Here is a 288,358-nt window from a genome sequence, read left to right as displayed (position 1 = left end):
TTTTGATCGATTCTAACCCCGCTTTCTCTAAGAAACACAGACAATTAATAAGCACTACATAAACATCATAAACATACAGCTTAAAAGCTGTAAAAATACAGCTGTAATGATGATATAATTAAGTAAAAATGAACAGATTTAGTACTACATCAAACCAGATAACCAAAATGTACGTATAATAAAATCATCTTTTGCGTTATGCGATGCTTATGTGTGCAACGTTTCCGCACAAAAGTGGAGGCGATATATGTGCATTGGCGTATCTAGGATATTTTTCTGGAGGGGGCCTAGAGGGAGCCTAGAAAATACTATAGAAGTAATGTCGGTCGCAATAACCACGAGTTGCAAATTTCTTAGTTTTACAAATTTGAAATGATATTATTTATTTTTTATTTTATCTCATTTGGCTGGACATTAGTAATATTTGTAAATTTCAATTTTCGCTAGGACAAATTTCATTCTTTTCGAAATCGAGTCAAAAATCCTTCAATAGTTTTAGCAAAAAAAACCTCACAAGGAATGTACTTTGTGATTCTTCCAAGTATTCTTTCAGGTATTCAACCATGTGCTTTGAAGAGAGAATTAATACGGGAATATATTCATGAATTATTTTCTCACTTTTCAGTGTTTTCTTCAAGAACACCTTTACCAGTTCTCACCAGTTACCAGTTCACCCTGGGATTCCCACGAAAAATCATTCCTAGACTTTACGATCTCACCCAAAAAATTCTCAAAGAATCTCTATCGACTTGCTTAAAAAATCTCTGAAAGAATTCCATCAGAGAATGCATTAGAAATTCTTTTTTTTTTGTAAAGTCCTCTACGTACTTATCTATATAAATGAAAATGAAGTGGTGTTTGTATGTCACGAAATAACTTGAGAACGGGACACCGGATTTGCACATTTTTTTCATTATTGTCTTCTTGTAGGGTTCCGACGTGTTCGTGTTACAAAAAAGTTTAGGGAAGTTGCCGGAAAATTTGGTAAAACGGGTGTGTACTAATATGTTATTTTGTATAGGAGATTCCACTACATTTTTCAACAGCCTACTTGATGGCACGAAGTTTGTCGGGACCACTAGTTACATATAAATCCCAATTGTTGGTTTAAAGTATTCTCTTGTGTTCATTTTTAATTTGTTTAGGATTTTCAGGAATCAGGAAATTCATAGCAGAATAGTTTGTTCCATTCTTTCAAAAACGAAAATACTCAAAGAGTTCCTGAGTAATTTGTTCAGGGATTTCTTAGAGAATTATATTATTGTTTCCCTAATATTTTTACGAAAAAAATACCCGAGATTTTATTCTTTAAACCGCACTAACGATTCTTTTGGTAATTTTTTTAAGTAACTTTTTCACCAGATTTACTAAGATTTCGCAATTTATTCTTGTACTTTTCAAAAAATTTCTCCAGAAGTCCCATCAAGTATTTTTTCAGGTTTCACAAATTACTCCATTTTTTTGCGAATGGTTATCCTAGGATTCTTCCATAAATTTCTTTAAAAAATTTATCAACTCTATTTTTCGTTTCGAAAACTACTCCGGGAATATCTCAATTTTTTTGGAAATTGCTTTACAAATTCCTCTACTAATCACTCCATATTAGATTTCTAAAGAAACACATACAAAAAAAGGTTTGAAAGAACTTTGTAGGTATTTTTTTTTGAACTATTACAGCTTAAATACCGTTTTGACTCATATTCCGAACACTTAAGGCCAACAATGACAAATTAATATCATAGTAACAAACTTGCAGATATTTGTGACAATTAAAATTTCTCCTCAAACTCTAGCTATTAGATGTTGGGTGTGCTGTTTATTTTAACTTATTTAGTATTGTTTTTACGTAAAAGTATGGACAAACATTTTGATTCAAATGCCGAACACTGTGTACATTCTGTCTCATATTCCGAACACCTTAATTCAAATTCCGAACAGAATGAATAAATCGTATTGAAATGAATAATTTTGCAAATACATTTATCTGAGCTAGTTTTATTGGTCTCGAACTAGAGAATCACCACTACTCCCGAGGAATACAATAGATTGAAAGACTTTAAAATTGAAATGCAATTGACAGATTTCCTTGTAATCTGATGACACACTTCAGCGAAACATTTCAACCAAATCGCCATACAAAAACCGAGTGTTCGGAATATGAGTATGTTCGGAATTTGAGCCAAAACGGTATAATGCGGAAAAAAATACTAAATTCCTGTCATATAATTCAAGAACCGTGGAATTTCTGAAACTGGTTGACATTGTATCTCGCAGAAAAGCTTAAATGGTCCTTATAGGATTTATTACAAAAAGTTTTGTTCTTTTTTTCGTCTTTTAAAATCGAAAATGATTGGTGTTGATACGAATGGAATTTTTACTGAACTAAAACTAAAATGTTAGATAATATTTTGTATGAACATATTGATGTAGAATTCTTTTTTCCTACCTTTGTAAATTCCAATCTTTTCGGAAGGGTCTATTATCGATTATTTTGTAGTTCTGTAAAAGTTTGACACGAAAATGTTGCCCGTATTTTTAAAGAACATTATTGAAGATGTATTGTGGTGAAATTCGTTATGTAAGATTTTAATGAATTTAAATCTTACGGGAAACTTTTGCATTACTTTGAAAATTTGTTGAGGAATTCCTGATGGACTTTCAGGAATCAAGAACCATACGTATAAGAATTCTGCAATCATAACTTCTATAATTTATAATCTTTTCTCTAGAAGTAAATTACAGGATAGTTAAACCTCTCTAATGCATTTACAAATAAAACAAATTACTCAAGAAGGTCCATCAGAATCTTCTTTAGAAATTATCCTTGAAATCTATCCTGCCTTGGCATTTGGTGTTATAGAATTCTGCCCTCCTACTGCACAAAAATTCAAACCAAGAATATGCATTCTGCCAATAATTGGGTTTATTTACCGCTATGCTAATTTCAGAAGCAAAAGTTTTTCTGGGGATTTTCAACATGAGGATTCGAAGACAAGAGACATTTCAAAAACAATTTTCTTTCTAATTTTCGAATAATCCGGTGATTTAAAGCAAAATTTCTAGGAAAAAAATAAAAGAATTTTTGACGCAATTTGTTAAGTATTTTGGAAATGTTTCTTAAGGGCTTTTGATGAACTTCGCGGATGAATTTGTTATATAATTTTTGGGAAAAATATCTAAAGAAATTTACAGAAGAATTTCCAATAGAACATTCAGCAAAATATCTCAGTATTAGATTTGACAGAATAAATTATTTTTTGAAAACATTTCGAGGGAAAACTGAACTTTTGATTGATCTTTCAACATTTTTTAGGTAAATCTGGAAACATTTTCCGAAATTAATTTGCTAATAAAAACTACATAAGAAGGGATGGATGTGCATTAGGCCGTCCCTCATTTTTCGAAAATGCGAAATATTATAAGTTGGTCATTGTAAAGTGTTCGTTTTAGTAAAAAAAAAAAATCAGGTAAAATTTTGAAGTCCCAACGTGGACGCAAAGTGGTCCCCCAAAGGCCTGAAAGGTATCAAGTGTACATAACCCCCTTGCGCAAATCGAGCTCGCTGCTCTAGTGCACGCTTCGTGAGTACGAAAAGTCACTAGTAACAAGTTACCCTGCGCGCGTTGACAGTGAACATAGAAGTTTGTTTTCTTTGTACCGTCAAACGGGGTAACTTGCAACAATTTTCAACTTCAAAGCTATATGGACGAAAAAATTGAGAATTCAGATGAGACAAAAACCATCTGGTACCCTAATTGCTACGTAAAGATAACCACGCGGTATTAATTTTATCAGTATTTAGTTTTCTGGAATCAGGAGAGACTAAAAATATGCATTTTTAATGCTACCCCTGATGTGGGGTAACATGCAACACACAATGGTACCTGAAGTACACTATTAAAAATTTATCCTATATTGTGTTATTATGATCATTTAATAATTGTATATAATAAAAGCATGACAATTATCAGAAACAGGCTGCTTTTCTCTTGGAAAACTTATTATTATCGATTGTTTTATGAATATTGAATCAATTTGATTGAAAGCTTCATTGGCATTGCATAGGGAAATTCTAGCATATTATAAGTCTTGACAGTTATTGGAAAGCCATCAAAATGCAACTTTTTTACAAATACAATGCAACTTTATTAGAAATACAATGGTATTTTAGGCTTTACTTCACATAACTTATTCTTTAGACATATTTAAATCAAAGCAACGTATAACATATTGATATGTAAAATTGGTTTGACATAACTTTCATCATATTTCATGCAGAAAGTTCCCAATGACTGATCTGTAAGTTAATTTATTGCAGATTTTCTAAATTATTCTTTATTTTCATGAAAAAAATAAGACTAAATCTAATAAAAATACGATTTATTTAATTTTTTTTTAAATTAATACAAACAGTGTATTGAATTGATTGAGGTACAAAAATTTTAATGTTACTGTACAAATATATGTTCAATTTTGCCTTTTCATGTGTTTTCGATGACAAACGGTAGGAAATATCAAACAATTGAGATCAAAATTGCTGTTGCAAGTTACCCCACAAGGGTAGTCAAAAACGTTTTTGAATTTTTAAAGCGTTTAAGCAAAAAATTATCAAAACTTTTATGTTGTCAATGTGTACACTACTAAGTACTGTAACTGATAGCAAATGCCTCGAATGACATTTTTCTACCGTTTGTGTTGTACGAAGAACGTTTTTCAAGATTAGTTTTATACAATCCAAATTTTAATATGATTTTCACCTCCAGCAAACTCACCAAAAAAGAAACGATACCCAAACCCTTGTCAAAACCTTCTGTTGTATACCTAAGGTCAATAAACGGCGGAATAAATCACAATAATTCAACTCAATGCTGAATGAAACGACTATTCGGTTACATGTCGAAGTGTTGCAAGTTTTACCCCTGTTGCAAGATACCCCGTTTGACGGTAGTTGTAAATTTTATGTCAGCGTGCACTGTTATAGAGATGTACATAGTACAAACTATTATTTTAGTTAGTTAGTTCCGATCAATTTATCAAATCGGGTAAAACTAACCTTTTTCTCCTTTATTGTCAACATTTACCCAACTACGTGGTACTGGGCAAACTAACAGCTTGTTTTGAGCAATTAAAATCTATTGAAGAAAGCTAGTTGATATGACATTCATAATTACAAAGGAAATAAACATTTATGATGACTATCAACGCGCACAGGAGAATGTGTAACTAGTGCCATTTCATGCCCATGTAACGTGCACTAGAGCAGCGAGCTCGAATTGCGCAGGAGGGGCATCTGCACCTGATACCTTTAAGGCCGTTAGCGTCCGCGTAGGGACTATAAATTTTTACATGATTTTTTTTTCTTACCAAAACGAGCACTTTACAATGACGAACTTATAATATTTCACATTTCCGAAAAATAAGGGACGGCCTAATGTCCACCAGGAGGAATTCGCTTTGAAAGTATGAAGAAGTCCCATAATATTATTTGACTAATATCCAAAAGATTTTCATTAATATGAAGAAAACTTGGCCATGCTGAAATTCCTTGAATGTCCATCCTTATGTTTCGACAAAAATTCCCGCTATGTATTGTCTGGAAAATTCCTTTAGTAATTTTGTCTATATTTTCTTTTATTTCTTTTGGACATCACTTCGTATATGAAGTTAATGTATGAATTTCTTTAGTGAATTTTCATAAGGGAAATCATCATCACCGGAAACCTCGAGCAGGGTTTCCTCCAAAAACATGAGAAATCAGAATGCAGTGCATATGCTGTTTTATGCCAGAAACATGAAGCTAGTTCTAACATCAACCAATCTTCCGACGGCCGGACGGTTAAGCTTTCGATTATCACCGAAGTCAGAACCGCCACGCTGATGCTGTGTAAGACAAGCGAAGTTTTCCCACTATTGTAAAACATAAAATAACGTAACTACTGAAGAGATTTTTGTGAATAACAAGAGTCAGTTTTGCGCCATGTTATTTTTTTTTCTTTTTTTATTATCATTAAAAATTCTAGGGGGGGGCCTGGATGACTCTGGCCCCCCCTGTTCCTACGCCAATGTATATGTGTATATTTTATATGACGAAAATTAGTATACAATTCGAGTGTATTGATTTCATTGCGAACTAATCTGTACTCTTATGCAAATTAATTTGTGATGATAAAATATATTTGACAACTGCTACGGATTGATTGATTACTTTGTAGATGTATACGGGACGAAACAAAATGCACATATGAATTAAGAAAATAGCATATAATGCGGGTGTGATGTAAATTGTTACAAATTAGCGACTTTTCACGTAAACTCTTATATTGTTTGGGTATTGATTTCAAGTAAGTAAGGCCATCTTCAATGCCGTGTTCGTGAAGTCTAGTCTAGTACACGACACTGAAGACAGTTTTACGAGTGAGGTTAGAAAACGTGTAGGGGAAACTGGGAAGACTTGATCCCGTTTTCTGAATGTGGCTGTAATTTGATAAGATTTTTACACAGAAATTGTTCTAAATTACCTTTAAAGTGAGGTGATGTACTAACTTCCATCGTATTAAGCTTTGATCAGTAGAAACCTTACATTTTCCTAGTTTTGTAGTGAATGATGCGGATACAAACCGATGCCAAACAGTTCTTTCCCAAGACGGCTTTCGCATTGTGAAATAAGATATAAAAAAAATCTTGATCGTTTATTTGTAAATTATACTTTGACATTATCACCTTCCGTTGCCAATATCCAGATTTGTTTCGGTCAAAATCAATTTGGATTCGTCTCACAACTAACGGTTCACTGTTACTGGGTGAGTCGTCAAAATAACAATTCAACGTTACAATAAAATGTTTCAATAGATCTTTTAGATCTTCGGGCATCCAGCTTCAGCATAATGAAATATTGAAATTTTCCTCAAAATCCATTGGCCCCATCAAAATACAGCACAAACATATAAGCGCTACTACTTTTGACCGAACAAATGCATGACGCTACTCACAGTGCAGCGAAAACTATCTTTCACACCACAATCAAAGGAACCGTTTTCTACACCAAACATCACGCACATATTGATGTGTAATAGCAATACCCCTCTTGATTCTTCCACGAACTTTTCAGACATCATATTCTACCATTCCTCTGGGATTCCCTTGGAAAATCATTCCCAGGATTAGTAGTTATTATTTCTCAGAGAAGCTCTCTGTAGTTCTCCCCGCATAGCCTTCAATTTCTCTGGAAAATAATATTTCAAAGATGTCTGCCTCTAAAAATTCTAATATTCCTACGAAATAAGTTTAACTGTTCTGTCAAAAGCTATTCCGTGAATATTCTAAAACAATTCCCAAGCAATTTGTTCAGATATTTCTTTTTCATATTATTGTTTCCCCTGTGATGTCGTCCTAGGATTCCGAATAATTCACCATAGATTCATCAAAGTATTTTCCAGAGATTTTTTTTTCTTTAAACAGCATTCAAATAAACAACTTCCATCGGGCATTCTTTTAGGTCTGGCCTGCCCAACGGGCCGCCAATATTCTTCACTATTATATGCACGAAATTTAATTCATATCAAGTTCTAAAAAATGTTGTTGGCAAAAAGATTACAGCCAAACGCTTTCTAAATGAATTATAATATGAATTTAAAAAAAACACTTCAGCAAGAAAGCACGGAAAAGCATGAGCAAGAAAAAGATTATAACCAGTATAAGGCAGATCTAGAGGCAGATTAATAGCTTTTGAAATTTAATATAGGATTCTCACATAAATTTCTCGGACAACTTAGGCAGGATTTCACAAGATTAATTTGTCTCAGAATCTTTGTAGAAGTTCACAGAATTATAGCAAAATGACTACCGCCGAATACTGGATATTAGTATGAAAAATTGTCTTGAGCTATCCTTAGTGGATTTCTTACAAAAATTTAAATAGGACAGAATTCTAGAATCTGGAAAATCAGGTTTTTATAATAATTGTAAAATCCAGGGCTTCAATTTTATAATATAATCTTCAATTTTATAAAAAATAAAAATTCAATCAGGATTCTCAAACAATACTAGATGAGATTGTGGCAGAATCTTACGAAAATTTTCATAGAATTTATAGAACGATTTTTATAAAACCCTGGACAACAATATCACAGAAATTTGTGGAATTTTTAAAATAATCCTGGGCAGCATATCATAAGCACAATTCTCACAGAATTATCAAGATTACCACAGAAGCAAATATCTATTCAAATTTCTCCAAAATAAATTTTTATAATTGTTTATTCCATCTTACCAATTTTTTTTTGTAATTGTTGCATTAAAGAAAGTTTGGCCCGCCGTACAATATTGTTTCTGAGATTTGGCCCGTGGTTTAAAAAGGTTGGACAGGCCTGTTCTAGGTTGTAGAATTTTTTCTCCAGGAATACCTCGATTAGTTTTTAGGAATTTCTTTACAAATTATTCTACTAAACACTCTGTACTCAAATACAATTTATATCAGATTTCTACAGTTCTGCAAGGTTAAGTATTTTTTTTAGTTGAATACGGGAACATATTCCGGAATTTATTTTAAGATAATGAAGACATAAAAGGAACACGTTTCCTGCAGGAGGACTTCACGTTGAAGGTATGAATAAATATCGCATATTATTTGACTGATTTCCAAGACATTCGTAGCCACCCTTTGATATTCATTGAGACTCTTGATTATACTAAAATTCTTCAAGGAATATCGAAGAGTAGCTTCAAAAAATTTCCTACAAATCTGTTGAAAAAAGGTCAAATCTTTTTTAGATATTAAAGACATAAGTTGTCTGGGAAAAATGAAGTTTAGGCAATCAATTTATTAATTCAAAATTACTTTAAAAACTGAAACAAAATCGAAGATAGAATTTATTGCCGGAATGAACAAAAACTATGGTCGATTTTGCTGGGCTTTTTCACACAAGGTTGAATTTCTGCCTTCCAATTTTTATCCAGGTTGAAATACTTTGAAAAGATTTGTTATGAATGAAGCCTCCTAAGGCCGCTTGAAATTCCTGCTATCTATTGTCTAAGAAATTCCTTTTGTAATGTTTGCCCATTATGCAATTAATTTAGCGGACATTAGAGTAAGGTGGGGCACAAGTTCGACCTTAGGGGTATCATCTAAGTTTCCAGACAAACAATAGCAGTTGAAACAAAATAAATACCATACAGTAAACCTTCAACATATTGGCTAGAATTTTGCTGAACAAACTTCTGTCAAAATATTTACCCGCTTTTAGTTATAACAGTTTCAAAATTGATTGTCTTAAAGGAACTTTTGCCCCACCGGTGGGGCAAGAGTTCGAATCTAGTGTGGGGCAAAAGTTCCCTGGCAAAAACGCAAAATATTGATACTTTCATGACAGGCAGCTTTATACTAGCCGTAAACTTATGTTTGCCGAAAAATACAAACTAAATTTTCATCAAAAAATTGCCCAAAACAGGGTAATATACCCAAAAATAGCTGTTATTTTGCAAAACTGAGTGAAAATGTATAATTTTGGTAATGTTTTTCGCACGATCAGGCAAATTTCGCAAATTTGAAGATAATATGTGGATTTTAGGCAAATTTTTCGTGAGTTTATACATGGGTCGAACTATTGCCCCGCCGATTCGAACTTTTGCCCCACTATGAGCCAATAATTGTTTCCAAGCATTTATGCAAAAACTAATACACCTCAACGCATCCTTATGATATGCCTAGAATCGCCCTTACATAGAATATTGAAATTTTTTTTTTTTGGTTCCATGCTACAAATGTTTGAAAAAATATTACAATATTTAAGTCGAAAACAACAAATAGCTATAACTTTTTCCAAATCTCAATCGATTTTAATAAAATTTGGAGTGAAAGTCTCTTACATGAATAGCATTTGAATTACCATAACATTTATAAGTTTTCTTTTGGATTGAGTTAGAAATCTTGAAAAGAAACTCTTGCCCCACTATACTCTATATGAATTATAGTTAATGTATGGATTTCTTTAGTGAATCCTAATAAGGAAAATCATCTTCATCGGACATCGAGAGCATATGGGAAATAATAATGCAGTGAATATGTTGCTTTATGAAAAAAACATTTGAAACAGTATATTATTCATTCTTCAGAAGACACGAATTTTGTGAACAGGATTTCCAGGATGTCGACGCTTTTTTGTATCACGGTATTTTTTTCCAACGGACATGGTAAAAAAATTGCGCTTATCGCACTCAAAAACAGACTGGTTCTAGCGGTAACCAATTGAGCGATAGCCGGACGGAAGGCTAATCTTTCGGTTGTCGTTACGTAATTTTTGGACGGCGCCTAAAACCAAGCTAGGTTATCATTTTACAAAACATTTTATCGTCAGGGTTATCAAAATGCTAGGAAATTGAAAATTTTTAAATTAAATTTTATTGCACTACAAATATAATGTCTGTACATCAGTTGAAGAACTCTTCAACGTTCACTTCCAGTTATTCCACTAAACAATTCGAAGATTTTATATCATTTAAAATGCATTATTGTAAAATATTTCAGATCAGAGGCGCGTCCACGTTCAAAATCATGGGTAGGACATACGTTAGCAAATATTTTGTGCACTGTGAAACAAAAAAAAAAATTAACTCTGAACTGGAAGTTGAAAATTACTATATTAAATTTTGAGGGGCTCAAACGCAAAGGGTATAAGTGACATTATGGTCGGTTTTGGGTTGAGTTGAGAAAATTCTACTGTTTGCAAGCGTTCTAACGATATTTTCAGATGAGTTTTTCGCTAAACAGAAGAAACAATATAATTCTTAGAAGACTGGCTTGATTTTGAAAGCTTTTCGTTTTTGCAGGGCTGGTAGCGACTGAGTGCGTTAAAAATAGGATGTTGAAGGCATCTTGACGGAAAATAAGAGATCATAAAAGAACCAAAAAGAGGCCGAGATGGGACCAAACAGTAACCAAAAAAAAAAAAAAATAGCCTCAGAGCAGGCATTTGTTTAAGATCTAATACTTTTTTTGAGAATTCCTCGTGACATTACGACAAGTATTACTGTAGAAATTCATCAAAATTTGTTTCAGATATTTTCCCAAATATTCAGATATTACTCCGGAAACTAATAAAGTAGTTCATCTAGTGATTATTTTCCAAGGAAAATCTCCACGAATTGTTGTAGGAAATTTATCCAAGAATTTTATTTAGGATAACTCAATAATACAACATGGATTTTTTCAAGGAGAACCATAGAAATGCAAATTCTCCAAAGATTATTTCAGGAACCATCTGAATTCCTCCAAATTTTTTGAAGAAGGACCTAACTCCTCCAAGATTTTATCGATTTCCCTGGGACATCCTCCAATATTCAAGAAACACACAAGACATTTCTAGGGATTTCCGTTAAAATTGTTTTTCAGGATTTAAACAAATCTTCAAATAGGCATTTCAACAATTGTTCCAGAAATTCCAGCTAAGATTTCACAGAAATTCTTCCGGTAATTTTCCAGATCTTCTCAAGGAATGTATCCAGGGAAATGCGCAGGATTTTTTTTCTGGAAAATAAATCCGATGAAACTAGGGTAAGCTTCAAAGTTTCCTTTAATGGACTAGGTTTTCTGAAATAACTCCTGGGCTCTTGAGTTTTAGAAGTTTTCCTAGATAATTTGAAAAGATAATCGAAAAAAATCAATCGAATCTCGGGATAGCATTTCTCAGGATCTTCTAAAGAAATTTCTAGAAATAGAAAAACATTGGACATGGGATTTTTTGAGAAAATTTTTGATACATGCTTGGCAAAACTTGCTGTTCGAATGAATTTCCGATTTCTGAAAGAAAACGTTGATGAATTCTTGAAAGAATCCACAAAATGATTTCTTGCAGGGTTTCTTGTGTAAAAAGTCCTTGATATTTTATTTTTAAATACTCTGGACTAAACCTTTATGAATTTTCTTGATAGAAATTCTGTAGATATCTTGGGGACGATCTCCTAGAGTAACAATTGGAGAATCCGGTTGAAGGATTAGTGAACAATATCTGGAGGAAATTCTAGGATAGTTTTGCAAAAAAAAAAAATAATACCTTAGAAAGTTACTGGGGGTAAGAGCTTTGAAGTTCTCATGGATTTTCTGGATCAAATTCTAGAGATATTTTTCTAAGCATCCTTTGAAAAATAACTGGGAGAATCAGTAGCAAAATTTCAAAAAGTATTTCTTGATAGATCCCTGTAAGAGACCCTGAAAGTATACTTAATAAAATCACTATGACAATTCCTGATGCTTTTCTTCGGGGAATCTGAGACGAAATTCCTGTTGAACCCGTTATAATCTCCGAATGTTTTTGGAGCCTGAACAATTTAACATCAGGATTCAATGCATGCAGAATAAGGAAACAGAGACTATACAAACCATTTTGGTTAAAATAGATACTTTAGAAACCTTCCATTGAAAAATAGAGACTTTTTCGTGCCTTGCATTAAAATAGAGACCAACTGTCTACAATGAAACCTAACTTTCGTTACCATCCATTAAAAAACATTCTTTCATATTCTTTATATTTAAATCCTTTTTAATACAACTTTATTAAACAAATGCCACAAAACTAGATCAAAAGCTTGCCTTTACAACCACTGAGGTTGTTCTAATGTCTTCATCTATTTCTAGATAAGAAATGGATAATCAGCAAAAATTCTATGAGTTAGTGTAGTTTCTTTTTTCTATGCACTGAAAATATCCTGGGTAATCGCAAAAGTTTTCTGGACAAACTTAATATGCTTGAAAAATCAGATGATAAATGATCTAGTTTTTTTTTGTAAAATCGTGGGTAGGACAATGCTTCGACTGTCCTACCCAGGTATTTTCGTGCGTAGTACATGTCCTAGCTGTCCTACCCACTTCCCGCGCCACTGTTTCAGATAATCTTTTTAACCATTACCACTTTCAATGATTAGCAACTTAGAGAACACGCTGAGAATATTTATGCAATTTACAAAGAGCTTGAAGCACTGATCAGCTAGTTAGCTAGTTGTACATATTTTTTCTTATTTATGATGATATTTGCTTGCTGCTTTCACTCTTAAAATTTAATTATCTATAAAGTAAGTGAAGATGCGATCTATTCCATTGTAGATGAACTTTTCTTTTGAAATCGATAAGTGCTCCACTAAGCCATCTTATCGCCCGTTCACAAGAAACGATCTCAGTTCACTCAAGCTTTCCACCGATGCAAAACTTTGATCTTGACACCATTTACCACAATATGTACATTGAACCAGTTTCCTTTCAGGCGTCGGTGAAATGTGGGTGCGAGAGCTTTTCTGAAAGGAAAACACTCTGCCCTGGAGGGCAATTAGCTTCAGCTGCCGGTACATGCATGCACTTTCTTTCAACTTTACCGACTCCAACTACTAACAGGGTACATGTACCTTGTTTTCCACCAGAAAATTAGCAAGGTTGCTATCACATGCAGTCGATCATCTCTATCATTTTTTTTTGTGATGTACGTGTCTGTGACGATGTAGGTACCACACAAACCAACCGACTTGTTGTGTTGAATGCATCGGGTGAAACACATCGATACTCAATTTGCCACCCAGTTAGCGTAGTTGGAAGTGGAATACTAAGCCACGTTTGTTAACAGGAAGACAACTGTTTCAGTGGTGAATCATCCGATGTTACAAGTGTCGGTGGAAGCAGGGCTATGTAACGAGGTAGGGCTTTCGAACAAAAATTGCATAAGGCAAAATTTTTCGGCCAGTAGGATACGCAAATTACGAAACCAATAAGTTTTGTTGCAGTACCTGTGCAGGTGCACTTACTTGTATGTCGCAATTACCAAAAAAAAAAGTTTGAAATTCGCGCCAATTCCCAATCGGTTTGGGCATACCTTCTGTTTCGAAATGCTGCTCTGCTAGATGTAAATGACCTGAGCTTAATGAGTGGTTGAGGTTTGGAAAGCTGAATGAGAAACCGATTACACTGCTCACAGATGAAAATTACGCACAGTGAGATCTGATTTCGGGTTGAATGGTTTGACGATTAACAATTCAGAGGGCTCAGTAACTACGCTCATCAGGGGTGAATGAATGAAGACCTCTCTCATTTTCCATCATCACCCGGCAAGAGATGTGATTACTGTCACTTTCTAGATTCACCTCGATCGCCCGTTGACTCGCAGTACGTCGCATTCCTGACTGATGGTTTCCCTGCCTTGGACATATTGGTAAACGACAACGATGGTGTGACGCACGATGCACTAAGGGGTATTTGGATAATCTAGCTGGCCAAAAGTATTTCGAAACATTCAGTATTCTTAATGTTTAGTTAGCAGCGAAACTTGTTCTGAATGATATTTTGATGTATCATATGTTACTTACACATTTATAGCGAAACAATGGGACCGCAACAAAGCTGCCAAATTTGATTATATCGCCTTGGCATCCAGCAAAATTTCAATCAATTTGCCGCGAATTTCAATTGCCTTTAATTAAGGCTATATCGGTAATGCGACTCTTAGGTAAAGGAAGTCTGAAAAAGATTTTTGCAAATATGATGGAATGAATAGGTATAGGCATCAGAAGGGTTAAAGGTCGCATGAGCTATATAGCCGTAACAAAAAGTAGTATAAAACGATCGATATCTTCTGAGTATAAGTGAATGCAAAAATTTACAGGGTGATTACTTTTTCCTATTTGTGAAAATAAAGGATCAACGAGGATTGAATAACTTTTTCAGCTTTGGGGTTCCATTCAAATTTGCATTTTCCATATAAATGATTACCCTCCCTAATGAGTCATTTGCTGAACATTATTTGAAAATCTAAGTAAATTTGGCCAGCTAGATTCGTCAAATGTCCCTTTGTGCGACGACAGTGAGTTCCTTTTACGGTGACCTTGTTTCGCTCTGCCCTTCTCCCATCCACATCAACCTGTGGGGGCTTGCGACCATATTGATTGATTGTCCAAGATTTCCCCCCAAACAAAATCGACAATCATCTTTCGCTTCGTCCGGCGATGATGTGTCAACAACATCACTGACTGCGATGACAAAACAATTTTTGTGATTTTCTGCCTGCTGTTTTAATTGGATTGACCATTTGGTTGGTTACCGTCCGTCGATGATCGGCTTTCGCGGTCCAATTTCGGGTGCTTTCCAATTTGGTTTCGATCGGTGGATGGACGCGCACTGCTTATCTCGCCCGAATGTTGGTTATTCGATCAAGCAACAAACGCACGCCACGTAACTTGTCGTCGATCATGCAAGTGATCACTCACAGAAATAACAGATTGGAAAATGACGACGAATCGCTAAAGCGAAAGGGGACAAGTCAAATTGGATGTGTTTGGTCGAATCGATCGATTGAATTGCGTGCGTTGGTTTGATTGCATTTAGGATGGTTTTAATAAGTTTATGCTATCGACAATTCCTTCTAAAATAATGAATAGGGCAAACGCTCCCTTAGTGGAGGTAGCTCCAATAGTGGAGGTAGTGTGTTTTGGCATGTTTCGCGCTAATAAATGATTATGTGATATTTTTGTATTATGTACGATGCGAAAATGATACAAGTAATCGAATAATATTCATGAAATTTAATCGTAAAACTATTTAAAACAATTATTTTGCTTAATTTTTTTGCTCCTTTGCACCTATAGTGGTGCATCAGTACCCATAGTGGAGGGTCCCATAAGAAATCAATGGTTTGCGCCACTAAAGGAACCATCCTTAAAATATACCTCCACTAAAGGAACAGTGTTCCTATTATTGGTGCAAGGCTTTTTGCAGGGAAATTCAAATGAATCGTGATTTCTGTACATTTGAATGATAGAAGGATTTGAGATCTATCGAATGATACGTTAAAATCATATATTTCATGATCTTAACACCGTGTTTTAGCAGTTTTCCCTTAGGTGCACCACTAATGGTACACTTGCCCTATTAAGTTTTTATTTTTCGATTCAGAATTAAAATTAGATAGAGTTTCATTAGATGAAAACCTATCATTAGATAGGTTTTCATCGAAGGTTCCTAAAGAGTTCTGCACAGAGGAAGAATCTCTATTAGAATTCGTGCCTTGCAGAGATGTTACTACATACGTTTTTTACAGAGCTCTTTACCCGGAGCTCAACAAAATTGCATGAAGTCTCCACAGATATCTCCAGTGAAGTCTTCTTAATAGTTTCTGCAGGAACTCAACAGAGGGTCTCCAAGTGATTTTAAACGAGCACAGAGGTTTGAAATGTCAGGTTTAGAAAGCGGTTTCCACAGTGTGTTTCATAGAAATCTACACAGATGTCTCTACAAAGTACTTCTCAGAGTTTTCCACTAAGGTACTCTTAGGAATTTTTTTCTTCACAGTAGGCTCCGCAGAAGTGTCAAAGCAGCCTCGCCAAAAGTCTTCACATAGGTCTCTGCAAAAGTGTCGACACTAGTCTGCATAGAAGTCACTACAGATGTCTCACTTGGAGACTTCTCCACAAAAGTCACAAGAAGAGGTCTCCACAAAAGTATCACATAAAAATCTTTGGAGGAGTTTACGCAGAAGTCTCTATAGAAAACTACAGGTCTTTCCACAGTCATCTCTACAGAAGTGTGTACAAAAGTCTTCACAAATCTATAAATGTTTTCCGCAGAGTTCTATGCAAAAATCTCCAAAAAAAATCTGATCAGAAGTTTCAACAGAGATATTATCCCAGAATGCGATAAAATACAGAGGGTCAAATTTAAATTAAGATTTAAAAGGATTTTAAAATGATTCGAGCAGAAACACTATACAGAACTCACTGAAAACCTACCAGAGATTTATGTGGCATCCTCAAATGGTTTCCTCAAAGAATTTGGATAATTTCTGGAAGAATTCCTTGTTATTGTGTTGAATCTACTCCGAATGAAGAAGCCTTCTCCATTGGACCCGGTCCTGGATCAATCGCATCCAGTCGCCCTGAACTGTAAGCGACCTTAAATCCTCCTCAACTGCAAAAAGCCATCTGGTGCGCGATTTTCCACGGAGGCGACGGCCTTTTCCTTGTTCTCTGCTGAATATTACCCAGACTACCACAAGTAGCATAAAATTTTACGTATTAACTCATTTATTCATACAAATTACATCAAACCCGCAAAACACGATGTATAAAATCGTCAGATTGATAAGTTTCCTAGCATAAAACGCTTTTCTTCTGAGTTCATTTGCACATTTTGTTTCGTCCCGTACACTCGTACAAAGTCCGTAGCAGCTGTCAAATCAACATTTGTTATCATACGTTAAGTCGCATAAGATCACAGGTTAGTTCGGTAGAAAATGTATACAGTCGCATTGCATGCTATTATTCATCATATAATATATGCACGTATATTGCCTCCACTTTTGTACGTAGAAAACCTTTTCGCGACATCTTATAAGTGAAATTTTGCACATACAAAGCCTCCAGGTGATTTCGCTATACGTACATTTTGGTTGTCTGGGTAGTTTAGCTTAACGTTCCTCCGACATGCGAGCTACATGCCCAGCCCGTCGCAGCCTGTCGTGTTTTATACGCTTAACAATATCCATTTCTTTATAGACCTGGCATGACTCGTGATTCATGCGACTCCGCCAGATGCCATTGTCCAATTTTCCGCCGAGTATTGTTCGCAACACTTTACGTTCAAAGACCCCAAAAGCTCTCTGGTCCACCTCTTTAAATGTCCAAGATTCGTGGCCTTACATAAAAACCGGAAGATTTAGAGTCTTGTACAACGCGAGTTTGATCTTCGTCTGTAAGCTGCAATACGTGATTTTACCTCGCGGGTAACATCATTATTGCAAGTCACTAGAGTTCCAAGGTACACAAATTCTTCAACTACTTCAAAAATATCACCACCTATCACCACCTCACTACCAACATCACCTATAGGCCTACGGTGTCTACCAGCGACCATGTACTTTGTCTCTGTGGTTTAAATAATGCCTCTTCCACGGCTCGGCGATCAATCCCGATTATATCGATATCATCTGTTAAACCAAGGAGCATATACGAACGTGTGATAATAGTGCCATTCCTGTGCACGCAAGCTTATTGCTTATTCTAAGGCTATGTTGAACTATAGGTTTGAAAGTGCATCGCCCTGCTTCAATCCGTCTAAGGTTACGAAGGATGTAGAAATCTCATCCGCAACCCGATTTCGATCCTTCCAACGTTGCACGAATCAGTCTAATCAGCTTCGCCGGAAAACCATGTTCCATCATTATTTCCCACAACTCGTTTCTTTTCACTGAATCGTATGCCGCCTTCAAATCAATAAACAGATGATGAGTCTGCAAGTTGTACTTCCGGAATTTATCGAGGATCTGTTACAGGGTAAACATTTGATCCGATGTCGATCAGCCCTCACGAATACCAAGCTGGTTTGGTATTTGCCAACGAAGGACTCTTCAAGCGGTCTCAATCTGTTGAACAGAATACGTTACATTATTTTGTACGCCGGATTGAGGAACGTTATTCCTCGGTTATTGGCGCACTCCAACCCAATCTATGCTCTTTTTTGAAGAGAGGGCATGTGAGGCCATCCATCCAGCTAGCAGGCAGTTGTTCTACCTCCCATAGCCTTAGAAGTATATGGTGAATTATTCTATGCAGCTGCTCACTACCGTGCTTGTGAAGTTCGGTCTAAAGCTCATCATTCCCAGCAGCCTTGTTATTCTTCAGCTCCTTAATCGCCTTTTTAACCTCATCAAGCCTCTATCACTTAACAGCTGGACCATCGTTGTCGATGTTTATTCTGTTCTCCGATGCTCCATTCAGTAACTTTTCGAAGGGCTCTTTCCACCTGGCCGTCACCCTCTGGCACTCCTCGTCGAATCATCCGCTTCTGGGGCGTCTTCAAGCAGTACCTATCACTTCTCGCGCAGTTTCACTCGCCACTCCATGGATTTCATCCCATAGATTGTTGAGGTTTTCGCTCACATTGACCTCACTTATCCACTCGTGCAGCTTTTGGTGGTATTCAGCTGTAACACCATCTGCTGAGAAGCGCTGGATATTGATACAGCTGACAACCGCGCTCGAATTGTACTGACAACGAGGTAGTGATCCGAGTCAATGCTAGGACCCCTGAAAGTCCTAACATCGATGACATCTGAGAAATGTCGGCCATCCACCAGAATATGGTCTATCTTCTGCAAATACCACCATTTTTATTCCTCCGAATATCCTTGCGTGCAAAGTAGGTGCTGGTGATGGCCAGAAGGGCAGCAGAGAAATTCACTAGTCGTAGGCTATTGTCATTGGCAACGGAGTGAAGGCTCTCCTTACCGACGATTGGACGAAAAAAGTCCTCTCTTCCGATCTGCGCGTTAGAGTCTCCGATTACGATTTTCACGTCGTGTTTTGGGCACTCTACATAGGCCTTCATAGAACGCGTCCTTCACGTTATCGACTTTGTAGTTCGTCGGTGCATCACTATGAAATCGACTCCATGCTCTGTTTTATCGCCGCCGCTGTGGTAGTTGTTATATTTGAACGTAGTGTTGGCGATGGGATCAACCGCCCGGAATTCACGTTCTCCAGATTTAGGCCAACGCACTTCTTGAATTGCGACCACGCTCTCTCCAACCTTCTGCAATTCACGGGTCAAAAGACTCGCTCGTTCGGGTTCTTTTAACGTCCTGACATTCCAGGTACCAAGTTTCTATTCAAAGTCCTTATTTCGTTTCCAGGTCGATTGTCGATAATAGCGTACGTTATTTCTTCTTTCTCCATTTTTCGTGGTAGGTGAGATATTCGGTACGCTATCTTACTGGGGTCGCGCTACCTACATCACGTTGATGGAGCTGCCACCTTAGGTTTGATACAACATTTCATACTCAGTCGCTGGATACCAAAACAGACGCTGTTTGAGCCGCATCTACTGGTGAACAGACGCTCAGGACACACCCACTCACTCTAGCTGATGTCAGAGGAACAACAGTGACCAGGTTTCATACCAGCCAATTACGCAACCCTTAGCTGACGGTCTTTGTCATCGTTTGACCCGTGGAAGCGTGAGGCAGGGGCTTGCGAGGAACTGAGCTGTGTTGGACGCTCCTTCATTTTGCAAGTCCTCTTTACTTTTGACGTAAATTCCAACTGCTTCTTCTCAGCTTCGTGTAATATGAATACATATACCAAAAATACTCGCAAGTCGAGTCTAGTACACGACACTGAAGAAGGCCTTACAATTGAGGTCGAAATACGCGTATCTGTCAAAGGATACAAACTCTAGTGGAATTAAATGGTATAGTACTAAACTCGGTTTTTTCATCTACTTATAGGTATTCTACTAAACAGCTCGAAGATTGATTGTCATACATATACCAGTTATTAAATTAGGTCTTACTTATGTAATTGAGCCTAATGAAACTTTAAGCCCTGGAAAATCAAGAATATTTTCAGCGCATGAAGATCTTTCATTGGGCCAGAATTCTGAAGAAAATCTACTTGGCACTTTTTATTGAGTTCTACTAATATCCTTGAAAGATTTTTTTTAGGAAATGTTGGTAGTAAAGATATCTTTTGCAAACCCGCAGGATTCTCTCAAGACTAGTGAACTTTCTGAGTAAAAATAAATAGAAATACATAAGGTTCTCAATTATATCACGGATCTACAAAATTATGGCGTGATATACTGAAGTGTGATATAATATAGAACTATTTCCTAACCATTTTGAACTGGAAACCTTGCCTTGAATGAACATGATATGACGAGGCGAGTTTAAAATGAGTAGTGATAAAATCGAGAGACTACTCTACAACAATTCCTGGAGAATGTCATGAAAAACATTTTTTTAGAAAACCATAACGAAACTTAAATTATTCAAGGAACTTCTCCAGCGTTTCTTCAAGGAACGCTCAAAAGAATTACTTTATAAATTCCTTTGAGAAATTGAGCAGCTTTCAAAATTCATTAATTAGATTTTCAAGGTTTTCTCACAGTTATCTCTATATAGAGTTTCCTTCTGAATACTTCTGTAATTAATCCAAGGGTTCATTAGGAGATTTTTTCCCGTAATTATCCAAGTATTCCATAAGGTTATTTTTCTGAATAATTTCTCAAGTGTCCGTCATAGAGGTTTTCTAGAAGAAAAGTTTATTCAAAGATTCTTCACGGAATTCATCCAAAGATAACTCTATAACTTTCTTGCAGGGATTTTTTTCTTTTAATCATTCCTCAGAGCTTTCTTTAAGATATCCTTAATATTTCTTTAATAATTCTTACAGTGTTTCCTATAGGCATCTCGTAACAGCTCTAGCGATTTTTCCATGAAATTCTGCAAGACTTTCTCTACAAGTTTTACAAAGTATTCATGACGTTCTGAAAACTGGTTTTGTGTGAGTTTTCCCTGATTTTTTTTTTTCAAAATTCGCTTTAGAGTTTCTCAGGGGAATCTTCTGGAAAATTCATCAGGATTATTCCGGAACGAAGCTTTGCAAAACTTAAAATAATCAACGCTTGTATGTGACTGAAACTGAAATTTTCAAATATTTGCTGGAATTCGTCTTGGAATTATGCAACTAATCCGTTCATTATTTAATTCGTGTATTCAGTCAGGATTTTGTTGTTATTTCCTTCCAGGCCATCACAAGAAATCTATGCAGGAACTTAAAAGTTTTCCAGGGTTAGAAGTTCCTCCTGGAAAAGAAGTATCTCCTGGGTTTCAACAAGAAATTTGTACAGAGATTTCCTCGAAGATTTTTTATAGAAATTTCTACAGCTACCATCCAAGGTCACCTCCTGAAAGTCTTTCTTTGGTTGGTTGGTTTGACTTTATTAACGAGATTTTTAGCCCTGGGCTAGTTCATCTCGGGACCAACGGCTTTACTTCCCTTCCGAAGGAAGTCGTCACTATAACTTTTTACGTCACAAGTGACTATGTCGGGGATGGGATTCGATCCCAGGTCCTCGGCGTGAGAGGCGAGTGTTCTAACCACAACACCAGGTCCGACCCCAAGTCTTTCTTTGCCATCGGTCTGTTTTCTTATGTAGTTTTTTTTTATGTGTATTAAAATAATAATATGAAACGAGCTCACAATTAAAACTCAATTTAAAATATAATTTGTCTTTTTCTGGAATACTTTCACAATTAAAGTAGCAAACAATGTGCTTGGATGAGTATTATATGGTCTCGTCTGCAGTCAGGTATTAACTGAGAACTTTACTTGCAAAAATTACTATTTTATCTACAGTATATCGTGAATTTATACAGCTTTTGCATTAAGTCTGCAAAAAAAAAAAATAATTTTTATTCAACCTTATAATTTATGGTCCATACCAAATTATAATTAAATTTTCATACATCAGAGTATTATCAAATATTTCATCCCCCGATGAGCACCGTTTCGACACGAATACTCCCACGATGACCTTTACTAAAAAAAATCATTCACCCGAAAATCGAAAACCGGCAAAACAGATGTACCCCGTAGTTGCAATGAAAACAAGCCGTAAAATTATGCCAAAAGTACCATAATTTGTTGCGGTCAACCGTTCATTTCGGGTCGTATGAAACAACTCTGCCGACTGTCAGTAGTGGAGCCCCTCTTTCTGTGTCGTTCATCGAATCGTGTCCGGTCAACCCCTGCGGGGACCATTATCATCAAAATATCGTATGTTTTCAGTGTACCTACACTGCTTACAATCGGCGGAAAAAAGGAGATCACAGAGCTCTTTATACGGGCGGTCGTATGGACATTAGGATGGCTCAAAATACAAAAAAGAAAATACAATCTCTCATATCTTTCTTACAATCCTTAAGATAAAATCATTATTATATAAAATTCCCAGCATTTTCGGTGGTGATCGAAAGGTGGTGCAAAAACTAATTAGGTTTTAATAAAATTACTGACATTTGAAAAAAAAACCTTATAAACTTTCATATAAACCTTCATCGTCTATAATAACTTTAAAACCTTCACCAAAATGGGTGAAAATTTGGCGGAGCTCTTTTTATACCATAAGGATTATAATATGGGATAAATTTTTGAAGTCTTTTGGAATTTGAACCACCCTAATGGACATAGTTATATACGAAATAACCGAAATAACAGACCGGCTTTTGGCGGTGTGACATGCGGCAGTACATCATGCGAGAGAGCGATCGAGGCTACTTACGTGCGCGAAATTGAAAGTGGTCCACCTTGAAGATTATAGCTCTTCTTCGAACTGTGCCGCCCGAAAGGAAAAGCGCGTATCGCATTCATTGGCGGAACAATTGACCCATGCTTGTCCCCCATATGGAACTGGATGCCCTTGCGGCGGGGCGTGAGACATTTCGAGATGACATTTACGCGTGTTGAAGGTACAACTGTTGCAGTCCATACAATTTGTTTTCGTGCTTCCTCGGAAACAGAAAGGGCGTGACTTGATGACCTGGATGTGTTATGTGTCGGTACGAATAGCGTTCGATGCATCGTGATGTATCAATTCGGGGTTCGTTCTTTTTCTTCATTATTCCTTTCATTTCTTCATCCTTCATCATTCCAAACATTATATTCATTTCTTATATCTAGGTGATCTGTGTTAGACAACACTATCATTCTAATTTGGTAAAACAAATTTAAGATTTTATTAATATTTTGTTAACAACGTATTACATTTCATTTGCTGTTGCAGTTCAGATTTTTCACCAAAATGCTGCCTTGAGGAACACCAGCTCTTACAGGAAGTCTTTCAGACCTGGAGTTCTGATAATTAACCTGAAGTGTACGATTTGGCAGATAAATTTGAATTATTCTAACAATGTACGTTGGAAAATTGAAGTTCTTTAATTTTACAATCAAGCCTTCATGCCAAACACTGTCGAATGCTTTTGCTATGTCTATAAGAGCAAGACCAGTAGAATAGCCTTCAAATTTGTTGGAACGGATCAAATTTGTTACACGTAAAAGTTGATGAGTGGTCGAATGTCCATGGCGGAATCCGAACTGTCCATTGGCAAAAATTTAATTTTCGTTGATGTGGACCATCATTCTGTTCAAAATAACCTTTTCAAAAAGTTTACTGATGGAGGAAAGCAAACTGATTAAACGATAGCTAGAAGCTTCTGCAGGATTTTTGTCAATTGAGAAATTTTATTTTCAAAATTTTTGTTTCTTAATTGAGATAAACGTTTTTTAATTTCGTTCTGCAAATCCTGCCATATAATTTTCATAGCAGGATCGCGAGTGCGTTGAAATTGCCTTCTCATCACGTTTTTAAGGCGGATCAAGAGTTTAAGATCATCGTCTATAATCACGGATTCAAATTTTACTTCATATTTTGGAATTGCAATACTCCTGGCTTCAACAATGGAATTTGTTAAAGTTTCAAGAGCATTGTCAATATCAAGTTTTGTTTGTAAAGAAATGTTCGAGATGACTATCGATATATGTTTCATATATATTTTTCAGTCGGCTCGAAAATAATTGAAAGTGGAGCTGATATGATTGAGAATCGCTTCATGGGATATTTGAAATGTAACAGGGACATGATCAGAATCAAAATCAGCATGAGTAACTAATTGCCTACAAAGATGACTAGATTCGGTTAAGACCAAATCAATCGTAGATGGATTTCTAGAAGAGGAAAAACATGTAGGGCTATCAGGGTATTGTATTCGGAAATATACTGAAGAGCACTCATCAAATAAAATTCTGCCGTTGGATTTACTTTGAGAATTATTCCATGACCGATATTTGGCATTGAAGTCATCAATGACAAAAAAATTGACTTATTGTGAGTCAATTTTTGCAAGTAAGTTTGCAGCACATTCAGAGCATTGAAAAGGCAAATAGGCAACTATGAAAGTATATTTATCAAGCTGTGTTTTAGTTAATCCTTTATACGCCTATGAATGATGATTGCAACTCCCCCACATGCCCCATCAAGTCGATTTGAGTTTGGATCCAGGTTTCAAATACGTTTCAGTAATTACTGCTATATGCTCGTTATTAGCTGTAAGAAAATCAAACAGCTTATCCTCTTTGCCATTCAAGGAATGAGCATTCCTATTTCAAATATTTAAATTATTATTTATTGGATCCATTAGAAAAACGTAATCCAATAACAATTTGATTAGTAAATTTTACACCGACTTGGACTGCTTCAGTCATATTGGTGGCTTTGAACATTGCATCAATCATAAGATTCAATTGTTCAGTTAGAATATTAAAATAAGAGGCAGACATATCACTTGAAGTGGGTACATTATCTGATGATTTTCCGTTAGAATTTTAGATAGACGAAGAGGCGGAGTAGAAGTTTCCTGTGGCAGCGGGTTTTTTTGACTTGATTTTAAACAATTAGAACGGGTATTGATAGTTTGTAAAGGAGAGGAGTTCAAATTACCTGTTACAATATCGGTAAAGGATTTTCCTTGGGTAGATACATTCGAAATTAAATGATTCGAACGGCTACCCGACGGTTTAAAATTTGATTGTGAGTGATCATGATTATAATCTTCCTGATGGGTATGATTCCTAATCAAGCGATCGTTATCTGAAAAATGAGCATTGTTCGATACTCTACCAGGGAAATACCGGAGACGACCGTTATCGTAACGGACATTATCGTTCATCTGCCTGGCACGAGCCCCGATGACTCGCCTACGCGAAGAGCAAGCCCAACATTCGACTTATGATTACCCCCGCAATTCGCGCATATGAACTTATCGGTATCTTCCTTCAGTGGACAGACGTCCTTAGCGTGAGAAGCACCACCGCAAATCATGCATTTAGCATGCATGCGATAATTTTTTGTACCATGACCCACCCATGGCACTGAGTGGGGTTCTGGTAATTTCCTAAAGGTTTCTGGAAATGTTCCCATGTCACACGGACATCGAACATTAGTCTAGCTTTTTCTAAAGTTTTAATATTATTTAGACCTTTTTTTGTTAAAGTGAACTTAATAATATTCTTGAGAAAGCCCTTTCCGAACAATGCCAGATTGGGTTTTCTTTTTCATAATGATTACTTGGGCTGGTGAAAATCCAAGTAAATCATTCATTCTATGTTTGATCTCTTCAGGTGACTTATAGTCACTTAAGAGACCTTTCAAGACAACTTTGAACAAACGTTCAGTTTTGTCGTCATAAGTAAAAATTTGTGCTTCTTCTCTTCAAGATGTTTTAGAAGAAGTTCGCGATCTTTAAGAGTTTCCGGCAAAACGCGACAGTCTCCTTTTTTGTGATTTGGAAGGAGGCCTTGATTCCCTTAACAGAGTTTAAGATCTCCTGCCTAAATCCCCCAAATTCGGAACAACTGACAACGATAGGAGGCAGTTTTTGCTTCTTCACTTGAATCAAAGAGCCTGGACTAGAGACTGCTTCGATTTGGTGTTCGGAAAATTTGTCTAGAGCATCGAACTGATTGCTCATTTCGATGCGATTATCAACATTATCCATTTCACCCTTGGAAGAAAGTTCGCATTCCGGAGAAAAGTTCTTTCTTCCATTCTTGCCACGTTTAGTGACAGTTTTAAATCCCACTTTTTTGGAACAAAGTTGTGAATTTAGAGATTCACCCTTCCTTTGTTTGTAATTGCAACCATGTTTAATGAATAAACGAAAGAAGCCGAGACCTCCTAAGAGGTTTTTTTTTCCCAAGACGGTGTCCAAGAAGGATTACCACTGCTAACTTTCGCCAACGGGTCCAACGGAAAATAGAAGGCACGAGTCCAAACAAGATCCTTGTAAAGGGATCAATAGTTGAAAAAATAGTACTGAAAAGTACTGTTTTATTGCTTTAGGTAGTTTTTAAAAAACTTTCAAGAGCACGGAGAATTCGCGTACGCACAGCACGAAGGTACGATGCGCACTGGAGCGTTATCCGTTATTTTGTATATGAAGTTTCAACCCTCATAGATACTGCAAAACGTAAATTATGTTTGAATTTATATTTTTGTCTGATCAATAGGGTCAAAATGATTTGCCTGTGCGATAGAAATGTATTGGCAGATTATTAACATTTGTATGAAAAGTCCTCTAAGACTCCGCAGATCACCTGTTGTGAATCGCAGGTCTAAGGCAACGATAAAAAACTTTATCTTAATCTAATGAAGCACGTTTTCAATTCAACCTGTGCACCACCTAACGAACCACCTACTACTGCTATACACACCAAATTCTGTATATTCATATGTAAATGTGAATTGAGTCAGACGTGATGATGCTTCGATGAAACAGGGAATCACAATTTATTTCCCTTGCGGGGTAACTTCATTCACGTACACACTCACTGTGATTTGTTGTGATCATAAACGCCGGTATGCAGCATACAAAAATACTAACCACTACTAAATTACTTCATCACAGTAGTAAAGCCAAAAGCGACACAACCAGTTCAAACCCTAAAGCAAATTGATGTCAGTTCAGTTTGCCTGTGGTTTTAGCTTCGTTGTATCGCCATATAGAGGATGTGTCTCTCCATCATTCTACCGGACATACTCCGAACCAGAATCAGCCAGCGTGAAATGACCAACAACGACTGGAACTTGCTTCCCACTACAGTCTGAACAAACGAACGAACGTAGATCAAGTTGAACCACGCATCGAACGAAAAAATATCAGTCCAGTGCTGGAGCAAACTCCTCCGCACAATATTGACAACCGAAAAGTCGTCGTTCTTCGAAAATAGAAGTGACGATCGACTGGATCTTCCACTTTGATCAGATGCTCTCGAGATAAGAATCAGGTGGGCACATAGCGCCAACGCGTCGCCAATAAGATCAACTCCTGTTATGGAAGCTCCACAGCGGCTGCCTGCGACATACGCGCCTTTCCCCGTGTCAGTAACCCGTTGAGTGTGCGATACCTGATCAGAAAGGAATATCAGAATTATACCTACAAGAGATAAAACAACTCAATAATCTCAACAATTGTTACATCAACTTTTCATATATGCATTTTTTTCTTGAAGCATTTTCTAATTTTATTAGAATTATAGCGAAACATTTAGGGAGACTTATGGCTTCGGCACCATTCGACTATTATCGGCAACCAAATTTCAAACGCCAAATATACAGTATTTTTCTGTCAAAACACATCAGTGGAAACATTCAGATGATTCTTTGCTCTGCCCACTTCCCGCTGGCGAGATTTCCGAGACTAAACAAACGATATCACCGGAGATGTCATCAATTCAAATGAGCATGCCACAAAATGGGACTGATTTGGAGCTGCCGAAGAGATTCACCAGCAGTTGTTATGGGAAAGTTGCCGAAGAGATCGAGGCTGCCGACAATAGTCACACTCACAAGGTATGTTCGCAGCGTTGTAAAAACGCTTCCAAAAGCATTTTGACATGTCTGTCGGTGTTAATCGATAGAGGATTGAGTAACGCATAAATGTAAATAGACAAACACGGAATTTGTCTGCTGATGTCCGAAAAAATTACAAAAGAAGCACGGCATCGGCTTAAGCTGCCGAGAATACGTAAGTTCCCCTATATAGTTGAAAGTAAAATAGTGAAAAAAGTAGAAAATGCCCATGTTTTGAGACCTGTACTGCCATGAATCGCAAGTCAGTGCCATCTGCATTTTCGAGCAGTGATATAATCGACAAACTACTGTATAAAAAATAAATTCTAATATTATTGAGTTATATTTCTATAATGCCTTTCTGATCGGGTTGGCACTAACCTTGAATTTGCCGGCTTTCATCAGACGGAAACTCGATCTCGCTTTGAATTTTCGTTTTCCGCTGTGTTCCGTTTGCATTTCCATGATAAGTGGCCGAGTCATCACCGGATGGATGAGTAAAGTCAATGGCATCGGAATCCACGACGCTATTTCTGCGATATTTATCCGTCGACCAGTGGTGATAAAGTGCTTGAGATCTGAGGAAAATTGCGATGTATTTTTTTTCTTTAATAACGCCCCCACATCGGATGGCGGCCATTGACTTTTCGAGCATAATGCTATATTTATCAAACTTAATTTAGGTGTTTGAATTGATTCTCCTTATTGGTTGATTTGATTTTCACTTTAACCCAAGCACGAGAAGAAACGTTTGAAATGATTATGTCATCGAGCTAAGCGAAGTTAGGCAGGTCGAGACATTGACCGAAGCGTTGTATTGCACAGAAGCACGCTAATGCTGAATATGGATAGCTGCTGTTGAGCGTTGAAGTATGGAGTCCAAATTACACACGGCAGCTCGATGAATGGTGCATATTTACCTACACGGTGGCGGCTGAGAATAATAGTAATTTACTGGGAATGTTGCGCATGAAATTGCTGCATTGCTGCTGGTACACTTGTTTCGTTGGTACATGGTGCCTTATCGTTATCGTAGTGGAAATTTGAATTGAGATGTAGAAATAGGTAGCTTGAGTAACGTCTAGCTTTCACTGATATGTACTAGTAATCTAACCATGTCTTCTAGTACCTAGAACATTAGGTGAACATATGAGGACACATTGTATGACGAAAATTTGTAATGTGTACTGCGTAGTATATATAATTTTGTCTAATTGGTTTCTATTCGTTGGATTTAGGGAGGACATATAGAACTACATTGGAGAAATCAAGGTTTCCTTCAAAACCACAAAGCAAGAATACTGCCGAGTTTTGCCAGAGACCCCTAAGATCACGAGCCTCTTCTTAAGTTGTTGTAGAGAACAGGAATAATTTTTTCACTTACGACGACAAAATTGTTGACATTTGTCTAATGTCTTTTTGAAAGGTTTCTCAAGTACCGTTTTGTCTCAAGTTTTGAACACTGGACATTGATTAGTAATTTTTCGAGCGTCAATTATTTTCACAGGATGATCATTTGTTTTACATTACACGTCCACCATATTGAAAGCCTTTTATTTTACCTTCGTAATTGTCACTGTTCTGTATATATGGGGAGCCTAAGGGACTAAATTCATAATTCGAAAAATATTGGTTTTATGTGCTCGTGTAACCCATTTATGATAAATATTATCATTTTTATTGTGTACACAAATAAATTTGAAAATATAAATATGAATTTTGACATTGCATTTTGATGATGTATTTTAGTACCAAATTGATCGATCTTGAAAGGTGGTACCCAATACCGGACACGATCTGGAAATGCCTCGAATTCTCTAAATTTGAACATCATTGAATGTGTTTACTATAGGAATAGTATGTAATTACCAAATTAAATCATTTGCAACATTTACAAGAACAATTTGAGTTTTTCTTAGTTTGCAGGATGGCCATCAAAAACCTCTTTCATATATGATGAAAAATAGCACGTTTTACGATGTTGTTCTGAATGTTCATTCTTCTTAATTTGATTACATGTTTAATACCATGATCGACGGAATCCATGAAAAATTAATGTGTTTTGAGACACTGGTGCAATAATTACAAAGATATCATATAACAAATCAAGCTGTCCGAAACTGGGGGACAGGAGGAGCTAAACCAAAATTGTAATTTGTCCATATTTAGTACAATAATGGTACAAAATACATTCATGGTATTAAATTAGGATTAATTTCGATCATACTTGCGTGCTCCAAAGTTTTTTTTCTCATATTCAAAATAATTACTGAATAGGCTCAAAATTAAGGCGTCATTTTTTTCAAGATTTTCAAACTTTTCTACATATTTCAAGAATGTGTTATTCTACGCAAACATTACTCTTCATAATAGCTTTCTTTTCTTCTAATACACCATCTTGATTGGACCATGATTTCTGATTTTTTTGACTTTGTCCGGTATTGGGTGCTGTCCGGTACTGGGGGATCTTCCCCTACGGCTTCTGACGACATTCACACTGTCACCCTCTGGCACTCTTCATCGAACCAGTCGTTTCGTCTTCGTCGTTGACCAGTGCCAATCACTTCCCACGCCGTTGTTGTCACAGCTTCGTGGATGGGGTCGCACAAGCTGTCGGCATCTCCAGCAACGTTGATACTTCCAACTGTTCGTCTAGATGCTTGCGGTACTGTGCATCTACCCGTTGGATATTAAAGCGCAGCATTGTGTTAGTTCTGGAAATCGTGACACTGGATAACCCTGCCCGAATTACAGCTACAACGAGGTAATGATCCGAGTCGATGAAAGGGCCTTGGAAGGTCCTGACATAAATTACATTTGAGAAATGTCGCCCATCAACCAGTATGTGGACTATTTGGGAGCAGGCATCGCCACTCGGGTGTCACCGTGTGTGTTTGCGGATATTCTTGCGTGCGAAGTAGATACTGCTGATTACCGAAAAGCTAAATATTACATATAATTTGCAATTTGATTAGATGGACAAATTGACGTGAAGATTTGCGAAAAAGTTACACGTCTTCTCAGTGAGAATCGAACTCACGACTCCCCGATCTCTAGTTGGGGCGCGTTACCACTACGCCATGAGAGGACTCATGAATGCAGAAGTTAACCGGAATTCGATTTCAGCTCAATAATCACGTGGTTCTTTTTCGCAAAGTGCACCTCTTTCGGAAGAATTAGATGCCCATCCAAACACAACGCTTTCTATATATATCCAATGCCTAGCCCGAGAGCGCATTGTTTTTTAGGTATAGGAATAGCACACTACACTAGCCAGCAACTGCGCTGGCTGAGGTATCTATTGTGTGGGCTTCCAATGGGTCCAATGGGTGTAATGTTTAGCTTTTCGGTAGTTGTTACACTTCCACTCGGCTGGTAACCACGATTCATAATTAAAAAAACAAGTATTTATCGAGCAACGGACTCATGTTCCGTAACCGGTCGTTTGAGAACGTCGCGACCCATTGGAAGCCCACACAATAGATACCTCAGCCAGCGCAGTTGCTGGCTAGTGTAGTGTGCTATTCCTATACCTAAAAAACAATGCGCTCTCGGGCTAGGCATTGGATATATATAGAAAGCGTTGTGTTTGGATGGGCATCTAATTCTTCCGAAAGAGGTGCACTTTGCGAAAAAGAACCACGTGATTATTGAGCTGAAATCGAATTCAGGTTAACTTCTGCGTTCATGAGTCCTCTCATGGCATAGTGGTAACGCGCCCCAACTAGAGATCGGGGAGTCGTGAGTTCGATTCTCACTGAGAAGACGTGTAACTTTTTCGCAAATCTTCACATCAATTTGTCCATCTAATCCAATTGCAAATTATATGTAATGTTTAGCTTTTCGGTAGTTGTTAAACTTCCACTCGGCTGGTTAGCCGTAAACCACGATTCATAATTAAAAAAACAAGTACTGCTGATTGCCATCCCTATAGCAGCAGCGAATATTACAAGCCGTTGGCCATTACACAGCGTATCAAAAATGACATTTTTGCGTGTCTCAAGGATCAAATTATGTGTCACTAGTAGATTTGGGGCTGCTGAATCTAATGCTATTTTCCTTAATGGTCCAGCACGTCACAATTTTTAGCTACAGGTCGTCAAAGTTATATAAAATGATGTTTACATAAAATTAAAATTAAAATTTATCAAACTTTTTTGTGATTTAATCAACCAAGCATGCTATTTTGCACTTAAACTTTCATTTTAGATATAATTTGGTTGAAACTGCACGATTAAATTTAGATTAAACCGGTTTTTCCAACATGCTTGCTGTCTCCATACAAAATTCTTCGTTTCTCTTATATGGGAAAATACATCCCTTTTTTAAACCATAAACAAAACTTTTCCTCATCGAAAGTGTTATGAGCTTTATTGATAACTATTGTTATACCTACACATAAAATTTGAGTTCTATGCCAAATTAAGCAAATAAATTGCCTTACAAGCAGGTAAACTTGCATGCAAGTTGGCCAAAATCGTCAATTTTTGCATTTTCAACAGCCGACTTTCCGATCGTTGTCCTTTATTCGTTGTCCGGTCTGTTCAAATCAAGCCGTTTGTTCTACTCTTGCCTTTCTTGGCTGGTGAAAACTTTTCGATAGCTCACCTAATCAGGGTTGCACAACCTACATCGTGCTAGAGGGTGCTTCCTCGGTGCTGTTATAGTTTGTTCTTTGCATGATGACCACGGTCATAGCCATCAAAACCATACCATCCACCTTTATGGCTTCGGACCCTAGAACTTGGAACTATTGAGCTCTGGTTCTCAATAATGTCAAGTTCTTCGAACACGCTTCCATAGTGAGCCGTCTTGCGCTAGCGGTGTTAGGTATCGGTGGCAAAATAACCTAATGGAGAAAGTCGCGTAATAAAGACTCTATAAATTTGTTCATCATCTATAAAACTGGGGAAAATGTTTGAAACAAATTTAGTTTACCAAAGTTATGAAAATATAACAATCGGAAAACTATACTACAAAATTCTATTTGATATGACAGAATCGAGATCTTTCATGGAAAAGTATAGAAATTAAGTTTATATTTCATCAGCATTGAAAAATGTAAGCGTTTTTTTTTCTATAGTTTCAACACATTTGAGCTTGTTTGATCGCTTATGTATGAAAATTTTACACTGCAGTTATTTCTCGGCCATGTTTACTGAATTTTACAATATTTTGGCTTAGCTTGTAAAAATCCTGGATTTTTACAAGCCCGGGAAACAAGAACCTTTTGTTTGGTTTTTAGTAATGACGTTCCTTTCGTTATTTTGAGCTCGAATGATTTTTTTTAATTTTGAGTCTAAGGGACAGCAAAATACAGCTCTCTAAAAAACATCCAATAACTTACATTGAAACCATATCGAATTAACAAGTTTATTAAGAAAGACCGATCCAAGACCGAAATGCCGAACAGAACGAAGAATATGAAGAAAATGTGGGCTGCTATAGTTATCACATCGAAACCATAGACAAGTACGAAGTAGGCAGTGCTTAGGCCCAGTCATTTTCATCAGCTTGATATCTGAAATTGAATTAAAAAATACTTGATTCGATTTGATCACATAATAGATTATTTGCAGCTCCAATTCATTAGTCACTCCACAGTTATGGATAGCACACAGATATGGATCAAATTTGGATAAAACGCAAATATCTCATCAAATAGAGTTGCAATTACGCAGAACGCATTTTACCTACGTGAACAATGAATCTGTACAGCATCCTTATCAATTATAATATGCTTAAACATATGTTTTCCGTCCGTAGAAAATAAAATGTCAACCGTATTCCCAGAAGCGTTGATTCATAGCTGTGGGCATTGAAAACCATACCACAGTTATGAATCAAAGATAAGACGATTCCAAAACAAACGCCAAAACGTATGCTTTCACTAGCACACCATTCGATTACCTCGCAGATAAATTGCTGTTAAATAGTGTTTTGATCCATAATATGAGTCGATTTGATCCATAATAAGGATCCTCCTCTTCCACTGATCCATATCGATTGAAATTTCTATCAAAAACGATACTTTTTGGTAAATAACCGCGAGTTTTGAGGTGTAATCTCAAAAACAAGTATATTCTGCAGTGCCAGAGAGGTAATTTTATTCTGTAAAGCGTCACCATGTTTTTTCATCACATTTTGTTCTGAAAAATGACCCTTAGTTGATCCATAACTGTGGGATTAGTGTATATGAATGTATTTACTCTGAAAGTAAAGCTGCATCCCATATAATCAATCAGTTTTATTACGCTTTGTAAAAAAATGATGAGCGGTTCCACAGAAAATGACGACTTTTTTTTCCCAAATTTCATTTTTATATATTTTGATTTGGATGGAATTTTGCACATGCTTTCTTTATGCCCAAAAATGCCTTTTTGCATCATCGGCTCGCCATTTTGACTCTAGCCTTACTTTTGAGAAGGGCCTAAGAAAAAAATCCTTAATAATTTTCAAAAAAATATAACTTAGAAACGGTTTGTCCGATCAGTTTAATGCCTTCCGCAAAGTTTTAGGTTATTGTTGGGACTATCTGAAAAAAAAAAATATACACTGTAAATTTTTTTTTGTAATTTTTTATATATCGAAAATAAAGCTTAAAAATCAATTTTCTCAAAAATCGAATTTCTGATTTTTTTTATTTTTTTTATATGTTAAAGTAGACAAAAAATGAAGTCTTTTGCACAGTAGGTCAAGATGGAGAAATCATGGACAGAAAAGTTATGATTTTTTGAAAATATGTGAATTTTTGAAAATGGTCATAATAAACTTTTTAAATATTTTTCAACTCGATTTTATGAAAGTACGCAAAATTTACAATAAAAAAGGTTTACAAAAAAATCAGGCTAACTTTTACCATTTTTAAGATACAGCGATTTTATTACAAAATTATGATATAATTTTCAATTTTCGGTCATTATAATATAACTTAGAAACGGTTTGTCCGATCAGTTTGGAGTCTTCCGCAAAGTTTTAGGTTATTGTTGGGACTATCTGGAAAAAAATATACACTGTAAAAAAAAACGTTGTAATTTTTTACATATCGAAAATAGAGCTTAAAAATCAATTTTCTCAAAAATCGTATTTTTGATTTTTTTTATTTTTTTATATGTTAAAGTAGACAAAAAATGAAGTCTTTTTCACAGTGGGTCAAGATGGAGAAATCATGGACAAAAAAGTTATGATTTTTCAAAAAGAGGTTGATTTTTCAATATGGTCTAAATAAACTTTTTGAATGCTTTTCGACCTGTTATTATGAAAGTACGCAAATTTTATAACAAAAAAGGTATATGAGAAAATTTTGCTAATTGCTACCGAAACATTTGAAAAGTTTATTATGACCATTTTCAACAAATTCACCTTTTTTTTAAATCATAACTTTTTTGTCCAAGATTTCTCCATCTTGACCTACTCTGCAAAAGACTTCATTTTTTGTCTACTTCAACATGTAAAAAAATAAAAAAAATCAAAAATACGATTTTTGAGAAAATTGATTTTTGATTGTACCCCGTTTGGCATAAAGTCGTTTGGCATAATGGTCGTTTGGCATGATGGTCGTTTGGCATGATGGTCGTTTGGCATAATGGCCGTTTGGCATAATAGTCGTTTGGCATACAGATTGAGTAAGAATGAATATCGGCATTTACGAATCTTTCACCGAGATCAACACCACTGAGCCCATAGCAATTTTTTTTTGTAGTTTCTCAATGAGCGTGGTGGTCGTTCAGAGATAATCCAAGCTATGAATGTCATAAATTGTAGTGACATTAGAGAGCATAACTAAATAAAACTCGTGACGGGTCTGGTGGAAGATCTTTTCGTAACAATAATTTTCTTCACATCCCAGAACATAAAGTATTGTTGAATTGTTGCGATATAGATAATTGAAAATAGTAAATTGGCAAAGAAAGTTCGCAGTTATTAATAAAGGGAATGCACATATTTTGCTGCAGATCAAGAACTGTTCCAGTTTGTACGTAATACTTGATGAAAATTACTTGGTAGAAGAAGGAAACATTTATTTGCAAAATATTAAAAACTCTTATCCAGAGATCTATTATTGCAGCATAATGCAAATATAGCCTATATAAAAGAGCAGATTTTTTTTCGTTTAAAATGTTTAAGGCTGTAACACTAAATATCTTCTCACAACATAACTCAAATGAACAACACATTCAATATAAATTTTAATTTTGAAAGTGTACATCAAAAACACTGGCTATTATCGAAAGGAGGGGAAATGTGTGATTGAAACAATATTTTTCCAGCATATCTTGAAAGTAGATCTTGTGTTTGCAAAAAAATATGTTGAATATTTACAGGGTTTAAAGTAATTATTATTCTAACAGCACATCTTGCAAGAATTGCGAAATATATAAATGGTGAACATTTAGCTTGACTGAATAATAAAATTTAAAACAGTATAAATATAAAGAACATCCTATTTTTAGAAGAAGGCAAAATATATGATTAAATCAATAGAAGAATGGACGCCAAAAACTATTGCGGCATAAAAAAAGAAAAGACATCAAAAATTGCGTTCAGAATCATAGCTCTTATCCGACTTTTCCCCGAATGCCGTTTCTCTGAATGTCGGTTCCCCGAATGCCAGTTCCTAGAATGACTCGTTTCCCCGAGAAGTGATGCAGTTTGAATAGGTGCTATAATAGTCTTTAGTTGCTGGAAGGTGAACGAGCAAGAACGATAAGCAGTCAAAAGAAGTAGGTATTCTGTCATTCTTGGCTATACACATGTTGGCAAACATATTGAGGACGGTAGAATTCGAAAGAACCACCAATTAAATAAAGAAGGGTGCATATCAGATGGCCAGTTCGTTCACCACCCTGAAATGTTTAAAGTTACGACAAGTATGAGTGACACAAACTTTTCGGGATACTGGCATTCGGGGTAACGACATTCGGGGAATCGACATTACGGGAAAAGTAGCACAACCCATCAAAGTAACTCCAGTAATCGATTTCTCTTTTCGCTGATAACTTGAGCAGATCAATGTCATCAATTGCTGCCATTTTGTCAGTTGGGAACAACGAAATCTTAAAAGATTGATTGACTCTTTATTAAGGGGAAATTCAGCCCGAGGCTGGTTCATCCCCGCTATTAAAAGAACAGCCTATGTATAAAAGAAGGTAAAATTTGTTTCAATTTCAAATCAACAGTTTTTATACCTATAATTTGGTTACATCACATTTAAAAGAAATCCAATGTTTGAAAGAAGGGTAAATTAGTGCTAAATCTATCAAAATCTTCAGTGCAAAAAAATATTCCAATAGCGGAACTCAAAAGAAAAATTAATATTTTCAAGAAAGGTAATTTCTGCATAAATTATAAAATATTATTGACAATAACTTTTCTTATATGCTTTAGTTTATTCAAGAGCATATGATTGTTGAATAAAGTGACATTTTGTATCAATTATTGTCAATTATTGACTCCGCAACAAGCCTAATGTCATCAGAAAGATTCAAAAGAAACGTAAAAACGAATCTCATCTTAAGAAATTCTTGGTTTCAGACTTATTATGCCAAACGACTATCATGCCAAACGACCATTATGCCAAACGACCGTTATGCCAAACGACTTTATGCCAAATGACCGTTATGCCAAACGACTTTATGCCAAACGGCTTTATGCCAAACGACTTTATGCCAAATGACCTACCACCTTGATTTTTAAGCTTTATTTTCGATATATAAAAAATAATCCAGCTTTTTACGAGCGCTAATGGCTGCCGCAAACAGGCTCGCTTTCTGGTAAGGATCGGTCGATTTGACGTTTGGCTTGGGCCCGCTCAATATAAAACGACCCAAGCCAAACGTCAAATTGACCTATCCCTACCAGACAGCGAGCCTGTTGGCGGCAGCCATTAGCGCTTTTAAAAAGCTGGATAACATTTTTTTTACAGTGTATATTTTTTTCCAGATAGTCCCAACAATTACCTAAAACTTTGCGGAAGACACCAAACTGTCCGATCAGTTCTAAGTTACATTATAATGACCAAAAATTGATAATTTAATCATAATTTTGTATTAAAATCGCCGTATCTTTAAAACGGTAAAAGTTAGCCTGATTTTTCCGTATACAGTGATACCTCCATGAGTCGATGTTCCATGACTCGATATCGACTCATGGAACCATACTAAAAACACAATTCCATGGTTACTATGATGGTCCCTAGAAACAGCTTTCCAAAGGATTGCTGTTCCATGACTCGATATTTCCATGAGTCGATAGTCCCTTCAATATCGACTCATGGAGGTTTCACTGTACCTTTTTTGTTGTAAATTTTGCGTACTTTCATAAAATCGAGTTGAAAAATATTTAAAAAGTTTATTATGACCATTTTCAAAAATTCACCTATTTTCAAAAAATCATAACTTTTCTGTCCATGATTTCTCCATCTTGACCCACTGTGCAAAAGACTTCATTTTTTGTCTACTTTAACATATAAAAAAAATAAAAAAAATCAAAAATACGATTTTTGAAAAAAATGATTTTTAAGCTTTATTTTCGATATATAAAAAATTACAAAATAATGTTTTACATTGTATATTTTTTTCCAGATAGTCCCAACAATAACCTAAAACTTTGCGGAAGGCACCAAACTGATCGGACAAACCGTTTCTAAGTTATAATTTTTTGAAAATTATTAAGGCTTTTTTTCTTAGGCCCTTCTCAAAAGTAACGCTAGGGTAAAAATGGCGAGCCGATGATGCAAAAAGGCATTTTTGGGCATAAAGAAAGCATGTGCAAAATTTCATCCGAATCAAAAAAATACAAAAGTAAACCGACATTCGAATTCAAATGGAACCGCTCTGATGTTTCATTTTGATTTTTTCTCTCTAATCCACATTATTTTAACTAAAATTATTATTTTCTCTTTTACAGGTATGTTGAAATCAAGATCAATATTTTGCTTTAACCATAAAACGCGTAAGTTGCTATTGCTTGTAATTATCATTTATGTAAAAAGACTACGATTGCCCTTCAGAGATAAAATTGCAAGAACAGTTTTGAAAGTGATATTCATCGTCGCTAATGACTCAATTTATATGGATCATATTGCTTCCTGTGAACTGTTCACGGTTGAATCATTCTGATCACCATCATTTCTGAGTAAGATATCTACGCTTATAGGACACAGATTTAACTTCTAAATAAATCTCGTTGCAAAATAAACAAATCTGAAAATGAAGTACCGAATTCGCATTCATAATCATTGTCATCATCTTATTCGAGAATGACAGTTTTTTATAGCAGCTTGTATTATTAGATAAAAAATAACCGTCAACTCTTGGGTAAATACTTCGCGCTCCATCCTACATTTCTGTCGACAACGATCAACCTGTGTGTGAGAATATCGTACCGCACTGTGTGCCACAAGTGGGTAATTTGAACCCCTTAGTGTCGTGTACCTCGCTATAGCAAACATGTGTTCCATCCGTAGAGCGGCATTTGGTTTTACTTTTTGTCAGTTTGTGAAATCTCTGCGGCTGTAGGTACCTACTTGAGTCTTGCTTTCCATAACACTGTTCGACAAAAAAAGTCGATATGAATGCACAGAGACCGAACACCCCGGGCTTGAAAGTATGAAAATAAACAAAAATAATGGCGTTTTCAGAATGTTCGTGTCTGCCCCAGGTCATTTTTAAAATATACTTAAACTTTTTGCATTTTTTATTTAAAAATCTAATCTAATCAATAAACCGACACAGTGTTTTATATTCAGGACAGGGGAATTCATGTGCCATATAATGTTTTCAACTTTAAATACAATATGAAGAGTTGTAATAAGATTTGCAGGGAGCCCTCCCCCCTTTTTTGTACCCTCCCCATTTTTAAAGTATCGCAAATGATGGAATATTTGATATACATATATTGATATACATATGTCAAATATTCCATCATTTGCGATACTTTAAAAATGGGGAGGGTACAAAAAAGGGGGGAGGGCTCCCTGCAAATCTTATTACAACTCTTCATATTGTATTTAAAGTTGAAAACATTATATGGCACATGAATTCCCCTGTCCTGAATATAAAACACTGTGTCGGTTTATTGATTAGATTAGATTTTTAAATAAAAAATGCAAAAAGTTCAAGTATATTTTAAAAATGACCTGGGGCAGACACGAACATTCTGAAAACGCCATTATTTTTGTTTATTTTTATACTTTCAAACCCGGGGTGTCCGGTCTCTGTGCATTCATATCGACTTTTTTTTGTCGAACAGTGTAATACTATCACAACGCAAATATCTCTCCCGCTCACTTGTTCAGCTAACCTGCTGCAGAGCGTGTGGTGAGAATTGTGGAACTTCAGCTTCCAGACGCCGGTTGACCTTCATCTTCGCGATGGTAATTTATCTTCCTTCCCATCCCCGCGCAGCCCACCAGCCCCGACTAGGGGAAGATGACAATTTTTGCTGATTTCCTTACAAACAACCGTTCGTTCGATCTTGATGAACCGTTTCGCTGTTGGTACGCTGCAGCGTTGATGGCTGGCAACGGGTTCAAAATGCCGTGGAGGGGTCCCGTTTTGGGGAAATGTGTTCCACTCAGGTTCAGAATGATTTGGGTTGTTGGTTTTTAGGAACATTTGGTGTATTCTAACCCATGCACCTAACGATCCTTGGAATCACCGAAGAAACGGTCGCGATCGTGTGTGTTGCGTTGAGCACCACGTCACAATCTCCCGAGTGTATCAAGTCAATAATTATCACCGTAGCGTTTTATTTTCGCTTCGTGGTTGATTTAAAATGCTAACTGATTTAATTACTCGCGCGCTACTGGATGGTTGGCATTCGATTGGAGTGCTCTTGGTGAGGGACCGGTTATCCAAGTAAGAGGCTCCTTTTCAAACAAAAGCGCGAATTGCCCGTGAGGTTTACAGTCCGACTCGATGACGGTGGTAATGAACTACATTCGATCTGGGCTTGATTGGTTGGGTGGTTTCTGACCTTCAGACTCACACTAGGATAATTCCTGAATTGTTGAATAGATACATACATGTTTGGTCTAAAAAAACTCTCCCGGGTAGAGGTGAATAACATATAATAATAAAATAAGAACAAATCAAGCAACCATATTTAGTAAAACCATTAGAGTAAAGTGGGGCAAAAGTTCGAGTGGGGTAAGAGTTTCTTTTTAAGATTTCCAGCTCAATTCAAAACAAATCTTATAAATGTCATGGTGGTTCGAATGCTATTCAAGTAAGAGACTTTTAATCCAAATATCATAAAAATCGATTGAGATTTGGAAAAGTTATGGCTATTTGTTGTTTTTCGACGTGAATATTGTAATTTTTGTTAAAACTTTCGTTGCATGGAACCAATTGAAGATAAAACCTTTTTCAATATTTTATGTAAGGGCGTTTCTAGGCCTATCATAAGGTTGCTTTGAGGTGTATTAGTTTTTGTATAAATGCTTGAAAACAATTTTTGGCCAATAGTGGGGCAAAAGATCGAATCAGCGGGGCAAAAGTTCGACTCATGTATAAAATCACGTAAAAATTTGCAAATTGCCTAAAATCCACATATTCTCTTCAAATTTTACATAAATTTGTCTGATCGTGTGAAAATTGTCACCGAAATTTTACATTTCCACATAGTTTCGTGAAAAACTGCTATTTTTGAGTATATTACAATTAATCCGGTTTTGGGCAATTTTTTGATGAAAATTAAGTGTGTATTTTTCGTCAAACTTAAGTTTACGGCTGGTGTAAAGTATGCCTATCATAAAAGGATCGATATTTTGTGTTTTAGCCAGCGAACTTTTGCCCCACACTAGATTCGAACTCTTGCCCCACTGATGGGGCAAAAGTTCGAATAAGACAATTAATTTTGAAATTGTTATAACTAAAAATGGGTAAATATTTTGACACAAGTTTGTTCAGAAAAATTATAGCCAATATGTTGAAGGTTCACTGTATGGTATTTGTTTTGTTTTAACTGCTATTGTTTTCCTGGAAACTATGATTATACCACTAAGGTCGAACTTTTGCCCCACCTTACTCTATTATGTTATTTACACAGGACGTCCAACATCACAATCATAGCAACTATGCAATTGGTTTGTTATCCTGAATACTCAAAAATAGTATTAATAACAGATTATGTTATCGGGGCCTTCTTTAGCCGAGTGGTTAGAGTCCGCGGCTACAAAGCAAAGCCATACTGAAGGTGTCTGGGTTCGTTTTCCGGTCGGTCCAGAACCTTTTCGTAATGGAAATTTCCTTATTTTCCCTGGACATAGAGTATCATCATACCTGCTACACGATATAGAGTAAAGTGGGGCAAAAGTTCGAGTGGGGTAAGAGTTTCTTTTTAAGATTTCCAGCTCAATTCAAAACAAATCTTATAAATGTCATGGTGGTTCGAATGCTATTTAAGTAAGAGACTTTCAATCCAAATATCATAAAAATCGATTGAGATTTGGAAAAGTTATGGCTGCTTGTTGTTTTTCGACGTGAATATTGTAATTTTTGGTCAAACTTTCGTTGCATAGAACCAATTGAAGATAAAAGCTTTTACAATATTTTATGTAAGGGCGTTTCTAGGCCTGGGAGGGAGGCATCGATACTACACACGAAATATGACATGATTTTTTTTCAAACTGCAAGAAAACTCCAGCTTGCCAACGACAATCAAGGCAGACTTGATGAAAATCGCTAGTTTTCTTTTGTTGTGTACCTTCCACCTTTTCGGACAAACATTGGAAAAGGGCTAAAGTTTTCTATGCATTTAATTTTCGCTTTTATTAGAAAAAGTAAAATGTTGCGTATTTAAGTACTTTATATTCAATCAGAATAAAAGGTGCTATCATGACATTATTTTTGAATAGGCATGAATAGCTTATCAATCGATTTTTTGTCACATTTGATGAAATGCCAAAATATGTTTTGATCAATTACGCGCTTTTTCCATGTTTGTCCATTGTTTGAGATCCGGGCTCACAGTGACAGTTCGTGACAGCAGAATCTCGGCTCACTATGACGTACAGAAGTTTCGTATCGGTTTCTCCCTCCCAGTTGTAGGCCTATCATAAAGTTGCTTTGAGGTGTATTAGTTTTTGCATAGATGCTTGAAAACAATTTTTGGCCCATAGTGGGGCAAAAGTTCGAATCAGCGGGACAAAAGTTCGACCCATGTATAAAATCACGGAAAAATTTTCAAATTGCCTAAAATCCACATATTATCTTCAAATTCAGTTAAATTTGTATGATCGTGTGAAAATTGTCACCAAAATTTTACAATTCCACATAGTTTTGTGAAAAACTGCTATTTTTGAGTATATTACAATTAACCCGGTTTTGAGCAATTTTTTCATGAAAATTTAGTGTGTATTTTTCGTCAAACTTAAGTTTACGGCTGGTGTAAAGTATGCCTATCATAAAAGGATCGGTATTTTGTGTTTTAGCCAGCGAACTTTTGCCCCACACTAGATTCGAACTCTTGCCCCACCGGTGGGGCAAAAGTTCGAATAAGACAATTAATTTTGAAACTGTTATAACTAAAAATGGGTAAATATTTTGACACAAGTTTGTTCAGCAAAATTATAGCCAATATGTTGACGGTTCACTGTATGGTATTTGTTTTGTTTTAACTGCTATTATTTTCCTGGAAACTTTGATTATACCACTAAGGTCGAACTTTTGCCCCACCTTACTCTACGAATGCGAAAATGGCAACTTTGGCAAAGAAGACTCTTAATTAATAATTATGGAAATGCTCATTGAACACTAAGCTGAGAAGCAGGCTCTATCCCAGTGAGCTTATGCCAAGAAGAAGAAGAAGATTATGTTATCATGATTAAATTTTTTACTAAGCGATAATGTCAACTTACATTGAAGATTACTAAAATAGCAAACTACACCATTATAGTCGTTTATAATTTTGATATTTAATAACTGTATAAACATAATACTTTGAACAACATAATATAACAATTTTGCCATCTAACTAATTAGATCTTGATGTACTAAATCCTGGACCGGTCGCATCGTGTACTAAAGTACCGTAAAATGGGGCGTTAAGGACTCGTGGGGTTTTAAGGGATTGAACTTTTTCATCAAGTTTGACAAATCACAAAAACGTCGAAAGACAATATATCAGTCATCTGAAATGCTTGATTTGGTCGGAGGATTGAGATGCATTGTGTGATAGAGGATGCCTATTAAAATAAAGTATCATAGAGTCTAAATATTGAAAACGATTCAAAACATTTTTGTTCGAATTTTATAGGCAAAATACATTTAACTTCAAAACTATGAAACAATATTGATAAAAATATGTGAGTAACTTAGAACATAAGTGAATTTTATTGAGATCACAACGCAAACAAAAACTTTTGTTAATTTTATCTAGAATTAGACTTATAATATTTTTCATGGAAAAAGTCTCTTTTTGAAAATAAGTGGGGTGTTAGCGGATTATCTTTTCTACTTTTTCAAAGTTACAAAACTCATTCGATTTATGCCGTAATGTATTCCGTGGAGTAAAACTGCATTGTAAAAGTTAAGAGGTCATTTTTTTGTTACCGAATATCACAAAAATGTCTAATCTCGAAAATCGGTAAAACTGGTAGGAAAATCTTGAAACAACGTATTAAAGTAAATATTAGATATTTCTTGAAACTATTTCCAAAATTTGTTCGATTACATTGGTAAAATGTTTGGAGAGTTTGAATGATTCTTTTATTTGAAAAGGGTTTTGAAGCCATTAATCCTTTTAGTGGTAATCCTATGAAATGGTTAATAATAATAATATTTTGTCATTTCTCAGAGTCTATAAATGAAGAGTTGCGCGAAGAGTGAAACCAAATCTACCTATCGAACTGTCAAACCGTCTGTCTATCTATCGAGCAGACCAGCAAAAATAGGGGCTGTTTTCGAAGACGAAGTAGAACAATCATTCAAGGAAGCCTCTTCGCGCAACTTTCTGTATATAGACTCTGTCATTTCTGACCCCTTTTTAAGAAACGTCGCAACCTCATCGGGCACTAAACGCATTGTTTTATAGAGTGAACGTTAGATTTCCGCTCCATACTGTAAAATTTTTCTTCTTCAGTATTTTTTTGACCATGCCACTGGGTGTTGCATGCAAATACTTTGTTTAGTGTAGTGTTTTATTTACAAGGAAAATTGGTCATTTCCCCTATTAAAACTAAAAGCTTGTTGAAATGATCCTTATATTATAGATTATTTAGACAGTTGCTCTGCATAGCATTCGTAGCATATGATTCGTAAATTGCAAATATAAGGTTATGATCCTGTTGCCTTCAAGTATAAAAATCATCACAAGACAATTTTAACGATGCATTGTTAGTTTCCAAACAGGATTAATTACTATGAAAGATTTATCAGTTAAAATAAAACGGTTTGCGTTTGCAGGAGTTCCAAGTTCAATAATATTGATGTATAATCGATTAAGGTTGAACATAACTTATGAAATGGAATGCATCAAAGTGATTTTTTTTGTTGTTGGCAAAATATGGTTTTATTTACGAAACTCAAATTCTTTTACAACCCATTTTGCATTTCCGTAAAAAATCACACATTTTCATCATTATCTCAGAAATCTATCATAGGAACCTTATAATTGTATTTGGCTTTTGATAAACACGACGAGAGAATGGTAGGGCTGTCCTCTGTTCAATTATTGACTTACTAGAAGTTGTTTGAAATTCGAGTCAATTTTTTTTTCATCCCTTAACTTTACGGTATTGCATCATGTACAATGAATAAAACTCGCTTAAAACACACAGCAAGAGCGAGGGGCCGCTGGCGATGGCTGAGGTCGCGTTTTAAACCGTCACTTGGGTTGAGAGATTCTGCAATGAAATAGCGAATTTTATCATTAAAATAATATATTATAATGTCAAAACTTGTTATTTGTTTGTTTTAAAAAACAGTTATAATAACATTTGGGTCTTTAGTTAGATTGTTAGCCAGGGTAGATGTTGCACAAACAGCAAAAATCATTAGGAGTGTAACATTTCAACAAGAATCCAGAGAAAGAGGATTCAATGTCCGATCTAGTGGAGGAACTTTCCATGCGAGAAATTAGCTCTTGTTAACTGCTTGGTGGATTCTAGAGAACTCGAAAAAATAAATAATAAAAATGCCAGATTCTATTATCTATTTATGTCACTTCGGCATTGAAGGTTTATGTTCTTACGTTAGCACACACCACAAAATGAGTGATATGTTCTTACCATTACAGCATTTCGTTCCCAGTTTCACAAAACTTTGCTATTGTAAACTTAACAATAGTAGATTGAAAACTCTAATCATTGCACCGAACTTATCATTCGAAAAATTATCGTTTTCTACTCTTCATTAGAACGCCCACACATATCAGTACTACCTCACTGATATTTCATCACAAGCTTGTTCCATTAATAATTTCACCTTCAGTTTCTTCTGCCAGAAAATTCTCTTGGAATTCGTCCATTTGATCCCCAAAAAACAGTCTCGAGGTTTTCAAACAGATTCATCCTGGGACATCCTAAAAGCAACTCTTCCAGAACCATTTTATGGAGTAACATGACAAAAGGCCTGGTTGAGCCTATAAACTATAATGTTTTTGGCTGTAAAAAAAGTTAGAGCCTTTGAATACTTTATACAGCATAAATTCTCACAAGAAAGCCTGAGAGAACTCTCGAAAGAGTTTTCCCTAGATTTCGTTATATTCGGTGCTACTCTATAGAACCGCCAATTAAACAAAGAAGGGTGCTTATCGTACGACCAGTTCGTTTACCACCATGAAATGTATGAAGTTACCACATCTCTACCAGTACCAAACACTTCTCGGGTAATGGACTATTCGGAAAAACGGGTTATTCGGGGAACTGGCGTTCGGAGAAATGACATTCGGGGAAAAGTAGCACAACCGCTTTAACTACTAACCCCATGATTTCATTCATAGGTGTTAATTTTTTCCAAAATATCACAGTATAACCCAAAAGAACATGTTCGTATTTAATATGCACTAATAATCATATTTTGTTAATTTTGTGTGATGATGCCTTGAGTTATGCCAGGTTGAAAAATACTCATTTGGTAACACGAATTTTATAAATCTTTAGTCATCTGACAAACAGAATTTTGGAGAGCTCTCTGCAGAAGATCCTCGAACATGATCCTCAGTCTAACTGGTTATGTGGTTCACCTCAATGTTTTCAATTGGCTTTAGGACATTTCGCCGAAAGACATTTGGTCGAAGAGACATTTGGTCGAATGGACATTTGGGTGAATAGGTGTTGGAGGTTTGTAGGTTCGTGGGTTGAGTTTTAACTTTAACACCAAAATTCCGTAGATCCCTACGTTGTGTGCAAATCGATGTTTTTCTTTCCCAAATCCAATAGCTTCAATCCTTCGAATCCTTTCGTTCCTAGCACTCCTGGATCCCGTCACTAATACTTTCAAAGTCCTTTCCTTCACTCCAAGATTTCCACTGCTTATACCGGTATTCCAAAAACTTTATATTTTCGAATAAACTGCACTACCATTTTTAGTAACTTCGCGCGCGATTACTTGCAACCCTTTTATTTGACTTTCGATTGGATACTAATTCAGATTTGCTTTCACATATTATCGAATCCTACAACTTCGTTTTCTGTGTATGCATGTTGTGTGTAGTTGCTACAATTCGAAATATATAGTATACATGTATGGGGTTTATAACAGTTAAGCTAGGGTGGTACGTATTGCATGCTAATTTTAAGTTTACGTTCAGTTTAGGATTTAAATTCATAGGTTTAAATTAATGATCTACTAACAATACTAATCTTCTAACAGCTAACAATAGCATTAGAACATTTCGTTAAATGAGCTTGGGCTTTAGGCTCGAAAGTACATTTGGTCGAATGGACGTTTGGTTGAATGACTAGATTATTTCGTCGAAAGATTGTTCAGCAATGGTTGATTGAAAATTCGTATTGTTCCACAGATATAAAACTGAATCGCATGCTTTACAACGTGGTTAGTATATGTACTAGTATCTGTATAGGATATTGTTTTTGTAAATGTTCTCATTCTTTAGACATTTTTGAATTGGACAGATTGAAGACAGATAATTTTATTTAACCCAATTTTGTAGAAGTTCAAAGATAATTGTGTATTTTTATTGAACAACTTCCAGTACGAGTGCTTAGAACCCTTATCACCTATCAAGTTTTACAGCGTGACCGTGGGGAAGAATTTTGAATGCTGGGCCAGACCTGATACAGTTGGGCATAGAACTATTTGGTCACCGTATTATGTACTTTTATACGTACATACAATGAACGAGCTAATTTTGATGATCATGGCGATTTTGACGAAGTGCATCAAAAGTTTATAAATAGAATATGTTTCCCTACTCATGTTGTGATTGTGACTTTCAGCTTGAGCAAACATGAGGCTTTGATAAGGGATTCGATAACTTCGATTGATAATATGAAGATAAATAATTATATCGAAAATAATCAAACAAGAGAATTGTGCTTATCCTGTGGATCGCGTGAGGTGAGACTAGTCAACTTAGATGACAAAAGTTGCCTTGCTTCCATTTGAGATCAGCTCGTCACAATTCATTAGACTCGCATAAGAAGCCTGAATGATAGAAATGGCATCAAGTAACCTCAACAACGCATGGGACCAATCGGTTATGTGGAGGAGTCTGTGTGATGAACTGGAATCCCAAAATATTGGTCGTCGCATATTGAAGGTTTGAAGATTGTTCAAGAAATACCGGTGCACCAATGCAGAACGCTTGCACTCTATCATGGTGGTCTAGCATATGCATCCTCCAGTGATAGCACCTACTATACATGCTTTCGCCTTTTTAATTGACCCAATCACGTCAAAATGACACTCTGTTAAATAACACTGCGGAACACGTTGCACCAAAATAGCGCTATTTACTTAATTAAAAGTTGCTGAATCCATTACCGTTTTCAAAAATATCACAGCATGTCCAGTTTTTAAGATATTGACTGTTGAAAATGCAAAATTTGACTATGTAAGTCAACTTGCATGCAAGTTTGCCAGCTTGTTTACAAGCTTCATGTGTTTACAATACTTCTCAACAAAGTTCATAATACTTTAGATGCCCAAATTTGTTTTTTTTTATGGTTTAGAAAAGTATTGTATTTTGCCATATAAGAAAAACGGAGAAATTTGCAAGGAGACTACAATAATGTTGAAAAATTGGATTAATCTGAATTCAATCGTGCAATTTCAACCAACTTATATCTGAAATTGAAGTTAAAGTCCTATAAATAACAAACAACAGTGTTTTATACAACTTTGGCACCATGTAGCTAAAACTTGTGACGAGCGGGATCATTTGTGAGGACGGCATCAGATACAGCATCCCTAAATGTACTAGAGACAAATTATTTGATCCTTGAGACACACAAAAATTTTGATTTTTGTTGCGCGTTGTAATCTGAAAAATCCATACTCGACTAAAAATCCTTTCAACCAAATATCATACGCTTCTTAAAGCATTCAAATTTTTTCCGACCATATGTTCATTCGACGAAATGTCCATTCGACCAAACGTCATTCGACTTAATGTCATTCGACCAAATGTCATAGATTCATATTCAATTTGTGTTTATCGGGGGTAAGAGGGTGCAAGGAGAAGAAAGCAATGAATACTAGATGGATAGGTACCGTAAGGGAATGGCGAGAGAAATTGGATTAGATGTTGAAGAGGGCATCCATACGAAACAGTATAACTTGAATCGTCATTCTTTTTGGCTTACGTTCCCAATGGAAACGGCTTGACATGTTGTTCAAATAACACTACCAAGACGGGCTGTAGAACTTTCGGGGAAGTTTGTGAAAAAAAAACCAGGTAGAATTCGTAAATAGGTTTCAGGTTTGATTTGCTTTCCGTTCTCGCTATGTGGACATTTTCAATTGAACGTTCTTTCTTTCATCTCTGAACCATTTCTTTCATCACGGGTACAAAATTCGATTTGAATTCCATTTGTTCTTCTAGAAAGATCATTACTGAGTTCCTGAGAAGATTTTGACAATTTTTTTTACTGTTTTAGGTGAGATATATAAAAAAACCTATCTACTTTACCCAAATTTAAAAAAAATATTAAGTTGATCCATTGCCAAAATTCCTACTTAATGAAATTGTGACGCTCTTATTGACAGATTTTTGGTGAAATCGATTTTGTCCCAAGAGATTTTCGAAACTTTCGCCAACCAACATCGAGGTGCACCTTCCATGATGATCTTCGTTATCCTACTTCCTCCCAATAAACACACCGCGCCTAAATGGCTGGCAATTGCTCCGGTTCTGAGAAATTTTATTAGTCCCAAAACGATACGGTTAAAGCCCATAACCCCAGCATAAATGCCAGATGAGGGAAATCAAACCGGACTAAACAACAGTCAGCCACCGCTCGTGAAAGCTTGCACTGCGCTCTCTTCTCCCATGCATGTGCTACTTCACTGATACAAGCCTATCACTGAAGAGCATTTCCAGTTTAAAACGCCAATAAAATGGCACTTTAAGACTGACTGTTTTAAGAAGACATTTTACTCCGTTTTCTGCCAAAGGCTGGACGGACTGAACATAACTTACAGTTGATGCAATTCGGTAATGACAGCGTCTACGCGATTTGCGTTTTTAGCTGGAAATGCTCTGTTAGGCAGTTAATGTCTGTTAGGCCAGGTATATTAATGGAGACGCGAGATCCTTCCCCACCTGAACCATCTTCATCGTCATCAAGCATGCCACTAGCTTAGATTGCGCGGTGATGATGGCCTCGGTGTTCCGGTTCGTACCCCGCTCAGCTGACCGACATTGGACTAGGTGCTTCCAAGCAAGCGCCAGCCGCAGCCACAAGAAACTCCAGTTGCATATTTGGGTTATAGCGACAGTCAACAGGAACGTGCCTTGACTTGATTCGCTAATATATGGGTCGCCTCAATGATTGTCATGGAATGCAACCGGCATCAGACTTGCACCTTCTCTTTTACCGGCCTGGTGAAATTGCATTACAAGACACTAATTGATGATCGACGGACAGTTCCTTCTTGGCGACCTTTTCTCGTACAAACAAGTGAATGTCCCAAGGGCCCCAAAATGACCTCGCATTTATCAAAGAAGGTATGCCATTTAGAAAGAGGAAGTGTATTAGCTAATGTACTCTAACCTCATAAAAGGTGATTTTAATCAAGCCGACGACAACGCCTCAGCCATAAAACTCCAACAAGTGACTTCCGATTTGAGGCGCATCCCCGGCGAGAGCCACTTGAGTGTCGTGCGGATTTATGGATTCAAGTGCCTCTTCGGTCTGACCGGCTTGGGAGACCCTCGAAAGGTTGTTGGTTTTAATTGATTTGCGCACGGTGGTTCCATTCGTTCTACCAAGCGGTCATAAAGCATTTTGTTCAATATCTGATGAAAAATATCATCTGAAAATAGTCGTAATTATAAACCATTTAAAGATTTGAGAAATTTCTAAAATGTATAGAAAGCAAAATAAACAATTTATTTCAATGTGTTCAACACCAAATAGTATGTTTAGGCATATACTTACACTACCCATAACTGCATATTTGTAACATTCAACAAAAGAAGGGCATTGAGTAAATGGAATAGGGCTCTGCACAAAAATCTAGCTCGCTCTTTCACTCTGCCTTGAAATTTTTTAAGCAACAAGGCCAGTAAACTTCTCTGTGACTAAACGTCAAAATCCCATATAAAATCAAAACAATGCAAAGGCCTATACTAAGTGTGCATTTCATGGCAGTATGGAAAGAACTTAAAATTTCTAAAATTTATCAAAAACTCTAAAGTGATTTTTAGAGGCTGAAATTTTGTACAGCTTATATTGCATATCGGGTGCGAATAGTCAGAAAATGATTTTGATGAAAACTTCATAGCTACTACATTACAAGACTCATGTATAATTTCAATGTGACTTTTTTGCGGTTATATTTAGCAATGTTACAAAACAACTTAATATTTTTTTCTAATTTTCTAGAACAATCTTACAGATTTCAGTAAGTTGATCAAAAGTATTCATCATTTAATGACTCTCTATGGCACTAGGGGCTTTCGAGCAAACTCTTGAGTAAGATTCAGAGCAACTCTGAGTAGCTCTCGTTGCTTGTTTCATGTGCGCTTAGCAACCCAAGAAGCAACCCGTTATTGTGCGGAAACTTTTTCCGTCAATATTGTGTCTTCGTGTGTTTATGAAGACAAGGAAATTCCCAGGTAACAATTTGAAGCTGTTCAAACGCTTTTATAACTAATTCAATTCAGCCTTTGTTTGAACAAAAGCTGTTCATAGCCTGCATACACTGTTGTTCAGCTGCTAAACATCTAATTCTGGCGATTTTATTCAGCCTTAAGCTTAATTATAATTAGCTTTATAAAGCTTTGTGAAAGGCTGAATAAAGGTCTATCATGCACTTATTTAACCCCCTTTCAAAAACGATAATTCTAGTTTTAGAACAGATGGCAGGGCAGCCTTCGAAAGCTTATCAATCGCTTATTCATCCATTATTCAACAATAAACCAAAATACGTTAAAATATTTACAGGTTCATAGTTTTGGATTTTATCAACGCGACTTTCAATTTCAAACACATTAGGAAGATGTGTGCTGGAATTTAAAGATAAAGATTAGTGGATATGACCGATTGAGAATTGAACTGGGATCCACTGTTTTATAACCACTTACCTTGACATTTGCTCCACATGAGACTATGTGAGCAGTATTAAAAGCAAAAGAATAACTTATTGACTTGTCTGAATAAGGGCTACGTTATAGGTTGCATTGAGGCTGGAGAAGGGATGTCAGTGCTATGCAAAAACACTCAAGTTAGTATTTTGTGTATTGTGATTTTTGTTTTAAAATTGAATTCTCGATAATTTTCAATTACTGCTGTTTAAATGTTATCAACGAAAGCTGGTAATGGTTACGATTCCGTACAATCAATTAAAAATGTGACGAAGAAATCATCATGAGCGAGTGTATTGTTCTATCTTGTTGTTACTCAAACTCATGGATGCCGAATTCAGGTGTTTTTCTTTTTCGACAAACGCTATCCCCGTGTGTGTTTAGGGCATGTCCGCTTCGGGATGTAAAAAAATGTTGTTCGATGAGTTCGATGAAACAGTTTTTCAATAATTAATTTAGTGTTTTACCCAAACGTTGGTGTTTATATTTTTGTCAACCTACAGCTGGACAATTTTTCGGCAATGACTGTTGATTTGATTAAAGCTTTAAATAACCTTTAATCAATATCATTCAGGATGGTTGAACAAAAGTTAAAATTGTAGATGGAAATTAGATTGTTCAACTTGATATTCAGCTTTGAGTATACTGCTGAATAAGAGTGTTTAATAAGCATTTTTCAAATTGTTGTTCAGCTGTCACGGTGTTCAGCCTTGTACACCATTAATCATTCATTGTTCAGCAAATACTCTTGCTGTTCAGCTTTCATTGTTACTTGGGATGCGCCAAAATTTTGAAACAAATTCATACGAGTTTTCAATGTGTTCTCGATTAATTTTGTTTAGCTTAATAATGGATATTTCCTTCTGTATTCGTTGTACTACTAATATTAGATAACCACCAGGCGTTGCTCTTGTTGGCTGCAATGAAAAATAATTCTAAAATGGGAGATGCATGTGATCTATTGTAAATTATTTTGGTTACTTCCAACGAGACATCCAAATTCGGAATACCGTTGAATTTATCCTTGGGGCCTGAATTGAAAAATAATTAAATTCTTTTTAACATACTGGAAGATGGAATTATCGTACGAACGCTTGAAATCATTTGTTTTTCAGATCCAAGTGCTATGCAATATGCAATATGCAATATGCGAGTAACTCAAGATTGCTCTGAGTTCAAAGTGTTGCTCTGCAAAGCTGTCCCGCCCCTAGCCACGGCATTAACTTGGAAATGTCTAGTGTGACAAATATGCAGTTATGGGCAGTACAGTTCATGTACATTGTACTCATTGTTATAATATTAATAATATCTTTTAATATTAAAAAGCCACACACGATGTGCGAACGTTCAAAAGCACATACTACGAATCAGCAAAAAATCTGTCCACAAATACGAATAAATCTTATCACAATTTATGAATCAGTTGAATATTTTTTATTATTTAACGATTAAATGTTTAACAATCCATATGATTAAGGCCCAAGTGCAAATGTCAAAACTGAAAAAGCAGTTTTTCTCCTTTTAAACCAACAAATCGAAAAAAAAAAAATAATAAAAACCCACATCTGTTTTATTTGGCGAATTAAAGAGCTGTGTGTTTTCCTTTTTTCATTTTGTTCTATTTGTCTACTTAGAAAAAAAACAACAACTTTTTTCAGTTTTGACTTTGCACTATGTCTGTAATGCCTTATGATTTCAAAATTGAGTCCTTTAGTTCCCACAAGCCTAACAACATTTCAAACACTCAAAGTTTGCATGTAAGCTTAGCTAGTACGGGCTTTTCCAGTATTTCCAGTACACTTCCAAAACTTTATATATTTGTATGAAAATGAAACCTTTTGAAAAATAAAATAGCTCAAAATTGTCATCTATATGTGCATCTATAAGCTAAAAACATGGCATGCCTGTGGTGCCAACGAGACATTTAATATCTTTGGAAGAAATTGCTATTTGGCATCGACCTGATCAAATTCATTGACAAATTTGACCACAGATTTACTGCTCTTTTACGCCCACTCGTCTCATGATCTATGTAAACTTTATGGACCGGGGACAACTATGCGTAGAACTGCAGTTTAGTTATTATCGAAACTATTACAATTCTGATTAGGGGTCCACGATTAGAGATAAAATATCCAGATTTTTACGCTGGTTTGCTATCGACTTAGAATCACCCCTTTCTGACATTTCTTGCGTACACTATAATTTTTGTGGTAGGATCAAAGTAAACTTCTTGAAGTTGAAAATGTTTGACAAAGAATTGCCAGAAATTTGCGTCTTCCTTTTGGTAAAAAAGTATCGCTAAACTTATTTCGTTTTATTTTATACAAATGCTATGATTATTCAAGGTTAGCAAGCAGAATTATTGGATTGTAATAATGCAGAAGAAAAAAGTGCATTACAATCAATGTTGTGGATTTGAAATAGATGTGGAAATAATTTCGTTGCAGATTATGTATGTGACATCCTCTGAATTTTTGGCTTCTACTAGATGAATTTTGTTAATCAATAAATAAACTGAAAAGTTTGAGGACTTTTTAAAAACAAAACAGCCCTAGGAACGATTTTTGACGGAGTTTGGTGCGCTTAGAGAATATTAAATAATCGGGAAGGGGTGTTTGTTACAGAGGAAAAGGGTGGGGGATTCTAGAAAACCTTGAAACAATGGACGTAATATTCAAATCTTCCCTTAGTGAGTCTTGCTGATAGAACATACAATAATCCATCATATATTCCCAATCTCCACAAAAGTTTGTAGTTATTTTTGAAGTCCTTGCTCAAGCCGCAGACGGGAATAGTTAAACCAAAATGCTTGATATTTAAACCTACTAATTGAACTTTAACACTTAACTTTTAGCAAAAAATAAAATACCAAAATCACTAGTAAGGCGAGCCCTTTAAACTCTAATATGTGTTGCTTATCTTGACAGGTAGGCCTATTTCGTCTGCGACTTACAAACTTCTTCAGTGTTGAGTGCTCGACTTGAAAACAACATCGAATGGATCTATTATTTATACTAGAAAAAGTGTGTGGGTATGTTAGAACTAGATTCTAACTGGTAGAAGAAAGGAAATTAATTACATTTTTGAAACAGGACAATTAAACGGTTACACAAGACAAACAATACAACAACTCATTGACAAAAGAACACGAGAACAATACAGACGCTCACTTACTACTCCGACACAAGAACAACCAACACTCAAACGTATAGCCGTCAACTACAAAGACGAAACAAAAAAGCTACGCCCAATCCTACGAAGGTTTGGTTTTGAGTTAGTTTTTACCAGTAGAAACAACCAACATGGTATTTTATTTTTTGCTAAAAGTGAAGTGTTAAAGTTCAATTAGTAGTTTTAAACATACTCTAATCATCCCTCCCCTAAATTTCATAAAAAAGTGTAGCTTGATGTTTATTGACGCCATATACCTCGGCGAGGAAAAATAAATGAACATCTCATACTATCTCTTCTTTTGCATTAAGAAGTAATGCAATTTTTTGCGGCATAGTTTTTCTAGCCCTGATCGAAAGCACAGAACATTCGAGCCAACAAATGTACTAAACGATGAAAAGATGTGCTTTCCAAATGCAGATTTGTGATCCTAGGGTACCATAAAACAAAACAAGAAGCAAATTACTGATGAAAATATTAGAAGCTATTTCAAAATTCAGAAAAAATATATGTGTAATGAACATAGTGAAAATTCTTGACAGTTCATTAACAATGAGCCCCTGTACGTGCCATAAATTCTTATGTTCTTTGGAATTAAAACTGCCCCGTGTGTTGGTGCTGTCTTGCTCTCTCTCACGAGCAAATTGAAAACAGCGCGCACAGTAAAAGTCAAACGTCATAAAAGCATGCATAGGATCATATGAAATCACTGCCTACTAAGACTGAACCATAAAATCTATAGGCAAGAAATGTCGAAATCGAATCACCCCCAGCAGTTTCATAGCTAGTGTAAAAAGTTGGATTGCATTTCTTTGAGGATCGTGAAATCTATAGGTTTAGGGACACAACGTCAAACGCTGAAATAGTGGGCTTTGTGGTCGTGCGGTTAGCTGCGTCAGTCGTTTAGGCATATTGTGCCACGATGTATGGGTTCTATTCCCGCTCCAGTCGGTAGAAACTTTTCGTCGAACGAAAAATTCATGGCTGGGCTTCTGGGTGACGAAACGTCGAAAAGATATGACGTCGAAGGGACTGTTGTGGCCAACAACAAGCCACCGGGGTGCATCATACCGCACCACACCGGTGGACGAACATGCCTCATGTTGAGGCCACAAACACACCACAAATCGTACATATTGGCAACACTTTACTCACCTGAAATAGTTCCTCATACACTCATTCATGCTGAATACCTAGAAACATAAAACAATTAGTACCAAATCATTAAAACACAGAGTAATCTTACTTACCTTTCAAGATCATTCCAGATCACAACATTGAAAAGCATTGTTATTGTTTACCTTCGCATTTTATCATTCTCTGACAGTTCCAGAAGATTCTGCAGTACAAATAGGTTGTATAACAGTTTAGACACAACACATTATTGTATACAACAATACACTTCTGGAATATTCCATGCAAGTAAATAGGGAAGAGTGGAGTATAAATAGAACACCATTAGCTATAGAAAATCAGTTAGAAATAAACCGCGAATTCGAACGTATCTCTCTTCGTGTAATTATTCCCTACCGGATCGTATCCGCGGGAACAGGGACAAAACGTCCAAACGGACAAAACGTTGAATGCATTTTTTTCAACGCCGATTCAACACCGAATTGTTTTCCAGATATTTTGTTTCACATTATGATCGATTAAATATGCTCTGAATGACGTTTGGCACTTAGCGAAAAGGTAAATATAATGCGCCACCATCATAGAGGTCGCTGGGAAAGAATGAAAGAAATGTCACTGAAAACGTTTGTTTACGTCCAAAATTCAATTTTCCAACCCAAAAATTAGGTAATAATCAATCGATTATTGAACTATTTTCCATTGGCATAATCATTTGGAACCATTATTCTTGCGACACGCGTGATTTCACAACAAGTTTAACCACTAACAAAGAATCCGGAAGTTTATAACCTATGTTGCCAAACACCAATTTTCCAATTTGTTCCCACTAAAAGTACATGAACATTGACCGGATCTGTACATTTTCAAAGGAATAAAAATTTATCATGTTTTTCAATGCTCTCTGATCGTTTACAAAATAACTTTTTCGAGAAAAGGAGTAAATTGTGTGCTCCTTCCTGTTCTCAACCCAACCTCTTTTTACGGTTCTCCTACTAGCCACCAGATGTCGAAGTGATCGTTTAGCTTTGAAAATATTAGCCTATTGAGTATTCTTTCAAAAGTGAATCATTATTCCAAGTAATATTATCCCATCGACATTTTATCCTTTCGGCATTTTGGCATTCGGCGTTTTGTCACCCAACCAATCAACCTAAACGAAAAAAAACGGGTCTTTTATCTTTGATTAATGATTCGTCTCACAAAATGTGAACAAAATTTGAGCTCTAATGAAAAATAACCATTTCGGTTTTACATTCTTGAGATCATAATGGATCTATTAAGGACTAAGACGTAAGGGAATGAAATTTTTTTTTCGATTTTTGAGCTATGGACGGTACCACTGTGCTGGTGGCTCCAAAAGACGATGCGTGGCTGCGGTTTTTCCTACGTGGTACATGTAAAATGTCTTGATCGCCGCCGCCTCAAGGTATCACCCTTTCTCTGTACCATCGCGGCACTTGAACGCAACTCTGATGCAACACCATCACCCCGAGTAGTAGGTTTACTGACGGCTGCGTGTTTTATTTGGCTTAACGGAAACAAAGCAAATCGCACTACCGGTTTAGTCAAGACAGTATTGTACAATACAGTTGCAGCTTTTTCGATTTTTCATACAAAATTGATAGACTAGGTTGCAGTTATTCATGGACCGATTAAAATGATATTTACACGGTACGTCATACATAAGTTGAATTTCAATTCAAGATTTTTTTTCTGTCGGTTTGTTTTTGGACTCATGATTGGAAAACTCACTCAAAATTGTATGTAAAAGTTCATGTTACGAGCTATGAAAATTTCATTTAAATCCTTCAATAACTCAAATCCAATTCTCTGACCATTGACCAATTTGTATGGAAAATCGAAAAAGTTGCAAACGTGTTGTCCAATACTGTTTGTACTAGTGACAGTGCTGGCCACCATCGTTGATGTTGATGACTTGCAAATACATACACAACTCCGAATACGGACAATTTGATGACTGCTGTCTGATAGTTGGACGGTATGCTTACTGACAAAATGTAATTTGATGGATATGGTCGTATGAACTTTTCAGTAGTTAGTTGATTGGAATAAATTATGATAACGAGGTGGGTGAATGTTGTCCGCACGGATTATTCATCATTTGCTTGTAACAAATTTATATCTTGCATCGGCAGTACGATTAGATATGAATAACTTCATGTGGGAATTGTGACAATATTTGAATTTTATCTACGGGATATTGCTTGACTCGTGAGTGGTATCTGTTTAAAAACATCAGATAGTAAGACGCAACATGAAAACATGCAAAGTGGACTTAAGAGGGGCTTGGGAAACTTCTGCCTTAAACTCTCTACCTAAACTCTCTCTCTTTTCTAATAAAAAATATGTATATTTGTTCGTGATAATTTCAATACTTTTGCACGATTTTTTCATTTTGGATTCTCATGAAAATCCTCTCCGGATTCTCATAAGAGTCCTGCCAAGATTCTTATCAGATTCATCGTAGGATTTGTATCAAAACCCTCTTAGGATTCGCATTACAATTAGAATGAGGGTTTTTAGTTAACTCAAATTGATGGGCTGCTAGTACACCAGCTAGCTGAACAACTTACGTAAAAGCCCATTTTTTGATAAATCTTCAATATTTCTTCACAAATCAAATCAAGATACCTACCTCGGTTCGGACTCCAAGATACGTTTCATTAACCTTAAGTTCATCGTTCAAGATAATGAAAACTTGAAAGGGGTCGTCCATAAATGACGTAGCTTTTGAAGGGGGAGGGGGGGCTTTACGAATTTGTGACGATGTGTGACGAGGGGGAGGGAGGGGTTCTAGCTAGTGGACGTAGCATTTTAAAAAATGTCGGTAAAAAAAGGCACTAAAAAAAATGGTACACATTTATTTTTATCAAAGTTATTTTTCTTTGTTTCACTTATAAACTTGGGGGTCATTAAATTATAATTCAGCTTCAAAACATTCATGTTACAAAATTGAAAAAAAAATCTTTGAAATTGTAGATTTTCTTGATGAATGCAATTAAAACAGATCTTTTAAAGCTTTAAATAATTATGTGAATATTATATTACATTCGTGTCTTAATTAATAATTTTTTAAATAAACAAAAGAGAACTTTAATATATTAATTAAAATCTGTGCTTTAACGACTTGGAGAACATTGTTTTCCCAGTTGGCTTTATTTCTTCAAGAGAGACAAATTATGCTCGTTTTGGCAAATATTACATTGAAACAAGATATTTATTCCGTGGATTATGCATTCAATTTCCTAATAAATATAGGTAACTTGAATAAAGAATATTTTTATTATATAATTGTTGTATTATAAGTTGTGCAAGATTATTTCAGTATGGGGAACAATAATGAAGTTCAGCTGAAATATGAATACTTTGTATAATAATCGCTAACATTTTCTAAACGTTCCAAATATTACAAGTGTAATCTTTTCTATATCTGGCCGCTAATTGCTAAATGGATTTGAATTGCGATAATAATGACGAAGATCCATTGCAAATTAATATATTTTGTTGATAAATTTCATTGGAATCTATTGCCTTACAACGAAAAATTAAAAAAAAAAACAAACGTCTAATATAACGAAATTTCTGTTCAATATATTATAAAATACATTGTACCCTAACTCGTTACTGTTAGCTTGATCAATCAAATCAAACATTTCATTTTTTTTCATTTTCTGTTGTAAACATTATTTTTATGGTAACAAGAGCTGATGTAGAGTAATTTGGAAAACAGTTTTAAATAAACATATTTCCTGTTTAAGTCATAGAGTTTTGGTTTCCAGTTTTATCTAGGCTAAGTAAGTTGTATTAATTTAGCCTAGATGAAACTGGAAACCAAAATTATGTAACTTAAACAGGAAATATGTTTATTTAAAACTGTTTTCCAAATTACTTTTGAGGGCTCCTTTATATCGAATTGTTATTCGTTAGATTATCCTTACGTTTCAGCCAGTAATTAATATCAAACTATGTATTGAATTCCAATTTATTGTTCCAGACGCTAAGAAAAACAAATTTAAAAAAATTAACGATGAGGGGGGGGGGGGGTGCTTGATATGCTACGTATTTTTCGAGGAGGGTATCATCCTTTGTGACGAAATGCTACGAGGGGGGAGGGGGTGTAAAAAATCTGTGAAAAAATGCTACGTCATTTATGGACGGCCCCAAAACGAAAAATCGGTTGGAATGACCCATTGCAAATTCTCTATCACGCATGGCTACCCAAGTCCTCGACTTGGCCGAACGCTTAATCATGGCTCACCCATCCATTGAGCAGCGTTTCGCGTTGGCGTAGCTTTTGGTGTCATGTAGGTATAGGACTCGGGGAACTGTAAACCGGGGTGAATTGATCAACTGCCATGATCGTCAAGTTAGCCCTACGTATTACATTCAGATCTTGAAGTTCAATGCCGAGATGACACAACTGCAGTGACTTTGACACCAATATACACCTGTGTATTTTGCCTCCAGTTCACGGTGTTCAAAACTACCCCGGTGTCCAGTAGATCCATCGATTTTAACCGCCTCCGCTTGAAGTTCGTTTGTCGCTTTTGTTATGAATCCAAACATGAAGGTCAATAGTGTGCTTCTGTTTCACTGAGTTTGGTATGATCATCATCGTTACACGCTAAGCCTGCTCAACGCAGCGCATGTGTAAAAACTACACAGAATGAGGCAACCAATGCAGGACTCTCTGGCTGAGTGAAAATTCTGTGTAAGTCGCACTCATGCTGTGTGTAGCCGATGTGTTGGCCTTCGGCTGTGCGGGGATCGATGGAAATGGAACTGTCAATCTCTCCCGCGCGGCAGCAAACAGTTGGCCGTTGGTAAGATGGGGAGTTTTCTGTGATTTTTTCAGGCGAAAAGCCGGAAGATGGTCGCAAGTGTGGAAGTTTTTTCCTCATTTGCTTCCGCTTCGGCTATTCGAATGAAAAAAATCTCTGAAAACTTGAAAATTTGAATGTTTTTTTTTAATGTTTTCAGAAGCAAAACCAAAATGGAAGCGAATTCCGCATTCCAAGCGTTCCTCCTCTGTGCGCATTTCACTCATTCGGTTTGTTTACCACCGTTTGCTCAAAACTGTGTAAAGCCCCCTTTGCACAGAATCTGTGCTGCATGAAGAGAGGCTGATTTTGTGTACTCGGCACTCATTTCTGAGCGTGACAAGTTTAGCGTGTATTAACTGGTGCAAAACACGAGAGCCCATTCTGGTCGATATCCACTTGTCGACCGGTGAAGCACCAAAAAATATTTCCCGTGTTCGCGTATCTGGGTCTACTGCTTCTCAGGTGCGTTTGAAGCACTGTTGAAAAAAAATTAAAGACGTTGAGAATGAAGCCACTTACAACATTTAAGCTTCAACCTGTCAGCCGACGTATGGTGCGAAAATTTCACAATTTACCATCACCCTACGTTTATGTATCAATTAGTGTTGAATGAATCCTAATATATATTTTTTACCAATTTATTTATTGCACCCTATTATATCCAATAAGACAATATAGAAAACGATAGATTGCAAAACGTTTCGTTTTCAGTAAGAATTTCGGGTAATAAACTATTTTGTGTGTTACATTTAATCTAAATTTTGCAAACACTTTTATGATTTACATTTCACGTTATGGATCCAACTGTGACATATAATTAATCAGTGTGCAAAATCAAGAATATTCAATGTGCACATTTACCTTCGTTCTGTGCGTACACAAATACTTTCAGTTTTTAAAACTACTTAGAGAAATACAACAGTACTTCTAAGTGCTAAAAACAGTACTTTGAAGTGCTTCTATCGAACTGTTTTCAGTCCTTGTTTAGACCCCTGCCTTCGGTTTTTCCTTGGAACTATTAGCGAAAGCGGTGGTGAGCCTTCTTAGATACTGTCTTGGGAAAAAAGCTTTTAGAAGGTCACGTCTTCTTTCGATTATTCATTGAACATGATAGCTTTTACGAACAAAAGGAAGGGTGAATCTCTGAATATACCATGCCCACACAGTTACGGATCACCCACAGTGACGGATCACTTTGGTGTTCAACATCGGATAACTCGCTCAAAACATAAACGTTGACGTGAAACATATTTTTCCCATGTTATACTATTTGTCTTCTACCATTTGTAATGTTAAGCACAACATTCAACCGCTAAATAACGGTGTATTTGACAAATGATTAGTTGATAACACACAGCTATCATTATATGGTCGTTTTCTGTAAGAACTGCCGTCAGCATTCATAAGCTCCCACAGGTGGTAAAATTCAAATGTTATAGCATGTTTTATGCTCGTTCGCTTCGATTTAGTATGAATTCATTTTTGGAAAACATTTTACATGAATTTTTATTCAAAACACCGAATATTAGCACTTCTAACTAGTGATCCATAATATGGACCAGGAAATGATTGTTTACCACGGTTATGGATCATGTAGATTTCTGCTATTTTATGCATTGGATTCGACATTTTCAGACAATAGCACTAAGGATAAAACTAATAAAACATCAAGGTTTTGTAAATTTCATATTTTAGCAGACAAAAATGGGTGGAAAACTTGGTGTGGAGCGGAAACAGTTCATGTCTCGGTTACTACAATGCAGTATCACAATAAAAAGGGCATTTTACCCTGGTTTCCAGCTCTAACACTGCTATTTTTTGCAGTAATATATGACACATTGTTAACTTTCACCATACCATGCAATACAGATGCATTGAGTTGAAAATCTCTTGGTTTTGCGCACTGATCCGTAATATGTCACAATTCGATCCATAATATGATAATTGATCCATAATATGGTTTTCAGGAACCGACACAATTTTTAATTTTTTTGCATTCCTATGTAAATATTACACTCAAAACAGTTTACTAACCGAAGTTCCAATTTTAAACGATTCGATTAGTGCTTTTAAATTACAATTTTACGTTTTCCATGTCGTTTTATTGAATTTTATAGGTTGGACTCCACACTATTTGATCCATAACTGTGGGGTCATGGTATAACTTCCTTTCAAAAAAGTGGGTTCAAAACTGTCACTAAACCTGACAAAAATGGAAGAAAGGACGTTTCTCCAGAATGCGAGCTTTCTTCCAAGGGTGAAATTATTAATGTTGATAATTGCACCGGAATGAGCAATCAGTTCGATGCTTTAGACAAATTCTCGCGGAACATTACTAAAGGACCTATCTAACATTGAGAGGCTCTCTTTGTTTACTTTCTCTTTCATTAATAACTGTGTCACATTAACCTTTTCTGTTGCGTTTTTTGTATGAAACGCTAGTCAAGGAAATTGACTTTCGATCTATAGTGAAAAACTTCCCAAAATCTTTAGTATTCCACTGCTATAATCGAAAGAGAACGAGAGAGAAGAGAATCTCTCATTTGTACATAGGTCCTTTAGTAATGTTCCGCGAGAATTTTCCGAATATCAAATGAAAGCAGCCTTTAGCCCAGGCTCTTTGATTCACGTGAGGAAAAAAAGAGTGCCGCCTATCGTGGTCAGTTGTTCCGAATTTGGGGGATTTAGGCAGGAGATCTTGAACTCCATTAGGGGAATCAAGGTTTCCTTCCAAATCGCAAAGAAAGGAGACTGTCGCGTTTTGCTGGAAACTCTTAAAGATCGCAAACTTATTCTCAAACATTTTGAAGAGAAAAAGCACCAATTTTTTACTTATGACGACAAAACTGAACGTTTGTCCAAAATCATCTTGAAAGGTCTCTTAAGTGACTATAAGTCACCTGAAGAGATCAAAAATGTAATAAATGATTTACTTGAATTTTCCCCAGTCCAAGTAATCATTATAAAAAGAAAACCCAATCGGAGGCATTGCACAGTGGGACGGATTGGGGTTTTAGGAGGAAAGATGGAAGTCACGCATTCAATTGTGATTTTACGTAGAAATAATGTTCTACAAAGTTGTTCCTATTATAAAAACAATTTTTTTGGTCGGAATGAAAATTAGGGTGGCCTTTTGTAAAAAAAGATAATCATAAAAACTTTTTTATTTTAAGGAATATTGGTACATTTTGTTCTACAAAGTTGAAGATCAGAAAAATTCAAACTGATTTGACCAAAAAAGTTTTTTTCTAGCTCAAAAATTGACCGTTTTAGAGCATGTTTCGCTATTGATGTAGGGTGGCCCTTTAAAAATAGGGTTATGTGTTTTATTTTTATTATTTCATGTTTTGTCAGGAAATTGCCTTCCCATCACTTTGAGAGCTAATTTAAATGCAAACATACAAGATATAGCTAACTGAAACCAATAGGTACAAGAATCATTTCGTGATGAAAATTTAATTCATTTTCATAGACATAATGTATCATCGATACTAACCCAGACAACCACAATGCACGTATAATGAAATCACCTTTTGCGTTATGCGATGCTTATATGTGCAATGTTTCACGCATAAAATGTCGTGCAAAGGCCTTATACGTACAAAAGTGGAGGCGATATATGTGCATATTTCATATGATGTAAGATAGCATGTAATGCGAGTGTGTAAATTTTATTGCGAAATAATCTGTACTCTTATACGCCTTACTTTATGATAACAAAATTTATTTGACAGCTGCTACGGATTGATCCGATTTACTTTGTACGAGTATACGGGACGAAACAAAATGTACATATGAACTCATAAAATAGCGTTCTATGCGAGGAAACTCATCGATGAAACGATTTCATCCACCATTTAGTGCGGATGTGATGCAATTTATATGAGTAAACGACTTTGTTCGTAAACTGTTATGCGATTTCTGGTTGTCTGGGAATAGGGGGAGATCCCCCAGTACCGGACAGCACCCAATACCGGACAAAGTCAAAACATTGAGAAATCATCGTCCAATCAAGATGGTGTATTAGTAGTAAAGGAAGCTATTATGGAGACTAATGTTTGCGTAGAATAACACATCCTTGAAATATGCATGCCTTTTTAAAAAAGTACAAAAGATTGAAAATTTCAAAAAATTTGACGTATTGCCTTAATTTTGAGCCTATTTAGTAATTATTTTGAATATGAAAAAATACTTTGGATCACGCAAGCATATTCGAACATGATCCTAATTTGATAGTATGAATGTATTTTGTACCATGATTGGACTAAATATGGACAAATTACAATTTTGTTTAAGCACCTCCTGTCCCCCAGTTTCGGACAGCCTTATTTGTTATATGATATCTTTGTAATTATTGCACGAGTGTCTCAAAATACATTCATTTTTCATGGATTCCGTCGACCATGGTATCAAACATGCAATAAAATTAGGAAAAATGAACATTCAGAACAACATCGTAAAATGTGCTATTTTTCATCATATAAGAAAGAGGTTTTTGATGGACATCTTGCAAACTACGATATACTCAAATTGTTTTTGTAAATGTTGCAAATGCATTGAATTGGTAATTATATACTATTTCTAAAGTAAACACATTCAATGATGTTCAAATTTACAGAATTCGAAGCATTTCCAGATTGTGTCCGGTATTGGGTGCCACCTTTCAAGATCGATCAATTTGGTTCTAAAATACATCATCAAAATGCAATGTCAAAATTCATACTTATATTTTCAAATTTATTTTTGTACACTATAAAAATGATAATATTTATCAGAAATGGGTAACACGAGCACATAAAACCAATATTTTTCGAATCATGAATTTAGTGGCTTAAGTGTCCGGTACTGGGGGATCTCCCCCTACATACGATATACGGAAGCAAAATGACAAATATGACAAAGAACGCTCTCAGTTAAAAACTGTGGAAGTGCTCTTAAAAACAGTAACCTGAGAATCATGATCTGTTCCAGTTGGGACGTATTGCCATTAAAAAGAATATTGAAACATTTATTCTGAGGAAGAGTTATAGACTTTTTAATAACAAAAAAATAACATTTTATGGGTTTATAGAGTAGGGGAAATAAAAAAAGATCTTTGGTATAATTATAGCATTTTTCAGCTTAAAATGTGAATAAACATTGTATTATTCTTCGGCTGACTGGATCATAAGTACATAACTGTTAAAAACAGTTCTTGAGCATCTTCCAAAACATCTCTACGTATCAAATAATGCATTTGGTTATTTTCCTTAATCTGGACTGTAAAGTCAGCATCATAATCATAAATCATACTCTAATAATCAACCGTTTCAGATACGTTTTTTCTCCTACAATGCACAAATTACTTGTAAACGGATTTCCAGTAATTAAAAATTCGTTACTTCCAATCAGTATGTTTCCCGATGAGACTGATGAATCCCATAAAAAAAGTGTTCGAAAGTTTAGGAGGATGACATATTATGAAATTCAACCGTGAACTAAATTTAAAAGATGTATAGAAGACTATTTTCCTTATTTTTATTGCTGACCTCCTTTGAATATATATACACAAGTACTTTTATATGAATATGAAATAAAATACTTTGATATTCATATTTAAAGCCGAAAGGAAATTATTATCATGCAAAAAAAAACTTTTTGTTTGCCTCAAATACATCTACAAGTGGAAAAATGTTTGTTTTTCATGAAAAATGTTTCATCGGAGAAATTGTGCAGGTCCCAAAATATGCGTTTCAATCAGCTCTACAGGTGATGGGAAGGCAACTTTGCTGAAAAACTCTAAATAAAAAAATAAAACATAAAAACCTGTTTTTGTAGGGGCAACCTTACATCAATAGCGAAAAATGCTCTAAAACGATCAATTTTTGAGTTAGAAAAAAACTTTTTTGGTCAAACTAGCTTAAAATTTTCTGATCTTCAACTTTGTAGAACAAACTGTACCAATATTGCTTTAAATAAAAAAGTTTTTATGATTATCTTTTTTACAAAGGGCCACCCCAATTTTCATTCCGACCAAAAAAATTGTTTTTATAATAGGAACAACTTTGTAGAACATTACTTTTACGTAAAATCACAATTGAAGGCGTGAGTTCCATCTTTCTTCCTAAAACCCCAATCCGTCCCACTGTGCATTGTTCGGAAAGGGCTTTATCAAGAATATTATTTAGTTCACTTTAACAAAAAAAATCTAAATAATATTGCAGGTTTAGAAAAGCTATACTTATGTACGATGTCCGTGTGACATGGGAACATTTCCAGAAACGTGGAAAAAATTACCAGAACCCCACTCAGTGCCGTCGGTGCCAAAAATGGGGTCATGGTACAAAAAATTGTCGCATGGATGCTAAATGCATGATTTTCGGAGGTTTTTCTCACGCCAAGGACGTCTGTCCAGTGAAGGAAGATACCAATAAGTTTATATACGCCAATTGCGGGGGCAATCATAAGTCAAATTTCTGGGATTGCCCTTCGCGTAGGCGAGTCGTCGAGGCTCGTGCCATTCAGATGAACAGTATTATCCGTTACAATAACGGTCGTTTCCGGAATGTCCCTGGTAGAGTATCGAACAATGCTCATTTTTCAGTTAACGATCGTTTGATCAAGAATCATACCCATCAGGAAGATTATAAACATGCTCTCTCACAAACTAATTTTAATCCGACGGGGAGCCGTTCGAATCTTTTAATTTCGAATGTATCTACCCATGGACAATCCTTTGCCGATATCGTAGCAGGAAATTGGAACTCCTCCCCCGTTCTAATTGTTTCAAATAAAATGAACAAAAAAAAACCCTGTCGACACAGGAAATTTCTACTCCGCCTCTTCGTCTACCGAAAATTCTAACGGAAAATCATCAGATAATGTACCCACTTCAAGTGATATGTCTGCCTCTGATTTTCTAATTGAACAATTAAATCTAATGATTGATGCAATATTCAAAGCCACCACTATGACTGAAGCAGTTCAAGTCGGTGTAAAATTTACTAATCAAATTGTTATGGGATTACGTTTTTCTAATCGTAAAATGGACGAGCTGTTTAATTTTATTATAGCTAATAACGTGTGTTCATCAAGAAAGTCCTTTGAAGTAAGTGATCCTGCGTAGTAAGCAGATTAGACCTGTGAAGTAAGCAGTAGAGCGCCCATTTCAAAATCTCCAGAGCACAGTAACTTTCTTCTCCTGTGGATGATGGTGGGACACGCAAAGACTTGCGGTTTATGCGCCATCGTTGGAACGACAGGCTCGATGATGGGGTGCGATATGTGTGATGCTTGGTTTCACCCTAACTGCGTTGGCGAAAGTGAAACCAATATCGAACCGGACAAGACCTGGAGATGCGATCGCTGTGGTACGGACAAGGAAGTTAGAGAGCCGACAAGTGCAGGAAGCCTTAAGTCAGGTCGAAGTTCGACAAGCAGTAAAGCACGTAAGCAACTATTGATGGAACAGCTCGAGGAACAGCGCGCCATGAAGCTGAAGCAACGTGCCGAGGAGGACGAAATCCGAAAACGACGAGCAGAAGAGGACGAGGCCTATCTTCAGCAGAAGCTGAACATCATTTTGGAGGAAGATGATGACGAAGACAACTCGAGCCTATTGAGCAGTCGCGCCAGCCGTAAGAAGGTCTTGGATTGGCTAAGCAACGATCAACCAATCGAAAAAACACCCATTACTAGGCCACCAATAGTCGATGTCGACCAAAAGCACGCGGCTCCAGTAACGACATCTGGATTACAAATTCAAGGAACTGTGATCACAAAGTCTAGTACGACGGTCGTACCTGCATCTACATCGACACCGAATTCGAAAGCCAACGAAATTTCTCAACCCGTGTCTCATGCAATAGTGCCCACACAAGTGCCTCCTACAAGAACGCTAATCAACTCCACAATGTTAGATAGTATGAAGCCCATGTACGCATTTCCGGTGACACGAGCTGGTGTTTTGGATTTTACAGCACCACCAGGGCATCAAGCAAGTGCAGCTGCGCGACCTGCCGTGTCGGCAATCCCTACTGGGTCAAACTATGCATTCGGGTCAATCCCGTCGGTCATGCCACTAACGACACACCTTGCCTCTGGTCTATCGCTTCGGAGTCTGCCTGTTGGACAACCATCCATTGGTTTATATGCAAATGTTCCTGCAATCCCTCCAACCACGATCTTCTCCGCTGATGTGGCATCGCAGCTGCAGCAAACTCCGCCTCTATTGGACCAAACAGCTGCAGTACAATCCAGGCCAACGTTGGTTCCGCAAGACCCTGTGCCCCCAAGATCAGCATCAGGCTCAGTACCATATCAGCCGCATCACATTTCGCAGCCTAGAGTTGGTGACGAACAACAGCAGTTGGAACTTTTGTATCAGTCAGCGCCCACTAGTGCACAATTAGCAGCGCGCCAAGTAATGCCCCGGGAATTGCCCGTCTTTTCCGGTGACCCACAGGATTGGCCACTGTTTTCCAGCTCGTTCCATAATACTACGGCAGCGTGTGGGTTTACAGATGCTGAGAATCTGGCTCGACTCCAACGTTGCTTAAAAGGGCACGCGCTAGACTCAGTGAAAAGTCGCTTGTTGATGCCGGAATCAGTGCCCCATGTAATGGAGACTCTGAGAAAATTATATGGACGCCCGGAAGTCTTGATCCATACGCTGATGCAGCGGTTGCGAGTCGTCCCATCTCCTAGAGCCGAGAACCTCCAGTCGATCATAAGCTTCGGGATGGCTGTACGCAACTTGGTGGACCACATGTTCGTAGCAAAGCTACTAGATCACCTTCGAAACCCGATGCTGTTACACGAGTTAATAGAAAAACTCCCACCACAACTGAAAATGCAGTGGTCATGGTATAAACGTATGCAAACTGATGTCAACTTAGCGACCTTTGGTGAATTCATGACCGAACTTGTTGATACAGCATCGGATGTAACCCTTCCATCGGACACACCACTTCAGCAGAGACCGAACAAGACGGGGCGAGACAACCATAAACTATATGCCCACTCTGAGACTGAAGGTGATCCAACTGTGACAACTACTGGCCAATTCAGACGTCCACCAATCTCGGAATCGAACAGGCGAGCTTGTTGGTATTGTTCCGACGAGTCGCATGAGGTTGCTGATTGCCCGCAGTTTATGTCTCTAGATTTAGACGGACGATGGAAAGTGATTCGCTCGAAGGGTCTGATTCCACATCGTGGATGGCCCTGTCGAATGCGGGATCGACGGATGTCGTCTACACCACCATGCTCTACTTCATACACCAGCAGCGTCTAACGTTGCCGCCGACCACCGTGTTGCTTTGCAGACTCATCACTCGACGCTGAACATTTGCCTTTTTCGCTATGTGCCAGTGACGCTTGAGAATGATGGAAAGAAAGTGGAAACGTTTGCGTTTTTGGACGACGGGTGTCAAACTACTCTTATGGAAGCTGGATTGGCAACGGAGCTAGGCATCTATGGACCAACTGAATCTCTCTGGCTCGGATGGACCGGCAACATTTCCCGGGAGGAAAAGGGTTCACAGCGAGTCAACGTAAACATTTCCGGAAGGGGGATGAACAACAAGTTTAAATTGAGCAATGTACGGACCGTCCAACAGCTGAAACTGCAAGGACAGACGTTGAATTATGATGAGATACAGAAGAGGTATCCACATATGCGAGGACTACCCCTATACAGCTACGTAAATGCGACGCCTAGGATCATTATCGGTGTTGAACATGTGCAGCTTCTTACCACTCTTAAAGCGCGAGAAGGGAGAACGAACGAACCGGTGGCCGTCAAGACACGATTAGGCTGGTGTGTATATGGTATGCAAACAGAGGACTCTGGGGCCTTTCAACGGCTGCACATCCATACAGAAAAGAATATCGGAAATCATGAGATGCATGAGTTGATGAAGAAGTTCTTTGAAGTCGATGAAGCCGCAGTAGCCTCACCAATTGAATCTGCGGACGACACCCGAGCCCGAAACATTCTGGAACGTACAACCCGTAGAATAGAAGGAGGGTTCGAGACCGGCTTGCTGTGGAAGTACGATCGGCCGACATTCCCAGACACTTATCCCTTGGCACTCCACAGACTACAATCGTTGGAGAAACGATTCAACAAAGATCCTGAGCTGCGGGAACGAGTGGTATCCCTAATACATGAGTATGAAAAGAAGGGGTATGCTCACAAAATTACCAAGGAAGAACTAGAGTCGACAGAATCCCATCGGGTGTGGTACTTACCCCTCGGAGTGGTACGCAATCCGAGAAAGCCGGAGAAGATTCGCTTAATTTGGGACGCTGCAGCACGAGTTCGTGGTATTTGCTTTAACGACATGCTGGTGAAAGAGCCAGACATGCTAACTTCGCTTTTCGACGTCTTGTTAAGGTTTAGGCAAAGGTCCATTGCCATATGTGGAGACATTCGGGAGATGTTCCACCAAGTTCGGATCATCCCTGGTGATAAACAATCCCAGAGGTTTCTTTTCCGCGAACATCAATCCGAACAGCCACGGATTTACGTCATGGATGTGGCTACTTTCGGTGCAAAGTGCTCCCCCTGTTCATCGCAAGCTGTGAAGAACAAGAATGCTGAAGAATTCGCAGTAGATTACCCCAAAGCAGCCGAGGCTATCATTAATGCTCACTACGTGGACGACTATCTTGATAGTGTAGATACTGTGGAAGAAGCCGTGCAACTGGTGACGGATGTGAAGCATGTCCATAAAAAAGGCGGCTTCGAGATCTGCAACTTTTCGTCCAACTCGGCAGAAGTGCTGCAGCAACTAGGAGAAACACGAAGTCTGGAAAAGAAGTCGTTGAGTCTGGATGTATCGGCATACGTGGAACGTGTGCTAGGCATGGTCTGGAAGCCGGCTCTAGACGTGTTCACTTTCGACACGACATTGAAGGACGACCTAGAGCAACTCTTGGAGCAAAATATAACGCCAACCAAGCGGCAGGTACTGCGATTGGTGATGTCACTGTTTGATCCATGCGGTTTTATCGCCCATTTCACCGTTCATGGTAAAATACTTATGCAGTATATCTGGAGAACATTCAACCTGCTAAAAGGACAGTTTTCTTCCCCTGGAAACCCGCATTTCGAACAACGTGCATATAGCAGTTATTACTGAAACCCACTTGAAACCTGGATCCAAACTCAAAAAAAGATCCTAACTTTTTTGTTTATCGTAATGATCGAATTGATGGGGCATGTGGGGGAGTTGCAATCATCATTCATAGGCAAGGGTGGAAATCTAGTGATCATGACAAAATAAATGATGCATCGCGGTTGTTCTTTATCGTGCGATCATAGCAACAACGATTAACCATTAGTCGTCAAGTCCAAACAACAAACTCCGCCCCGCGAAAAATGAATCGCTCGGCATGTGTGCTAACGATCAATTGTTCGCAAACCAAAGTCATAACTTTTGGGAGATTTTTACGTTTTTATTCCGCGATCTGCCTTGTGGTATGTCATTTAAGATTCGAATGTCAATCGGGTATGGTTTGAGTGAAAAATTATGCCGTGAACGCGTTCTGATTCATGTTAATCGCGACTTTTTACAACATCTGACAAACGGTTTGTCCCGCAACAAACAGTGCATCGGATGCTCCATTTATCCTTACTAAGCGCGCGTGATGAGCTGTTCAAATCATGCTTCTGCAAGAGCAACGGCCCTCTTAGACCATTTAAATACTATGTTGTTAGTCGCTAGAGGCGATTTTTTTTCCATCCTTGTTCATAGGCGTATAAAACATCAACTGTCTTCGTCATTTGATTCTAAACTTTTTGAAACTTTAGGTGTTTCAGCTGAAACACAGCTTGGTAAATACACTTTCATAGCTGCCTATTTGCGTTTTCAATGTTCTGGACATCAAGTTAATTTGCTCCAAACTGACTTGCGAAAATTGACTCGCAATAAGTCAAAATTTTTTGTCATTGGTGAATTTAATGCCAAACATCGGTCATGGAATAATTCTCAAAGTAATTCCAACGGCAGAATTTTATTTGATGAGTGCTCTTCAGGATATTTCTCAATTCAATACCCAGATAGCCCTACATGTTTTTCCTCTTCTAGAAAACCATCTACGATTGACTTGGTCTTAACCGACTCTAATCATCTTTGTAGCCAATTAGTTACTCATGCTGATTTTGATGCTAATCATGTCCCTGTTACATTTCAAATATCCCATGAAGCGATTCTCAATCCTATCAGCTCCACTTTCAAATATTTTCGAGCCGACTGGAATATATATGAAACAAATATTGACTCTAATCTTGATGTTAACATTTCTTTAGAAACTAAACTTGATATTGACAATGCTCTTGAAAAATTAACAAATGCCATTGTTGAAGCCAGGAGCATTGCAATTCCAAAATGTGAAGTAAAATTTGAATCCGTGATTATAGACGATGATCTTAAACTCTTAATCCGCCTTAAAAACGTGAGGAGAAAGCAATTTCAACGCACTCGCGATCCTGCTATGAAAATTATATGGCAGGATTTGCAGAATGAAATAAAGAAACGTTTTGCACAATTAAGAAACAAAAATTTTGAAAATAAGATTTCTGAATTGGACCCTGGCTTCAAGCTCTTTTGGAAATTATCTAAAATTTTGAAAATACCTCAGAAGCCAATACTGGCATTGAAAGAGGAAAACAAATTATTACTAACTAATTGCGAAAAAGCTTAAAAACTTGCTATGCAGTTTGAAAGCGCGCACAATTTTAATTTATGACTTACTAGTCCAATTGAAAATCAAGTTAATCAGGACATCGAAAATATTTTCAATCAAGAGAACGTTTTTTTTTCCTGGGAGACTGATTCGGAAAAAGTGAGAACTATTATTAAAAAATCAAAAATATGAAAGCTCCTGGAGATGATGGAATTTTCTACATCCTCATTCGGTGTAAAATAAACGTTTTTTTACTAATTTGGTTTCATTTCGCCAATAACTAGAAAACCGTAGGCTGTGAAATTTTGACATCTTCGAGAGAGCTGTTTATTTTATCAAAATAAACAACTTTGCGGAACATGACAAGTCTCTAGAACGTCATAGTAAAAACTAAAAGTGTGGCGCCATCTATGCGGACGATTTACGAACTACCCGTATACATATGTCATGGTACGATGGTACTCGTTGTTACAAAAAACTTTGCCGAAGACACCAAATGCCGGAGACGCTTGTTTCCGAGCCTGCGTGTCATCTGTAGTAGATTGCAAAAAAGTTTGAATATATTTTCTTCATACATGCATAAATGGAAGATTTCTCCTAATGCTTCTAAAACCCAACTAATAATATTCCCAAACTAGTGGTCCCGGCAAACTTCGTCTTGCCATCAAGTAGGCTGTTGAAAAACGCTATGAATCGTCCTATACAAACTGACAGTTCAGTGCACTCTCGTTTTTTCAACTTTCCCGGTGAATATCCCGGGATTTTTATACACACAAACACGTCGGAACCCTTGACGAACAAAACGGAGAAGGAATCATTCAAATCCGTTGACCCGTTTGTAAGTTATTTCGTGACATACAAACACCATTCCATTTTTATTTATATAGATAAACCAAAAGCTCTTTATTTGAAACCTTCAAGTAGACATGTTGTCACGATGAGAGGGGTTCCAATAAATTGATCAGATGATGTTAAGTATCTAGGGCTCATGCTAGATAAGAATTTAACTTTCAAAACCACATTGAGGGCATTTGAGCCAAATGTGATAAATATGTATAATGTCTCTATCCCCTTATTAATAGAAAATCAAAACTTTGTCTTAAGAACAAGCTTTTGATATTCAGGCCAGCCATATTGTATGCTGTACCAATATGGACTAGCTGTTGTAATACCAGGAAGAGAGCTCTGCAGAGAACTCAAAATAAAATTTTGAAAATGATTCTGAAGCTTCCATAGAATATCCAATGTTGAACATTGGAAATGTGAAATAAAATAATTAATAATTTCAGGCAAAAATCGTTACAATCTTCTATTGCCACGATTAATGCGTTATATATTTAGGTTAAGTTAGGTTAAGTAAATTGAAAGAGTGTTATTTTTTTTCCTCTTATAAGCAGGTGAAATCAACTCACCTGTAAAAAATCTGAACTGCAACGGCAAATGAAATGTAATATGTTGTTAACAAAATGTTAATAAAATCATAAATTTGTTTTACCAAATTAGGATGATAGTGTTGTTAAAAAAACGTGGTGTTTGGATGGGCATCTAATTCTTCCGAAAGAGGTGCATTTTGCGAAAGAGGACCACGTGATTATTGAGCTGTAATTGAATTCAGGTTGACTTCTGCGTCCATGAGTCCTCTGGTGGTGTAGGGGAAACGCGCCCTATCTAGTGAACAAGGAGTCGTGAGTTCGATTCTCACAGAGAAGACGTGAAACTTATTCGCAAATTTCACATAAAATTTGTTTATTCCACTTATTCCAGTTGTAAAGTATATGTAATGTTTAGTTTTCATAGTTGCTTGAAATAATTCAAAAAAGGGAATAAAAAAAACTTGTTACAAAAAAAATTGTTTCATTTCACCATGTATGTTTTGACCGAAATATATGGTTTTGAGCGCCAAAGTGATCCATAACCGTGCGTGATCCGTAACTGAGTGACCATGGTATTACCTGCATTTAATCTATCGCTGAGCAGTTTGAAAGAAAGAATTGTGCAAACATCCAAACTACGTGCAAGTTTCGGGTTAGATCTAATAGCGTGATGAAGTTGATGAGCAGAGTCTAGCCGGCTACCGTTTCAGATTTCAAACGGCGAAATGAGTGATGTTTTGACTGACTGACTGATGGTGTAGAAATCGTAAGTGATGCTCGTAACATCGCTACCAAGTTGGAAAGTGATGGGTTGGAAGCTTGCATGCTTGCAGCAGCAGCATCCAGCACGAATCGAAATGGGAGCAATTTGAAAACTGAAGACGGAGTAGCAATGTTTTGACATAACAGCACGAGTGAGAGTGTCTGCCAGAAAACCGATTCACTTCGGTGCATTTTGGAACATGGGAAAAATGGTGCACGTTTACAATGCGATAAGGAATGCTGGAAACTGATTGTGGAAATTTTTTGCAGAAATCGAGGCAGAATATATGCATGATTAGACTACTTTAATTATAATTAGTCCACTACATCTTTTTGGAGCTATTCTTAGAACTTGGTATAAATAAACTATATAGTTTTATTATTACTCTACTAGTATTGTACCTTATAATTCCGCCTTAATCGCTTATCTTTTTACAGATACGCGAATTTCTACTACCACTTGCAGTCTTCTTCAGTATCAGTTGCACGCATCCACTGTAGTCTTCAGTAGTAGGCGAAATACTCTTATCCGTCGAAAGATAATCTATTATTATATAATTAAAAGGTACAATACTTAAAATTATTGTTTTAAAGTTTCAATCAATTTTGATCGTTTTTGAATATATGATACAGAACTGTTTCAACCTCCTTATTTTTCAACTTCTGATTTCTAATGTTCATAGATTTGTTATCATCCCTACAATTTCTCACATCAATTGATTTGCTTCTGGGTGGACACGATTGCCACTACTTCACATTTCTCTTCCGTACACGTGGACAAGTAGGACCCCAAACGAGCATGATACTCTGTTATTATCCAAGCTACCATATTATGCAAAATCGACTGAACACTTGCCGAAACGCTCCCTTATTACAGACCGAATATCAGAAATGCAGTCAGCCATAAAAATATTTCAATCATCATTTTTTCTCGGATAAGAAATAAAAAATCTAATGTCCGTTGCGGTGGAGTGCTGCTTTCATCTCGAGCCATTACATGGCTCTTAAAACTCCCGGCTTATGGTACTTACTTGCATTTTTCTCTGCTTTCTTTCCGCCTATAGGGGGAGAAATTTTCCGCAATTCACTCTCGCGCCCACAGAAAGGTAATTGGGTGATTAAATTAAATCGCATTATTCAATTTAACGCATCATTCCCCGACGGTGCGTGGGACAATTTGTCGTTGGGCTTTCTAGCAGGGGGGAGTGGTTTCAGAGCCCTCAGTCAACATCATCAATGCCAGGCAACCGAAGAAAATTGCAGTCTGATTTCCGGTCGAGCAGATGTCACTTTCAGGTGAGTTGCACACTTCAAGCCCGGGCAATTGCCAGCTAGATGTTCAACAAAGGCCAAGTGGCGTAGTAACAAGCGTGCAACATCATAACAAATCTACTCCCATCGGTATCGGTATGCTTGATGCTGTATGCAGTTCCAGCTGCAGTGTTACGCGAATGGTATGCAAATGAAACGATTGTTTTACGTAGCTATAGTTGAGTCCCCGTGTGGATCGCTTTTACTCTCCGTTTCATGGTAGACTTACCCTTGCAGAGAGGGGTGACTTTTCTATGTATACTCAGTAAAAAGCGTTTTCAGAATTTTATCTGAATTTTAGAAAGCAGGTTATTTTGTTAATTTTAAATATAAATAACAAGAGTTTCATGCATAAAACTAAGACAACAGAAGATTCCAACAGTCCCAGATAACCGTAGCGGTAACCCACAGCTGTTCAGCAAGACCAAGCTGAGGATCGTGGGTTCGAATCCCACCGGTCTCTTCGTAAAGCAAATTTGGCAAAAAAGCAAAAAATGGCCAATCGACAAAGAAACCTCATTGGCAACAACTGTGGAAGTGCTCAAAATGACACTGAGAAGAGGAGTAGATTTTGTTCCATTTGGAGCGTAGAAGGTTACAACGATTTTTGACTAAAAGTTTTTTTTAATAATTTTATTCGACATGTGCCCAAAATGCGAGCCAGTACGCATGGGTTTTATAGCCACAGAATCGAGTCTGGGAGTTTTAGCTAAGAATACTGAGTAAGTGGGGAGTGAGTAACGCACTCGTTATAAAAAACGTCGTAGTAGTACCCGAGCTGAAGAAAATAACTACTGAATACCAAATTGAGGTATTCCATACCAGATAATTTCCAATACTTACAACCTGAATGAGGTATGAATGAGCCCTGCATAAGAGGTAAAATACCTCAAATAATACCTTCTGCATATTCTACAAATACCAAGCTGATAATTGGATCAGGTATTGTAATACCTAAATAATACTTGATGGATTTTCATATAAATGTGAAATTTTCCAATACTAGCTCAATACCTCCAGCAGTCCTCAATAGCTGTCGAATACCAAAATGAAGTATTTTTAATAGTTTTAAATATTTTATTCAAATACCATTATTTGGTATTATAATGAGGTATTGATAACTGAACAATACCTAATTGTGGTATGATACCAAAATATGGTATGCATAAGTTATTGGCGAGTTATTCTTTCCTCCTCGGGTACTCAGACAAGGTTCAGAAGAGTTTATCTCTACTACATGCCGTCTGACATAAGTCTTTCATTTTATAATCCTCCACATGTACGCTTCCCCAACGACAGTTCCTCTGTTGAATGTAATTTATCCATGGAAATTCTAATCAACTGTATTCTGTATCGATGTATTTTGTACAACAAAGTTACACAACGTCGATTCCACTAGCTTTGGTGTCTTCAAAATCTACCGCTTTCCGAAAACTTCAGGAACCTTGCACGGTTAATGTTACTGAGCTGGCAATAATCAACTTGGCTTTGGGGATGATCTCCACTGTGCCCACAGAAGGCCACTTTCCATAGGGAATGTAAGCTTCCTTGGCTCTGAATTCAATGTGAGATATACAAAAAAGTTTGGAATCTAGAATGACTCCGACATATCAGTCACATTAATCTCAATGCCAAAAACGTAAAGGTTGAATCCCAAAAGAACAATATATGTTTTATTCGGGTTAACCCAAAGGCCATATTGGCGACACCAATTCTCGACTAAATATATTTTTGACCTCTATATATTTTGGACTATCAGGGCCGTTTTCAAAAAAAAAAAAAAAATCTTCGTTTAAATCACGTAGAAATTTAAGCCGTCAGAAATTTTTCAAATGTAAACATTTTTAAATTATTTTTAAATTTCTGACCTAAAAAGCGGAAATTTTTCCCGTTTTGCATTGTTAATCAATTAATTAGTCTATGCAGGAGCATATAAGACCAACAGTTTCTTTGATTGAGTCTCCAGTCAAATGAAAATGCCGAGGGTCAAAAATATATACTTTAAGGGTCCAAAATTGTGCAAACAGTGCTTCATGATTGAACTACTTTCGTCGTATTTGGGCAATATATGACGGTGAGAGCATTTCAATTCCACTGAGGAAGCTCTCCTCTACATTTCGGCATGTTCATTGACTTGGTTGCGTGTGTAAATAATTATTTTGGTCAAAACCCCAAAATTACTTCCTTAGAGGGTTCAAAGTACGACCCTTACCCTACCTGAAGAGCTTTTTTCATCGGGTTCAGGGTGCTTATGCACATACCAACTATCAGAGCTAGATAATCGTCGGAAAATCCATTAGCTGCAAAGCCACTATTATGGAATTGCATCAATGGCGTATCTGTTACGATATTCCCTAAAAGTGGTGATAAGACTCCCCCTTTGGGGCATCCGCAAACACTCAATTTTCGAATCGCTACTTAACGCAATGTCGAGATGAGATGTCGGTTTTTAAGCGTTTGATGAATCCAATTGGTAATCATTGTAGGTAGCTCATTGTTCCGTACAGCTTCCAATATGGCATCGAAAGACACGTTATCAAAGCCACCCTCAATATCCAAGAAAACACCCAAGCAGGATTGCTTCTGAGCGAATGCTTTCTCGATATCGTATACAACTTTGTGTAAAAGAGTCACTGTGGACATTCCAGATTGATAAGAATGTGATGAACGATAATGTGTTCCAGACATTTCAGAAGAAAAAAAGTCAATCTGATTGGTAAACTTCACAGTCTGGATCCTGGAATATACCCGGGAGCAGAACAGGATAAATCCCATCTGCTTCTGGAGATTTGAATGGAGCAAAGCTATTGAGTGCCCATTAAATCGAATTTTGCAAGGATTTTGTTCAGCCGACTGACTTCACTCAAACTTGAAACATTTGGGCTGAGATTTTTCCAGTCGGATCGTTCAGCAGATCGAAGAGCCTTCTTGTAAGCCTTGAGAGCCGACTTAAACAACTTTGAGTCAAACGGCGTATGTTATAACTCTCCTTCTCCATTGTTTCCTGAGTCTAGACAGATCGGAATTCCGCCATGGGGTCCGTCTTGTAGTCTTCACAGACATCAGAGGACATGCTTCTTCAAGAGCTTCCATAATGTAGGATGTTGTAGAATCAACGACATCATCCAAATCATGGATGGAGAGTATCCATGAAATTTGGTAGCAACCAATGTAGAGTTCCCAATTTTTTCACCGGGGATTTCTCCAATACAAAATCTGCGCAGTAACATTTTAATGTTCAACGAAAATGTAGCGATGATCAGATAATGGTTCCTCATCTGATACATGCCGAGCCGATTTGCAACTCGTTTTTGATTCTATTCGAGCAGAGTGTTATGCCTAACACTTCTTCTCTAGTTGATACTTTGAAGGTTGGGTGATTGCCTACTTTAAGTAATCTGTACAACTTAAGTATTCCATCAAACTGGAGCCTTCAAATTGATATCTAAACTACATCAGTGATGTGATGTGATGTGATGAGCATTTGCATCACTGCTCAGAATCAGCGGAAGGCCATTGAGGATGATCATCTTGTGGTAAATATACCGAACAATAGACGTATTTCCTATTGAGGTCACCAACAGAAGTATCGATCGTGACTGTACATACATTTCTGGTAGTAAACTCAGAATGAGTGTAGCAACGATTGCGTTATAAACCATTTCATGTTTGCTGAAAGTAGCAAAAACTGGGTCCACAAGGTTACATAAATAAAAGTTCTTCTATGCTGAAAATTAATCTGAGCTATCCTAGCCGTAGCCACTACCCGAACTAACAGGATTAAGCTTTTTGCAATCTTAGCACGGAAAAGACTAGCAGCCAAAAACCCAGATCGGTATCTATTGAAAGTCGCCAAAGGCTAAAAGCACAGAATACTCAGTGTAAAACGCATGTAATGCATGCGGAACCATATAAGTTTTGTTTTTAATTATGAATCGTGGTTTACGGCCAACCAGCCGAGTGGAAGTTTAACAACTACCGAAAAGCTAAACATTACATATAATTTAAATTATATGTAATGTTTAGCTTTTCGGTAGTTGTTAAACCATATAAGTGATAATTTTAATGAAGCACCTCCTGACGACTTATAAGACTTAAATTCAACAAAACCAAACACAAAGCATACTCAAGTATAGTCAAAAATATACTCAACATCGTTACTAAAGGATGAATGTGCTGGAATGTCTCTTAAATGTGACAATCACTTCAAAAGATAGTGAGTAAATATTGTTTTTCATACAAGATACCCATGGAGGGCGATCTACAAATATTCTTAAATTTTGTATGCAGTGAGTTCTTAACGTTGCAGTCGTTTTCAAATGTTTCATACAGTTTACAATTCATAGAATTTTAGGTGAAGGTGCGCATTGGCATACGTAAATCTGCAAATATATTTATTTCATAATAAGAAAACCATCAGGCGACTTAAAGACATATATAAGACAAATCAAATCAATTTTCTACTCTGCTCCCAGTATAGTTTTGTTCGAATATTTTGTTCATATAGATTTCTTTGACATTATTAGGAAGAGAATCCCAACATTTTCCATAGTAACTTCTTTGAAAGCATAAAAAATATCTTATGTGTTCTAACCCTAAATTATTCAATTTAAATAATTTATTATGTTAGTGATGTTTTGAATAATTCTGCCTTAAAAAACAAAAAAGAATTCATTGTTTCCAAAACCCTCTGCGAATATGTTTCCATTTTTTTGCATGCAATAACACATCCTTCAGTAAATGCTGTTATTTCTTTGACTATTTGAATAGTGTTTTGGCACGAACTAAAAAAAACTTCCAAATAAATATACGCTAAGACGTAAGATCTCAAATATGTCTACTAACAAAATCTTAAACATTCTCAAATTTTAATAGAATTATAACGAAATTTTTTTATAGAAATCCGCAACATATGTGTGCTTACTTTTCGGTCCATCCTTCTTGAAGGTAAAACATTTAGAAATTAGTAGATAAAAACCGGATTTAGTACTACAGTTAACTCTCCCTTACTCGATATTCTTTATCTCGATATCGAGTTAGAGAATTATAGTAAAAGTTTATTTTCATGGCTAACTCGATGGTCCCTTGGATAGCAGTTGTACTGGTTTTGTGTTCTGAAACTCGATACCTCCCTAACTCGATGGTCCCTTCAATATCGAGTTAGGGAGAGTTGACTGTATACCATTTAATTCCACTAGAGTTTGCATCTTTTGACAGATACGCGTATTTCGACCTCCACTGTTACTGACCGTCTTCAGTGTCGTGTACTAGACTCGACTTGATGAAAACAATTGTAAGCACACATATAAATTTAAACTGGGTATAGACATAATTCCCTAATTTTTCTGGAAGAATCCTAAAATTTAAAAGCTATTAGGTACATACTTACTTTACTTTTACTGGCTCTACGTCCTTCAAGACATGACCTGCGCCACAATGTTACGCCAACTAACTCGGTCCATGGCTGCTAACCTCCAATTTCTCGATCGCCTCACACTTCCAAGATCCTGCTCCAATTGATCAAACCACCTAGCTCGTTACAGTCCCCTTCGTCTTGTACCGGCCGGGTTTGAGGTGAACACCATATTTGCGGGATTGTTGTCCGGCATTCTCATAACGTGTCCCGCCCATCGTATCCTTCCAGCTTTGGCGACTTTCTGGATACTGGGTTCACCGTAGAGTTGCGCAAGCTCGTGGTTAATTCTTCTCCTCCATACGCCGTTCTCACATACTCCGCCGAAGATCTTCCTAAGCACACATCGTTCAAAAACTCCTAGCGCTTGTAGGTCCTCTTCGAGCATTGTCCACGCCTCATGCCCGCAGAGGGCTATCGGTCTCATCAGCGTCTTGTACACTTAGTACGGAAGTGAATTTTACCAGACCGCAAGGTCTTGTGGAGTCCGTAGTAAACACGACTTCCGGCAATGATACGTTTTCAAATTTCTCTGCTGCAGTTGTAATCCGACGTTATCAATGATCCGAGGTAGACAAATTCGTCCACCACCTCGAACTCATCCCCGTCGATCATCACGCGTTTGCCAATGCGAGCTCTATCGCACTTGGTTCCTCCAGCCAGCAGATATTTCGTCTTCGATGTATTTACCTTCAATCCAACCCGGTCTACTTCACGTTTCAGCTTGTTATACTGTTCAGAAACCACCTAGAACGTTCTTCCGACAATGTCCACGTCGTCAGCAAAACAGAACTGGCTGGATTTATTGAAGATCTTTTTCCGCATGTTGAAGCCCGCCCGTTTCATAACATCTTCTAGCGCAATATTGAACAGGAGGCAGGAAAGACCATCGCCTTATCGAAGTCCTTTGCGTGTTTCAAACGGGTCCGATAATGCACACCCGATATCTTCACACAGCACTGTACACTATCCATCGTTGCTTTGATCAGTCTAGTCAGTTTCCCGGGAAAACCATTCTCGTCCATAATCTTCTATAGCTCTTCGCGATCGATGGTATCATAGGCCGCTTTGAAATCGATGAATAGGTGGTGCGTAGGGACTTGATATTCGCGACACTTTTGGAGGATCTGCCGCAACATAAAGATTTGGTTTGTCGTCGATCACCCGTCCACAAAACCAGCTTTATAACTTCCTACAAATCTGCTTGCCAGTGGCGATAGACGCCGGAAGATGATCTGGGAAAGCACTTTATAGGCTGCGTTAAGAATGGTTATCGCTCGATATTTCTCATATTCTAACTTGTCACCCTTTTTGTATATTGGGTATATTATTCCCTCCTTTCACTCCTCCGGTAGCTGTTCTGTATCCCAGATTAAGGCTATCAATCGGTGCAGACAAGTGGCTAACCTGTACGGGCTCATTTTTAATAAGTTCCGCTCCAATACCATCCTTTCCAGCAGCTTTGTTGTTCTTGAGCTGTTTGATAGCATCCTCAACTTCACCTATTGTGGGAGTTAGCACGCCTCCCTTATCCGCCGTACTGATGAAGCCATTCCTCCTGCTGTCTTAATCTTCCTCCTCTGCGCCATTTAGGTGTGCATCGTAGTACTGCTTCCACCTTTCAATCACTTCACTTTCGTCCGTCAAGTTACCTCCATCCTTATCCCGGCATATTTCGGCTCGCGGCACAAAGCCTTTGCGGGATGCATTGAGTTTCTTGTAGAACTTACGTGTTTCTTGAGAACGATACAGCTGCTCCATCTTTTCGCACTCCAACTCTTCCAGGCAGCGCTTTTTATCCCGAAATAGATGGGTTCGCTGTCTTCGCTTCTGTTTGTAGCGTTCCACGTTTTTATGGGTGCCTTGCTGCAGCATTATCGCCCGCACTGCATTCTTCTCGTCCAAAACTCCAGCAGTCCTCAAGAGGGGCTTCGGTGAGCTCTCCTTCTTCCGGCAACGCTGCTTCAAGGCTTTGCGCTTAATCGGTTGCGACATCGGGTAGCTTGAGTCGTTCCAGATTGTACCGTGGCGGGCGTCGGTACCGAATGTTGTTCACAACGGCGAGTCGTTGGCGTACTTTAACCGTCACTAGGTAGTGGTCCGAATGGATGTTTGCAGGTTCTGACGTCGATAATGTCCGAGAAGTGTCTTCCATCAATCAAAACGTGGTCGATTTGCGATTCAGTCTGTTGGGGTGATCTCCAGGTGTACCGATACGGGAGGCTGTGCTTGAAGTAGGTACTACGTATGGCCATGTTTTTGGAGGTGGCGAAATTAATCAGTCTATGGCCGTTATCGTTCGTAAGCTGGTGAGCGCTGAACTTCCCTATAATCGGTCTAAATTCCTCCTCCTGGCCAACCTGAGATTTCCGATAACGATTTTGACATCATGGATTGGGCAGCCGTCGTATTCATGTTCCAGCTGCGCGTAGAAAGCGTCCTTATCGTCATCGTCACTTGCTAGGTGAGGGCTGTGCACGTTGATTATGCTGATATTGAAGAAGCCTTTGATCCTCAACTTGCACATTCTGTTGTCGATTGGCCACTACCCAATCACGCGCCTCTGCATTTCGCCCATCACGATAAAAGCTGTGCCCAGCTCATGTCTGTTGCCGCAGCTCTGGTAGATGGTATAACCATTAGTGTGGGACAAAATTTAGATTCTCGCTCCAGTCCACTTTTTGGATTGCATTTAGGTCCCATAACAACTGTGCAAAATTTCAGCTCGATCTGAGAAACTATATTTTAGCGCTAGTTGCAGGCATGCATTTCAAACTGAACGCGAGCCAAAAGTGAACTGAACGCGTTCTAATTTTGAACGAGAACGCAGCAAACAGTGAACTTGCGTGCAAGATTCGGACGCTGCTCACGGCCCGTTCACTTCAAAATGCACAGCGAAGCACGAAACCTTAAAACACTACTTTAAACAACATTGAATTCATATCACGCACAATGTATGAAACCTTAAGTGTTCCTAGACACCTTTTACAAGTCTTTCTGCTTCTGAACATGTTTTAAATCTGCCATTGAAAGAATTTTCTTTTTGCGTTCATTTTTCGGCTCCCTTGGGTTCAACATTTTGAACTGATCCATGTTCAAGCCTACTTGATCCCTCGTTCAAAAATTTGAACTGGAACGCAAACTGAACGCGTTCAAATGCAACACTGGCTAGTTGAACGGTTGTATGGGATTTACTATGGGAAAACTTACTTTTGTAAAGAAAAATCGCCAGAGGTCACCCATTGACTTCTATAAAAATTCTGAACACATACCTCGATGGGTATTTTTACGATGAAGAATGTTGCCGAAGACCGCGAAACAATCCGACACTTGTGAAAAAAGTGGATTGGATGGATTGCTTAAATTCGGCCTAAATAACTTCGACTGGGGGAGTTAAAAAACCACTGAAAACCTCTATGCTACAATGAATCACGCAAGTGCCCTTTACCTAATTATAATGTAAAAATATAATTCATTTTTTGCAATTTCTCATCGTAATAGGCTGTTTTTCATCACGCCAATCTGTCATGAAACGGCCTACTTTCCTGCATTGAAGTATGCAGTGCGGGAATAGTCATTACGCAACTGAAATCAATGCTGTAATGATTCGTTACGCAACGCTTTCTCATTACGCAACTGTTTTGAGTTGCGTAATGAATCATTACGTAACATATTTTTCAGAAATTGTAAAATAATGGTGAATGCATTCCGATATAATTTCTGATACCCTCAAGTGGTCTTCAACGAAATTGCGAAAAATATTGTACGTAACTCGTTGCAGAGCTCGATTTTTACAGAACTCGTCGTAATTATCCTACTCGGCAAGCCTTGTAGGATCAATTTACAACTCGTGCTGTAGAAATTATCATTCTGAAACTTGTTCCGTAAACTACTATTATAGCATTCCAAGAATAATAATGCTTACTTCCTTCTCCTTAACTGTATTTGACAATATTTTTCAATAAGATCAACGCCAGGATCGAAAGGGTTAATTCCATTCATCCACCTAGCGACCACCAGCCACTACCAGTCTCCTCGCACCATCATTTCCAATGAATAGCTACTTACGAGCGCGTAATTCGAACAATCAAAACACACTTCGCCTCCACTGCTGACTGCAGTCGGTGCAATACCGCCCACCTCCCGTGCCCCATCATAAAACCACCCACTTTTTCACAGTTAACGTAGTAGGTAGTAGTACCTGGCCAAGTAATAAGAGGTAATGAAACAAAGCACTGATCGCTGTTTTTCCTTCTTTCCATTCGTATTTTTTATGTTTCGCATGGTTTCCGATTTGTGCGCGCAAAGAGGTTATGTTTATTTCGGGTTTCTCGAGCTGCCGTTTTTGTTTTTGCATATTGGCGGCAGCCGTATTTTCAAATGCGCGCCGAGCATCATTTCGTTTCGCTATTGGAATTGCATTTTTATGACCGCCGCAACGTTTAACACCTCCCACCGAAACTGGCAAATGATACGGCGTTTGGAACAGTAGTGTGGAAATCACTTTCACTGCCAGCAATGACAGCTTTTGATTTCGGACGATCGTGCGGGCGGTCTGTGACGATGATAGGTATACTTATCGGTGGTTAGCGTTTTTCGGTCGAGGTTTTGCTTTGCATGCCAAACGGTGGGTACCTAAGTGTTGTTGCACTTCTGTATCGAGGTTTTAGTTTCCGTCGTGATTACGTTTTGGTTTGCAATTTGTTCCTGGGATGTTTTGTGCACTCTTCTTCTTTCTGGCAGTATGTCCCAACTGGGACTGGAGCCTGCTTCGCAGCATAGTGTTGTTGTGAGCACTTCTTCACAATTATTAACTGAGAGCTTTCTTTGCCAGTTGGCCATTTTTGCATGTGTATATCGTGAGGCAGGTACTACGATACTTTATGCTCCGGGAAGTCGACAAAATTTCCAACCCGAAAAGATCCTCTACCGGAAGGATTTGAATCTACCATCCTCAGCTTGGTCTTGCTGAATAGCTGGGCTTTTACTACTACGGCTAATAGGGCATTAAATTAGGCCTATAAGTTTATCTTTTAACCGTGCAACATACTTCATTTATTGTTGAATTAATATTTAACAATCAGTAAAAATATCTTTCATTAAAACTTCTCTATAGCACACAAGATCTACAGGTTGATATTTACCTAAATAACACGAATGCTTCCTCTACAATTTCGACAGCACATGGTAACCGTTACCTGTGTGTAGCGACGTGCATCGAAAGATTTGGGGGGAAAGATGGCTGCATCACACGTCTCGTTTCTTTTTCGAGTATATTTTCATGACACTGCCCAGAAAAACAATAACAACCATAGTTGGGTGGCATTCGGTGGAAAGGCGCTCAGGTTCAATAGTTTTACCTTCCCCACCCGGGCGTGGTTGAAGTCCACCGTTGGACGGCAAATGGGCCCTAAGACCAGGTGAAAGACGTTGCCATAAATAATGCATGTGTGGAAAATGGGCGAGTTATGAAATCAAGTCTACTCGCGGTGCATGACGAGACATCTGGGGGCTCACCATTAGGGTGGTTCAAAATTTAAAAATGTTTGGAAATTTAATCACTCATATCTTCCTTACCATCGTTACCATAAAAATAGTTTTCTGTGAAATTTGCATCTCTTTTGGTGGAGATTTTGAGCCACCATAAACAAAAAAAGTTTAAGAAGAAATAAATCCCTTTTGAGATACAGTCAACTCTCCCTAACTCGATATTGAAGGGACTATCGAGTTAGGGAGGTATCGAGTTACAGAACACAAAACCAGTGCAACTGCGATTCAAGGGACCATCGAGGTAGCCATGAAAACCAACTTTTACTATGGTTCTCTAACTCGATATCGAGATATGGAATATCGAGTAAGGGAGAGATGACTGTAGTTTTGTTTGTGATTTGTGTAGATGTTTGCAGGGGTATCATCTCATATGGAGCAAAACAATAGCAAACAAACTCAAATGAATATATCTTCTCCTATCCGTCGGATTGAATTGCTCTCACCAGCAGATTTTTTAATTATGGTTTGTAGAATGTTTTTTTTTTTACTACGGGATGATACATTTTTCAAAACTTCTCCATAGTAATTTCCATATATATATCTGGGCCACCTTTAAATCACCACCTAGCAAGCTGAAAATTTCACAGAACACTATTTAAATGATAAGGATGGTACAAAAGATTTGTGAGATTGGATTTTCAAACTTTTTTAAATTCTGAACCACCCTACTCACCACACAATCGAACGAACGAAACAACAATGACTCGCAATGGAAGGGCTTTCAAGTTATGAAATTGTTGCTACTGGATGAGTGTACCCTAGGAATGGGTACATTTATTTATGCTAAGTTATGACAGAAGCCCGGTGCTTAGATTTTGAATGGATAGAGGCTGCGGAATCTAATCAGTGGAGTGTGACAGCATTCTCCTCCGATTGTGCTTTTGATTTGTAATGATGGAAGATAGAATTAGCTCAAAGCCATTGCGAGGGCAATGAATCGAGATTTATTGCAACCTTTGTCCATAAATCACAGAATGGAATGACTGGGCCGTTTCAAATTGTGATCTAATAAGTGCATAAAACTTCATGAATGTGATTAATCTTACATTGACCTAAACACACAAACCACTCATCTACCATTTGTGCACTCACTCCTCACACAATGTTTCGTTTTTCTCTCCTCCCATTTCATGTTCCCCTCAAATCATCCAGGTGATATCACGCTCGGAATCGATGCTGAACCTGCTGCCACTCAGCGTATCGACAAAGGTAAGTCCAAATCCATTCATCCAAAACGCTTGGTAATTGTTTCGTTCCTTGTTATACCGCGGAAATTCAACTAATATCAGCTTCTCGCAAACTAAGCGGATCAACCCATCCTAATTCGAAACCGAATAACTGAATAATTTCAACGTTGTTAACACAAACTGCTGAAATGTGCCACGTTCGGCTTGTTAGAAGTTTTAATTAATCTAGCTCTCGGTTTAGTCGGCTTGTGCTGTTGTAGGTGTTGCGTAAGAGCGCTTTCTAACTGTTCCTCCAATAACGCTTGTTTACTACGGTGATGCTTTGTTCCGTGTTTTGAGCTGTTTTTTTATTGTTCTCAGCGTCGTCGCTGTTGACGGCTTTGGTGTGGTTGAAACAGTTTTTATGTTTGCCCTAGTCAAGTAAATCGTCATAATAAAGCTGCCAAGCTAGGGGAAAGTGTGCGTAGCGGGGAAATGTGTGGAATTTGTTTTTCATTTATTACTCTATCAGTTTAATATCAGCATATTTTTGTAAAATTCTAAATTTGTTTTAAAGCTATAGTTGAAATATTCATCGCAATTTTCAAAAACTGTAGAATAATATAAAATTTGTGTCCAGTGGGGTAGTTTAAACTGCAAAAAAAAAAATCCCACTGAAATATCTTCTTTATAATTCTCATTATGAGATTAGAGTTCCATATAAGTTTCAGAAATTTTGGTGATGACTAAAAGCTGGTTAAATCCTGATAAACGTTTTCAGGGAAATGTCTGTGACGAAACTAAAATTAAACTGCTAACTCTGAGATATCGATCATAATAATGATGATGCTAGTATGAATTAGCTCTATTCAACAACTTCCTTTATTGTTGTTAGAATAATATATACAGAGAGAAGTTTCTTCAAAAAGCATGAAGATGTATTTGTGAAATATTTGGAGTTTGCAAGGAAAAATAGTGATGGAAAGGTCCCGCCATTTATCCCCTTTATAGAGACTTACATCTCCGCGAAGGAGCGCCCCTTAACAAACATAGTCTATTTGCTTTCTGAGGAATCAAATCGGTACTACTGATATTTGACCATGCAACGGAACTCTAGTCCCATCCTTGTTTCGCTTTTAGTTTAGTCTCAGAAAAATACTAGAAAAAAGGGGCTTTGTACTAGCAGCAAAACCGTATCAAGCTAGAAAATTACCAGTACTTAACAGTCCTTGTTGAGTTAAGGTGAAGTAGGCCGTCGTTGAAATTTGTAAACGTCGTTGATGATTGTTGCTAATTCATCTCATGATTTCGAATCAAAGACAATCAGTTGGTTTTGCACTGACACAGCTGAAAAAGTATCAGCATACTTTATGCATTTAAGCGCGTACAGTGATACTTTTTCAAGTCAATGTAATAGTTTTATCGCTTTGAAATGCAAGCTGAAAAGTCATCATTGTTGCCAAAACGAATGATGGGCTACTTAGCCTTAATACTCATGATCAGGCATTGCAGAATTCGCTCTCATTTGAGTATGGAGCACGATCAAAGCAAGCAAACAAAAACATCCCATCTGTTGCGGTCCACGATCGTCTTTGTATCGCAAGGTGTAACAAGTCTGATAAATGGAAGCAGCGAGTGAGAGCCCCAAAGAGAGAGAGCGATGATAAAATCCATTTTTCTCGCTTGTTTACCGTTGGGGATAGGTGTTTTTCTTTACTAGCACGATAACAATCCACGAACTTCCAATAGCAATAGTGTCCCCAGTCTTGGAGCATGTTTAGAGGGGTTTTGTCATGCACTACTATCCCTCCAATCTGATCAAAGTTGTAGCAGTATACGATAAAGGGTTCATTCAAATATTACGTAACGCAAAATTTGCCGATTTTAGACCCCCTCCCTACCCCACGTAACAGCTTTTGTATGGAGAATTTCAAATTTTTGTATGAACCGTAACACTATGTAAGACCCCCTCCCTCTCCCTGCTGCGTTACGTAATATTTGAACGATTCCAAACAGTTTTTCATAATGTGCAGCATGTTATGATAGTTATAGAGAGTGATACGTGAGAGATTCTCTCAATTTTCTCAGGATTCAATCCCTGCTCATGATTGTTATCCTGGTTTACAGTGTAGTCTCGGGACTGATGAACCAGAGTTGCTTAATATCAATCATATCAGCTGATGGCTGATGGTCTAAAACTATCACTATCACTTGCGAGCTATCAATATCACTTTGACAACCAACAGCAGTGATGCGACATCGCACTCTAGATCATAATCACTGCGGAATGAGTGACCACGTGGTAATTATCCATGCTATTACTGTTTTTTCAGTGACCAACAAATAATTCCATTCTATCTGTAACACTGTCAAAAATATCATACTGATAACTTGCCATTTTAACTGCTTAATTTAAGACTGAACTTAACCCATCAGTGATATCCATAGTCTATCGCCATCAATGCACTTGTGATGGAGTAGACAGCATGATGTTGATGTGATATAGATTGATCCGAATTGTATCGCAGTCGGCCTGTACAAATCAGCAAATTTGAAGCGTTGATAGTGACAACGAGCAACTCTGTGATGAACTCCGAGGCTTTAACCATCTGCAAGGTAAAATAGATTCGATTTCAGAAACTGTTGCCAGTAACAAGGACTTTGTACCGCGAATCTTTGAATTACCAGAACATATTACCCTAGCCCGACAAACAAGACTAGGGTTCAAATTGGAAGGTCTTACCCCGTAACGCACCACGGATAGGTGATCTACCCGCGTAGTGGGTGCTCCTACCCTTAGGTCAACTGCTAATATTTATGGTTTCGAAGGGGGTTTGCTTAGAGAATTTGAGGGCTTGTAGTAGAACATTCAGGAAAATCAAATTTAGGAGCATAATTCGAGTGAGTTAAATATTTCAAATGGAATCACCACTGTCTAACACTTCTAGAAGAAGTTTTCTTACGTTACATTAATTTAAATATAGAAATAAATAAATAAAATAAATATTATATACTTTTATTTGCAATGGGTTAAACGTGGGTTGTATGAAGATCTCTAGATGTACAAAGTTTTGTAATAGCTTTAAAGAGTTGTATGGAATTTTAATGGTATCCAATAGAAACTACATCGAGAACATTACTCAAAAACTTCACATTTTAGCAAACTCAATTACAAAAATTGCAGACACATGCAAAACTTCAATTCATATCTGAGGCGAAAAAAGTGGCACACAAAAACGAGACCTAAAACGGCGAATTTCAATGCTATTAATTTTTAGTTGTCATTTGGCAAGTTGTTTTGCCGGGGCAAGTTGAAAGTTGAAGGTGAAATGCAATGGTTTAAAAGTAATAGTGATACATTTCGGCAAACTTTCTGCGCTCGGAGTTTGGTTTGCCTATAACGTAGATTCTCCAGTTGCACATTTGTCCATCGTAGTTAGAAAACACCATGAAAATTTGCAAATTTGCTGATTCACCTGCCCGCGGTGTGTTTCGTTAATCTTTCAAATCGAGTTTTAATTTTTTTTTTGACAAATAAAATACTATTAATCACTATTACTATTACTATTTCAAAAGATTTACTTTGCATTTACAGCACACCATGTCTAAACTTCGTCAAAAATCTTATAACTTCCCACCCGAACAAAATATTCACGGAATTCCAAGCTCCATACAGAGCTTTGCAGTAATCTTCTGATACATGAATTTACAAATTAATGTATATTAGAGTAACGAACTCATTGCATGCAACTTCCCGTAGAATTTTCGTCAGAAATTTGTACGTAAAATTCCCTGGAGTTAAAGGAGCACTGCAAGACATAATTCAAAAAAATATGTCGATAAAAAGTTGACCAAAACTCCTGCATCACAGTTGTTTTTTAGTTCCACAAAAAGTTAAGGATGAAATGTATGCAAGTCGTCCTGGTGCAAGTTATATAGATGTCCAAGATCACATCAGGACTCCTTGGAGTGAAGGCCCTCAGATCTATAATCGTAACTGGTATTACCACCCTTATGCACCATAGATTATGCAATCATAGAAAGTAAACAGATCATATGATAAATAAACGAAAACTGAATTTAGTACTGTACCATTTAATTCCACTGGAGTTTGTATACTTCGACAGATACGCGTTTTTCGACCTCAATTGTAAGGCGGTCTTGAGTATTGTGAACAAGTCGAGTCTAGTGTCATGTCACTGAAGACGGCCTTACAATTGATGTACGCTTATTTGTTATAGGATATAAATTCCAGTGGAATAAAATGGTGTAGTACTGAATTTATTCATAGGTATTTCAATAAACAACTCGAAGATTTATTATGATACTTTCCAGACCTTTCGGACCTTATTCATATTAATATCTATGAACTAGCTCCGGAAGCACGTGGAGTTCTGGAGAGGCTCCAAATCATCTATGTATTCTTCGAAGTCAATGCCTTTTAGATCTAAATCTTCTTTTCTTCTTCGTTCTGGCGTTACTTCCCACCAGAGACAATGCCTGTTTCTCAGTTTTGTGTTATTATGTGCACTTCCTCAGTTATTAATTGAGACATTTTTTTTTCAACATCAGATCTACATGAGTAACTCGAAAGATTTTTTAAGACAGTATGCACCCAAGAAGTTTCATAGAACAATGATTGACCAAGCATAGCGATGGCCAACTCTAATCCAAGTTAATTCTATGATAAGGGTTTGTTCATAAATTTCATAACGCTGAATGGTGATTTTTGACCCCCACCCACCCCCTCATAACGCTCTTTGTATGAATATTCTACAAATTTTATATGAGGATACCCACCCACCCCCTTCAGCGTTATGATATATGTGAATGGGCCCTAAGGTCTTTGTACCTGAAAGCGCAACAGTGTATTTTGATACAAGTAATAGAATATAAATTGATCAATCATTCAGTTATTTTTATGGTAAAGGTTTTGAGAGTGATGTTAACTCAGTTCCAAAAGTTTTCCGAAAGCTCTAAATTGATTAGAACTCAATGACTTTATATCTTAATACGTAACGGTTTTTGAAACCAATTTATCAATATAACATGCCCAATGGTCACTTCTGCATAATAGAGGCTTTCTTCGGTAAGGTTTTGTATGTTAATACACAGTTCGATCGAAACATGTAAATTTCTGAGACATCTTCTTCTTCTTCTTCTTCTACTTCTTCTTGGCATTGACGTCCTCACTGGGACAGAGCCTGCTTCTCAGCTTTGTGTTCTTCCACTGTTATTGAATCAATGTTGGCTGAGCAGTCTTCAGGGAATAAAAAACGCTATTTTTTTTATTTTTCCCGACGTTTCGGTCCGTTTGGGACCTTTTTCAAGGGTTCAATCACTAGAAAACCGTAGTAATTGAACCCTTGAAAAACGTCCCAAACGGACCGAAACGTCGGGAAAAATAAAAAAATAGTGTTTTTAATTCCCTGAAGACTGCTCAGCCCACATTGGTTCAATAACATAACCTCAGTCGAAGCTCTTCCAAAAATCTTCCACTGTTATTAACTGAGAGCTTTCTTTACCAAAGTTGCCATTGCTATGTCATGTAATCCAGCTGGAGCCTGTGTGGTTACGTGACATTTAACACATACTTACATTATTTTAGACTTAAATTTACATGACATGTTTACATCGCATATATGAAGTTTACACATGTTTACTGATATATCCTATGGTAGAATGTCCCAGCTGAGTATGGGAGAAAAATTACGTTGTATAATTCCACGATTCACTCCCCCCAGAATTATTCCTTAGGGTTAGAGGAAGCTGGCGAAGTTAACCCCTCTACCAGCAGCATTTTCTCACCACAAAAAAAAATTCAATCAGTGATAACTTTTTTGTTTTTCGATATTTTTGCACCATTTTTTCACAAGCGCTCAAAAAACTCTTCTATTTTAAGAGTCTTTGTCAATATTGATTGTTGGTCATATGGTTTTGAAGATATTCAGATGTTCCTTGGCGGACCCACAGTCCCCATACAAAAATTCTTTGGGTACCATTTTGTTTCTGGTCAGAAAAACTAAATTGTGGGCTATACAATGTCAGGTTATAAGGAGCTTCTCTGAAAAAAATCATACAAATCGGTTGAGTAGGCTTCAAGAAATCTGAAAATTACAAAAAGACATTTTTTGAAGTTTTTAAAATCTTCATACGGCCAGATTGGTACCGGACACATAAAAGTTCGTTACTCCGAAACAGTTGCACCAATTTGTTTCATTTTTTTTACAACAAACTCTTATTAAAATATTGTTACGAACAGCGAATGACCGAACAAGAGAAAAAATCTAGCCTAGATTATAGAAAAAAGTCGGTCCCCCAGGAAATTTCCGAATATCTCCGGATCTAGAAGATTTATGATCATTGACACAGATTCTCAAAATAGAAGAGTTTTTTAAGGGCTTGTGAAAAAATGGTGCAAAAACATCGAAAAACGAAAAAGTTATCGCTGTTTGAATATTTTTTGTTGTAAAAACATGGAGCTGTCGGTAGAGGGGTTTATAAGGGTTTTCCAGCTCAAACACATGGAAAACAGTACATCAACTACTGTTTGGTTCAGGAAAATAGTTGACCACGTTCAACTGAACCCAGAATGTGCAAACCACTATTTGATACCATAGCGAACAATATTTTATCATGATTAAAATTGATTAAGTTGTTGTTCTATCTATCTGAAGTACATCTGCAGTACTGCTCTGTATTTCATGTATATCATGTATATCATGATGGATACTACTAGGCGCATCATAGCCACCTATGACGCTGGGCAAGGCGCATGCATATACGTGATTATATGTGAGTTCTGATCTAAGACTAACTTTCAACAACTGAAATGTTAATGAAATTTACCTTAAATCCAGAGATAACTTTCTGCAATTATGGTCATTAGGGTATCAATCAGTGTTATTCACACAACAAAACAGTGACAAAGGGTCAATTTGCAATATATTTGAAACGAATATCCCATACAAACTTCGAATTGAATGCGCCAGCTGGTGGCGCAACCAATTGAGCAGAAATTTTGAGAGACCTTTATTCTTACCCTATGGCCCGTTGAGTTTCACAACTTTTATGTTTAAGGGCACTTAATACTAGAGATGGGCAAAAAGAATCGGAGCCGTTAAAAAGATCGAGTGATCCGTGGCTCTTTTTTGGCGAGCGTCGGTTCATTTGATCAGCACGGATCAGACGAAAAATGACCCGGAAAAAGAACGAATCGATTCTTCCCCTATTCTGCTTCGTTCGTTTCTCGGCTTTACAATAACGCTTGACACGTGCCTTGCTTTGCGCGTCACGGCACACATGCAAACACAGTTTGCTGCAGCTCCTCACTCTCAGCATACACAGCCAAACAACTAATGAGCCCCGCCTACTTGCATACAGTTAGATGAAAGATCGAGAGAAAAAGTGTTCACTTGAATTGCAAAGCACATTTTGCTTTTACCTTTTGGTTCCGGTAGGGGAATCGGACGAGTGTATCGTGAGATATTGGGGAAGAATAAGAGAGCGAAAAATACGAAAGGTATGTCGCACAACAGGGAGAAACCGCTCTTTTTTTCTGTTTGCTAGGTTCAATTTGTTCTTCTTTGTAAGCTACTTAACTGTTCAAAAGATCCAGTTCACTAAAATGAGTGATTCGGATCGGATCCGTTCACTAAAATGAGCCGTTCTGCTTAATACTATGATAATAAGAGCTTTTTTTTTTAAGATTTATCCCACTTTTTCAGCAAAGCTAGAAACCTTCACCCATCCCGCTATCGGAGAAGATTGGTTCTCATTTAATGGTCATGAAAGCATTTAAAGCATTTTATAATCATCTTTAATACATATTCTATTTGAATGATACACTCAATAAAATAAGTCAATCCATATTCAAGACACATTCCAAAAATGTTTGTTTTCCCTTTTCAACGACTCTATCATAACCCACTTCACATCTTCAAATCTTCCCGGGCACGCAAGTCAAACCCTCTAAACACACCTACCGAAACCCATCTCTCAGCGAAAGCCTCTTCACTTCGACCCAATTATTGCAAGTGGAGAGTAAATTAACCCCGAAAAAACAAAACCTACTGGCTCAAGTGCACCTTTAGGCAATGATGCCCGGGGAACTCCGACAGACACTGAAAGACGCGATCAGGGCAATGGGAAGGAACACCAACCAACTTGTTGCTTGGTAGCTCATTTTGGCATCAGGTTGTTGAGCATACTTGCGAACACATGGATGTATGTACGTACCGTATTCCGTAGCCAAATTGGTCAGTGGGACGTATTTGATAAAGTTAGTACATTTCCTTCTATTGGTGCTGAATGCTTCTTAGTCATGACAATTATTCAATATTTTAGAAAAATCAAAACTAAAGCACACATTAATTACGTTGTTTTTCAATTTTAGGGAATGTAAAATGTTATTTTTTTTTCAATTGATTACGTAGACTGATAGAGATCAACGAAGAACTGATTTACTGGAAATTCGTTCCACAATATGTGAATTCTTGATCTTGTGATCCACTTGCCTCCGGTTTACGGTACGAAGGAAAGACACACGGACGCGGAGATGTACTTATTGCGTTGGATTAGTTGAATTTGCTGTGCGTTTTGCGCGTCTGTCTTGCTCGCAGAGGTTTACTTCCGTGGGAAATAGAGATTCGTTCCCCTTTTGGGTTTGGCTTCTTTTTGTTCAGTTCCGTTGCCATTGCTGGTGTGGCGGCGGAGTGTGACTGCCGGTTTTTCGAGTCAACACATCAACTGAGCGCGGTGCTTAATTTGCGAAAAAAATACCCAGAGACGACTATGCATTAGATGTGGATTCACTCGCTACCGTATAGTGGTTCGATCTAGAAGAAATGTTGGCCAAAGCTTTATACTCTTATCAAGAGTAAATGTTGTATTTTTGCTAAAATTCAGATTCCAATAAGTCTGTTCGAATCTTTTGATTAAAACCATAAAAGTGATAAGGGAACCGAGAAAAGTAATGCCGTTTGATTAAACCACTTCGATTTTGAGGATTTTGACCGCGTTCGATCCAACTGTGCACAGCAGCGCAGGAAAAAGTGCGATAATTTCCTCATAGTTTCTCTTTCATCGCTGCATCCGACATGGGGAACGATGCAAGTTTTTCTCATCAGTCGTTGAACTGATTGTTGCTGCGTTTTTTTGCCATGAGCATATTGACACATACGTGAAAAAAAGAGATCTGGGTAAGACCTTCAACTTTATCTCACCCGAGTCATCGTTATATAAAAATGCTGACTGCAGCTAGAGACACTGGTGGCGACTCACTTTTCAATCTCGACGCAGAAGATCGCACTCGTTGACGTAATTGCAAGGGAGTACAATAAGATTAGCTGTACTAAACTGCGGCAGTTTCCCCACCTTCAGCGATTTGCAATCGGCTTAGTAATCCATTGATGTGAACAGGCGTCTCAGCAGATAGATTAATTTGCACAAATACGCGCTCGAAGAATGCTGGCCAGCTTCCCCATTAAGTTTTCCCATAGCGTAGCAGATATTTTCCTCTGCCGTTGGGAAGAACTGCCCTCACATACAATCCCCAGAGGTGACTGTTCAGTTCAGATGATGTAGAAGTGCGTGCAGTTGAATAGAGAAGTATCTCCATGTTGCGTCGAATGATGCACCACTGAATTGAATAACTTTCCGTGTGGTATGCTTGTCGAAATGGAAATCAAGCAAATGGAATGCACCTGTTATGAAAATGTAACAGGCATGTTTTGCGCATAAAATCAGTAACAAATGTGGGACTAATTCATCGTATGAACCTTCGTTGTATTCAACAATGTTGTAATAAAACAGATTTTGTTCCTGAATGTTGTAAACAACAGAAATATGTTAGGTCAGAAAGACAATGCTAGAACTGAGAAAGCATCAGATTACGCAAGAAATAGTATTCAGAGAGCAGTTGTTTGTATCTACTGAAACAGTGTATCATATATTCTGGAAGCATACTCAAAGAATTATCGGAACATTCACTAAGGATTCTGAAAACATTTCTGAACATTCTGAAAACATTTCTAAACGTTAGATTTCGGAAGCATCCTGGAGTTATTCTGGAAGCATCCTAGAATAGTTTCGGAAACACCACTAAATAATCTGGAAACATCCATTGAAGAATTTTGAAGGTATTCTGAAGGAATTTTAAAAGTATCTTCGAAGAATTCTGAATGCAGCTTATAGAGATTTTGGAAGTTTTTTGGAGTTAAAGTATCGATTCTCAATCAAAACATTGTGCCATAACAGATATTCTGTGGAAGAGAACAATAAATATGCATGGGTGATTTGTTGTATTTTCAGTAGCTTTGTTCCCTTCGTTTTTGGTGGTTTCTGAAACCTAATGAGTACAAAATCTGCATCAATACTTTTAGTATATAAGCAAAAAAGGCTTAGAGGGTGGCTTAATCATCTTTGATATAAGCCTATTTATCGCAAGTTATAATGTATGTTGCAAATGATACAGTTGAACTACTGTCTGTTGCAGTGTTAATCATCTGATCTGATTTACTTTTTAAATGATGTTCCGTAGACTGGCCCTTAAACAAAAAAGTTGTAAAGCTCAACGGGGCACCGCCTAGATATGAGCCTTAGGGTAAGAAAAACGATCTCTCAAAATTTCAACTCAATTGGTTGCTCCATCAGCTGGCGCATTCGATTTGAAGTTTGTATGGGATATTCGTCTCAAATATATTGAAAATTGATCCTATGTCACTGTTTCGTTCCGTATACTAATTGTTCGCGTTCAAGTAAGCTCAGAATAACAAATACACTAGTTGATACCCTAATGAACAAAATTGCAGAAAGTTGTATCTGGATTTAATCTCATTTTCATTACTCTTTCAGTTGTTGAAGGTTAGGCTTAGATCAGCACTCCCGTAAGTCACTTATATTCTTCGCTATTACATCAAGTAGTGTTTTTGACATTCTGGGTTCAATTGAACGCGATCATCAATTTTCCTGAACCAAACAGTAGATGATGTGCTGTTGCTCATATGTTTGAGCTGAAAATCCCATATTAACTTCAATTCAAATACGCCAGCTCATGGAACGACCAAATGAGCTGAATTTTTCATGAAGGCTTCCTCAAACCCTAAGAAATAATCCTGGGGGTTGCCCCGTGGAATCATACAACTTTATTTTTCTCCCATACTGAGCTGGGCCAGTCTAATGTTCCGACGTTATACCATTACTTCGAATGTCATGGTTTCGAAATCATTTTTTTGCAATTCCGTTGCAAATCAATCAACTTTTCATTGAGAAGTTGACCAACATAACGGCCTACTTTTCCTACAAATAAAACAGTGCTAAAAAGTGCTACTTTTCAGCACTCTTTTCGGTGCTGAAAAGTAGCACTTTTCAGTACTGTTTTGATAGGCGTCAACCGAACAACCCAGTGTCCTAATCTCTTCATGCCATGCTTATTGTGCGCGGCGTGTGAGTCGAGACGAGTCGTTCTCACCTCGGGTGACGTGATGCGACTAATGTTAATCAAATGGAAGCGAGTCGACACCTCACCGATTCGTCTTGCCTTACATGCCGCACAGAAAAAGCACAATTGCATCTGATTCTTGAGTTTGTTCTATGTCTGGCGTGAGGTGAGAATTGTCGGTGTCCTATAGCGGGTGACAATTCTCGACTCGAGCGAAGTGACTTTCCATTTGGTTTACATGGCGCGTCACTTCACTAGAGTCTACATCTGTTGTGCGATCAGGCTCCGACACAGGTTGGCGATACTGATGTGGGGCCGGATCGTCCAGCATTTGTAGTCACTGTGCTTTCTTACCTGTTCATTCCTCTAATAGGGAATATAGATCTGCATGATACCGATGGGAACGAGAAGAATCGTGACATTCATGGGTACTACTGTGTCACAGCCTACGTGATTGAAAAATACTGAATTGAAACTATGCATGGCTGTATGCCCATGTGGGTTCTCTTGCAATGTTTGTTAGTGCTTTTAGAGTTCATCGAGTTGAAACGGCATTTTTCGAAATAGCAAAAAATGTTGTATGCAACTCGTTGCAAAACTCGATTTTTTCAGCACTCGTTGTATTTATCCAACTCGGCGAGCCTCGTTGGATAAATGTACAACTCGTGCTGAAAAAATCATCATTTTGCAACTTGTTGCATAAATAACTATTTCAGAATGCACCATTATTCCGAACTTTATAAGGCATGGTGCACCAATTATGTAACGCTAAAAATCGAGATTTGTTTTACCACTCCCCCTCCTTTCCTTTATAACATAAGGTATCGTTTCTCCGGCACCCAAGACACCCCTTATTTTTAGAAAAAATACTATCAAAAAATGGTTGCTTAAGGAAAGTGATTTTTGTAATTTCTCTTCATATTAGGCTGTTTTTCATCACGCCAATCTGTCATGAAACGGCCTACTTTACTGTACTGAAGTATGCAGTGCGGGAATAGTCATTACCTGAGAGAGACTCGCGAAGAGAAAAAATATCAACGTTATATGCAGCGCAGATTCCGCTGTCACGAAACGTCAAATGCAGCCCATCGCTTTTATGGCTGAAAAAGTGAAAAGTATTGTAATCAAAATAAACTGTTGATAAAAACCTCAGTCACTGGAGCAGATTTTCCAAAGATGCTGATGAATCTAAACACAAAACTAGTTATTAATAATATCTGTTATGTTTGCTGGCATGAAATTTCACTCAAAAGGCTATTTATGCTTCGGTGTGATGCAAACGCAATAGTTTTTTTTTGCTAGGATGTTCATGTGAGAGTTTAAACGGCTTGCGCATGATTGATATGAACATTGAGTGGAATAAGAAAAAAAACTCAGCAATCACAGAAAAAGAAGACCGTCTCCGCGAGTCTCGTCTCAGGTCATTACCTAGGGGGTGCGGATTCGAAGATTTAGGTTGTTCAAATTGTGTGTCTTCTTGTCTCGTAGGAAACCACATTCAAAATGCACACTTAAAATACTTCACACAAAACTCCATAAGCTCAATGCAGGAAATTAACCCAATGAATAGACTTTATAAGAAGGTTTCTGGCCGTATGTTAGTTAGAAACATATTTTGAGCAGTTGTACATAACGTATGCATAATTTGGATCAAGCACAACAATTCTTTTACAGTTGGCGGTCTTTGTGTTATATAAATTGTACAACAATTTTTAGCGTGTCAAAATCACGACCGTACATTTCTAGGCGTACTCTGATCAATTTTATGAAATTTTTTGTTTGACAGCAGCCTGGCTGCTTGATGATTTTCTGTTCACATCCCCCTGGTCATTACCTGGGGGTGCGAATTGGATATCAACAAGCAGCCAGGCTGCTGTCAAGCTAAAATTTTCTTCAAAATGATCCGAGTATGCATAGGAGTGTTCGGCCATTACTTCGTCACGCTAAAAACTGCTATACATCTTATGTGACACAGAACTATCAACTGTTTAAAAAACGCTTACTTGGTCTTATTATGCGTAAGTTTTTCAGAACTTTTGTGAAATATATTTTTAACTACCATACGGTCAGAAACTATCTGATTCAGCTAATTTATTGAACTTATTGCCTGCATCAAACTTCAGAAGCTTTGTGCGAAGAACTTTAAGTGTGCATCTTGAAAACGGTTTCCTGCGAGACAAGCAGAACGTTGTTTAGCACTGGTAGAAAATTGTGTTCATTTGAATGACCTCTCAGGTTATTACGCAACGCTTTCTCATTACGCAACTGTTTTGAGTTGCGTAATGAATCATAACACAACATTTCTTCAGAAATTGTAAAATAATGGTGAATGCATTCCATATAGCATATACGCTCCGCTCCAATGATTTCTTTCGCTTACCACGACAACTCCACGCCTACGATTCGAACGAGCCAATTCGATCAATAATGAACATTTTCAATCAAATGTATCATAACATAGATTTTATTTAATAATGACGTTTATACTCTAACTATAGATTCATTAAGACACACAATATTGTCAGATGAATACACCACCAAATAAATAAATAAATAAATAAATAAATATAATTCCTGATACCCTCACAGAAGACCACAAAATTGCAAAAAAAAATTGTACGTAACTCGTCGCAGAACTCGATTTTTACCGCACTCGTCGTAATTATCCTTGTAGGATAAATTGACAACTCGTGCTGTAAAAATCATCATTCCGCAACTTGTTCCGTACACTATTACGCGTCGCCGAACTCAATTTTTTATCACTCGTGTAAATTGTGCTGAAAAAATTATTACGGGTTTTTAAATTGAATCATTGTTGCAGCTTGTGTTTGATTAAGTATTGAGTATTGAGAGATTTTGTATAAAAATCCTTGAGATGCATGAGATTTGCGAAGCAGTAATGAGTTTGCTATCACTTGAGAGCTCATTGATTCAGATTTGAGTGTCAATCTATCAAGACTGGCCAGTGGCCACTCTCCATCATAGGAAGGTACTACTCGTTGTTGAACGGCTTCAAAACATTTTTTTTTTCACTTATTATGCATTGAAATTGCTGAGCACGAATTACAGTACTATGCTAAGATTTTATTTCTATTACTCATTGGAAGTTTCAACTTATATATTTTGGAGATAGGAAAACATGTGAACTACAACATAATACAAGAGCGTGCTTTTTTAACAACACCACTTTAAGTCGCTATACGATACTATTAGTAAGCACTATTTATCCTCTTTGGCGCCGTCCACAAATTACGTAACGCTCTAGGGGGAGGGGGGTAGGCTCAAGCGTTACGGTTCATACAAAAATTTGAAATTTTCCATACAAAAAGCGTTACGAACGGGGGAGCGGGTAGAAATTTTCCAATTTTAGCGTTCCGTAATAAATGGACGCTGCATTTCCTATAGTGGTGTTGGATTGCATGCAATGAGCATGAAGTTGCTTACAAGAGCAGCTACTCTCTTTTGAAATGTTTTTTTTCCGAACTGAAAACTCTAAAAACAGCCAATGCTTGGAAAACAGTTATTTATGCTACAAGTTGCAAAATGAGGATGTTTAAGAGATCGCAGCAAGCTGCGTGCCCGAGTGGCTGTGTTTTTTAATTCGCTCCACGTTTTGTTTCGGTTCCGCGTTTTTTCTCAATTCGGCCGATGGTAGGCTAATGGTGCTACGCCACCCTGAAAGTGTTTCAAGGAAAGTGTTGCTGTGCGAAATTATAGTGAAGGATGTTTTATTAGAAAGAGCATTTTTCCATGCTTCCGTTATTCGTGATCACGCTTGCATTAGCTGGGGCTACGCAAACTACAATCCAGTTCGAAAGTGAGACACTGGACGTCCGTGAAATTAAATGTTACAATTTGTGCTCTGTGCAATGGAACCTATAATAAAGCTACAGAAAATAGTGAAAACATGGGATCAAATGAAAAATGTCGTGCAATACGAAACTGTGAAAAAAGTGGCTTGGTGTAGCGATGAACGGATGCGCGACGTGAGAGGGGAAGAAAGGCCAATCCCACAGTCAAAAGTTGGGTAGAACTCTTTCATGGTGATGGCAACGCCGCCTTAGATGGTTTTCGGTAAGATTGTTCTGAGTGTTATATATGCTTACAAAATAAACTAAATACGCGCCATTCTAAAGCAATTACCTTCTAACTCCTGGACTAAAGCTTTCTACAAAGCATAAACGGTTAGCATCGCAGAAGGATTTTTTCCATAATATTACTACCGGACAGTGGGTGTTAGTTCGATTACACATACATATACAAGTTGCAAAATGAGGATTTTTAAGCATGAACCGTACATTTATCCAACGAGGATTTTGAAATTTTATAAATACGACGAGCGCTGAAAAATCAAATTTTGCAACGAGTTGCACACAACAGTTTTTGCAGTCATGAAAGCTATTCTTATAGTTGGCTTATTCCTAGGAGCATAGATCCTGTTTTCTTTCAGAATCCCTCACTTGAGTCGTATTCGATAGAGGCACTCAGATATAAAATTGTTGCCTCCCAAAACAGAACTGAAATGTAATACCTTTCAGCACCGGTATGGAACAGTACTGAAAAGTAACACTTTGCTGTTCTTATTTTTGTAGGTGATAAAAGTAGGCCGTTTTTTATTCTTTCGTTAGATAGTGGGTAGCTATGCAACAGAACTGTAAAATAGTAGTTTTTGCAACAAGTAAGACAATGATGATTTTGCAGCACGAGTCGTACATTTATCGTACGAGGCTTATCGAGTTGGATAATTACGACGAGTGCTGTAAAAATTGAGTTCTGCAACGAGGTGCGTACAACTTTTTTTTTGCAATTTCGTAGATGACCACTTGTGGGAATCAGAAATAACATCGGGATGCATTATTTATTTCACAATTTCTAAAAATGGTTGTGTTGGGGTTGGGCGTTACATGCTAGTCCGTTGTCTCGTGTGGAGCTTCCTTCAAAGGGCATAATGCCCACTGGAAGCATTAACGTGTATCGGTGACTTTGAAAAAATAAAATAAAATAAGACCAATTTTAAATTGCTTGCCAAAAATCGAGAAGTACAAAAGTGACGAAAATAAATGAGAACTAAAACTTTCTCGCGACTCACAGTTTGGGAAACTATGAATTAGAGAAAAAAAAACTCTTCTCAAATTTACGTTTCTCTCTGATTAAATCTGATAAAAATTACAATTCAAGAGGCCTTGATTTGAAAAAAAAATCTATCAAAGAAAAAAATCGAAACAAAAGAACATCTGCAACTTTCTACTTCGCTTCGTTTGCTAATGCTAAATGATATCAATATTTAACTTCTCACGCCCAGACGAAAGTTGTTAGATTCCTATACAATCCTGATAAAAACTTAAGAAATGTCGTAGTCTAATCTGACACATGAATTGTATTTAACGTATCATGTAGTAGTGTAAAAAACAAAAGTTTCCTAACACCCAAACTTTATCGCAACCTGTTAGAGTTTTACATAATCGACCATCAATTTGCAATTAGGCGTTTAATTTCCTTTCCACATTGGCGTTTAATTTTCACAAGGCGTTTACTTACCTACGGTTGATAATCCGATCATGAACCGTCCAGCCGTTTAATCAACCAACCAACAATCGGAAAGAAAGCATTGGCTTTGATTGCATTAAATCAAACACTGCTGATGATGTGTAGACAGACGTGGAGAATGAGAGTGCGCTTAGGTGATTGAGACAAGTGCGAATGCGAGTTGCAGCTCGCCACCACCGATGAACAGTCGCTTTTCTCCGCATGATGATTGGTAATTGCTCCCCACGATTCGATACAATGAGTACAAATGCGAACAGAAATAAAGCCTGGGTCTTCGCAATCAGTTCAATAATTTTTCACGAATCTCTTTATAATGCATCATGAGTTTTTTTTTGTGCATTTATCTTAACCAAAACTATTTTTTTCTCATAGGTATCTTAATTTGTGTTGAAACTTTGTCTAAAAATATTTAGTGTGCATTGTTTGTACCCACAAATGTTTCAAATCTCAGGTTTCAACCAGTTGCGCGTCTACATTCGACACCACTGCTAGGACAAACCGAGAAGATCCTGGACCGCAAATTAAAAGTAGCCATTTTTCATGTCTCCATTGATACCACAATACTAAGCTCTCTAAAATTTATAAGATAAATTTTAACAGTAATTAATTTCTAGGTCAAAATTTATATTTCCATCAATTCAAAAAATATACACTAAACTGCTTATTCTCAACCACCAGTGAGGTAGGTCTAATGTCCAAATCTCGCATAACTTATGATCTCGCCCTAAAAGCCATTGGTAACCACGTGTGTAGCTCGGTGTTTCCGAGCATTTGGATGGATTTTCACATTATTTAACAACGTTATACTGAAGAAAGTATCATTCTCGATCTGCTAGTGGTGTTGGTTAGGTTGCTTTTTCATTCATTTATCCAGAAACAACGAGCTACACACGTAGTTACCAATGGCTTTTGGGGCGTTATCTCAGATTATGCGAGAAATATATTAGATGATGAGCACATATTATCAGCCCAGCACTTACAGTAACTAACATAACTGTTCCTGAAATTTCAACTCCACTATTCTACTGTTGATAACATCACAACCCAAATCTAAATTTATTGGCTCGACATTGCACCTTCCGCCTTCCAGAAGCGTTAATTTAGAAGTCAAATCGACGCTGATGATGATTGTTATCTATCAGGCATCGCATGCGGAATGGTATCGCTGCGCTTCAACAAAGCTATGAATGATGATCACCGCGCGAGCGGAGTTCGTAAAACCCACTCTCTCAAATTTGGCCCGCGCGCGAGCTTTTCAGACTGCTCGTGCGCACGAATTCACGGTGAATCGCTTTCGTCTAGTTGCCACCAGATGGAGCGTTCAGCAGCATTCGAGCAGTTCTTGACCGGTGGTGGTTTTGGTAGGTCGAACTCGGCGCTACCTTCTCGCAAGTGGGTGGTCGTGGCCGACGATGAATGAAGCGGAATGAAATGGAGTGTGGGAAACTGTGGTTGAGTTGAGCTTTCGGTTCAATTGTAAGGTGCGGTGGTGGCTTTCGGGTGTTTTTTCGGGCATAATTTTCGGCAGGCGCTGTCTTTTGTTTTCGTCGATCGCTTTGGATTGAGCTTGGTGAGAGTGAATGTGAATGTTCACACAGCAGCAATGCACTTCTACAGCATGTGGCTATAAAGAAAAGCATTATTTTGGACTACACTAAAACCACAATTTACGAAATCTTATTACGTTCTAATCTACGTTACTTGTTTTACGAAGTGCGTGAACTGAGTTTAGACAATTAAATGGGAAATTTTGTACTGAAATATGTTGTTTTCAAACTATACTCATTGACTCTAAACTTAGCTTCAAATTATAAGTTGAAAACACGTGTTTATTCTATGAATTACTATAACATTTTATTGACATATGAATCTTTGTAATCTTTGTATATGCAAAGAAATTCAAGCAAAATGTTACTCATATATAACTTATTGTTTGATACGCTATACACGTCTTGTAGAATCGTGTTATTAAGATCTATCAAAAGTGACATACTGATAAATAGCCTACAATCAGTGGAGTTCTATCCATTGATTTTTGAATGGTTTTCCTTCGTGTAAAGATAAATTTTAAAAAAATATGGGGTTTCTGGAAGTGAAATATTTAGCCACGAACATTTCTGAAATTGTTTGTTGATGCCAAATTATGACTAAGATCAGTCGACTGGATTCAATAGAATGGCTCACTACAGAAAAACGGTTGCGAGACCGATAAATCTCCTCAATTTGAAATCACAACATGCGAACCGCATTATTTGATTTGAAATCACTACGCGGGCTGCAGAAATCCATTAGAGAATCAATATTATCGGTACAAATAAGCAAAATATTCCGTTTACTTCCAATAAAGTTAGAAGCACAAATAAAATTAAAACTCGGTATACATTTACGAAGGGTTAAGAGATATATGCCATAAATCTCAAATCTCAAGGTATGATCAAAAACATCGGTACGAGTCAAACCGATACTCTGTGTACTTATGCAAATGGCTTGTCACTGTCATAATCAAAACCTTTCAATAAACTACTAGTTACGCTTATAGATCCTGAGTCCTTGGAGGATGAAGAACATCCATACAGATGTATGCAATACTCCGTTAAGTTACACCCCCGTACAAGAGTTTAGGGTTATCCCCTAAGAAGCATACAAAAGTGTTTTGTGCATATCTCTGTGATTACAAATCTAATTGAAACTGTCTATGACGCATTCGATGGGCAATGAGTTCGTAGATGTTAAAAGATTTTTTTTACTTCATTTATACTTGCAGTTGTGACATTTTTCGAAGAACACACTTAAAAAACATGACTATTGTAATAATAAAAATGGATATTCGAAATAATAAAAATTAATTTTCTTCAAGTACATACACTCCTGTGCAAAAGCCTGGGTTGACCCCCTAAAAAGAATGCAAAAGTGTTTTGTCCATATCTCTGTGATTACACGTCCAATTAAAACCCTTTATGGCCCATAAAATCGGTTGAAAAATGGCAGGGATATTGACAAAAATGATATACTTGCGGTTCAGGTGAACCTTGAATACTTAAATACTTTTCAGATTTTTTCAGAATTTCGTGAGTTTTCCTCAAAAATATAAGATCACGATTCTTATAATACACTGATATAAAGTTTTGGTCAATCCAATGCTAAGGAAATCAGCAATGTTTTCTCAGTGTGGTTTTTTGAAAAATGTCACAACTTTAAGTAACAATTTAGTGCATAAAATTCAAAGTATGTTTTTGGAAAAATCTCTACGAAGTTAGAATAATTCACTGCCTTTCGAATGCGCCAATTTTCGAATGCGTTTTAATTGGACGTGTAATCACAGAGATATAGAAAAACACTTTCGTATGTTTTTAGGAGCTGAACCCAAACTTATGCACGGGAGAGTATATACTCCAAAAGGCAAAACCTAGAGTTATGAACTAATTCAATTAAAAAAAAAAAAATACGAATCCCCGATATAGTTCGTAAATTGAGGCGTTGCTTCCTTGCACGTACAATCAGTCTAAAATTTACTTAAAAACCTAAAGGGACAGATGTGAAATTAGTAAACAACCATTTTAAAAATCAAATTGTATAGACTGCGATAGTGGTAAATGTACCAGTAGTTTATAGAGAACATTGATTAGATTATATGCATTACAGCACGGTAAAAAGAAGCGAGGTATTGTATTGTTGAGTATACCGTGCATTACAGTACATAATTTAAAAAAATGAGATCGCAGCAAGCCGCGCGCGCGTGCGGCGGCGTTTTGAATTTTGTGTCACGTTTACCTCGTTCCGCGTTTTTTTTTCATTTTTCTTAAGAGGAAAATAACCGTCATCGTTTTACAAATTTTCAAAACCAGTTTTTTTTGCTCAAAATCGAAGTAATTCTCAAGAAAATCTATCATTGCATTGCACTTGCTATCTGGAATACGATGATAGATTTTCATAAGGATTGATGGAAATTTGAACGAAAAAACTGGGTTTAAGTTTTTAATGATTACTGATGATTGAATGATGGGTTCTTAAGCCTTAATTCGGCTGGTTTTCACCAGATTCGGTGGATGCAAATGTTCTGTAGAAATATATTTTTCAAAGTGATTAAAGTGTCTATTTTTTTACTTTTATACGATTTGCTTGCGTTTTGCTCAAGAGTGCTCTGTGATGGCTTCAGCAATTGAATTCATTACGCGCGACTCGTTTTTTTATCTCCAGCGTGTGTTGAGCGTGTTAATTCAAAAATTGAAGTTTTAATGTCGATTTTTCGAGAGGTGATTCATCATTAGACGAGCGACAGATTTCAGAGGAGTTTCGAAAAAGGAATTTGGTGAGTTTGTTCTGATCAGAAGCGCATGATTATAATGCGTAAATATAAACCATTTGTCGGCCAGAACGTCTACCGAACGTATCCTATGGCACTACCCTTTCAATCAGCATTACACAACATCCCGTAACACAGAGGTCGTAGAGTTCTCTGCATCTTTCTTAAGTAGGTGTTCAATCAATCATCCTTTCCCATTCCCCAGCTTTCGCAAGGACATGGCCAGGACAGCTCTCGATTATTGGAGGATGCGTCAATCTTGTCTAAGAGTTAGGGTTCATTCATAAATTTCATAACGCTAAAAATGGCAATTTTCGACACCCCTCGACCCCCTCGTAACACTTTTTGTATGAAGATTGTTCAAATTTTGTATGAGCTGTAACGCTACGAGGACACCCATCCACCCCCTTCAGCGTAATGAAATTAATGAATGGGCCCTTAGAGGTTAGTCCCCAAATTTCTGACTTTGGTAATGGACGGGAAGGAGGCAACCCTCATACAATGGTCTAGGACTGTACCACCTACGAATTTGTGCGAAATGCTTAATGCTAATGCAATTTAAATAGAAGCTATAATAGTCTTTAGTCGCTGGATAGTGAACGAGAAAGAACGATAAGCAATCAAAAGAAGGAGGTATTCTGTCATTCTTGGCTATACACATGTTGGCAAAAATGCTGAGGTAGGTAAAACTCGAAAGAAACGCCAATTAAATAAAGAAGGGTGCTTATTAGATGGTTAGTTCGTTCAATGTATAAAGTTACGACAATTATGAGTGTTAATAACTTTTCGGGGACGTGGGGTAATCGGGGAAACGGGATATTCAGGGAACTGGCATTAAGAGAAACGACATTCGGAGAAAGTAACACAACCCATCGAAGTTACTGCAGTAATCGATTTCTCTTTTCGCCAATAACTTGAGTAGATCAATGTTATCGATTGCCGCTCTTCTGTCAGTTGGAAACAAAAAAATATCTACAATATAGCTCCAAAGAACAGCCTGTGTATAAAAGAAGGTGAAATTTATTTAAATTTTAAATCTACACTCTTTATACGTTTAATTATGGCTATATCATGTTCAGAGAAAAAAACATAGAATGTTTGAAAGAAGGGTAAATTTGTGCTAAATATATCAAAATCTTCAGTGCAAAAAAATATTCCTATAGCAAAACTCAAAAGGAGCATTAATATTTGAAAGAAGGGTAATTTCTGGATAAATAATAAAATACTATTGGCAATAACTTTCCTAATATGCTTTAGTTTATTCAAGAGCATATGATTTTTGAATCAAGTGTCATTTTGTTTCAATTGACTCCAAAACAAGCCTGATGCCATCAGAAAGATTCCATAGAAACGTAAAAACGAATGTCATCTTCAGAAATTCTTAGTTTAAGACTCATTTAAGACCATTATGCCAAACGACTTCATGCTAAACGACTTCATGCCAAACGGCTTTATGTCAAACGACTTTATGCCAAATGACCTACCACCCTCCTCAACATCATCAGAGTTCAGTGGCTCACTCTAGAGATTTGCCTCTTTGCGTGGGAACGAAAAAATACTAACCAGAGAGCCAACGAAAAATGAGCGAGGAAGATGCAGCACAAAACACAACAGAGCAAAATACCATGAAAGAAGAGAGCCATCCCAGCTCTGCGAGGGCTGTTTTGTTCGGGCGGGACACTCAAGAGTTGTTTTAAAATATGAGTTAAGGTGAGCATAACAACAAGAGAGCAAGAGTACTAGAAAAAATCCTTGCATTTTTTGCACTTTCACTCAATTCGTTTGAGGATCAATGTTGAAAATTTTGAGTACAATTTTTACTCCTAAGAAAAACCTTAAAATCGCCTCATTTTTGCATCATGCGAACGTTTGCTTTATCATGCGAACGTGCTCTACAAAACACGAAATGTCTAATCCACTATGACTATAACTGGCGATATGGCCAAATTTTGTTGATCGGGTCCGCTACAATCATCCGGATAATTTATTAGTGATCTGGATCAGTTGAACGAATCAACCTAAAGCATTGTAAAAGGAACGGGAAGGGGGGTAGTTCACAAGCGCCACTTACAGACACAGAAAATCGGGAGAAAAGCAGCAATTCAATCCTTTCTATGTCGTAGGGAGAATGCTGAATGAGTGAACAATTTCTCGATAATAATGCGCTTGTTCACTTATGACCCGTTTGTTTATATATATATATATATATATATATATATATATATATATATATATATATATATATATATATATATATATATATATATATATATATATATATATATATATATATATATATATATATATATATATATATATATATATTCCGGATCAGATTTTCAGTTCGCTAGCACACCCTTTCAGTTCAATGGCTTTGAATAATCATGCTCTGACTAGGTGAGTCTGCTGATCATCGATTCCGATCTCCTTTTTGAAACGGTAATTCAAACTAAAGAAAAGAACTTTAATTTTCAAATAGGTAGTGGCTCACAAGAAGATGTCCCTTGCAATGGACCTATGCACGGGTTAACTATTTGACGTTTTGGCGGTGCCGTCTTATCTAGGTGACCATGGAAACTAGTGAATTCGGCACCGCTCAAACGTCAAATTAGTGAACTCGTGCATTGGTCCATTGTTTACTGACAATGAATTTGATCTTTTTCTCCTAAAGAACTGCAGTGCTTGCTGTGGTTGATTTCCTCTGTACGGAGATTGCTCGCTGCGCGTTATTTCCGCGAAGCAATCCAAATTTTTAAATTTCCCCGCAATAAGTGGCTAACTCTTTAAAACTTCATCAAATATTGATCGTAGAACAGATTGTTTGTGCGTTTGAAATATGCTAAAACGATTCCAAAAAACTTGCTCCGGCATAAAATGTCTCTCCACTTATGCATTCGTTTTGCTTAAGGTGACGATGCATCGAAGCACGACCTCGTATTTTCAAGAGTACAAATCTAGAGAACCTGACAACCTCGCGTTGAAAATTTGATCGATAGGTCACCACCAGCGAGTGACCAGTAAGTTAAATTTTTAGCACACACGGCTGTCTGGTTTGTTTCTGTTAGTTGAGAAGCTATTGAACACAAGTGACATTTTTATGTTAGTTACTAAGGGGCCCAGATAGCCATAGCGGTAAACGCGCAGCTATTCAGCAAGACCAAGCTGAGGGTTGTGGGTTCGAATCCCACCAGTCGAGGATCTTTTCGGGTTGGAAATTTCCTCGACCTCCCAAGGCATAGAGTATCTTCGTACCTGCCACACGATATACGCATGCGAAAATGGTCATTGGCATAGTAAGCTCTCAGTTAATAACTGTGGAAGTGCTCATAAGAACACTAAGCTGAGAAGCAGGCTCTGTCCCAGTGGGGAAGTAACGCCAGAAAGAAGAAGAAGAAGACTAAGGAGCGGTCCATCAATTACGTAAGACAATTTTGACAGTTTTTCACCCCCCCCCCCTTTATGATAAGATTGTTTTGTATGAAAATTAAAAATAATTTGTATGACGCGTAAGAAACCCCAAAACCCTCCTCCCCCATAATCCCTTACGTAATTAATGGACAGCCTCTAACCAAATAGTTTGGTTGAATAATCACGATTGATAGTTGAAAATGATAAGTGCTGAGACGTGTGGCATCTCGATCTCGTTATTTCATTTATCAGTCGAGTGTTCCGCAAGCCCATCGAACACTTCAATTCGTAAGTAATTCGATGAACTCTTTTTTTTTGTTGTATTTTGTTTTGTACTAATTATATAATTAGTTATCTTTCTTCACTGCAGACCGTTTGTTCTTCATCGATAAGAAAGAACCACTTGAAAATGTGATTCCCTAGATACCAAACCTTCAATGAAATAGTATAAATATCACAGATAAGTATCTATAACAAAAGTTAGTTGAAATCCGACCGCGTTCGAATGAAAACTACATCGTACTGCTTAATTTGTTTGGGCTTAGTCTTTGCAGGATTGACCATTCCTAGCGTTCCCGTTCGCACTGGCATCGAAAATCTAGTAATGGACCAATGCACGTGTTCACTATTTGACGTTTTAGCGGTGCCGTGTTATTTATGTGACCATGGAGACCAGTGAATTAGGCACCGCTCAAACGTCAAATTCGTGAACTCGTGCATCGGTCCATACCAGCAGAGAGCCTGAGTTCATCACGTGATGAATTTGTCACCGATCAAACACTAGATCCAACGGAAGTTAAACCTCAAAAGCGATGCTGTATCGTTTGTTTCTGGTGTATTTCGTGGCACGGCTAAGCTGTTGATGGAAATAGTAGCTAAAATTTGGCGAAGCTTATCATTGTATGAATTGTATCATGAATCCTTCGAGAACTAGTGGGATAAAATCAACTATGGACAAATGCACGAGTTCACTAATTGAACGTTTGAGCGGTGCCGTGTTATTTACGTGACCATGGCAACGAGTGAATTCGGCACCGCTCAAACGTCAAATTAGTGAACTCCATGGACCTATGCACGTGTTCATTATTTGACGTTTTAGCGGTGCCGTGTTATTTATGTAACCATGGAAATCAGTGAATTCGGCACCGCTCAAACGTCAAATTAGTGAACTCGTGCAACGATCCATGGACCGATGCACGAGTTCATTATTTGACGTTTTAGCGGTGCTGTGTTATTTACGTGGCCATGGTAACGGGTGAATTCGGCACCGCTCAAAAGTCAAACTAGTGAACTAGTGCATTGGTTCATAGTTTGACGTCCTGAAATGCATTTTTTGGATGTCAAACTGAAGAAGGCTTTTCCCACTGCTAGATGTCAGATGTCAGTTATAAAGGTGATCAAAAAGTACGGCTGTTGTACATTAATTCGGTGCATGAATGGTTAGGGTGCATAGGCAGAAAGTGTGTATTTTGCTGATGTTTAAAAATATATCATTATAAACTCAAGAATTTTCATTGCCTTTAGAATTGTGTATTTATCATCTAAAAGTGTATTGTTGTTTATGTGTTAATCATCTGATCAAGAAATAAAAAAAAAACATAAATAATCATTTGTGAGTAATTCCTGAGAACGTAATCATCGTAGAACTTTGAAAACTGGTACGTACAGTCAACTCTCCTTTACTCAATATTCTGTATCTCGATATAGAGTTAGAGAACCATAATAAAAGTTGGTTTTCATGGCTAACTCGATGGTCCCTTGGATCGCAGTTTTGTGTTCTGTAACTCAATGGTCCGATGGTTGACTGTATATCATATTCGAGTGACTGACAGGTAAAAGTTTCTATGAGTATTTCAAAGACTACATATAACCAAATCTCATAGTTCCAACAGTAATCTCAAAGTTTATACAGAATAGGAAAAATTGTTATCAAATTCATTAGCTTGCTGTAGGATCTCTTCAAAAGTGTTAAATGGAGTTTTTACTGTCGATATTTGATGCCAATTGCTGTTACTACCTTAGCTTAGACTGACTACACATCTATGGTTGCTATTCCTTGATTGGCCGAAGTCAGTGAAGATGCACAAAGAATCAACAAGAAGTTCTGCTGGGATTGGCCATAATATTCTTAAGTGTGCATAATTAGGTGCCTCTATTTGTACAGGTTCAGCGCCAGCCACATTCTTGTAGTCAGATGAGATTGCTATTTGGAGGCTTAATGACAATTGGTGTTGTTACCGAAGATAAAATTGATGAGTATTATCTTAAGTACGATTGTTTATTACTCCTAGTTCTATTCTCGCAAGTTGAACTGTTTTTCAAATAAATAATTCAACTTGTTAGAACCGGAAACAATCTTAAAAAAAGGAGTAAAGAAATAAGAAAAATAAACTCACATAAAATTACGTTATCTTATCGCCAAATCTGGTATTGAAACAGTAGCAAATAAATCACTTCTCAACAAGTTCACGGTAATGATTAATTCCACCTGATAAGAATCTATCACAAGCTTCTGTATGCTTCCATTGAGTAATTGTATATATTTGCGAACACACATAAATCGACAAACCTCAAGAATGCCCTTACTTCACGATTTCTTCCAACTTACTACCAGATACGCTTCGTTCATTACCATAATGATCGATTACCGAACTTAATCGAATCGCGATTTCTTCACAGGCCCTGACAGGTTGGACAGCGGTTTTCGAAGACAACCCAAAATTGTGTCATTTGGAGGTCGATGGAATTTGTCGCCACAGAAAAGAGTGCTCGCCAAATCGAATCTCGATTTGTGCCCTCAAATTAGATCGGATCGATCCGATCTGGCACCGTAAACAACGCTACCAAATTGAAGCGTGTACGCATGCTGTTAAATTTAGACATATTGATGCAAGCGAACCAAAATAAGCTAAGTTTACGCGAACCATGAAATAGCGATGATCAGGGAAAATGAGGGAAAACATCAGATCAAGATGATTGAACCGTCAAGGCCGAAGAAAGACAGCCGTGGTGTTTATTTCAATGTTTGATTTGCTCCCATAGTGTGCATCTATTTACGCGATCTAATCTCTTTTGCTTGCTGGGTTTGTGACTGGTAATGGAAAACACAGTGTTGAGCAACGAAAAGATTTTTGTCAAATCACTTGTCTCACGCATAGGAACCGTAAAACGGGATAACTTTAATAGTGTTTTTGGAAGAAAATTTGCGTTCAAGGGTATTCAAATTTGACTCCTACTGAGAGAAGCGTATGCTGTTTTGACTCAATTGAAAGTTACATTATGTTTTCATTGATTGCAGCATAAACGTCATGGTGCTTGGAATGCCAAACTTTCACACCAAGCGTTTCAATCTTTTCGCAGTTTTGCAACTTATTAAGATACAATGTTGAACATAATTCAATTAACGTTCCAATTACCCAGTAAAGGCAGGTGTTTGTAATTGTCGGTGGGAAGTCATTTCATAACCCGAAAAAGGCCGTCTGAAACGGTTTGTCGTTTTATGCAATCCCCAAATGGCCTCCATATTGCTCCCGGGCGGTTTTTTTTTCTTACACCGTCACAACCCAGGTGGCAATCATTGATTTAATATGATAAAATAAATTATTTCATCTTGGCAGAGTCGTTGTCTCATTAGCGCCAGTCAGTGGGAAACTTAAGGCATGCCCGCAGCTATAAGTGCGCTACAATTTTTCAATCTTAGCTGATGACGGTTCGATTTAGAGGAGCTGTGCATAGTTTTCACTCTGAATGCCTCAGTTTTTTAGTGTGTTTTGTTTTGGTATTTCGAGTGTGCTTTACTTGTACGGAGACTAAACAAAATGCAAACTTTCGGATGCTGACTGTGCCGTCCTATTAGTAAAACTATTTCCTCTGTACAGTGTAGTGGAATCGAGTTCAGCCTTGTGAAGCGTGCCTAAGTGGTGTGTCTAATTTTAGAGTGTACTTGGCGTAGTTGAACGGTTTAGTTCACGGGCCCTCCAAGCTTGTCAACCACATATTGATGCACCGTGGCCAACATGATTATGACATTTTTGGGAATCTGACACTTTTGGGAAATCTGACAATTTTGGGTTGTACACGTTAGCTTATAACTACTCATTAACGTGGGTTTAAGCTGGGTAATGCGCATAATGACGGAATTGATTTAGGTGTGTTATTGCTTAAACATTACACGATTCCTAGAAATACGGAAGTAAATGAGTAAACAATTATGTAAGCCACTAAATAAAAGGAGAAACTATCTTCAACGTGTTTTTGTTGTAAGCTACGGAGTAATCGTCTTTTGATGCCCCCTTGGTTTAGTTACGTGTGGAAGGAATGATACGCATTGTAGTGATTTACAAAATGTAATATCATGAGCAGTGCTTATCCAAATAACAATAAACATAGATTAGACTCTCAGTGGCTTTAGCGAGGTTACCTTCAAAATTAACAAAATTGTACAGAACAGCTGAATTTTCCTTCACGTTCGAAAAATGGCACATTATTAACTGTCAAACACTGTCAAAGTTACGTCACCTTCGATACGCCTTTAGGGATTCAAAGAAAACAGACAAAAGGCACTCACTATCCGTCAAAGCTTGTCTAGTAGGCATTTGGGCCTAAACAAAGCAGTTCACCCTGTGGCTTTTCTGACATTGGCAGTACTATTTCTGAAAAGCTACGTTCGTCCATCAAGAAACTTCTGTAGGACACTTTCTGAACATGCGTGGGTATGCCGTCAGAATCACCACACTGATGTTGTGTACGACAAGCGAGGTTTTCTACCAGTGTTGTACTAAATACAAGCAAGCTTTAAATCTCCTCGTTTACGCTATTACAATAATACTCACTTTATAGACTAACTGTTATATTTACTATAACTTTGTCGATTAATTTTCTTCCTGAATGCTAGTATAGACTGAGGCCACAGTCTACCAAAGATTACGTCTTTGGGTTAGATTTAAATTTACAAAACTAACCTTTTTTGCCCTTGCAAAAAATGGCACTTTCATTGAGTTTTCAAAGAGTTTTAAGATGTTTTCAGTTTCAGATTCTTCGTCGAAAGTAGACTCCAAAACCAAATTTTTAGTTAGTTTTGAACCCCGGAAACTTTAAAAATTTGTTCAATATTACAAAAAAATGGAATTTGCGCGACATAGCTTTTACAAACTGCAGATTTGGATTTGTTCAGGCAATTTAGTGTTCATTCTAGCACCATGGTCTTCTTTGTAATTTGTATAAAGAACTGTGTACGATAAGGTGTAACCACTTAAATATAGTTAAAAATCCAGGAGTGACGAATGAGGAATGAGAGGTGAGAAATGAGGAATGATGAGCGAGGAGGTAGGTGTGAAGAGTGAGGAGTAACGGATGAGGGATGAGGAAAGAGGAATGAGGAATGCGGAGTGAGGAATGAGGAAAGAGGAATGAGGAATGAGGAGAGCGAATTAAGAGTGAAGAGTGAAGAGTGAGGAATGAGGAATGAGTAGTGAGGAATGAGGAATGCAGAGTGAGGAATGAGGAAAGAGGAATGAGGAATGAGGAATGCGGAATGCAGAATGCGGAATGCGGAATGAGGAATGAGGAATGAGGAATGAGGAATGAGGAATGAGGAATGAGGAATGAGGAATGAGGAGTACGGTTTGGAGCGAGGAGTAAGGAATGAGTAGAGAGAAATGGATGAGGGATTAGGAGCAAGGAATGAGGAATGATGAAAATAATGATGTTGAAAAAAAAAATGTTTTAACATTTTTGGAACATGAAAGAGCTCAAGTAATTCATATTAATTCATCCCTTGGAATGATTAGGAATTTAGTTTTTTTATAAGATAATAGAAGAAACGATCTTCTATGAGGGCGTCGGTGATTCGCTGGCCTCTCTTCGAGTAGGTGTCATATCATCATTTTCCTTTCCTTTCCTCGTAACGGAGAAGACGGGCGTTGCCGGCAATGGACATTGTCATGTCTTTTCATTTCTGACTTCCGAATGGATAACTATTCCATCCAACATAGTTCTCCATGAGTAATTGGAATAAAAGTGGTAAAGTAACTAACATGACAGTTTTTAGAATGCAATCTACGAAATACTCCGTTATCACGCAACGCAACGCAACGAAAAAGATAATAGAAGAAACGATCTTATTATTATAATAGTAGATCAGGAGGAGAATATAGAGATTGAGAGGAGTACTAGAGATGCTATAAACTAAGCAAAAGGGCATATAGTTTCAGAAACAATGAAAAACTAAGCAAATGGGAATAAACAAAAGACACGTTAGTCTTGTCATGGTATACTATATTGAGAAGGTGATATATTCCGAAAACTGACAGCTACTTGACGACGTCATCTCGAACAAATTTGTGGAAAAAAATGATCGAGTAGTCCTGATGGTATATGGTACGATAGGAGTGACGTCACATGTTTACAACCAAATTCGATGATTACACCAGTAAAGAGCCGGCATACAGTGAGTCTTGTAAAGTGTATCGAGTGATGAAGTTGCGCTGGAACTGCTCCTGTTGCAATTCGGCTGATCGAGCCATTGGCTTTGAATGTGCCGGGTGGTACACAAATTTTGTCACACTGAATTTCATCTTTTTCGAACCCCTCTTCCCTTTGTCATACTTTTTGTTTGAATTCTCTGAACATTTTGTAAAGCTTGTCACGCTTGGCTAGGGATGCTCCACTTGAAGCGTAACATAATTTGTGCACGACCTCAAAGAGGTATAAATGCTCAAAAAATGAAAGGTTAAAACAAACTTAAAAAGCCTTAGAAAGGCCTAACAAGGTAAAAAAAACTGTTTCAATCCTAAAATATATGAAAAGACCTCAACAGGGTAAAAAAAGGCTTCGAAAGGCTCAAAAAGGCTTAAAAAAGCTAGAAAAAGTAAAAAAAATATTAAAAAATAAATGACAAAAAATAGCTGTAAACGACTCAAAAAGATCGTCACAAGTGTTTTAAGCATGTTGAAGCGTTAAAACATTTGTTAACCTTACTAAGCTATCTCAAGTTTTTCACAGCGTTTTCAAGCTTTTTAGACAATTTTACGCCCTTATAAACATTTTGAATGTTTTAAAGATTTTTTCAAATCTTTTTAAACATGTATCAAGCCTTTATGAGATTACTAGCTTTTACAGCTTTTATGAGCCTTTGTTTACTTAAAAAGACCTAAAAAGCTTGTATCGGCATGACAAGATCGATTGCTTTGAAAGGAAAATGAAAAATGAAGGCTTTGAAAAGCCTAAAAATTTGACGAACACTTAAGAAGTCTTTTTAAAACTTTAAAAGGCTTTACGGCTTTGAAAATCAAAAAACATAAATAGGGTTGAACACAATACATTTGCAACTATGGTTTTCAAATACCGGAAGTATTTCCTGGGAAATGCGATATTCATAGAAACTATAACAGGCATATGAAGACATACGAAGGATGGTTAAATGTACTCAAAAATCATCAAATAGGCCTCAAAAGTTTAAAAATTTGAAAGGCTAAAAAGCTCAAAAAGGTTTAGCAGGTTTTAAACGGATCAAAGAGAAGTAAAAAGACATGAATAGGCTTGGAAATACTCAAAGGGATAAAAGGTTTAAAAGGGCTGAAACAAACTTAAAAAATGTTAAAAAGGTTCAAAAAAAGTGCAAAGAAGGCTCAGAATTGAACACTTCAGAATGTTGAACCCTTTGAAGCTTTTGTGAGATTTCTAACTTCATTTATGTCATGCCATTTTAAGCTTCCAAAGCTTTTATGTGCCTTTGTCGGCATCTGTTGAACGTTCATAGTCTTCTAAAACCTTTTAAAGCCATTTCAAGCCTTTTAGGCCCTTTTGAGACGTTTTAGACTTTCTTATTCCTTGTTAAGCCTTTTCAAAATTTTCTTTTGAGCGTTTCAAGCCTAAATTTTATATTATTTTGCCATTTGAGGCCTGTTCAAGCTTCTTGGGCCTTTCAGTGCTTTAAACCTTTTCTTAGTTTTCTTATGTCTTTAGCCTATTCAACAAGGCTGAAAAGACTTCAAAGGCATAAAAAGCTTGAATGCTTTAAATGGATTAATAAAAGGAAAAGAAGAATTTAAAACGCTTAAAAGTTTTAAACGGCTTCAAAAAACTGCTAAAGTATTAAAGGACTTTGAAAGGCAAAAAAAAACATAAATAGGGTTGAACACAGTATTGTACTAGGTATACACTTGCAACTAGGATTTCCAATCCCGGGAAGTATTTCACAAAAAATGCCTTTTTCCGCGATTCCAGATTTCCGGGAAATGATCTTCCATTTCCTGGGATTCTCGGATTTCCATGGAAGTTTTATTTGAATGGATTTACTATCTTTATTTGAAGAATAGCAACTATACTTTTTAGTAGTCATGTGATTAATTAATCAATAATGTGATTTATCAGGCGATTATGAATAATTAATCAACGCAATTTCGAAACACTGCAAGCGAAAACTCCAAAAATAAGTTATGTGATTTCAACTTCTTCTAACATAATACAGCAAAGTCGAGTTATTCTACTCTAATCCATCACAGTCGATCCATAATATCAAAAGTTTTTATCCTGAACTCGAAGTATTCTTGTCTTTAAAAGATTATATACAAAACAAGATATAGGATCTGTATCAAATTGGATAAGGTAACAAATTCGCTTACTTTTTTATCTCTATTAACGAGATTTTTAACCCTGGGTTAACTATAATGGGATCAACTATATTTTTTTGTCATAAGTGACTATCTCGGGAATGGGATTCGATATCAGGTCCTCGGCGTGAGAGGTGTGTGTTTTAACCACTACACCAGGTCTGTCCCCTCGCTCATAAATTCTATTGAACGCAGCAGTCACAATTTCGACGTTACTTATTTTAATACTAGTGCTTTCCAATATCGTTAAATATGATTCAGGCTGAATATGATTTTTCAAATAAAAACTCCGAACTTATTATTATTGCATCTTATTATTGAACTTTGACTGATCTTATTTTAAACTCATTTTGTTCGTAGCTCCTGTATGCATAAAATTGAAAGAAAAAAAAAAACAAAAAAAACTTTTTTGTTCTTGTTTTTCTAAGGTGCTAAGTTCATTATTGTTTTTTTTTTTTAAAGACCGTTATTTCGGGTGAGATTGATCATTTTTCACGGTTTTTCTAGTCTGTTTTCTATAATGTTAACAATACCAAACAACTAAATGCAGGAAAACAAGTACGAAGGTGAGCCTCATCGACTTATGTACCGAAATTTTCTAACAAATGTCATTTTAGTGTTAACAAATACCTCTAAAATAAAAAATCAGTGGATCTCATTTCGGGGTGAAATTAGTCACTTGTCAATTCCATTATTGTTAGTTTTCAAAACTGGGGACGGACCTGGTGTAGTGGTTAGAACACACGCCTCTCACGCCGAGGACCTGGGATCGAATCCCATGCCCGAGATAGTCACTAAAAAAAATTTCAATCCTTCGGAAGAGAAGTAAAGCCGTTGGTCCCGAGATGAACTAGCCCAGGGCTAAAAATCTCGTTAATAAAGATAGAAAAAAAAAAAAGTTTCCAAAACAACTCTATATGATAAATTTGAGCTCCCTGAATCCGAATATGCTTGTAAAATTCTTAACAATGCAATATTTATATAAATAACGAAAAGTTAAATTTCAAGAATTACGCGGAAAACGCCTAAATGTATGCAATTTCCTATGGAATTCAATGATATCTAACAGAAATTCAATTATTTTAACCATATGAGCTAATTGGTATGAGTTTTTATGATTAAATCTGGTTTGGGGATATATCTCAAGCATTCTCACAAACTTTCAGGTTTATACCATGTTCAAATCCTTGCTTATGACCAGAAGTTCATAGCTGTTTGTCAATACTGCACCGTGCATGATTTTGAAATTTTACGTTATTTTCAAAGTAATAAACATTCTTTAACGCAAAAAACTTCACAACACACAATTCTACAATAGTTACGACAAGCAACGTACATTTACTGTAGCTTACATTGATATTTGTGCTCCATTACGAATAAATAAAATCGTGTGATACGATGATCAATTTCACCCTTCTGATCAATTACACCCGATTTTACGGTAGGTAATTAAAAAGTATGAAACATACACATTAACATAAAAGGCTGTACACTTCACTGAAATAAAATACACTGAAGATAGAACAGAGAGCTCTCTTTAAAAAAATTACTTTTGACTTCTACCCGGGATTGGATCCGGGGAATCGAATTTGCCGTTTCCCGGAAAAATTGAAAACTCAATTTGCAACTTTCTACGATATCCATACAATATGATCAAATTTGGTAGGCTAAATCTCAGTTTTTCATAGATCGATTGAATGAAATTTTCACCAATTAAATTAATTAAATTAAATTAAACATTTGTTTTGAGTGATTTGTTTTCTATCACTAGTTCTAAAGTAATAACGCTTTGACTAAACTAAACGAATTATCTGAAAAAAAAAAAACTGTCAGCAAACGTTCGTGTCTTCTCAACTATGCTGAAGAAATTCGTTAAAATTTTTGAATCACCTCAATTTTTAAAATTTGCGAAAATTTCAATTGAATGGTAAAGGAGGGCTCCAGTTTTCGACCCATTCATCTGAAAATTGGCACAGAATTCTTGTAGGTCGAAAATTAGTATTTTCCCCAATAGTACTAAGTTGGGTTTTCATTTATCTATACACTGAGGCAAAACAACTTAATAATTTGTTAAGGAACAATTATGATTTGGCGCCGCAACAATTATTGTTGAAATTTTTAAGTTTTGCTTATGATTTTGGTGAAGATTTTCAATAAGTAAATCTCATAAGTCAATCAATGAAAAACAGTAATAAGCGCAATGATAATTGCTTACTTAAAATAATCAATCACTAATTACGGTTGCCTTTTATATCAGGCGAGCTCAAAAATTGACATGTCTTGATAACATGTGATCTGTTTTCAATTAACTTGTACCCAACATCGAAAGCGGAGCAGTTTTTCTAGCGATTGCTATGAAAATTATTTCAAGTAATGGTTCTTAAATATTTTGAAGCTCTCACTTATGGAACTTATGATCCCATTTTCGAAATGGTTAAGCGTTCAATGAAACCATAATTTGATTGATTCATAAGTCATGATTTATGGAAAATCTAAGTATTTTTGCCTCAGTGTAGGTATCCCACTGTAAAGCTTAAAGATTTATTATCAATTCAATTGAATCGTTATTAATTTTGAATTTGTGATTGAAAAAAACAATCACATGTTAAAATTTTAGTCGTTTCTGAAGAACAGTGAAAATTTGGCAATTTCAAATCGGTTTATAAATAACTCAGATCTAACATCTGAGTTGCAAATGTATTGTCCAATATTGTATATGTTATTGTTCCAAATGTATTATGAACATAAACTATTTTTATATTAATTGCGATACTTGATACAAGATTCATCAGTACAAGTTAACTACAGGATTAATATGTTTTTAATAATATTATAATATTATATTATTAAAAATGAAAATCGAATTTTTATTACTATACCATTTAATTTCACTAGAGTTCATATCCTTTGTCAGAGACGCGTATTTCGACCTCAACTGTGTTAAGCTGTCTAAGACGAATGATATTCCTCATAATGTTTCAGCTCGCATTAGCTTCACTTAAACCTGGATAAATAGTACCTCAATGCAATGTTGTAACACGTCCCATAAAAACCAGTGCATCGATAATCAAAATCAATTCGGCGTGAAGTCACGGCCGTGTGCTCACCCGGCTTGCCGCCCAATTCCTCGGCGAATGCACTTTTATTTCTTTCCACTAGCGAAGGGGATTTGTTCGCGATGGATATGATTTCTGTTGTCGCTTTCCACTTCCAAATAAGATATCAATCTATGGTGGTAGGTACCACGACGCGATAACGAAATCAAACGAAACGGTAAAAAAATGTTAGATAAAGAGACAATTCCATTCACAGCCGAAATCACCCGATCAGGCGGCGACGAAAGACAAAACTCCGTGCATGGGCGTAGCCAGGATTTCTATCAGGGGGAGCGAACGACCTCAAATCAGACTATGCAGAAAGTATGCAGAGTAAATAGGCTCTGCATACTTTTGCATAAAGTCTTTTTCGCTGCTGAAAATTATTTTCTTGGCATGGGAAGTTTCTGCAAAGAATCGACCAAAAAAGCGTTTTTTTCTGATCTGTTGAAAGAGTCTCAGCTTAGTGTTCTTTTGAGCACTTCCACAGTTATTAACAGAGAGCATTCTTTGCCAAAATTTCCATTTTCGCATTCGTGTGTTGTGTGGCAAGTACGATGATACTCTATGCCCGGAGAGGTCAACGAAATTACGATTACGAAAAGATCCTGGACCGACCGGAAATCGAACCCTGACCTTTTTGCTTTCAAGCCGCGGACTCTAAACACTCGGAAAACGAAGTCCCCATTAATTGCCCCCTTCAAACCGAAGCCTGCGCCCTCTTCTGGCTACGCCCATGGCTCAGTGTGGCGGCAGCAACAGCAGCAGCAGCAGTGAATCGTGGAAAGTCACGCGAAAATCGACCAAACGACGCTCGCCTCGGCGATGTCAGTTACGGTTTCGGTTTCGGTTCACGACGGTCCACATAGCCATCTTTCGCTGAGTTCGCGCGACTTCGACGCGGTTAGTTAGCCTACTTATTGTAGCACTTATCATGGTTCTACTGAGCAGCATCCAAAAAGTTCTAACTATCGAGTGAGAAGCGATCTAGTTACCCGCATTCATGCGAGTACCGGTCTTGTGCGTTATGGTCATTTATAACGAGTGCGATTATGTCGTTTGGTGCGGGCGCGTGGCGTTGTGCCCTTTCGGGAGCTTAGGCCAAGGTTCTTCGAGAATGGCTTGGGGTGTGTCCCCCTCCGTGGATGAAAAGTGATCGCGCTAACAGTGCCGAACGGATTCGGATGATTGCCCGCGTTGGACCAATTCCCCGTGTGCTGATATGTGGAGGGTAATGGGCAGTTTGAAGAGAAGAGCTTGCATATGTTATTAGGGTGTTCCAGTAAAAAAGAGTTCGCGGCTACAAAGCAATGCCTTGCTGAAGGTGTCCGGGTTCGGTTCCCGGTCGGTCCAAGATTTTTTCGTAATGGAAATTTCCTTGACTTTCCTGGGCATAGAGTATCTTTGTTCTTGTCACACGATATACGAATGCGAAAATGGCTACTTTGGCAAATAAAGCTCTCAGTTAATAACTGTGGAAGTGCTCATTGAACACTAAGCTAAAAAGCAGGCTCAGTTCCAGTAAGGACGTAATGTCAAGAAGAAGAAGAAAAAAATATGTAAAAAAACGAAATGTCATAAATTGCTTAGTGGTAGTTAAAAAAAATGGTAACTTTTAATGAAAATTCGACACCGACTTTTCAAATGGGCTTGTCTGCATTCACCGATTTCTCTTCATCGCTACCCTCTTTGCATTATCGCAAGAAATTCCTTAAATTTTCGTAACATACATCGTTATTGTCAGTTAAGCTCTTACGAAAGGACAGTGTCGAATTTATTGTCATATTTTGACATTGTGCGCATTGTATTTTTTAAGTTTTTTTTCTGATCTCGCGGAGCTCAGATTTTTGATGTTCCAAGTATATAAATAAATAGAGTTTTTATCTACACATTTTTTACATTTGTTTATCTATCACTGGCAAAATACTATTCTGTAAGTAAGATATTTAAAATATTATTATCAAATATTTAAAATATTTAAATATTAATTTTACGTCATCGGTACGAAATTGAAATTGATGAGATTTTCAATTGAGTGGGAGCTTTGAAAATTCTTCACCGATAGCTGACAGGTTTTTGATTCCCGGCGTTTTTTTTTTTTTTTTTTTGCGATTTCTTACAACAGACGGCTGCTAACCAGCCCATTAGCAAGTTTTCTAAACAGCAGGCAGAGATGAGTTTGGATCATACCTTACATATCTTATAGAAATTTCATGGCAAGAATTTTTCTGGTTCTTGTGGGTCCTTTGGGATACCTGAAGAAATCTTGTTACAATTTTTTAGGATAATTTTTGAAGCAATCGTAGGTGGGACTCCTGGACAGATGTTGGTAAACTTCTGAAGAGATTTATAGTGGAATTGGTGAACTAAAAATGATTTTAGCAAATTGTTTGCATTATTTTTATTATGTGCCTGCCAAGGATATCTTTTGATTCACAATAATATTTTTGGAAGGCTTCCATAAACTTCCATTTCAGAAATATCTATTTTTAGGGGACCACGGAATATTCTAGAACTTTTTAGGGGAATGTAGTTTTTAAAAGGTTGAGAATCATTGCTCTGATCATTACTCATATCTGATAGAGATTTGTATAACAAATATTTTCGTGTGAAAAAAACGAATAACTATTGCCTGAGCTATTGCCGTTTGAGTAAATGAAAAAAACAAGACATTTATTACACACCATTTTCTTTATTTATCATTCTTGATCAATTGCATTTAACCTTCGGGCTGTCGCGCTGTTGTACTTTGTACAACAGTTGTGATTTATACGCTATGATTTTGTAACAAAGATATCTATCGACACCAAAGCAAAATGTATTTATCAAGAATTTTCTTAAGATCAATACTCAACAGTTTTTGTTTACAGTATAGCTCTTTATAATGCGGTAAAATCAACAAATGTACATAGATGTCGCATAATAATGAGTAGACCGCAATTTTAAATCGGTATATCTCAAAATCCAGATAATTAATAACATGTGGTCTTCAGTAAAGTTGTTCTGGAGGTGGAGCGCTATCTGATGGTACCTCATTTATTTCGAATTTTTTTTAGAAAGATGGCATCTTCGACAAAGTTGATGCGTAGCTCAAGGACCATCATTATTTTAGCTAAACTCGAACTTTGAGGATTAAACAAAGAAAGCATTTGAGCTACTGAACAACTTTGCCGGAGATGCCATCTTTCTAAGTGATCAAGATCCTAAGATCTGCCAAACAAATGTTTCATGCCCACTAGCGTCACCTGTTGGCAAAATTAAGAATCAACTAACTCGATCAATGATAGCCCTTGAACTACTGAACAACTTTGCCGAAGACTCCATCTTTCTAAGTAGCCAGGCTGCTGTGATATTCGCAAAACCAAGCGTGTTGTACAAAGTACAACGCGCGACTACTCGCGTTACAAAAATTCGCGCGACAACCGAAAGGTTAATTATGGATGACGTCGTGCATCGGAGGCTCCGCAGCTTGTAGGTTGAACCGCCCATCTAGCGAAGAGGGAGTCGTGGGTTCGATCCCCACTGGAGCACGTGGTTTCTTTTCGCTGTTTCAATTTAAATTTAAACATTTGACACGTGTTCGTCGTGTCGTGTACATACTTCCAAACCTTACAACGGTAAAATTTCCTACGCTGAAATTGCCTAGAACTTGACAATTTGAAATGGGCAATCAAATGTTCATACTAAATGCAACTTTCTTGTACTGTTTTCTATGATATTTGTAACGGTATAATCATAGAACTTTTCAATATTGCCGAAAGATTCTGTCAGGCAGCTGGTTTCTAAGTAAACTATAATCCTTATACGACTGTTGTGCAATTTTGCTACTATTGTAATGCAATTTTGTAACAATTTTACTTTCAAAAAGTGGTATTGAATTCATATACGCACCTTATGAATTGGATTTTATGAATTACGACAAGTTTGTGAAGGATTACATAAAGCTTAAGAAATTTTAGTGTAGACCGCACTCACTATGAATAACTAACTAAAATTATCGGTGAGAAGGCTACCATTATGCATATGATTGATAGTGCTTCTTTCCCCGAATGTCATTTCCTCGAACGCCAGTTCCCCAAAAAATTATTTTCCCCGAATGCCATTTTCCCGAACGGTTCCCCGAAAAGTGATGCAGTTCAAAAAAGGGCAAGAAGACTATCAGTGACAGCGTGGTGTACTAGAACGAACCATAAGCAATCAAAAGTAGGTGATATATGTTTTTGAGACTAAACATATATTGCCAAAGATGTCGGTGCGACTCTAAATAACCGCCAATTAAACAAAGAAGGGTGCATATCAGATGATCAGTTCGTTTGCTACCAGGAAGTTAATGAAGTTACCATATTTCTAAAACGCCAGTTCCCTGAATACCCCGTTTCCCCGTTTGGTAAAACGGGGTATTCAGGGAACTGGCGAACAGTGGGACGAAATCAAAAAAAGTGGGACATGTGTGTTTGTGCTGAAACCATTGAGTTTAGCGTTTCGACATGTGGAAGTATTGTAGGCCATGGCGTTTGGGGAAATCTACATCAAATCTGAGCTAACCATTTGGCTTCTATAGGTAAGCTGCATATCTGGGCAAAATTTAAAAAAAATGGTAGTCCTCGTTTTGAAGTTTGGCCCTTTTGATGTTTGAGGTCTTGACAAAGGAATTTAAGAATGCTTTATCGTTTACCGTGACTAGCAGAAAAAAAATACCATCATAAATTGGTTCAAAGTTTATTTTTCTAGTGATTTGTAAGCTCTGGGCGGAGTTTTGAATTACAAAATCAACCAGAAGCACTATTTTCATAATATAATTCAAGGCATTATAATATCATTAGTTAAGTACAACTGATGTTAGCGAGAAACTGTTATTGCAAGTCACAGAAGTTTTTCACCCATAACTTATTTTTCGTAGGCACAAGCGCTATAAGCCAATTTTATATTTATAACAGGGTGGCCACCGAACTGGGAAAAACGGGAAAAGCGGGAAAAAGACGGGAATTTGAATCCATCGGGAAAAAGACGGGAAAACCGGGAATAATAGATGGTCACCGGGAAAATAATTTTGAACGGACATCTTCAAGCCCTTAATATACAAACCACCAAAAATAAGTTGTAGAAAGTTTATATGGTTGATGATATTTCCATCAAGCCCCTGTAACCTTGGACAAATTACATTTAAACATTAATGATTCAACTACTTGTAGAAAAAGTTTACTTTGTTACACTAAACTTCTTAGAAATGTTCCAAATTAGTTGTTTTCGTAATATTTTATAATTTCTCTTGTTCTCTTACTATCAGGCCTTGATTTTTTACCTAGCTTATCTGACTCGAAGTTTTGAATCAAAGTTTTAAAATTTCTTGCAAAAGTTTTAAGCTCTCAAACATATTGGATTCATATTTTTTTAGTTACTGAATAATAGATCAAACAATCTGAATATTTTTGACAACAATGCTTTATTTATAAGAGCTTCTAATTTATCAATCGTTATCTATAATCGGCTAAAAATTAAATAAATAAATTAATTAACTCATTACGCGTGGTAAAGATGGACAAATTATGGATGAAATTATGAAACAAACAGTTTCAACACTAAATAAATCGCACTCGCTCTTCTCGCATGAGATGGATGGATATGGGTCTGTAGGGATTTAAATTCTAAACTTGTAACCAACTCAGTTATTGGATCACCAAGTGGCTCGGTAGCTTAGTTGGTAAAGCGCTCGTCTAGCATACAAAAGTTCTGGGTTCAAATCCCAGCCGAGCACGTGGATTTTTTTCATAATTTCACCCATAATTTGTCCATCTTTACCACGCGTAATGAGTTAATTAATTTAATAACCATGCGGATTGGATTACCGAACAGCTCAATATAAGCGTCAATTTATAAATAAATAAGGTAATACACATGTTTCAACATGTGCAGTTTTGTTTCATCCTTACCTAAAACTTATTTACTTAAGTGGACACTTCATTTTTATGAAGAAAAAAAATCGTAAGATTAGGAATTGAAATACTTTCAAATAGGGTGGTAATAAGATGTACAAAAGAGGCATATCTATATAAACTAAAATGGAATGATGTTTGTATGTCACGAGTTGGCTTGAGAGCGTGACGATCGATGTGGACAATGCTCTCACTTTTTTTCATCAAGGGCTCCAACGTGTGTTTGTGGAATAATGTTTTTGAAAATCCTCCGAGAAAGTTGAAATAAAAAGGGAACGTAAACTTCGGGATTTTTGTCAAAGCCTCAATATAACGTTTGCCGGGACAGATGACAGTTGATAGCTTTTAAAATAAACCCATGTCAAAATGAATCAAAAGTACCAAGAGTAGAAACCGTCCTATTGGCACAATTGGGGGTGATTAGAAGCAAAAGGTTGTACGTGACAGAAACTCAGTTTTGATAAAATCGACAAAGTTTTTTTGATCCATACTAATTTTACGGGAGCCAAAAAACAAGCCAATCTTCTACGAATAATATAGTTTTTCCCATTGAATGTAAAAAACAGTATTTTTTCAGTATATTCAATTAAAAAACCGGCCAAAGGGTCACCCTTTTGCGTTTGGGCTGCTCAATTAAAAACCGGGAAAATTTAGAAAATTATACCGGGAAAACCGGGAAAAAAGCGGGAATTTCAAAATGGATATTTGGTGGCCACCCTGTTATAACAAGGTGAACTTTAGCACTAGCATTGAAAAAAATTCAATTTATTTTTGTGCCTTGGCTGTCTTGGTACTGTCATTCTAAAACACACCAAGCCGTTCCCATAGGGGACGTTAGCCACAAGGAAGGACGTTTCAAGTAATATTGTTTCATATGGTATGCCCTCTTCAACATTTAATCCAATTTCTCTCGCCGTTCCCTTACGGTACCTATCCATCTAGTATTCATTGCTTTCTTCTCCATGCTCTCTCTTACTTCGAGCAAAATAGACCGATATGCCGGAAAACAAATTTAATAATATTATTATCACGGTCGTTACCTTTGTATGTAAGTTAAATGTACATTAATAATAGTAACAAAAAAAAAACGATTCTTTATATGATTCCAAAAGTTCTGCAGACAAAAAATTTGAATAGGGGAATTTACGTATTCTCGGCAGTCTAAGTCGATACCACGCTTCTTTTGTAATTTCTCGGACATCAGCAGACAAATTTCGTGCCTGTTTGTTTTGTTTTCATTTATGCGATGCTCAATCCTTTATCGATTCACACCGACAGACCTGGTAAAAGCTTTTTGGAAACATTTTTACAACGCTTCGAACATACCTTATTAGTGTCGTTGTATTGTGGGCAGCCTCATTCTCTTCGGCAGCTTTCCCATAAGAACTACAGGCGAATCTCTTTGGCTGCTCTAAATCGGTCGCATTTTGAGGCGCAAATCAGTCGCATCTCTGGCAAAATTGTATGTTCAGTCTCAGAAATCTCGTCAGCAGGAAGCTGATAGATCAAAGAATCATCTGAGTTTTATCATTGGTGTGTTTTGATAAAAAAAAAACTGTGTATATGGCGTTTGAAATTTGCTTGCCGATAATAGTCGAAGGATGCAGAAGCCGTAAATCTCCCTATTTCCAAAAATTAATACCACCATACGCATGGGGAAAATAGAAAACATTAAACAATCCTCTTATTAATGTATTCGAGTACTCTGAGCAAAATCTCAATAGAAAAACTTAAAAGTAGATTGAGTACCTTGTACCGTCAAAATATAATTTTCATCGAAAAAAACTACATTTTCCAAAAATTGATCTGACGGAACCTCTAAACGATTAGTTTCACAAAAAAAACTATGGATAAGCATATCTTTAATTCTTGGCTTTATCACTATGGCTTCTCTAAAATTGAGCTTTTCTGGGCCACCCTAACATGTGAGCTATGCTAAATAGAATAGTTGCTCGTCGTCATTTCGTTTGCTGTCGACTGGTCGGACAATAATTGGTAAAGTGCTGCGCTCTCATGAGGGGAATTGTTTCACTACTTTCGGTGGCCAGTAACGAACGACGGCTCTTATTGTGTCCACTTTAGTGTAAAAAGCGGGTTTGCACAAATGCTGCAATGAGCAAACTGCGCAGAGCAATGAATGCCGAAACCAGAGGGTGAATGTTGTTTTGTCATTTTAGTTTATGCGAAAAATTGCCTCCATCATGGTACCAAGTTACAAAAGTGCACCAAACCTGCGATTCAAGCTACTGCAGCGCTTAAGTTGTTTTCCACTCGGCTCAAGTGACAAATACCACGGGTGCGAACAACAAATATCTATCTAGATGTGCGAATCAACCGATCTCTTCTATGATGATTGGAATGAGCATTGTGTTGAATGGAATTGCTCCATGGTGAGTTGCGTAGTCAAGAGCAGTGCTTCCAAGCAAGTACCGTGAGCTGGGATCTTATTCATCAACAGGGGCTTAGCACTACTTCAAGAACATTGGAACAGGAATATGACAACATATGTATCATAATATCAATACCAATAAGGGTATACAGGAAAAATCAAGAGAGACGCGAACTGATAAAATGTTCATAGAGCTCACATGCATTTATTCTCCCATTTGCAGCAAAAGTCGCCATATGTGAGGATTATGTTTGTTATTATTTAAGCAGTATGTAGGACACATAAGATATGTTCTACGTACAAAAATATGCTGATAAGATATCGTTCTGCATGCCTTTCAAACAGCATGAGTCACTTGATGACCGAAACTTCACTGAAGTTCGTAAATAATTTTAGACTTTACGTTTAAGAAGTCAATTTACAATTAGGCTCCTTCTTCATCTTCTTAGCATTACGATCCCACTGGAATAGAGCCTACTCTTCAGCTTAGTGTTCCAAAAGCACTTTTAAAGTTATTAACTGAGAGTTGTCTTTGCCAAAATTAGAAAACAAACTGCAAACATTTAGGAAACTTTAACCGATGATACAATAATTTTGGTAATATATTCTTATGATTATTGAAATCGAAATCAGAATACTGTTTTGAAAATATGAGGAATGAAAACTAAGAAGATCCTATTTTCAAAAATTGTAATAATTTGTAAACTCAAAATATTTGTAACCATTGTTTTTCAACTGATTTAACCATAAAAACAAGTCTTTTTTGGAATGCTTTTTTTGTCAGAGGCCATGTACATTCATGGGATAGATATGCTTAGACGGGCAATGAACCTGAGTATGTAGAGCTTTTTATTGCATGTTTTATATTCCAGTCAATTTAAAAAAAAATACAATAAATTTGTGATAAGCCTGAATGTAGACAATTTTAAGGGAAATTTATCATCTTATAGAAGCATTTGATATTGTGGAAGAATGGTAAAAACATCAAACAGCTTCCCACAGAAAAGTTTTTTGAATACGCCACTGGATATATTACAATCCTATTTGAATGAAAAAAATATGGTTGACATGGAGCATTTTTTAGTTTTATCACGTTTCAGTGAAATACACCTTTTTTGAATCGTGATATAATTGAAAAGCTTTTGTAACTTACTCAGACGTGAATGGCTAACTACGGTTGGAGCGTCACTAAAAAAAATTAACTTATTTTTACTTTCAACATTTTTTTTGCAGAAGTAAAACTAACTAACAAGATTGTGTTCTCAACGTAAAAAAAAATTCAAATGCAATGCGAGCAATAAACCTTATATAGCAACACCTCGAAATGCAAAGACGAAATAGCTGAAAATCGCCTTTGCTCACGTTTTCAAATGCGTTTAGGCGTCACTGCTGAAATATAAAAAAAAATGTACTCCATGTTTTAAATTCAGGCTTTTTGGTGGCACATAAAGCAAGCACAAGATTAAATTTGGGTTCCAAACTGTTTCACCTTACTTATCAATAAATATGGACGACTTTCTTTCGTCCTTTTTCGCTGTCACGTGTCAAATGACATAATACCTAGTTGACAACAAATGGAATAGGTACGAGTACATAAAGCTCATCGGCAAGTGCTGACTAAAAATAGGCAGAACGGTTTAATCAATATGTTTCACTATGTGACAAATACTCAACTGTTACCCATTCAAAAGCCAGCACAAATCAAATCTACTGCCCATTTCCATACCGCTCCAATGTCGATTCCAATCGACGCAACCCTGGGAACAATGTTTTCAATTTTCGTACTCTCCTAATCCGCAAACCAAATCAATTTTCACCCAGAGCCCCAAATTCCCGATCGACCCCTTTTTCGCTCTGCTGCCTTCGAGACGCGGGCGCAAGCATCTCTTCAGCACACACTTTTCCATCCAGATCGGAACGAATCCCAAAGACTAAAATCTCTCTCGTGAAGAGAATCCCGTGCGCAGCGCATCTTCCACTCGGACTTCGACCACACCAAAACAGCAAGGTGCATGGGCGTAACCAAGCATGCTGATGAAATAAAAATACTAGTACCGTTTTGACTCATATTCGGAACACTTAAGGAAAACAGTGGCTTCAAATGCATCTGATAGGCATAAATTAGCCGATATTTGTGAAAATATCAATTTCTTCGAAAAGTCTAACTGTTAGTTGTTGGGTGTGCACATAACATTGTTTATTTTTGCATTTTTAGTATTGTTTTAACGTAAAAGTATGGAACAATATTTTGATTCAAATGCCGAACGCTGTGTTCATTCTGTCTCATATTCCGAACACCTTGATTAAAATTCCGAACAGCACGAACAAATCGTATTCAAATCAATAATTTCGCAAATAAATTTTTCTGAGCTAGTTTTACTGACTTCGAAGAAGAGAATCATCAATATTCCCGAGTCATAAAATAATTAAAGAGGATAAAATTGTATTGCAATTGACTGCCATTTCCTTGTAATTTGATGACATATTTCAGTGAAACATTTCAACCACATCGCCATACAAAAACCGAGTGTTCGGAATATGAGTCTGTTTCGAATTTGAGACAAAACGGTATGCGAATAATTCGAATTTTTGCATATTTTTTCTGTCAATCATCTTCATTGAAAATCATGAAAAACTTTTCCAAAAATTGGTGTTCTCCAAACCAGTACAGATTTCCCTATAAACTTCTTCGAACACCACATGATTGCACTGAAATCGGATCCAGGTTGCCTTCTGCGTTCGTAAATCCTCTTGTAGCGTAATTGGTAATGCACCTGGTTAGCGAATTTGGAGTCGTAAGCTCGATTTTCATAGAAAAGGCCAAGAACTTTTTCGAAAATGTTGCTTGAAATTGTCATTGAATCCATTTGCAAAGTATCTGTAAAGTCTGTTCCACTTAGAATTTGGCCGTACGAATTGAGTGATTTTTCCTAGAAGTGAAAACACACGGAAAATTTTAGCACATCATTTCGTATCATATGTATTAAGTTTCAAGGGAAAAATATACGAAATAATATTTCTTAGCTTTTCAGTTGAAGTTTCGAACGTTTTTTCAAACTACTCCCATAAACTACCTTTTCTGTATTTTTTGCAGAAAATGTTTTTAAGTAAACGGGTTTTCCATTACATTGACTTATTAATTAGATATACGCTTGATTTTTTAAAAAGACACTACACGTTAATGCTTCCAGTGGGCTATTTGCCCTTTGAAGGAATCACCACACTAGACAACGGACTAGCATGCAACGCCCAGTGGCACAGTCGGAAAACATTCATGTCGAAAAGTTTTTCGGCCTGAGGCAGGAATCGAACCCACACTCCTTAGCACGATGTGGCTAAATGCCTTGGTGACACTAACCGCACGGCTACGAAGCCCATAATTATTGCGCTACAGAACTTTTTGATCTGTTGGACATCTGGACAATTTGGTGAACTGATATTTTTTCACTAACATTTATTGTGCTAATACCGTGAACATACCATATCATGCCATTCTATGACGTCAGATCAGTAATGTCAGCTGGCTAAATCGGGTTAAAACCTCATGGGATCTTTATTCGATTGAACGAATGGAAAAATTCTATGTTAAAAACACTTTTCTTTGTAAACTTGACTATTTTATTGATGCTGTTATAAAAGCCTGTGAGCATCAATTTGCAAGTAAATTTATCTGCAGAAACTTATTGTTACGGAATTTGAAAATTTATGAATTTCCATGAACATTTCTCCTAGTTATGTTGGGATTTGAACGAAATTGTGCAAAATTTACTCACGTCTTTCGCATTTCGAATTCGACAACTGTTGCAAATATGTATGAATTATCATGTAATTTTTACCACTACATAAACACACACAGTAATTAAAAAGAAGTGGTCAAATACAGAGTGGAACAGACTTTATTATTTCAAAAATAAGTTCAGTAGTTCACACCTAAGCAAACACAACAATTTTTACACTCAAAGTTTGCATATACGCTTAGCACCAGCAGATAGTTTAGAAGTGACTTTTCCAACAGTATGGCTTGAATCTAAAAAAACTGTAAATATGTTTATGCAGAAATAATTTTATAAATAAATTTTTCAAATCAGCATCAGATATCTATATCTATAAATTTGCAAAAAGTGGAATGTCTGTGATACCAACGTGACATTCAGCCTTCTTGGAAGGAGCTGCGGTTTGTTACCGACCTGGTCAAATACACCCTATTGATCAATTTGACCTGGACTACAGTACCTATAGGGTGTCCCAGAAAGTATGGGTAGGACTTTGATAACAAGAATCACAATATTTTTTCATGCAAATACATATTTTTATATTTTTGTATTCTTACTTGAGGCATTTTTAATGCTGCCTGTGAAAATCGTGTTTGATATAAAAAAAACCTTTTACATAGAAATTTTTGATTTTAGAAAATCAATTCTTATCTTACCAGCACAGTCCATACTTTTGTGATTTGTTGAAACTTAACAAGTTATTAATGTTTTTATCTAAATCCTTCGGTATGGTGAGTTCAACTACATTGTATCTAAGATGATCTATAAGAATTGTTGTTTAAAATTTCATTTGGTTTTGCCAGGAAACATTTGACAAAATGATAAAATTCTCAAAAATCAATAGCTTTTCTCTCCACATAAGAAAACTTCACGAAATCATAGCTTTTCAGGTATTTTCAATATAAATAAAAAATATTCATTTCAAGTTTACTAATGTCAAACATCTATACGTTAGGATAGACAATGCAAATTTTTGATTTTTGTATGTTTTAACGGATATGCAAGGACTTGATTTTGACCCTTTTGAAAATCGACCAAAGCTGAAATCGGATTTTTGGTTTCTATTCAAATTTTATATACTTAAGTTTATAATTTCTAATAAAATAAGTGATAGTCTGATTATTTATCGTATCGGCAAATATAATTTTTTTTTTCAGATTTTCATTGTACGTACTTTGTGACCTAGAACAAATTTCGTACAACAAAGTCGGTTAGATACAACGCGATTTGTGCAAAACTGATAGGGAGAGCTTTCGAAAATGTAACACCATCAAGTGAAAAAAAAAATCGCTCAATAGTCAATATCTACTCTTTATAAATGCAAGAATATAGTTTGTGAAAATCAGATTTTTATCTGCCCTGGTCTCGAAATGGCAGAATGTTAAAGTCGTGCCCATACTTTCTGGGACACCCTATATCTGTAATGTCTAGATTTTCGGTAGTTGTTGAAACTTCCATTAGGCTTGCTAGCCGTAAACGCGATAAACCAATGTTAAAGTAAATCCATCAGAGAACTTCAGATATTTTTTTTTAGAGATTTTTCGTTAAATTAGTATTTTATCTTAATTAACTCCTTGAACTACATCGATAATTACCAGCAAGATTTTTAATGGTACTTGCAAAAAAATGTAACTAGAACTTCTTTAGTCAAAAAAATAAATATATTGAATCTACAAAAAAAATGCTGTAAAGTCAACGATTATTGATACACGAGCAGTGAATCAATTGTCCCCCAACACGCAGCAACAAAGACATTGTCATCTCCTATTCTTGTTGCAACAATTTCGTTCCGCAACATCAGTTTATCATCACTTGAACAGAATATGACAATGATCGATCACCACGTGCGCAGCGATTTACTGGGCTTCGCATTGCAATTTTCGAGAACTTTCTCCGTGTTGGTAAACATTGAAACCTTATCGAACAGCATGCATAAAACAAATTTGGTTTTATGTTTAAAATAACTGATTAATCGCGAGTTGAAAAGGTTGCAACAATGTTACGCTCTGTGATTGTCATAACAATTTTGCTTTTGATTGTATCCTTAACCGCAACAGTTGGGACAAACGGTTGTGAGCGAGCTTGCTTTGTTGTTTGTTTTTCGTCTGTTTTGATGACAATTTGATTCACTGTACACGAGCCATGATTTTATTCCTAGAATGCGCCCGCATTCTCACAACCTGCATAACTTTAATCGTTCGTGGAACATAACGAGTTACGATAGATAGTGCCGATCACCCTGTGTCACCGCGTATGACATTTGCTGACAACCTCATTCTGATCAATAAACTTGAGTGAATATGTTCCGTTTATGCACAAAGTTCAAGACCAAAAGCGTGTTATATGAACCAATAGATTACAATTAAGTTGCTTAACGCTGCATTACCAGAAAGCATGGAAGTTGTTACCAATTTTATGTAAACATAAATCGCTTTTATGTAAACTTAAGCAGGCTTTGTCCCAGTTGGGACGTAATGCCAGAAAGAAGAAAATAAATCTCTTGAATGGCTCGATATCGTTGTCGTCTGTAAGAGTTAATGCTCTTGAACTCTCTTTCATCACGTACCATCCGAGAGAGTGAATATCGACATTCATAAGGCTCTCCGAATACCATGTGCCACGAACTGTTATGATTCACGAACTGTTACACTCTCTGAATATGGTTCGATCGGATAATTCGAATCAAAATCCAAACTCTGAATGCTGCTTATGTTTTTCTTGAATAGCAAAAGAAATTGCTCCGGAGACGGCTTCAAGGACAACTTTGATTTATTTTAGAAATTCCTAAAGGAATTTTTTTCTCACTATGGGCATTTTTCACATTGACTGGTGGCTAAACATACTTTGACCCCCCCTTCCCAGAGACGAAAAGTTTAGAAAATTTTTGGTATTAAACCACATGACTGCGCTTGACTAATAATAGAACATTATTTGTCCGTATTTTTAGTTTCGTCTCGCGTTTTCACTTTCGCCATCGCTGAGGATCTATAACCAAGAGATGGCGGGTTCGATTACTGGACCAGTGAGGAATCTTCTCCTGTGAGATATTTTTCGAGCTCTTGTACTTAATGGCGTTCATTTGCATTGGAATCATCACATTTGAGATTTTTGTGTTTTGGTCGATTCCCAGCTAGATCATAATACCTGATTTTATCATTTCTTACTGAAAATCTGAAACGAGTATAGTGAGTGATATTCCAGAGGATTTTACTATGGCTCTGGGCTTATTAATTGATATTGGGTGATCAAAACTTTACAACAGTATGGAAAGAACTTTAAATTCTATCTTAAACATATATTCAAGCACAATTTTCCAAACTGATGTGAAACTATTATTCCTGGACTCCAGTAAAAATTGAAACATTTTTTCAAAAATTGAAGTCGTGAATTGAAGTTTTTAAGTTAATTTGCGTCAAATTTTTTGAAGCAAGATCTATTATTTGTATCTGATGATATTTGACTGGATTAATATTCATAGAAAATAGTTTCTGGCTTGAAGTCTCATAAAAGGCTCACGAGCGTCTCATTCTTGTAGATCTAAGGAATTATGTTATCTGGGGATTTTCTTTCTGAAATTGAAAGTATAGCACTATTTTGACGGGCATTTTGAGATTATAGCGAGCATTTTCTAGTGCGGTAATTATTTATAACGAATTCTAATTTGACTGAGGTCCCAATGACTTGATCATATGATTCTTTTAATGAATAGTCATCGTTCAAAATCGTTTTTCAACAGCCTTATGGCATGACGAAGCTTCTCGGGACCACACGTTCTAAAGTAATAGAGGTAATCAAAAATAATTAGAGTAAAAAGAATTTGAATAGAAATTTCAGACTCAAAATGATTATTGTAGTTTTTTTAACTGATTACTATATTCTTGGTACCATCATAAAACGTATTCCTTTTTTTCTTTTGCATGCACCATCACAACTTGATCACATTGAGTTAAATATTGAACCGTTTTCATACAATTATATAGGTTTGATGCACAAGTTTAAGCCATACAATGAATTCAAAAATTGAATAAATGTATCGCAATTTTTTCAAAGTAGTGTTAAAATATGATACGTTTTTGATGCGTAAAAAACACTTTTTGATTCTTCAAAAATAATTTTTCTATCTATCTATCCTCTATATATATATATATATAAAAATAGAATGGTGTTTGTATGTCATGAGTTGGCTTTTGATCGGTTTAATGGGATTAAATAATTCTTTCACTACTGCATTCGCCCCTGATTCCGACGTGTTTGTGTAAAAAAAAAAGTTGTAGTTGTGTATTGTGAGCTGCAAACTCAACATGGCTGCCAAAACAAATGACGGGCTACTTCGTCCTAATGAAGTTACGTCTTTTTTTAGTATGAATTATTTCGAAAAAAATCAAAACCGCCTCTGTCCATGTTCGCATGGTCGACGTAACCACTTCTTCTTCTTCTTCTTTCTGGCGTTACGTCCCAACTGGGACAAAGCCTGCTTCTCTGATTAGTGTTCTTATGAGCACTTCCACTGTTATTAACTGAGAGCTTTCTTTGCTGATTGACCATTTTTGCATGTGTATATCGTGTGGCAGGTACGAAGATACGCTTATGCCCTGGGAATCGAGAAAGTTTCCTTTACGAAAAGATCCTCGACTAGCGGGATTCGAACCCACGACCCTCAGCATGGTCATGCTGAATAGCTGCGCGTTTATCGCTACGGCTATCTGGGCCTGGGGTCGACGTCACCAGCCAGGTAAAATAAGTTTTTGCAATTTCTCATCGTAATAGGCTGTTTTTCATCACGCCAATCTGTCATGAAACGGCCTACTTTCCTGCACTGAAGTATGGAGTGCGGGAATAGTCATTACCTAACTGAAACCAGTGCTGTAATTATTCATTACGCAACGCTTTCTCATTACGCAACTGTTTTGAGTTGCGTAATGAATCATTACCCAACATTTTTTCAGAAATTGTAAAATAAAGGTGAATGCATTCTGATATAATTTCTGATACCCTCAAGTGGTCTTCTACGAAATTGCAAAAAATGTTGTACGTAACTCGTTGCAGAACTCGATTTTTGCAGCACTCGTCGTAATTATCCTACTCGGCAAGCCTCGTAGGATAAATTTACTACTCGTGCTGTAAAAATCATCATTCTGCAACTTGTTCCGTAAACTACTATTTTGTGTTCCCAGGTGCATTCTTGAATCTTTTAGCAAAGTCGGTAAAATAATCTGTTCAAAAATTGACTGGGTGAGACTTTTTGAATAATTTCAAACTTTTGTCATCTGCTAACACATACGTCGGTGTATACTCACTATGAATCATTTCATCGCTAATCTCTAGAATACAACTTAGCATATTTAATAGAAAAAATATAGAAAATTAACATTGATATGCTCTGTCTAGGATTTGCAAAGGTTTTCAGAAGAGATCCATAAGAAAGTTTCTGGAAGAATACTTGTAAGAATTTATGAATTAATTTCCACAGTCTTGTAAAATTCCTCTCAATTCTCTTGCAAGACTCCTAATAAAAGGAGTGTCTAGAGTAATATTCGGTGTTTAGCGTAAGCAGCATAGATTCCTTTCGATGAGGAGGGAGCGGGGGTTGCTAGATGTCACCAAAGTGTCACGTGAAATATGTTATATAACTTTCAAGGTCGCCCCCTGACCGAAATCCTGGCTACGTCTACAGCAATGCGTCGAGAAGAATTGGATTAAACTTCTGTACAGCCAGTCGGTCAGTTAGTGTTCTGTTATGTAAGGCCTCTCCGGAACGACACGGTACAAACGAAACCCCCCAAAAAAAAAAAACACAGCCAACAGCAAAAACTCTGAAACGAAACGTTCTTTACATTACCCTATACAGTATACAGCAAGCAAGCCAGGCCAGGCGAATTTCGCCTGCCGGCTATCGCATTCGGGCGTGATTTTACAGTTCCACACGATCCGTGCTGGGGAGAACACGCGCGCAAACTCCTCACCAAGTCCGGTGTGCCTATTGCGGGTTTTCGGAATAGTTTTGCGGTGCGACAAATTGCGATCGACGCGCGCGAATTTTCCCGCTGATAAGAAATCGGTTACGCGCTCATAGTGGTTTGAGAGGGAAAGGACACCCACCTCACCTCAAGATCTTATCGATACTGAATCGTGTAATCAGCGAAGGTGTTAGTAACAACTAGTGTGTAGTGCGAAAATGTGACATCTCAGAGGAGATAAAAGATCACCTGGTTTCTACAAGTTCACAGTTCTTTGAAGAAGCATTGAGCCCTTAGTTATTTGACCAAGATAATTGTATGTGATTCACTTATCTCACGGTGACACAGACGCTCGGATAGTGTTTCGAAGAAAACGAGTGGAGGCCATCGCTACTGTGCTGCTCTATCATAGTGATGCGCGGTGCTGTTCATTGTGTGTGATTTATAATAAATAATAATTGTGATAACCGCAGAGCAAGAAGAGATATACGAAGGAGCAAAAGTGTCAAAACAACGCGCCATTGCCGCTAAAGACGTCGTTAGCTCACAGCTGTGGAACTGCGCTTCCCATAATATACAGGTGTTGTGTTTCGTCGGTACGAATTTTATCTAACTGCCAATTACTCAACTTTGCAACAATGTGGTGAACGAACGAACGAGCGAGCGATCTGGCAGTGTTTGGTGGAAGACAAGGATGACGGAGTGAAAAATGGTCTCCGACAAATCTGGCGGCGGATGGTCATATTTAATTAATTTGCGAACCATCGTTCGATTGTTATTTGTGTCTCCGGAGTAAATCGATGTGAAATAGTGGGGATGCTGCTATTCGAGGCTTACCGGGTCAAATCAGGTTTGGGTAAAGTTTGTTCATAATATCTATGAGTCATCAATGTGTCGATGGTATTTAGTAAAATCTAAGAATGTCATTTCAAAAATATTTTTAAGTGAACTATCATCCCTAATACAGGAACAGTCGAGAGATGACAAAAGCATGATCTGAAACATCTGGATATCATGAGTCAGATTGCCGTAACGCAACATACGCGTTATGTTTTTGTTACTACTTATTAGGAATCATGAATCAAATGCCTAAAATAATAAGTCGCGCATCCGTTGAAATCGAATTCATTGAAATAAAAATTAATAAACAGTGGTGGAGCGAGACTAGTACCGAGAACCATTCGATCAAGCGACACGTACTTTACCACACAACCACCTCGTCGTAATGATAAATGGGAGATCGATACGAATGAGTAGCAAAGCGCACCGCTTAGTGTTGTCACTCTGGATGTTACGTTTATGAAGAATCCGAATTATGACTCCAGGAATCATTATTTGTGGTACTGATATCATTACCTAATCAATTTATGAATTTCGTGACTTGTAAACCATGATATTGGAATCAGATTTTTGACGTGTAAAGCAGAATCGAACCCATGAGGTGCGATGCGTTCACCAGTAATACGACCACAGACCCTCAGTTTTCGTGGAAACCTTTTGCTCTGAACATTTTTTTTCGCTTATAATATCATGCTGTAGTTACTTTAATGAATGGTTTCTCCTCGTTGATATTCGCAAAACTGAACTTGTCTAAAATAGAATCGTATAAGGGTAGTGTTGTTTCCCCGAAGCCCAGTATTAAACGCGTCAAATTTTGTTTGCAATCATATTACCATAACACAAAGCGATCCTATATGTTGAACGAACAGTTTATCTGAAATGCATATTTTTTTGATACCGTGAAGCGGGATAACATTAATCGAAAGACGCTCTATCTATAGTTAAACTTTTACGGTGGGATTCCGTTTTTGGCAACAAAGTTGAAATTTTCAGTTGCCAAAAACGGAACCGTGCCAAAATTGGAACCCATATTTCAAATTTTATTTTTCAACTATTGGTTTTGAAAGCATCATTACAATGTTAATACATCATTGAGATGAGACATCGAAAAGGTTCACTTCGAAGCATTTTCCCGAAGGGTTATACTATGCTATGAATCTATAGCTCCGTAATATTAAATCTGGCAAACGATTTTCTGGTCGCGTTTTTACGCCTCAACGTCTTCAATTATTTTTTAGAAGCTTTATGCATTATTTTTGTATAAGAGGACCTTGTAAAACTAATAATTGCATAAGTGACTTTTATTGAAGAACTGGACATTTTCTTAAAACTATGAGAGAAAACGAAAACAAAAATGGTCTTCAACTATTTGCGAATCAAAAGCGCTGGGTATTGCAAAACGGCATGACCTTTTTCTCTAATTAAATGAACATTTAAAATCAGTTTAACTTTTGGACTTTAGCATAAAATCTGAAAAATTCGGTAAGTTTAGAATTGCTCTTTCAATTTATGTTTCTGATAAAGTAAAGCATACTATAATGAATGGTTGACTGTATCAAAAGGGCAAACATAAACATGAGAAGATGCATAAATGTCTTGTAATTGAGTAGAATTTAATTTTTACTTGGAATAATTTTTAATTCAGCTTGATATATGGTTTACAACTGCCTTATGAAATCAACTGAAATTTACAGGATCCTGTTATGAAACCTCAAGAATCTTATAGGAATGTTCAGGTTCTCATAAGAAATCTACAGAAAAAACGCTTGAGCTCTGAAGCATCCGTAGGATCTCGCATAGAGTTCTCAGGATCTAGCTAAGGATTTTGCTATGAGTTAACATCTTGGAATTCCGCTGCGATGTTGCCGTAAATTCTCAAGTCTCCGATGAGAAAAATTAAAAGATTATTATATTAGGCTACCACTAGCACACCTCAAATTCATCTGGGAACCTTTTCAAAATCCTCAAGCTTTCGCCGAAAATATTAAAAATACTACTATAAATTCACATTATCCCGCTTAAAATTTACAAGACGCCCTAGAGTTTATTAGAAATTACCAGATTTTGGACATAATCTTCCATAACCAGTTATACACTCTAACGATCCCTCAAGAAGCTCTCAGTGTCCACTTGGAATCTGCATATATCCTCATGAATTCGTTAAAATTTCTGAAAACTCCCACAAAAACGAAGAATCCCTTAAGGGTTCTCCAGGGTACAGTTAGGAAACTCATAGACTCAGCTCGTAAGGAACATTTTGATGATTTTGAGACCCGTATCCTTGATTAACAATATTGTACAGAATTCTGGATCGTCTCTTAACAAATCTAACGCCTTATAGAGTCTATAGAAAAGAGAGAACGTAGCTTTAAATAGTTGACGCAGAAAGATCAATATACAGACCAATACCACAGACAAAAAGTAAAAACACTCTCAGTCGTATTTGTCGCACGCTCCAATGGTATTATTGAAAATAAATTGTAATTTGAACTGTAGTCGCATTTGTCATGTTATTTAATAAAATTTAAAAAAAGTTATGATACACGACATTTTGCTGTACATATTTGCATCTATTATTGTGGTGTGTTTTTACATACGCAATGTATATAAATCCATAATAATAAAGACAGCGAGACAAAATTTATGATTGTAACTCTGTGTGAGTCATAGATTTTTCGTTGCTCTTATGTCGGTGCTGGTGCTTTGTTCGAACAAGCTGTTCCAAATCTGAAGAACAGTGTTTTTTTTTATTGTATCACCTACACAGTTAAAAATAATGAAGATTACACGTCATGTAAACTTTATTTATGCGATGTAAACACGACGTCATGTAAATTTAAGTCTTGAATAATGTAAATTTGTGTTATATGTCACGTAACTACATAGAATCCTGCCGGATTACATGACATATAATTGAAGTTTACGTGACATACCATGTAAATGTCCATTTTATACCACGCTCCGATTATGTGCATTATATGTCTCAGAAATTTACACGTTTCGTTCGAACTGTGTACTGGCAGACTCAAGTGGGCTGGTCACTCAATATGAATGCCTATGAAAAAAGAATGGTCTTAAGTTGAGATACTGGTGGAGATTATTGGTCTCATGAAACGTTGCCTATGTATGATCAATGACCATTTTGAAGTAAATAAGCGCGTACGCGAGTCCTTAGTAGTTGGTGAGTTTTGGGGAAACATCGACGAAAATGGAGATCTGGAATGTAATCGGTGTGGAGTTGACATGCTATTCAAGTGACTAAAGCAACTGACACGATAATATTTACAAAAATTCACAAATTTTAATGGTCTTGAAAAATGTTGCCAAAAACGGATCCATTTTGTTGCCAAAATCGGGGGGTGCCAAAATCGGAGCATGCCAAAAACGGAGCATGCCAAAAACGGAATCCCACTGTAATTAAAATCTACATAGAAAAAAATATTTAATTTTCAATGTGATGTAAACTGAAGTCTACTGTAAAAATTAATCAAATTCGTGTGTTGTTACAGCATCATGTAAATTTAAATGAATATACATTCAATTTTCAACTAGAAATGGTTGAATATTACATGACCGTGTAAATTTGAAGTGAATTTGATTGAAAAATAATTGATTGGTCGTTGAAATTTAGGTTTATTTTGATGCTCCAAATATGTGCATGAAAATAAATCTAAATTTACAACATATTTTTAGCTGTGAATGCACTGCCGTTATACGCATAATTGTCCCATGTTCCAAAATATGCAATAGAGAAAAACGCGTTTAAAGATTTTAACACATTTAGGCCTCGTATTGACCAGGTGTGTGGTAAACTAAATTAAAATCATTACAATAGTATAAAGAATAGTGTGTTCATTAGAGTCAAGTGTTTGGATTATGGGAATAAAGTAAATTTAGCTACGAAATTCAAAGTGGGACTGTTATGCCTAGAAATACGAGGTTTTTGGTCAATTTCTACGCATAACAGTCCCACTGAAAGTAGTGACCAATTATGTGCTAAGCATACTGCTGTAGATGACCGTTCTTACGTATATATTGTACCGAATGTAGAGGACGTATAACCTCAGGACTATGTTAAGGCATCTAATGAAGGCTCAAGTGACATGTGCCAAACGGAGCCACGTGTGGGAAAGTAAAGAAATACGATTTAATAGTATGGAATGGAAAGCAAAGCTTTCTGTATGTGTGATAATGAGAAACTGTATGAGTTAGTGATAGAAAGAGTGGACGTGTAAGTTAGAGAGTTTCTTCTTCTTCTTTCTGGTGTTACGTCCCCACTGGGACAGAGCCTGCTTCTCAGCTTAGTGTTCTATTAGCACTTCCACAGTTATTATCTGAGAGCTTACTATGCCAATGACCATTTTGGCATGTGTATATCGTGTGGCAGGTACGAAGATACTCTATGCCCTGGGAAGTCGAGCAAATTTTCAACCTGAAAAGATCCTCGACCGGTGGGATTCGAACCCACCCTCAGCTTGGTCTTACTGAATAGCTGCACGTTTACCGCTACGGCTATGTGGGCCCCTTAAGTTAGAGAGTTTATAAGATGTAATAAATTCCTATATCGACTCTTCCAGTTACAGGCTTGACAGAAACTCAACTGCGAATTCAAGGTTATTCTGCGGAATTAATATATAACTCAAAATTCACGATACAAATCATCACACGATTTGACATTTCTTTGGACTTGGTTTGCAAAATCATGATATTTGGTACATCGCAAATTAAGTTTAAGAACCGCCAACATATTTGCCACTTGCACCGAAGAACCAGTTATCCGTAATAACCCAGTATGTGGTCAGGTCATCTAAAACCTCTTGAACTATTTTTCTTTTGACTTGATTTGCAAATTCATCATGTTTGATATGTCGCAAGTCTCAAAACCGCCAATATAATGGCCACTTTCTCTGGGGAACAGGGTATCCAAAACAACCTGGCATGTTATCAAGTCATCCAAGAACCTTTGAGTTACACTTCTTTAGCCTTGATTTGGGAATTTATGAAGTTTAATGTTGCCAGTTAGGTTTCAGAACCGACAGTTTAGTGGCCATTTCCCCCAGGGAACCGGGAATTCAGAACAACCCAGCATGTGACCAAGTCATCCAATGTCGTCCAACTTCGTTTGCTAAATCATGAAGTTGGTTTGTCGCAAGCCAGCCACTCGAAATTAAAGTGGTTACTGATTCTTCAAGTGGGATTATTTCAGTACTTCCCGTGATGAATCCAAAATAACGATAAATTTCTAATCGATGAGCACGGTTCCAAAAACTAGAAGAATTTTGTGATTGACCCTGAAAATTCAACTGAAATTCATTGAAAAACGGATGGTAAATAATATTTTGATATCGAAAATTTCAATCAAATTTGACGTCAGGCTCGCATGACTGATGAATGCATCCCGATAATTCAAACACATAAAACGGGTTGTGTTCCACATGGGATGTAAATCCAACATAAAAAGATGTTCAAAACGATTTTCCCATACACCAGCTAATTCAAAACTGCAGCGAATTGTATAGTGTGACAGTTATGCGTAGAAATACAGTAGTGGGACAGTTATGCGTGGAAATTCAACAATGGGACAAAATGATTTGGCTTGCTTTTCATTGAGTTTCCGAACAAAGTTAATTTTTGGTGGGTGTTTTCTAAAACTATACGTAAAAATAAACTGTTTGATGACAAAAAGTCAAAATGCACAAAAAGTAACATGGGACAATTATGCGTATAACGGCAGTGCAATAGTATACACTTTTTGGCATTACACCCATATGATTTGATTTTTTTTTTAATAAATCTAAAACAATGGGCGAAATTTATGCAAATGAATTCAAATAATATTACTAAAACAAAATATAAAAACATTCAGAACTGGATTATGTTGACTTCACGAGATTATGTTCATGTTGAATTCCTTTGATTGTTGTTTCAGTTATCTCAAGAGTATAATCTGGATTTTTCCAAGGATAATCATAGAAATGACCTAAGAGCTTCTATCAGGAATTTATCCAAAGTTTCTTTTTGATATTGTTTAAGCAAGTCCTAAGTCATCCAAGATTTTATTCGTTGATTCTTCTATCGATTTCCTTAGTAAATCATCCCAGATTTTATTTTAGAACATCTTCCACAAAATCTTTGAAGGATCTCCTGAGTAACAACTGTAAAATACGGTTGAAAGATTAGTGAAAAACATATCTGGAGGAACTCCTAGTAAAGTCAGGTAAATATATGTGACCGAAACGTCAGGTGTAGAACGGAAATCCGTTTATGATCCCTAGAGACTGAAAGCCGAAAACCCCAAAAACATTTGTGGATAAATATTACGAATTAAAAATCTGGTAGCATTATGGATTTTCTTTTTGTGAAGTGAAGTAGGAAAAGCAATGGGCAATTTTTTTAAAGAAGTTTATGTCGGAAATCAGCGAGAATAACTTCTGAACAAACCTCTTGAGGTAATTTCTAGCAGATTTTCCTTAATGTTATAATATTAGGTGGAATTTCCGAATGAACTTATGAAACAATTCCTTGGAAAAATGATATACAAAGAAATAATTTCTAGAATTCATGTTTGTTTTTTTTTTTGGAATTTCTCTAAAAACTGCTGAAAAAATTCCTGGAAGTTTCCATTTACACATCTGTAGGTGTTTCTATACACAATCTACAATCATAAACGTAATGTTAATGCACCGGAGTATTTTGAGGATTTTATAATGAAACCCCAAGGAAATTTCACAAACATTCAAGAAGAATTTCTTGTAGCCGTTTGACGATTCTTTGTTGGTGTTTTTCAGAAGTTCGTGTTTGATTTGATTCGATTAGATTTGATTTTTCCAGTGCTAATGTTCATTAAATCCCGACACATTGCTGAAAATACTCTTCAAAAGCATCACAATCCAGCACAATCATTTAAAACGTGCTTTTTTCTCATCTTGAGCATCTCCACTTTTATCTGAACCCGTGCTCTGATTACCCCTTCAGCGAGCAGTGGCAAAAATAAAGATGAAGACATGGAAGCAAGTGTTCACCGGGAAGCACAAATCACAAAAATAATCTACATATAAAACCTTACCTACTGCTGCGCTACTATAAATATATCTGTATAGCAAACAATAAACTGCGACAGAAAAGGGATGAAAAGAACTCTCATTCAATCTGTGCCTGTTGGCCTATAAGGTAGATGTACCGGTGTTCGCCATTGCCTCAGTTTTCACCTCCCAAATTATCTGAAAAACCATTTTCCTTTAAAATCTTTGGTCTTTTGCACCTTTTTTGCCAATGTGTTTGTAAATTCACCACCTTCCAAAAAAAATGTAAGTAACGAATTCAGGAATCGAAATGTTTCTTGCTAAACATGATTGAAAGCTTTTGTTGAATGTATTGAGAATGGTGGCGAAACCTGATACATCTACCCTAGTTAGCAGTTGTGGACTTGAAAAATGTTGTAGTGAAAAAATGTCATTTCGGAGCGATAAAAACCGCGCGCGAACATAACACCGTTGATCGCTGTCGCACGTTCTTCGTGGCTGAGTTCGCAACGATAGATACGGGAGGAAATCAGCTTTACCTAGTTTTCAAGTGCGACTTTGGTTCATAATAACGGAACGTGGTTGGGGGGACATTTGTAAACCAAAGCAATGATGCGAGAAATCTGATATACACACCAAAAAAATCTTAGATTTACACGTAACGTAATATTAGCCTCAATCATGCAAAGCCATTTCTCGTGTATTATTCAATGATAAAACCTATAAACACATCTATTATATACAACATTGTTACCAAAATCCTAAATATTGAACGCGAAACGTCTTCTCTCGAAGAATGTTGCATGCAAAACGGCATGGTTTACATGATTTCCACGCTGAAAATTCAATCATAAATAATGCACATGGAATGACAAGCCGTCGATCCATCCATGTGCATTATTTTTGACAGAATATTCATCATAGAATCATGTAAACCGAGAATTCTTGTTTGCAATTTCACTTTCAAGATGCACGAAAGCATGGAACATTGGCGAATGTTGGATGGAAGATCATGAAATGTTTCAGTTTCACTCAAGTTTGCAAGCATTATCGAATGCAATGAGACAGTTTACATTAATAATCGTTGAATGTTCAGTTGCAACTCGTTTTACATGATTATCACAAAAAATTACGTGCCATGTAAATTTGAGAATTTTTTGCTGTGTACAGCTTTGTACTTGCGGGCAGGTTTAGAAAGTATGTATCTACATGCCAACCAACATTACTGACCTTGAAAGAGAGTTGGTAGTTTTAAATGGATGGTCAAATACTTAGATCAAATCTTAGAGTGTCATCATATTCATTAATTGTCGGAAAATTCTTGGAAATGGATTATACAGACCCTTATGATTAGATAATACTTACCACTTGTTCTCCACTTACACCTGACGGGTGAACAAGGACGTAACCGGAATTTTCATTAGGGACCTCGAAGACACTCAACCCCCGCAAATCAACCTAAAGATATCTACAGAAAAAACTCAACTAGCGTTTTTTGCAGTAATTACTCCAGAATGTCTTCGGGTAAGTCTTGGTAGGGCTTCTGCAAAAACTCTGTCAGAAATTGCTCCAGAATTTGAGACCTAAAAAGAAAAAAATCTAGGAATTTCATCAATGATATTACACATACAATTACACTGCGGAACACGTTTTTGTCTCCAGCACCAAAATACCGCTATTCACTTAATTAAGGGTTGCTGAATCCATTACCGTTTTCAGAAATATCATAGCACGTCCAGTATTTGAGATATTGACTGTTGAAAATGCAAAAAATGACTATTTCAGCCAACTTGCATGCAAGTTTCCCAGCTTGTAAGGTAATATATTGGCTTAATTTGCCACTGAATTCAAACTTTATGTGTAAAACAATACTTATCATCAAAGTTTGTATTATTTTCGATACGAAAAAGTTATTTTTTGATGGTTTAGAAAATTGTTGTATTTTGCCATATAGAAGAAACGAAGAATTTTGTATGGAGACTGCAAGCATGTTGAAAAAATCGGTTTAATCGAAATTTAATCGCGCAATTTCAATCAAATTATGTCTGAAATGAAAGTTCAAGTTCTATTTTGCATGTTTGGTGGAATAGATTACAAAAAATTATGATGAATTGTACTTTAAATTTCATGTAAACATTAATAAAAGCATTGTTTTGTACAACTTTGGCGACCTGTAGCTAAAAATTGTGACGTGCTGGAACAATTCTGAGAACGGCATCAGATTCAGCAGCCCCAAATCTACTAAAGACACATAATTTGATTCTTGAGACACGCAAACATGTCATTTTTGTTACGCTGTGTTATTGTATAAATTTTAGCGAAGGTTGATTTGATTTTAGCAACATTCATGTTTGTTTTTGATAATCTCATCCATTTCATGATATATATCAAAACTTTTTTCAGCTGTTTCCCCTATTGGCTACGCCAATGGGGGGGTGGAAGCCCTGCATAGAAAGGATTGAACTAGCAGCAAACCTAATGAGTTCATGGATTATTTCATTAGCACTACAAACGTGACGAAAACAGTAAAATAACAACAGGGGAAGACCCATCAACGATACGGCACGACCCATACCCAAGTTGAACCGCCTAATCCTGACTGCGGTTGTCAACTTGACACCAGCTGAACCGAACGGTGCACAGAACGGAAATTTTAAAGAACCCCCACATTATCTTGAAGAGTACCCACACCACCACCAGCGGGGCCAATTACGCCTTCTGGTTGTCTATGCCTACCAGACACGTTCGATGCACAAAAACGCTCGCATTAACCGGATCTGGAACATCTGGCAAACATCGTTCGGTTTAGAACAAACGCACTCTTCAACCTCCACAATCTCGAACGGCTCAGTTCAAGAAAACCACACAAGGCGCTAGGTAGATTGGCTGTGCACGCGGTTTACGGCATTCTCAATTATGCAATCAATAGCACCTAACACCTCTGCCGGGTCAAAGTAGTCCAGATTTGAAAAATCGTGGAAAAAAATCCGCATTCTCAATACATTACCACTCGTTAGCCATGAAAAGTGTTTATGAACATAATTTAGGGTGGAAGTCTGTATTTTGGGCATAACACAAACTCTAGTGGAATTAAATGGTACAGTAATAAAGTCGGGTTTCATTTGTTTGTAGTGGAAAACCACTCAACAGCACAAAAAATTATCATTGAATATGTTTCTTAATAAATTCTCGTTGGTACTGAAACTGTTCAACTTTGAACTATGTTTTAAATTGGGGGTTTTGTCAGCTTTTTGAAAATCCGGACCTCTGTGCGACTGGAGAGATGAGATGCGTGTAGGTTCGATGACTCTTTAAATGCCGATCGGTGTCTGAGGCGCTCGCCGAGCTCTTGATCCATAAATGGAGAACACTTTAGCAACCAATTAATTAGATGTTTGCTTTTGATGTGCCAATCGCAGCCTCTAATCTATCATCGATGGGCGGGGAGATAAATGGTATGGTTTGAAGTGTTCTTTCATCAGTTCTTGGCTAGATCAAGATGTTGGATGTTTATTGAATGAATGATGAATATGTTTTCGAACTCTGAAGCACGTGCTGTATACCTACTATGATTGATATTTATAATTCCACAACTAGGAATTCTTGTGAAAATTACAATGCAGCAGTTTCTAAGATAAAATCTTCAATAAGGTACCCCGAGGCAAGTCAGAATCCGGGGTAAATGGGACCTTCCCGCCTATCCACCCAGAACAACATAACAAGATAATAACACATTTCTATCAACAGTTAAATTAGTTAAATTACGGTGAAGGTACCCCGGTGCAAGTTGGACCTAAAAGAAACGGTAGTACGAACAAATTGTTTAATATAATTCTCAAATGTCTATGTTTTGCAAATCCAGAAACGGTCACATTTTGGCAACATATTTGCAGGTGTGTGCATGAATTTGGACGAATAATTTTGAAATTGTAAAAACCTTAGAAGAACGTTGTACAATGAGCCAATGGACGTAGTTACCGCGCTAAACGGAACAAGTGAGACCTATGGTTCATGAATCAGTCCACATCAGTAAGTCAACCATTGTAATAGTGAGATTCATAAACCATAGATTTTGAACAGAGAATTTGCACCATCTGCAGCCAAAGTCTGCACAGACTGAACGATCACACTAACATTAGGCAACGAACAACACGGAACACCCAGTAGCCCAGTGATGAATTTTTCGTTTGACGAAAAGTTTCCACCGACTGGAGCAGGAATCGAACCCACACCTCGTAACACAATACGGCTAAACAACTGACGCCTCTAACCGCACGGCCACGCCAATATTTTAATTATTGTGTACATATTTGATGTTCATAAGGGATCAACTATAAAATAGGTACGCTTTAGGAAGAAAAGGTACATTTAATAGTATGTCACATCGATTTTTATTAACTGACAATTCCTCACTAAAAGCATATAGTTGAATAAAACATATGCAAAATAAATTGTTTATACGTTATTTATTAAAAAGCAACACGTAAACTTTTAATAATTGATAAAATTGTAGTTATGTTCTGTTGTTATTGTTAAGCATGACAGAAAACCACTTAATGGGATGGAATTGATCATAAAGCTTAGTGGAATACCTATAAGTAGATAAAAACATTGAATTTAGTGCTACACCGTTTAATTCCACTAGAGTTTGTATCTTTTGACAGATATGCGTATTTCGACCTCAACTGTAAGGCCACCTTCAATGTTGTGTACTAGACTCGACTTCTCGAAGTCGAGTCTAGTACACGACACTGAAGACGGCTTTATAATTGAGGTCGAAATATGCGTATCTGTCAAAAGATACAAGCTCTAGAGGGATGGAATTGTTTTACGCAGCTACAAAATTTGGTAGAAATAACAGAAAAAAGTTCAAAATAATAGTTGTAATCGTTCTCATGATGCATTTCCAAACTATTCTTTATTTTTATTCAATTGTGATTTTGTATTTCAAAAATTAAAATTGTTGGTTTTATACATAAAAAATAACATTTTCTCTCCCTCTCAAACAATCACGTAATTTGAGATTGTTCTGTTTAGATAAAAATCATATGTTTGAATATTTAAGTGCTACTCTCCAGGAAAATGTTTGAAACGTGTATGAATAGTATTGATTCTGGTGCTTGTTTTGATAGGTCCCACTTACCCCGGGTATAAAGATATTTTTTGGGGAAAGTTAGTGAGTTAAACCATAGAATTTTCATGTGAAATGAAAACAAAACACCTATTTATCGTACGCAGCTTGTAATAAAACTCAAAATTGTAGCTTACTGCTGATAATTCGTTCTATTACACAAATATGTGTTGCCAGTCTAACGGGCCAAAATGTATCATGTAAGTTGTAAATGGCGTTGAATTGACAACTGTTACATGGAGCACATGGTAATAAGAATATTTTTTTTAAATAAATACATTCCGTATCATTGTATCTTCAACTTTCTAGAAGAATACTCCCTTAAAGAGCTTTTTCTAAATGAGCTCTGACGGAAGGTTCCACTTACACTGGATTCTCTGCCCCGAGTACCTTAAATCAGTTAAAAATAACAATAATTGATATAATTTTGTTATCAAGATGGCTTTGTTTTAAACATGTTATATTTTTTGTAACACTTTTATACCGACATCGTTCACAAGTTGTGAACAGTTACATAATTTGCAATAACTTCGTTATTTTGTGGCATCGTTGAAATACATTCTGTAATATTTTTTTATGAATACAGTGATACCTCCATGAGTCGATGTTCCATGACTCGATATCGACTCATGTAACCATACTAAAATAGTAGTTTACGGAACAAGTTGCAGAATGATGATTTTGACAGCACGAGTCGTAAATTTATCCTACGTGGCTTGCCGAGTAGGATAATTACGACGAGTGCTGTAAAAATCGAGTTCTGCAACGAGATACGTACAACAGTTTTTGCAATTCCGAAGAAGACCACTTGAGGGTATCAGAAATAATATCGGAATGCATTTACCATCATTTTACAATTTCTCAAAATGGTTTTGTAATGATTCATTACGCAACTCAAAACAGTTGCGTAATCAGTAAGCGTTGCGTAATGCATCATTACAGCACTGGTTTCAGTTGCGTAATGACTATTCCCGCACTGCATACTTCAATGCAGGAAAGTAGGCCGTTTCATGACAGATTGGCGTGATGAAAATCAGCCTATTACGATGAGAAACTGCAAAAACATAATTTCATGGTTACTATGATGGTCCCTATAAGCAGCTTTCCAAAGAATTGCTGTTCCATGACTCGATATTTCCATGAGTCGATGGTCCCTTCAATATCGACTCATGGAAGTTTCACTGTATAACAGAATTTGTTTTATTTGGTGCAGGTTATGTTATATTTTTTGTTATTGACTACTAATGGCACATGTTTTATGACAACTGCTGATATAAAAGAATTATCAAGCATACTCTTTCTGTTATAAATATAGTTTCTTCCATCTGATCGAGATGTTTGCAATGGAAATGCTATTTTAGAACTGGACAAAAGCATTTTGACCTTATTACATCTGAAATTGGATCACTTCCGCTTGTCACTGCCTCGCTTTCTCTCATCGTAGAATACTTAAATATTCACTTTTCCTTTCCAGAAGTCTAAGCAAAATTCATGAAATTTGGATCACCAATTGATAATATTTTAGTAGACAAACTTCTGTGTACCAAAAATGTTGAAGATATCTATAAAAGCAATTCTTAGACAATAACGGAAAATCAAAGAGAATTTTTCTATGGAACATGATGAAGTCCTATCGAAAGAAACTAACCATTATAACTGCTCTAGAGCAACTCGTTTGGAGATTTTAGGGAAAAAAATCAGTGGGGGTTGTGTACAAGATATGACCGCATGATGTTACGCGATGTGATTTGCTGCATTTGAATTTAAGTCAATTGTCATAATTGCAACCTTCCTTTAGTTATAATTCAGAATGCAATGGTTTGTGAATTTAAGAACAGCGAGGGGATCCCCGTTCGGCAAAGTGCTCCAGGCATCGATATCGTCATTGCCACCGTAAATTCAAATTCGCCTTTTTGTAAATTCTTCTTCTTCTTGGCATTACGTCCTCGCTGGGACAGAGCCTGCTTCTCAGCTTTCAATGAGTCCTTCCACAGTTATTAACTGAGAGCTTTCTTTGCCAAAAATGCTATTTTCGGATTCGTACATCTTGTGGCAGGTACGATGATACTTTATGCCCAGGGAAGTCAAGGAAATTACCATTACGAAATGTTCCTGGACCGAACGGGAATCGAACCCAAATACCTTCAGCATGGCTTTGCTTGGTAGCCACGAACTCTAACCATTCGGCTAAGGATGTAGTATACAGATAAGAAAATATAACACAAGCAGAGCAGGTTTGGCAATTCAGGATGACTTCAGGCCTTATTAGGGATCGTTCAAATATTACGTAACGCAGCAGGGGGAGGGAAAGGGTCTTCCGTAGTGTTACGGTCCTTATACACATTAAAAATCTTCCATACAAAAGCCATTACGTGGGGAAGGGAGGGGGTCAAAAACTGTCAAATTTTGCGTTACGTAATACTTGAATTATTCCTTTACAATAGAAAATATATTGCATTCCGGCAGCACTGCAGCAGCGTCCTCGTAAATATCCTAAAATTGCCGTATTGTCAATTATTCGTAATAATTCAGATAATGTATGATGCTACGAGATGAATTAGGAGATTATAGCAAGTATGTGGTAAACACATTAAGAAATATTACATTAATTACTCTTCAGTACACATTTGTTGGCCCTGGAAAGGGCCGATTGAATTGTTGAATTCGAGTAACACGGACACATTTTGACGACGCACTGGTTGAAATCCTTCTCGCCCGATGAGGTTTGCGGTGGCGATGACGATGGGCGCTTCAACAAGCGGCTTTAGTCGCGGCGGCTCCGATATGCGTGTTGTTCCATTCCATTCACGTCCCATTGAAAACTGAGCTGACAAGGGAAGGTCACGATGGTGTTACACGGGGTTTGGAATGAGACTATTTTTCCTTGATTCTACTTGTCAAAATATGGAGAAATCCAAAACATGGTGGGTGATGGGCCAATAGAGTAGCCAGGAGGGGCTCCGAAAGGGACAATTTTTGCTATATATTTCACAATATAGGAATTTCCACTTTCATTAATATATTACCATTAATATCGATTGCTAATTTATTTTACCACAATATCTTAGCTATGATGTGTAGAAATCCGAAAAAAAATCATTTGATACACCAGTCGCGTAGGCAGTACGGGCACAGAGGGGTCGAAGTTACTTATATATATCATCTCTCTTTCAATATCAATTTATCCTGTAATATTGAATTTTACAATCAGTTGATCATTCATGGTTCTACTGTGTTTTCATAGGGATCGTTCAAACATTACGTAACGCATTGGGGGAAGGGAGGGGATCTTCCGTAGTGTTACGGTCCTTACAAAATTTTTAAATTTTTCGTACAAAAGCTGTTACGTGGGGGAGGGAGGGGGTCTAAAATTGGCGAATTTTGCGTTACGTTACATTTTAATCATCACATATTGATTTTGTTGAAATGCGTTCCAAATTATAATAACTCGATATTGATCACTTTATGAATCATCAACTTAAAGAGTTCTCCACTTAATTACCAGACGAAAGTATTGAAACTATTAAGAACAATCACTGTTGTGAATTAAACATATTATTTAGATTCCTGGACATCTAATAAGGATGATGATCTTTATGAATCCACTGTTCCTAAAAACGTTAAATTCGTCAAAAAATTTATCCCGCCGAAATGCACTGGTATTGTACAACCAGCTGATGTGTACTTTTTTCGCCCGTACAAGAATTTTGTTCGTTTTATCACTGATATACTTCTGATCGCAAGAGAAAAGTTGAATATTTGGCACTTTCTAAGAATTCAGTCATTTTCACATTTCCAGTTTACAGCAAAACGTTTTCAAAATCTTATTCGATTTTCATTCTTTAAATGCGGCTATACCACAATTCATCCGGGAACATTTGATACGCCTATGGAATATTGCTTCGAAAAATCGCTAGGTGATGAATGTGCTGAAAAAAACTGCAATGAAACGGGTTTTGTAAGGTGTGCACATTGCGAAAAGGTATTTTGCATCGATCATTCACTGATCAAAAAACTACACATATTCTGTAAATGATTGTACGGATTTTTGTATTTATCGTAAATAAAAGTTGTGTTTGTAACTATAACATTGTTTTATTGTGAAATATTCAATACAAAACAGAAAATATACTAAAGTGAAACCACTGAAATCATACTGAACTAGTGAACTCTAAATAAATGAAAACCGAGTTTAGTACGTGTACTAGACTCGACACTGAAGGCGACCTTACAGTTGAGGTCAAAATACGCGTATCTGCCAAAGGATGCAAACTCTAGTGGAAATAAATGGTATTTTATTTAATTCGTTTTTCATCTATATAAATAAAAATGGAGCGGTGTTTGTATGTCACGAAATGGCTCGAGAACGGGTTAACGGATTGAGGCCAGTTTTTCATTGTTGCCCTCCACAAGTGATGCGACGTGTTCGTGCGAGGAAAAAATTCAGGTAAGTCTCCGAAATAATGGGGAAAACGGAACAAGATTAAGGTGCCATTTTGTAAGGAGGATTTCTTGACGTTTTCCAACAGCCTACTTGATGGCAAGACGAAGTTTGCCGGGACCACTAGTATATTTATAAATATCCCACCAAACAGCTCAAAGATTTGTTATCACAGCGAACTCTCCATTATTCGTTTGTCACTGATTCGATATATATATATTGCCGTGTGCGTTTGAAATGCAAGTATCAAATGCGGGAACACCAAACGCGGTAAGAATTTCCACAAGGAAGGCGAAGTCAATGATTGATTTTGATTGCTAGGTTGGCGGTGATATGGACTATGGTTGTTAAGTATCCTTTGGTTATTTTGTGTTACCGCATTTGAAGCCCAGTTATGATTGATTTGCACGTCAAATGCAAACAGCAATATATACTTCAGTTCAACGTGAAGACTAATTTAAAAAAAACTTTATAACTTGACATTTTTTTTTCTAACTCGATGGTTCCATCAATGTCGAATAAGGGAGAGCTGACTGTGTTATTTGAGGATTCATGGAAAAACACAAATGAACAGGTGATTTGATATCAAAAATCAATACAATTAGTAATTTAAGCTGAAAGAAAGATTATATATATATGAGTAACTTTGGCCCCTCAGTGCCCGTACTGCCTACGCGACTGGCTTAACAATTTATTTTATTTTTTGGATTTCTACGCATTATGGCTTGGATAATGTGGTAAAATAAATCAGCACACGATATCAATGGTAATATATTAATGAAATTGGAAATTCCTATATTATGATATATATCGCAAAAATTGCCCCTTTCGGAGCCCCTCCTGGCTACTCTATTGGCCCATCACCCGCCATGTTTTGGATTTCTCCATATTTTGACAAGTAGAATCAAGGAAAAATAGTCTCATTTCAAACCCCGTGTAACACCATCGTGACCTTCCCTTGTGAGAATGCAAAAGGCACTCGAGACTTGCTCGCCGATCATGTTCACAGTCTGACGGCAAAAAGAAGAATGAGCGAAGAAGCAGGAATCAGCCTGCTTTTATAGTGCGAAGAGGAACGCAAAAGTAGCGTGGAAAACTACTTGAACGTGATTGGATGCGTAAGAAAGGGGTCGACATTTTCCCAATTTTCAATAGTTTATTGTCGATTATCAATAGTTTTCTCCATTTGAGAAAATTGTTGTATACGTTTCCGACCGATTGGTGGGAAAATATTGAAAATCTATCGATAAATGACTGAGTTATTAGTGTTCAAAACCTTACATAATTTCGTGATGGTCGCAAAATTTTAGATTTTCAATTGACACCCAGTATATTGCCGTAAGACGTACTTAACATCAAAAAACCTAATTAAGTTTAATCGAATCCCTCAGAAAAAAAAAACTTTTGCGTGGTATCGATTTGTCTCATTTTCACTCTAATTCATCCCAACTTATGTTTTTGACTTTACCGAATATATTAAGATCCACACCTATAAGTTTTTGCATAGCACTTATTAATCTTGTCTTGCTTCAAACCATGCCTTGTTGAAATTTTTCTAGGTTGGTTTTTTTGTGCTGGCTCGAAAGAGATCGAGAGAGTAGGTAAAGATTGTGCTTCTCTTTGTCTCGCACAAAAACAAATTGTCTCCTGCGCTTTGCTTTGAGTTTATTCGCAAAGAATGAGAGACGTACAATTGATTTCGGAGTTGCACAGCACTGAGTTTTCAGACATCCCTGCTTGTTGTATATAATAATATATCAATGTCAATCCGAATTACATATTTAATTCTACCCACAAAATATCCATCTGTGGTGAACCATATTGAAAAATTACCTTTCATATGACATTTTTTATGTTATGCAAAACCATTTCGACAAAAAAAAAGACAATCGAACCCTTGAAAAACCCCAAACAGGTCTAAGCATCGGGAAAGGTTTAAAAACCTTGTTTTCAATTTCCATATGATATCAAAACTGTTAAGCCATTTTCTCAAATGTAAATTATTACTATTGTTGAAGCCTCAATAAGTATCGAAGTGTATACTAATTATTATGCAGAAGTTTTTCCTGTTTTAGCAAAACATTTAATTTATATTTATGTATTAATGTCTTGAGAGCTTCACAACTTTCAAACAACAACAAAATAAGAAATATTTTGATAAAGGTGGTCTATAGTACAGTAATGAAAAGCCTGAACGATTTTTTTTATTCCTTTTTCATATCCTAAGGCATAGAAGCATCAGTTTTGATCGACTGATGCATTGAAAGCTTTACAACTTCCCTAACAACTACAAAACATAAAATATATTATAACACGATCTACCGTTTTTAAATTAAACTTAAAAAGCTTCTTTGTTAGTTACCTATGTCTGTGAACAACCCTCTAAAACAATGGAATGAAATCGCTGCAGGTAAAATTTAAGGCTTTTTTTTGTACATCGTCATTTAAATTTCAGCCAACGCGGACCACCCGGAAGTTGAAAAAATTGCATGACGTATTGCATTAAGGAAGTATACTGAATGCTAGCAATGGGCGATGATTTTCCGACAATCGATTTGTCATATTGAATTTGAATCGATTCAGTACCATCGATGTTTTGGTCAAATTTGCTCAACACTACTGAGTGTTATCCCAAGTAACCAAACAGTACTATGATTCGCCTTCCGTGCTAATATAGTGCTTTTATGAAGCTATAAAGCCCTATAAGCCCAGAAAGGCGAATTATCAGGCTAATGGTTACTTGGGATTGCTTTTTATCCTTTCTTCCAAAAAGTATTGGAATCAATTATCAGTTTGTGGAACCCAGATATCCGTAGCGGTAAACGTACAGCTATTCAGCATGGCCAAGGGTCGTGAGTACTAATTCCACCGATCAAGGGTCTTTTCGCATTGGAAATTTTCTTCACAGGGCATTGAGTATCTTCGTACCTGCTACACGATATACACATGCAAATATGGTAAATTGTCAAAAGGAGTGTTCTGTGTGTTGCTACACATGCAAATATGGTAAATTGTCAAAAGGAGTGTTGCTAATAATTTTGGAGAACACTAAGTTGAGAAGCAGCCTCTGTTCCAGGGACGAATCGCCAGAAATAAGAAGAAGTTTTCGCACAAAGCGATTCCGTGTCTTAAGTGAAAAAATCTAAAACAATTCTCAGTGCGTGGTAATTGACACCTTCTGAAACAGACAAAAACACTACGGGAGCATCATTCCGGCAGCCCAAATCCAGTTAAAACCCATCATAATCGATTCCTCACGCCATGGATAGGTATTATTATGGTTTCAATCTCCCCATCTCCGTATCGATTCTCCTCTGGTTGGTGGCACTGGATTCAACAGCCTATACTGTGAGATTGGCGGTGAAAAAAACAGTTAAGAAAATGATCGAGCTTCTGGTGTTCATCTCCCACATGGAATAGCAAATCGGCATCCGGGAAGCAAATCCGTCCGTCCATTATTCGGTAGGTTTAAAGTTCGCTCACACTAGAGGCATTAGGACGGTTTAAATTACAACAAAAGTTTAAAAATACAATCTCGCATATCGCCCTTACCATTTTTATGATAAAATAGAGCTCTGTCAAATTTTCAGCTGTTTTGGTGATGATTAAACCCTCTAATACCCAACCCCGCCTTTAGACGGGGTACACTTTGGAATTTTGTGTATTTTTTCGTAGCTCGCAAATCAAAATGAATTTATTTTTGACTTATACCTTGACTCATAACACGCATATAAGAAAAGTTTTTTATGACTTTTGAAACTTTTTTGTATTTTTAGAAATTGTTTGAAAAATTGAATTCTTATATAACCTACAAATGCCTGGGCTTCATTTAACGTGTAATATAAAAAATCGTACCTTTTATATTTTTCTACGATTAACCTATCACAAACGAAGAGCCTGGTGGTATCAAAATCATTTCGAACCTGTTTTTCCGTTAGTTACACGGAACATAAAATACGCTCCGAAAAAAAAATAAAAATTTAATATTTTTAAAAATACCGTAACAATTTAAATTTTTATTATTGCCAAAAATCAACAACTAGAAAAGGCTTCAAGAAAAAATGAAAAAAGCAAGGGATGTTCAAAAATAAAAATTATAAAAATTAAAAACCAAAATTTAAAAATTTGCGAATAAAAATAAATAAATGCCCAAAACGTGTTTAGAATGATTTAAGATAACGAAAAATAATACTTAAATCGAAAATAAAAATTTGGGTATTAGAGGGTTAAAGGTAACCAAAAAACAATGTGTGTTGATCTGGAAATTTATATGAGAAAATTTAGAAAAATGTTCTATCCACGGCAGTATTTCATTGCAAATATAAACTTATCATCAATTAGTTAAAACTAACTCTTCAGACCACAAAAAAGGATGTTGCTGATGAAAGTGATCCCATCTATCGGATTAAATCACTTTCACCAGCAACAAAATTCAGTTTTCATCAACGAATAACTGCCCATAAAAGCATAACTGACCCATATTGATTTTCGAATCAACACCTATTTTCATCAAAACAATCATGTTTCAATATTTACTTTACCAGGCATATAAAAATTTACACACTTTGTTCGAAAATGTTGTGGAAAAATATGAAGTTAATGCAGTCCCATATTGAAATATAAAAGCATGACAGTCTCTATATGAACTTTCAACCCAAATAGCTACCGCAAAACGTGATTTGTGTTCAAGTTTATATTTTTTGCTGATCAATCGAAGCAAAATGAGTTATATGGTGTGCAAAAATGTACTAGAAAATTATGAACATTTGTATTAGAGAACAAACTTCAATTTTTGATTGCTTTTTTCTCAATTCAGTTATGCCTTTATGGGCAGAATATGGAAGAAGTATTTTTTTTTTTTGCGATTTCATCCACCCTAATGGACATGCTCTACCAAGAGAGGAAGATGCTAGAACAGGGTACAGGGAAGGGCCACATAAGGGGTAAGAACCCACTTTTTTTGGGTCTATATTTACAAACAAGCATGGGTTTTCACATTGGCCGCCCAATCGATACGGGTAATGGATTTCTGGGTGCCCGCGTTGAGCCGAGCTGATCGTTCAAGTTCACTGGAAAGAATTGGATCGGAAGGTAGCGGCCGCCGCCGCTGCTGTTTGGGGAAATCAATTTGTTCCGAGGCTTGTGGGGATACGGTATATTTGGACGGTTGGCTGCAGTTTGGGGCGCTTCGGAAAATTGGGTCAATCTGGGGAAATGCATCCGAAAGGTAAACGCGATAATAATTAAAGTAGAGGTAGAAAAATGCTTTCTTTGTTGGGGAAGCATTCCGGGCTGTTCTTAACTGGTTCATAACCCACATAGGAGTGCTGCTGCTGCACCGTTTCCAAGTCGGAAAAGTTCGGGGAAATGGTAAGCGTGTGCCTTTTTTTAGGTTTTTAAATCTCAAAACATTTTGCACAGCGTTGTGTTCTGCGCTCATGGATAATATATTTTTCAACATTACAAACTTACTTACCTTTCCAGTTTTTTTTTTTCAAGATCAAGCATACGCTAACTAACCGCTTTTTTCTGGTGTAATATCCCAATTGGAACAAAGCCTGCCTCACTTCTACAGTTGGCAACTGAGAGTTTTCTTTCCCTAATTTTGGAGTATGTCATGTGGCAAGCACGAAAATTCTTTGAAAGGTTTCATTGGACGATAGCTGGAAGCTTAGACTAGAATTTTGTCCAGTTTAAAAATTGGTGCAACCTTAGCATTTTTACATTAGCCAGGAAATATGCCCTTACAAAACATTTGTTGAATATATCAACCAAAAACGATAAGCTACTTGCTGGATTTTTGTTGATAATGATGAAAAAAAACTACATAATCGCCAGGAGTTTTCATAGTTTGGGTTTTTTTTACTAGTTGTTCTCACTTCTACCAAATCAGTCTTCAAATCAAAGTTGGTTGTTGAAAATGCATTACTTAACTAATTATTTTGGTCCAGCTAACAATTAGGCTTCGGCTAAAATATTAAAGTCCCATAAAAAAATATAAAATTTCCATAAAAAAATGCAAAATTTGCCAGTAAAGAAACAAGGGTAAAATCAACAGAAAAGTTAAAAATTTACATAAAAAAATAAAGAAGTGCATAGAAAAAACAAAATTTTCCATAAATAAAAAAATTTTGAGCAATAAATAGATTCAAAAGTGCAGTAGAATCGACAATAATATCACTAAAAAATATCGAATTTTACATTTAAAAACCTCAAAATGTCCCTATTTTCTTCACAAAATGCAAGAAATAATTATAAATTTTCCACAAAAAAAGCCAAAATTTTCAATAAATAAATAATAATTCGCCCACAATAAATCAAAAATTTCCATTCAAAAAATCAAAAAGAGCAATAGCAGTAAATGCAAAGTTGCAATAAACAAACCCAACTGAGCAATTCAAAATGACAATCAATACATGAAAATGTTTAAGAAAATTCCAAGATTTAAGTGAAACTTTCCATAAAAATAACGTAATTTTCCAATAATGAGTAATAATGTGTGTAATGGATTTCATAAATTTTCAGTCAAACTGAAGCATTGTTTTCACAATTGGAGCTAATTAGTCGTCGTATGTAGATGTAGTAATTGCATTTTAGAGTTCGATAATTAATTACGTAAGAATTTAGGGGAGGGAAGAGCGGGGATATTGGCTGGGTTTGAAAAAACATTTCTTGCCATATAGAAAAAATTAATGTTTCATACAAAAAATCATACATGGAGGGGAGGCGAGGTTTCGAAAATTCACAAAAATATGTTTTTTAATACACCCCATCGTTAGGCGCTACAATTTTAATTAAATCGGCAAAGTTGAAATGAAACATGGAACATGGGATATCTAATCTTCCAATATTAGGAACACTTATGTCACTGCTTGGGCTATGTCCAACTACATTGATGGAAGAAGCTTATGCTCTCATGCCCCACCAGCCAGGGAACTGGTGTTTACCAGTTTACCCGCTTTCCCCTCCCCTAAATTCTTACGTAATTAATTATCGAACTCTAAAATGCAATTACTACATCTACATACGACGACTAATTAGCTCCAATTGTGAAAACAATGCTTCAGTTTGACTGAAAATTTATGAAATCCATTACACACATTATTACTCATTATTGGAAAATAACGTTATTTTTATGGAAAGTTTCACTTAAATCTTGGATTTTTTTACAACATTTTCATGTATTGATTGTCATTTTGAATTGCTCAGTTGGGTTTGTTTATTGCAACTTTGCATTTACTGCTATTGCTCTTTTTGATTTTTTCAATGGACATTTTTGATTTATTGTGGGCGAATTATTATTTTTTTATTGCAAATTTCGGCATTTTTTGTGGAAAATTTATAATTATTTTTTGCTTTTTGTGAAGAAAATAGGGACATTTTGAGGTTTTTAAATGTAAAATTTGATATTTTTTAGTGAGATTATTGTCGATTCTACTGCACTTTTGAATCTATTTATTGCTCAAAATTATTTTATTTATGGAAAATTTTGTTTTTTCTATGCACTTCTTTATTTTTTATGTAAATTTTTAACTTTTCTGTTGATTTTACCCTTGTTTCTTCACTGGCAAATTTTGCATTTTTTATGGAAATTTTATATTTTTTTATGGAACGATTAATTGTCTGCCATTAGGCTTCTGTTCAAGATTCCGTCAAGAATTCGTAAGGGGTCCTACTAGGAATGTGCCAAGAACAATTTTTATGAAATTCACCAGATTTAGGCACTGACTTTACTAACAGAACTGCTTGCTATAAAATGTATTCATCATCTTCTACTCTCTATTGGTTCTTAGTCTCTCTTAGATTTTTTTTTTTTGAAAAGCTTAAGAAGCTAATTATTAGAAGAATCCTTCTTGAATTTATCTAGGAATTTTCTTTAATGGAGAAAAAAACTCCTTGCTGATTCTTTGAAGTGATTTTTGTAATTCGTCTAGGAATTACTCTCTCTGGCATATTTAGCAAATAAATACATATTCTCAAAGAAACTTCTTCAATCATTCATTCTCGACTTCCTGTATGAAAAACAAATGGAGTTTTCAAGCGATTAATATTGTACTAGCTTCGAAAACTAATTTTCCTTGGAAAATACATATTTCTTTTAAATACCATGAATAATTCCTTAAAATTTTTGTTTGCTCCTTGTAATACCTCTGTTATTCTGTCTGACTCCATTAATTCTTCCAAGAAACTCTCCAATTATTCCTTTCCTGAAAGTTTTCTTCTAAGCATTGTGAAATGCAATATGCTATTCACAGCCCTGTCGTCCTGTTTAGTCGCGCTTAGTCGACGACTAAGAAGCTTTTCTCAGACTTATTTTTAGAAAATTTCATCCGAAGTCATGATAAAACGTAGGTAATGTTATAAAGCTTTAACAAGATTAACAACAGTCTAACGCCCCATAAGACATCAATCGAAATTTCCAACCTTTGCCAACGCACTGAAGTTATTCACGTAGTTCAGGCGCGTATCAACGCCCTGTATGACATCAATCGGAATTGTCAAGCTACATCAACGCCCTGGAGTAATTTGAAATTGTTTCATGTAAATCAGGTACAATTAAACGCCCTGTGGGACATCAAAAGTAAATGGCAAGATGTATAAACACCTTAGCTTAATATGACCTTGTCTTACGTAGATCAGGTGCACCTTAATCTACTGTATCGACTAAAAATTCCAAGTTGTAATAACGCCCTGGAGTAAATTTAACTTGTCTCATATAGTTCTGTAGGCCATCATTTATAAATTATAAACTGTATAAACGCCCAGGGTTAATTTGACCTCATCCTATGCAAATCACGTGCATCTTAACTCCCTGTATGGCATCGATAATCGATCAGGCCAATCCTATGTCAATCGAATGCGTATTAACGTAGGACATCAATTGAAAATTCCAAACTATCAGTATCCAAGTATCAACGCTTTGGAGTAATTTTACGTTTTCTCATTTCTCATGTCTATTCCATTGCATGCGTTAAGATGGACATCTAATTTATGTACGACATCAATTCAAAAATTTAAGCTTTTTAACGCCCTCGAGTAATTTAACTTCATCTTATGTAGAGCAAGTGCATCTTTACGCCCAGTAAGCTGTATTAATACCCTGAAATGATTTACCTTGTCCCATGTAAATCAGGTGCAATTTAACGCCCTGTGGTACATCAAATGAAATTGGCAAGATATATAAATGCCTTAGAATAATTTGACATCGTCTTACGTAGATCAGGTGCACCTTAATCGAATAAAAATTTCAAACTGTATCGACGCCCCGGAGTAATTTGACCTTGTCTCATATATATTTACTGCATCTTAACGCCCTATAGGACATCATTTCATGCAAAAATTTCAAGCTGTATAAACGCCCTGGATTAATTTGACCTTATTGCAAATTTACGCCCTGTAAGCAATAGAAAGTTTCCCAGACAACCAGAAATCGCATGAAAGTTCACGTTATAACTCGTTTATTCATACTAATTATATCAAACTCGCAAAACAATGTGGATAAACTCGTCAAATTGATGAGTTTCCTCGCATAAAACACTTTTTTTCTGAGTTCATTTGCACATTTTGTTTCACCTCGTACACTCGTACAAAGTAAGTCGAATCAATTCGTAGCAGCTGTCAAATCAACATTTGTTATCATAAGTTAAGTCGCATTAGATCACAGGTTAGTGTAGTGTACCTTCTAGATAGTATCTTTGCTAATTATATCGTTTACTCGTCAGTAGGTATGGCAAAGGTCAAAGCTTACAATCCCCTGACCATGTAATTGTTACCCATATAAAAGATCGATCAACCATTGTATCTGTCTCTTTATTCGCTCACTCCTCGAGCATACAACATCAGCACGGAATAAATAGTAAGTAGAATCCTAAACCAGTGTTTAAACCCAACCCACGTGATCCGAAAACATAGTAAATTTTGGCGACGAGTTTGTGGAAACAGTGAGTGCTGCAGTGAAGCGCAATAGTCGAACACGTGGTGTGACGCGTACGGAAGATAGTAGCGGCGTTAGGAAAACGATCGTTAGTTCGGCGCGAGTGAAGTGAACACGTGATTGGTTTGAGGTTAGGATGGCTACAGCTGATGCGAAGATGAATCCGAGTATTTCGAGTGCCGGAGTGCAAGCGGGAACACCGAAAACGCTAAATTTCGGAGTGTTCGAGAATTACGTCGCGGGTGATGATTTCGAAGTGTACGAAGAACGGATGACCCAGCATTTTCTCCTTCACGATGTGCCGGAAGAGAGAAAGGTGGCATTTTTGCTCACACATTTGGGAATGGACACGTACGCAATCCTGAAAAAGTTGCTTCAACCAGTGAATCCGAGTACGAAACGGTATGAAGAGCTAGTGTTGACCTTGAAACGGCATTTCAGGCCAGAAGTGAACAAAGTGTCCGAACGTTATCGCTTTCACCAAGCCGACCAAAAAGCTGGACAATCGATGACAGAATATGTAGTGGAGTTGAAAGCGTTGGTAGAAAAGTGCGAGTATGGTGACTTTTTGAAAGAAGCATTGCGGGACAGATTTGTGTTCGGGATTTTCGACGGTAGGTTACGTACACACCTGCTGAAACAAAAAGATGTGTCCTTTGACAAGGCTGTTGAAGAGGCATTGACGTGGGAGTTGGCCGAAAAAGACAACAAAGTGCGCGAAGGTAACTTTAGTGCCCACGTGGTGAGATCGAACAAACCGTGGCGAGCAAGATGCAAAAGTCGATCGCGGTTTCATGATGACAAGAAGATGCAGCCGAGAAGAAACAAATTGTGCGATAAGTGCGGTCGTGAACACGAGCCAGGAAAGTGTCCGGCCAAGAACTGGAAGTGCTATTCATGCGGAAAACAGGGCCATGCGGCGAGCATGTGCTATGCGAAAGTGTCGAAGCAGAATCGTAGTTCGAGTCAGGAGCCCCGGAAGATCCAAACCGTGGGGACGGTTGGTTCCGGAGACGAGTTGGCAATGGAGTTAGCCAATTTGCGGATGCAGCTGAATTCTCTCCAGGATAAGTCGTTTTTGTTAGAACGTAGTGGTGTGATGGTAGAAACCTTGTTTGTTGAGGGCCAGCCAGTAGATTTTGAGGTAGATAGTGGTGCTTGTGCAACAGTAATTAGTAGTAGCTTGTATCGGAAGCAATTTTCTCATTTGCAATTGTTTGGTGTGAGAAATGATTTTTCAACCATAACCGGTGAAGGGTTAAAAATTATCGGTGGAATCAGTGCACAGGTGTCTAAGGATAGAAGTGGTCCGAGCAAAAAATTAGTGCTTGTGGTGATCGAGAGCGAAAAATCCTTCAGACCGCTTCTTGGACGGACCTGGATGGACGTACTATGGCCAAGTTGGAGATCGTCGCTTAAGCAAGATAATGTGAGTATAAACTCTTTTGATCGCTCAATTTTTGATTCAATACGCGTTAAGTACCCCAATACCGTCTCAGATGTAAATTCTCCCATCCGTGATTTCGAAGCCGAGATCGTCATTGAAAGCAATGTGACTCCTATTTTTCATGCGGCATACTCTCCCCCATTCCAACAGCGACCAGCGATAGAAGCTGAGCTGAATCGTCTCTGTGATGAGAATATATTGAAGAGAGTGCAACACAGTAGATGGGCCTCTCCGATTGTAGTTGTTCCAAAGGCAAATGGCAAATTGAGGTTATGCATCGATTGTAAGGTAACGATTAATCCGTTTTTACGGTCAGAGCACTATCCGCTACCGAGGATAGATGATCTGTTCGCTAAGTTAGCGAATTGTAAAGTGTTTTGCGTGATTGACCTTCGGGGTGCATACCAACAGCTCAGAGTCTCAGAGAACTCTCAGCAATATTTAACAATTAACACACATGTTGGATTGTTTCAGTATTTGAGATTGCCTTTTGGAGTGGCAAGCGCTCCATCCATATTCCAGAGCATAATGGACCAGATATTGGGTGATATTGAAGGTTGTGGGTGTTATTTGGATGATGCATTGATCGGTGCAGAAAGCTTAGAGAAATGTAAGCAAATTTTGGATGTCGTCTTAGCACGTTTGAACCATTACAATGTAAAAATCAATCTAGATAAGAGTCGATTTTTCGCGAGTTCCGTTGATTATTTAGGGCATACGGTGTCCGGAGATGGATTAAAGCCGAATAAAAGTAAAGTCGACGCGATCGTGAACGCACCAGCACCTAAAAACGTGACTGAATTGCAGTCGTATCTTGGTTTACTGAACTATTATGCGAAGTTCATACCGAATATTTCGTCGGAATTGCGAGTTTTGTATCGTCTACTACGGAAAGATGAACGTTTTGTCTGGACTCAAGAATGTGAGGACAGTTTCGCGAAGAGCAAGCAACTGATTTTGAACAATAACGTGTTACAGTTGTACGATCCGCGAAAACCGATAGTCGTCGCGGCAGATGCTAGCCCCTACGGTGTGGGAGCAGTTTTATCGCATATCGTTGATGGCGAAGAAAAGCCGGTATTATTTGCGTCGTGTACATTATCTCCAGCGGAGAAGAACTATTCACAACTTCATCGAGAAGGTTTAGCGATTATTTTTGCGGTGAAACGGTTTCACAAATACATTTACGGTCATAAATTCAAGCTTATTTCGGATTGTGAAGCGTTAAAAGAAATTTACCATCCACGAAAAGGTACGTCGATTGTAGCGACATCGCGGTTACAGAGATGGGCGGTTATTTTATCAATGTATGAATACGAATTCGAATACAGGCCAAATCGGTGTTTGGCGAACGCGGACGCGTTATCGAGATTACCGGTTCCGGGAGGTACGGAAATTGAAGAACTTTCGATCAACAGACTGGAACGTTGTCCAGATCTGCCGTTGAAAACGCGAGACGTTGCCGGTTTTACTGCTAAAGATCAAGTTCTTTCTCAAGTTTATGGATTCGTGATGCGGGGTTGGCCGCGAAGTATACCAGAAAATTTGAAATATTATTATAATCTTCGAAATTCGTTAAACTCCCAGGACGGATGTTTGTTTTACGGTGATCGTGTAGTAATACCGAAATTGCTACAGTCAATCGTTTTGAAGATGTTACATGCGAATCATGATGGTATCGTGCGAGGCAAAATGCTAGGTAGAAGTTTGTTCTGGTGGAAAAATATGCAAGGTGACATCGAAAATTATTTCAAAAATTGCGAGATTTGTGATCAGAGGCGAAATGTACCAACTGAAAAGGTTACATCAAAGTGGCCGAAAACGAGTTATCCGATGGATAGGATCCACATTGATTTCTTTGCGTTCGAAGGTAAAACATTTTTGATACTAGTAGATTCTTTTTCTAAGTTCATCGAAGCAAAGTTAATGAGTAGTACTAATGCAGATCAGGTTAATGAAAAACTAGAGGATTTCTTTAAGTTTTTTGGACTGCCAAAGGAGATAGTTTCCGACAACGGACCTCCGTTTAATTCTTTTGATTTTGTAAATCACTGGGAGACGCGAAACGTGAAAGTGACTAAATCGCCAGTGTACCATCCTCAGTCCAATGGTACAGCTGAGCGCGGTGTACAAACGGTTAAAAATTTCTTGAAAAAACGCCTGTTGGATCAACAATTGAATTCTAAAAATTTGTCGCGGAAGTTGAATGAAATACTCGCTTGGTACAATAGTACTCCAACAACCGTCACATCATTATCACCTAGTGAATTGATTTTGCGTTACAGACCCCGTACAGTTTTAACTGGGATTAACCCGAAAGCTAATTCTTCGGTTGAACAATCGAACCGAAACACCAGACAGGTAAGATTTGATGAGTCCAAAAATGAGACAATTGTGTACGATGCAGGTAACAGAAAGATCGCAATTGATAAAGAGATTCCCGAGAAACAATTTAAAAAAGGGGAAAGAGTAATGTATAGGAATCATTTGAAGGAAGTTGTTAGATGGATTCCAGTAGTTGTTATCGATAAGATAGGGAAATTTTTGTATAAAATTAAATTTATTGAGAATGGGAACATCAGAATTGTACATGTAAATCAATTGCGGCACAAGAATTCTTTTATCGAATCAAATTTGACTAAATTGCCAGAAAAGTTTGAAGATCAGTCTAGATGTAAGCGTAGAAGAAGTGATTCAGGAAACGGAATTCATGCACCAACACCAAAATATTTGAAAAGAAGAAGTGAATCAATGAGTGATGAACTAATGCTTAGAAGATCAGCTAGGGAAAGTAGACCTCCAGTAAGATTTGGATTTGATGAATTGTAATTAGATAAGTATGTAGTTCAGAATCAAAAAAGGGGAAATTTGTAGTGTACCTTCTAGATAGTATCTTTGCTAATTATATCGTTTACTCGTCAGTAGGTATGGCAAAGGTCAAAGCTTACAATCCCCTGACCATGTAATTGTTACCCATATAAAAGATCGATCAACCATTGTATCTGTCTCTTTATTCGCTCACTCCTCGAGCATACAACATCAGCACGGAATAAATAGTAAGTAGAATCCTAAACCAGTGTTTAAACCCAACCCACGTGATCCGAAAACATAGTAGTTAGTTCGGTGGAATATTTAAACACTCGCATTATATGTCATTATTCCTCACATAATATACACTCCCGTGCATAAGTTTGGGTTCACCCCCTAAAAAACATGCAAAAGTGTTCTGTCCATATCTCTGTGATTACACGTCCAATTGAAACTCTCTAAGTCGCATTCGAAAGGCAAAGAGTTATTCTTACTTCTTATGTATTTTTCCAAAAACATTTTTTGAACTTTGTATACTAAATTTTTACTTAAAGTTGTGACATTTTTCAAAAAACACACTGAAAAATCATATTGAATTTCCTCAGGATTGGGTCGACCAAAATTTTCAATCAAATTGTAATCAGAATCTTAAACTTATATTCTTTGAAGAAACGCTACGAAATTTTGGCGGAAAAATCTGAAAAGTATTCAAAATCAATGAAACAGTCAGTCAAGTCATCGTGCAAAAGTTTGGGTTCACCCCTCAGTATGGTGTATCGTGCAAAAGTTTGGGTTCACCTAAACTGACTTAAATCTGTGAAATCTCAAACCAATCATGTACACGCCATTATTTACGCTCAATAAAGCTTTAAACTATTAAAATCGGTTGCAAAATGGCAGAGATATTGACAAAAATGATGTGCGTGCGGCTCAGGTGAACCCAAACTTTTGCACGATTTGCATCATACTGAGGGGTGAACCCAAACTTTTGCACGATGACTTGACTGACTGATTCATTAATTTTGAATACTTTCCAGATTTTTCCGCCAAAATTTCGTGGGGTCTCTTCAAAGAATACAAGATCACGATTCTAATGACACTTTGATTTAAAATTTTGGTCGAATCAATGCTGAGGAAATTCAATATGATTTTTCAGTGTGTTTTTTGAAAAATGTCACAACTTTAAGTAAAAAATAAGTATACAAAATTCAAAAAATGTTTTTGGAAAAATACATACGAAGTAAGAATAACTCTTTGCCTTTCGAATGCGGCTTAAAGAGTTTCAATTGGACGTGTAATCACAGAGATATGGACAGAACACTTTTGTATGTTTTTGAGGGGGTGAACCCAAACTTTTGCACGGGAGTGTATGCACGCATATCGCCTCCACTTTTGTACGTAGAAAGCCTTTTCGCGACATCTTATAAGTGAAATTTTGCAAATACAAAGCTTCCAGGTGATTTCGTTATGCGTACATTTCGGTTGTCTGGGTTAAAACTGTATCAACGCCCTGGTGTAATTTTTCTTTTCCGTTGCATCTTAACGCCCTGTAGAAATTTCATGCTTTATCAACATCTTGTAGAACATCCATTGAAAATTTTAAACTGTATCAATGCCCTGGAGTAATTTGAACTTATCTTATGTAGACCAAGCGTATTTTTACGCCCTGTCTGACATCCATAAAAAATCCTAGCTCTAGCAACGCTCTGGAGTAATATGACTCAATCCTATGCATCTTAACGCCCTGTAGGACATCAATTGTAAATTTCAAGCTTTTTCAACGCCCTGAAGTAATTTGACCTCATTTCATGTAGATCAGTTTTTGTCAGCAATTGTCAAGATCAGTTCTAAAAATGGTAATAATAATAAGGCCATATATCGAAAATTCCAAGCTGAATCAATGCCCATGGATTAATTTGACATCATTCCACATTTATAAGGTGCATCATAATGCTTTTTATGACATCAATCGTAAATGTCAAGCTGTAGGCGAAGTAGGCCGTCAATATTATTGGTCTGAATAATATATATGGATATATATCCTGGGGATATCTTGATATGATACTCTTGAAAAATATAACAATTGTATGGATTCAAGAAAAAATAAGGCAGTTTTCCTATAAAATAAGTCTTAAAAAATCAAAGGAAGTATTTGTTATAAAAAAAAACTCCTGTAGGAGTAATTTGGGGATTTTTTTGTTCAAATGCTTTATGCAATTCTTGGACTATTAATGGAGAAACTATTCAAGGTATTATATGGAATAGTCTCTGAAAAAAATCCTAGAAAAACAGCGTAGATTTAGATTAGAAACTGTGAAAAAATAGCTAAACTTAAAGCTTTGGCAGTACCATCCAGATATAGCAGAGCATACATATGACAGATGATTTTATTCCCCAACCCTTCGAAAGCACAATCATGAGCACGAATCGGTTTGCCTTAATATACACTGATTTCTTATTTTATATTTATTAGGTCCCAATTGAAACATATTGTTGAATTTAGCCATATCACGAATCAACACAATTAAATATTTTTATTGTTTGACCTATTGTTCCGCCAAAGATACACGAAATAATTCAATTATCTACTGCCATCAGTCTACATCTCCAGACATCGCTTTTTCCCAAGGAACATACGTTTCCACTTTGTGAAACGAACGGCACGCAAATTTCCCCCCATTGATCCCGTTTGTAATCATCGGTGGCACATTTTCCGTGAACTATCGCCTTGCCGCCGAGAAACCGCGGCTCATCTATTGCCTCAAAGATATTTGCCTCTATTCAAATTTACCGAAAGTAGCGAAAATGCTTTACCCTCCTTTGGTCGATCTCATGCCGCCTGGTCTCACGGAATCATCATCGTCTTGCAAATCAGCTCATCGGGGTGTCAGTTGCCTCCGCTGTTTGCTCACGCCGGTCAATGTAAATAGACTGGCAGCGGGTGACGCGAAATAGGTCTCCCGAAATAAAGCAAATTTCGAAAATAGCTCATGCGACTAACGTTGCGCACCCACGCCGGGAATCGGGAGACGGATTTGCTTGTTTTGAATTTCCTTTGCGTTACGTCGCTTTTTGAAGACTTGGTTTCTAATTCAATGCAAGTCTCTTAACAGTCTCTATTTCTTTTAGATGAAACGTCTCTAAAATGGACTCTGAAGTTTCTTCTTTCCTTAATCTACAGGCTCCAGAGAAACCTACAGAGACTTTTCAATTAATACTTCAAAAGCTTCTTCTCAGATTCCTCCAGGAAAAACTTCAGGAATTAAACATGTGATTTCTACAGATATATACAGGGACCTCTCCCGAAATTCTTGTAGAGACCAATTCTCCCAGAAATTCTCACAGCGATTTTTCAAAGGATACTTAGAAGAATTTCTTTAGAAATTGTTTAGGAAATCCTTCAGCCCTCTAACGCCAAACTTGGTTTTGATTTGCAGTTCTTAGCGATTACTATAGTAGAAATCATCTTTTTGTTAATTTGAAGTTTACGATCAGTGTGCATTGCGCTATAATTCCACATAGTTGTAGAAAGCGTGTATGGTCTGTCTCTTCATCTCCCTTCCCGTGGAGCTCATTTTTGAGGATGATCAACTGAAAACTGTTACCACCGGTAATGATGATCAGCGTTGGCTAATGCGATCACTGCCTATATTGTTTTAGCCTTTTGTGCAATCATCCGGCTATACTACTCGCTGCAATCGGTTGGACCAATCCATTACTCGAACCCGATTCCCGGTTTTATGCTTCCACGCGTCTTATTTTTTGAATATTTCACTCTCGCCGCAAATTGAAACTTTTGCCCATTTGCGCGCCCGCCGTTCGTTTTCAATTTCGGGCCCCGAGATGGTACCGAAATAATAACCAAAAATTAATCAGTGCTGCGTGTGCTCCGGTTACTCTTTCTCCACCACCGGCTAATCACTTCAATTTTACGGGTTTGGTTCGCTAATGGAAATTTGTGCTAACTGTGCCAAAGATCCATGCCAAAACTTTCTTTTGTCGGCCCACCATTCTTCGGGACTGGAAGATGGGACGGGCTTTCCAAAACATATTCTATACCACCCAGTGTCCAAATATAGGCGTCATTGTTGTGTAGTGTTGTGGTGTGGTTGATTTTCCAGTATTTATTTTCTGATGGATAGTGATGAGTGACTCGGCAGAAACCGTCGCACTAAGGGGTATTTGGACAATCTAGCTGGCCAGAAGTATTTCGAGACAATTTTCGAAATCTTTATGTTCAGTCAATAGCGAAACACGTTTTGAAAGGTTTTTCATGTTTTTTATGAATGAAAATTAAAAAAAAAAAAATCTGCGGGCCACGAACGCGTGACCTCTGGATAAGAAATCGGACACCTTAGCACTGTATCACCAAGTGTAACCTATTGAAAACATTTTTTTCTATCTTCATTAACGAGATTAAGCAGATTAAGCAGATACCAAGTTTGGGTGGCAAATTTTGCTAAGTTATTGTGATTTCATACAATGCTTTCTGGATTGATATATGATCTGTCAGTTTAAATAACTTAACGCGATTTTATGTTGCACTATTTACGACATGTTTTGCTGTCAACACAGATTGTACAACTTGTGTTGACATTGATAGCGCTTAATCTGGCATGTTGTGCGATTCTGATTTTTTACGTACCGATATGTGGTTTTCTATGCACATTCTTATACGATGCGTGGTTCACTGGGTAACTCTCCATAACTCGATATTGAAGGGACCAACGAGTTAAAGGGGTATCGAATTATGGAATACAAAAACAGAGTAAATGCATATTTCTCTATTTCGATATCGAGATACCGAATATCGAGTAAGAAAGAGTAGACTGTATTTAAAACAGTGTTTGTACATAAATTAGGTCCACCCGCTAAAGCAAATTGTTGTCATGAATATGTCCACAATTCGAGACCGTAGACTCGATCCCCGGGGTGACTTCCCTATTCTCCCTATTTTCCTGGAATTCAAAGCAGTTTTATTTCAAGAAATTTTGTGTAACACTCTATGTCAGAGTTGGGAATCAACCAAAGTGTACAACGGGGCAGGTTGTATGTATCTTTTGAACGGCTTGAAAAAAATTAAAACTCTGTATATATTTTATTGAAACGTCTCCAATTTTAATAACTTGGGCATAGACATTATTAAAAACAATCAATAAATTAAAAATTACAAGCACATTAAAATACTTGTGTTCAGTTTGATTGCATTTAAACGGTATAGGCACATCCCTCAAGTAATGAACATACTTTTTTCATTATGTGACCAAATTATCTTTCGAAACTTTTAATTTCATAGAAGGCATACACCAGTCGTAGCCATAGTGGATTACACACCGTTTTACATAGCCAATCAACATGAAATCTTTTGAGTTCTGAACATCACATTCACATAATAGAGCTACATTTATTTACTCGTTCGAAATAAATAATTTGGCCACTCTCGTAAGGAAGCTATGTGATTGACCAATTTAGCAACCGAAAGTAAATCTCCGGCCGAAACTGGTTCTGATGGCCTATGTTAAGCAACGAGATTATCAAAACGAAAAAATGGATTCAGCTCATACTCAATCCATATTTTTCACACACAATATGGATTATATTTTGTTTATCTCTATTAACGAAATTTTAAGCCCTAGGCTAGTTCATCTCGGGACTAACGGCTTTACTTCCCTTCTGAAAAAAGTCGTCACTATAAGTTTTTACGTCATAAATGACTATCTCGGGGATGGGATTCTATCCTAGGTCCTCGGCGTGAGAGGCTTGTGTTCTAACTACTACACATGGTCCGTCCCCCCACACTATGGATTGAAAGCTTACATTTGATTTGGCTTCCTATATAATTTTTAATGGCATTTTCTCTTAGGCAAGTCAAAACCGGTTCTTTCATCCTACGGGTATTCCAAAAAAAATTCTCATTTTTCATTTGATAACAAAAATGTTTATGTTTTTTTTATTATAAACTAGTTATCACAAAAAAATTCGTCTTTCCATCATTTCCATCAAGTGTGATCTAATCTTTCCATATTCAGAAAACAGTATTTTGTAGAAAACGTTGGCCAACCTTAAGTTTTTTTGGCTTATGAAAAACGCCATAAAACGTCTCTTACAAATTGACAAATAAATTTCCTGAACTAATGCACGTTGGAGCACTACAGGAATAGAACTATTGAAGAATTTACAAAATCCGATAGCTCGTTTTCAAGCCAACTCGTTCCATTTTTACTAGTATATTGTAAACCGTTGTCTTGGTGCATTGTCTTATGTTTTCCCTCTAAGGGGTCCTCCAATTGTTACGTAAAAGGTTAAGGAGGTAGGGAGGTTTGAAATTTCTCACATACCATACAGTACGTTTTTAATTTTCATACAAAAAAATCTTACAATGGTGGAGGGATGTTGAAGAATCCCGAAAATTGTTTACGTAAATAACGGACAGTCTCTTACTTATCCTTTCGGTCGTCGCGCGAATTTTTGTAACGCGAGTAGTCGCGCGTTATACCAAAGACAAATTAAAGACCCCCATGTCCCTTGCAGTTGCTCAAAATTTTATGGCTCATAAGGTAATCTAGAATGCCGTTCAAAGTGTACTGCGATCTGTCAAACTTGGGTACCTTTTGCACTACCGAGGGACGAAATGCAGTACTAGAAGTGGTACCCAATCTGAGCCCGAGTGTGACGGACCTGGTTATACTTTGCACAACACCATCGGTTGTACGAATATTCCAGAAGCTTGACTGCCGTGAATCGCAAGTCAGTCCCATCTGTAAAAAGTAGGCATTGAGAAAATGGGCAGTGAAGTTTCTAAAACTGTTTTCCATATGAAAATTCAAAAAATTCCAGAGGTTTGGAATATAATCAAATTTTGATGAAACTTTCGCAATTTGCTTTTTACTACGATATATTTCCAAGAAAAATATAAAGATGAAAACTCGGCTCATTTTTTTACGTTTCATTATGGGACAATTTGACTTGCTTTTTTTTCCGAACAAATCATATTATATCATTAGTGCAGCTGAAAGATATGTTGAAAACTGAACTCGACTCAATTTTGCCGAAAATGCAGATGGGACTGACTTGCGATTCACGGCAGTTGACTACTTAGAAAGATGACGTCTTCAGCAAAATTGTTCAGTAGCTCAAGGGCTATCATTGATCAAGCAAGTTGATTCTTAATATTGCCACCAGGTAAAGCTAGTGAGCATGAAACATTTGTTCTGCAGATCTCAGGATCTTGACCACTTTGTAAGATGGCATCTTCGGCGAAGTTGATTTCTTTGTTTAATCCTTGAAGTTCGAGATTAGCTAAAATAATGATAGCATTTGAGCTACGCATTCACTTTGTCGAAGAGTAGGCATCTTTCTAAAAGGTCAGGATCCTGAAGTATCCACAAAACAAAAGTTACAAGCTCACAAGCGCCGCCTGATGGCAAAATTTTGAATCAACTAGCTCGAACAATGTTAGTCCTTAACTTTCTGAACAATTTTGCCGAAGATGCCATCCTTCTAAATGGTCAGGATCCTGAAATATCTGCAGAACAAACATCAAAGTTCCATGCCCACTAGTGCCACCTAGTGGCCAAATTCCAAATAAAATAAGGTACCATCAGAAAGCGCTTCGCCTCCAGAACAACTGTTGTACAAAGTACACAGCGCGACAGCCCGAAGGTTAACATCATATTATTTTCCAAGTTGTTATTTTTTCTTGGCCTATATGCATCATTTGTAGAAAACGCATCTTTTCGTTGTTATAAGTCCTTGTTGGTCTCGAAAACTTGTTTATTGAAAACAAAATATCAAATTTGTATCACAAAACTCATAAATACGACATGAGACGTTAAAAATATTTTTGGCCGCCTCTCTATATGGAAACCGCCCATAGTGTCATGTCAAAAATTGAAAAGAGCGTACTTAAAATTTCGAACTAATTTCTCAGAACCCAAATAGGGTTTTGCTAGTATGAGTGTGTACCTTTAGGATCTGAAGACGGAATTCGGTGTACATTCGATGAGCTCGAAAATTTTTAACAGTGTAACCAACCTTTCGAAGGACACTGATAACTGATAAATTTCTACCTATTTCAAACATAAATAATGAAAAACTTCAGGACGGTATGCAATAATATTCATGTTTTCTTTTAAATAACTATTGAATTCCCGTTTTACGGTACCCCGAACTTCTAATAAAAATTTAATTTTAAGTACCGACATGCGGGGTGACATTGGGCCTAGGGGGCTTTGACAGCCCTTTTCGATCATGACTAGTACGGGAGTCAAAAACTAATCCATGAACATGGATATTTATAACGTATTCTTGAAGTTTGCCACATTGTTTTCATTATTCTGGTTTTAGTTTGCTGTAAAAAATCATGGTTCAAAGTCACCCTTATGGCCCAATGTCACCCCGAACGACGGTAACTCAATTGATTAAAAACAATCATGTGCAACCTAAAAATATCTTATATTTGGATTGTTTTCAAACTCTGTCATATGCAAAACATTATTTCAAAATCTGAACGAATTTGGTCAGCTTGATTCTCCAAATACCCCTTAGTGCGTCGCACCTATCCACGCGTGCGGTAAATCAAGTACGAAAAAAGCTACTTTGTCTATTTTTACGTTCGCGATTGAAGGTGTTGTTTGTAGCAGCGCGTGCCACCCGCCGCCATTTTACTGGTAAACACCTTCCCCTTCACAACCGCTTAGGTAAACTCTGGAGGTGGAGAGAGTTCTTTGCTCGAGGAATTTAAATGGACTCTCGTGGGAATGCACTTGATCGGTTTTATGAGTGCACCGTAATTTATAAGGTGTGGAGCTTATCGGTTTCACCTACTTCCAACATGACAAAAACACGAAACGCAGTTTGTGTTATCAACTTGAACTGATTGAGTTGTAATCTAGATTCGGTCGGAAAGGCCGTTGCACGTGATGGGTTGATCCAGTTGCACTGATATATCCACAGGAACGAATCAATTGTTTATTTTTGGTGCGAATAATTATAAACGATTTTGTTTTTCGGATTTCATTTGCAGACGTTCCACAGGAGTTCCAGTGATCCATCTCATGGATTGAAGGTAATGTTTATATTGTCTCTATCTCTTATCGTTTTGCGACAAAGAACAAAGAATGTTGCGGTTTGGTTACATGATATTACGCTGATGAAAATTCAATCATAAATAATGCACATCGGCCGAACCGTCGCTCCATTCTTGTGCATTATTTTTAACACAATATTCAGCATCGTGTAAACCGATCATTCTCGAGCGCAATTTCACTTTTAAGATGCAAAATTGACGAATGTTGTAGATCATGAAATGTTTCAGTTTTAGGATTGCAAGCATTTTTGAATCTGATGAGACAGTTTACGTTAATTATCGTTGAATACGTATTCAGCCATAACTCACTTTGCATGATAATCAGAAATGATTGTGTGTCGCGTAAACTTCATATTTCTTTTGGTATGTCTACATTGTATATGTTTTAGAGTTAATATCACATAAAACCGTTGTTTAATTTTTGTTTCAAAATAATATTCATTAAAATAAATCGATTATTAATTCATATTCTCAAACATTGTGAATTTCTTTCCTGCTAAATATTATATACTAGTTGACTGCAAATGCATGTATAAGTACATTACACCTAATCAGGGTGTTCAAATCATTATTATCTATTGTTTTTAAAACAATAGACCAACAAAAAACACATTCCAAGCCCCAAAGTGGCCACTTTGTTATTTCTTATTTTTCACTTCCTTTTATCCTCACGTCAGTCACGCACTTACCAATTTGTCGAAAACCTCACTGTATGATTCTTCAAAGTTATCCAATTTGAAACCAGTTCACGACAGTGGCATCTCGTAACAAGCCTATGCGCCAGCATTCCTATACTCGTCGCTTTCTTCTGGTCGAAAAGATCGCTTTAATCTCCGGTCCCAAATTCGATCTTTTCCCATTCATCGTTTCGGCTAGTTCATGTTCGTTGCATTATGTATGCAGCATTTTTTTGTTCAGTAGGTACCCTTCCCTCTTGTGCACCTATCGTAGAAAGCCGGAGATCTTAGTCGGTTCCCGCCTCTCACGCTCTTCTCGACATTGGCTGGGTGTGCTCCCGTCTTCTAGGGTAATTTACCAACAATCATTCTTCTCATCCGCTCGTTGCTTTTGGTGCGTATGGGACAGGGGTTCCCAATCAGCTCAACACACAAATCGCGTAGACGCATTTGATTAAAATGATATCCACAAAAAAGTTTCATCAAATAACAAGGATCAACAGTAAGATATCAATTAAGAGAAATAACAACATGGCGAATCTACATTAGTTTGTATCTAATGCCGTTTTTCTCAAAACTATACACTCCGATATTTCCTACCTATTTCTACCCGTTCTCAAGTTATTGTGATTTTAGAATAAAATACAGTGAAACCACCATGAGCCGATATTCCATGACTCGATTCGACTCATGGCGAGTCTAGTACACGACACTGAAGACGGCCTTACAGTTGAGGTCGAAATACGCGTATCTGTCAAAGGATACAAACTCTAGTGGAATTAAATGGTATAGTACTAAATTCGGTTTTTTCATCTTCATATAACCCATTTTGTTATTTTCCGTAACTGAATTATAACAAAATTTGTTATAAGCGATTTCTTTCAAATGTTTATTACAAACTGTGTTAAACAAACAGCAAGCCTCTCTATCATAAAATTACCAACCCTACACCATCTCGCATGAACTGGCATAAATGCAGGGGTATATCCAGTTTACAGTGGGTCAGTTTTAAATGCATTATCAATTCACCCTCCTTCCCTCATTGGTCTGCATTCTGACGTGGCAGGTGCCATTGTTGCCTAAAATAGAAGATCACCAGCATTTATACACTGAGGGTGTCATTTAATACCAAGCAGTCATCTGGTTGATTCATTGTGTAAGTTCAGCTGATCTGGCGATACTGGGATAGCAGCCCCGAGTGGCAAATCAAGCTCAAGCTCATATGTAATTGCATCGCTCAATGATTTAAATGTTAGGCTTTGTTTGCCTTGTTTAAAACCTGAGGGGTGCGGTTTTCAACATTTTAGTCATTCAATTTGAACACAAATTTTTCTACCAGTGCTAACCGCTGTTTGTTTGCATGTTTCGCAGGAAACCATTTTCAAGATGCACACTTAAATACTTCACACAAAGCTTCTGCAGTTTGATGCAGGCAATAATTTCAATAAATTATCTGAATCAAATAGTTTCTGACCGTATGTTAGTTAAAAATATATTTCGCAAAAGTTCTGAAAAACTTAGGCATCAATAAGACCAAGTAAACGTTTTTTTCAACAGTTAACAGTTTTGTGTCACATAAAATGCATTGCAGATTTTAGCGTGACGAAGTAATGGCAGCACACTCCTAGGCAGACTCGAATAATTTTGATGAAAATTTTAGCTTGAAAGCAGCCTGGCTGCTTGTTGATATCTAGTTCGCACCCCCAGATCAAAACTATCTTTTCCTTTAACTTTATAAACTCTGTCTATATTTTGAAAGTAATTTTAGTACACATTGATTAAGTATTAAGCTGTTTTTTTTGGACTCATTATTCTTTCGAAATACCATCATTCTTTTGAAATGTTCCTTACGGGAAACAATAAACCACGGTCTTGGTAATGTTGAACTTTTTGAATTTATAATCCTTTCAAAGCATTAGTAAAGTGGCTTGCTAGTCATTTTGTTACACATTGATTGACATATACTGCTTTTCAAAATTATTTGACCACACTTTTTGTATAGATACAGGAAAAAATGAATTAAGAAAAATCTGGCATCTATTAATATAGTAAGGGGCCACAAATATGAATTGATTTGTCGAAAATTATTTCACCAATGCTAGTATCATGGATATTATGGATATGCTTGTCAGCTTTTCAAAATAATATGACCACCTACTCAAAATTGTTAGTTAGATAAAGCAGTTCTAATAGTAAATAATTAAGGGTAGAGTTAAAAACAGTCTTGGCAGTTCCCTTTTGAAATTTATTGATAGTATTGTTATAACAAGAGCAAAGCAGTGTTGTCGTACTCTTTTGTAATAATATCTAGCTGATTACGCAAAATAATAGCTAATCTAAACACTTGTACCTTGCTTTTTTATGAAAATTCAAGAAATCTCATGCTCATGCTTATAAATTTCGAATTTATACATATAGTATTCTCGTGAAGGTTATGTAAATATTCTAAGCAATCATCTTTTGTTTCAATATTTTTGCCTTATAGTTTGTTTGAGACATTATTGATCATATATTCTAATTTTCTTGCAAATTTTGTGTTTTTAATCATTTTTATCGATTTTTATTTATTTTGCTAGGCATACTGTTATCGGAAAATTCAATGCACCATTAAATTTTAAGCAATGCGCAATAATTTTATCAATTCAAATAAATTTGAAAACAATATTTATAGAAAACCATTTTTCTAAAAATGGTCATATCTTTTTGAAAAGCATTTTTACCACTTTGGTCCATTGTACTCTTAATATTAATTGTGATGAAATAATAATCCACTAATTAATTTTCATTCATCAGCTTCCTTCATAATCTCCTATAAACGAAAAAATATGGGTGGTCATATAATTATGAAAAGCACTGTATTACGATTTATTGAATATGATTTTGTTTACAAAAAAGTCATAAATTGTAAGCATTAGTCCAATGAAAATTTTTAAATTTTTGAACATGACTTTGAACGGTATGAATGACTAGTCAGTTTCATCTAACTTCTAGTTAAACTGCATTCTTTGGATAAGCATATGTCTTGATGGTCGAACACTGGACCAAATGTCAGATCCTTCCTAATTAAATGAATTTCGACTAAAGGTCCATTCGACGAAAATTCTATTCGACCGAACATACTTTCCACTAAACGTCATTCGGCCAAATGTCGTTGCATTCCATTTGGTCGAAGGGACATTTGCTTGAAAGACTTAACCCGTATAGGCCTGAGTGAACGAATAAAAACTAAAACTGTCACTGTTCAGCTAATACTGAACGGATTTCAATTATGTTTTGTCTGTATACTTATACACATATCTAGTTTCTAAAAGTGGCCATAGGAGTTCGGGAAAGTTAAGGTTGAGGTTGAGAGAAAAGGGTGCTGTGCTTTTGTGCTCTTGTAGGTAGGCAAATGACTTCGAAGTCGAGTCTAGTACACGACACTGAAGACGGCCTTACAGTTGAGGTCGAAATACGCGTATCTGTCAAAGGATACAAACTCTAGTGGAATTAAATGGTATAGTACTAAATTCGGTTTTTTCATCTACTTAAGTCACAGATAGTTTTTAGCATTTGCAGTTATGTGGCCACTATCTCAAGGAATTTTAAGAAAAACGCATCAGTATGAACCTTCGAGAAACGATTGAATAGGGTCCTAAAGCCCTGTCCCAATTTTAATGCCAAACGCTCAAGTTTAGGCCAAAAACACATGTTTACTATCTTTGTCGACTAAGCGAACGTCAAACATGATCGCAAGTGTCAGGGATCATTTATAGATCCAATTTTTAAATTAAAGTTTTTATATGATATATCCGTTATTTGAACGGGAAAAATTGCTTAAGTAGTTGCAGTAACATGCTCTTCCATTAAACATTTTAGGACCCTATTGGATATCCATGTTTCCTACAATTGATTGATCCAAATGGCCATTTCAAATGGGGCCTTCCTTACTCGATTGGTTACAGTCCGCAGCTACAAAGCAAAGCCATACTGAAGGTGTCTGGGTTCGATTCCGGTCGCTCCAGGATCTTTTGTTAATGGAAATTTCCTTGACTTTTATGGGCATAGAATATCATCGTATCTGCCACACGAGATACGAATGCGAAAAATAGCAACTTTGACAAAGAAAGCTTAATAACTGTGATCATAAGAACACTGAACCGAGAAATGCAGGCTCTGCCCTAGTGAGGAAGTAATGCTAAGAAGAAGAAGAAATGGCCATTTCAAGGACATCGAAACATCTGTGTCAAGCGCAATTTTGGGAAGTATTATGTTTGATATCTATTTTTCTAGGACTGAAACGGTATAGTATCCAACAAATATATAGCCGGTTCTTCCAGCTATTACGTCCGAGTGACCACATCCGGTACATTCTAAAACGGTCAAAAACTCTTTATTTATAGTGTTGAATATAAAATCTTAATGATTTATGCAACTTAAAATGATTGTCATTGCAAATAAGTGAAAATAACTTAGAATGTCCCAGAAAATAGCCTGCCAAAAATATAGACATCCATGAAGTACTTTCTGAGTGGTGAGAGTTTCAGTATTTTTGCTTTCACTCAGGCCTTTACAGGTTAAGAACATTCCGTCGAATGACGGATATAATGTAAATTTCATCAAAATTCAATGTGATTCTAACTCTAAATAATCTTATTCCTCAACCGTTATTCGATGGAAACATGGGACGTTTTGTTTGTTCAATGTTGTAGACCTTCAATGTTATGATTATTTTTAATTATGAGAGAGCGAAAATACTATATATTCGTCGATTTTATTCAACTCCATCCTCAAAATAATGTCCCAAAACAGTTTTATAGTTGCAAGGCTTCTCGAATCACAATGTTTCTAAAGAAAAAATTGAGAACATCTGCCTGAGCAGAACGCGCTACACCGAACAACGAACGAGATCTCGCAGTAAGAGATCACCACCACCGGTGCTGTCACCACTTGATCTCGAGATTTCCCTTTAACCGCTCGGCAGTTTAAGCCGGGCATCCCAAGAGGATCGGTGGTAACTCGCGATCGTGTAAGTACAAGTACGGTAACGCACTTTTGACTCTCGTCGACGCTCAACTCGGTCAAGTAAAGCACGCGGATTGCGCGCGCACGCCTTCAATCTCCTGAGAAGATCGACCAACCTCTAAAAGTTTGAAGAGTGCAGGAAGTTCTGCCGCACCTAAAGCAAACCAAATGGGAAACTACCAACTGGAAATCATCCACATCCTGCTCTGTCTGACGTTCGAGGTGTTCACCTATTTCGTGCTGTGCTTCAATCTGATCCGAACCTACCTCGGGCAGCAGCAATTCCAAGAGCAGCAGCAGGAGGCCAGTCGTTCGGTTCTGATGATGCGGTTGTAGTGGAAGCGGGTTTAGAATACGACGGGTAACAGAGTGAGAGTGAAAATGCTTCTTAATTGCCATCGAGCAAAGAACGATCGAAGAATCGTATAGGTGTAAGGAATGTATCGGAAGGTAGTCGCAAACATTTAAAATAGTACATCTCAGAGCATAGTTGATCTTTTCTAAACTGATTTTCAAATATATCTCCATTATGTTATCAATATTTGATGAAACATAAAAAACAATGAAAAATATGCAGTCTTAATATAAATACAACATCTTGCACAAAATGGAATTTATAGGTAAAGTGTCTTCTGATGATTCAATGATTAACAATGAACAAAATTTACCATAAAATAGAGGGTTAAGGACTTATGGGATATTAAGGAATTGAGTTTAATTTATTTCAAAAATTATAAAAAATCATATTATTGAAATACATCACTTGTAAATACGTTATAAACCGTACCACTGAATTCTTTGAGGGATCAACTCAGTATTTCTGAGATTGTTGTAAATGTTTGCTACTAGCTTCCGATACACTCCTTAGTATCTATTTGCCAAAGTGCAAGGTGAATTTCGAGCATGAAAAATGTGACACGACACGTTGTCCTGTGGAACACCGCTAGAGCCCCAAGTGAAAACGATGTCGTGAAAAGTTGTGATTTGTGTGTCCAAAAATAAGTTCTGACCATCGGCATCGAACGAATACGAGTGTGACGCTTCTCGTTCATCTTGCATGTAGCGGTGGATGAAGATCTGACGACAACCACAGGGTTAAATTTTATGAGCGCTGTAAATATTACACAATGATGAAAAAACAGTGATGTGCTTAGGTCAATGTCAAACGAGAAGAAGACCGAATTGTGCGTGTTCATGGTGAACAGTGTTTGAAAAACTGAGGAAACGACGTTTTGATGGGAAAAAGGATCTGTTAAGTCTTCTATTTAATGAAACAGAAAATAATCACTGCGCTGGGGGCATAACGCATTACATTATTTTTCAAATCAAGATTCATTTCTGCTGAGATTTTATCTTATAAGCCTTCGGTCGGTTTCAGTAAAGCACTAATTTAGAATTACTGAAAAATCTAAAAATGACAGAAGATTTTATAACACTGATTTAATGGGTGGACAATTTTCAAAATTTAACTCATCATACAGCATCAAAATATATTTCTGGAAAAGTCCCCTACAAGACTCTGGCCGCAGGGCCCTACATTTGTAAATTCAGCCCTAATCCATCTGTGTGCCTTTTCACAAGACGTTTCAAATCAGCTGATTCGGAAGCTGTTTGACAGTTATTTCTTCTATGCCAATCAGGCTATCGACATCGATGGAGACACCATCTTCTATGGTGACAGGGGGCTCGATTGGCTTCTCAGATAGATCGGGCCCGGGACATCCTGTCTACTGCAAATCGCTGCAGTTGATATAGGGCATGTCCACTGCCTGATGCCAATGATAGTCTCGTGAGTGGTGTACATGGAGCCACAAATCAACCCAACTTTGACTTCTTTTGACGCAATTCGGCTCATCCGTGGGATAACCCAAATTTGGGTTAACTGACATATTCCTATCAGTAGGGGCCCATTCACAAATATCATAACGCTGAAGGGGGTGGGTGGGTGTCCTCGACCTGTTACGGCTCATACAAAATTTGTAAAATGTTCATACAAAAAGCGTTACAAGGGGGTGGGTGGGTGTCGAGAATGGCGATTTTTGGCGTTATGAAATTTGTGAATAAACCCTAGGTAGTTTCCGTTTGACAACAGCAACACAAACAACTCAGTGCAAAAAAAATCTACCCAGCGTTAGCTTTCAAAGTCTCCGTAGTGGGTAAAAACAACTTAACGTTAGGTAAACTCGAAAAAAAAAACCCAAATTTGACTTATTCCATTGAATTCTGACGATGGGTCGGTGCATCTCTCTCTCTGTTTTTGACAACATTGCTGTTGCGAGAGAAGCAAAACAACCCAAAGGTGGGTATAAACTAAAAGCAGTTTTCCCAATTTTGAGTATAAAGAACTTATTTTTTGGGTAATCTGATTTCTCTGTGTACAGAATCTGGATTATAAAAATTATAATACAATGATTTTTCCCGTGCATGCCCACTTTTGGCCTTTTCACGAGACGTTTCAAATTTGCTGATTATGAAGCACTTTGACAGTTCTTCTATGGAGATAACAGTTCCGCGTTTGAACCGGTCCTCCGCCGACGTAAACAAATGCATCTTTCACATGAAAAGGCCTATGAAAAATAAGAGTATAGGTCTTTTCATGTGACAGGTCCATCTATGCATTTGTTTACATCGATGGAGGATCGGTGCAAACACGAGGCTGTCATTTCCATAGACGAACTGTCAAAAAGCTTCCCGATCAGCTGATTTGAAACGTCTTGTGAATAGGCCTATGGAACGATGCACGAGTTCACTAATTTGACGTTTGAGCGGTTCCGAATTCACTCGTTTCCATGGTCACATAAATAACACGGCACCGCTAAAACGTCAAATAGTGAACCCGTGCAAAGGTCCATAATAATTGTTGCAGTGTTTTCAAATTGTGAACGTACACGCCTACTAACGATGAGCTTTGCATTTGACGTGCAAAACTGGATTTCTGGTACTAGCGTTTTCAATTATAATAGCTCATCAAAATAGTCCATGAAACACTATTAGAGCTTCAAAAAATGCATTCTTTGGTGAATGAAGGAACTTGCTATCTCTTTCCGTTTGGGAGTAATTGTTGTTTTACTCAAAAAGCAGGCCTACTTTGATTGTGAATATCTCTGATTGGGGCAAACATAGCAATATCTTTCGATGGCATTCAAAATACAAAACAAAATTGTATATTATACCAAAAATTTACGGCTGTGTTATTTTCGTTACTATAACAAAATACCTTGAAAAACAAAGAATTTTCATCAGATAAACTACATTTTTTGTAATAAAACATATACCAACAAACTTTTTGCATGCAAATTTGCATTTCTTTAAGTTTTAAAACTCATTCATAAACAAATTTGAAGAGAATTTGGATTTAAGAGATAGTTAATAGAACTATTTTGAACATTTGTATCGTATGTATTTTTTATTATTCTTCTACGAAATTGTTAATAAAAAAATGTAGGTTTCTACTCGGTGTTATCTAAAGCTAGGGTGATGCACAATATAACATAAATAATATAATCAACTTTCTTATTTGCAAAAAGTAATGATATATACTCTTAGGCAAACTTGTTGAAAGTCAAATTTGAATCAACTTTGCAGAAAAACATTTCCTGAAGCTCAAAATTTGACCAACTTAGAGCATTTTTCCTCAATCATCGTAGGGTTGTCCAAGAAAAACATGTTTTCTAACTATAGTTTCTCTAATACCGTAAAACGGGGTATCTTTGATAGTTTTTTCGAAGCAAACTTGAATATTGATACATGCTGTTCCAAAGAATTATAATTTACATTTTTAAAACAAGTACAGGCATCCTAGCTATCGATTGCAGTTGATAGATTGCCAAAAGATTTATTTTAAAAGGATATATAACATATCATACAATCGAAAGTCGGCTTTCTGTTTTGGGGTAACTTTGATAATGGAGTATAAATCGAACAAAATTGAATGAATTACGTAACATTTGTAGGGCATTGCATACCTCTAGGCGTTTAACGTTATATGGAAATTTCTGACTTAGATTACAAAAATGGTCCCAGTTTGTGAAAATGCTTTTCGCTAAAAGAATTTGACACCGTTTTCAAGTTCTATGATAACTAGGCTGTCAAAGATAAGTGGCCAACTATTCAAAACTACATCATTAGTGATCGTAGAACAGATTGTTTGTATACGTTTCGAAAATGTTAAAATTGTGTCAATTTTTGATATTCGTTTAAAAAGCCTCAAATGTTCTTGATTCAAGTGAAAACCGCTCTTACATGAAGTGTCATACTAATATTCTTTAGTTTTACATTCGTTTTGCTTAACTGTTTAACAGAAATTATGATATTTCGTTTAGTATGTGGTGGGTTACTATCAAAGTTACCCGCATTATCAAAGATACCCCGTTTTACGGTATTTACTTCTCGTCAAAGTAGTCTATGAACAACTATTAGAACTTTTAGAAAAATCCAAATTAAAAATACAAATTACAAAAATAACACATCTGTGATTTCCGACATAACATAAAATTTTATATTGCCTTTCAAACGCCGTCAAACAATATTTTTATGTTTGCCCCAATCAGAGATGCCCCAATCAGGAAAACAACAATAATTCCCTACCTGAAAGAGATAGCGAGTTTCTTCACTCATCAAATTATGATTTTTTTAAAAGCTCGAGTTTCATAGACTACAAGCTCAAAATGCATCTTTCCATGTAAAACTGCTTTCTGGACCAAAATGCAGTGGAATATTATTAGTAGACAAAACTATAATGTTTTAACTGCATTATGAATCATTAGTATAAATCAATTCACTCATCTTATTCTTATTCTTCACTCATCTGGAACAGATTTCGAGGGCATACCATGTGGGGCATGAATCTTCATGTTTTTTAGCTAAAAATCATTAAATAAGATGCATATTGAGAAACTAAATGTTAAATATGATTATTTATATCTCTTGGGAATTGCACAAAGCATATTGTGGGACCTGTCCATACTTTCAAAGCGAATTCTTCCTAGTGAAATTCCTGCTATGTCCGCTTTTTATTAGCAAATTGATCCTGGAATATGTACCTGGATTTACCAAAAAAATTGTATTCAATCTATCAAAAGTTCAGTTTTCCTTAGCAATTCCTCCAGAAAAATAATTGATCCTGTCAAATCTCATATTGAGATATTTCACTACTACTAATTTGTCTGTGAATTTCTTTAAATACTACACTACAGTCGAGCACTCGGCACTGAAGAAGTCTGTAAGTCGCAAACAAAATAGGCCTATCTGTCAAGATAAGCATCATATTAGAGTTTAGAGGTATTTGCTCGCCTTACTAGTGATTTTTAGTATTTAATTTTATCTTTTGCAAAAGTGAAGTGAAGTGTTAAAGTTAAATTAGTATTTTTTTTTCTTTAATTAGTTTTCCCAAAAATGTTATTACTAATTCTTCTACGAAGTTCATCGAAAGCGCCTAATAAATCCTCAATTCCAAAATCTATCACGTATTACATCAAAAATTCTTCTATGTTTTTTTCTAGAAATTTTGCTTCAAATCCCCAGATTATTCAAGAATTAGACGCAAAATTGTTTTTGAAATGTCTCTTGCCTTCGAATCTTCAGAGGAAATTTGTTGAAAATCCTCAGTCAAACTTTTGCTTCAGGCACTAGAATAGCGGTAGAGGAATCTGTAGAGAAACATATAACAAAATAGCTGAGAATTTTCCCCTTCACATTATTATTAAGATATTCATAAATAAATTTGTATTGATCTTCCTTAAAACAAATCTCTAGAAATAATGTTACAAATTATTATCAGAATCCATATTCTTGGTTTAAATTTTTGTGCGATACGAGGGCTGAATTTCTAAAGGCTTTCTGGCAGAATTCTAGAAAACCAGAAGTCACGGAAGAATAGACTTTAAGGATAATATTGAAAGAAGATTCTGATGAAACTTTTTGATAAATTTTGTGTTTTATTTGTAAATTCATTAGAGAGGTTTTAACTTTTCTATAATTTCACCTCTAAAGAAAAGATTATATTTTTTTATTGTACCATTGCTGATCTATTGTTCTACCTGCTTCAACATTTTGTTGTTTCTCCTTCTTTTGCATGATGTTTTAAGGAACTTCGTATAAATATCTTTTCATACTCTAGGAAACAACATGTTAAAGAATCTGAAAATGGTAAATTGTGACAGTTCTGAAAAATGGCAGAATTCTTATACGTATGGTTCCTGATTTCTGGAAGTTCATGAGGAATTGGGTCCTTTCCACTTCAATATGTTCACCATAGTATCATGAAACATAGTATCATGAGTTTATATAAAATAATAATAAGATTTTAGTTACAAATACTTTCAGTAAAATATCCATCTGTTCCAACAATTTTCTATTATAAATTCTACGGTTTAATTTTTGCATTTTACGACTGGAATTTAGTATTTTTTTCCGAATTATATTAAAGATGCATTGAAAAAATACTAACAAGTTCAATAAGTTCTTTCAAATGTAGGTTGTATTTCTCTGGAAATCAGATATGGAGTGTTTTGTAGAGAAATTTGTAAAGCAATCCCTAAAAATATTGAGATTTGAACCAAATATGGAGAGTGGAAATTTTTTTGAAATGTTAGGGCAAGTGTACCAGTTATGGACATAGTGGTTCCCTATTTCGTCATACGGGATTACTTGAATGTTTTCACATTTTGAAAGATGTTGTGTGTTGTAGTAGTAAGGTTTACGATATATCTTGATGGTTGAACATCCAAAAAGATTTAGAATGTGAAAGTTATAGAAATTTCACATATGCCAAATAGGGAACCACTATGACCATAACTGGTACACTTCCTTTATGGGAATAAGATTACCATTCGGAAAAAAATGAGTTATTTCTAGAACCTCAAAGGACTTCTGGAGAAATTTTTTAAGGAGTTCAAGAATGAATTGCAAAAATCTAATGAAAATTTCTTCAACAAAAAATTATTTAAAAAATCGTTAGTGCGGTAGAAAAAAATCTTTGGAAAATTAATCGCTCGAAAAAAACATCTCTGGGAACGAAATCTGGTATTTTTTTTGGAGAATCTTAGGGAAACAATAATATAATTCTCTAAGATATCCATGAACAAATTACTCGGTAAATCTATGAATATCGTTGCGGAAGAGTTTTTGAAAGAACAGTTGGACATATTCCGCTAAGAACTTTATTGAATGTTGGAGCACTTCAAACATTTCTTAGTTAGGCATTTTTGAAAAATAAGAAAACATATTTTCGAGAGAGTTTTGAAAGAATGCGGGATGTTGCTTCTTGATTTATATGAAATTTAAAATAAATATCTGTTAAAAATGCCAATAGATCTGCGAAGAATTTCTTTGAGAATCATGAATGACATTCTCCCAATTGATGTTTTTAATTGCTTGTGGAATATTACGAGGAATCCTTAGAGTAACACCTGGAAGAATCATTTTTTTTTGCAGGAAGTCTGAATAATCTTTGCTGAGATTTTTTCAATCTTGTAGAGACAGTTTAGCAAGTTGCAAAGTTGTAAAAGCTGTTAGCAAACTCTATGAAAAATTCGTGGAATGAATCTTGCTTTATACTCTTTTTTGGAGAAATCCTTCAGTAATTCTTGAAAATCCTTAAAAAAATTTTAATGAACAGGATATATTAAACTATCCATTGGAATTTATATTTAATAAGTACGTAGAAGACCTTACAGGAGAAATTATTAAAATAATTTCTAAAGCGTTCTATGGCGGAATACTTCATGAGATTTTCAAACGATTCGAAAAAGATTCTTCGTGAAACTTTTTAGTGAGATCAGAAACTCTGGGAATGATTTTCCGTAGGAGTCCCAGGACAAACTCAGTGAAAACTGGTTAGGGAGTTCTTGAAGAAAGCGCTGAAGAGTACGAAAATTATCATGATGAAATTCACGGAGGAATTCTCAGAGGAATCTCTTCAAAAAACATGGTTGAATACCGGAAAAATCGTAGAAGAATCACAAAGGGCATTCCTTGTAAGTTCTTTTTGTGCTAGAATTCTTGAAGGATTTTTCACCGGATTATAAAAAGAATCAATGATTTCCGTATCGAAAATTGAAATTTACCTATGTGCCACGACAAATAAATAAAATCAATACATTTCTGTTAAAACTAGGAAATTTGTGAAAACCATGATTATTGGGGCCAACATTACTTCTGAAAAACAAGTATTTGCTAGGCCCCCCCTAGGCCCCCTCCAGAAAAAAATCCTAGCTACGCCAATGATAATTGTAATCATCATTATAATTCTGGCTACAATGTATCATCGCTAAAGTGCTAAACATTATACACAGTGTTTTTTTTTAATCGCCTCTAGACACACCTATATATGAGTATTAAGAATTAAACATTAATATGGAAGAAAACTAACTCAAATAGAGATGGAACTGTTTTTTTCGTTCAAAGCCAATTACAAACAGATTAAGCTAGAAAATTCATCAACAAAACTATAACTAATGTGTGTCGGTCGTGTGGCATCAATCTCTGTTACGTATACATATAGAGTTTTATAACAACCAAATTGACTTGAGAAGGGACTAAATAATAGCACCAGTTAGTGTTATGCTGACAGAAAGTTCCTCAAAATTGGTGAGAAAATTATGCTACCCGATCAACAAACAGAGAACTCAATTTTGACTATGCTGCCGGCGGCGGTGGTGATGATGATGATGATGGTAATTACTCTAACAATGTCTCCATGATTTTTCGAAAGAAAAAAAGAAATTGGAGTCGGTCAAGTTCCAACCACCTCATGAAACATGCAGTCGATTAACGAGCTTGTTAGACCCGAAACAGATATGATCACGCCAACATAAAGGAAAGCGTGTTGCGACCGCTAGCTATAAATAGACAGTTGGGTTTGTCAAGGGTATGATCATAAAATTGTCGATGTTAGTTGAATTTGGAGGATGGTATACGTCGAACAATTGAATTCGGATGTGAACTGGGGCAATAGAATAGACAACGAAAATGAGCTACTACCTGACAAGAGCTAAAAGATTATTCAATAACGACACTTGTTAAGGTTGTCTGTTCTTAAGGTGTAACAATGTACTATGAGAAATAGCGACCTTAGAGTTAAAAGTTGAGGCATTGTTTTGACAGCTCGATTCGGTACAGGTGTCAAGAGGTATTTATCTCTTTAGTGACCCGTTAGATGGTTGAATGAAGATAATTTCAATTGTTGTTTCAGAAAGATTTGGATGATATGCGAACGATTATTGATGATTTGTGGTGCTAGATCGTTATGGTACGTATAAAACGAGGAAAGAAACTATTTGTTGCAGAACGTTCTTTTTCATATAAACCGTTCACGTTGTATTTCTCACGGTCGAGATTTTCAATTTTCCGACGATCAAAGCGCCCGATAATTAAGATTGACCATGATCCATTGTAGAACTGGGCAGTGCTAAAAAATGATTACCGCAATCAAGTGCGATTCGCATAACCTCCGGAAGAGATCGGTTTGCACAAATTGGATCTATGACCCACTTCACAATTAAACTTCCCGCAATGAACCATTTCCTGCGGTAGAGCACAGTTCTGTTATAAATTGATTTAAACATTTATCGCCGTACACCTCAGTCCCGAAAAGAAATCAATGACGGATGGAACGTTTGGATCCTCCTCGGTGGGTATGACAGATGACTTCTCACTTGAGCAGTCATTTATCTCACGTCGTCGTCGGACAAAGATTGGTAACTGACCATCACTCAACAGCCCTGTCCGATCGATTCCCACGTAGGGAAAAAAAGAGAAATGTGAGCGCAAAGCCACCGACAACAAACGAATCGGAAATCTCCCATCAGCATCATCATCTTCCATCGTTCAATAACTTGCGGAAAGCGGGCGCGAGCCTCTCCTTAGAGCGGCGATCGGCCCTGGTAATCATTTTCAATTGTACAGCATTTTTCCCCAAATCGAACCCATTATGCTGGGGGGGAGGTGCTTACATTTCTGGAACCCCACCACTCGCCTGTCCATTTGCCACTGGATTGGCGGCGGCGTCAACCTACTCACCCATTATCTCCGCAACAACAGCTCGATGCGCGCAGTGATCAGTTCCCGGTTTCATCATTTTGGTTTCCTCCCGAATTGGTGAAGTACACTTCCGTGCAAAAGGTTGGGCCACCCCCTAAGAAACACACAAAAGTTTTTCGTCAATATCTCTGTGATTATACGTCTAATTAAAACTCTCAGTGGCTCATTCGATGGGCAATGACTCAATCTAATTGCGTGGGTATTTTAACAAAACAATTTTCAAATTTTGCTTACGAAACTTTGTGAAGTCAAAAATTACACTTAAAACATAGCTAATTTTCTTAACATTCGATTGGCCAAAACTTGAAATCAATACGACATTGAAGCCAAAATCTTCTATTCTTTATATAGGACTTCAAGAATACTGACGCAAAAAATCTGAAAACTATTCAAAATTATTAAAATTGCCATTCAAGTCATCGTGCAAAAGTTTGGGGACTCGACCAAAAGTGAGTCTAATACATGACTTTGAAAACGGCCTTACAGTTGAGTTCAAAATACGCGTATCTGTCAAAGGATACAAACTCTAGCTGAACTTCAATTGTAGAGTACTTAATTCGGTTTTAATTTTTGTAAGCAAAATGTAATCCACTAAAAAGCTCGAAGATTTGTTATCACTTTTATATGATTTTAGAGGGTGACCCCGAACTTTTGCACGGTAGTGTATATCCGTGATACTCGAGATCGTCTGTAGCGCAGAGCTCGGAGCTTATTCCATTCCTTACCGACTGGGTTTGCTTTTCCTCATCGACCGAAAGTAATTAGCTCTCTTGTCGTCTAACGGCATTGCTACACATGCTGCATTCGACACATTTCCACCGCGTAGAATTGATCACATCGATACAGAGGCCAGGGAGCATGTATTGTACTGAGATATTTTCGGTGTGATGCTCTCAAATCGGAAATTGAAATTGATGTAAAACGATGTGATCAAACGAGGTCACACTGTTTTGTCAAATCATCGTTATCGTTTTGGCATGAATCATATTTGGAGCACTAGACACTTGATGAAAATTTATATATTTTCTTAATCATGAGATTTTTTTATTCTCAACTGATTGAAGACTAAAACTTTTATATCAAATGTTCAAACATTAAAAATCACCTATAGCAGTATTTTAAACTTTTTGTAATAGGATATACTATATTGAATAATCTTGAATCTATCTTGTATCTTGTACAACATTTTTTGAAGTACAAAATTGTTAGTGTGTATCGAAAAAAAACATATAGACAATCTATTTGCCTTACCTTAAATTTTCAACAGGATGTTGAAATTCATTCTTAAGTTTGGATTGAATTCACCAAGTTTCTCAGTTTACAAGAGTCTGGAATCAAATCCAACCTGAGCATATGGATTCTTTTGTAATGCCACTCTTATTTTTTCCTCTTAACACATGCACGATCAACCTTTGCATTATGCACTTGAGATGTTTTATTGGAAATTCTATTATTTCCAACGAAATTTTGAACAAATTTTCCCTGCAAGTTCTTTTAAGAGATTACTAGAACTTATTTTGATTTTTTACCGAACTTTGATCAAAAGGCAACCGTTATTGCTTTTGAACTTATAAAACAAACAAAAAACTCATAACTAAATGTTCAAATTCAAGTTACGTCTGAAGTGCTGTGAAAATTTCATTCAAATCGGGCCATAAATGACTAACTCATATCAGACCATATTAGCACATTTCGTATTAAAAATCACAATTGTAGCAGCATTTTGCATAACACCATTTGACAAAAAAGGATATTTGGCATAACGGTTATTTGGCATAACATTTTTTCATCAATAACAACCATATTTTGAAAAAAGAACTATAATTCTAATTATGCCAAATAGCAATTTTTCCAAATGGCCGTTACGCCAAATGACTTTTATGCTACTATTACTTGTTGGTTTCTGTGAATTGATAGTAGACTAGGGTATCTCAAATTCAAAAATGTTTGAAAACCCAATCTCCCATGTCTTACTTAGCAACTTTACGTTAACAAAAGAGTTCCGTGAAATTTTTAGCTTTTCCGGTACTGATTCGAAGGTGACCCAGAAACGATGTATGTTTATATGAAAAAAAAAACTATGGGGTAATTTTGAAAATAAATTCTAAACACTTTAGTCCTGTAATATGAGTACAATCTTATCAACTCATAGCGAGAACTATTTTTTTTTAAACTGTAATAAAAGAAAGTAGCTGAAGAAACAAATTCTTTTCGAGCAAATTTTGCATGAAATATTAGCGGAAATTTGCCGGACGATATTCTCACAAGTAGCCAAATAATAGCAAACAAATTCATGAATGTATCTTCTCTTATCCATCGGATCGAACTGCGCTCTTCAGCAACTACCTTTATTGCCGGTTTGAACAATAAGTTTTCTTTATGAGATGATAAATCTGTACTTATATTACAGCATCAACATGCTTGGATTTTTTTTTCCATATGACCCTACATCGTCTTCCGGCCACCTTAAAATCTTTTTCTGAAAATTTCACAGAATACTAGTTTTATCAAAAGGATGCTGTGATAATATGAAAGATTTGATTTTCAAACTTTTTTGTAATTTGAACTGCCCCAATGTTAACAAAAGGATCACTCGTAGTACAGAAAAGCTTTCCATTGCTTCGCCTAATTCAGAATTTTTTGAGGAATTTTTACAGATAAACAGACGAGACATTTAAGCATAGTCACATGAACATTAACACTCAATACTACTGCTACTGTGTTTGCGCAACCGACAACTAGATGGCGTTATTGAACAAACGTCAAAATCAAACAAGAGTTATAAGATTGCCACGATTGAGCTGTTGGCAAACGACCTAATATTAGATTAATGCGTGATGTTGCTATACGATGAAAATAATTTGAGTCTTACGTCTGCTTATCTGTGGTATATTAAAACACGTTTTTGAAAAATGTCGCTTGGGAGTGAAAATCCAAATGAAATTTGGGGTATTTCGATATTTACTCTCGAGCTTGGTGCATTCACGGAAGGGGGGGGGGGGTGTGGGGGGGTTTCGAGAGGGCCATGGCCCCTCTGCTACTTAACAATTTTCTAACTATAACGAAAGCTTTCTCAAGATTAGATTCGAATTTTATTTTATTTATTTAAATATTTCTTTTGAAAATGACTCTTTCGATCACAATGGAAGGCTAGTAGTGTATGGGTGCCTTGAATATTGTAACTTTAGAGACCTCTAGCTAGACAAAAGAGACCAAAAAGTGACCAGACAGGAACAAAATAAAGAGATCGAAAATGAAACAAACATGAAACAGAAAAACAAAACGTAACCTAATAGGAACCAGAAGATAAGAGTTTTATTCTTCATCAAAATCAGGCCAGGCATTTCTCTTTTTGTTTTTTTTTTTATTTCTCGTGACATTACGACAATGTTACTGATTTATTTCTGTAGGCATTTGTTCATGATTTTCCCTAGGAATTTCGTGAGAATTGAGGTATTTTCCCAAAGACTATTCCGAAGTTTTCTCCAAGAGTTCATTTAGTGATTATTTCCTGTGGAGAAGAAGAATTTTCCTAACGATTTTTTCAAGAATTTCAGTAAGGATATCTCAATAATATAACCAAGATTTGTTTCAAGGATAATCATAGAAATTACCGAAGAGACTCAGGAATTTCTACAAATATTCTTTTAGACATTTTTCAAGGTATAGGTCCTCCAGAATTGTTAGGTGATTCTTCCATCGATTTCCCTAGTATATCCTTCAAGATTAATAAATGGACGCCGCCTAATGAACTCCTAGTATAGCCTTTGAAAAAAAAAATCGGGATAACCCCTGAAGAAACTACTGAAGGTAGCACCAAAACTACTGCTCAAGGATTTGCTGGAGTAAATCCTCTAAGCATACTATAAAAAATTGCTTGAAGAATTTCTGGGAGAATTGGTAAGGAATCTCCTTGTATCCAGTGAATTTCTTGAAGTTTTCCCTCGAGACATGTGAGACAAAATTCTTAAGAACGTGCTGAATAGCCTCATCCAAAGTATCAAAATATTTTTCTGGGAAAAGGGTCCCCACGAGACAATGGCCTCGGTCCCCCACATTTGTAAATCCGGCCCTGCTATCGGGTGAAATAATCTTGAAGTTCTCAAAGATACACTTCGAGAATTTCAATTGGAATCTAATTCAGAAATTACTGATGAAAATATTTCAAACATTTTACTTATGAGTTTTTGTTAGATGACTATTGTTTCACTAATTTTTATCGCATGGGGAAATTACTTCAGGATATGTAGGGAAAACTTGGAGATCAATAAGTTATTGGATTTTATTGGAATATTGGATCATTCGTAGTATAAAAAATACATTCTACCATTTTACTTGTTACAGAATTTGAAAATTTGGAATTATGTACTTAAAAACTAACCTGAAAGAGCCTGCAATGTCAAAGAGGAGAAAAAAAACCTTCAGAAAGCCACTATGATGAAGTGAATTGAAAAAGGCTTGAACCTGCAAAAGAAAATGGAGATTTACTGAAAATGTGTTGGATTTCTTTCAGATTGGCAAGTATTTCAAAGCTTATATCAATAAATTTATCAAAATAAGCATTTTTGGTTAGACTTTTTTCATTTTTGATTGAAATAGACCATCTTTCTGTTCTGATGCAAACTTGTACAAGATAAAATCATTTCCTGCGAGATCAACTGAATATTTCAAACCTTTCGACATACCAAAGCGTGAACGAATCGTCAATTACTACCACTAGACTGTGCCAGTTAGTAACAGCCACATCTCCATATCAGAATAATAAATGATCATCTGCTCGCAACAACATCAAAAATTTCAACACAGATAACTATTAGGCCCATTGTCGCAGATCAGACAATGTTCCAGACGCTCCCATATTCCATTATCATCAGATCTTCGACCGACATCATATTCGTGCGTCAACCAACGATGTTGGTACGATGCTACAAACCATTTTTTTTCTACCGTCATCATGCCAGCACGTACTACTTGTAGGCCTTTAAATTAAACAGCGAGGTGAACCGTCACTCCACGTTTTTCTCATTTGACCGTGTCTATAAGGGTACCAACGAAAAGACAATTAGTACACCCAAAAGTTGAAACCGTCATTATAGGCGTTTTCTGCGTCTATTGATGGCGGAAAAGTGTTCTTCTGAGCGACATGACGTTTTTGAGCGTCTATTGATAGGCAGATAATCCGGTCATTGAGTCGAGCAGTTTTTACGGTACAAATGGGGAAGTACAACTTGATATGCTTTTTGCACCACGCATACCAATAAGCGGGTTTAGTGCTGTGGTATAGTATTTGGTTCTCACGCTCATAACCATGGATCGATCCTGGTTGATGTCGCATGTGTATTTTTTTTCATGTGCGTGCATCACCAACACATGCATTAAAAATAAAACTTCCACACATATGCCTTTTAAGTGCATGTATTGGAAGTATGGAAATACGCAAAAAACCGATAGGGTGCAAACCAGACTCGAACTATAATCATCGGATCGCCAGCGCACTATTTATCTACTGCTCTAAACTTACTAATAAATTATGGAGTGGCCAAAGTCGATGTGGTTTTACGTTTCATATGCATGATTGCTCATGCTATTGATAAACATGTGAACATGTGTTATCCCCAGCAAAATAAAGATATACAGTCAAGTCTCCTGTAAAGCGTTAATCATCATATGTTGAACAAGTTTAATGTAAATTCATAATAATTTATCACCTACCAGAGTAGCCACATTCTCTATTGTAGAACTTACTTAAGGACTGTTCATTTTATAAGGTGGACACCTTGTGCATGCTATATCTTTATAATATATCAATAGAATCGTAATCGGTTTTCTGTATACAGTATCGTTCGACTATTATATTATTGCACGATGGTGTTATAACAAAAAAGCCATCAAAATAATTATAATTCACACGAATAAGGAACAATGTTTAGAATGGTCAAAGATTGGTAGGTCTGGAGCCAAGTATAATAGTTGAGTATACCAAAACACAATTCATTCATAAAAATTCGGATTTTTGGTATATGAAAAATATTGTTTAAGTTTGAAGAACATCTTTTCTAGGAAGTTTTTGTCGAAACTTCTTTGTTCTTCTTTGCAAGATCTTATATTTCCATATAAGAGGAAAATAATAGTATTACGATGCACAGAAAACCGATTATGATTTCATTGATAAACTAGCTAACCCAGCGTGGCTAGTCACGTTCCATAAGAATTTTCAAGCAAAAACCTCTTTCGAAGATTAATAATGTTTATGTTCAATTGCAAAATGATAACATGGACAGAGAAATTTCTCTGTTGATAAATATGCCATTGATGTATGAATAATAAGCTGAGACACGCATGATATTTATGAACGCAAAATCGCCCAAATTTATGCTCTAACCATACTCCATTGTTATAGTGCCGTTATTCTGATCTGAAATAATTACAGCCTTAAATGCTGTTGTGAAATATTTCAAAAGTTCCAGAAGCTTCTATAAATTAGAGAGAAGAGTCTGACTGAAAATTCTAGAATATTCTATTGAATCCCGATGAACCAGTGCTACAATTTCTGTATAGAAATTTGTGCTGCGATGGCGATCGTCAACGATTTAAAACGAATCGAATTGTAATTAGGGGACTATCGACTAATGAATATATCGAGTCATCGAACAGGAATACTTTGGAAAGCTCTTTTGGGGGACCATTATAGTTACCATAAAAAAATATTTTTATTTTGCCTTCATAAGTCGATATCGAACCATGGAACATCGACTCAAGAAGGTTGTGTAAATCAATCATGTTTATCTTTCCTTTGCATATATCTTATTTGTTTTTGAACCTTATATTGAAATGACGAAACCCGTAATGAATCACATTTTCAACTTGCATCGGAATTTAAGTGCGGTCGAACAGCATAAAGTTGATTTGTTTACATTTTGATTATCGTCCAAGTTCATAAAACCGGAAAACTACAATGATAAAAAATCGTGATTTTTATACAAATTAGGAAGGACAAAGCTCCGGAAAACTCTAGAACACCCTGTGCAATAGCTGTTATAGTGCTCCACAATTTGCAATAGGGTCCTAAAATGGTTAATGAAATCTTGTTTTCATTTAATAACACGAAAGATCATATTACTGCAACTACTTTAGCAATTTTTCTCGCTCAAATAACGGATATATCATATTAAAACTTTAATTTCAAAATTGGATCCATAAATGAACCTTGACACTTGAGATCATGTTTGACGTTCGCTTAGTCGACAAAAATATCACAGGGGTCTTAGTTTTAACATTGGGGTTGTTCCTATCTGACATTTCGGAAGGGACATGGAAAACAAAATACACCCAAAATTTGAGTTCAAATCAAGGAGTGTGACAAAATCTATAAAAACATAAAAAAATGTTTTTTGTACTTAAACAAATGAAAAACATTAAAAAATTGAGTAAACATGTGTTTTTGGCCTGAACGTAAGCGTTTGGCACTAAAATTGGGACAGGGCTTTAGGACCCTATTGTAATGTTGTAACATTCAAATGGACTTTTGCAGTGCTCTTAATTTGATTGTTGTTGTGCTCTTAAATTGCTGTTGTATGCTGCTCAATGAAACCTTTCAAAGCGTTACTGACAGACAGAAAACTCTGGGATTTTATATACATGATAAAAAAGATATAGCATAAACAAGGTGTCCTCTTTATAAAATGAATAGTCTTTAAAACATGAAAACTCTGTGGAATCTTTTGCTGGTGCTATTCAAAGAAAACAAGATCACGGTTCTACTTTCACATTGATAAAAAAATATCGATCTAATGCTGATGAATGCTACCCAGAATGAGCTGATTATAAGAAACCGTGCCCCATATATGGGATTAAATTTTAACCATGGTTTTAGTATAATAGTAAAAGAGTTTTCTATAGATGAATCGATCATTTTGACTCAAGAACAACTTCTGCAAATTGGCTATGAGTATTTGCAAGCAATTTATTTTAAGAATTATGGCACCGATATGTTGATTTTAGAACAGAACGTTCAGTGGGGAGATTGTAGTAAACCGTTTGGAGAAGTCAAGAGAACATATATACTGATTTTTTTTATCATGAAAAATATGAAAACAAAATTTACTAAGTAATTTTCTTTAAGTGTTTCGTTCCAACTGGGACAGAGCTTGATCCACGGCGGAATGTTCTATGAGCGTTCCCTTTATTATTAACTGCGAACATTCTTTGCCTATTTACTATTTTCAAATATGTATATCACGACAAGCTCAAAGACACCCTATTTTCTGGGATGTAGAAAAAAATATTGTTCGGAAAAGATCTTCACGAGTTTTATTTAGTTATGCGGCTTGGCAAACCTCTGAACGAACACCAACACCAAAAAATCCACTTAAGGGTATAAGAAATTATTTTGCGATTATTTTGTGCACATAAGTTTTTTGAGAATTATTATTTATGTATATCAATTCCAAAAATATAGAAAATCTGGCTTTGGTGTATAATGTTGAGTGCAATAATTAAACCTTATTGTAATTTCTGTAAATTCCAGTTAGGTACTATTGCATCTTCTTTACAAAAAAAATATAACGGTAAATGTAAATGACTGCTAATAAGAGCGGTTTAAAAAAAGTTTGAAATTCCAATCTCCATATCTTTCTTAGGGGTCGTCCATAAACCACGTGAACATTTTTCCTGACTTTTCAGTCACCTCCTCCCCCTTCGTGCTTTTGTGTGGGTTTGACGAATAACCCCCCGCTCGCCCAATGATCATGTGTTTCTTTTGTTCATGAATGAAACAGAAATTTGAAAAATGGGAGAAGAGATATTTATGAATTGGTTTGCTATTATTAAGCGAAATGTGAGATTATAGTGTGACAAACTTCTGCAAAAATCCCTAACAAAATTAGCTCATAAAAGATTTGTTTCTACTGCAGTGTTCCTTATTATTGTTTGAGGAATTAGTTTTCACTTAGAGATAATTTTGTATTAACATTACAGTACTAACATGTGGGGATTTTTTTTTTCAAATTTTGTCATAGTAATTTCCATAGAAATCTTAATCGTCTTCTAATCGTTGTTGGTAAAAAAGATATGAAATATTGAATTTTAAAACTTTTTTTTTTAATTTGAACCATCCGACTGTTAATGAAACCTTTCAGGTTTAGTTGATGGTGGAATTTTCTTTGAAACACAAATGGGTGGACCGTGGTCTTTGGCTAGATACCCCCTCCCCGCTAAATGATCACATGGTTTATCAACGGCCTCTATTTTGATAAGTAATTGTTAAAAGATACATAAAACATCCATGTCGTGATAATTGTTCCACTTCTAATATTGCGAAAGAATTACGGTAATCCAGTTTGCTGTATGCACACTTAGATGTTTGATTACAATATTACATTGTCAAATGAATCGAATCCCACAAACTCTGGGTCTCCTACTTCGAGGAGTCTCATACCGTCCCCAACCATGCGACTAATAGGAGACCAAAATGTAAATAAATGAAAAGTAAATCAATCAACAAACGTCAACGATAAAATTCTGCTTATAAAGCGCCCGACTGTTATAGTCAAGTGTGTTTATTTGTTTCTCCCTAATATATTACCCAATCCAACACGCACGGCATGAAATTCTATTTCCACTGCAAATGTATAAGTCATTGCTGATAATATAGATATACAAACATATAGATTTTGACTCTGGTATAAGTAAGAAATTCCCGCAGCGCCACGTTGGTACTTTAAATATATTTATAGAACATATCATCTCACCCCTTCTCGCACTTGGCTATCCAACGGGTGTTGTATTTTGCTCCTCTTGCATGTTGTCCTCCGTGACAAGATGGTTCCATTTTGTGTGATGTAGAGAACTCCATACATGAGAAACTATGATAGGCGTGTGGTGTAGGTTAAAGTTTAAGGATCCAAAGGTTGCGGTTTCGAATCCAGGTTTTATTATAATTTTTTTGTTTTTCATATTTTGGTGTCTAAGGCAAATTTCTTGTGGTGGAGCCTTGGGGCAATCGGGTATATGGGGTAGCTAACAAGGGAAGGTCACGATGGTGTTACACGGGGTTTTCAACCGGACTATTTTTGTTGGATTCAACATGTCGAAATATGTAAAACCCCAAAGCCTCTCGGGTGATGAGCCAGGGAGATGTAGTATGTTGTTAACAAAATGTTAATAAAATCTTAAATTTGTGTTACCAAATTAGGATGATAGAAGAAATGAATGTAATGTTTGGAATGATACTAATAAAGAAATTAAAAAAAAACATGTACATCGTAATGTTCTGAATGACTTCAACGGATGACGCATGAGTTTGGATACTAAGTTCAAATAATGACTTATTCAGTAGGTACAAGAATGTTGACACTTTTGACCGGGTTAAATCCGCTCGATAAAGGCAATAAATACATTATTTAGAAAAGAGATAACTTAACTTTATATAAAATGAGTAGTAGAAAATCGGTAAAATAGAATGGTGTTTGATTTTCGATGATGTTATTACTTTTAATAAAAGTAACATTGTTGCTAAATAAATAACTTAACTCAAGAAAATTGTTTTTTTAAAAAAGAATTTTTTGTGTATTCATACACTAACAAATGAGGCCATTTGAAATCACAGATCTGACTGTTATTTTTTTTTAGTTTCAGTTCAGTCATTTAAAACGACAATATTTTCACTTGTCCCACTAGTTTCCAAAATTTTCAATATTTACCTTGAACTTTGGCACAAACATTAAATTTAAATATGTATAGCATAGATTTAGTAGGAAACAATCTGAAAAATATAGTAGATCTTATTCATTTTATTTTTTTTTAAGAACCCTCTCTATACGATTTCCTTTACCCATTTGTCACACGGTACCTTATTGTGATAGTCACTCAAGCAAAATGATTATCTAAATACAGGGACCGGAATCTATTATGATAATTCGCCACAAGAAATCGGGTTGAATTTCATAAATTTGCCTTAAGAACCAAAAAATAAAAACAAAATACATATTGGCGCTTATTCAGAATCGAACCAAGGACCTCCCGATTCACAAACCAGTACTAACTCCACGCACCTATCGACGGCTTGATGGGAGAAGTGACAAAAGCAATATATAAAGCGTTTTATATTGCAATATTCATTCCATTCCTCTGACATGTCCACCATCCATTTGCCGCGTGACCATTTGCCTAAGTGTGCGTTTCCGATGCCATCATTCGGCTTCGGATTGGTTGTGCAATTGTGTGGGTCGGGCGTAAACATTTAGATTGCTCGAATTTTCAAGTCCAATGTGCTCGATTTCAATTGACGGGTTTGCCCGTCTACGCTTAGGAGGCAAATCTTACCATCAATAGGCGGATTTAGCACCTAATACGCTAGGAGGGAAATCCGCCATCCGATTTATTTTGGGTGTAGAAACTCAGCCTGGGACACATTGATGAAAACCGAATAATTTCACCGTGATCGTTCGTTCGTTCGTCCACAACACTCTAGTGCAGCCGTTGTGCATCCGTACCAAATACCTTACTCCCGATTTTCCACAGAAACTTAGCTCAGTGCAATGTGGTGGCCATACCAGTGCCATCAGTGCCGATTCAACGATGAACAGCCGAAATAAAAGTGAAACGAACTATTGATCAATTGCGTGTTACGAGTTAGTGAGTAAGAAGATTTATTACCAAAACCGGCAGCATGAAGAAACATTACAGTGTTGAAATTGCCGGCAAGTACGGTGGAGGTCGATCGCCGTCGAACATACTGGACAAGATCACCAAACGGTACTCGGCGATCGGCAGTCGGTTAATGCGTAAGTCACCCGGGAGGAAGAGCTCTGTGGCGGATCCAATCACCGGAAGCTACGACATGACCGGCGGTCGGTTCGACGACTTTCGACCAGAGATTGGAGTCCCAGTTCTGATTTCCAAAACTACCAAGTTCGACTTCGACTCGGATATGCCCATGGATCAACCCGAACAACATCAGCAACAACAGTCAACTCCACGATCCTCGCAATCTCCAGCTCCCGTGTCACTGACAACCAGATCTACCTCAGATGACAGTGAAAACGACATATTCGTCGATGCCAACAGTTCACTGCCAAACTTCAGCGATATCAAGTTCACGTTTCTCCCAGAGAGCAACAACAACTACGATTCGTATCTGGATGAGAACGATAAAGAAAACCAAATTCACATGCAGAGGATTCGTTCCAAATCCGCTCACAATCTTCACCAACCGGAACTTCGGCTCTGCATAGAGAAGACCACCTCGCTCAACTTGTCAGGGCTTAGCAATGGTGGTGACCTTACCGCCGCTACCTCAATAACTGTCCCAAACAGCCCAGCCGTAGACAGCATTTACGACTTTCCTCGCAGCACCAAAGTCGGTGACTCAACCTACGATCTCGAACACGCCAATCTCATCCTGAACGAGATCAACCTATCGCTCGTAAGCGAAGCCAATGGCTCCCACCTGTATCATAATCTGCCCAACGGAAGTCACGTTACCTCATCCAACGGAATCCTGCACAATACGGCTTTCGACTACTCGGGAAGCAATCAGAGCTGCCGATCCAACAGCACTCACGAGGAAGAGTTCGACCTCAAATCGGCCAGCTTCCAGAGCTTGGATGCCCGGCACCTGTTCCTCTCGCTGGAGGAACTGGATGAGATCACGCGGCAAATCAACGAGTCTGACATCTTCAGCGAAGAGAACAACGAATACTGCGAACATCGGAACCAGCTGCATCCAACTGAGCGAAGGCTCACGTTGCTCAAGAACAAAACGGCTCCCAAGCATTTCATCGACTTCGACAAGAGGAAGGCGAAGTTGACGAAGAAATGGAGCGGTTTCAAACACTGGATCGGGGAAGAGCAAGACAAAATTAAGGAAGTGGTGCAGAAGCATGCGGCCATGCAACGGGTGGGTGGGGAAGTGTTGGGCAAGGGAAAAAGGCGCAGCAGCAGCAGTGAGGTGGGAAGTGAAGTGGCGGTGGATGTTGTCGGGGGGGATAGCGAAGTGCCACTGTCGATGGTGAATGGCGGCGAAGCGAGCAGTGATACGGCGGAGAATGAGCCCGGTCGCCGGAAGAAGCCGCACAGTGCGGAGATCTTGGAGGTGAGTGGATAAGTGTGTGGTCCTTCTGTGTTCAGAGTCTAATTTTATAAATTATTACCTGATTATTCCTCAGTCATTTTTACATATTTTCTGAACCCTAAGACATTTTCGCCATTAGTGAGTTATTTTTCGCTTAGCTCAAGATTCAAATAATCATACTCGAACTACTAACAGAAATAGATTTTTCCTTGATTAAGTTGCAATTCATGGACGTACTTAGTCAGAGGTGGAGCAAGATAACGTCATATATATTGAAAAAAAAAATGCAATCTTATTGATTTATTTATCACGATAAAATTGAAATAATAAATTATGGTACAATCTCTTAATGAATCAACAACCAGGAGTTCATAAAACATCTTTCCAAGGGTCAGATAATGAACTTCCAAACAAGGATCTTACCAAAATCCAATAAAAAATCTTGCAAGTCAGGCTGTTATGAAGATTCGAACTCCTGACAACAATTTGTCAACGATTAATTAAAGAGTTTGATGTTGATTTTCTCGAGAATCATCACCAAAAGGTTTAACAAGATTTTAAATATTTCCCTAGGCCAGGCCTGCCCAATCTTTTTGAACCGCGGGCTAAATTTCAAAAACGATATTGCATGGCAGGCCAAAGCCATTCTTCAAAAATTCTCTTGGAATCTGACAAATGTCAATCCGGGCAAAGATGTTCATGGAAAATATCTAAATTCTGCTCAGAATTGAGTCATCTAGAAATCATGTTAATGACCCTGTAACACTGATGACGAAAATTTTGTAAGAAATTTGCTAAGCATTCTATAAAAAAAAATAATTCTATGTAAATTATATCCTGTACTGTGTGAAGAATTTGTGATAATTAACGTGCATTTTGTGATAATTTTGCATAAGATTCCATCGGAAACATACTCAAAATTTGCTTACAAATATTGCTCTGAAATTTATGTGAATATTGTCCACAACTTCGTAAGAATCTTGCTCAAAATTTTGTTAAAAATCGGCCTAGTCTTCTTCTTCTTCTTCTATCTGGCATTACGTCCCCACTGGAACAGAGCCTGCTTCTCAGCTTAGTGTTCTTAAGAGCACTTCCACAGTTATTAACTGAGAGCTTACTGTGCCAATGACCATTTTTGCATGCGTATATCGTGTGGCAGGTACGAAGATACTTTATGCCCTGGGAAGTCGATAAAATTTCCAACCTGAAAAGATCCTCGACCGGTGGGATTCGAACCCACGACCCTCAGCTTGGTCTTGCTGATTAGCTGCGCGTTTACCGCTACGGCTAACTGGGCCCTAATCGGCCTAGTCACCTATTATAATTCCAGTCAAGCCCTGCCCAGTGTTTAATGATAACCTTGTCTGAAATTTAATAATAATCTTAGATAATTCTGTAGGATTCTACTTAAATATATGATAGTACCGTTAAGTCACCAGTCACCGTGCGGCCTCCATTCACCGTGCACATATACAAATTCCTACAGAATATTCATACAATTTTCACAAATTATTCTTTTGTCAGCAAAATAAGATAAAACTGATGAAATGAAGTAGTTTTTATCACAAAGCATTTTGAAAAACCTGGTTTATGTAGTCAAAATCATGTTACTTCTGTTAGATAGTGAGATTTTTCATCACTTTTAGTAGAAACGCCAAAAATTCACATTTTCCATTTTAACGATAGAGTATGAAATTTTTCAAAATTTCAACGAGTTTTCACTGTGGATACTATTATTAGGATTATTTTCATCGTATGAGCAATGATATTTTATGCAAATCAGAATTTTTATTGTGTTTCAGTCGAAACCCAAATGCACGGTGAATGGATCCTTTTCAATATATATGGTTCCTATTACCGTGCATAAGTGTAAAAGGCATAAAATTATTCGGTTATATTAAATTTATTATTATGTTGGATTTAAACTACTTCATAAATAGTTTTCGAGTGAATATGGAATGGTTTAGACAATACAGTCAAACCTCTTATAACGATTCTAATAAAAAAATAATTATTTGGGCAATTTTTAAATTTTTTTGGTTTTTATTGTAAATGAAGATTTGAATACTCTTAAAAATGAGTACGCACACTACTAGCAACATAGTTGCCCCACCAACAACGTTTCTTCAAGATACAAAATTAAATCATGACGAAAACTATACGCACGGTGAATGGTGCACTAGGTGCACGGTAAATGGTGACATAGAACGGTACGAGGCTACCTTAACATGACATTTTCAAACATAATTTTTGAGTAACTTTTTGTTACGCATCACTAGTTTTAGATTTTTCCCTGAATTATTATATAATAGCACGCTACGTAGTGGTATTCTAGTACGCTCCGAATGATTTGAAAAAATTATATGATTTTTTGAAGTGCAAATTTTTCTTAAATGCACGGTGAATGGTAGCTTGACGGTACACGGGTAAAAATGCGGCACTCTAAAAAGGAGAAAGAGTCATGATTTCGGGACACGCTAAGCTCGCTCCACGCAGCGCATGTGTTAAAACTACACAGAATAAGCAACCAATGCAGAACTGGCTAACTGAGTGAAAATTCTGTGTAGGTCGCACTCATTCTGTGAGTAGCAGACGTGTTGGCCTTCGGCTGTGCGGGGATCGATGGAAACGGAACTGTCAATCATCTCCCGCGCGGCAGCAAACAGTTAGCCGTTGGTAAGATGGGGAGTTTTCCGGATTTTTTTTAGCGAAAAGCCGGAAAATGGTCGCAAATGCGGAAGTTTTTTTCCCCATTTGCTTCCGCTTCGGCTATTCGAATGAAAAAAATCTCTGAAAACTTTAATATTTGAATGTGAAACTTTAATATTTGAAGCAAAACAAAAATGAAAGCAAATTCCGCATTCCAAGCGTTCCTCCTCTGTGCGCATTTCACTCATTCGGTTTGTTTACCACCGTTTGCACAAAACTGTGAATCTGTGCTGCATGAAGAGAGGCCGATTTTGTGTACTCGGCACTCATTTTTGAGCGTAGCAAGTTTAGCGTGGAGGAAGGTGTGTTTTCATGTTATGAAAGTACATCATAACCAAAAGTCATGAAATCGTGAAGCATTTTACCGTAACGCCGGCTACACGTTACGTTTTCAATTTTTAGCTAAGAAAAATGTCATTTGAAATCTTCATATCATGAAGCATGTATGCTGGAAACATAAGCACTATTCATGGATTTAGTCGTCTGTCATTTATGATTCCTATTTTCAATACGAAAAGTGGCAATTCAGGGCATGAAATCATAAAGCAAGATCTGATATCATGAACCCAGTTCATGAAAACATAAGCACTTTTTATGTATTTCTATGTCTGTCGAACATTGGGTGGTTATGTTTGTACGCAAAATGTTGTTTCGAGCATCATTTGAATTAGCAAAGGGCCCCTAGGCTCACAAAATGCTGGTAGATTGCATTAACGACTCTGCGGATGTGAAAAGTGAAACTGGAACATCCGGCTGCCGAAGGTCTTTTGTGAGTTGCTCTGTTATAGAACATGGGGAATCCATCACTTCCGAACAGTTAAAACCACCGACGAGCTTGTCAAGCAAAATCTTCGCTCAAAGTCAAACATTGCCCGGTTCTGCATTGTCAAGATGAAGGCTTGCGAGTATATTTTGGAACATCTTACCGCCCCGGCAGGTTTATTCCGTCGTGAAACAACACGGAAATTTCGCCAAGAATGTCATCGATATGATGACAAGGTTCCGAAAAGCATGGTCTTCAATTTAAATTTTTCCAAAAACAAAACAAAAGCAAACTTTTCACTAGAATTTTACAAGAAAACATAGACGCGTTGACTAAGGTGAAAAAAGTGACAGTTAGATTTGTGTAACGCCCTGAGCATACAAATTCTTGCATAAAAGTCACGATTTCATGACTTTTAGTCATGATATCATGAAACATAAAATTTTATGAATTCATGACTTTTTGTTCATGAATCCGACAACGGATTTTTTTCCGTGTATCTTGCATCTTCATCGTGAGAATCCAACTTACGTTTACCATGAAAATTATGTCCAAAAATTGATGACGAACATGTCAAAGTTTTGTGTATTGAATAGTCATGGCGGCCATGGAATGGGAAGTTGTAATGACCAGACTACCAAACAAGCAGAATCGTTAATCTCTCTGCGGTACGCACAAAACGGAGGGTAGGCCGGATGTGGCACGCAAACCGTATGTTGGGCAGCCCTATCCTAGGCAGTCCTAAGCATTTTATCAAAATCCACCCAAAATAATTTACAAGGATAGGGCAGTTGCCCACTAAGCATCACTTATGAAAGCTGATTTGAATATGTTTAGAGACGTGCCAAGAAAATAAGATCCAGCATACGGGAAAAAAATGTTAAATATTGCGTCAAGTACCTTCGCAGAATTTCTTAGCTAACACTACAGCGATCAATTTAAAATCACATAAAAATTCTGCTGCTAAATTTAGGGGAATGCCGTAAAAACAGTGGAGAATTTCTGTATTTCTCTGATTTTTTTCAGGTTTTTTTTTGCAATGTCTTTAACATCTTCCAGGCATTTTCATAGGATTTCCTCCAAGAACTCTTCTAAACAATCTTCCATATAAAATCTCACAATTTTCCAAGAAACTCCTGACTAAAATTTCAACTAGAAGACAAGGAAACGTGTATCATTTATAAGACTTTAACATAGCTAAGGGAAGTTTTACATTAAGAAATCTAAGGAATTGAGGATTGTGCAATGTGTTTTTAAATGGAAGACGTAAAAATCTTTCCAGTTATTTCTGCAAATTCCTTCGAAGCACTAAGCACATTAAGATTTTTGCTAAGGATTTCTTCAAGTAATTGTCTAGCAATTCCACTTATATTATCTTCAGGCGATTCTATAATTTAGGAAATTTCTTCAGCTATTTCCTTTCGAATTTCTTTAAAACCAATTACAACAAACATGTTTCAATTAATTAATTAAATATTTTTAGTTGTTGCTTTATGAAAGTTCAATTAATTCGTAGAGAAATATATTCATTTTCTTCTTAAGTTTTATAGAAATAGACCTTTTTTTGAATTCCTCCTTTAAATTATTCCGGATTTCTCTAAAAAAATGTTTTTGATGAATTGCAGCCTGTGGCTCATCAACAAATTCATACATATATATCTCTGAGATATAGTACCAAATAAGCTTCATATTTCTTCTTCTTATGCTTCTTGGCATTACGTGCTCACTGGGATAGAGCTTGCTTTTCAGCTTAGTGTTCAATAAGCACTTAGAAGTGTTTTAATGTACATTGTGTGGCAGGAACGATGGTACCCTAATACCCGAAGAAGTCCAGGAAATTTCCATTACGAAAAGATCTTGGGCCGACCGGGAATCGAATCCAGACACCTTCAGCATGGCTTTGCTTTGTGGCCGTGGACTCGGCTAAAGAAGGCGCCTTTATACATTTTAACCTGAGAGAGAGGAGACAGCTGGCTTAGATTGCGAGCTCCCAAAAGTCAAGAGAACCTGTCACCAACTGTCACTGGAAAACCAACACATTCGGAGGGCAGAACGTGGAAAAGTGTTTTTCGATGATTTCACATTTTAAAAAATAGAACATCTAAATATAGTTGTGTGTTGGCGAACTGCTTTTGATTTTTGTTGTATTCATATCCTTGCAGTAAATATGATTATGACCAAAATATGTTCATCTGACCGTTATGCACTACCCAAGAAGAAGTCAAAAAAGGCTAGAAAACATGCCAGATGTCAGTGATCTGTCTCTTCTCTCTCCAATTTTAACTTGTGTTGCCCCTAGAATTCATTCAGAGCAGTTTCATCAGATTTTTTACAAGGATTCCTGAAAAAAAACCAAGAGCTTTGGACAAAAAATCATAACAAGGGCGAATAATGCTAATACAAATGTTACAACCAGTGTCTGAATATTTCAATATACAGTCAACAAAGCAGACCCTCAGTAGAATCCGTCATCGTTGATTTCATCTTTGTATGAATGTTTTTTTGACAATACATGCACGAATCTGGTAGAACGTGCATAGACCAATCCAATTGCCTGCGTAGTAGTGTAGTGTTGACTAGTAATCCTATATAAGAGAGATTCGCGGAAGCTGACATTTCTGTCAAAGTGTGAGCCAATCGAGCAGTGAGAACTGTCAAAGTGTGAGCCAAACGAACATGTGTTATGTTTGTTTTGAACTTTTCTTGAGGAGTAATGTAATCCGCTTGAAATTATTTCGGTAAAAGTTGTTTTGCACGAAGCAAAATATATTAAATATTTACCTTTTGTAAATGTTTGTCGATGCTATTTTTAGTTGTTGATTTTTTCTGCTGTTTATTAGTTTGAAAATGTAGCTCAAAGATCTATAACGACACAAAATACACTTTTTAGCAATGAGGAAGTCATGTCCGAGTTACAATATTACTCTCGACGCCGAGCAAAATCAGTATGTTGCCAAAATCATTCCATTTTACTTCCGCTTATCTCTCTATAAAGGATCACTAGTGTTGACCAAATTTTCTTTGTTTGCTGTGAGAACTGTCACAACATTGCTTTTGTTTGCTGTGAGAAAGCAAACATAAACAGAATGGCTGCGGAGCATTCACTTCTTTGTTGGACTGACGTTGACCGAAAGCGAAAGCTCAAATGACGTCAAACAAACATCGATGCATTTTCATTCTGAGGAAATCGACTTGTGTAAGATTGATCGTGCGTTGGTGTTCGTGGCAGTTTGCTTGTAGACCTCTATTTAGTTTTTCAATTACTTTCTCTACACTGATTCTCATCCACCTGCTGACATTCGGAAGCAGAAGATTCAATTTCGCTTGAGAAAAACATCATTTCCATCAGAATAGAATAGATTCATGGAGGCATAACATTGCCGTATTCATACATCAGTAATATTAAATTCATTTGTATATTTTTTATATTCAATTTTCAATTTCAGTGGCTCTAGGTGAAATTGAATATTGAAATGACACCAACAGTGGGTGGAACTGGACGTGTGCGTGTGTTGCACCCACTATCTTTCTCGTCGCATTCGCTCTCGTAGTCAGATTGGCTTCGTGCTAGCGGAGTTTGTTTTTGTTCGTTTTCACACTGATCGGGTACCATTCGGCTGAATTTTTACGACACTGGTTACAAAAATGTTTCACTGGTCATTGAAAAATGTTAAAACGCTTTACAAGAAAAAGCTATAGAAATTTCAAAATTTGTTTGAAATTTATTATTATTATCAACCGGAGTTTTACTACTCACGAAATACTCCTTCAAGTGTTTCCCTACGCAAGGTTTTCCAAAGAAATTCCATAATTGATTTTCAAGTATTCCTTGCAGTATTCTTTTAATAATAACTCAACAGATTCTTCCATGAATTTGCCTAGATTATTCAATGGTACTTCCTTAAGAATTTATCCAGAAGTAGTCAGAATCTTGAAGTGGCTCCCGCAGGAATTCCTCCTCTCGATGATTGTACAAGAGGTTTTTTTAAGAGTCTTATCTAAGATTATATTTCTCGAGAAACCATAAGAAGTTGCCAAACTAAATACAGTTATTAGGCAAAATGATTGAGATAGGAAAATTTTTATCCAAATTCAAATGCTTATAACATAAAAAACAATGGATGAAATTGGATGCATCTGGAAGCATTCGATGGCAAATTTGGTCTAGTTTCAGTAATTCTTTGGTCATGCATATTGGCCCCTGGACTGCTATGGCCACTTTAAAGTAGGTTCGAAGAGCCCCGGGAGAAGTGGTCAATTTCGTCTATGCCCGGAACCATATCGATATATCAAGATTTCGGAAGATGATGCTTCTGGAAGCAGTTCAAAATTGGTTACTTTCCCAGGGGCATCGCAAACCTACAAGGTATATACGAGTCATAGCAGCCAATCTACTATAGAGTGGACATGACAGCTTGTGGCACTCAAAATGCTTCCATCACCTTCAGAAATATTGATATGATTCCGGATACAATCAAAATTGGCTACACCCTCCTGCGTACCTCGAACCTACTATAGAAATGCCATAGTAGCCGATGGTTCTGAAACCTCGAACCTACTATAGAAATGCCATAGTAGCCGATGGTTCTGAAACTGCTTCCGGAAGCCTCAGCTTGAAAAATCTTGTCACGAAGCTTGTTACATTCAAGAGATCCAGACGAAGTCACACGGAGGAGCGTGGCTCAGTCGATTGCTAATCGCATTTAGCTTGGTACGTCTTCGTCTTACGATTTCGGTGAAATGGTGCAAAGTGGATGATTGAACTGAAGTAATTTATCGAAATACTGCAGTTTTTTTGCATTTTTGGTGTACAAGTGGATGAACCATAACAGCTTTCACAAAATTACACTTGGAAAATGAATCTATATTGTGGGTACCGTAATTCGGGGTAACATTGATCAGTTTTTACGATATTTCTATTTTTTTCATTTTTCATTTATATTCTTAAAACAAATATTGGCACCAATCGCTCGTGACTATATACTGCATTTTAGTTTTTAAGAGATTTAAGAATGTTTACATAAATGTTTTAAGTGTTTTTTTTTTCGATTTAGCTGATATGGGGTAACATTGTCATCAATGTTTGGAAATATTGAAAATGTCATTACTTACTTAAATCATGGTCCTTGAAGCCGAATATGAAAACCAAACTCCTACAAGTCATTACTTGTTGAGTTATATCAAAAATAAAAACACCCTGAACCACGGAATACGCCTAAAGGAAGACAATGTCCTAAAGGGAATTCTGCATTCTTAATAGTAGTGCGAACTTTTTACGAGAAGGGTCATACCGATAAATGTTGCCCCGCTGATCAATGTTACCCCAGATAACGGTAAGCTCATAGCTGCCGTACTAGAACATTTTAAGTTTGATACGATGAATGGTAGCGCTTGCGACGAAGTAGATCGAAGCCCTACTGTAATACGAGGTATCATTGATCAGAAGGGTAACAGCAGATTGCCATTTTAAGGCGTGATCCGTGGTTTATGACGGATTATCAAGTAGTTCAAGAAGTTACGGTATTCTAAATACTAACGAATGTTACTGACGTGGTTACACTTGCTTAAGTCTTTCGGAAAGCAAAAAAAAAAACGTTAAAAAAATAAAAATAATTAACTTTATTTTTCACTCTAATCGATACACTAAAGTTCTTGCCACTTTAGTGCATAGGGGCCTTCCTTATCCGAGTGGTTAGAGTACGCAGCTACAAAGCAAAGCCCTGCTGAAGGTGTTTAGGTTCGATTCCCGATTGATCCAGGATCTTTTCGTAATGGAAATTTTCTTGACTTCCCTGGGCAGAGTATTATCGTACTAGCCACAAGATACACGAATGCGAAAATGGCAACTTTGACAAAGGAAGCTCTCACTTAATAACTGTGGAAGTGCTCATTGAACACTAAGCTGAGAAGCAGGCTCTGTCCCAGTCAGGATGTAATTCCAAGAAGGAGAAGAAGAAGAGCTTTAGTATTTACATTGGACGTGTTAGGCCATCCAACTAACCAGAAGCCATTTCTTCGTCCTCCAAAATCTCCAGAAGTACCTTGTTTGGTACATACTTTCATGTGTAAGAAGCTCAATCGGAAGGTCGTCCTTTCCAGCAACCTTACAGTTTAAGCAGAAATTAAAGTAATCGCAATTTCGGATAGTGATAACGCAAAGCGGGCTTGGATCTGTTTGTAATCATCATGTAATCCATGGAAATAACTTTTTCTCGAATGAAACAAAAATTGTTTTTCTTAAACTCGTCTTTTTGTCTTCTACACGCCTTACAAGGACGTTGAAATCCAAATTAAATATCTATCCATCTGATTGCTGTGAAATTAATGTTTGTAAATTTGATGCGCAAATTTTGCACACCTTCCCAAAGCCGAAGCAAATCGAATTGAATTTGTGTGGGTTCTTCACAGCTTTAAACTATTCGTCATTTAGTCGGACGACACTCTCTATGTTCGCCCCTCGATTTTCAATCAACAGTCATCAATCAATATCGACTCGATCAACTTTCAACCGTTAGCATTTCGCAATTTACTTCTTTTACCGTTAATTGCTAATGCAATAAAAAAGACCACAAGTGTTCATGAAAATGAAACTTCGCCTACCGTTCAATTTCATGTGGGTATCGGACTTTTCCCCTCCTAACTGAGGTCACATTCATTCACCCATGTCAATTTGTTATCTGCGATGCACTTCTCTGTGGGTTGGCAACCGTCTTAAAAACTAAAATCTAGATCCGCTTTCCAAGATTCCACACTTTACCATCTCGGAATGCGATGGAGATTAGGACTATAAACAGATTATGGTGGGCGGCAGCGTTTTCAGTTTTCCTCCCGGCAGCTGCGGCGAAGAACCATCAATCTTATTTTACAAGTTTTTCCTCAGATGCCGCTCGGCATGGGTTCCGTCTAGATTAGTGATTCCCAAAGTGGACGAAAATATTAAAAACAAAACTAACATATAAAAGACACAACTAATGATAATTCAAATTCTTTCAACATATGATCTCAAACAACTTCGAGCTTTTGCGAACTACTTTCTTAATAAACGAAATGAGTTGAAATGTAGAAATATTAGTAGTGTGGTCATCATAACGTTTTGTTCTCAAAACGGCCGAAACTATATTATATCTCGCGGATCATTACTAAAGGACCTATGTATAAATGAGAGATTCTCTCCTCTCTCGTTCTCTTTCGATTATAACAGTGGAATAATAAAGATTTTGGGAAGCTTTTCACTATAGATCGAAAGTCAATTTCCTTGACTAGCGTTTCATACAAAAAACGCTACAGAGGAGGTTAATGTGACTCAGTTATTAATGAAAGAGAAAGTAAACAAAGAGAGCCTCTCAATGTTAGATAGGTCCTTTAGTAATGTTCCGCGAGATATTTAAAAAATATTTCAAGAATGTTGGATAATGTACTTCGCACCTGTAAGCATATTATCGAAGAAAAAATTTTCTCTTTTTGGGCCAAAAATTTGTATAGGAAGCATTAAGACTTGTAAAAATATCTGTGGTCTTCTAAATTTGACAAAACAAAATAAGGAAACGAACCTCAATGAGTCGATAATCCAATCATGTTTGAGAAACACTGGTTAACATACTCACATATGCACGACCAAGTCCGTGAGCCTACGAGCTGGTAATGAAATTAGTGTCGTTTGTCGCTGACGGACAAGTGCATCAATCTGCTACCGTAAGAAATGAAATCATGTGTGTGGTTCATGGGGAGATGTTGAGCGCTCATTAGAAGAAGTGCGCTAGTGTAGGACCGATGATGGAGGAAAATGTTGAGCACCCCCTTGGGAGCCGGGCGTGAGTTTCGAATCGATGGGCGTACACTTGAGCGAAAGTGAAATGAACTGTCATAACACATTGCGGTTATTAATCTATCTTTAAACCGGAGCGTTGATGATTGCACACCATCCTGAAGGCTTCCTGGTTTCGAAGAGCTATGATGATGAGAGCGGTAATATGGCCATAGGTGTAAATTGAATTCGATTATTTATCACTATGTTGTGCATACTGACGGATAATTGTATTCCGAACAAAAGAGAGAATGAGTGGCTACAGGCTATAGCTAACATCGTATTTCTCCGAGATAATCGCCTATCCTTTTTAACAATAAAACCAAAGCTTAAATAAGGATATAGTAATAATATAGTGTAACGTTACGTTCATAATTTTGCGTTATGTGATTCAGACAGTGTATTCTGTGCTTGTTGTGTCTTTAAGTCGATACCAACCTAGTTATTTTGAAGCTAGTTTACAAACCATCCCTCAAATATTTTACCGAACGAGTTGTGGCACTCTGCATTTGGAAAGGCCTTGCGCTATTTGTTGTCACTACATTCTAATCAGTAATTCAGATTACGTGAAATATTAATAAGATTCACATAATTTATCATAAATTTTTTAATGAAACCTAACACTAAGCCATGTCAAAATTAAGTTTATGTGAGTAAGCACTGCCTACTGATTAACAAAACAAGTTTGACCTAGAATTCTACTTTCATTTCAGTTGGATAGCGGATAAGTACATATCGTTTTTCGAGGAAATCAACTTTTATGCTCCCAAGAACGATAAAAAATCAACTTTCAATTCGCTGAAATACGAGAGAAACGCACCGATCAGATTATCGATTACAACGTTTCGCTTTGGCTAAACTTTCTCTCCTTCTGCGCAAAATTTGCCGGCGCTAAAACGTTTATGATACTTACACCCGAACAAATGGCCAAGCATATGCTTTTTATTCTCCGCCTGCTCGCTCCAATCACCTGTGTCAATTAAGTATCCCTCTAATTGATTCGCCTCTCGAAATTCGATTATCGAATGGTTCCATCTGTATAAACAACTGAACTGTCTTCCGCAATGCGATCCACCCCAACACACTTTTCCGAGACCCACTTTTTCGAATTGGCCAAGTCGACCTGTCCCAGCGTGGCTTTCACAATGTCCCAGCATTTTCGAATGGCATTTAAAATGTGCATAAACACATCTAATAAGCCAAATCATCGACCATGGTCTTCGTCAGCCAGCGTTCCATCATCCTCGTCGGCTGGTGTCTGGTGTGAATATCGGTGCGATGTTGGTCCAGTCAAGCTTCCACCACACCGCACGGTGGCGCGCTTTCATGAAAAGGTTGGACAAAATCTAAAAAGTGACCCCAAATAGATTGAAACCTATAATTTTTCTAGTAGCTCGATACTCAATGTAATCTTCGTGGAAATGAACCAAAATTAAAAAATTCGATTTTTCAATGTGCACTCGATTCTGTTTTCGCACCATAATGACCGGAATTTCTGGTAAGTACTTTTCAAATGAAGCCTTTTAAGATTATATCGATTAACCCATATCCGCCCAGCGTCCTAAAAATAGGACAAAATCCCCGAACGCCCAGCGTCCTATAAATAGGACAGTACTTCTAGTGCAAATATCTTAAAAATAAAAAGGTTTAGGAGGAAACTGTCTTCTGCAAAGTTGAAGACAGATCTTGCAAGTGTAGTAGATAAGAAGACCACATGAAGAAGAATACAAATAAACAATAATCGAAAATCGACTATGAGCCTCTGTAGGTGCCATAAATTCTTTTGTTCTCATGACTTTTACTGTGCACCGTGAGTTGGTGCTGTCTAGCTCTCTCTCACGGGCAACTTAAAAACAGGGCGCACAGTAAAAGTCAAACGTGTTATAGCATGCATAGGCTAATTGAAATAGAATCGCCCAATTCTATTTCTATACTATTCGTGCTGTATGTGAAACGTCAGTTTTTCGTTGATTTTGTTTTGATTCCGTTTTGTTTATGCATTCATCAAATCAGTAACTGAACTGTTCTTCGTTGGTCATCGGATTGAGTTTCAGTAGTGAATTATTCAGATTTGGTAAGTTCAACATTGTTTATTTGTATTCTTCTTCAGATGCTCTTCTACACATACACTCAGGCAAAACTACTATGAATATCCATTGTTTTCCCTTATGTTTTTTTGCCACAAGAAATCGGTAAGTATTTCATTGATTCACCTTATGAATTTATCTGAACCATGCCAATGTGGTGTCTTGCTTATTTCATAAAACAGCCTTATGAACATTGATGTGATAATTTAAGAATTTCTTCTTTCAGTCGTATAAACTACATTACTTTTTATAACACTAATTATTGTTTCTTTATTCGTTTTTTATACCTCGTGGACAATACATTTTATTCTGAATATTTACAGAACTTGCAATGCTTTCATTTTCTTAGTATTAGGTAATTGATGACTTAACGTTTAGAAATCGAATTTGAACCTACTTTGTCGAGCAGCTTACAATAATAATATGCATATTATGCAGCAAATTACTATTGCATATCGAGCTGTGACGCGGAGAAGAATAAAAATTCGATTTTAAACGTTGGTTAAGCCATTTTTCTGATGCAAAATAGACATTAATCGAATTGAACCATTACTCTATTTTTTATTAATCTGTTCTTTTGTTTTTTTTTTTACAATCTTCCATTGCCGTACTTCCTTACCCATAACTAGACTTACAAAAAAGTTGACTGCAGTATGTGGGAAGTCAACGATGGCGGTGATTTCATGCTGCTCTCCAGTCGAATGATGGTTCTGTCTATGATATTCTATCTGAAAATTCAATTCCGTATTAATTTCAAATTATCTGAAAACTTACCAACTTATTACCTTTGAAAATATTCGATCATTTGTTGATTAGTTTTAATGATTGGTGCTTCCGTAAATGAATCCGCAATCAGCGTCCAGTTAACCTTATGACTTTTTCACACTAGTTACAGCTATGTGCTTCATAAGGTGGCCCAATGAATTTGATAAACGTTAATAAGGTATAACATGCTTCGCAATTATGGTTTTCATTTAACTAATATGAAATCCATAATAGCCTTATGAAAGATGGTATCATTAAGAAAATGACTAATGACAGCAATGGAAATCATAAGGCGTGCAATGAAATTTGAGAACGTTCATTATAATTAACTATTTTATCAATTATGACTATCATTTCAACGGTATGAAATCCATATTAGCCTTCTGAAATAGGTTTTTATAGATTTTTCAACGCTTCATAAGGGAAAATTTATGAAATTCGTTAATTTATTTGCCTGAGTGTAGGACTACTGACTTCCACTTGGTAGATGTTTTAATTCAGAATTAACTCAATAGGTGGTGCACAGACTCCAACAATTGTCGCATGTAGAAGCAACACATGGAACCACTTTTCGGCGTACAAATATTTGTTGCGTTCATATCTCAGTCCAGCGATCAGATAAAAAGCTGTGTCTTTGACAAAGTTGATCATTTTAATTGTTTTTATCTCAGTTCAGTGATAAGATACAAAGTTTGTGTCTTCGACAAATGGGTTCAACTAATTAGATCTATTCGTCCAAAATTATATTAGTTCGAAATACATTCACAGGATGACGTTAGCGGTCAAACATTTTATTTGCTTGTATCTCAGTCCAGTTATGAGATACAAATATGGTGTCTACGACAAAGTTGGACAACTAAATGGGACATATTCGCTTAAAACCTTTTTAGTTTGGAAAATATTTACAAGATGACGCTAGTGATGAACATTTTTTTGCTTATATCTCAGTCAAACGATATTAGATTTGATACAAAGTTGGTGTCTTCGAAATGCGATTTAGTTGAGACACACAATGACGCTAGTGGGCAAAAATTTCATTTGCTTGTATCTCAGTCCAGTAATGAGATACAAACTTGATGAGTTGCACATCTAAATGAGGCGGATAGGTCTTATTCGTTCTATTGGTTCGGAAAACACTCACAAGATGGTCTAGTGGTCAATCTTTTTTTATATCTCAGTCCAGTGATGAGATACAAATTTGGTGTCTTCGACAAAAGTTTTCAATTAAAAGAGATTTATGTGCCTTAAGCCATATTAGTTCGGGAAACACCCACAAGATAGTGCTAGTGGTTGAACATTTTAATTATTTATATCTCAGTTCAGTGATGAGATACAAAGTTTGTGTATTCGACAAATGTATTCAACTAAATGTGATCGTTCATAAACACATTAGTTCGGAACACATTCACAAGATGGTGCCAATGGAAAAAAAATTGCTTGTATCTTAGTCCACTTATGAGATACAAATTTGGTGTCTCGACAAAGTTGAACAACTAAATGATCCCTTTTCGCATAAAACTTCATTGATTCTGAAAACACTATCAAGATGGCACTAGTGGTCAACAATTTTATTTGCTTATATTTCAGACAAGTGATTAGATACAAGGTTGGGGTCTTCGACAAAGTCGAACAACTAAAAAAGATTCATACGCCTAAAATCTTATTAGTCCTGAAAACTCTCATTGGTGTCTTCAACAAAAGTGTTCAACTAAATGATATCTATTCGCTTAGAAACATAGTAGTTTGAAAAACACTCTCAAGGTGGAGCTAGTAGGCAAACATATTATTTGCTTACATTTCAATTTAGTGAATGGATATAAAGTTGGTGTCTTTGACAAAGTTGAAGTCTCATTTAACGTACTCGCCTGGAAATTTATTAGTTCAGAAGTCATAAAAATGGTACCTATGGGAAAACATTTTATTCGCTTATATATCAGAAAGAAAGCTATTCACCTAAAACCTTTTTAGTTCGGAAGTCACTTTCATGATGGCGCTAATCGGCAAATATTTTGTTCGCCTATATTGAAGTCCAAAGATGAGAAATAAAAAATGGTGTCTTAGACAAAGTTGATCAACTAAATGAGACCTTTTTGTAAAACAAATCGAGTCGAGCAACAATAGACTATTTTGGACGCAAAGCTCCTTACATTTTTAGAATATTTTATGAATTATCTTAAAAGCTTAAAAAGAAAACACATGTTTTCTAGCCATTGAATGAAGAAGATGGTCATTTGAAGGGAGTGAAGAACCGGAAACCGACTTATCCACCGATGAACTGAATTCACTCGGTCCAAGCATTGTGCTACTTGAGCGGGACACGCTTCCGTATGCTCCCCTGGTGTTCTGGCCCCGCTCTAGTGTCAAAAGTTTTGGATCGAGTAAATTTGGTGGATAAAATCCTATGCATCAGCAACATAGTAACTTCAACGTGATATACGAATGATTTTTACTGTAAGCACGTATTAGTTGGAGTCCAATATTTGACTATCATTGGGCTGAAGGATAAACTTTTGATTAGCACTAACGAAATTCTAATATTGTCAAATATATGTTTGGATCGCTGTCAGATCTCAGCCACACCGTGTACGAATAACTTAACTCAGAAAAAAAGTAATGTTTTCATTATCAGCTGGCAAGTTTTATAACATCTTTTTGAAGACTTTTCTGAAACATTTGTAGGTGTTTTTTTAATATCAAAATGTTTTACGTAAGATTTGGTTTATTTTTGGTATCGAGGGTGTAAGTGTACATAATTGTACATTATGGTTTGTCTGTATCTTTCTTACGTGGTAGAAGCCACTGAATGATTTAGCGCTGCCCAAGTAACAATTTTAGTTTTGTGAATTACTTCCAGGGTGCTATAAATAAACGCACATAAAACCAAAGTCAAGGAACTTTTGCCTTCATAGCTTCCCCAAAAACCTCTTGTAGGCTAGAATGTGACTAGTTGGCCCACTCTAAAAGAGGCTATGAAGTGTATATTGATGTCACATAAATAAAGCAAAATAGCATTAATGGTAGCTATTTTTAAGCCGCCTGATCTAGATGAATGTCGCTTCACCTTGAAAATGATTTTATCATAACGTCGATCTTGCTGGATTTATTCTAACAAAATATGATTCAAAACACCTCTGTGATAATATATTTCGAAGTGTGTTTTATTTGAAATGATTTATTTGGATATAGTGCTCAAATTTTTAGTGCCGAGTGAGATTTACTGTGAAATGTGATGAGAAAGAAGTAAATTTGCTAGTGCACCCTCTGAAAGTGGCATATTTCTAGTTATTCAGCAATTGCTAAAATAAATCGCCAGGTAAAGAATTCAAGATTTCTTGATTTGATGGTACAGTAATTGTGCTTTAATAGTAGATTACGGAACAAGTTGCAGAATGATGATTTTTACAGCACGAGACGTAAATTGATCCTACGAGGCTTGCCGAGTAGGATAATTACGACGAATGCTGTAAAAATCGTGTTTTACAACGAGTTACGTACAACATTTTTTTGCAATTCCGTAGAAGACCACTTGAGGGTATCAGAAATTATATCGGAATGAATTCACCATTATTTTACAATTTTTGAAATAATGTTGTGTTATGATTCATAACAGCACTGGTTTCAGTTGCGTAGTGACTATTCCCGCACTGCATACTTCAGTGCAGGAAAGTAGGCCCTTTCCTGACAGATTGGCGTTATGAAAAACAGCCTATTACGATGAGAAATTGCAAAAAATATATTCAGTCAGTTTAATCATCACATCATAGCATCTTCTGAGCGAATTCATGAAAATAATATGATTTAAAAAATGAAATTGTGGCAACCGGAGTGAAATTAAGATGGCGGAACCATAATTGATAGATTGCCATCGACAAATTCTGTTTTGTCATCATAAATACACAGATAAAAGCACCCTGTTATTCTTCGGCATTTGTGGATGTAAAATTGCCATAAAAATGCTGATTATAGATGATTTTTATGGTAACCAAGCAGCATTGAACAAAGTTTGCAGTTCGAGTATGCTATTAAGAAGAATATACGCAAAAAAAAATGAAAACGAACATTAGTTTGTCGTTTTTCCGTCAGGAATAAGTGTTTGCAATGCATCTGAAGAGCCCAAGGTATTAATGCTGCAATAAAACTGGTTTTGTAGCCACAATATTTTAACTTTATAGTTTGTCTCTAAAAGGTTTTAAAAACAAGTAAGAGTTAACCTACAAAATATCATCTTCTAGCAACGTTAAAAGACGCCTCTAGCTAGTATAACAATAACATAACTGTCATAAAACATTAATAAATCCACACGAATGCCAAATTGCTGTAAAATTGTTACTTGGGTGGTATGCATCGTTCGCCTTTGAAATTTTAATTCTTTATATTTCAATTTCCTTATCAGGGTACGTCCATAAATTACGCCACGCAAAGTTTTCATCACACTTGTATATGACACTTTTTGTATGGGTGTATATCACACTTTTTGTATGGGTTTCAATTTTTATATGGGTAGTCATGTTTCCCTGAAACCTCCTCTCTCCTCATGTGTACGTGACGTAATTTATGAATGACACCTCAATTGCAGCTTGTTTCAATATCTTTATACTGTAATGGGTTCAAATTAAGGTTCAATTTATGGGCATACAACTATCAATAACAAATACGGAGCTGAATTCCAATTGTGAGATACCTTGGGCGTTAACGGGTTAAGATTTTGTTGAAATACAGCTGTGCTAAATATACTGTAGTTTGTGAACTTACAGCAATCAAAGTTTTCTGACCTGTCATCACCATCGAGAACGAAATGATCAATCTAAAAGTTTAGAGAAGCGTCATTCAATAGTATAGAAATCTATACAAAATGCAATGCGTGCAATTTTGTCCGGCCATGCGCCACTGTGCACAGTCCATCCGTCCATCGCGTTGTCCGCAGCAAAGTTCACGCCGCCGTCTTGGATCGCGAAAAGATAAATATAAACAAGAGCTAAATACCCCGCTCGCTGTCAAGTGGCTTTTGCTCGCCGCCAAAGTAGGCGCGGGAAGGGATCTCCTGATGTGTGCGCAGCGAGGGAAGTCGCATATTTTACCTTGAACGACATTGAGCTTAGCTTAGCGGTTTTGCGTGTAGTTCGCGTGAATGGACGCTTGCGCCAGACGACGACCGCAACCTTTCTCGAGGTTTTGTTTTTAGTAGTTTCGATTCACGCAAAAAAGGAGAAAAACGGCAACACGTTTTGTAAGCTGGAGACTGGTCCTGGGTTGGATTGATTTGCATAAATGCAACGATCTTCGACGTAGATTTGGATCTGTGGGGGTGATCCAAACTTCAGCTGGCCTTACCTACATGAATTGGTATAGAATTCTCTTCTTCAGTAGCAGAATAATAATGGCAAATTGAGCTTGGCAAAACGAATGTCTGCCAGTGTATAACAGTTTTTGAAAAAAAAAATACCATGCCATCCCTAAGCTATTCCCAAGAGAGGCCTGCTTACACCTTTTTCGGCGTTGAAACGCTGTGACGATGAAATGGTCATCCTACTTAAAAAGATCAAGTGCCGCCAATCGTAGAAGCGGTAGTGCAAGCTCTGCATCTGGTTTTGCGATTACATTCTCCACTACCTACTGCAACACTAGTGGTCTACATTTTAATCTAGTTTATTGCTTGGATAAAATTTTGTGCAGAGCTCATGTGTAGTAAATTATTATAGACAGAAGAAATAAGGAAAAGCTATACTTGGTGCATAGATACAACGTCTCTGGGAAAGAGATGTAACGGCGATGGCAATGATCACGATATCGCCAGTTTCAACACCAGTTCGAGGAGAGTGTTTTAATACATTGACTATTTTGCATCTATGTAATTATTTTCGCACGTGCTGCCAGTAAGCAATTTTAATACTCTCTATCTATTTAATCAGGTGTGCTTCTTATTCGATGGTATAAAATTGCATTATATTCTCGTCTAGTAATTATCGTTGTTAAGTTAACAGAAAATACGATGGATTAATTTTCTCTTCTCTTGTTTTCTTTGCAGGTAAGCGTGCTGTTTGCAATGAAAACATACGAAGTGTTTGAGCTGATGGGTAAATAAAACGAAATTAGATACAGTGTTGATATGATTATTTTAATTATATTTATATTATAAGATGATTCTGAAGCAAATGAACACAAGTGGTAGGTACTTGAAACGATGCGTGTGCACAGAAAAAGTATCTTTTTCTTTTTTGAAGCGTTCCGTCCATTGGGAAACATCTCGATTCTTAGCTTATTGTTCGTACAAGTACTTCCACAGTTATTGATCGAGAAGTTTTATTTGGTTTTACATTAATTTACTTGATAAAACCTTGCCAACAATATTTCGCCAATTCACTCGGATCATGGCCGCTTCTCTCCATCCTCGACTGCGACCCACGCTCTCCAGGTCTTGGTGCACCTGGTCAATCCGCCTAGCTCGGTGCGCCCCACGCCAATTTGTTCCGACCGGATTCGTAGCGAACATCATCTTAACATGGCTGTTGTCCGGCATTCTTGCAACATGCCTTGCCCAGCGTATCCTTCCAGCTTTAGCCACCTTCAGGATACTGGGTTCGCCGTAGAGTTGAGGGAGCTTGTGGTTCATTCTTTGCCGCCACACACCGCTCTCCTGCACGCCGCCGAAAATCGTCCTTAGCACTCGGCGTTCGAAAACCCAAAGAGCTTGCAAGTCCTCCTCGAGCATAATCCACGTTTCATGCCCATAGAGGACTACCGGTCTTATGTGCGTTTTGTACGTCGTGCATTACGAACATAGACATAGACGAACATCGTCCACCACCTCGAAGGTATCCCCGTCTATCGTGACACTGCTTCCTTGGAGGGCCCTGTCGCGCTCGGCCCCACCATCTAGCATGTACCGTAAAATCGGGTGTAATTGATCAGAAGGGTGAAATTGATCATCGTATCACAAGATTTTATTTATCCGTAATAGAGCTCAAATATCAATGTTAGTTGCAGTAAATGAACGTTGCTTGTCGTAACTATTGTCGAATTGTGTGTTGTGAAGTTTTTTGCGTTAAAGAATGTTGAAAATAACGTAAAATTACAAACTGTGCAGTATTGACAAACACCTATGAACTTCTATTTATAAGCAAGGATTTGAACATGGTATAAACCTGAAAGTTTGTGAGGATGCTTGAGATATATCCCCAAACCAGATTTCATCACCAAAACTCGTACCAATTTGCTCATATGGTTGAAATAATTGAATTTCTGTTAGATATCATTGAATTCCTTAGGAAATTGCATACATTTAGGCGTTTTCCGCGTAATTCTTGAAATTTAACTATTCGTTATTCATATAAATATTGCATTGTTAAGAATTTTACAAGCATATTCGGATTCAGGGAACTCAAATTTATCATATAGAGTTGTTTTGGAAACTAACAATAATGGCATTGACAAGTGATCAATTTCGCCCCGAAATGAGATCCTCTGATTTTATATTTTAGAGGTATTTGTTAACACTAAAATGACATTTGGTTGTTTGGCATTGTTAAAATTATAGAAAAGAGACTAGAAGAACCGTGAAAAATGATCAATTTCACCCGAAATTACGGTACTTTGTCTTGGTCGCATTCACCATTAGCCCGACTTGTTGCTTCAAATATTCTCCCAAATATATCCATGCCATCCGCGAAGTAAATATCTCGTGATACGTAAAACTTGTGCTTCCTCCAGATTGTCGATTTTTATCATTTTTTTTATTTTGTAACAATACAAAACGTAAATCGTATAACATTTTTCCATGCAAGTCGAAAATGGCGTTGAAATTACAGCTCATACACAGTACACATGTTAATGAAAACTACTACATATTTTGTGTATAATAAATTTCTTGTCATTATGGCTAACTTTCAAGAAGAATATCCCTTTAAAACTCATACCAAATATAAGCTATTCTTGAATTTCCCACCTACTACTCACTTGCTCCGGGTTTAGTGTACTAGATTAGATAGTCTAGATCACGACTCTTAAGACGGTTTCACAGTTGGACGGCGTTAAGTAATAGTGGACCAAGTGACATTTTTCGTATTTTAAGAAAAATGGGTTTAAAGTCCAACGCTCTGTAATTTTTGAACTCGTTTAAATTTTGGTTCAATATTTCTACACCTCTTTATGTTACTTTCAAACAATATAATGTGAAGTGATAATCATGAAAAATCATAATTCAAACCTCTTGTGGAACGATTTTTTGATGGACTATATGTACTTGGTCCACTATGACTGAACGAAAGACCATCGTTCAGTGAGTTGGTTCACTCTGACTGAAAAATTTCTAGGATAATAACAATCATTTAATGCTTGCATGGTCAAACTGAGTGCATATCTCTAAGATAAATGAATTATAAACATCCTTGGACATCAGTACCGTAAATTCTTCAATAATCCATATAGTAAATACCAAAATTAGTGGCATTACGATAGCTTGAAAATTAAGGTTTTGCAGGGTCGGGGCATTGATGACCATAAATACTCTAATATGCGTTCAGTACCGACCAAAATATACTGGTCCAATTAGCGGGTCCTAGAACATTCTATACATACACCATAGAACTACCATAACCTTCTATTGGACTCTGAAATTGACTCAAAAAATGCAATAATCAATCAGTTTATTGCTTTTCAACACTTGGTCCGCTCTGTCTGCACAGAAATTGTTGCGATTTCTGACCACCAATCCAAATATGATAAATGGTCAAAAATCAAAATCAAATACATCCAATTAGGTAATATTTATAAATTTCTATTGATGAATAAGTAGAAGAATCATTCGATGTCGAAAAATCTGACAAATCTCTTGACATGTTTTTCATTTCCTCGTATTCCTCAGCGCGTTGATCATTTTAGATGTTATGGTAATAAGCACTTGGTCCACTCTGCCTGCACACTTTTACCGATTTTTATTGATCATCCAAAGTAAGTTTATTACATATCTCTCGTAGTTTACAGCATTCATCAAATCTGATCAAAGTGTAACGAAGGTAAGGTAATTTCACATCTAACGAGAAAATAATCCAATTTTACAAATTTTTGTACTTGGTCCCCTCTGACTTAACGCCGACCAGTTGAGGTCGAAATATGCGTACCGTAATTCGGGGTGAGACCAACAGGAAGACATTGAGAATTCACTTCTGCTAGGGAAGCTAAATTTTGATTTAAATTATCAAAATGTCTGTAATGTCGTCTCTCTTGATTGAAATTGGGTTGATATTTATTCTTATTAATATTAATTAAAACAATTATACAAAGGGAAAACAGTTTTTTTTAGGAAATGTTTGATGAACAACTGTTGGAGGGTTCTTCTTCAAACAATCGACTTTTTTTAGCCCATATAAACACACTATTTAAGGGCAATGGCTGCTTGGCGAATACCATGACGATTCCGAGTTTTGTAAGCTCTCTGAAAAACTCTTTGCGAATCTCTTTGTGTGAATCGTAAATTTCAGACGTAATTCCTGAGAAGGTCTATGATTAATTTATTGGTAGGCTGAGAAAGCCAAACAGAAATAGAATAAATTTATTCCAAAATCTCAGATCGCATGATCTTTAGTGGATTACCAGCGAGACTTTAGGAATTACTTCAAGATTTCCTGCAGTGATTCCTAGAGGAATACTTAAAATAATTATTTTGAAATTTCTTCATAAGTTCGTGCGCTGATTTCCCCAGTTATTTCCACAAATTTTGCTCCGAAATTTTCTCCTGGGATCCTTCAAATAATTCTCACATTGATTTTTTTTTCAGTAATTACAGTAATAATTCGATTTTTTCAACGCCCTTTCACGGAGAATTCGTTGTTGCTACAATTTAATAGTTGATTGATATTTTTTCCAAAAAATATGTTGTCTTTTACAAGTAATCATGAATTTGCAAAACATAGGACATAAATTATTTTGATGTTGTTTAAACATTTTGAAGAAAAACCGAATACAAGTCTAAAAATGGGACTGGCAAAATCGGATGATCTATGTAAAGTAAGGTGGGGCAAAAGTTTGACCTATAGTGGTATGATCAAAGTTTTCAGGAAAACAATAGCAGTTGAAACAATACAAATACCATACAGTGAAACTTCAACATATTGGCTATAATTTTGATGAACAAACCTTTGTCAAAATATTTACCCATTTTTAGTTATAACAGTTTAAAAATTGATTGTCTTAAACGAAGTTGGAATCTAGTGTGGGGCAAAAGTTCGCTGGCTAAAACACAAAATATCGATACTTTTATGACTGGCATACTTTACACCCGCCGTAAACTTAAGTTTGCCGAAAAATACACACTAAATTTTCAACAAAAAATTGCCCAAAACAGGGTTAATTGTAATATACTTAAAACTAGCAGTTTTTCGCAAAACCAGTGGAAATGTAAAATTTTGTTAACATTTTTCGCACGATCAGACATTTTTTTCTAAATTTGAAGATAATGTGTGGATTTAAGGCAATTTGCAAATTTTTCCGCGAGTTTATACATGGGTCGAACTTTTGCCCCACTATGAGCTAAAAATTGTTTCCAAGCATTTATGCAAAAAAAAATTATACCTCAAAGCATCCTCATGATAGGCCTAGAAACGCCCTTACATAAAATATTGAAAAAGATTTTATCTTCAATTGCTTCCATGCAACGAAAGTTTGACCGAAAATTCAATATTCACGTCGAAAAACAACAAATAGCTATAACTTTTCCAAATCCCAATCGATGTTTATGATATTTGGAGTGAAAGTCTTTTACTTGAATTGCATACGAACCACCATGACATTTATAAGTTTTGTTTTGAATTGAGCTAAAAATCTTAAAAAGAAACTCTTGTCCCACTCGAACTTTAGCCCCACTTTACTCAACTAATAATTTCCAGAGATTCATAAAATGTTCAAAAAAATCCACCGATGAATTTCCCTGAGTTTCTCCTGAATTCCTTGCTGTAAACAGTTTTGAATAGACAATTGACAATAATTTTCAGTTATAGGTTGCATTAACTAAACATAACTAAACTTATACAGCGAACAAACGTAACAATCATTGGACGATAGAAGAATATTTAGTGTCGACAAAAAGTTCGTTAATTGCAGGATCACGAGGGAGGATTCCCTTCCCAAACTGGCAAAATAGCAATTACGGAGTGTAACTTATAATGATGCTTGCGGTTTGTAGATGATTTCTTTAGAATTGTTTAGCTGTGGATTCTTGGCAAAACGTTTAACAAATTTCTAAAAAAGGGTTGATTCTTGAAGAAATATTTCGAAAATGTAATATATGAAATAAAATCGTCAATAAAAATAAGGGAGTTCCCCCAGTACCGGACAGCCACCAATACCGGACACCGTCGAAAAATTGAGTAATCATGGTCCAATCAAGATGGTGTGGAAATGAGGCTTTTATAGATAGTAATGGTTGCGTAGAATGACACAATATGCACACTTTTTTGAAAAAAACAGAGATATTTGGAGATCAATAAAAAGTTGACGTATTGCCATAAATTTGTGCTTATTTAATGACTTTGAATATGGCAAAATAATTTAAATCTCGCTAGCACAATGGGAAACTATCATTATTTGAATGAATTTTAAGAAGAAGAATGTGTGTTGTACTATATTCGAACTAAATATGGTCATACTACAATTTTGGTCTAGCTATCCTGTCCACCTGTTTTGGACAGCTTGATTTGTAACATGATCTTTGTAATTTTTGCACCAGTGTTTCGAAATACATTCAATTTTCATGGATTTTATCAATCATGGGGCAATAGATGCAATAAAAATAAGAATAATGAAAATTCAAAACAGCACCCAAAATGTATTATTTTTCATCATATATGAAAGAGGTTTTTTGATGGACGACTTTCAGATTAAGTACAACTCAACTTATGAATGTTGCAAAAGCCCTGAATTGACAATAAAATACTATTCCTAGAATAAAAAGACATTCAATGATGTACAAATTTAAATAATTCGAAGCATTTCGAGATCGCGTCCGGTATCGGATGCAACCTTTTAAGATTGGTCATTTTGATACTAAAATACATCATCAAAATGCAACGCCAACATTTATACTTATATCTTTAAAATATGTGTGTATGTTGCAAAAATAATAATATTTATCATAAATGAGCACCAAGACCGCAAAAATTCAACAGTTTTTGAATTATGAACTCAACGGCTCAGGTGTCTGGTACTAGGGCATCACCCCTCCCATACAGTGACTTTTCTTTTTTATGTGAACAGATCTTTCTCACGAGATCTTTTGTAGTTTCATTGTAAGATCTTGGAGATCAGAGGCATCTTATCAGAATCTTCGAAAATCCATTGTGGATGTCTTACTGAGACCTTTGTCAGATTGTTGATAAGACATTATGTAACACCCTGGGTAGGATTGTTCTATTTTATTCCTACCTTTTCAGCATATTTCTGATGAAATTCTTAGCAAATTCCTATCGTGATGGTTGTTGGATTCTTGGCGTAATTCTTACTGAATTTTGGTAGAGTTTTTGAGAGGTGCTTCGTGAAGTTTTTGTGGGATTTTTGAGGAAAAACTCTTCGAAATCTGGTGTGATGTATGTCGGATTCGGGCCTTCCTTAGCCGAGTGGTTAGAGTCCGTGGATACAAAGCAAAGCCATGCTGAAAGGGTCTGGGTCGGATTCCCAGTTCCGATCCAGGATCTTTTCGTAATGGAAATTTCCTTGACTTCCCTGGGTATAGAGTATCATTGTACCTGCCACACGATATACGAATGCGAAAATGGCAACTTTGGCAAAGAAAGCTCTCAGTTAATAACTGTGGAAGTGCTCATACGAACACTAAGCTGAGAAGCAGGCTCTGTCCCGGTGTGGACATAATGCCAAGAAGAAGAAGAAGAATGTCAGATTCCTGATATGTTCTTAGAAGATAAATACTTGGTACTTCTAAAACCTTAGGCAAAATAATAAAAAAAACACCTGGTAGACGAAAAATATATTGCAGATAAAACAAGTATCATTTATTTAATAGTTATTCAACTCATACTTCTTGCTTCTAGCATTACAATTGATAAATTCACATACATCCATTCAGCAGTAAGCGGCTGACATAAAACTTGAAACGGCAGATTAATACACAACATTTTATCCCCCTTTACCCCACATCATAACAAATCACCACAGAAATGACAGGAAGTCCAAAAATCAATTAAGAGTGACGATTGATGACGACCGACTATCGATTCCGGGCGGGGGAGACTCTGCCACAGTGGACAAGTTGGTCAGCAGGAAAAAACGATTATTAATGATTATGGCAATCGGTGGCGACATCCATCGACGACGTGCCGGAGACTCCACTACCTGATGTGTAATGAAATTTATTATCAATTTATTGAAAAGTTCGTTCGGAGATGAAAAGCTAACGCTCCGGCGGTCGGCCTGCTGAATAATGACGGCTCTCAGGAAAGCGGGTGACCGGTTTCGCATGATGTCTCATTAACCGACTGATAGTCCGGCAAGGCCAGATATGGTGGTCAATCGGAAAAGGAAAATTCAATAATCGACTCAAAGCTGCAGTGGGCCTTTCATTGGACAGACGGAACGAGCTGTTTAGCGACTAACTAGTAAAACGAGAAAATCTATTAAAGTTGAGGAAAATTGTGTCCAATTGTGTTGAGGCAGCTTTGAAAACTCGTGATATCGAGAGACGATGATCACTAAACAGCTAAGGGTGTGATAAAAACTAGTCGGATTGGTTGAGAGCGGAAAAGGAAATAATGGAATCACTTTCATTGGTAGCGATCGTTTGGTGTTGTGATTCGATTGGGAGTATTAATCTTCATTCAGCACGCCTAACGATTGTCAGCCGTCTATAAAAGTGATAATGATACTCTTTTGTATTGGTCGAAGCGCTTTGGAAAGTCAAAAATGCAACTTATGACCCCGGATACTAAACAAAGTTATTATTTTATCAAAAGTCCATGTGAAAAAATCATGTTGGAAATGTTATCCAACTGAGCAAACATTGTACAGATTTTCCAAGCAGCAAATCGAGCCAGGCTACTTTCCTGAGAAATCAAAGATGTCCGATGTAAGATTTGAATAAAAGCCTGAATTAAAACATCAAATACGCCTAAGACCCTTCTGCCCACAGAAATACATTCCGCAACATGTATGTTGCAAATGTGAAAATTGAGTAAAAAACTACGCGGAACCACCCACGGCAACCAAATGTAGCACGATCTCTGAGCTACATGCAATCTTATTGCATCGCCCCCGGGTGAAGAAATTCCAATAATAACAGTAATAATAGCTTCTGCTACTGCATCAACCGAACTGCACTGCAACGGCTTCGGTTTATTGCCTCATACCGAGCCACTGAGACTGCATCAACAACGATCAGCAAATAAGTGATTGTCACTCACAGTCACAGCTTTATTAGTCTGGCCCAAACAGTCCCCCTTCTCCACCTTAGCCATTCAGCATGAAATTCACTTTTGTATGATTTCAAACGACAAACGACAAATTGATGCTCTGCTACCCACCACACGCCACGCTATGATCATGATCACCTTTTTGCATTTATGTTTTCATTCATACTTTACATGCTCGCGCCCCCCATACAAGATGCACCAAGTCGACATTTCACGGTGCTTCATTTATCATTATAGTTAAAACATCCATATCAAATCTTTAAGCGCCAGTTAGTTAGAGAGTTTCGCCCTTTTAATGGTGTGACCGCGAATTTGTGTTTTGCACGAAAATTTTGATTACCGTCAAACGGGGCTTCTTTTGACATTATTTCCACATTCTTTAACTTTGAGGATTTGTAACTCTTAGAATTATGGATGGATATTGATAATTTTTGCCTATATTCAAGTTGTATATGTACGTACTAAATGTGCAAAATATGAGGCAAATCCATCAAGAAATAACAAAAATACTTGAATAGCGAAAAAAGTATGTCCTTCAAAACAAAAAAGGGGCTACTTTGGACAATTTCACAATTTGCTAATGAAATAATTTTTCCTTATAACTTTCAAACTGATTCAATAGATTGTCGTCCGCTGTGATGTTATTGAGCGTTTTTCATTGATAAACTTAATGTAGAAAATCGCAAAGCAAGAATCAATTACACATATATAACAAATTTCAACGAAACATGCCATTCACTATTCTCAGTTTGAAGTATGAAACTTAAATTTTCAACTTCCTCTTAAATGGAACTATCAGTTACGAATGCTCGATTTTCAAGTTGACATAAACGAACGACGTAACTACTAGGTACTGCGATGATAAATGAGTTATGTACAAAAACTCCTTTTTTTCTATTCTTACTGTTATATGAACGATATGTAGAAGGATCACATTGATACCGGTAACTAATTTACTACCAGTATGTAATTTTCATTAAAAACGCAATCTATGAAGTAAAGTTTCGCAAGATCGCAAAGAAGTAAGTTTGCTTTTGTAATATGCTTTTAGCTTCTAAGCAGCTTAGAGCTGGCTTAAGAACAGTTTAATTTAAGCATTTGAAAGATGCAACTGTTCTGTACAACAAATTCATGTAAAATATGACGAAATAAAGTTTTTAGAGATTATGCTGTGAATTTGGCATTGGTACGTATTGAAATATGTGTGTTTTATGTCTATTCACTTGAATAAACATTTATTTTATTTTTTTCATGTTGTAAAATACACAAACCAAAATATTATAATAAAATAGAAGTCGCAAAAATAAGACCTTCGATCAATTATTTCAATAAAACAACAATTTTTAGCAAAACAAATCACAAGATTTTCATGAAACATGACGATTTGATAGTTTTGTGATGCTCCCAATAAGTTTCCAAGACATGGGTAAAAATCAAACAATGTTTGTATAGCCAATGTTTTATACCTTGCGAATATTTATTCGAGCTTTTTTGAAATGTTTTCGTATTTATCTTGTTATTGTTGATGTTGTTCCAAGAAAAAATCATGTCTAGTGGTAGAGCATATATTGGTTGATAAAAGTGCTGAAGACACAAATTTGCTCAGATTAATATTTACGCTGCTAATAAATACAAATGGTGAGTGTCCAAAGTAGCCCCTGGAATCAAAAGTAGCCCCGTCCGACGGTACTGATTTTTTGATTTTATAAAAACTATGCTTTTTTCAGTATATTTTTTTATATCATCAAAAATGGGTATTGTTGTAAGCCTAGATGGGAAATTTTATAAAAGAAAACTTTGCCGAAGACATCATACCTATAATTTTATGAGTTTTTAAACTTTTACTGAGGGCAGAAACTTGACTTTTTGGTATTTTTGCATAATATCATAAATACATGATCCAATTTCGAACATGTATTTCCCCAAACCAAAGAAAATTCAGTAACGCGCCTAGATTGATGTATAATTGTTGTTAAGGCTGGGTTTATCATTTTGACAGGGTTTAGTTGTTCTGATAGTATTTAGATTTATGGGTCCTATGTATTCCTGATCATGGCTCTCACTAAACTACAAAATGTGGTTTTAATGGTATTGTAATGCTGTCAAAACAAAATTTTAAAGCGAAAAATTACAACACAATTACCTCTATGTTTGAAAGCTATTGAAAAAGTTGTGTGATTCAAAATGTACTGATAGGTTTAATTTTGACAAAAATACACTAGTATACCAGAGAAACTGTGTGTTAAATCATCTATGTGTCAATCCTTGCCAGGATATCTATCAAATTTGAGAGGAGATTATTACAAAACACTGGGCAGGGCTTGACTGGAATTATATTATAAAATCATAAAATATCATGAAAACTTCACATAGAATTAGATTTCTTACAGAATACTCAGCATATTTCTTATAAAATTATCATAAGGTCATTTACATGATTGCTAGATGACTCCAATGTAGTTTTAAGTTGAATTCTCACCGAATCCTGAAGAAGATTATCACAGAGTTCTTAGTGGAATTCCAACTAAACTCTGAGCAGAATGTTCATCTCTTTAAATATTTTTAATGAGCATCTTTACACGAATTGGCATTTGTCAGATATTACGGCAAATTTAGGCCACACGCTATGTCTGAACCTGAAAATTATAAAAATCGAATGCACATCGGATTTTCTCTTGCTAGAAATCAGTATTTGGGTTATATTCTCATGATCGGAAGGTTTTAAAATATTCTATCGGTATTTTTTTATACATTTAGTATGGGCTGGAATGCGTCTAAAAACGGGGTTATCATGGTTTCAGTATAAAAAATAGCTTAAAAGCAAAAAAAAAAATTCACCGATGGAATATTTTAAAACTTTGAAATAAAAATATAACCCAAATTAGCTTTAGCGAGAAAAATTGGATTTTTATAATTATCTAGCATTGTGAATTGGTGTTAGGGCAGGAAAAAATCTCTCAGCAGCGTTAGTTTGGCGCAGCTCAAAGATTTAGTTTTGCCTACCGGTTCAGAACCCTACCGATTGACCCTATTGTACCGTATGTAGTACTGTCTGTTTATAAGTAATTTTTATTAATTAATTGGAACCTTCCATCAATTGAAACTCGTACCTGCCATACTTAATAGGAAAATCAATTATTCGTTATTTTAGGCCCTATTTAGCAATAATTAGAAAACCTTTATGCCTGAAAGTTAGATAGGACAATTTAGCATAATGACCTATTTTGTTCATCGGTTTCTTACCGATAATATATAATGTGTAATTCACTTGATTAGCAGCTTTGAAGAAAAAGTCCACATTTAGAGCAATTAACAATCGTAATATAACTAATGAACGCAGAATTAATAAAAGCTAAACTATCATGGCGCACATTCCATCAATCTTATGCCGTTAACAATAGCCATTGTCACGGCATTCAACCCTTGTTGTATGCCTCACTCTCGTTCGGATTCTGCAGTACGTATTCACCCGTGCTGCCAGGATTTTTATAATCGTCTGGTTCAGACATAGCGTGCGCCACGCAATATTGTTTTTGAATTTTGGCCCGCGGTTCAAAAAGGTTGTTCAGGTCTGGCCTAGGGAAATTTTTCAAATCTTGTGAAACCCTTTCGTGATGATCTTCGAGAAAATCTACATCAATCTCTTTCATTTATCTTTGACCAATTGTTGTCAGGAATTCGAATCTTCATAATAACCTGACTTGCAAGATTTTTTATTGGATTTTGGTAAGATACTTCTTTGGAAGTTCATTATCGGACTCGTGGAAAGATGGTTGGTAAGGTGGTAGGTCATTTGGCATAAAGTCGTTTGGCATAAAATCGTTTGACATAGTTGTCATTTGGCATGAAGTCGTTTGGCATAATGAGTCTGAAACCAAGGATTGATTAAGATGACATTCGTATTTACGTTTCTTTTGAATCCCATTGACGACATCAGGCTTATTTTGATGTTAATTGATACAAAATGTCACTTTATCCATCAATCATATGCGCTTCAATAAACTAATGCATTTTACGAAAGCAATTGCCACTAGTATTTAATTATTCATCCAGAAATTACCCTTTTTTCAAACATAAGTTAATCTTCTGAGTTGCGCTATTACAATAATTTTTTGCACTGAGGATTTTGATATATTTAGCACAAATTTACCCTGCTTTCGAACATTGGACATTCTTTCGGAATATTATGTAACTATAATTAGAGGCATAACAACTGTTGATTTAACCCTTCAGTCGACGCGCGGTTTACCACCGTCAGAACCACCACGCTGATGCTGTGTACGATAAGCGATGTTTTTTCACCACTGTTGTACAACAGGAATACAACAGCGCGACGACTGAAGTATTAAAATTCAAATGAATGTCATCTTCTTTCAGACTTTTCTTTGAAGCTATATATTTTAGATATTTTTTTTCTGTTTTCAATTGATATAAGGGCGGCAATCGATAACATTGATCTGCTCATGTTATGAGTGAAAAGAGACTCCGATGATTCTGAACGCAATTTTTAAGTCCTTTCGTTTTATTAGGTTGAAATATTTTTTGGCGTCCAATCTTCTATTGTTTCAATAATAAAGGTTATACATTTTCATATTTTGCATTTTTATCAACTCTTGCATGTCGTGCTGTTAGAATGATCATTACATTGGAACCTTATAATATTGCAACATACTTTTTTTATGAGATATGCTGCAAAAAATATGATTTCAATTACAAATTTTCCCTTCTTTCGATAATGTACGGTTCTTTTAATTAACACCTCCAAAATTAGAATTAATATTGAATAGTTCAAAAATTTTCCAACAAATATTTTCTTTCAAGACTGTTTTGTTAGTTTGAGTTATGCTTCAATATGGATATTTTTCAATAATGCTGCAATAATAGATTTTTGATTAGAGCTTCCACCAGGGCTATGCTCTCTAATGTAACAACTATTTTTGACATCCATGACTTAGCAAATATTTGAACGAACACCACCAAACATTTTTGCTATGGGCTCGTTGGTATTGATCTCGGTAAAGAGATCAAAAATATGACGATATTCAAACAAAGGTTGCATATTTTCAAAGGTGTAGTATATTGATATTAAATCTGCTCATTCTAAATCACTCATTATGCAAACGACTTTATACCAAACAGCTTTATGCCACACGGGTTACAATCGTTTGGTATATTCTTGGTTAGATTCTTAGTGAACTTAACAGAGTCAAGGCAGAATTTTTACACTACATTTCATAGTGGATTACACTGAACTGCAAGTCAGTCCCGTCTGTAAAAACATGGGGTTTGTAATGTCTGTTGCATTACCGCGAAGTCGACGTAGGACTACTATGGACACAACTTCGATAACAACAGTGCTGTAGCATTTTGCAGATGATAGGATGTTTGTTGATAGATGATAGGTGTTGTGATTGTGATTATTCAATTACGTTATGGTTTTAAGGGAGATCTGTTATTTGGTTTGGAAGCTTTTTCAGAGTTTCGGATTTAAAAGATCAGAAAGCGAAGAAAAAGCCTGAATAGGAAATAGTTATTATTAAACTGATGTCTTGGCTAGGGATGTAGAAGATGAGCATTATGCTGTTATTGCATCCCGACGGCACTGCAGAAGCGTCCTTGGAAACATCCTCAAATTACCGTATTGTCGATTATTCGTAATAAATCAGATATTGCATTATGCCATGGGTTGAATTAAGAGATTATAGCAAGTATGTGGTAAACACATTAGGAAATATCAAACAAATAACTATTTAGTACACATTTGTTGGCCCTGAAAAGGGTCGTTGATTTCGAGTAACACAGACACATTTTAACGGCGCTTTGGATGAAATCCTACTCGCCCAATGAAGTTTGCAGTGTCGGCTTCTTCGGGGTCTTCTTCATCGCGGCGGTCTTTGAAACTAGGTGGAGTTTTGCTTAGGAACTGCCTTTTTCACCTTCTCCTTCTCGGATGCCAGCCACAACCACAGTTTCCTGGGATTTCATTTCACTCTTGCCAATCTTGCCGACATCGTAGTTGTAGTTTCCACCGATGTATTTCTCGATCACATGCAGGGAGAACTCGTTCCGTTCGTCTAGGGCTGCGATGGCGGCCACAAACATCTCATTCTCCTGTGGACTGCTTCCTCTTCTTCTTCTTAGCGGCGGCAGCGATGATGGCTTTGGCTTCGGACGGCATCTTCTCTCGGTCGGCCAGGTCAGAGCAAGCCGATCTGTTGCCTGCTGAGATGCGATTCAAGCGGAGAGTGAAAAGCAAATGACGTCAACTTTTCTCTAGCACCCCTATTTATAGATTTGTTTGAAATCAACGTTCTCTTTTAAAACAGTTATTAAACTATTTGGACAAGTATGTGGGATTCAGTAAGTGAACGACATGAACCTTTAATGCCTTGTCTTTTGAATAAAGTGCTAATGAAAGAAATTTCGTTAAGCCAGCAAAAAGTTATAAACGTTTAAAATATTTCATGCCAACGTAACGCTCTTGGTTTAGAAATTCCAAATTCACTCCTGTATAGAAAAGAAAGACGTCGTCAAAAGTAAGCATTGAGAAAATAAACTGTGAATTTTCTAAACTCGTTTTCCACAATTCGCTTTTCACTACTATATCTTTTCAAAAAAAATATAAAAATGATCGAAACACGGTTCATTTTTGTGTTAAACGGTGCGAAAATCTGTAGTATCTGTAGTTTTCATTTTGGGACAATTTGACTTGCTGTTTTTTTTTCGATTTTTTTTCCAAACAAATCATATTATCTTATTGGTGCAACTGAAACAGCACTGAAACATATGTTGAAAACTGAAATTTGACTTGCGATTCACGGCAATAACAGATCTGTTGATTAATTAAGATATTTTACAATAATTTATTATTTCAACATTCGTTTTTAGGCTTCCGTGGGATGTTTAAAAAGCTTCAAAGGGAATCGCAGCTTCAAAAAGTTTGAGAATTACTGCTTTATACAATACGCCTACTATTTTTAGAAAGTGTGCCGAATTTGAGTGTGTATGCACAGCAATGAAAATAATATCAGCTGGCATAATTTTTGGCTATGTACACTCAAAATAATCCAAACGTCATTGCACAGTGGGACGGATAGGGGTTTTAGGAGGAAAGATGGAACTGACGTCTTCAATTGCGATTTTACGCAAAAATGATGTTCTACAAAGTTGTTTCTAATATAAAAACAATTGTTTTGGTCGGAACGAAAATTAGGGTGGTCCTATGTAAAAAAAGATAACCATCAAAACTTTTTTATTTTAAATAATATTGACATAGCTTGTTCTACAAAGTTGAAGATCGGAGAATTTCAAGCTGATTTGATAAAAAAAGTTTTTTCTTAGCTCAAAAATTGACCGTTTTAGAGCATTTTTCGCAATTGATGTAGGGTGGCCCTTTCAAAAATAGGTTTTGTGTTATTTTTTTTTATTTTTAGATATCTCATCAAAGTTGTCATTCCTTCATCTTTAGGGCCTATACATTTTTTTTCGGTGAATAGTTAAAAACATTTTTCATGAAGAACAAACGTTTTTTACATGTAAATGTAGTTGGGGCAAAAAAGATTTTTTTTTATATGACAATTATTATCTTTCGGCTTTAAATCGGAATAAAAAACTAACTTATTTCATATTCTTATATACGTACTTCCGAAAAGAGTCAAAGAAGCTCAGCAATATAAATAATGAGAAAAGTTTTTTGAAAATATCTTCTAAATTTACCTCACGGTTGAATTTCCTGACATGGCTCATCCCAAACTTCCGAATACTTCTGTTCTGGGATTTGCCGGGCAAATTCTTTGGGAAACATTCTGATTGGAAGTAACGAATGCTCAATTACTAGTAATTTGTCCACCGATTCGTATATCGTATGTATTAGTATCGATGATACACGCTATGTCTGAACCAGACGATTAGAAAAATCGAATGTACATCGGATTTTTTCTCGCTAGAGTTTATTATTTGGATTATATTTCCATAATCGGAAAGTTTTAAAATATTCGATCGGTGAAATTTTGTTTTTTCCACTTTTTAGTCATTTTTCATACTAAATCCCATGAAAATCACGTTTTCGACGCATTTCCGCCCATACAAAATGTATGGAAAAAAACTCACCGATAGAATATTTTAAAACCTTCCGATTATGAAAATACAGACCAAATACTAATCTCTAGCGAGAAAAAATCCGATGTACATTCGATTTTTATAATCGTCTGGTTCAGACATAGCGTGTGATACTTTATGTCCAAGTAAATTAAATTTTCATTACAAAAAGACTCTTGTATCTATTTGTTTCCATTAGCTATATCTTTTATGTTTGCGTTTCAATTAGTCTTGAAAGTAATGGGAAGATAATTTTACTAAGAAACTTGAAATAATAAAAATTAAACATAAAAAAAAATTTTTTGATGGGCCACCCTACATCAATAGCGAAAAATGCTCTAAAACGGTCAATTTTTGAGCTAGGAAAAAACTTTTTTTATCAAATCAGCTTGAAATTTTTTGATCTTCAACTTTGTAGAACAAACTATATCAATATTCCGTCAATTAAAAAAGTTTTGATGGTTATCTTTTTTAACATAGGGCCACCCTAATTTTCGTTCCGACCAAAAAAATTGTTTTTATATTAGAAACAACTTTGTAGAACATTATTTTTACGTAAAATCACAATTGAAGGCGTGAGTTCCATCTTTCCTCCTAAAACCTCAATCCGTCCCACTGTGCATTGCTACGTGGAAAATCACGTAGGCCAGTCCAAATTCATTTTATCCTGACTTTACCTGACTAAGGTAATGATCACCAGGGCATATATAATCATCAAAAAGATACCCGGTCATTTTCACTACGGTAGCCCATTACACTTACGTGAAATTCACGTAGACACTTAATTCATTCTGAGTTTTGACATTTGCACATTGCGTTCATTCTGTGTTCAGCTCAAATATAAAGATGGTGGCCACTAGTTTTTTTCAAGAGCATTTTTGATATTCCGCTTGATCGTTTTCGAGGTAAATATGGTTCAAATACTGAATAATACTATATTAATTAAGAGTTTATCTAATTGATTAGAAACACAGCAAGGCCGACACGCAACGTTTGGAACGAACCAGCTCCTGAATGGTTTAGCACTGGCCGGAGTCAAACGGAGAACGTGCATTTACTGTAGTTTTTTACCCATTCTACAGACATGTTCGAATGCCGCTGGACTATACCGAGAATACAATTATACAGTGTTTCAAATCACCTACAAAATGCGTTGCTAATTTATGCTGGGTATCGACTGAATCTAATAAATATTTTAATTTCTCTAGTTTATTGCTTTTTTCTAGAAATTGAAAATAACCTCCGGAAGCTAACTCGACACAGGTGGTTTCATTAAAATATAATAATAACTTCTAGTGAAAAATTATGTGGGATTTATTGGGGACCTTCGTAACAACTACGTGAAAATCCAGGTAGCTGTTACGTGAAACTTCAATCGGACGGATGACGTTCATTAGTTTATGCGTTCATTCGGTGCTACGTTACATCCACGTAAATGCTACGTGAAAAGTGCGATGGAAAAAAAACCACGTATGTTTTCACGTAGCAATGACGTGTGGATTATTTTGAGTGTATATGAATAAGCCGACGTACCGTGAAACGGGGTAACATTGATCAGAATGTCCCTCCTTGTAACAATATCGAATCAACATTTATCGATGGAATATTGTCGATGCATGAATGGTGCTTCTCTTTCTTATATTAATGAGCTTATACAATCTAAGGTTTTTGTGAAAATTTAGTTTTGTTCATGTCAACTTTTCGAAACAATGATTGACACTACCAAACATTCATGTGGCATATGAGTTCTACAAATGGTCGGCGTTAAGTCAGAGTGGACCAAGTGACATTTTTCATATTTTGAGAAAAATGAGTTTAAAGTCTAACGCTCTGTAACTTTGGAACTCGTTGAAAATTTTATTCAATATTTCTACACATCTTTGTATTACTTTCAAACAATATAATGTGAAGTGATAATCATGAAAAATCATTACAAAAACCTCTGATAGAACGATTTTTTGATAGACTATGTGCACTTGGTCCACTCTGACTGAACTTAAGATCACTGTTTAGTGAGTTATTTCACTCTGACTGAACAATTTCTAGGAAAATAACAATCATTTAATGCTTGCATGATTAAACTGGGTGCATATCTCTAAGATAAGCAGATAATCAAGACCCTTCGACACCAGTATCCTAAATTCTTCAATAATCCATTTGTCAATGCCGAAATCAGTGGCATTACGATAGCTCGAAAATTAAGGTTTGGCAGGGTTAGGGCATTGAAGACCAGAAAAATTCAAATATGTGTTCAGTCAGAGTGGACCAAGTGAAAATCTTTAAGGTGAAGATGAATCGAAGCCAAAGTCCAAATTTTCAAGAGCACGGATCTGGAGAACCAAACATCCGTTTGAGCTGAAAACCTAATCGATTGGTCACCACCAGCTAGTGACCAATCGATTAAGTTTTCAGCTTAAACAGATGTTTGGTTCTCCAGATCCGTGCTCTTGAAAATTTGAGGTTTGGCTTCGATTCATCTTCACCTTAATACCGACCAAAATATGCTGGTCCAATAAGCGGGTTCTAGTACATTCCATATATACACCATAGAACTACCATAAACTTCGATCAGACTCTGAAATTGACTCAAAAAATGCAATGATCAATCAGTAGGGATCGCGAAAGCCGCGAATTCCGCGAAATTTAGCCTTCACCGTTAAATTTGAGAAATCCCGTGAAATGTCGCGAAATTAGTCAAATTTGAAGAATTTTTATGAAAATCACAGTGAATTCCAGTTTTTTGCTAATAAAAATGGTTTATTTATCTTGAAATAGAAGTTCCATATTTTTTTTAGTTCTAACTTGGATGTCTTTCTGGTTGACTACTCTTGTTTGAAATTTTGTATTAGGTCTCTGATATTAAATTTATCATCTTAATTTGTAAAATAAAGACTGAATTTAATGAAATTCTAAGAAATTTGCACATATAAAGGCTATTTTTATTAGAAATGTGTTTTTTTTTTTGGGTAAAATGGGACCGCGACAAAACCGCGAAATTTTGAATTGATCGCCTTGGTCAGACGCGAAATTTCCAAAATTTTGCCGCGAATTTCCATTGTCTCTATCAATCAGTTTATTGCTTTTCAACACTTGGTCCGCTCTGTCTGCACAGAAACTGTTGCAATTTCTGACCACCCATCCAAATATGGTAAATGGCCAAAAATCAAAATAAAATGCAACGAATTAAGTAATGTTTATTAATTTCTATTGATGGATAAGTAGAAGAATCATTCGATGTCAAAAAATCTGGCAAATGTCTTGAAATGTTTTTTATTCCCTCGCATTTTTTAGCACGCTGATCATTTTCTCTATTATGGTAATAAGCACTTGGTTCACTCTGACTGTACACTTTTATCGATTTTTCTGATCATCCAAAGAAAATTTATTACATATCTCTCGCAGTTTACAGCATTCATCAAATGTGTGAAACGGAGGTAAGGTAATTTCGCATCTAATGAGAGAATAATCCAATTTTCCCATGTTTTGTACTTGGTCCCCTCTGACTTAACGCCGACCAAATGATATAAGCGAGGAAAATGCCACATTTATTAAAAACGGCGTCGCCGAAAACGACTCCGTTGTCTAAATTTCCATAAGTATTTTCAATACGGAAATTGACGAATTACCATGAAGAATGCAGAATTCCTTGAAAAATTGCCTTTAGGCGTATTCTGCGGTTGAAAATGTTTTTGATTTTAAAATAACTTAAATAGTAAATGACTTGTAAGAGTTTGGCCTTGATGTTTGGCTTGAAGGGCCATGCATTCAGTAAGTAATGACATTCTCAACATCAAGTACTGATAATTTACATGGGATAAATTACATGGGTGATGAATGTAAAACCATATCAGCTCAATCAACAAATGTCATAAATAGTTTTTTAAACATGTATAAAACTTCCAGAAAAGAAAATACAAAAGTATTCTGCTCAAAAACGAAAGATTCGATCGACGAAAATACAAAAAAAATCTAGTAGCAACACAAAACGTTTAGTACGTCAATTTACATAACAATATCACAATATTCAGTAAATAAAAGGCAATTTTTATAAATAAATATTGTTTATTTTGATGTTATATACAACGAAACAATCGAATCTGATTGATAAGCTTTCTTTAGCTTGTCAAAACGCTTCATATCATATTTAATTTGTTACAAGCTTTGTCGAACATCTGTCTGTAATTTAAAGTAAATTTTTATTCGTCTGTCGTAAAAAAAATCTCTGAAAACGGCTGTCGGTTTATAATTCGTGTTCTTATGAGCACTTCCACAGTTATTAACCGAGAGCTTTATTTCTTAAGTTGTAATTTTTGAATTCGTATATCGTGTTGCAGGCACGATGATACTCTACGCCCATGGAAGTCAAGGAAATTTCTGTTATGAAAAATTCCTGGACCGACCGGGAATTGAATCAACCTTCAGCATGCCTTTGCTTTGTAGCAACGGACTTTACCTTTAGGCTAAATAATTGGGTTCACAATTTGCATAATACTTATAGCATATGAGCGAATCTGTCTGCCAAAGATTAATCCGACAAAAAACCCCCATGATGAAGAGGACAAATTTGTCGAAAATACAGTCGAATTTCGTTCGTTGCACTATCTTTAAGTGGGCTACGTTTTAATTGGGCTCCCGTTTTAATTGCACTTCAATCCTGCAAATAAATAAATAATTATGATAATACTTTGCGAAATTAAATTACTCCATGTACCGCCAACCTATCATTCACCGTGCATTTAAGTTTTCCTTATGACTTAATTTCATATCTTGAAGAAACGTTTTTGGTGAAGCAATTATGTGGCTCGTAGTGTGCAAACTTATTTTAAGGACATTCCAACCTTATTTACAATAAAAGATATAAAAAGTTTATAAAATGGCTTAACTATCATTTTTCATTGAAATTGCAAACCATTTCATATTCAATTAAAAACTTAATATGAAGTAGTTAAATCATGATATAACATTAAATTCAATATTACCCAATAATTTCATGCCTTTTTTACTAATACACGGTAATAGGACCTATACATATTACGGTTGTTAAGAAAATTTTCCGGTTTGCGGTAGCCGCAGAGTTCTACCGCAGCTGTCAAAGTTCTACCGCAGGCTTCGAAATCATTCCATCATTGAAGCAAACAATTCAATCATAGTATGCTTGAAAGAGAAAACGCTATGAAAAATAGCAACAAACAACGATCATCAAGACGGTATCCAAGGTATCATTGAAGCCTACTGATGATTCACCAGTGCAAATCAGTGATGTGACAGCTGCGGTAGCTTTTCGTTGCACCGTAAAACGGAAAGTTTTCCCTAAAATTGCAATATTAACAAGTGTTCATTCACCGTGCATTTGATAAAATCTCAAGGCTCATACGATGAAAATCATCATACTAGCGCACTATGGTCCAGGAATCAGTTTTACGCGGAAAGATGCATTTTGAGCTTTAGAATGAAACATTAGACAAAAACGGTCTTCTACAAAGTTGTTTGTATTAGTTAAGTCCTTTGTTTGGTTTTATTAAAAATTAGGGTGGACCACATTTTCATAAAAATTGTGTAACTAACTTTCTTATTTGTAGAAATTATATTATACATGCTTCAACAAAGTTGTAGACCATTCAATTTCAAGCAACTTTGCCAAAAAAAGATTTTTTGTATCTGTTAAATTGACCGATTTAGAGATTTTTTCCTACGGTGACATAGGGTGGTCCGAGCAAAACTGGTTTTCTGGCTCTAGAGTTTTCAATTCAAATTTCTCATCAAAGTAGTCTATGAAACACTTTTAGAGCTTTAAAAAATGCGTAATTTGGTGAGTGAAGAAACTCGCTATCTCCTTCCGTTTAGGAGTTATTGTTGTTTTTCTCTCAAAAACATGCCTACTTTGATTGTTAATATCTCTGATTGGGGCAAACATAAAAAATATCTTTTGACGGCATTCAAAAGACAAAATAAAATTGTATATTATATCAAAAATTACGAATGTGTTATTTTTGTAACTCTAATAAAATGCCTTGAAAAACAAAGGATTTTAAGCAGAAAAATTTTAATAACTTTTGAACTAATATAGATATCAACAATCTTTTTGCATGAAAATTTGCGTTTTGTTAAGGGGTCATGCACAAATTACGTCACGCTCTGAGGGGGAGGAGGGGGTCGAGCCAAGTGTGACAAGCCTTACAAATATTTCGGAGGACTCATACAAAAAACGTGACAAAGGGGGGGAGGGGGTCAAAAAAGTTGAAATTTAGTGTGACATAATTTGTGTACCATCCCTAAGTTCTTAAAGTCGTTCATAGACCGCTTTGACGAGAAAGCTGAAATAAGAAAGATAGGGCTCTAAAACTATTTTGAAGATTTTCATAGTATGTATTTCTTTATTATTTTGCATTTGAGCATGAAAATGAAATTTTAGACAAAAATGATCTTCTACAAAATTATTTCTAAAAATGTTAGCCTTAATACTTTGTCATTTGAAACTAGGGTGGTCCACAATATCACACATATCATATAATTAACTTTTTTATTTGCAAAAATACTGGTATATGCTCTTAGGCAAAGCGGTAGAACTTGAAATTTTGATCAACTTTGCCAAAAAAAGTTTTTCTGTAGCTCAAAATTTGACCAATCTAGGGCATTTTTTCCTAATCATCGCAGGGTGGTCCAACAAAAATAAGTTTTTCAACTCTAGTTTTTTTAATATTATTTTCTCGTCAATGTCGTCTATGAACGACTTTTAGAACTTTACAAAACGCAAATTTTCATGCAAAAAGATTGTTGATATCTATTTTAGTTCAATAGTTATTAAAGTTCTTGTGATAAAAAATATTTGACTTTCAAGACGTTTTATTAGAGTTACAAAAATAACACATTCGTAATTTTTTGATATAATATACAATTTTATTTTGTCTTTTGAACGCCGTCAAAAGATATTTTTTATGTCTGCCCCAATCAGAGATATTCACAATCAAAGTAGGCATGTTTTTGAGAGAATAACAACAATAACTCCTAAACGGAAGGAGATAGCAAGTTTCTTCACTCACCAAATTACGCCTTTTTCAAAGCTCTAAAAGTGTTTCATAGACTACTTTGATGAGAAATTTGAATTGAAAACTCTAGAGTCAGAAAACCAGTTTTGTTCGGACCACCCTATGTCACCGTAGGAAAAAAGCTCTAAATCGGTCAATTTAAGAGATACAAAAAATCTTTTTTGGGCAAAATTGCTTGAAATTGAATGGTCTACAACTTTGCTGAAGCATGTATAATATAATTTCTACAAATAAGAAAGTTAGTTACACAATTTCTATGAAAATGTGGTCCACCCTAATTTTCAATAAAACCAAACAAAGGGCTCAACTAATACAAACAACTTTGTAGAAGACCGTTTTTGTCTAATGTTTCATTCTAAAGCTCAAAATGCATCTTTCCGCGTAAAACTGATTCCTGGACCATAGTGTAGCGGTATCTACAGCGAAAACTTATTAAAATTATTAAAAATTCGATACTCTAACGTTAAATTAAAAAATGTTAATTTTTGGCGTTTCTACTAATAGTGTTAAAATATCTCATTATTGAACAGATTTTACATGATTTTGATTGCATGAACTAAGTTTTTCATAATTCATCGTGACAAACACTACTTCTTTTCATCAGTTTTATCTTATTTTGCCATCAAAGCAATAAGTTGTGAAAATTGTATTAATATTCTGTAGGAATCTGTATACGTGCACGGTGACTGGTGACTTGACGGTAGTTGAAAACAATTAAAAATTTTCGGTGTTGAAATACTACGTTAAAATTCTAAACATCAACGATTCTTACGGTTCGCCTGCAAAATCAAATAACTCAAAATTTCGTCTTACGATTTTTGTAGAACACCTATATGAACAAAATGGCGTTTATGGTTTCAATGACTTTTTTTTTAAATAACAGTAAAATGAAGCACCGTGCATTTGCAAACACACAATGCGACAGAGATGACATAAAAGGTGTGCCGATTAGGTAGGCGAAGGCATAGGGCGCAGAAATGTGAGACATCCGATTGAGGGTTTTGTTTTTGCTACAACTGACTGCTTCTCTGGTGTTATTGAACTTGACTTGCGGGTGCCTGCCAAGACGGACGGTCACCGACGAAGGGGCACGTAGCGAAAAATGATATGCTTCTCGAGGAAACGTGACGACGCCTATAGGTGTCTCCCTTACCACTATCTCACAAAAAAGCATGATTGCATACCCAACCAGTGGATTAGAACAGAACTGTAACAGATTTTGGTACGCAGTAAACACTTTTTTATGCGTCATAATTTTGGCTGGTTGGTAATTAAGATGAAGTTGAATCGACACCAAACCTCAAATTTTCAAGAGCCTTAATCTAGAGAATCAGAGATCAGTTCTGGTCACCACATACAAGTGACCAATCGATCAAGTTTTCAGCTTGAACGGCCGTCTGGTTCTCTAGATTTGTGCTCTTGAAAATTTGAGATATGACTTTGATTATTCTTCACCTTATACAGTATTGACCCGATTTTGTCAGCCCCCGATTTTGTCTACCCCCGATTTTGTCAGCTTTTTGACCCGATTTTGTCAGCCTATTTTAAATTTGTCAAAAAAATGTTATCATCATGTTTTACCACGTTTACTTTAAAATTGATGATGATGTTTGATGTCATGCACGCATGGATGTAGCCAGAGGGGGCAATGGCAATGCCTTTTATTAAGTGTTAAAAATCGATATTACCAATATGAGGGAGAGGGGAGCCCCTGATAAAAAAAACTGGCTACGCCCATGTCCATCACCCTCTTAAAAGTCCATGTAACACGTCAAAATTTGAAAAACAGGAACAAAATAAAATGACCCGATTTTGTCAGGTTCCCCATTTTGTCAGCCTAAAATTCATCGAGGGGCTGACAAAATCGGGTCCTTACTGTAATAACAAAATTTCGTTTACTTTAAACAAAATTGAAACAAAACATGTTATAATTAAAACTAAAATTGAACACACTATCTTTCCAGACCTGCATTATAACAAAAAATGTTATTTTCTGTACACGATAGAAAATTGCCCATTTCAAAGCAATTGCTCTCATGTTCTAAATCAACAAATTCAAAACAGCGTTCGTTATTGTAACTGATTTTGTTTTAACTGTGTTACAAATACCTCCGAAAAATCAAAGTGAAACAAAATTTGTTATTTGTAACATATTTTGATGTAATCGTGATATAATTTTGTTGTAGTCCACCGGTCGGGAGGACTAACACATAACTGAGTGTATGATTTCTTATGCAATTTGTTGTCTCCCCTTTCCCATTCCAGGGCCAGAATGGCTTCGAAGAGATCCGCCGGTTCGTCAAACAGGGCGGCGATTTCGGCAAGGACCTCATCGCAATCCTGCAGGAGCGCACGGAGATTGAGCAGATCTACGCCAAATCACTGTCGAAGATTGCCAGCAAGCTGAACAAGGCGTGCCGCGATCTGCCGGGAACGATCGCCGACTCGTGGCGAGCGGTTTCGACGGAGATCGAAAGCCGCGGGGAAATCCACCGACAGTTTTCCAACTCGCTGGCTGACGAGCTGGTGAAACCGTTGAAGACAGTGTTGGACAATCAGCACAAGGCGCGGAAGACCATCGAGAACAACGTGGACAAGTCGGCGCGGATTCTGGCCGAGTGGCGCGCGGCTGAACTGAAGGCCAAGAAGGGTTCGCACCACGCGTCGCGGGAGAACGAGAAACTGCAGGACGCGATGCTGGATGTGAAGTGAGTACCTCTTAGGATTTATGTCTATCAGTATATACCAGTGATTCTCAACCGGGGTTCCACGGAATCTTAGGGAGTTCCACCAATAAAAGCAATATTCTCTATTTCGGCAATTTTTCAAAAAGTTCTGAACAATGGTGAAACTTTATGTACCTCTCTCCAACATCATTTTCAGACTCCAACGTTCTCCATCACTGGGTCTGCTGCACAAAACCATCGAAAAGGAGTCCAAATCCTCAGAGAAGGACAGTTCTAAGCTAGAAACCAAACGCAAAAAAGCCGAAGATGCCGTCAAAAAAGCCGACGTCGAGTATTACACCCTGTGCATCCGAGCCGAACGGGCCCGCGTCGATTGGGAGATGTCCGTTCTGCGGGGTTCATCGATGCTTCAGTCCCTCGAAAATCAACGGCTCAATAACTTCAAAAACTACGTCTCCAGTTACTTCCGCCTAGCGTCCGATATGAATCCAGTGCTCACGAAGGTCACCGATCGGCTCGGTCCCCAGGTGCAGATGTGTAACGTGCAGAAGGATCTGGACGTCCTGAAGAACATCCGCCGAGCTACGGAAGGCCCTAGTGAACAGCTTCTGCCAGACTTTTATTGCGAGCACACCACCTTGGCGATGAACCGGGAAAGGAGAAAGCAATCGCTGGTCAAACTGCTGCAACTGATCCGCCAAGATCTGGACCGTGAACGACGGTCCAGAAACAGCCTCAAGGGATTCTCGCAAACCTTCGAACCCAACGTGGAAGGAAACCAGAACATTGCGGATAAATTGTACCATGTGAGTTGCCGGGCTGGGGGTGGTGTAAAAAGTTCGGGCGTTATAAAATAATTACGGCTTTGTGTTCACAGATAAGATCGATGCTAACATACTTGGAGGGTGCTAGGTACAAGCTGCAGTCGGCGCTGTTTGAGCTAGATCACAAGCCTCGGTCGAGTCATCCACTGGCGCAGCATATACAGGTATTTTTATTATCGGGGGACGAAGCGACGCCCGCACCCACAAATTATTTGTACTAACGTCTCTCGATTTTGCTCATTGTCTGTCTCGGTAGATAACCCGTGATCGGACAGGGTTGCAAACCAGTGTGCTGAAGGTGCCACTTTGGCTGAAAAACGAACAGGAAGAGGAAGATGATGGGCAGGTGTCGAATACGAATGGCGGTGGTTCCGGGTCGGATATCGACGGAGAACGCGACTGCGTGGATATCAAGAATGATACCTTGATTAAGCACATGGCGCAGAAGTACGGCCGAACGGAGGAGGATCATTATGTGAGGATCTTTGGGTTTAGTTTACTGGACAGAAGTTTTCAATTAATTTTTATTATACTTACAGAGTTTAAACAAATCCAGCAAACCGAGCACTCCACCGGATGAAAACGGTCCAACGTGGGACCGCGGCGTAGCTGATGGAGTTTCTAACCAGCCAGACTCGGATTTTGGTAAGTTTTAACCTTCTATCTGTGCCAATTACAAGGCAAAGTTGTCTTTGCATTGAGGACTTCAAATTCAAATCGCTTTAGTATCACGATAATAAAACGGATTTTTAATTTGGTTACTGTGGAAAAAAGTCCAAAAATTGCGGAATTCTAGAACTTTAGGCGTTTTAGCAACAGTTTCATGTAAAACTATATAGATTTGAAATTGTAAATTTTTACTCTGATTACTCTAACGATAATGACTATAAATAATTAGGTCTTATAATCATCAGCCTTCTATCGGATCTGCCTCCTGAGACATTTTGAGTCTTTGAACTACCGAACGACTTTATCAAAGACTCTGCTCATCTAAAATAATTTAATCTTGAGATATATGAGTTTGAAATATTTGAACCTCGCTTGCGGCAGTAGTGGCAGTAAATTTAATCAAGCACATCTGCACTGCACTTCAGAGCCTTTGATTCAATCAGCAACTGCTGAAGACAACAATCTTCACAATCTTCAGAATCTTGAGATATATGCCGTCATAACTAATTTTTGAGCTCCACAAAGAAACATTTTTTGAGCTAGAGCTATCATGTGATAAAATTCCCACATCGACAGCAGTTCTCTGCATATCATTACTAAAGAAGCAGGGCTGGTAGGGACAGAAAACTAGAAAAAAAAAACTATAGGGACCTCATGTTTAGAAACTGAAAGAAACTGAACAGTAACAAACAAATTAAACAGAAGTTACTCTTGAATCTCAATAAGAATGACTCAGGTAATCTGACAATACATTACTCGGAAATTGTCTCCAACAATTTATTAGAGATTTTTCGTCAAGTATTTGCTCAGCATTTCTTCATGAGTTGGACATGTGATTCTTTCATGAAATTTTTGTGGATTTTATCAAGGATTATCATCAAGAATTCAATTCAATGTTCCAACGGTACACTCAGAAATTATTACAGAGATTCAATCAGGAAGTCTTCCAGGAATATCTCAATGAAGCGCTCAGCTCCTTGTAAATCATCCTAAGATTTCCTTAATGATTTTTGTTCAAGACTTTTTCAAGAAGTCAGCCAATGATTTCCCTAAAAAATATTTTCAGAAATTACTCAGAGGATTTCTTTATGAATATCGGAATACTTCAAAACCAGATGACCAATGGACAATATCGACACAGATTCTGAAGTTAGAGGAGTTTCTTGATAACTTGTGAAAAAATTGTACAAAAATATTGTGAAACAAAAAAGTGATCGCGATTTTTTTTTGTGTTGAAAAATTCAAAACGATATATCTTAGAGCACAGTTGATCTTTTTCAAATCTTTTATCAAGCAAATCTTTATTGTGTCACCAATTATTGTAGAAACCAAAAACACATTGAAAATTGTGCAGTCTAAATATGAATACAAAAAGATTAATCTGGTATTAAAAACAAAATCTTGCACTAAATAGGATTTTAAAAGTGTCTTGTGAAGATTTGAACAACATTTTTATCAAACGAAAAAAAAATAGATTGACAAATACAGTCGACTCTCCACATCTCGATGTTCTATATCTCGATATCATAGGGAGATGTCGATGATTTCTTAGGTCCCTTCATTCTGCATACAATTTCTCTCTCCACATCTCTATATCCTCCTTATCTCGCTATCTCCATATCTCGATGTGTTCCTGTTGATTTTTCGTTCCCAATTTTCTCTCTGTATCTCGATATGACTATTATCGATGGTTACTAGATACAATTTTTGTGGTTCAAAGTAAGTAAGGAACGCACAATGACGTCTGAATGTTTATTATTTTCTTGGTAACGGAGTGTTTTTCAATCTAGTATTCAATAAAACATTGTTCTTTGTCTCGATCTCTCCCTATCTCGATGGTCCCTTCGATATCGAGATGTGGAGAGGCGACTGTATCTTTACTTTATACGAAACCTAAAACTAAATTCAAAAATTTTAAATATTGCTCCGAAAAAGCTCAATTTTGTGGGCTTCGTGGCCGTGCGGTTAGTGTTACCAAGCATTCAGTCGCATCGAGTCAAGGAGTGTGGGTTCGATTCCCGCTTCAGTCCAGAAAACTTTTCATCAGGAATGTATTTCGACTGTGCCACTGGGCGTTGCATGCTAGTCCGTTGTCTAGTGTGGTGCTTCCTTCAAAGGGCAAATCGTCCACTGGAAGCATTAACGTGTCGTGTGTATTAATTTTCGGATTAACGTCTTTTTCCAAAAGCCTTTTTTACAATCATTTTGTTTGAAGCTCTATCAAATACATCTTTTATGTCATTAGAGTGTTTGGTGGCATTCCATTTTCTCCTGTACAGTAATTATGCATAGAAAATTTACCAATCAAAACAATTTTTCGTTTCGTTTCAATCGGTTGATATTACTTGTATCAATAAACGAAATTCTTTGCTTTTAAATTAAGAGTACTGATATTGTTAATAGATTTTGTTTTAGTCATTTGTAAAAATTGCATAGAAAATGCTGTTTTATTGAAACCACTACATCATTTTCGAATACATGTCAGAATAATTAAATAGACATCCCTAGACTTATGAGATGTGTTGAACTTATTATACGAATGCGTTTAGTGGATGAGTTGGTGTTGTGCTCCGCCACTGATCGGTGTTGGTTGGGAGCACAATAAATGAATCAAAGTAATAGTCGCGTTTCGATTACGTAATCCGAAATTGTTGAGGGCTTAACGGTTTAGATTCCTGGAGACTAACAAATTGGGGGCTCGTCCGGGAAGCCAGAAGCCGTAGGATACGTGTTCGAAAACGTTTATTGAGAAAAAGTAACGCCGATATGGAGACGTGCTCATACCGGCAAAGTGAAAGTAGTTATGGTTCCCAAAGGGGAAATACTCTGCTTCAGTGCACAAACTTATATGATGATTTTGAAAATCATATGATCGACGTGAATGCTGCAATTTTACGTATAAGTTCTGAATTATTGAATATGCATAATGAGTTATTAGATCTTAAGCGAAGAAATTATGAATTAAGGTGTGAACTATCGAATTTGGAATGCCAAAATACAACGCAAGATAGCAAAGTGACGAATGATGAAAACAACATTGAAACGATCGGTGATCCGAACAATGGTGAACGTGCATATGAGTATAGCGCAGACGAATATTATCAACCGTCTGTGATGATTGAGGTTGTGCGCCTATCCAAACCAGAGTGGATTTATGACCAAACACTCTACTCATCGGTGCGATTGGTTCAGTGGAGCCAGAACATTTTTTACAAGTATCGCAACAGACGCGAAAAAGTTTCATAATTAAAACGAGCCAGGAAGTGTAATAAGCAGAAGCAATGGAATCGTCACACCAAATCGTATGCTGCTGAATATGGTGCATTTAAAATCTTTCCAAAACACGTGATACTTTGGAATGGATTCGGAAACTTTGAAAGTGAGGACGACGATTATGTTAACGACGATAACGACGACGATGATGATGAGAATGCTACGGATGCTGCGTAACACCATCGGAGTCCGATGCTGGTCAGGATGGCCGAATGTCAGAATAATTAAATAGACATCCCTAGACTTATGAGATGTGTTGAACTTATTATACGAATGCGTGTAGTGGATGAGTTGGTGTTGTGCTCCGCCACTGATCGGTGTTGGTTGGGAGCACAATTAATGAATCAAAGTAATAGTCGCGTTTCGATTACGTAATCCGAAATTGTTGAGGGCTTAACGGTTTAGATTCCTGGAGACTAACATACATTGTTAGGCATTTCTAATCATTAAACTGCAAGTAGGCTCGACTTAATATTTTTGAGAATGTTTTAAATGTTCGCTATTAAATCAGAAAGAAAATACAACATAGACTCCATTCAACATTCTTTCAGTAATTCTCCAACAGATTTTTTTTAGATATTTTCCAAAGAATCTATTCGCAGGAATTTCTCCAGAAAATTTACAACGAAGTTGCTCCAGAAGTGCGGGACCCGGTCCAATAGTTTTTTTTTCTAAATTTCAGGTGAAATATATGATAAGTGCTTGCAGGAGAGAACTCCGACAAGGATCTTTGAAGGAATTACAGAAATAATCGAACGAATTACAAGAATAATACCTGTAGCATTTTCTAGTGTGAAAACATACATGATTTTTCTAAATATTCATTGATAATTTACTTATTTAAGAGATTGCAGTATTATTCCCTGGATAAAATGCTGTAGAAATCCACCGAGATAAATTTCTTGAGATATTTCATGAAGATTGCCTGGTAGAATGTGTTCAAGTTCAAGGAACAGGTTTAGATTATAGGTTTTGTGGTATAGTCCAATGAGTTATTCATGGAGCAATTCCTGGAATTTCATACCTAAAGGGATTCCTATGAAAATGGCAGGAAAATTGCTGGAAAATGCATCGTGAGAACTCTTCGAAGAATTCTTGCTGGATTTTCTGGAATGATTCGTATGCGAATTTCTTCAATCCAAGATAAAATCTTCATTGATTGTACAGGTAAAAAAAAACTCTGAATCTTGTGGGAATCCCTTAGAGAACTTCAGAAAAAAACTCTGTGCGAATTACTGGAGGAAACACCTGACATGTTTGCTGAAGCAAAATCTGGAGGAAATCATCTAAGAATCCCTTGAGAAATGCCTTCCCGATTTTGGCAATACCCGCTTTTGCCTACTTCCGATTTTGGCAACATCTGTTTTCGGCAACATTTTCTTCCAGATTTTTGCAACACATTGAAAAATATTTTTAGTCGACTATTAAGTAAGTACTGAAATCTAACATTTGTAAAATGCCATAGTGATTGGAAAAATTATTCAAAAATATACATGGTGTCCGCAAATTATCCGTACAAACTTTGAAGACATGGCTCTACACAATCAAGCATAATAAATTCAATATTCTCGCATGGTTTTAAACATTGGCCTATTATATTCTTAAGATGTAAGTTTGACACATTTCCGATCTCAAATATTTACAAAACCAAACCAAATGTATTGAGGTGTCTTAAAATGAGCTGTTTTTCGACCTTTATGACGAAAGGGAAATGTCCATAGGACTAACTTAATTTCAACCGGAAAATTTATATTTCCAGTCTAACTTGAGGCCTCTGAACTGCAGGTAACTTCTAATAATAATAGGACATTTGGATTCATCTCTTTTAGATTTAAGGAATAACAGTATGAATCTGCAGTATAACTAGCGGCCCTCAGGAAAAACGTCTCCGGAAAATTTAAATTTGCCTATCTCAGTAACAAAAAATAATTTCGAAATTATTTGAAGTTGTATTTTGTGCCAACATATAGATGAATTATAAAAGGTACATGGACATTGATTTTTCATTGTTTTCAATGCGAGATCGTGTTTCCAATATTTTGCAGTTCGGATAATTTGCGGACACCCTGTATGTTAAAATTCAAGTTATATCTGATGTTCTGTGAAAATTTCATTCGAATCGGTTAATAAATAAAAGAGTTAAATAAATGATTGTGTAATATTCTTTAATTTGTTCGAGATGGCTGAAGAAAATCGAACAAAGCCGCCAAAATGTGTCCGTGTTACGCAAATTCAACAATTCAATCGGCCCTTTTCAGAGCCAACAAATGTGTTTTAAAGAGTTATTTGTGTAATATTCCTTAATGTGTTTACCACATACTTGCTATCATCTCTTAAGTCATCTCATAGCATCATACAATAATCGATTTATTACGAATAATTGACAATACGGCAATTTGAGGATGTTTCCGAGGACGCTGCTGCAGTGCCGTCGGGATGCAATAACAGCATAATGCTAATCTTGTACATCCCTTACCTGGACATCAGTTTCATATAGCCTATTTCCCAGATGAGAAAACGAAGAATTTGAAAGGAGGAGCATCACCTGCTATTCTAAGGGTATAAAGCATCCCTCCTTCGTTGAATTCGGTTTCATTCTGTTTTCGCTTTCGAGCTGTTAAGAGCTCCTCCAAACCTGCTCAGCTCCTCGCTACCAGAGGCAAGCTGTTAATCACCAAGCGGCGGCAAGTTTGTACGAGATGGCTGAAGAAAATCGACCAAAGACGCTTGTTGAAGCGCACATCGTCATCAGCACCGCAAATCTCACCGGGCGAGGAGGATTGCAACCAGTGCGCCGTCAAAATGTGTCCGTGTTACGCAAATTCAACAATTCAATCGGCCCTTTTCAGAGCCAACAAATGTGTTTTAAAGAGTTGTTTGTGTAATATTCCCTTATGTGTTTACCACATACTTGCTATAATCTCTTAATTCATCTCATAGCATCATATAATAATTGATTTATTACGAATAATTGACAATACGGCAATTTGAGGATGTTTCCGAGGACGCTGCTGCTGTGCCGTTGGGATGCAATATATTTTCTATTGTTAAGGAATGATTCAAATACTACGTAATTTGCCAGCTTTGGTTCCCCTTCTTTCCACACGTAATGAAAGATTTTAAATTTTGACGTTAACTACGTCTTACGGCAATATACTGGGTGTCAATTGAAAATCTATAATGTTGCGACCGTTACGATATTTAGTTTGAACTAAAGGAAGGCTGCAACTATGACAATCGACTTATATTCAAATGCAGAAAATCACTTGGCGTAGTTAACGTTATGCGGTCGTGTCTTGTACACAACCCCCACTGATTTTTTTGTTTGAAACTCTAATGTAATTTCAATAAAAAATAGGTAAACGTTCTAGAGGAGCTGGACGAGTTCCTGTCATATTTTTTTTTCTGGTTGTTATTCCTAACCATCTCTGGTTTATCCTTCAGAAGAGTTTTGCTGAAGTTCTTTCAGAAGAATACTGTAGAAAGTTCACTAGTATTTTGTTTCCGCCAAAATCTTTCCAAATATTTCGGTCAGAAAAGTGAAGAACAGGAGTAAAGGTAGGTTTCCACGGCTACCTTGGACCGCGATAACACTGATTGTGTTTTATATCCCTTTAATTTCGAGCTCAAAATGCTCAATTTCACATGCTTACTATCACTACCCAGCGAGAGAATAACGAATCAACTTGCTATTTTATCTGGATCACAATACAGAACAAGCCTAAAATTATAAAAACAAACTAAAATTATCAATTTCACATGTTTACTACCACACCCTAGCGGCAAAATTACGAACTCAACTGTTAGCCTAACGGATTTTTTTGATCTTCTGAACAACTTTGTCGAAGACTCGAACTTTCTATCTTATTTACCAAATTGTTTACCTTCCGGTTGTCCTTGACTTTCTGAACAATTTTGTCAAAGACCCGAACTTTCTGTCTCATGTGGATCACACGATATAACATGCTTAAAGTGATCAATTGTACATGCTTACTAGCGCCGCCTAGCGGCAAATTTGCTACAAACTACTTCATTCCGGATGTCCTTGATCTGCTGAACTTCTTTGCTGAAGACCGCACCATTATGGATCATCATCATCTCGATATATAACATCATGAATATTCCTGTTCAGAGATGATGCTAAACTTTTCAGAGTGATTCAATATACACTGCCCATATTCGCACAATCCCATAGAACATGGAACTGTTATGCGAATATGGGCAGTACAGCTGAGTGTTACAATATTTTTTCAAGCTAGTCCGTATTTATGACGGGTAGTGTATGGCTAGTTGCGATTGATCGAACAGGTCTGATCTTTACAGTACAGAAAATCTTCGTGCCTGTTGTTCAGCATTGTAGACTCCTAAAGATCCTGCGATAGAAAAAGAATTTTTATTTTATTTATTTCTTATATCTTCAACTAGTGTTGCACAGATATTTACTTAGGCTAGATATTTAATGCTTATAAGCAGACTTACTCAAATTAAAATCAAAGACGTCACATGTTTCGTTGAACAAACAGCAGCACATGGCCCAAGGTTCGTTGTATCCATAGTTTGTGCGATGGGCTGGTTGCCACAGAAGACTGTAGTTACGAAGGGGTCTTTGTGGAATGGAGAAATTGAGTTGATCCAAGATTCGTACAATGGATAAACCGCTCATAAGGCCGGTAGTCTTCAAACGTGGATTGTGCTCTAGGGTCTAGGAAGACCTGCAATCGTTGTACAGTCATCAAAAGTCATCTCTTCAATAAGTAAAAAGCAAAAACTCATTCTACAGAACGACAGAACGAGCGAATCATTTTGTATTCCTCGTGATGAATATTTTTGAACTCATTATAGACTTTGTTTCGTATGCACGAGATTTTTCATATTAAGTATAAACCATGATTGTGCACCATATTCACCAGATCTGTCCATTCCCCTTTCTTTCCCAACACAATTAAAAAAAACTAGAAAATCGAGTTTGGGGTCAAAAAAGTTACAAACCTTCAAAATCCTTAGGGGTCACATTGATCCCAGAACACAGACAAAGAGTTAAGAACAGAACATTTTCAAAGCACCAAACTAATTTGGTTTCCTAATCTTTTCAGACGAATTCTCCTCCCAGGACGAGGAAGAGGATAGAAGCGTGGCCAGTGGCATCGAGAACGGACATCACAACACCAACGGACACCACCATCCGCACAGCAACGGTTGCAACGCTGAAGAAACTGCGAACGACGGTGCTGCCAACAATAGTGGACCTGCGGTAACCTCGGTAGTCGTCGGTCGCTGCCGAGCCCTCTTCAACTACACACCAAAGCTTTACGATGAACTCGAACTGCAGCCGGGTGACATCTTAGATATCCACATCAAACAGGAGGACGGCTGGTGGTTGGGAGCGCTCCGAGGCCAGGTGGGCATTTTCCCCGCGACTTACGTGGAGGAGATTGCTTGAGCGTGCGAGAACTAGGGCATTTTGTATTAAATTGAAATTAATCTGTACATATAGATACGTTGCTAGAGTGAAGTAAGGTGCGATCGCGCTCGTGTGCCTGAGAATCAATTAGGTCTAGTGGAAGGTAGAGTGCCTCGAATATTTTAGTTGTTTGAAAGTTTCCTTTGCTAGTGGAATGTATTTTCTTTTTAATGCCGAAGACTAACCGAAATGAAAGCTTTTTTAACATCACAACCCTCTCTGTTTGCACGAGGAGGAAAGTAATTGTTGAATAATTTATTGATATACTTTGTAAAATGTTTTATAGAACGAAACGAGTTTTAAATTTAAAGAAAGTCTTCCCCAAACGAAACAATGAGCAATAATGCAAACGAAGCAATATTCGAGTTAAGCAGTTCAACCGTTTTGTACATAGAAACTTTCGGATGTAAAAGAAAAGAACCTATAGAAAAATCGTTTTGTATTGTTTCGTATTTAATAAAATTTTTGGAAAGTTTTTTAAAAGCTACCTATATACAAAAATATAAAACATGTCGTTATACTACACAGAAAAAAGACTCTTTTTTTATTTCCCACAATGAGCTTTGCTTGTAAATTCTCTTTGCACAATATTAATACCCCTAAACTCCCTCAAAACTCTTCCTCCGCCATAAAGGAGGAACTCAGTAGCGATGGCCGTCAAGAGGTCGTAGCCCCTGACAGTTTGTGGCGTTTGGAGTGTCGATTGAAAGACGAAGTGGACTTACCAGTGGTGGTGGCGGCGGAGGAACTGGAACCGGGAATGGGATGCACATGCACCCGGACGTCGTTCAACGATTGCCGGCTGCGACTGGCGACGGTTCCCTCCCAGAAGGGATTGTCCAGCGGGCAGCGATCGATGTATTTGCGCGGCACGAACCAATCCAGGAAACGGAGAATCAAGTGGCAAAGCGAAATGACTAGCAGGAATGGCCACACGCCACTGCGGAGGCAGCTGAAAGAGGGGTCAGATTAAAAGCTGAGTTTTATAAGGTTCTATAAGGTCTGCGTATCTTCAATACGATTTTTGCAAAATGACTTGGAGTTATACTAAATCTCGCGTTCAGTATCATAAGGGCGTAACTGCAGTTTCGAAGAAACCGAGAAAATCGACATTAAAATTTTCAACAAACAAAAATATCACATATTTTTTTGGTTTAAAGTGAATTTATCTGAAAATTCATACAAATACTATCACGACATTAGAGTATCCGGTACCATATGAATTTACGTAAAATATGCTGTAAAATGAAATAAATTGTAGTTACGCCGGTATGTCGCTTTGGAAAAAGTTACGCCACGTAGCAAAATCATTAGTTTTTGATAAATTAACAATTTTTATAACACCAAACAGACTCTGAGAGTCTCTAAGAACTTTTTGTTAAAATTTCATACCTACTGGAATCGAACCAGCTTCTCAAGTACGTACACTTTGGACATATTTACAATTAATGAAACAACACTTTCTTCGATAATACCATTTTAGTGTTCATGTATCGTTTACGGGAAAGTTTATCAATTTTCAACCAGAATTTGATCGAATTAAAACGAGTTATTGTTCTCGAAAGGTTTACACTGATGCAATTTTTTTTTAAATTCCGTCATCTAGTGGCCACATTATAACCGATTCCGGAAAAAAATCTATGACTTAAAATTTGCTTACCTGCAGGGGCACAAACGCACAATACCCTTCTCACCCGACCTGACCCAGTGACCCACCGGAATAACTCCGGCCACAGAAATATTTCCACTTCTAGAAACTAGATATGTGGGCCAGTGAACTGACAAAAAATCATTTGAATCCGTTAGGAATTCTCTGAGCGGTGAGGGTTTCAGTATTTTTGCTTTCACTCAGGCCTATACGGGTTTAATAGTGCTACTTAAAAAAAGATCTGGTGATCAAAAGAAGGGAAAATCGTCGATGAAAATGTTAGTAGATAATGCCAACGTAGGAAAGAAGGAGAAAATTGAGACCGTTAGCAATGGTAATGCCAGAAACATAGCAACTCCGTTTTCAATGATTATGCTAAATGACTATTATGCCAAACGACCGCTATGCCAAATTATTTAATGCCAAACGTCTTTATGCCAAATGACGCCCCCCCCCACCCCCCCTCTCGACCTCCTTTCCTTGGCAAACTGGTGAACTGCAGAAGTTGAAGTCAATCAAGCGAGCGGCTCTAAGAAAGTTCACTAAGTAACAAACACCTTCATCGCGCTATTACTATTCAAGGTCGAACTACGAATACCAGCGAGTTAGTCGTCACTGTTTCCAGCAGTATCAGCAAAGCATAGAGCAGAAACTTAAACGCCATCCGAAGTCTTTCTGGAAATACGTGAATGAGCAGCGTAAGAAGTCTGGTCTTCCATCCTCGATGGAATGGAATGGGTAGAACCGCATCGTGCCTCCAGGAGATATGCCAGTTATTTTATTCAAAATTCGCCAGCGTATTCAGCAACGTTCAAATAAGTAATGAATAAGACATGTTAGCAGCCAACAATGCTCCTCTAAACTGACAAACGCTGGACAATTTCGATGGTGACGACAATGCCAATTCCAGCGCCGTATTGCAACTCAAGTCGTCGTAAGTATAACCTGGACCAGATGGAACCCCGTCAGTAGTCCTTAAGAAACATATTGACAGTCTGCTTATTTTGCTGCACAGTTTATTTCGTCTATCAATAGGGTAACGACTGTTTATTTTGATCTTAATCGCTAACAGTTGGCGCCAGTGGCAAAAAGTACAGACAACAACCCTTCGAACATTCAGTTTATCTGTGCTGGCCGTCTAGAGGCGACACTGATGTGTGTATTCCTTTCACTGATCGCGCTACGCTGGATTCTTAAGTTTCTCAAATTTCAAACACAAGCGCATGGAAGAATGATAGTCGGTGAACGTATGGAAAACAATGAGAAACGTAAATTACTTGCAATTAGGAAACTGGATCGAAAAAGTAGTGATTAGAAATCAAGCGTAATATAAATACATAACTTTTTGTGTTTAGTTCATCTTCCATTGTGCTCTCTTTGCTTCAGGATTTCGTTTTTACTACCACTGAAAAAGAGTCATCTATTGCCTTTTCAGTTTTGAACATCGCTCTATTTCCACTGGAATCTTTCCTTCCCGCTGGAAAGCTTCAAAGATGTTTCCAGTGCATAAGAAAGGGAGACGTAAATAATTATCGTGGCATCACATCTCTGAGCTCAGTCTCGAAGCTTTCCGAACTCGTTGTCATAGAACCATTGCTATCACACTGCAACACGCAAAAAAATTGTGCGGTAAAAACTACCATTTTAGGGGGTTAACTTAAGCGCTCGCACCGGCAATTTTCAGCAGACCATAAATGCGCTTGATTTTACCATGTCTGTAGTCGAAATCAGATTGTTGTAAATTATTTCTGTCACATGTACCAGTAATGTGGTGGGATGTACCGTAAACATAGTAAATTGGCCTGAAATTCCATGGTAGTTTCAAGAATGGGCGTAGTCAGCTAAAATAGTAATTTTTACCACAGAATTTTTTCCCGTGAAGCATCAGCTTGACACATAGCATATTCGATAGAGTTCGAACTGATGCTAATACATACCGATCTATCCGCTGCTTTAGACAAGTTGGACCACAACATCGCCATTGCATAACTCGACAGCTTCGGCGTGTGCGGTAACTTCCTGAGCTGGTTCAGATCGTATCTCACCGATCGTCAGTTAAAAGTTGTGATAGAGGACTGCAGCTCCGACAGCTTTCTTGCTACTTCCGGTATACCATGCGTTATTTCAATGACGTTCACTAAGTATTTAAAGCCCCTCGATTATCTTACGCGGACGATCTGAAATTGTTCTTACGAATACGCTCAATAGGGTCCTAAAATATTTAATGAAATCTTGTTTTCTTTTAATAACACGAAAGAGCATGTTACTGCAACTACTTTAGCATTTTTCCCCGCTCAAATAACGGATATATCATATTAAAACTTTAATTTAAAAATTGGATCCATAAATGAACCTTGACACTTGAGATCATGTTTGACGTTCGCTTAGTCGACAAAAACACCACAGGGGTTCAACTTTTCAACACCGGGGTTGTTCCTTTCTGACATTTTGGAAGGGACACAGAAAACAAAATACACCCAAAATTTGAGTTAAAACCAAGGGGTGTGACAAAATTTAAAAAAACTTAAAAAAATGTTTTTTGGACTTAAACCATCGGAAAACATTAGAAAATTGAGTGAACATATGTTTTTGACCTAAACTTAAGCGTTTGCCACTAAAATTGGGACAGGGCTTTAGGACCCTATTGCTGAATGTTTTTTTTTTGCTCAGGACGAGTATCGAACGTGTGGATCACATCAAGGACCTAGGCGTTTTCCTTGATTCAGTTATCATTCAAACAACATATTTCGTACACCGTCAGTAAAGCTTCGACAAGTATTGGTTTCATCTTCAGAATCGCCAAGAATTTCTCAGATGTTTACATTCGCTATTTTGCTCTTTTGTGCGCTCCACGCTGGAATATGCCGCTGCGCTTACTCATTGTTGCCTGTTCAGAAGTTACATGAGCACTGTAGAAGAATTTGGAAATGGATATAAATCAATATCAAAATACTGAGGCGTCCGATTTGAAAACGGTCTTCGGCAAAGTTGTAGCTGATGAATGTATCTCACAGTGTCAACCTAGCTTTAATCCCCAGGAGTACATGGGCAAACACTATGACCGATTGAATGATTTGCTTGTTTTTCCAATACTAATTCCCATATAAATTTTGAAGGGCTTGTGCAATCTCAGTTCTCATCCGAATGAGCTCAAATTTTGGGAGGACACTCAGAATTTGATATTGAATCGAATGAGCGGTGTGGAGCAAAAACAATTTTTTTGAACCACTCTAGTGTACAGTGCATCGACATTACCCTTGGCCTCACAGGTTTAGAAGAAACGGCGGAACACGTTTTGTTCGTGTGCCCGCGTTTCCGCACAATGCGTGACCGCATGTTTGCCACATGCGGTGGGGACACGACCAGACCACAATTCACCACAGTTCATCGATTCTGCCATTCAACCAAAACACAAAGCAGCAGCAGCATCAATACCATCAGGCGTTGCGCCGCCAACGGTTCACACACTGCTTGACTGTTTTTGTCTCTCCACTATGACCGTTTTCGGGCAGCCATTCCAAGGTGAATGATTGAAAAAAGTTTTAAATCATTCAATCGCTAATATTTCGCTAGTGTTTTCAACTAATTGAAATCTATTAGCTCTAACAGAAAGAGTACAATCATTCCGTTGCGATACATATAAACAAGTTCAATTTCATGCTACCAAAGACAAATTAAAGACCTCCATGTCCCTTGCAGTTGTCCAAAATTTTATGGCTCATAAGGTAATCTAGAATGCCGTGAAAAGTGTACTGCGATCTGTCAAACTTGGGTACCTTTTGTACTACCGAGGGACGAAATGCAGTACTAGAAGTGGTACCCAATCTGATCCCGAGTGTGACGGACCTGATGCTACCTTTATCGAGCAAAAATGCAAAACCCCGAAAACCGCAAAAATCGTGTCACCACTGTGCTCGAGTCATTTCGCATTCGGGGTTGAAAAACGTTAGGAAGAAGAAGATTACAGTTTTGAAGAGCCGTGACATTTTTTGGTTTTGAACGGTCATGGTTTGCTTTGGATTTTGATGGTCGTGTAGAAAGATGTAAATTTAGAGGCGGTAAATGTTTGCTCCAGTACTTTTCTCATCACTGGACATGACTCCGGACAATCTGGTTCAGAGGATGTATGAAGACGAGTTTGGCTGGAATGCCGTTTCATCGGTTATCACCCACATCGTCTTGGAACTACAAAGGAGGTGGCGAGTGGACTCGAGGAGTGGCTAGTGCAGACGCTAAACAACAGGTGGTCCAAGAATTCGCAGTCGGCTACGTAGATCATACCGATGCCCTACGGTCGAAATCGACCCTTACAGCAATAAAGTGGCCGCGGGCAGAACATCCTGGTAGCGTTGCTATCGTGGCGCCGGCCTACTGGGTTGGATACTAGCCTCTGGTTGTTCGGGGCAGGTGGAGGCCCCTTCGTCAGCAATCCCAGCTGGTGCTAGCTGATAGGGCCTGAGCCTTCAGTAGGTCAAATTGTGAAATTCGCAGTATCAGTTCTTGATACCTGCGGTGCAGCTGGGCGCGGGCGTTGTGGTCGACCCTGCCCGCCTTCAGCGGACAATGGGAGGTAAGGACCACCTGGGAAGCTGGCAAAGCGCCAGCATGGTACCTTGGTGGACCCCCCTAAGCGTGCCATCGATGTTCGTTGCTGCATGGCTACGCAGCTAACCTGGAGGTTGCGATGTGCAAGCAATGCCTTCTTGGTGGTCCCGGAGAGACGAAGGGTTTGACGGCAATGGGAATGGTTTAGTGGGTTGGGGGTGTAGTCCTGATTACTGCTTGCATGTAGTAAATGGTCCCCAACCCCACACTCCCGAACCTTGGCCCGGCGTCTGTTGAGCAGATTATCCCCCCATTGCTAAAAAAAAACCCTTGGCCTCAGACCCTTATCTCCCCGGAACCACCTTACGGTATTTCTTCGGGAAGGGGCCAGTGCATATAGTACAACACGTGTAGCAGAAGTAGCCTAGGCAAACTCTTCTCCTAGCCGACTTAAACAATATTACAAGCTACTCCGCAGGGCTAATCCTCTGCAGCCAACTCTAGGTCTAACATAACATTCTAACATAATGTGAGTGACAGCCGTAGTTACTGCATTCCAGCACTGTCTATAGCAACCATGTCCTGACAGAAACTGCGTCAGGTGGAAGTTCACTTCCCCATGGTTTCTACTATACCGATCTGACACATTTGGTATTAGCCGATGGGTCCATCTACCCTTAGTGGAGTTATCCCATTCCTGCTGCCAGCTTCTGAGCGTTTCCTCTTTACACGTGTCCCGGACTCCTCTGGTATCCCTTTGGTTGAAGCATTGAACATCTTCCTTGATGATGAGCCCGAAGGGCGTCATCCCGGCCATGATGCACACGGTCTTTTTAGATACCGTCCGGTATGCTCTTGCTACTTTTAAGCACATTATCCTGTACGTGCTTTCCAACCGCTTTAGATTTCTGCTCGTTCTAAGCGCTTTTGACCAGATTGGTCCTCCATACCTTAGCATGTACATATAGATAGCGCCACGCTTGCCATTAGCTTGCGTTTGCTGGCAATTACAGCAGAGTTGTTAGACATCATCCTCGAAAGCACCGCTATAGCCGTAGATGCCCTTTTACAGGCATATTCAACGTGGCTAGCGAAGCTGAGCTTGTCATCGATCATTACCCCAAGATGCCTAAGGGATCGCTTGGACTCTATGGTGCAATCGCCTATCGAGATAAGCGCCCGTTGCTCGGACTTGCGGTTGTTGACCACGACCACCTCAATCTTGTGACGGGCCAGTCCTAGTTTCCTAGACTTCATCCATTCCTCAACTATGGAAATAGAGTGCACTGCTGTCAACTCTACTTCCTCCATTGATTCACCATAAACTACTAGGGTGATATCGTCGGCGAAGCCAACAATCTTAACACCCGTCGGAAGGGGCAGCCTCAGTACGTCATCGTACATCGCATTCCATAACAGCGGGCCCAGGATTGAACCTTAAGGTACTCCCGCGGTAATTCGAACGCTTTTCTGTTCCTCCTCTGTGTCATACAGTAGAATCCTACCATCAAAATAGCTTTCTAGAAGCTTACACAACTACACCGGTACCTTAAGGCGGTGAAGTACGTCTGCTATTGCTTCCCAGCTGGCGCTGTTGAACGCATTCTTCACATCCAGAGTGACAACCGCGCAGTAACGGATGCCGCTCCTTTTATGCTCGATTGCCACCTCAGCGGCTCTACCCCATTTGGCATAATGCCATTTGGCATAATGGCCATTTGGCATAACGGCCATTTGGCATAATTTGAAGACTAATTTCCTCAAATTATTGTTCTCAACTTTTGAACTGATAATGATCTGGCTAAATGAAATGCATGTCATCTTCGATTCGAAACAATATTATAGAATCATTTTCGATTTCCGACCAGCGCCCTCCAAATCACACTTGTAGCTGTGAGAACTCATTCGCGTAGAGATGCTTTGCCTTAAATGATTCAACAATCAGTTGTTGAACGGCTTAAAATCTCGCCTATTGCTGAAGAATATGTGTGTTCCTAATGTTCAACAGCGAGCATTTGATGCATACACTAATTGGCGAATTACCCTATTAGATATTTTACCTTCTTTCAAATATAAGCTGTTCTTTTAGTTTGCAGCGTAGCGAATCATAAGCATGCCATGATCGATTTTTATTTACATCGGACGCCCTTGATACCGTGTTGAATCGAATTTCCAGCTTCCAGCTCAGGGCACTGACCTCAATGATTCCACAGTTGCACGGGCAATGTTGCTGAACAACGATCGGAAACGCGAGGCACGATGAATTTTCGTAGGCATCAAAACAGAATCTGCGAATAAACACAAACAACCGTTCGGGCGCTTCATTCGTTCGTGTTTCATTTTCGAATCGCTGTTTCTCCCGACGCTATCATCGGGTGATTTTCCATCGCTTGGTAATGTGAACGGTACGATCCACGCTGCCTGCTCTTCGCGAAGAACAGAAATATATTCATTTCGATCATCTTCATGTGGGCTTGCAACAATCACGCTAAACTTGCTCCGCTCAAAAATGAGTGCCGAGCGCACAAAATTGGCCTCTTTTCGTGCAGCACAGATTCTGTGCAAAGGGGCTGTACACAGTTTTGTGCAAACGGTGGTAAACAAAACGGAGTTAATGAATTGCGCACAGAGGACGAACGCTTGGAATGCGGAATTCGTTTCCATTTTTGTTTTGCTTCTAAAAACATTAAAAAAAACATTCCAATTTTAAAGATTTTCAGAGATTTTTTCATTTGAATAGCCGAAGCGGAAGCAAATAGGGAAAAAACTTTCGCATTTGCGACCACCTTCCGGCTTTTTGCTAGAAAACATCTCAGAAAACTCCCCATCTTACCAACGGCCAACTGTTTGCTGCCACGCGGGATATCATTGACAGTTCCCTTTCCATCGATCTTGGACAGCCGAAGGCAAAACTTCGGCAACTCACAGAATTAGTGCGACCTACTCAGAATTTTCACTCAGTCAGCCAGTTCTGCATTGGTTGCCTCATTCTGTGTAGTTTTAACACATGCGCTGCGTGGAGCTGGCTTAGCGTGAAGTGTTTGCTTGACTTTACGAGAAGAAGCAACCTTGCAATGAATCACGAGAATGAACAGCACGTGGATAAATGAATCCTACGAGGGGAAAGGCTTCGCGAACCACTTATCGGTGTGTTCATTTTGCTTCTTCGACGTTGCATCCGTTCGTTTTTTGCGATGCTCTTCGTGACGCAAAAATGAAAAATGAATTTTGGCGAATGTTGGATCGCGAAGATGCGTCGATCATTGTTCACGAAGAAGATCCATCGCAACCCTGTGCACGGGTAGAAATCAGAATCCAAAAACAAGATTATGACTCATGATATCATGATTCCAGCGTGTTTTCATCTTATGAAAATACACCATGATTTAGACTCATGATATTCAGAGTCAGATTGCCGTAACGCAACACACGCGTTAGTTTTTTGTAGCCGATTGCTCGGAATCATGATTCAAATGCCAAAAATGCTGAGTCGCGCATCCGTTTATGATCGACAAAATATAAAAAAAAGTTAAAAATAGCATGCATTGAGATTCGAGCCAAGAACCTTCCGATTGTGAGCCACGTACTCTATCACTCAACCACTTTGTCATCTTGAATTTAGAGTGATCGATACGAATGAGATGAAGCAAAGTGCGCCGCTTAGTGTTTTCACACTGGATGTTACGCTTATGAGGAATCATGATTATGACTCCAGGAACCATGATTTGTGATCCTGATATTATGACCTAACCAATTTATGAATTTCATGATTTGTAAATCATGGTGTGGGGATCAGATTTTTATCCGTGTGCTACACCGTTATTGCAAAAACAAACTGTACCTACACAAGGAACCAACGGAACCAACAGACGCTACTCAAGATCAGTAGCATCCTCAATGTGTCGTACTTGTACTGGTGCTCCCATTATTATAACAAACAATAATGATGCAGACATATCTTTCGATTTTTTTTTTCACCCGTCTAACGCGAACCGGCCACAATTGATTTGGATTCCATCGTTCGCCCACCAAGAAGCATGCAACAAATTCATCGGTTCAAACACTACTCGGTGATGTGGTCCATGATATGATTACGCCTAACCGGATTCCTGATATTACTCGGGTACGCTTTGCATGTCAAACGAGTGTGTTTCTGGTTCCATTGCTCGCTCTCGTTTGAGCAAGTTACCAATGGACCAAACACTACTCAATCATGGACACTGTCCTTAATAGCTTAGCTTAGCTTAGCTTAGACTGACTACACATATTAATGGTTGCTATTCCGTGATTGACCGAAGTCAGTGAAAATGCACAAAGAATCAACTAGAAGTTCAGCTGGGATTGGCCATAATCTTCTTCAGTGTGCATAATTCAGTGCCTCTATTTATACAAGGTCAATAACGGCGCCGGCCACGTCCTTGCAGTCAGGTGGGATTGAGGGAAGGAATGTTAGTGTGTAACCTTTGCTATTTGGAGACCGTGTTTACCTCTGCATCTCCACAAAGGTTACTGGGAGGGATGTTTGTTAATGGGGAGGATCGTTGGGTCAAAGGATTCACTTTGATAAGCGATTAGACCATGATAAACAATGATTTGTGAGATATATACATGCTTATACGTAAATATAATTGTTCATATAATTTCTATGTAGAGGAAAATTATGCCGACACTTGAGGTGACGAACCATTCAAAGTTTGTTGAACAAATACCTAAATGTAACATTCCTACAGCTGTCAGTACGAAAGCATGTGTTATTATATTTTACTCATTTGAAAAGAAACAAAAGACTCAATTGGTTGGGACAACATAGAACACTCTTATTCTTATGCCGACACTTACAGTGGCGAACCATCCAAAGTTTGTTGAATGAAGTGAACCTTTCGCAAGTCTACACTTGTAGTGTCGAACCATTCAAAGTTTTTTTAATTACAAAAATAAAGGTATATAAGGGGTGTTCTGAAAAAAAATGTTAAACATAAATAAATCATGAATCAGAGTTTGTGTCGACACTCACAGTGACGAACCATCCATAGTTTGTTGAAACATCATATTTACATCCCACCATTGTAACGATTAAATGTGCAGTCATACATATTTTATAGATTAGAAATAGTAGGCGCGCGACCCGAAAAAAAAACACGGACGACAGCTCGGGCTTTTTTGACGCACTGCCCAGGAGCAAGCGTCAAGGTCGTCGAAAGATCAAAAAGAACGAACCGATCGCGGCACTTTTTAACTTACTCCAACCGAACTCCCCGATCACGCCACTTTTTCACTTACGAGATCGACGCGCGACATGTTTGATCCTGCCCTCGTCGCTCGCTCCGGCAAAAGCAAGCGTCAAGGTCGAAAGATCAAACAGAACTCTCAATCATGGACACTGTCCTTAATACACCAAAAAGTCATTTTTCTTCTACCTTATGCATGGAGAATGTAGAGGACGTCGTAATTATGGACTTTAGTCGAAAAAAATCGGAATTTAGTCCAAAAACATCGTGAAAGGGCCTTTCTCCGGCTTTCAAAGCGTCCAACAATTCGTTATAATTCCCTAAACTGCAAAATCAAAAGAACAGCTCATGGTTGAAAGAAGGCGAATTTTACTATGGGGCTGCCCATTAACCACGTGGTCATTTTTAAGAAATTTCAGACCATACCCCCTCCTGACCACAAATGGGGAATTATAAAGTTTTTATGGACCGTGGTCTTTAACCAGACCCCCCTTTCCGCCGATAAATGACCATGTGGTTCATGGACGACCCCTTATCCTAATTCATAGTCCCATATGCTATGAGATGCCTCTCTTCTTGGACTAAAAATCATTGTCAATATTTCTCGCATACTCTGAGATAACGCCCTAAAAGCCATTGGTAGCCATGTGTGTAACTCGTTGTTTCTGAGCAAATGAAAGAATAAGCATCCAAACCAACATCACGGGCAGGTAGATAATGATCCTTTCTTCGCCATAGCGTTATGAAATAACATGAAAATCCATACAAATGCTCAGAAACAATGAGCTACACACATGGTTACCAATGGCTTTTAGGGCGAGATCAGAAGTTATGCGAGATTTGACCTTTTTCCAGTAAATTTTACTTGTCCTAGCCAAACATTTCAAGCACTTAAAATATTGAAATGTGAAAGAAAACAAATATCTTTTTTAAATTATGCCAGATGGCCGTTATGCCAGATGGCCGTTATGCCAAATGGCCATTATGCCAAACGGCATTATGCCAAATGGCATTATGCCAAATGGGGTAGAGCCACCTCAGCTGTCTGAACGACCGACTGGATGGCGTCCAGAGTAGATTTACCTTTCCTGAATCCAAACTGGTTGTTGGACAGGCCATCCGCACCTTCCCTATACGGTGCTATCCTGTTGAGAATCAACCTCTCCAATAACTTGCCCGTCGTATCTAGTAGACAGATAGGTCTATACGTCGACGGGTCACCTGGTGGTTTCCCCGCCTTTGGTAGTAGCACCAATTCCTGTCGCTTCCATACATCCGGGAAGATTCCTTGATCAATGCAGCGTTGCATCGTGGTTCTGAACATGTCTGGATCCGCGTTCACTGCCGCATTTAAGGCAACATTCGGGATACCATCGGGTCCCGGTGCCTTGTTTGACGCGAATGATTTCACAACTTCTGCCAGCTCTTCGTTCATCACTCTCACCCCTTCTACTCCTTCATCAGCCGCATACGGCGCTGGGGACCATGGGCTTATGGGATGGTGCGGGAAGAGTACATCGATTATCGATCGCAACAACTCGGGCGACTTCTCTTGGAACGCTATGGAACCTTTGGTCTTAGCCATTACCACTCTGTAGGCGTCACCCCATGGAGTCGAATTGACACTCTCGCATAGACTATCAAAGCATGCCCGTTTTCGACTCTTGATTTCCTTTTTGAGAGCCAACTTTGCCTCTCTGAATGCTGCACCGCGTTCTTCTCTTTGTGCTTCTGTGCGTGCGCGTTGTCTGATTATGTCTGAATGAAAGTATCACACCGAACATGATTAAGGAATTATAGATTAAATTAAGTAATTGTTATTAAAAACAATAAATAAAATATGAAATGGGATGACTGTTTCTATTATTTAATAGAATACATGTTTGTTTATCAGATCACGATTAAGGCGAAGTAGGCCATCATTGAAATTTGTACGCGTCGTTGATGATTGTCGTTAATTCATCTCACGATTTCGAATCAAAGAATATCAGTTGGTTTTGCACTGACACAGCTGAAAAAGTATTAGCATACTTCATGCATGTTAGCGCCTACAGTGATACTTTTTCAAGTCAATATAAACTATCAAGACTGAGTTTTATCACTTTGAAATGCAAGCTGAAAAGTCATCATTGTTGCCAAAACGAATGACGGGCTACTTAGCCTTAAAAGAGAGCATATGTTTTCCATAGCTGACATAATAAATGCGCGGTAAACCAATGCATTTAATAGACGACTTTACTTTATTATGCGAGGCGCAGAAATTCTCGCTTCATAATGTTCAAAAATCATTGCAATAAGGTGCCGAGAAGTTGGCGAGAAGGGCGAAAATGCGACCACTTCGACAAAAAATGAAGATTTTTCAACAAATGAACTAAATCCGATTATTTACACGTGTTGTTGAAACATTGCTTGAAAAACCCCATATTGCATTTAAGGATGAGAAGAAGAATAATACTAGATATGCAACTGTAATACAGTAGCAGGTCACAGAGTTTGTATGAACTTTCACCCTAAACAACATTAGGTACATTAATGTGCTTGTCTTTGAAAAACTCAGACAAAATATCAGAGCAATAATGTGTATACGAACCAGTATGAACAAATTCTTGAACAGTGATGCAAAATAACGACTCTACTCACTTGACCATCATTGGTCCGAGTGTGGATTCCTTCTCCTGGAGCACCTTTCGGTAGACCTTCTCCGTCCGACCCGTCACGTTGTCCCAGTTGTACAAGTTAGCTACCATATTGTTCCTCTCGAACGGACAAACCGGCCCGCCTCCCCTCCATTCCCGGCATGCCCCAACCGATCCATCCATGCTGCCATTCATATACATGCACCCGATCTGTTTCTTCTCGGCCTCTCGTCTAATTGCTACCATCAATCCACGGTACACGGATTCCACCGTGGGCTCCGTCAGAATGATTAAGCTATCTGGCAGAACCTCGGGGATTCCTCCGACTCGCGTTGAAACCACCTGCAATCCGCAGGAAGCTGCTTCCACTATCGCCATGCAATAGGCCTCGGTCAGTGAGGTGTTCAAAAAGATGTGTCCTTGCGTAAGAACGTCCCTCACTTGGCTGTGCTCCAAGGCACCCAACATCGTCACCCGATCCTGCATGTTATTCTTCTCTCGAATCTCCTCCAGCAACGCCCGTTTGGGTCCATCACCTCCCACAATGAAATGAATGTTGGGACAATGTTTGAGCTTTGGTAAAATTCCTGCCAGCAGGTCGACTCCTTTGCGATAGACTAACCGCGAAACGACCACCACGTTGATGCGATCCGGATCCGATGGCCGGTGGCACGGGTTTGGGGTGAAATGTGCCGTGTCCACGGCATTCGGTATCACCGAAACCTTATCCTGGTGCACTTTGGCTCGAAGCACCGTGTTCTCTTTACCTGAAATTGAGTGGAATAAATTTATAAGTTGGAAAATGTAAGAGATAGCGTTTGAGTGTCTTTTGAAGATTCTCTGGTTAGGTATTTCGAACCATAATTCACTGCGAGAAGAAAAATATTGACTTTAGTAATCACTTTAGTCAAACGAGACTTCTATTAACAATAGAGGTTGTTAAAGACTTGCATTGAAAAAGAGACCAAGTATCTTTAAAAGTTACAAAATTTCTTAAAAGTGGCTCGCTACTAAGGGCTGGGCACCAACCAAGGGACCCTACTAATGCAAAAAAAAAACTTTGTGGGAGTCAGTTTTTGTCAAAGTTTCATTCTCAAGCTTTGAACGAATCTTTCTGCGTAAATCTGCTTTCTGAACCATAGTTCAATGTGTAGCAATAAAAGAAAGAACACTTACCCGTGTGAGAAACGCAAATACAGTGATTGCAGTTCGCAAGAGATATTTCCAGGAATTTGTTAGTGACCACAGCCGACAAATCCGCGAATCCGAACAAACTGTGATCGGTGAATACTGACTGAAAGCGGACAATCGAATTGAGTCTCAAGAGTGCATTCCTGCATGCAGAACACATCTTACCCTCAACCCGAGCAGCTGGCCCACGTTCATGGCCTCGTGCGCCAACGTGCTGAACGCCGAATGGCCGTGCACGATTTCGATCTGTTCCCGGACCAGGATGTACCTCAGCAGTGGAATGTTACAGATCATGGTCGGCAGAATGACCTGGTTGTAGAACACCTTGATGGGAATGTAGTAAACCTTGAGGCCGTTGGTCATGTAGCGGATGCCCTTCCGGTCGCCGTACGAGTGCGTCATGATGACCACTTTGTGGCCCCGGGACAGCAAACACTGCGACAGGTTGAAGATGTGCTCCTCCACTCCGCCCATGTTCGGGTAGAAGAAATCCGAGGCGATGCTGATATGACAGAAACCAACCGTGATCAAATATATATAAATTCCCTTGATATTATTTGACTTACCATATTCTCATGCTTTGGGGTCAGTACATCACAATAACAGTAATCACTAGAACACAGTTTTATTGAGGAGTAACTTGGTTCAAAGATTACAGGCCGGAAATTTTGATTACCAATTTCCTACCCGTTACATTTAAGCACGGATTCGGCTACTAGCAGCTGACGTGCAAGATTTAAAGGGAAGAAAAGAGGAGTCAAAACAAAATCGAAGAACAGTAAAACAAATCGAGTGACAGTGATGACATCATCTTTCACGCTCGTTCAAATCTACTCAAAAGAGAGTAACTTTGACTCACTTTTGAAGTTTCAAGGTGGCTGTCAAAAGTGAGTAACTTTATTTTATCAAAGTGAGTAACTTTTTACTCAACCATGAAAGAAAACGACCTTACTCACTTTTGAGTAAACACAAACATATTTGACTCACTTTGTAAACGTCAAAGTCTTGTGTAAATTTCGCGCGTTCGAACTGACAAATCCTCCGTTGTGGTGGAATTTCTTCCGTCGACTTGATGTCGGACTATTTTCAAAAACAGTCGAGACAAAAGCCGAGCCGGCAGAGCAATGACAGTTAGTTTGCTTGAACCGGCGAATTCCAGATTAGTGCTGTGAAGTCAATAATCTTGATATCAAGTGAAGCGAGGTCGGAGTCAAAATGACCAAGTTTTGGTTTCGATCGAACAACCGCAAGAAAAAAAATATAAACAGTAAGTTTTACCGTCGTACTTTTTATTGGACTAATTATCAATTCTTTACAGTCTAACTGGGAAAGCTACTGGCTTGGTCAAACTACATCCTCCACTCGATCCTCCATGACTTTCATCAATCCTCCAGAGATTTTAACATCCGGGGATCCATTCCAGAGCAGCGAAAATTTCAACACAAATATCATTTTTTTTATTTGTTATCATGTATTATTCATATAGTTGTATAAGAGATAAAGAATAAATGTTATACTCTTTGTATATTTTTTTATTATTTTATGAATAACATAATACATTGATTTCCAAAAATATTATTTCTTGAAGTGAGTGACATCTACTCACTTTCGCAAATTTAAGATTAAACGAAGTGAGTAAGTGTTACTCCCATATTGACATTTGACAATGTTACTCTAAAGTGAGTAACGATGGTGTTACTCACTTTTGAGCAGTTCCACTTTGTTCCGAAGTGAGTCGAAATCTACTCACTTTTGAGTAGATCTGAACGAGCGTGTTGGTTGTGACATATTTCATATGTTCAACTCACCACGCCTTATCGGCCCAAGTACAGCAACACTGCAAAAAATAACCACACTGATTCAATTCGACCTACCACTTTGTAACGCAACGCTTTTTGTAAGTATGTTTCACTAATTTTGTATTAACTGTAACGTATGAGGACACCCACCCACCCAGCGTTATGAAATTTGTAAATGGACCCTTATTACGCGTTGCAAGAAAAATTTTGATTCCTGGAAAATCCATGTTAGGGCAGAAACACATGTTTACTCAATTTTTAAATGATTTTCATTGGTTTAAGTACAAAAAACATTTTTCTATAATTTTTGAGATTTTGTCACACCCTTTGGTTTAAACTCAAATGTTGGGTATATTTTGTTTCCGTGTCCCTTCCGAAATGTCAGATAGGAACAACCCCAGTGCTAAAACTATATGCCCTGTGGCAT

General features: G+C 37.0%; 2 protein-coding genes and 1 long non-coding RNA gene across 7 annotated transcripts; 2 read left to right on the top strand and 1 right to left on the bottom strand.

Moving 5' to 3' along the window:
- The first annotated feature begins 115,368 nt into the window (after positions 1 to 115,368).
- LOC110679164 lies at positions 115,369 to 116,630 on the top strand. The gene is made up of 2 exons (XR_002502273.1): positions 115,369 to 115,924; positions 116,396 to 116,630. It is a non-coding gene; the product is annotated as an uncharacterized LOC110679164 (long non-coding RNA).
- Positions 116,631 to 144,665: 28,035 nt separating this feature from the next.
- LOC5566553 lies at positions 144,666 to 271,362 on the top strand. Of its 5 annotated transcripts, none has more exons than XM_021853257.1 (8): positions 144,666 to 145,363; positions 212,737 to 214,309; positions 260,236 to 260,678; positions 260,854 to 261,463; positions 261,535 to 261,645; positions 261,738 to 261,956; positions 262,021 to 262,126; positions 270,517 to 271,362. In XM_021853257.1, the coding sequence occupies exons 2-8, from the start codon at positions 212,885 to 212,887 to the stop codon at positions 270,861 to 270,863; spliced, it is 3,261 nt and encodes a 1,086-aa protein (XP_021708949.1). In that variant the 5' UTR covers positions 144,666 to 145,363; positions 212,737 to 212,884; the 3' UTR covers positions 270,864 to 271,362. The 5 variants fall into 5 exon arrangements, with proteins under 5 accessions (XP_021708949.1, XP_021708946.1, XP_021708947.1 ...); XM_021853254.1 differs by having other exon boundaries at positions 144,666 to 145,379; XM_021853255.1 differs by having other exon boundaries at positions 144,666 to 145,633.
- On the bottom strand, positions 271,317 to 286,878 carry LOC5566536 (phosphatidylinositol N-acetylglucosaminyltransferase subunit A). Its single transcript, XM_001650881.2, has 5 exons — positions 286,699 to 286,878; positions 286,298 to 286,634; positions 286,118 to 286,235; positions 284,946 to 285,708; positions 271,317 to 271,836 (listed from the first exon to the last, which is right to left on the bottom strand). Exons 1-5 carry the CDS (start codon positions 286,707 to 286,709, stop codon positions 271,542 to 271,544), a joined length of 1,524 nt encoding a protein of 507 aa, XP_001650931.2. The 5' UTR covers positions 286,710 to 286,878; the 3' UTR covers positions 271,317 to 271,541.
- Positions 286,879 to 288,358: the final 1,480 nt, after the last annotated feature.

Source organism: Aedes aegypti, chromosome 3, assembly GCF_002204515.2.
Source record: "Aedes aegypti strain LVP_AGWG chromosome 3, AaegL5.0 Primary Assembly, whole genome shotgun sequence".
Classification (NCBI taxonomy): Eukaryota; Metazoa; Arthropoda; class Insecta; order Diptera; family Culicidae; genus Aedes; species Aedes aegypti.
This window is presented reverse-complemented; position numbering and strand designations above follow the sequence as displayed.

What these genes read in the sequence shown, in the direction of transcription:
- LOC5566553 (XM_021853257.1), top strand. Translation starts at nt 212,885, where the DNA reads ATGAAGAAACATTACAGTGTTGAAATTGCCGGCAAGTACGGTGGAGGT. An exon ending in ACAGTGCGGAGATCTTGGAG is followed by an intron (nt 214,310 to 260,235) that starts GTGAGTGGATAA and finishes TTCCCATTCCAG; the next exon opens with GGCCAGAATGGCTTCGAAGA. An exon ending in CCAGCCAGACTCGGATTTTG is followed by an intron (nt 262,127 to 270,516) that starts GTAAGTTTTAAC and finishes TAATCTTTTCAG; the next exon opens with ACGAATTCTCCTCCCAGGAC.
- LOC5566536 (XM_001650881.2), bottom strand. An exon ending in GCCAGCTGCTCGGGTTGAGG is followed by an intron (nt 286,236 to 286,297) that starts GTAAGATGTGTT and finishes GTCCGCTTTCAG; the next exon opens with TCAGTATTCACCGATCACAG. An exon ending in CTCGGACCAATGATGGTCAA is followed by an intron (nt 271,837 to 284,945) that starts GTGAGTAGAGTC and finishes CCCCTCTTTCAG; the next exon opens with CTGCCTCCGCAGTGGCGTGT.